Genomic DNA, 288,358 nt, shown 5'->3' with positions numbered 1-288,358 from the left:
TACTATAAATAACACGAATCGTGAAAGTGGAGTTTCCTCCACTATTTACCTCCAGATTCCAAGGCGAAATCCACCATACCAGTCTTGTCTTGAGAGAAAAGTTTCAGGGCATTGTTTACAATAGTCTGGGCTTGCTACAGATATACACATAGAAGAGGAGAAAGGGAAGAATTTAATAATATCAACTGATAAAGTAATTGATCTATACACATCTGTATACATGTAGAATAAGCATCTTTTTGAGATGCTGCACTCCATCGCAAGTCTTTGAAAGCCTCTCTCAAGACAGAGGCCATTTTTAGTGCATGGTTTTTTGGCTTAAAATACAAATTCATACTGCATATTGACTGGTGCTTTCTTCAAAAGTTGCATTCTTTCCCCCACCTTCCCAAGACCCTGAGCTGCATTGCTTTGGTATAGCTGTTTTTTGGGAATTCTGCAATTTTCAAGATAGCATACTTTGGAAAAAAAAAAAAACATTTGCAACAGGCAACAAGCAATGCTGTAAGCGTACGCTTCATCAAGCATTTTCTGTAGTTCTCCCCATTTCAATTCATGTTCTAAACATCTCTTCAAGTCACTGACGTTTATATTGACTGCAATGCTCCAAAAAATGCCTAGAAAAGGATGCCTTACGGTTTTAGTTGAACTTGCGAGAACTTCAACTCACTCACCGCTTCTGTGATTCCACGAACCCCTGCATTAGTCACAGCCTTTGTTACTACTGCAGATGTTAGCTTTTGGCTTGTCACAGACATATGGAGAGCGATCTTCTGGAGGATCTGCAACTCTAGATCCCGCAGAAAAGGCTGCAAATCACTTTTGCTCACAAAATTGGACGCAAGCCTGAATCAAATGGCTAGTAATCTGCGTTACTAAAACAGGATACGTCGATCACCACCCAAAAGCACCAACAACTGACTATCTTACCTTTTGCTCCAGTCTCGCATCTTGAGGATGTTGACCCATCATATTTCTTATTAGCGTCAATGTTTCGCTTTTGTCACTTTTCTGGGCAACCTGATCTTGAAGGTTCTGGAGTAGAAGCATCACTTTGCTATATTTTTCATCAAGGTGATGGTATCTCTCAGACAGAAAGGCCATTTGCTTTTCCAGCTCACTTTCACGACCAGAGGCAAAGATGTTGATGGTACCCTAAGGTATACAGAATTTTTTTTTTAATATATGTAAAGATCAAGACATTTATTCACATTAGCCTTGTGTGTCAAGTAGTTCTTGCCAAATATTGAAGGCATGGCAGTTAAGAAGTCTTCCAAGATACCAGAGTTCTTCCCTAGACTGTTCTCCCTTACCTCTGGAGGTTGCACAGAGTGCAAAGAATCAGCCTGCGGTTCACGAACACGGAGAGAGTCCTCTGTTCTCTGTATTCTATCAATTTTGATCCAGTTCAACGAAGGTAATAGTGAGAAGAAGCCATCAAACCCCCAGAACCATATACCTAGATCACAAACAAAAGGCAAAATGGGTGTTCAAGAGAATTCCCCCTGAAGACTGCTTAGATCTACAGGTCGTCTTCCTACTTCGTGACACAAGCTACCTTAAGTTTGCAAGCTAGACGTCACACAGCGCACACTACTCCAGTCTGAACAAAAATCAGTATGAGCCAGCTTTCAAACTGTGAAGTCAAGCACTCAAGGACATTGGGGAACATCCATCAGTACCGCTCACACCGTTGTATGGCAGGCAGCTTGCGCTTATGTCTCATGGTATATCCTCAATCTCATACTACTGCGTCCCTGGGACCTAGATCTCATCTACCAATTAAGACAGGCCATGCTCACTGAAGGCAGATGTAAAAACTGCTTTTTATCTCCATGGAAAATATCTTGCCCTGTACCCTATGTACTACATACCACATTGTTTCCACGGAAGCCCAAGTTTCTTCCAACTTTTGTTAGATATTAGGCAATCTCGCAGTTCACAAACATGACGCTTGTTTTTGCACTGTCTTAGCAAGAAGTAGCAGCACTTTCTACACAGGGTAGGGAAGTTCTTCCTTTCTTATTCTCCCTAGTACAGAGGATTTTCAATCCTGACTGTAAGTTTCTGCGAAGCTTCATCTTCTCCCCAGAGTAGTTTCTAAAGTTTTTAGGACATGTGAAGACATGAACCTGCTTTTCAGAAACAGCCCACCACTTTTGGCAAGTGTTCGAAACTGAGTTTGTTTATTTCAAAGTAGACAGCTGGCCTGGAATACTGTCAACTAACCAGTCTAAACAGCAGTATTTTAAGCAACTCAAGGATGGTCCAGAGCAAGGGAAAGACTTTGGATGAGTTGCTCAAAGAACCTAACCCCACTTTTACGGAGATTAACAACAATCAAAGCAATCGGTACACAACCTGCTCTTTGTGACCTCACTGCTATTCTTATCAAGGGAGGTGAAGAAAAAAGGACTTCAGTGCATTTACGCACCCACTCTCACTTTCTAAAGAGCTCTATGAAATGAAATCGAGGGTATTCCTTTCACGGCAAGGGGAAGGCTACTGACTTGTCAGTACTTTGAAAGCTTGAATTGCTGCCCTAGTCACAAACAAACTTGCTCTTTTTTGCTTCTGCGTCTTCTTCATAAACCGAGAGCTCAACTAAAAACGCTCTCTTGGAACGGCTGCAGTAAGCATACACCGGTCTGTAGTATAACTAAGCGATTCATGTACCTAGTAGAAACAGGAGCGGCAGAAGAAACAGGAACAGCTTGTAGGTCTTTGGAAGGCATCTAGAGAAAGAGAGAGGAAAGTTCACATGAAACAACACATTTCTCCTCTTGTATTGTTTTATAACTGGGTAAATCATTTGCTCACAAAACACTTTTCTCAAAGGATACACACCTCTTTAGAAGAAACACCTTGAGAAAAGACATCAGAGTAGCAAGTTGATACCATCCAGTTCTGAGTAACCTGTACATGCCAGAAGCTGCCCTCCCTAGAAGACAAAAAGTGGTAGCGCGAAATGTCATTACTGCGGCACATGTTCAAAGGAACCAAGCAGAGGGACATGCAACTGTGGCCAAGAATGCTTTGCGGAGCAGAGAAATGCGTGAGCACAGGCAATGCATGCAGCTTATTAACATCTAGATAGCACAAGCACGACAGCATTGTAACACCAGCTACTCAACAAAACCTACAGCCACGCAAAAATATGAAATGCTCATTTGTTAGAACAACGCTATCTTGCCAGAAGTCAATGTTTGAATCGAAGTTACCACACAATGAAGACAGTTCAAGATGTTTCAAGAAATGCACAGATTAGCAGCATCAGTTTTTGCTAAGAGGAATACCAAGATGGGCAGTGACTACCAAACCAAAACACGCCCCGTTATTCTTGGCACCCCATATTCTGTGCTATTCACACAGTTGTTCCCGCATGAAACGGTCCGCTTAGTCTCCCATTATGCCTGCGAACAGAAATATACCCTCCCATTACGCATATTTTGGTCAATAAAGAAAAGCAGCACATGCATTTCAAGACACCAAAGCTACAGCATAAGCATAGTTGAATTAGTGTACGCCATGTCCTGCAGAGCCCTAGTTTGTCAAAAGGAACGGGCAATGCGCGCACACACACACACACACAGAGACTGAGACAGTCACCTGGAGAAAGAACGGCCAGCCAAAGTAGAGACACCACCTTCTGAGACACAAGCCATCCTGTTGCTCCCACTGTTTGCAACACGTCAAGCATAAAGTAACCTAGATTACAACAAATTCACTTCTTGTGGTAACATACATATACGTGCTTAATGTTCTTTCCCAGCACATGCAGTAAAACAGATGCGATCCCCTGCACATCACACGTTCCGCAATATTTTAAACCATACCTTCCAGTAATCTACAGACTTGGTTCTTCACTGTTTAGAAGCAAAGCAAGCCACTAATAAATATGAAGCCAAGTAAAAGCAAGCCAATTTAGAAACACAATTTTCATCTACAGAGATCAACAGAATGATCAACAGCATCTGTGTAGCGTATCACTTTTCCAAAAATCAAAGTTTACCTTTTGCAGCTTGTTTATCTAACAATGTCATGCTAAGTGTAGAAGAAGAGTAAAAAAGTAGTACCACAAAAACAAGTTTTAAGCACATCATTACTTTAAAAGCATCTGATTTGTTCTGAGTTCTACATCAAGTTCATTGTCTGGGTTCATGTGTAGAAGAAGGAACAATTAAAAGTTTTAAATCCTAGAGAAAGAATTAATGATGCCTGAGAAATACTCACAAATAATAGAAAATATTCCCTACTAAAAGTTACAAGCAGTAAACGTTCAATAAACTGAGTGTTCCCAAGGATCTTCAGCAGGTCAATTTTGAGGCTCTTAGAAAGAACAAAACCAACAACAACAACAAACCCCAACAGACTAGAACAAAGTGCTGTGACTTGAAGCCCACTGAAGCCAACAATTACTATTTCCAAGACTAGGACTGCTCGTTCTACAGAACATACTACGTAGTACAAATTGAGAAAATAATCCTACATTTTTAGATTAGCAGATATGTCTGGCTTCATCTGAGGGACTATAGATCTACCAACCCAATATTTTGCAAAGCATCTAGGTGACTGAAGTGTCTCAAATCATTTTCCTTTGCTGAATAAAGGGCACTCCACAGATTCTTGATGCCTCTGTCATTCAAGCTAGCAAACGCTCATCTCACAGGGAAGATGCTATCCCTCTAGAAGACTCCTGGAAAAACTGACTATCACTAGAACAAAAATAAAATGTTAAAACCCCTTTATTCAAATCATCTGCACACCAATACCTCATACCTTGCTTTCTTTTCAAGGCAGCTTTTCAACCTGTCAAGTGTACCAACTGCCCCAAAGTGGAATCAATTAACAATATGACTTCTTCTTTCTAACATACAAGGTGTACGCTGTCCCTACACCTTGTTTTTCCTAATAGGTAAGCAGCGCGCCAAGCTCGTACGAAAGCCAGTATCTCAGCAAGAATCAAACAGAAGAGCTGTTCATTAATTTTCTAGACACTTTACACTTTTCATCTACTTTGATAGATGAAGATAAGAAAACAAACGCAAAACAATATGTAGGATTAACATTGTGAGATTGCGATTCAAAACAAAAACAAGAGAAAAAAAAAGGTCCAAGTCAACCTGCATAAGAAAAGGTGTGCCAAATGGTCCTTGCTACCCTTTTAGCCCGTAAAGATTGCATGTGGTCTGTGGCGTACAGTTCAAGAGGTTTCTTCCCCTTACAGTCATCACCGGTTGGTGGTGGTAACAGTCGATTAATGGGACAAAGCCAGGATCAAATCAAGATTGTTACAAGAAAACTTGAACAAGTCTATGTCATCACACCAGTTATCAAACCAAAAACCACTAAGCAAACTACAGCAGAGTCAATCTTGCTTGGGGAAATCTTACAGTACACCAGGCAATCGCCATTCTTGCCCCTACGTTCAAGTTGCCAAACAATCGTTGACTTTGCAGCTTCCCTAGAGTCAGGGGCCATCTGATATTACTGTTACAGCAACAACCTGGTGTACAGCCCAAGGCTGAAAGACAACATCAGTCATTCTACTTACATATCGATTCCTCATTTACACCAAGATGGCCATCTTCTCTGTAAAACTCCTTCACATTCATGCTTCCACAGTAGTCTGAGTGAGCTGCAACGCATTCAAACAGCATACATGGAATGTAACTCAAGTTCAAAGCCTTTCACATATGCGCATTTGAGCTATCATGGATACAGATTTCAGCTAAACTGGCTTGGTTCACTACTAAAGCCAGGTTAGTCACAGAAAAACTGAAAAACAACCAAAGCAGCAGCCTACTCTGTGCAAACTTCTTTTTTTTCCTTCTGTAAATAACAGGGGGCCTTTTCATTCAAAAACCTTTCTTGCTTCTTTTCAGATAGCAAAGTTAGTACAAAAGTCCCCAAGTAACAACTCCTCAAATCTTCAGCTCCTATTCCCATCATCCTGTCAAACAGGCCAAGCAATACCTCTTTGTACAGGTTTTACCGGAGATCTTAGAAGACTGAGAAGAGAGCGTTAGCAAGTTACAAGGCACTGAGGCAGAGAGAACAGGAGAGCGCAAAGTTTTATTCACACACAGAAATCGGTTGCCTTCTGCCTATGGCAATTTCACTTCACTCACAGAGCAGGCGTTACAGAAGAGAAAGCACTAAAGAAGAATGGAACATTTTTGGGGAAAACAAGATGTGCTTTAGAGTAGTGCGGAGTGATGATGGCAGTTTTAGTTTTGCAAGACAGATCTCATCAAGCTTTAATGGCACAGTGGGCTTAAGGGTACGAAGACAGTCCAAACCTACAGACATTGAAGAGTTAGGATTTGACACTCTCACAGCAAACAGTTTAAAAAAAAAAAATCAACTTCAGTTTCTCAATTTAAACATTACCTTCTACCACTTCCTAGTCAAAATCAACATGTGAATCTTAACTGTAACACGTATCTCACATATGTGAATCCTGATACTTCCAAAACAGGGGGAAAGTAGGAAAAGGGTAGCACAACTGAAAAGAGAGAAAGACAGGAGCCAGCCAAAAGACTATAGAAAAAGAATACCGTAGTGCCAAAGATGAAGTCCATAAGAAAAAAACCCAGCAGACACACTCCAGCTTTTTGTGGAGACCAAGGAAGACAACTGAAAAGGTACCTTTTAATTCACAACCCAGCTTCAGCAAAACCATTTGAAACAGTTGCACTAACAGTGGTCAAACACACTGCAGCATCTTTTGCATCAATCGCAGAATCTTACTCATGTAGAAACAGGTTCCTCCTGTTGGAAAAAACAGTGTGAATACAAATTGTTCACCTACCTAAAGATGTACTTCTGTCCTCTGGTGACCGCTAACTTGTCGAAGAGTGAGGAAAAAGCATGGAAAACCTTTGTTTAGCCAGGAGTGTGAAACTTAAGCAAGCGTGGTTTGAAAAGGCTGGATGCACTGGGTATTAGAGCAGAGCTTTTGGAAGAACTACACATCCTAGGGAAAACACCTTCAAGACAGAATCTATGACTTCAGCAAGAATACCTTTTCTTCATCAGAATTAAGAACTCTACACAGCAATGAATTCCTTGCTTACACTACTCAGGATTTCCCAAGGATGATGTGAGCTGTTGATACTGATTTTGTGGGTTACAGCTCCAAAGCGACAAACTGCATTCTTCTTGTGGATTGGAAAGGGTGAGGACTTCTCACCTCCTCCTCTGCCTCTGCATTGCAGGAAGTTCCTGCAGCGGTCTGTCTCAAGTGCTAGAGACACACACTTCTGCAGAGCCACGGGAACAAAGCGGCAGTCCTCCATACTGCTGCTCTCCTAGAATCAGCCACATTCCCAAAACCTGCCATGACTGTGTGCCTCTTCCCCCGCCCTCCCGAAGTTGAACCCAAACTACTCAGTTCAAGTTCAAATGCATGTGCAAAGATGAGTTCCTTGTAGAATTCTCCTGCGTGAATACAAACTCAGGAGCACAGAAAGTAGGTTTCATACAGTGTCCCTTGTAATTCATGACGCTAAGCCAACAGAATTCCTACCTGTGATACCGATTTACCAAAAAGATATACTTGCCCCAAAGCACTTGAAGTCACACCTCACAGTCCGAACTAACGGATTTCTTGCTACTGAGAACATACTTCATTCAAGAATAGCACACTGACAGAATTCCAAAATCGGCTCCTAATTCAAGGCCACTCACGAAACAACTTCCTGAGAACTGAGGACTACCAACCATCAAGAAATTACAGATGGTATACAAGAGGCAGGCAGATGCAGTCAGGACACTGAGGACAAGCATCCCTATAATGGAGATTGCCTTGAAAAGGCAGAACCTTGTTTACAGCAGATTCATTTGGTTTTGAGCTTTAGGAATATGGTCACCAGGGAGTCTATCTGGAATCAGTTTTCCCCTTTGGAGTTCCATTTTTCAAGGACTTGAGGTTTAGCTTCTAAAAACACTCTAATAAGCTGCACGGTTAAATGAGGAGAAAAAACCCAAAGCAAAGTAGGACAGTATCTCTCCAATTTCTTGCATAACAGAAGCACTGCAAAGTAACTGTTCTGCTCAATTTTGAAAGTTCACGTAAGAATAAAAAAAAGCATCAAAAATCTGGACCATACAGAAGCAGTTTCATCTGAAAACCCTTACCAAAACCTTAGAAATAGACACGTATTCGAAAACCGTGTAAGTCCTACAGTAGCACTGAAAAAGAAAAGCTGATCATTAGATATCAGAAGCCAACAAGTACGCAAAGTTTCAAATGAAACAGAGGAAGGTATTCCTTGTAAGCTGATATCTAGAATTTGGATATTGATAAATTTAGCAGGGCAGGAAGAGTACTTAAAGAACACTACATGAAAAAAGCATCAACTGAACTGTACACCATTCTGCCATCCACATGAAAAAAAAAAAAAGAGAAAGTAACTTACTGGATGCATGTTTCTGGCTCCTATCCCTGGAGTAAATTCTGGAAGATGGCACATGAGAAGGCGAGTATGCTGTCAGAACCTCCTTCCGTTCAGAAAGCATGCTGCAATCCCTGCAAGTGTAGCCATTGACCACTGTGCTGTTTTCTGCTGTTTCTGTATCACCATTTCCCTGCATTAGTGTAGTATCACTACCTAGCCAACCAAGAGTAAAACATATAGAGCACTGCTATCAGTATCGCCGTCGCTAGTTACCATTGAATAGAATGCACTCGGAAAGAAAATGAAACCATAGTTACCTTTAGGGTTGCCTTCATCATCAAGATCTTCAAAGGGAAAAAAAAAAAAAATTTGGTCTCAAAAGTAAGGAAGTGCCACAATCAACTATGATATCTGACAAGAACTCCAAGTAAAAGTCCCACGTTCATACACGCCAACCCAGAAGCAGCTTTCACAGTCCGATACAAGCAATGGCAATGATTACCTACCCCAGAAATTAGTAACTTCTCTCTGCTCTCGAATCCGGGATTCACCCAATGCACTGGATACAATTGATGCATCACTGGCATGGCTATTGAAACTGCTTTGGCAGACAATGGAAGAGCGGGACAGATTCTTCCTTGGTGTGTGTCTTGCACTGCCAGATTTCTTATTCACACTTGGGCGGTGCTTCAGCACCCTACGAAACAGAGCAAAGACACATACGATACAGCACGAAAGATGCAAATTTCTCTTTCTCTCTCACTTTAAATGAAAAAGAAAGGCAGGGTATGTTAACACTGACATGACTAAACGGCTCAAATCAGGTTTAAAAGACAGTCCTCCAACATCTACGCTTTTGCAAAGACTTCACTGCAAACCACACACTGAGCATAATTCTCAGAGTATGGCAGTCAATGCCGAGAACAAAGAATGAAGCAGCCGGGAAACTAGGTTTGTACTGTCATGTTCAAACAGCAAGTCTCAAGACTCTAACCGAGAAATTAACTTGTGACGACAAAAAGTGCTTACTTGGAAGACTGCTCTCTGAAGGACAGGTTTCCAGCGTAAGAGCTGTCAGGATGGGTATCCTTTGGTGCATCACTGGATTTCTTCAATGCCGCAGCAGATAACCGTAAGCTACGCCGCAACATTCTTGGCGAATCAAATACTGGATCTATTTTATTTTCAGTCTCAAAATCCAAAGCAGACGAAGAATAACTCGAACTGCAGCATGAAGGCTTCTGAAACATGAAGAGCAAAGTTACCTGAGGTGAAGAGAAAATTCCCCTCGTAACAAACACGCCCTTCAAGCTAGTCTGAGTTTCCATTCAAAGCAGTTTATCCGGGGTTATGGAGCAACTCCTACAAGACACGCCACATAATACAAACAGCTTAGAAGTACGTCGATAGTCAAGGTTCTCTTCAGCAATTCACATTGCAAGTTGAACAACTGAAAGCAAATGCTAGTTAGAAAGAAACAACCACCATGGAAACCCATGTTTGAAGTCAAACCAGAGCAAGCATTCGTTGTACAGCTTTAGACACACAGTTCTTTGGGGACCAAGTGGAGAGAGGAAGCCATTCAGGACAGTTTCTTTGCCACGCTGAGCCACAAATTCAAAATCAGGATGCACTCGGAGTTTCAAGGTAAAGACTCATTTAGAGCCAAAGCTGATATTTTAAACATTTGGGTTGCCCGTTCCTTGCTTGGAGAACCAAAGATCCATATGCCACACTACTCCAAGTTTCCACTTCCCAGCAAGTAAGAACTTCCCCACTTGAAGACACTTCAAGACCTCCCTACTTTAGCTACACTACTTTAACTACCAGGAGTTTAAAAAAAAACAAGTGTTTTTAAAAGATTTCTTCATCTCTTAATCATTACAAATCTTTAACTCTGAACAAATCAAAAAATGGTTTTGTCTTTCATCCGTTTTTCTCTGGTTTATCCTAGATACATATTATGCAATCTCGCAGTTCACAAACATGACGCTTGTTTTTGCACTGTCTTAGCAAGAAGTAGCAGCACTTTCTACACAGGGTAGGGAAGTTCTTCCTTTCTTATTCTCCCTAGTACAGAGGATTTTCAATCCTGACTGTAAGTTTCTGCGAAGCTTCATCTTCTCCCCAGAGTAGTTTCTAAAGTTTTTAGGACATGCGAAGACATGAACCTGCTTTTCAGAAAGAGCCCACCACTTTCAGCAAGTGTTTGAAACTGAGTTTGTTTATTTCAAAGTAGACAGCTGGCCTGGAATACTGTCAACTAACCAGTCTAAACAGCAGTATTTTAAGTGCGGCAGGGCCCAGGTCCGAGTCCCCGGGGGACACTGTACGCTGGCGGGGGGGCAGGCCCGGGCCATCCCCTCCTGGGGCTGCCAAGGGACACTTGGGGACTGGGGGGCGAAACTCAGCGCTGCCCGTCACCCAGGCCATCTCACACGGCCGGGCCGGGCCCAGCCGGGCCGGAGCGACCCGCGGGCCCCGCGCTGCTCTCAGGCCGGGCCCGCGCCCAGCTTGGGCTGGCGCCGCTAGCCCTACCCTCCGCGGCACGTACCCGCCCCGCCGCCCCGCAGCCCAATGAGGGCACAGGAGGTCGAGATCGGCAGAAGCGCCGGCCAATTACGAGCGGGCGCTGGCGCGGCGGGCGGCAGGGGACCCGGGTGCATGGGAAGGCTCTGGAACGCCGGGCGGGGAGGGGCAGGGCGGCGCGCCGGGCCCCACCTGAAGAAGAGCGTCCGGTACATCTGGGCTCCGGAGCGAGGGATTGCACCGGGGAAACCTTTTCTCAGCGGCACAACAGCCGAGACAGCCGCCTGGCGAGAGAGAGCGTGCCCCCACCAAACCCCCCCCCAAAGAAGAGCGGGGTCAAGAGTGACGGCGGCACCCTCCCCCCTCACAAAAGCAGCCCCGAGGGAGCACGAGCGACCCGCAGTGCGGCGACCAGGACAGGCAAACAGGGCCTGCCACGGCAGTTGGCACGGCAGCTGGCGCAGGCAGGGCCCCGAGGCTCGGCCAGCTACCGGGGTAAATTCAGCCGGTGGTCATCACTTGCTCAGCTAGTAGCTAGGGTCTCCACTCGCCTGAAAGCCGTCACCAGGCGGAATACGGCGACCCAGACAGAGCTCCCGCATAAACAGGCAGCTGTGCAGGTCTCTGGCTGCAGGGAGTGCCCGAGCCTGTCACTGGTATGGGAGGGCAGCAGGCAGAACGCCTGCGTGCGCTGTGACCAGGTGGATGATCTGCTCGTCCTGGTGGCAGAGCTTAAAGAGGAGGCAGAAAGGTTCAGGAGCATCAGGGAGTGCGAGGGGGAAATAGACTGGTGGAGCCATGCCCTGCCACCCCCGAAACAAGCGCACAGGATGGACGTTCCGCAAGAAGCAGAAGATCCCCTGCCCTCTCGCCACCAGGCTGAAGGAGAGCACCTGAGAGACAGCGGGGAATGGAAACGGGTCCCTGCTCGGGGCGGCAGGCGAATCCCCTCCTGGCCTCCCTCTCCACACCAGGTGCCCTGATGCAATAGGTATGAGGCAATGGAACCGGAGGGGCAGGCAAATGACGAGGCGGACGAAGGCCCACGCACGGGCTTGCCCAGACCTAGGCAGTCAGCCCCACGCATCACGACTGCCTCCACGAAGAAAAAGGCAAGATTCCAGTCTTCTAGGCTTTCCGGCATATACAAAAATCGAGAACAAAATGCACAACCGTAAAACCAGTCCAAGCTGAAGTGCTGGAGATTATTCGGCAAGTTTCCCATGCACTCTGAACCGATAAAGGCAGGTATATTCCGGATGTCCCCAGTTAGAAAACACTCTCAGTTCCACTATTTGGAATGCGTTTTCACTTTTCTCCTGCAGAAGGAAAAAACAAACACACAAACCAGAGTTCGGTTTGGAGTATAAACAGGTGCAACTGAAGGCGCTTTCCTTCATTCCTGCAACTACCAACTTTGATTAACAACTGAGTGATGCCTTGGGAACCTTCTGCCACTTGGAACAGAACCTTCTTTGCCTTACAACCGGTTTGTTGGGGGTTTTTTTGTGAAGGGAGTCAGAAGCAGCATGAAGCAGACTCCTCATACGTTCGGTATCTTCACACCACTTGTGTCCACCTGGCACAAAACTCTCCTCCCCTCTAAACTATCCGAACCTTAGGTTTTGAGGCAGATCAGTAGCTACTTTCCACCTCAGTTTCTACGGTGCCCAACAGAGAATGAAGCCTTTTTCCTTCACTGCTCATTGTGCACTACCCTAGAAAATATGCGTGTGCTTCTTCTGACACTTGAAATCTTCTCATCCAGACTTACCATCACTGGAAAGGTCTGCAGTGGTTCTCCGTCTTGGTCGTAGACATACTGTCCTAGAAGCTTGCCGCCTTCTTGATATTCATTATCTAGACCCTACAACAACAGGAGAAAGACGTTTGCTTCCATCACATTTCAAGTCAAACCGAAGCCAGAAGCATGCCTACCTAACTGCCTGTCAACGCAAGTCTCTGAAACCGAGATCAGAATACTTCCCGTGGAACTTCATGCTTCTTCAGCCACAGCTCTGCATTTGACTTTCCTGAACTGCAAAGAGCTGTGCTATGTTTGTATGTTGCTGTTTTCACGGTCAAACCCCACCATTTCCATGGCACAACCAAGATCGCAGTGTACAATGTAAACTGCTCAGGACAAACAAGAATGAGAAAACAGCAACATCACAAACAAGACGGAAGCCAAGATTCAGATGCTTGCAGACGGCGGCTTCAGCATTTAATGGAGCTAGACAAATGTTCTCAGGGATCACAGCTACACTCTGATGTAGCCTGTGGTCTTCTGTTCTGCAGTCCTGCCTAAGCAGCTGTGGTGCTAGTTAAAATCAATTTAAAACACACTGAAGGCACATCACAGACAAGGTGCAAAGCCAACACTGGGGAGGGAGAGGGTAAGCAGCAGGAGTGGTGGAAGGATGGAACAATTCGAGTGCCTGAAAGAACGATACCAAATCAAAAACAATCACCTCCCTCCAAAAACGTTTACTACTGTATAAAGCAGGAAGAAAAGAAACAGCTCCCTCAAAATTAGCTGCAACACTTCTTATTCCTAATCTCAAAGCTGATTACAAAAACAGCAATTTTAAAAGCAAGCAGTTTCTCTCCTTAGCTGTCCTCCCTTCAGTCCTTATTTTCCAAGATCTGCGCCACAAATATTCTTTATGCATACAAATATCCTCTGAAGTTCACAGACAGACTTACATATACTGCAAAGCTCCTCAGAGCACTGGAGATCTCTCCTGTTGCTGAAAGTGCTTCTGGGATGTGTTCCAACGTAAAGGCAGTCAGATAGATCTTCCTTGAAAGTCGAACTACGAGATACCCCTGTGGTCCTTTGAAAGCCCAGCAGTTTCCTGGATACATGTCTGGCTAGACAGGAGGAAAGGGGAGAGAACAGGATGGAACACAACAGCAACAACAAAACCTGCAGCCACAAGCATTTTGCCAGAAAGAGTTGTGGCGAATTCTGAATTATTAGGGACAGTCTTAGAGAGTAAGTGGCAGAATATAATCTATTTGGTAGCATTCTTCAGGGAGACAGCATATCCACCCAAACAGCCAGCAGCGTTTTGAAGATCCGCCTGGAGACTACTTCACAACAGGAACCCTCCCAGTGCTCACACTCTGCAGAAGTCCAGTGTACCACCCAAGCCTCCTAGCAGGGTCTTCGTTTTGCTAGAAGACGACTTGAGCAGTGCCCAGGAACTACCAGAAGAATGGCACTCTTGGGAACATCGTTCAAAGGACCCGTGCCCCACAGTGTGTTGCAGACAGAAACATCCAGCATCCAAGAAACAATCCAAACCCCTCAGCACAAAATAACATTGCTGAATTTCTTCACTCGGCCTTTAATTACCTGAATCACCGCCCTTGGAGGCTGAGAGAAGTACCACAGAGGAATTCCAAAGAGGCTGATCACTGCTGGTTTGGTGTCATAGGTTTTAGAACAGCGAGCACTCAGAATGCTGCCACCTTAAAAAAGAGGTATCAGGTTAGCCGAAATAATTACTCATTTCTTCCTGAAGACTTTTCAGCCAGAGATTTGTACAAAGCTTCGTGAACATACCAGTTCTTTTCCTCAAAACCAACTAGTAAAGATACTGTTCAAGTCTAGTCATTGGCTGGGGATACAATGCTTCTATCAAGTACAGTGTTCTTTTCAGCATGTTCAAGGTTTTTCACCTCAGAGGGCTAAAACATACACATTTTCCCTAGCGAGTTCAGTGGTGCGTACACCCCACGCAAGCAGATCTTTCGACATTTTTAGTAGATACTATAAAATAACACGAATCGTGAAAGTGGAGTTTCCTCCACTATTTACCTCCAGATTCCAAGGCGAAATCCACCATACCAGTCTTGTCTTGAGAGAAAAGTTTCAGGGCATTGTTTACAATAGTCTGGGCTTGCTACAGATATACACATAGAAGAGGAGAAAGGGAAGAATTTAATAATATCAACTGATAAAGTAATTGATCTATACACATCTGTATACATGTAGAATAAGCATCTTTTTGAGATGCTGCACTCCATCGCAAGTCTTTGAAAGCCTCTCTCAAGACAGAGGCCATTTTTAGTGCATGGTTTTTTGGCTTAAAATACAAATTCATACTGCATATTGACTGGTGCCTTCTTCAAAAGTTGCATTCTTTCCCCCACCTTCCCAAGACCCTGAGCTGCATTGCTTTGGTATAGCTGTTTTTTGGGAATTCTGCAATTTTCAAGATAGCATACTTTGGAAAAAAAAAACAACATTCGCAACAGGCAACAAGCAATGCTGTAAGCGTACGCTTCATCAAGCATTTTCTGTAGTTCTCCCCATTTCAATTCATGTTCTAAACATCTCTTCAAGTCACTGACATTTATATTGACTGCGATGCTCCAAAAAATGCCTAGAAAAGGACTCCTGACGGTTTTAGTTGAACTTGCGAGAACTTCAACTCACTCACCGCTTCTGTGATTCCACGAACCCCTGCATTAGTCACAGCCTTTGTTACTACTGCAGATGTTAGCTTTTGGCTTGTCACAGACATATGGAGAGCGATCTTCTGGAAGATCTGCAACTCTAGATCCCGCAGAAAAGGCTGCAAATCACTTTTGCTCACAAAATTGGACGCAAGCCTGAATCAAATGGCTAGTAATCTGCGTTACTAAAACAGGATACGTCGATCACCACCCAAAAGCACCAACAACTGACTATCTTACCTTTTGCTCCAGTCTCGCATCTTGAGGATGTTGACCCATCATATTTCTTATTAGCGTCAATGTTTCGCTTTTGTCACTTTTCTGGGCAACCTGATCTTGAAGGTTCTGGAGTAGAAGCATCACTTTGCTATATTTTTCATCAAGGTGATGGTATCTCTCAGACAGAAAGGCCATTTGCTTTTCCAGCTCACTTTCACGACCAGAGGCAAAGATGTTGATGGTACCCTAAGGTATACAGAATTTTTTTTTTAATATATGTAAAGATCAAGACATTTATTCACATTAGCCTTGTGTGTCAAGTAGTTCTTGCCAAATATTGAAGGCATGGCAGTTAAGAAGTCTTCCAAGATACCAGAGTTCTTCCCTAGACTGTTCTCCCTTACCTCTGGAGGTTGCACAGAGTGCAAAGAATCAGCCTGCGGTTCACGAACACGGAGAGAGTCCTCTGTTCTCTGTATTCTATCAATTTTGATCCAGTTCAACAAAGGTAATAGTGAGAAGCAGCCATCAAACCCCCAGAACCATATACCTAGATCACAAACAAAAGGCAAAAAGGGTGTTCAAGAGAATTCCCCCTGAAGACTGCTTAGATCTACAGGTCGTCTTCCTACTTCGTGACACAAGCTACCTTAAGTTTGCAAGCTAGACGTCACACAGCGCACACTACTCCAGTCTAAACAAAAATCAGTATGAGCCAGCTTTCAAACTGTGAAGTCAAGCACTCAAGGACATTGGGGAACATCCATCAGTACCGCTCACACCGTTGTATGGCAGGCAGCTTGCGCTTATGTCTCATGGTATATCCTCAATCTCATACTACTGCGTCCCTGGGACCTAGATCTCATCTACCAATTAAGACAGGCCATGCTCACTGAAGGCAGATGTAAAAACTGCTTTTTATCTCCATGGAAAATATCTTTGGCAGCTTCCTGCTCCGCCACCATTATCGCGGCTGCATTCGATGCGGCCGAGGACAGGGGTCTCTGGCAGCGGAAGGAACCCCAAGCCCCAACATCTCAGGCACGAACTGGGGAGAGGGTATTGCAGACCGCTGAGACGCAGCGGGGGGAGAGAGAGGAAGGGGGAGAAGGCATTTGGCAACAAAGCCCCTGCGCCTGCCCCTCGGGCAAGGGGCACTCCTTGGGTTTTACTGGTGTAGCGATCGCAGCAGGTGATCAAAAATAGAGGAAAGAAACTTTTATTTCTTCTTTCAAACATTACGTGCACTTTCAAAAATTAAAACTCTTTTATTTAAACATCTCAACAGCATCTTGTCAGTTTGGAGGCAGCAGAGAAGAACAGACATTTTGAAAAGCATCTTACAAAAATACATTGCACAAAGTCCTCTCTTGCTTTTTTAAAAATAAGTTAGTGTTATTCAAAATATTCCCACCCCAGCTACCCAGTTTCAATTCATACAGGATAATGCTGATTTTAAATATGTAGTCTATAATATGAAAACACCTGTACATGTGTCACATAGCTCCTCTGCGTAGGCCACAGGTTCTCTGTCTAGCTCCAGTGAAAAGAAGTTCTTCACAGGGAGATGTTTGGTGGTTTGTTTTTTTTCAACATTTGAGGACTGTTGTGCAACATACATAACTATTCAGAAAACCAGTCAGCAGTTCCATGTGTTAACAATTCATGCCTAACTATAAAATGTATTATAACAGCAAGATAAAATTTTGCATACACATACAGTTCGGAATCTTTTCTGAAAAAAGTATCTTCAAAGTAGCAATCCTAAGCAGGGTAATGAGCAGTTTCATCTCATTCTAGATGGCAATGCTGCTTCTGAGAGCAAGACACCACAGTAGCCTTCTCCCCCCCGCCTCGGGTTTCTGGGGATGATCTAAAGAACGCCCGTGTGTTTCAGCACAGCAGTACTGAGCAGACATCCCTCTTGTAAATGGGAAGTAGCAAGGTTTAGTTCAGTCGTGTTTTCCACATATTGCGTTCTCACAGTGCAACGCTCACCAAGTAAAACAATGAACCAGCCTAAGGAATTCGTGTCCTGAAGAGATCACTTTTGACAAATTAAGATTGTTTAATTGCTGTATAGTAATGTTTATTAAGCAATTTTGCAGGTTTATCAGTCCAGTCCAGTCAGTCAGGACAGCAAGGTCAATTTGGAATTAACACTAAAGAACAACAAACTGGCGAAGTTGCTATGGTAAAACCCCTTAAAATAACTTCAGTTAAAAGTTGTCACTGACTTGGAGCAATTCATGACCACAAATCATAGCAAAGCACTCTTGGTTGCTGGTGTTTAAACTAGTTTTGGTCATGTTAACTTTCCCTGACATGTATCAAAGCCCTTTCAGATCCACCAAAATGGTCAAAACCAAGGGTCAACAGAAGGACACCTCAAGCCACAGTCCGTGTTTACAATATACCACTGTTTTTGGCCTATGGTGCCAAGCTGACAGAAGGCTGCAGAGAAGTCCTAGATTTTTAAAAAACGGATTCCTAGTGATAGAAGGTGCCTTCTTTTAAAAAACCCTATACATTCATTTATAATAAAATAGGTGTCACCTGTTTGCCAGCTGGGCTTTATGAACCAGAGTAGTTTGCATGCATTGTTTCTTTCAGCATGGACACAAAAATAGAAAGCAAACTGGGAACTGCAAACCAAGCACTAGAGCAGATAAAAATTATTTTGTTGTACAGTTATGCTGACAGTCTTCTGTCTCTATCAGAGGATCAACAGTTCTGCAGTGTCTATCTTGCATCCTTGTCTTTTAAAGATTCCAGTGTTCTAGGCTTTCCGGCATATACAAAAATCGAGAACAAAATGCACAACCGTAAAACCAGTCCAAGCTGAAGTGCTGGAGATTATTCGGCAAGTTTCCCATGCACTCTGAACCGATAAAGGCAGGTATATTCCGGATGTCCCCAGTTAGAAAACACTCTCAGTTCCACTATTTGGAATGCGTTTTCACTTTTCTCCTGCAGAAGGAAAAAACAAACACACAAACCAGAGTTCGGTTTGGAGTATAAACAGGTGCAACTGAAGGCGCTTTCCTTCATTCCTGCAACTACCAACTTTGATTAATAACTGAGTGATGCCTTGGGAACCTTCTGCCACTTGGAACAGAACCTTCTTTGCCTTACAACCGGTTTGTTGGGGTTTTTTTTGTGAAGGGAGTCAGAAGCAGCATGAAGCAGACTCCTCATACGTTCGGTATCTTCACACCACTTGTGTCCACCTGGCACAAAACTTTCCTCCCCTCTAAACTATCCGAACCTTAGGTTTTGAGGCAGATCAGTAGCTACTTTCCACCTCAGTTTCTACGGTGCCCAACAGAGAATGAAGCCTTTTTCCTTCACTGCTCATTGTGCACTACCCTAGAAAATATGCGTGTGCTTCTTCTGACACTTGAAATCTTCTCATCCAGACTTACCATCACTGGAAAGGTCTGCAGTGGTTCTCCGTCTTGGTCGTAGACATACTGTCCTAGAAGCTTGCCGCCTTCTTGATATTCATTATCTAGACCCTAGAACAACAGGAGAAAGACGTTTGCTTCCATCACATTTCAAGTCAAACCGAAGCCAGAAGCATGCCTACCTAACTGCCTGTCAACGCAAGTCTCTGAAACCGAGGTCAGAATACTTCCCGTGGAACGTCATGCTTCTTCAGCCACAGCTCTGCATTTGACTTTCCTGAACTGCAAAGAGCTGTGCTATGTTTGTATGTTGCTGTTTTCACGGTCAAACCCCATCATTTCCATGGCACAACCAAGATCGCAGTGGACAATGTAAACTGCTCAGGACAAACAAGAATGAGAAAACAGCAACATCACAAACAAGATGGAAGCCAAGATTCAGATGCTTGCAGACGGCGGCTTCAGCATTTAATGGAGCTAGACAAATGTTCTCAGGGATCACAGCTACACTCTGATGTAGCCTGTGGTCTTCTGTTCTGCAGTCCTGCCTAAGCAGCTGTGGTGCTAGTTAAAATCAATTTAAAACACACTGAAGGCACATCACAGACAAGGTGCAAAGCCAACACTGGGGAGGGAGAGGGTAAGCAGCAGGAGTGGTGGAAGGATGGAACATTTCGAGTGTCCGAAAGAACGATACCAAATCAAAAACAATCACCTCCCTCCAAAAATATTTACTACTGTATAAAGCAGGAAAAAAAGAAACAGCTCCCTCAAAATTAGCTGCAACACTTCTTATTCCTAATCTCAAAGCTGATTACAAAAACAGCAATTTTAAAAGCAAGCAGTTTCTCTCCTTAGCTGTCCTCCCTTCAGTCCTTATTTTCCAAGATCTGCGCCACAAATATTCTTTATGCATACAAATATCCTCTGAAGTTCACAGACAGACTTACATATACTGCAAAGCTCCTCAGAGCACTGGAGATCTCTCCTGTTGCTGAAAGTGCTTTTGGGATGTGTTCCAACGTAAAGGCAGTCGGATAGATCTTCCTTGAAAGTCGAACTACGAGATACCCCTGTGATCCTTTGAAAGCCCAGCAGTTTCCTGGATACACGTCCGGCTAGACAGGAGGAAAGGGGAGAGAACAGGATGGAACACAACAGCAACAACAAAACCTGCAGCCACAAGCATTTTGCCAGAAAGAGTTGTGGCGAATTCTGAATTATTAGGGACAGTCTTAGAGAGTAAGTGGCAGAATATAATCTATTTGGTAGCATTCTTCAGGGAGACAGCACATCCTCCCGAACAGCCAGCAGCGTTTTGAAGACCCGCCCGGAGACTACTTCACAACAGGAACCCTCCCAGTGCTCACACTCTGCAGAAGTCCAGTGTACCACCCAAGCCTCCTAGCAGGGTCTTCGTTTTGCTAGAAGACGACTTGAGCAGTGCCCAGGAACTACCAGAAGAATGGCACTCTTGGGAACATGGTTCAAAGGACCCGTGCCCCACAGTGTGTTGCAGACAGAAACATCCAGCATCCAAGAAACAATCCAAACCCCTCAGCACAAAATAACATTGCTGAATTTCTTCACTCGGCCTTTAATTACCTGAATCACCGCCCTTGGAGGCTGAGAGAGGTACCACAGAGGAATTCCAAAGAGGCTGATCACTGCTGGTTTGGTGTCATAGGTTTCAGAACAGCGAGTACTCAGAATGCTGCCACCTTAAAAAAGATGTATCAGGTTAGCCGAAATAATTACTCATTTCTTCCTGAAGACTTTTCAGCCAGAGATTTGTACAAAGCTTCGTGAACATACCAGTTCTTTTCCTCAAAACCAACTAGTAAAGATACTGTTCAAGTCTAGTCATTGGCTGGGGATACAATGCTTCTATCAAGTACAGTGTTCTTTTCAGCATGTTCAAGGCTTTTCACCTCAGAGGGCTAAAACATACACATTTTCCCTAGCGAGTTCAGTGGTGCGTACACCCCACGCAAGCAGATCTGTGGCTCTCTATTATTCAGTTGTACACTTGCTTACAAGAACTACTCCATCCCCATCCACATGTACCTGGGCTGATATGGAACCCCGTAAAGAACACACACAGATTGTGGTAGTCTGATGATCAGACAGAACACAAGGATGCTCTGCTAACCTTTCGTCTTTCTTTCAACATTCTTAGTAGATACTATAAATAACACGAATCGTGAAAATGGAGTTTCCTCCACTATTTACCTCCAGATTCCAAGGCGAAATCCACCATACCAGTCTTGTCTTGAGAGAAAAGTTTCAGGGCATTGTTTACAATAGTCTGGGCTTGCTACAGATATACACATAGAAGAGGAGAAAGGGAAGAATTTAATAATATCAACTGATAAAGTAATTGATCTATACACATCTGTATACATGTAGAATAAGCATCTTTTTGAGATGCTGCACTCCATCGCAAGTCTTTGAAAGCCTCTCTCAAGACAGAGGCCATTTTTAGTGCATGGTTTTTTGGCTTAAAATACAAATTCATACTGCATATTGACTGGTGCTTTCTTCAAAAGTTGCATTCTTTCCCCCACCTTCCCAAGACCCTGAGCTGCATTGCTTTGGTATAGCTGTTTTTTGGGAATTCTGCAATTTTCAAGATAGCATACTTTGGAAAAAAAAACCAACATTCGCAACAGGCAACAAGCAATGCTGTAAGCGTACGCTTCATCAAGCATTTTCTGTAGCTCTCCCCATTTCAATTCATGTTCTAAACATCTCTTCAAGCCACTGACATTTATATTGACTGCGATGCTCCAAAAAATGCCTAGAAAAGGACGCCTTACAGTTTTAGTTGAACTTGCGAGAACTTCAACTCACTCACCGCTTCTGTGATTCCATGAACCCCTGCATTAGTCACAGCCTTTGTTACTACTGCAGATGTTAGCTTTTGGTTTGTCACAGACATATGGAGAGTGATCTTCTGGAGGATCTGAGACTCTAGATCCTGCAGAGAAGTGTGCAGATCACTTTTGCTCACAAAATTGGATGCAAGCCATTGAAGAAGCGATTCGGGGAAGTCTTCTTGTTCATTACCAAAAAGCATTAGCTTGACAGATTCCTTGACCTGGGCATTTACCTAGTAGAAGCCATTAACAGTTGTAACCAAAATGATTAATCTTTATAAACCAAGTAACACCATATCTAATAGACATACGTGAAATCAATACCTACATTCGATACTACACAGCAGTCTAGCTTTCACGCCTATTTTAACTACGTTGACTAACACTGCAGTAACAGACCAGTCAGGTGTGCAGAAGAACATATGTGAAATCCGGGTGCCGCACTGGTTTGGTGGACACGACACACTTAAAGCCCTAGGAAAGTGTGTAGTTTACACTAGGGGTTCAACGCTTCAGAATAAAAACGTTGGCTGCAACATTTCAAAGAAGGCACCGGGGCAACTCTAAGAGGAGCAGGGTACTTGTTCGGCCTACTTAAGCAAGTTGCTTAATTACTTCCTTATGGTATGCTTTGATTCCGTACACAATAGGTAGATCATATTTGAGCACTGTCACAAGACAATAGTTTAGTCAAAGCTGATAATCCTGCACTAGTACTTGCTGTTGTATTTTGTTGGCTACATTCTAGTCAGATTGTATAAAAGGCTTCAAAAGAAATTAAGCCCGATTTTTTAAAAACATCTCTCGGATCACAAACCTAACTTGCTTTTACATAAGTTTTTGTTCCATATTCCCATGGGTTAGGCATAACGCATTGGTAAGTCCTGTATACAGAACTGCTATTGCATCCTGCTACTGCATCGTGTCTTAAATGCAAAAAACCCTGCTGCTGTAGGAAACAAGCCATAAACTAGTTGAGTGAAATGTTACGTGCTAATGGAAAGAATTTATAGTACCACTACATAGAACACAACCATTCTTCAACATGAACACTACCCCCACATTACTTACTGCAGTGCATTTCAAGAAAGTTAGTGAACAAAATCAAGTAGTACGAAGTTTTACTGGGACAGTTACAGAAGTTACAGAACCTACTTTTTCATGAATGACCTCTATTTTCTCACAACTTTTCTTCAGACTTTCTGCAGTTAACAACTCCGATTTCATCTGAGACAACTCTAGTTCTATCTTTTTAATTTTGGACAGAAGTTGGTTATGTTCATCATCATCTCTGACAAAAACAAGGAGTCAATAGTTAGGAAAGAGTAGTTTGAATCATTCCATCAAATTGCAGAGGTGCGAGAACCTACTTGTCTAATACAAAGTGCTTTCCTAGCTCAATTATTCACCATGGTAGCCACTGCGAGCTTGCAGTTCCACGAAGATGGCATTTAAGGCATACTTAGGATTAATATATTCAAAGCAAAGTATTTTGAAGTTGTGAACAAAATCCAGCAGTGATGACTTTAGAACATCACCAGATCGACTGTAAGTCAAACATATATAGATTTTATGCGATTTAAGGTTTCTGGCAAACCAGTCAAATGTTATTTGCATGAGTTTGCCATTGGTTAGAGCGAGTTTCAGGTTACCTTACTTAAACCAGAATAGCTTTAGAGGCAGATGTCAAGCTAAGCTTAAGTTAAGCAGGTCACATATTACCAATATAGTTCAGTGTTTAGTGCATGCTATGGAAAAAACTATCAGCCATTGCTTTAAAGCTGTTTTACATTTAGAACCAATGTAAACAACAATTCAGATTCAGTAAAGAAGCATGTCTTTTCCTCTTCCCAACGGGGAAACTACTTCATGAAGTGCCGCAATTTTTATTTTGGTATTACACAGTACGTGAGTGGAAAGTAGTATCGCTGACAAACCAAAACAGAAACAAAAGGTTAGAACTGATACAATTAGGCTTTATATTTAAATTCTTATCAAAAGCAGTTACTGTATACATCACTACATAATCTGAGGAAATATTCTAATGCATTTATAATAGGATGAGAAGTCACTCGTTCTCCTCCTGTACATTCACAGCTTTCTCTAGTACAAAATGTAGTTGTAGGACTGCTCACATACTGGAAGTCGGCCTTGTGCTGATGTTCGGCATCACAGTTAAAGCCCACTATAAGACAGCAGTACTCTTGCTGATGACACAAACTCTTACAGTCAGTTAAAGGACACAAAGTACTGTTGTATTTCAAAGAATAACACATATATCACCATCAGTTAGCATCAGGATCAAAAAATGAAAATTATTTGAAATGTGCTTATACCTCATTGGTTTTGCTTTGGCTACATCAAGCTCCTTCTGGATGGCCTACAGAATACAAAAGTTAGTTTTAACATATACAAAGAAACACAACTGACAGAAAGAGAATAAAGAATGTGAAATGAAAATGACACATTTTAGCACCACCTATACAGGACTGTCTCCATACTTGTGTTTGTGCCTCTGTATAATAAGATCTTTATTAAAAAAACCTGCGCCTTCGGTCAAGAGAATAATATTTAATTGATGGACTGAAATGCTCTCCAAGAACGGGGAGCAAGAACACAAACAACTTTTGAGACTTAAATAACTGTGACAGCTAGAGTAAAGCAAACTGGGGCTTACGATAGCCAACAAAAAACTAAGTCTGTTTTACCAGAGGGTTACAATTACAGCAAGGTTACAAAGTTAACTTTCAAATACCTTATATTCAGCAGAGAGTTTTTGAAGAAGGTCTTCCAGTGTCAGGATACGCAACTCATGTTCTTGACGTAAAGCCAGGAAGTCACTCTTAAAAGAGAGGAAAGAAAAAAGGGGTGTATTTTCTTGCTGAGTACAAATAGCATAACTGAGGTTTTCTACCAAGCATAATTTTTATTTCGTTCTGTGTTTAAGTGACTTATCCTGCAGCTACTGTGAGAAACGATAGAATCTGTAATAAATATAATGGCCTGATTCAGCAGCAGTACGCATTACACACAGGAAAGTTTACCAGAAAACCCCTTCTTTGTCACTAGTCCTTTCTACAGTCTTCTTTCTCTGTATGAAAACAAGATAAATTCAACTGACTTTCAGCAACTGAAGATTCTACTTTAGACCAAGTATCTGGAAATCTTTGTCAGCAATAACAAAGGAGGAACAAATGCCAGCGACTACTCCCTGGCATTTACTACCTACCAGCTAATTCTGCAACAGAAAGAACCCTGAATCAAACGGCTAGTAATCTGCATTACTGAAACAGGATACGTCGATCAGCACCAGAAAGCACCAACAACTGACTATCTTACCTTTTCCTCCCGTTTCATATCTTGAAGATGCTGATTCATCGTATTTCTTATTAGCGTCAATGTTTCGCTTTTGTCACTTTTCTGGGCAACCTGATCTTGAAGGTTCTGGAGTAGAAGCATCACTTTGCTATATTTTTCATCAAGGTGATGGTATCTCTCAGACAGAAAGGCCATTTGCTTTTCCAGCTCACTTTCACGACCAGAAGCAAAGATGTTGACGGAATCCTGAGGTATACGGAATTTTTTTTTATATATGTAAACATCAAGACATTTATTCACATTAGCCTTGTGTGTCAAGTAGTTCTTGCCAAATATTGAAGGCATGGCAGTTAAGAAGTCTTCCAAGACATCAGAGTTCTTCCCTAGACTGTTCTCCCTTACCTCTGGAGGTTGCACAGAGTGCAAAGAATCAGCCTGCGGTTCACGAACACGGAGAGAGTCCTCTGTTCTCTGTATTCTATCAATTTTGATCCAGTTCAACGAAGGTAATAGTGAGAAGAAGCCATCAAACCCCCAGAACCATATACCTAGATCAGAAACAAAAGGCAAAAAGAGTGTTCAAGAGAATTCCCCCTGAAGACTGCTTAGATCTACAGGTCGTCTTCCTACTTCGTGACACAAGCTACCTTAAGTTTGCAAGCTAGACGTCACACAGCGCACACTACTCCAGTCTAAACAAAAATCAGTATGAGCCAGCTTTCAAACTGTGAAGTCAAGCACTCAAGCATATTGGGGAACATCCATCAGTACTGCTCACACCGTTGTATGGCAGGCAGCTTGCACTTATGTCTCATGGTATATCCTCAATCTCATACTACTGCGTCCCTGGGACCTAGATCTCATTTACCAATTAAGACAGGCCATGCTCACTGAAGGCAGATGTAAAAACTGCTTTTTATCTCCATGGAAAATATCTTGCCCTATACCCTACTTACTACATACCACTTTGCATACCTAACAAAAAGTTGGAAGAAACTTGGGCTTCCCTGGAAACAATCTCGCAGTTCACAAACATGACGCTTGTTTTCCCACTGTCTTAGCAAGAAGTAGCAGCACTTTCTACAGAGGGTAGGGAAGTTCTTCCTTTCTTATTCTCCCTAGTACAGAGGATTTTCAATCCTGACTGTAAGTTTCTGCAAAGCTTCATCTTCTCCCCAGAGTAGTTTCTAAAGTTTTTAGGACATGTGAAGACATGAACCTGCTTTTCAGAAACAGCCCACCACTTTTGGCAAGTGTTTGAAACTGAGTTTGTTTATTTCAAAGACGACAGCTGGCCTGGAATACTGTCAACTAACCAGTCTAAACAGCAGTATTTTAAGCAACTCAAGGATGGTCCAGAGCAAGGGAAAGACTTTGGATGAGTTGCTCAAAGAACCTAACCCCACTTTTACAGAGATTAACAACAATCAAAGCAATCGGTACACAACCTGCTCTTTGTGACCTCACTGCTATTCTTATCAAGGGAGGTGAAGAAAAAAGGACTTCAGTGCATTTACGCACCCACTCTCACTTTCTAAAGAGCTCTATGAAATGAAATCGAGGGTATTCCTTTCACGGCAAGGGGAAGGCTACTGACTTGTCAGTACTTTGAAAGCTTGAATTGCTGCCCTAGTCACAAACAAACTTGCTCTTTTTTGCTTCTGCGTCTTCTTCATAAACCGAGAGTTCAACTAAAAACGCTCTCTTGGAACGGCTGCAGTAAGCATACACCGGTCTGTAGTATAACTAAGCGATTCACGTACCTAGTAGAAACAGGAGCGGGAGAAGAAACAGGAACAGCTTGTAGGTCTTTGGAAGGCATCTAGAGAAAGAGAGAGGAAAGTTCACATGAAACAACACATTTCTCCTCTTGTATTGTTTTATAACTGGGTAAATCATTTGCTCACAAAACACTTTTCTCAAAGGATACACACCTCTTTAGAAGAAACACCTTGAGAAAAGACATCAGAGTAGCAAGTTGATACCATCCAGTTCTAAGTAACCGGTACATGCCAGAAGCTGCCCTCCCTAGAAGACAAAAAGTGGTAGCGCGAAATGTCATTACTGCGGCACATGTTCAAAGGAACCAAGCAGAGGGACATGCAACTGTGGCCAAGAACGCTTTGCGGAGCAGAGAAATGCGTGAGCACAGGCAATGCATGCAGCTTATTAACATCTAGATAGCACAAGCACGACAGCATTGTAACACCAGCTACTCAACAAAACCTACAGCCACGCAAAAATATGAAATGCTCATTTGTTAGAACAACGCTATCTTGCCAGAAGTCAATGTTTGAATCGAAGTTACCACACAATGAAGACAGTTCAAGATGTTTCAAGAAATGCACAGATTAGCAGCATCAGTTTTTGCTAAGAGGAATACCAAGATGGGCAGTGACTACCAAACCAAAACACGCCCCGTTATTCTTGGCACCCCATATTCTGTGCTATTCACACACTTGTTCCCGCATGAAGCGGTCTGCTTAGTCTCCCATTATGCCTGCGAACAGAAATATACCCTCCCATTACGCATGTTTTGGTCAATAAAGAAAAGCAGCACATGCATTTCAAGACACCAAAGCTACAGCATAAGCATAGTTGAATTAGTGTATGCCACGTCCTGCAGAGTCCTAGTTTGTCAAAAGGAACGGGCAATGCGCGCGCACACACACACACACACACAGAGACTGAGACAGTCACCTGGAGAAAGAACGGCCAGCCAAAGTAGAGACACCACCTTCTGAGACACAAGCCATCCTGTTGCTCCCACTGTTTGCAACACGTCAAGCATAAAGTAACCTAGATTACAACAAATTCACTTCTTGTGGTAACATACATATACGTGCTTAATGTTCTTTCCCAGCACATGCAGTAAAACAGATGCGATCCCCTGCACATCACACGTTCCGCAATATTTTAAACCATACCTTCCAGTAATCTACAGACTTGGTTCTTCACTGTTTAGAAGCAAAGCAAGCCACTAATAAATATGAAGCCAAGTAAAAGCAAGCCAATTTAGAAACACAATTTTCATCTACAGAGATCAACAGAATGATCAACAGCATCTGTGTAGCGTATCACTTTTCCAAAAATGTTTATCTAACAATGTCATGCTAAGTGTAGAAGAAGAGTAAAAAAGTAGTACCACAAAAACAAGTTTTAAGCACATCATTACTTTAAAAGCATCTGATTTGTTCCGAGTTCTACATCAAGTTCATTGTCTGGGTTCATGTGTAGAAGAAGGAACAATTAAAAGTTTTAAATCCTAGAGAAAGAATTAATGATGCCTGAGAAATACTCACAAATAATAGAAAATATTCCCTACTAAAAGTTACAAGCAGTAAACGTTCAATAAACTGAATGTTCCCAAGGATCTTCAACAGGTCAATTTTGAGGCTCTTAGAAAGAACAAAACCAACAACAACAACAAACCCCAACAGACTAGAACAAAGTGCTGTGACTTGAAGCCCACTGAAGCCAACAATTACTATTTCCAAGACTAGGACTGCTCGTTCTACAGAACATACTACGTAGTACAAATTGAGAAAATAATCCTACATTTTTAGATTAGCAGATATGTCTGGCTTCATCTGAGGGACTATAGATCTACCAACCCAATATTCTGCAAAGCATCTAGGTGACTGAAGTGTCTCAAATCATTTTCCTTTGCTGAATAAAGGGCACTCCACAGATTCTTGATGCCTCTGTCATTCAAGCTAGCAAACGCTCATCTCACAGGGAAGATGCTATCCCTCTAGAAGACTCCTGGAAAAACTGACTATCACTAGAACAAAAATAAAATGTTAAAACCCCTTTATTCAAATCATCTGCACACCAATACCTCATACCTTGCTTTCTTTTCAAGGCAGCTTTTCAACCTGTCAAGTGTACCAACTGCCCCAAAGTGGAATCAATTAACAATATGACTTCTTCTTTCTAACATACAAGGTGTACGCTGTCCCTACACCTTGTTTTTCCTAATAGGTAAGCAGCGCGCCAAGCTCGTACGAAAGCCAGTATCTCAGCAAGAATCAAACAGAAGAGCTGTTCATTAATTTTCTAGACACTTTACACTTTTCATCTACTTTGATAGATGAAGATAAGAAAACAAACGCAAAACAATATGTAGGATTAACATTGTGAGATTGCGATTCAAAACAAAAACAAGAGAAAAAAAAAGGTCCAAGTCAACCTGCATAAGAAAAGGTGTGCCAAATGGTCCTTGCTACCCTTTTAGCCCGTAAAGATTGCATGTGGTCTGTGGCGTACAGTTCAAGAGGTTTCTTCCCCTTACAGTCATCACCGGTTGGTGGTGGTAACAGTCGATTAATGGGACAAAGCCAGGATCAAATCAAGATTGTTACAAGAAAACTTGAACAAGTCTATGTCATCACACCAGTTATCAAACCAAAAACCACTAAGCAAACTACAGCAGAGTCAATCTTGCTTGGGGAAATCTTACAGTACACCAGGCAATCGGCATTCTTGCCCCTACGTTCAAGTTGCCAAACAATCGTTGACTTTGCAGCTTCCCTAGAGTCAGGGGCCATCTGATATTACTGTTACAGCAACAACCTGGTGTACAGCCCAAGGCTGAAAGACAACATCAGTCATTCTACTTACATATTGATTCCTCATTTACACCAAGATGGCCATCTTCTCTGTAAAACTCCTTCACATTCATGCTTCCACAGTAGTCTGAGTGAGCTGCAACGCATTCAAACAGCATACATGGAATGTAACTCAAGTTCAAAGCCTTTCACATATGCGCATTTGAGCTATCATGGATACAGATTTCAGCTAAACTGGCTTGGTTCACTACTAAAGCCAGGTTAGTCACAGAAAAACTGAAAAACAACCAAAGCAGCAGCCTACTCTGTGCAAACTTCTTTTTTTTCCTTCTGTAAATAACAGGGCGCCTTTTCATTCAAAAACCTTTCTTGCTTCTTTTCAGATAGCAAAGTTAGTACAAAAGTCCCCAAGTAACAACTCCTCAAATCTTCAGCTACTCAAATCTTCAGCTCCTATTCCCATCATCCTGTCAAACAGGCCAAGCAATACCTCTTTGTACAGGTTTTACCGGAGATCTTAGAAGACTGAGAAGAGAGCGTTAGCAAGTTACAAGGCACTGAGGCAGAGAGAACAGGAGAGCGCAAAGTTTTATTCACACACAGAAATCAGTTACCTTCTGCCTATGGCAATTTCACTTCACTCACAGAGCAGGCGTTACAGAAGAGAAAGCACTAAAGAAGAATGGAACATTTTTGGGGAAAACAAGATGTGCTTTAGAGTAGTGCGGAGTGATGATGGCAGTTTTAGTTTTGCAAGACAGATCTCATCAAGCTTTAATGGCACAGTGGGCTTAAGGGTACGAAGACAGTCCAAACCTACAGACATTGAAGAGTTAGGATTTGACACTCTCACAGCAAACAGTTTAAAAAAAAAAAATCAACTTCAGTTTCTCAATTTAAACATTACCTTCTACCACTTCCTAGTCAAAATCAACATGTGAATCTTAACTGTAACACGTATCTCACATATGTGAATCCTGATACTTCCAAAACAGGGGGAAAGTAGGAAAAGGGTAGCACAACTGAAAAGAGAGAAAGACAGGAGCCAGCCAAAAGACTATAGAAAAAGAACACCGTAGTGCCAAAGATGAAGTCCGTAAGAAAAAAACCCAGCAGACACACTCCAGCTTTTTGTGGAGACCAAGGAAGACAACTGAAAAGGTACCTTTTAATTCACAACCCAGCTTCAGCAAAACCATTTGAAACAGTTGCACTAACAGTGATGCAAAAGATGCTGCAGTGTGTTTGACCAATCGCAGAATCTTACTCATGTAGAAACAGGTTCCTCCTGTTGGAAAAAACAGTGTGAATACAAATTGTTCACCTACCTAAAGATGTACTTCTGTCCTCTGGTGACCGCTAACTTGTCGAAGAGTGAGGAAAAAGCATGGAAAACCTTTGTTTAGCCAGGAGTGTGAAACTTAAGCAAGCGTGGTTTGAAAAGGCTGGATGCACTGGGTATTAGAGCAGAGCTTTTGGAAGAACTACACATCCTAGGGAAAACACCTTCAAGACAGAATCTATGACTTCAGCAAGAATACCTTTTCTTCATCAGAATTAAGAACTCTACACAGCAATGAATTCCTTGCTTACACTACTCAGGATTTCCCAAGGATGATGTGAGCTGTTGATACTGATTTTGTGGGTTACAGCTCCAAAGCGACAAACTGCATTCTTCTTGTGGATTGGAAAGGGTGAGGACTTCTCACCTCCTCCTCTGCCTCTGCATTGCAGGAAGTTCCTGCAGCGGTCTGTCTCAAGTGCTAGAGACACACACTTCTGCAGAGCCACGGGAACAAAGCGGCAGTCCTCCATACTGCTGCTCTCCTAGAATCAGCCACATTCCCAAAACCTGCCATGACTGTGTGCCTCTTCCCCCGCCCTCCCGAAGTTGAACCCAAACTACTCAGTTCAAGTTCAAATGCATGTGCAAAGATGAGTTCCTTGTAGAATTCTCCTGCGTGAATACAAACTCAGGAGCACAGAAAGTAGGTTTCATACAGTGTCCCTTGTAATTCATGACGCTAAGCCAACAGAATTCCTACCTGTGATACCGATTTACCAAAAAGATATACTTGCCCCAAAGCACTTGAAGTCACACCTCACAGTCCGAACTAACGGATTTCTTGCTACTGAGAACATACTTCATTCAAGAATAGCACACTGACAGAATTCCAAAATCGGCTCCTAATTCAAGGCCACTCACGAAACAACTTCCTGAGAACTGAGGACTACCAACCATCAAGAAATTACAGATGGTATACAAGAGGCAGGCAGATGCAGTCAGGACACTGAGGACAAGCATCCCTATAATGGAGATTGCCTTGAAAAGGCAGAACCTTGTTTACAGCAGATTCATTTGGTTTTGAGCTTTAGGAATATGGTCACCAGGGAGTCTATCTGGAATCAGTTTTCCCCTTTGGAGTTCCATTTTTCAAGGACTTGAGGTTTAGCTTCTAAAAACACTCTAATAAGCTGCACGGTTAAATGAGGAGAAAAAACCCAAAGCAAAGTAGGACAGCATCTCTCCAATTTCTTGCATAACAGAAGCACTGCAAAGTAACTGTTCTGCTCAATTTTGAAAGTTCACGTAAGAATAAAAAAAAGCATCAAAAATCTGGACCATACAGAAGCAGTTTCATCTGAAAACCCTTACCAAAACCTTAGAAATAGACACGTATTCGAAAACCGTGTAAGTCCTACAGTAGCACTGAAAAAGAAAAGCTGATCATTAGATATCAGAAGCCAACAAGTATGCAAAGTTTCAAATGAAACAGAGGAAGGTATTCCTTGTAAGCTGATATCTAGAATTTGGATATTGATAAATTTAGCAGGGCAGGAAGAGTACTTAAAGAACACTACATGAAAAAAGCATCAACTGAACTGTACACCATTCTGCCATCCACATGAAAAAAAGAAAAAGAGAAAGTAACTTACTGGATGCATGTTTCTGGCTCCTATCCCTGGAGTAAATTCTGGAAGATGGCACATGAGAAGGCGAGTATGCTGTCAGAACCTCCTTCCGTTCAGAAAGCATGCTGCAATCACTGCAAGTGTAGCCATTGACCACTGTGCTGTTTTCTGCTGTTTCTGTATCACCATTTCCCTGCATTAGTGTAGTATCACTACCTAGCCAACCAAGAGTAAAACATATAGAGCACTGCTATCAGTATCGCCGTCGCTAGTTACCGTTGAATAGAATGCACTCGGAAAGAAAATGAAACCATAGTTACCTTTAGGGTCGCCTTCATCATCAAGACCTTGAAGAGAAAAAAAAAAAATTTGGTCCCAAAAGTAAGGAAGTGCCACAATCAACTACGATATCTGACAAGAACTCCAAGTGAAAGTCCCACTGATTTTAATACTGCAAAGAAAAGCCACCTTATGATTGGTATTGAATGCATTTTGCAGTCACTACATGAACAGAAACAGATCCATACATTCAGACGTCAATGTAGTAGGGTAACAGACAGTGAAAAGCATTCTGCCACGGGAGCAGCAGACTAAACATGAATGACAACTGCACCTTTTCTTACCTCCCATCTGACTTGAAAGCAGCTAATCACAAGCTTATGCCGTTTCTGTTGCTTGGTAACTACTTCGGTACTACCGTATTTTAAGATTCTGTTTGAAGAGCCAGGTATTTGAAAGTTTAGAACGCATTCTACTGAGATTGAAACAAGTCCAGGGCACAGGCACACTGACTGGAAACAAATAGTCGTTGATGGTTGGACTTGATAATCTTAGAGGTCTTTTCCAACCTACGATTCTAGGTGGTGTCCCCCAGGGGTCAGTACTGGGCCCAGTCTTGTTTAACTTCTTCATCAACGACCTGGATGAAGAGTTATAGTGTACCCTCAGCAAGTTTGCTGATGACACCAAACTGGGAGGTGTGGTAGATACACCAGAAGGCTGTGCTGCCATTCAGCGTGACCTGGATAGGCTGGAAAACTGGGCAGAGAGGAACCTGATGAGGTTCAACAAAGCCAAATGCAGGGTCCTGCACCTGGGGAGGAACAACCTCATGCACCAGTACAGGCTTGGGGTGGATCTGCTGGAGAGCAGCTGTGCGGAGAGGGACCTGGGTGTCCTGGTGGACGACAGGTTAACCATGAGCCAGCAGTGTGCCCTGGCTGCCAAGAAAGCCAATGGAATCCTGGGGTGCATCAAGAAGAGTGTGGCCAGCAGGACGAGGGAGGTTCTCCTTCCCCTCTACACTGCCCTAGTGAGGCCTCATCTAGAGTACTCTGTCCAGTTCTGGGCTCCCCAGTTCAAGAAAGATGAGGAGCTACTGGAGAGAGTCCAGCGGAGGGCTACGAGGATGATGAGGGGACTGGAACATCTCCCCTACAAGGAGAGGTTGAGGGAACTGGGCTTGTTCAGCCTGAAGAAGAGAAGGCTCCAAGGAGACCTAATAAATGCTTACAAATATCTGAAGGGTGGGTGTCAGGAGGATGGGGCCAAGCTCTTTTCAGTGGTGCCCAGTGACAGGACAAGGGGCAATGAGCACAAAGTGAGGAACAGGAAGTTCCGTCTGAACATGAGGAAGAATTTCTTCCCTCTGAGGGTGACAGAGCACTGGAACAGGCTGCCCAGGGAGGTTGTGGAGTCTCCTTCTCTGGAGATATTCAAGACCCGCCTGGACAAGGTCCTGTGCAGCTTGCCGTAGGTGACCCTGCTTCGGCAGGAGGGTTGGGCTAGATGACCCACAGAGGTCCCTTCCAACCCCTACTATTCTGTGATTCTGTGATATAGTCATTTGTTGATCTTCTCCTACACAACACCTGGAGTATTGTCTACGTAAAGTATTCTCCTCTTCAACGAAAAAAGTAGGTTCCAGAAAAGCATACTTGTACCTCCTTGCAAAAACAAACCAGCCAGCCACAGACAAAAACCCTCTCAGGAAACACTGCAGTGCCACGAATTTGAAACTGTCAGATGAAGGTATATTAAGTTGAAACACACTTCTGGCTACGCACAATCAAGAGAAAGCTTTTCCTTTGGCTTTGCAAAGACAAGCTACGTGTTTACCATTCTTCAAACACAGTACTCTATGCACAGATGACAACAGAGAATTGCATCTATACAATCTACGGTGCTGCATCGCATATACGTTTGCCTGGCACATTCACTTGACTGTGCAACGTGTCCTGCTGCTGACCACACCACTAAATCAAGTTTACTCACTGGACTGTGAATTTCCAGCAGGCAGACATCTACAGCAGAAGAGTGAGTACGTGCACACGTCTGAGGGCAGAACGGAAACATGGATGGGGAAAGAGGGAAGATGAGGACACACGTTCATACACGCCAACCCAGAAGCAGCTTTAACAGTCCGATACAAGCAATGGCAATGATTACCTACCCCAAAAATGATTAACTTCTGTCTGCTCTTGAATCCAGGATTCATCCAATGCACTGGATACAATTGATGCATCACTGGCATGGCTATTGAAACTGCTTTGGCAGATAATGGAAGAGCGGGACAGATTCTTCCTTGGTGTGTGTCTTGCACTGCCAGATTTCTTATTCACACTTGGGCGGTGCTTCAGCACCCTACGAAACAGAGCAAAGACACATACGATACAGCACGAAAGATGCAAATTTCTCTTTCTCTCTCACTTTAAATGAAAAAGAAAGGCAGGGTATGTTAACACTGACATGACTAAACGGCTCAAATCAGGTTTAAAAGACAGTCCTCCAACATCTACGCTTTTGCAAAGACTTCACTGCAAACCACACACTGAGCATAATTCTCAGAGTATGGCAGTCAACGCCGAGAACAAAGAATGAAGCAGCCGGGAAACTAGGTTTGTACTGTCATGTTCAAACAGCAAGTCTCAAGACTCTAACCGAGAAATTAACTTGTGACGACAAAAAGTGCTTACTTGGAAGACTGCTCTCTGAAGGACAGGTTTCCAGCGTAAGAGCTGTCAGGATGGGTATCCTTTGGTGCATCACTGGATTTCTTCAATGCCGCAGCAGATAACCGTAAGCTACGCCGCGACATTCTTGGCGAATCAAATACTGGATCTATTTTATTTTCAGTCTCAAAATCCAAAGCAGACGAAGAATAACTCGAACTGCAGCAAAACATGAAGAGCAAAGTTACCTGAGGTGAAGAGAAAATTCCCCTCGTAACAAACACGCCCTTCAAGCTAGTCTGAGTTTCCATTCAAAGCAGTTTATCCGGGGTTATGGAGCAACTCCTACAAGACACGCCACATAATACAAACAGCTTAGAAGTACGTCGATAGTCAAGGTTCTCTTCAGCAATTCACATTGCAAGTTGAGCAACTGAAAGCAAATGCTAGTTAGAAAGAAACAACCACCATGGAAACCCATGTTTGAAGTCAAACCAGAGCAAGCATTCGTTGTACAGCTTTAGACACAGTTCTCTGGGGACCAAGTGGAGAGAGGAAGCCATTCAGGACAGTTTCTTTGCCACGCTGAGCCACAAATTCAAAATCAGGATGCACTCGGAGTTTCAAGGTAAAGACTCAGCAACACAAGGCAATCACTAACAGATTAAACAGAGGAATCGGCAGGAAAGAAACGTACTAAAACAGAAGTTTAGCCTCAAGCAGAACCCTCATACTTGCACTCGAAGGAAACACTGCTGCGTAGCTGAGCCGAGCTCCTTGCTACAGGGCACTGCGCAGCAGAAGACCAGCTTCTAGAACCACCCAGCATCGTGACCCAAATCATCTAAACCCTCTAGTGCTTTTCTCGAGTGTTCTAGGCTAGCTTTCTTAAGGCGTCTGTCCCTTCTTGGGCCACAGGGATGTACAGAGATGTAACACGTTATTTCAACATTCCTGGGGCTTTTCTTTCTAAAAAAATACAAAACAAAAGAGCTGAGCGCAATACTGTCAATGAAAGCAGCTCCTTCTCCCCAAAATCCTAAACAAAAGCAAGCAACAAATTAGATCTGAATGAGTAAATTCTACTGTGCAATCTGTATTTGAAATGGAAGTTTTCTCTTTCAAAAATACCTACGAACAGCTCCTATAAAATGTATTGGTACAAAAGCAATCTCATGGAATCTGTTTTCTCACACAAGCGTTAAAGACCCCAGAACATTACGAAGTAATCATGTCATTTGTATTGCAGAATCACGGAATCATTTAGGTTGGAAAAGACCTTGAAGATCAAGTTCAACCATAAACATAACACCACCAAGTCCACCACTAAACCATGTCCCTAAGCACCACATCTAAAAGTCTTTTAAATATCTCCAGGGATGGCGACTCAGCCGCTTCTCTGGGCATTTGTCCAGGCCAAACCAAAACAAAGGGTCAGAGCAGCAGTAGTTTGGTCTTGAGTACCTCCCTAAACAGTTGTTTCAGAACTCTGTTTTGCTGTTTACACTTGCCACTAAGCATTTGCCTTTCCTCATCTTCACCCAGGGTTTCTTACAGATACTCAATTCACAAGAACACAAAGTACACAGGACAAGCTGACAGCTGTGTCCAGCCTCCATTTGTTTTTGTTTATGAACACTTGCTGTTATTATCTCAATGAGCATTTGTATCAATTTGAGTTGAAAACATAGCTTGTAATTGGGCTCTATTTTATCTACAAAAAAAAGAAACGAAAAAATCATGGGACCTTTTCCTCTTTAAACAAAGACAGAGCCATCTCTCTTGCTTATGCAGGATAATAATTCTCTTCACACTGAAAGTGAAGAGAATTATCCATCCTCTGTCGGCAGGACAGTACCTGCAAATCTCCTAACTTGCTGTCTCACTTTCCACGCTTTGGAAAGCAGCCTTTTACCTTCTACAGACAAGACTACAGTAAACAAAAAGACTCTTGCTTTTCTTTTCACAGGACAGAAATGAACCTGAACATTGACGGTACTCCTATCCAATATGTCTGGCTACCAAAAAAACGTATTAAAGGTGGAGTGCAGTAAGCCTACCCTTCTAGACAACCCCTAGAGACTGTGCAGACCCTGGTTCTTTCCACCGACGCAGCTGCCATGGCTGCTGGCAGGTCAGCTGACTGTATCCAGTCCTATGTTTCCAGCTTCTCACTTCAGCATGTTAATTTTCAAGTTATATACTTATAAGTGGAACGAGAACAAGGTCTGCCAATTTTAGCACACCTATAGCTTTGTCTGGAGGTCCTTAAGTGTCATTTATTTTATAAGTATTCCTTGGAATGAAATGGGCAGTAATGCTCTTGATTATTCCAGATAATAACAGATAAATGCAATACACCTAGAGAACTACAGCTAAAAGGACATCTTCTAACATTGATGCAGGCATATAATCATATGAACGTCTGTATGCTGCTTTCGGACCAGGGCGTTACTTACATTAACTGACCAAGACCACTACCGTGAGTTGTTTAGCTATTGCTCCAATCAGTCCCTGAACACACATAAAAACACCAAAGGATTTTATTCAACTATTTTGTAGTAAGTTGCATCTTGATTTAATGCTCTGACACAGGCAAAAAAAAAAAAAATCAAACCAAATTCTTATCAATTTAATCTGTATTTGTGAAGCAAAAGAAGTGTTAAAGGCACCCTAGCTGACAAAAACAACTCAAAAGATGAAGGTGACTAAAAGGAATGATCAGTTTGAAGAGGAGGGTGTAAATTACGTGTTGACAAGTGGGTGAGATTCACAGGTTTGACTTGCATTTTGAAGAGGATGAAAGTTATTCAGCTATATCAGTTTTTCTGATTTGGACTGGAGGAGTAAAAGCAAAGTAGAAGCACTAGAAACAGATATGAATATACAGTAATCCTAATGAGTATTAATATAAATTCTATTAATAGGTCACACCCAACTCTATTAATATCTTTGTGGTATCTAACTTCACTGTACTTCAGTAGAGCTGCATGCACAAGCCAATTTCTTTAAAGAAACTCAGACAGACTTTGTAAAGATTGATTTGTCAAAGGCAGAACAAGCCAGATCAGAATACAAGCAAAACAAATACAGGTAGGGGGGAAAGGAGAAGGAATGAACTTCAGCACGGAAATATTTCTGATTAGCACCTCTGCCTAACTCGCCCTTTTCGCAGATTCTTCAAGTACTGCTCGACCCAAGGTACGAAGAACTACATCAATAGTCATGGCATTCTGCACAGATTCAGCAAGCAGAGAGCGAGTTTGCTCAAAAGACTGTAGTTTACTCTCCTCACACCCTGAAAGCAGGCAGCGTACCAAGTACTTTCCCCTTATTATTTTAATATTTGGGGCATCACAGCATTTTTCAAGAGGAAATACTAAAGACAACACAATAAGTTAATTTCAACCTAGTTTAACTATACTTGCCTTCATTAAATCAGTTAAGCTTCACCTTCTCCAGCTCCATCCATTTCTGAATACCTAGGCCTAGCATAGTTTAACACAGCAAAATGGGAGGTCTGAAAGTTTCAAGACATGTAACCCTTCCCCTCTACAAAGGCCTCTTCACAAGTACTCAGTTTTGTAAAACAATCTGCATTTATGCAGGAAGTCAAACACTCCAGCTGTCTTCAACGCAAAATCCACCAACGTCATAAAAATATACTCCAGATTTCAAACAGGATTTACCATTCTGCATCCTCCTTTCCTGGCAGGTTAATCTTTGCTCCTGTGGTATTGTTTGCTTCAGTGAGAAACAAAATTCGTATCGGACAAAACAGTGGGCAAGAAAAACACAGCTCAGGAGCGTATTAACCCCAGATTAGTTTAAGCAAGCCACTGAACTTTACTTTGCTAATACTCTTGAAAATGCATACAATGAAACAACAACAAAAAAGAAATTAAATCTTAATTTCTTAAGTTAATAATACTAAGACCTACTTCTTCCCTCTTGTCTGCAAGAAAGATTAGTTGGTGTGAAGAAGACTGTACAGCAGAACACGTTAGTATCATTTCAGACAAATATAACAACCAAGGAAAACAAATGAATGCGATTACAATTTCATGGCTTGTTTTAAGAAAGATATGCTCACAGAGACATAAAAAACGCCGTCTAGACTTTTGCTGCTCACAACAGGGAAAGCTGTCCTCTGTAAAAGAGCTGAAATATTTCAGCCAACCTCTAAGGTACATTTGAAATGCAGAGCTATCCAGAAACAGAAATATAACAGTGAATCTGCTTGCTGACACAAGGCACATAAATGATCTTTCATTGTCCAGCATTCTCTTTCTTTAAATGAGTAAATCTATTTGCATTTAACCAACATTTTACCAATGCTTTTCTAAAAATTCAGGAGGACTTGAGATTTAATTGATGCAACATAAAACACATGCCATTTTGCAACATTATTGACATCAGGCTGCAGCAAGAAAAAGACATGATCCCCAACAATACTGACGATGTCAGTGATGTCTTCATTCTACAGTTTTGCCAACTTCTGTTTTATTGGCAGGTAGCCAAATATTCTCCAATCTAACCTCTGTATTTTAATGCATTAAATACATAACAATGATTTACAGACACAGAACAGAAAAGCAATCTCATACTTCATCCTTACAAACAAGTGTTTTCTTTTTTTTTTTTTTTTAAACAAAGCTAAACCTGTAACTCAGGCTCACTGACGTATACTTGCTTCAAAATACATCTACTAACTCAACCACAAGAAAACCTACACAGATAAACCAGCAGCCACAACCTAAGCTATTAATCTCAAACTCAAGTGGGCATCCCAACATTTATTTTGAATACATAACACGAAAAACTAGGAAACACACTACAGAGATATTTTTAGAAAACTGAAGTGATTTAAGAAAAACAGTATAATAATGGTCAGCTTAATAAAAAGACACAAGAAAAACCAAGTTCAGTAGAATACAGATTTTACATTAACACAACAAGCAGTTTTGTTAAAAAGAAAAGTAATCAATATGTGACTTCCAGACAAGTTCCACACAAGCGGCAAAGAGTGGGTATCAATCCGTGCTTGAAAGCGAAAACAGTGCCATGTCGCAAAAGAAAACACACATAGAAGTTATAAGACACACCAGAAAGCATCTAAGAACTTTGATGATGTAGTTATAGAAACAACACAGCAATTGTAACTAGGCGGAGACTAGTTATTCATAGCAACTAATAAACACCGAGTCATTATCTTAGTCATTGTCCTGTTAGTTCAACATGTTTCCTCCATTTAGGAGGCAGCAGTTATTTTCAAAACAGACTAGAAAAAGCACGCTCCTTCGAAGACGACAGCTACTTACCATGAAAGCTAAACTCTCCAGAGTCAACAACATTCAAAGAACATACAGTTTCTCTACAAGAAGAAAAGAGTTCTCACCTGAGTGCATACGTATAGCCAGTGTTCTCTGGCAGACAGTGGGGAGGGGTGTACGTGTGTAGACGTGAAAAGTCCATGTTGACTGTTTCAAATCATACTGTAAAAGGTGAAAATAGAGTAATGCAATGACTTGAAATTACGTAAAGCCAATGTAAGAGCCCTTGCACTGTTCAGCCTGTGTTATGAAGTATTGAAATAAAAAAAAGTTACTGTCACCAGAAATACAGAGCTCTCAGTATTTCGGCAGTATTGCTGCTAGTGCTAGATATCCCTTATCATTACTGCTCGAAGCTCAGCGAATTTCTGACCGCAGCTTGCTTTATGATACTCTATTCTCAGCAATTTCCGAGTTCTCTGGAACATTACTGTAGTAAGAGCCAAGCTCTTATCACAACTACACTACAACACTTCCATAGGAACTCAGTTATGCTAGCACCCCAAAAAGTTAGGTATGAAGATTTAAAGAACTACGTAGCCATGCTTTCAGAGATCTCTTCACAATGAGTTTTGCTTTGAAAGCCCATTGAGCAAAGCACAGGCTGTTGCGTGTACCAAAGCGTAACACAGCTGAAACTTGAGACAGTTTTTACATATAGTCAAATCATTTTACTCTACAACCTTTGAACACCATCCACTAAGCAGCAAGACAGCTTCCTTCAGTTCACATCAAATTGTAATATTTGGTATCAGTTAATTTATTCTTGTCATAAAAACACTGAATACACACCCTAGCAGAAGAGCCAACTGCAAAATGACTCACATGGCTAGAGTTAGGTACGTTTTCCAGAATGCCATCCACTTCCATTACAAAAAAGCTACAAACCCAACCCACACTTGTAAAACTTTCCATGGGGTCTCTGAGAGGTACAATAGGTTTAGGAAGCAAATAAAAATTGATGTTGTCATATCAAGAAACTTGCAGAGCTGAATGGGCCACCACTTGTGGTATTATAAACGATTTGAATTTTAAGTTCAAAATATTTGCAAAAAAACTAGAGCCCTTCTCAGTTTTGTTACCCACAAGAAAAGTTTCGCTTTTCTAGAAAAACTTTGATAGTAGGTTATTTGTGGTTAACAAATAGGGATTTGGCTATCCTGGATTTGCATCGTTAGCAAAGCGGAACCCTGGCTATTTTCAGATTATCCTGTTTCAGCATCAGTAAAAGATATTCCACACAACCAAAGTAAGGTAAAAATATCCCTAGCTACACTTCAATTCTTGTAATCAAAACATCAACAAGTATCTCATTTTGGGGATGCATTTTACTATACTAAAGTAACAGTTTTCACTTCTAGAGCTACATACACATAAAAAAAATGGAGACAAAAAGCCCAGAATCACAGGTACAGGTAACAGCAGTTCAAAAGGTAATCTCCACACAGCAATTTAAAGTCAGTCCACCTGTACCCTCCAAATCCTGATGCCAATAACACAGGAGGAGATTACCATTACTACCGAAGCCAGAGCTTCCTTCTTGTTTTTAAAAATCAAAACTTACAGGCCTAAACATCGTAGTTTTCTGAATGCAAGTATCTTCCATGCATTTGTGGAGTTAATGAAAAATAAGGCCTCCCTTCTGCTATTTACACATCTTTTTTTTTTTAATATGCTGGAGGAAGCATTTCCATTAAGTGATCTTTCTCTAAACTTAGTTCATTTGTCCCAGAGCCATAATGCTTTCACTGGCTTGTATATCAAATTTGTTGTTTGTTTAGAGGACGCTTAAATCAGTAGTGCAGAAGTACTGGCAAAGCAGTCTAATTCTATTGCTAGAATAAGCAGCAAATACTGCTAGAATACATAACAACCACTACCACATGTGGAACTGGCGACCAGAGAGTAAAGATTCCCCAGTAATGAAAATGGAAATACAGTGAATTTCAAGATGAGGGATAGCGATAACATCAGGTAGCACTTGTTACAAACAACAACAATACAGATTTCTCAGACATATGCCTACTGAAATTCAAAACTATGATTAAGGTTGATCTTTTTAAATTGGTCCATCCCAACATAAAGATTTTGAAACCACAAGCTAGGGAAAGCTCTGTTTAGTTTCCCCTGGAGCTGATCTTGACTGCTTAGCACACACCATTTCATCGATAAACCTAGTTTTTAACTGTCAGCTCAAGAGTCAATATCATGCTTTTGACCTCCAGCAGTATTTTCCCACATAGAAAGCTAAGCTACACGAGTGAGCTTTCAGCAGCTACCCAGCGCCTCCCTCCGCCACTGCTACCCATCCCAGGGCAAAGGCAGACTTAGAAGGACAACACGTTGCCTCAGTTTCTTTCCTGTTCTTTTCCCCTTCCCCACAAATTCTCTCTTTGCTTGACTTCTGAAGAAATAAAATGCTAGAATTTACATCATATTCCCTACTTCCTAAGGTTTGAAATATATCATTAAAATAGTATTAGATAAAACATGTACTTGACAATGGCATTGCTAACTGAAAAGCCTTGGAGGTATTTATGCATAGGTCCACTAATAGCTGGTTTTCATAGCACCAAGATCTCCGGTAGAGATAACAGGTCTGCCATCTAAACACTCTTCGAAGATTTAGGGGGATTTAGGGGTTTTGTTTGACTCGCTGTTCGTTTGATGCTCTAAAATAAATTCAGACCCAAAGGGAAAAACCTCTACTCAATTTTTCAAAGCAATGAAACAGCCTTAACTGACTTAAGCGGAACTTGAAGATGATCTTCAGAGAAAACCACCACAATTTTCAAAAACGGGCATCTAAAATTTACTCTGAAACTGGATTTTTTTTTTTTCTTTAAAACCTGGTTGTAGCTCAACAGCTTAATATTAGTTACCTATTTCTTCAAAACAAAACCCACAAAACAAACGATGAACACAATTTATTTAGAAATATTCTGCAAACTTATTACAGCAGAACTTTAGACTACAGAACAGACCAGGGGTGGGTGGAGGACAGTAACTCCCTCTAATCTGTTCACTCCACCTTTCATATCTTAATTCTTCTTGTTTATGAAACTTTCATATACAACTGGAACAGAAAGAGACACTTTATATTTTCTTAGCAAAACATTTTGGAAATTTAAAACCACAAAGCTTGGCAGAGAACCCAAGAGGCAGACCTAGTTCCAGTTTAAACACTTCTGGATTTAGGTACCATAGACCTGCCTGGACTCAGACTCATGTACACTTTTACTATCAGTTTTGTTGCAAGCATTACTGGGCCCAAATGTGAAGTACAAGTTTTCCCTTGTTCAGAAGCCCATAAACATCTATTCCTAAGTACTACAGGATGTACCATGAAAGAATCAAGAATGCAGATACATAAAAAAAAATCCCAAATAATACGAATACATTTATAAGACAACCTAAAGACAATTAAAGAGAAGCACACATTTCAGCTAGAATGCAAGCGGACACTAAATGTGCCTCAACTCACAAGCTAACTTCCATGTTCCTGCAGAGGAGACAGCTGGATTATCTGCAGTTTTAGGGAAGCAGACAACAACAATAATCTCAAGTACTGTCTCTCCCTTGCAATTCAACTGAATCAGTGCTACAACAGAGCAGCAGATTAGAAGGCCAGTAGATGACACGGGTTCTGACTTGGGCAGAACACAGGGAAGCAGAGGGACTCCTGCAATCAGCACAGCATAATCTACCTCCACACAAAGTTCCTTGGCTGTCTCCAGAGGATGGGGGCTATGAAGCATCTGAGTGACACGAGGCTGCACCACTACCTCGTAAGTCTCTCTATCTGGAAATCACTTTCAGCACCAACCAGCCACAAAGAAACCCCAGTAGCACTGCAGCAAACTTTGGTGGAAGGCGATGAGATGCTCTGATAGTGGCCTTTAAGCACAGAAGTAGCACCAAATACACGTTGTAGATGCACTACAAGTGGCAAGCACAACTGTGAACCCCCACTTACATCTTTTTGGGTACATAAAGACTTCCACCAACATACTACCTAGGCATTTCCTCACAAACACCCTTGGGACAAAGGAAGCGGTAAATTGCCATTTCACAAACGGGACCTGGCAGAGTAGAAATACTCACCAGGAAGACTGTTACAGAATGAGAAAATTTGCAAGAAAGACTGTCTTTTTATTTTTACATTACAAGGGGTAAAAAAATGTATACATTTAAAATCTTACAGAGATGTTGGTAGTACTTCATGCAGAACCTATTCTATCCTTGTATTTTAAAGCAAACAAAGTTTAAGTCATGACAACATACTAATTCCACCAAAGTTAGCAGACTTTTGGGCAAATTATTAATAAACAATGAAACTGGAGCACGCAGCCCTACCGGCTCCTGAGAGCAAGCTATTTTTATTCGTAATTTCAAACGTTATTTTCCACTATTATTCAGAATAAGCAGTAAAATTACTTTTTGGTAAGAAAGGCAAATTCCTAAATAAATATACTCCACGAAGCATGCTTCCACATACCCGATTAACTACTAGCTGAAACAGGCTGAAGAGCAAAGAACTCCAAGCTACATCAACGTTTTATTAAAACACACATTCTCAAAACAGCAGCACCCCTTTAAAACAAAACCACAACAAGAGCAAGCAACCCCCAAAACCCCGCGGAATAAAATCGGCACTTTAAACGAGCTGTTACCATGGAGCGTTACGGCAGAGATCCCCGAGCACAGGTGCGTGATGCTGAGGGGAGGAAAGAGAGAGGCTGTTCAGCCCGGCGGCGGTGCTGCGCCCTGCCCGCCCGAGGGCTCTGCGGGAGGAAGGCCGGCAGCAGGCAGCTCCGCACCGCGCTCCGCCCGCCCTCCGCTCGCACCCGGCATCCCCAGCCCGCCCGCGGCTGAACGCGCCGAGCCCGCCGCCCGCGCCTCACCAGGCCCTGCCCGCCGCGCTCCGCTCACGGCCGCCCCACCGCCCTCGGCCAGCCGCCCGGGGCCGGGCGCTCCCCAGCGCGGCGGCGGGCGGCGGGGGCGGCCCGGGCTCAGGGCGCGCTCCCCGGCGGACGGGACGTGCCGGGCCATGCCACACCGCGGGGCCCAAAATGGCGGCGCGGGGCCGACAAAGCCCGCGGGCCCGGCGGAGCCGCCCCTGTCACTCTGCGGCGCCGGCCGAGCCGATGAACCCCCGCGCTGCCGGGATCCCACCCCTCGGCTCGCCGGCCGGCAGCCACAGGCGATCGGCCTCAACGCCCCGCGTCCCCAAAACGCTTCGCTTGCCCAAACCCACCAGTTAATGGTCGAACAGAGGAACACCCAACATCTTCCTCCTCATAACCAACTCCTACACCTGAGCACCTCAGGGTCCACAGCGCTGACCGTCACCGGGCCAGAGGCCAAGCAGCACGGATTTCAGGGGGGATGTGTATATATATTTGTATATATATTTATATATATACACACACACCACATGTACTAACACATCGGCGTACACAGCTCACTAAACTGGTCACACAGCCCTCCACACAGATCACAGCGAAAAAGCCTGCAGCTCGCCTCCATAGCGTTCTTTTGGAAATCAAACAGTAACCCACCCACAGGTGAGCAGGGAAATCGGACATTAAATCTGAAATTCAACAAGAGCCTCAGCCTCTACCAGCCAGTTGCAAGGCACCAAGAAAAAACCCGTTTTGAAGTAAGCAAGGAAAGATTTCATTTCCTTTTTGTGAAACGTTAAACTGAAAACCAGTCGGTGGGATGGGGGGATGGCGAGTACCTCAGAGACACGGAGCCTGGGATTTGCTAGCTAAGACTCTCCTTTCCTGTAACATATTCTAAGCAATACCTTTTTTTTAATCAACGAAGAAACATAAAATACGGCAAATCAAGTACTTTTTCTTCCCAGCAGACACAAAACTTCTTGAGAGGGTCAGAAAACAGGCGCTGCCTCGAAGCAGTTTTGTATTTCGGACACTTCCACCCGTGGCTGCCGGAGCGCAACCAAAGGCGCCCAGCGCATCGCAGCTCCGCCGCCTCAAAACACGCGCCACGCCGCAACGTCACGTGCCGCAGCAGAGCCACCAGCGCTCGCTCAGCGAGCGACCCCGAGCCCTCGCCCAGCAAACCCCCGCCTGTCCACCACCGCCCTCCCCTCAGCGCGGCTCGCCCACGCCCGCTGCCCGCAGGTGACAGCCGCGGGACAGCGCAGGCCGGCTCGGCACCGCACCTCACCTTCGCGCCGAAGCTCGGCAGCCGCGGCGAGCCCGCCGATCAGCTCCAGCCCAAGGTGGAGGGGGGCGGGTTACAGCTGCCTCCGGCCAGAAAGCAGTCCCAGTGCCAGCCGAGAGGCAGCCGGGCACCCACGGCACAGCTTCGCCTCTCTCCTCTCCGGCTTCGCCGCGCCGAGCCGCGGAGCTCCGAGCCCTGAAGGGAGAGGTCAGAGCTTGACCCGACGCCCCCTTCCCGGGACCGCCAGGCCGGACGCCGCCCGAGCTGAGGGGGAGCCGGTCGGGTGGGCGCACGGGGGTGCAGGCCGAGACGCGCCGCCTCGAGGGCTCCCACGCGTGTAGCTGCCCACCGCGGCCCTGCCCGCCGGAGCCCGTCTCGCCCGGGACCGGCAGTCAGCGGGCGACGGGCAAACGGGGGCGGGAGGGCGGCCGGCGCCGCGCTGTTCGCCAGCGCCCGCTCCGAGGAAGGGCGGGGGTAACGCGGCCTGACCCCGGTGGGAAGGAGGAGCGGGGGGGGGGGGGGGGGACCCGACCCGCCCCAGCGCGGCCGCGGGGAGGGAGAGATCGCACGCACGCGGGGCCGGGTTACCTGGCGCCGGCGGAGCGAGGGGAAGACCCGACCGCTACTGGCGACGGCTGAGATTGGCCTCGCCCCGCCCCCGCGGCGCGTGCCGCCAGCGCCCCCCCTCTGCGGCCCGCTCCGCCCACCGGCAGCCGCCCCCCACGCCCCGCCCACCGGCAGCCGCCCCTTGCGCCCGACCCTCACAGCGCCCCTGGGGCGGGGCTGCCCCTCCCCTCCCCTCAGCGGGCACCGGCCCGGCTCCCCTCGCCCCACCCCGGGCTCTGCCCGCCCGCAGCCCCGAAGCCCCCTGCCTCGCCTCCCGCCTCCACAAAATGGAGGCGCGGGTGCCTCTGGAGTGGGGCGTGCTGAAGAGGCGAGGGGCGTCGCCTCCGGCTGTCACTGCGACCTCTGCCGCTTGGGTCCCCGTGGGTTTCCTTCCCCCGAGTTTCTGCGGCTCCCCTCGCTCTCTCCTTCCCACTCGGCCTTTTTTGGATATTATTTCCCTTTCCCTTGCCGTGCTCCTCCGAGGCTCCTGGCGCAGCTCGCCCAGCCCCTCGGCGGGAGGTACGCGCTCGAGCGAGCCTTGCCGGTGCCGACACCGCTGGGCCACCGCAGGAGAAAGAGAGGCCTGAAACAAGCCCCATCCTTCAAATATTTGGGGAACCTGTACGAATAAGTTCAACTTCAAATCTTGGTCTGACTCCCGTTTCGTTAAACGTTCGGTCTCCCCGTGCCTGCAGCTCCCCGGCGGGCATCACGGTGCTGCGCCGTGGGCGAGGACGGTTCGCATGGCGGCAAATGGAAGGACAGGGGACGTGTCCCTTGAGAAAGGTTAGTCAGGCCAAACAATTGTTATTTACTTGTGTGTGCGAGAGAAATGACTCAGCTTGCTGGGAAAGACTGGGTAGTAAATAGGTAATTACCGGATAAACAAATAGACTTTCTGTATTTGTCTGGATACCAAATGGGTAAAAGTAGCTAATCCTTAAGAAACAGAAAAGGATGCAGAATAACGACATCCACATAAGACATTAGCTGATGCCGATGTAGCGCTAATTTTAGGTAGTTACTGTTTATTTTACAAGAGCTTTGCTCTAGCTACCTGAAAGTTTTGAGCTGCTGCAGCCACAGTTGGGCTGATCCCAGCAGCTCTTGGGAGCCAGCGCGGCTCGGGCAGACACGCGGCCCCTCGCCAGCCGCCTCCTCCCGGCAGACGGCCGAATGCTCTGAGCGGGGGGAATCGCCTCGCGTGTCTGACCACCCCTTCTCTTTCTGTACACCCAATTTTCTTGTCTTTAGATGATGTTTAAGGGCTGAAGATAGTCAGGGCAAAATCCCTCCTTAGTTTAAACCTCTCTGAAACTGTTCGGTGCTATACAGCCAGCCCCTCCGGAGATGTTTCTCCCCACGTTCGCCTGGCTGCTCTGGCAGGGCGAGGCATGTTGCGATCCCCGGGCCTCGCTCCAGCTCCCCGGGCTGCTCTGACTTGTCCCAAACAGTGTTTTTTCCATCAGGACCAGGCCAAGAGGCAGGAGGAGGATGGCTTACACTCAGCTTTCCCTCTGCTCCTCAGCTACGAGGAGCAACTGGCTTCTAGGATTTAAGAGAAACTTTGTTGGACGGCCCAGCTTTGTGAGAAGAAGCTGGTACACGCAGGGAGTTAATTTTTTCATATTTCAGAAGAAACTGCTCTGAGGCAAATGAAAATTGAGTTTTTCAGCATTCAACAACGAGCTCTGAACGTAAAGTGGTCTCACTTTACTGGCTAAGATGAAGTCTGTAGGAAAATGGTCAATAAAGATAAAAATCGATCATATTAAAAACGTTTCAGTTTTACCACTGTAGAGGGCAGTTAGGGATTTAGGGAAAAAAGCTTTCTTAACCAACACTAGGTGTAGGAAACCGCGGTACAAGGCCAAACCAGTCCAAGGTCCACATCTCGCTAGTCCTACCCCTGCTTTCCATCTCTTCCCATGGTGATTCCCGCATTTTTGCTTCCTTCCCTTCCCAGTGTGATTCCCAGCCCCGTGGCCAGCGCATGCCCGCACTCTCACGGAGCAAACCCGTGCTGCTCCACGTTCTGCCCCTTTCTATCAAAATGTGCGGGTCCCCGCAGCAATCAAGAGTCTAGACCGAATGTGACAGAAACCAGTGCGACGAGGTGCTTCTGGCTGGTGATATGGGGTACTGGGCGCAGCATGCTGCCACGTGGGTTGGAGAGGCTGGGACGTCGCTCTTCCCGGGTTACGGAGGGCCAGCGCTCCGTGGTTACGTACATCACAGCGCGGTGATGGAGGCATCACTGCACGGGCTGGGGGACTGCTGAGTGCGGGACGGTGCTGGCTCGGCGAGGGGACTGGGGCACTGCTGCGAAGCCTGAAGGTGGTGGGGCTGGGGAAGGGCTGGAGTCGCGGGGAGCCCAGCAGCAGCCGAGGGACGGGTGCTGGGGTCAGGGTGCTGCCGCAGCGCGGGGCAGGGCTGTGCTGGGCAAGGGGGATGCTGCGGATCTGCTCCTTCGTGTGAGAAAGCATGGTGACCTTTATGTCCAAGGCTGGGAAGATGATCATATCTATGCACTAGCACGAAAATCACCTAAAACTTCTGGAAGTCTGATTTCTTGCTCATCAAAGAAAAAGTTTCTCACCATCTGCATCACGCTTTATGGCTAAACTCATCAGGCCCTTTCTCCACACCATCACTGCTGTCAGCCAAAGGCAATGGGTGCTCCACACAGAGCAATTAGGTTATCAGTTGAAAGGGGGCTGCTAAGCACTCCAGTTTTGCCACTAGATCCTCCCATCCTCCTGACTTACAGGGGATTTCAGATGTTAAGGAGAAAAGCCGATTACATGGCCGGAGGAGCAGCCCTTCTCACAGCTCTCATCTGCTGTTTCATCTCAGTTACCGCTGCTGGTGAGCTTCCCTGGAGGACTGATCTCAGCAAACGGACACAAGCCTGTTAACTGTGATTTTTGTTGATCCTGCAGCTGCCTAATAAAGCAAAAAAAATTTATTATTTTTCTTTCTCTCTAAAATTTTAAAGCATGGTTAGAGCTTTGCTTGCAGGGCTGAGGCACAGAGCAGCCCATTCTGTATCCAGCAGGACCAGCTGGGTTCCACTCCTCTAGCCAACAGTTGCTCACCTTCCCGTGCAGCCATCCTAATACAGACTCTGCAAGTGCAGCAGAGACTTGGCTCCTCTCAAATCAGCGGCTGAGTTCCACAGGCCAAGATGTTACTCCATATCTGGGACAATGCTCTAGTGTGTTTGCATTGTGCAGACAAGGGACTTCTCCCAAGTGAGATAAAGCCTGTTCGACTCAGGAACTCTAATCTAATCTACAGCTAGAGAACTATAGCTATCACAGTATAACTTAAATACAGTAAATAATATATAAATTATAGTATAATACAAAAAACCTATTATGGTTATACTATACTGTAATAGTTATATAATAGCATGTACTATACTATAATAGTTATTTCAAGCTATAACCGGAAAGTTATCATACTATAAAAGCTACCATTCTAAATGCAGAGATTAGATTAGATTTGAGTTCTGATGGGTTATTATAGTTGATAATAACTTTCTGGTTCTAGCTGGAGGTTGGTCGCTGGGGAGTGCGCTGCATACGCCAGCAGACGAGATGCGTTAGTGCATCTTTCCTGTGGGCTGCGATGGCAGAATGCAGTGCCAGATGCCGGCAGACAGGCTGTCTGCCGTCTGCCTGAAGCAGTGCCGAGGAGGTCTGCAGATGGCCTGTGAGGACCCGCACGAACGAGAAGAGGATGGATCTGGGAACACACTTAACCTCCAGTCTCTCCTAAAAGCGCTCTCTGATGCAGACTTTCTCTCAAAGTCTAGGTGCCTCATATGACTGTGCCCTCTTAATGTCTAAATAATTTATTCTGTTTAAGTAGTCAACAAATATTTAGAAGATTATGTATTCATTTAGACAAATGCATGCACTTACCAAAAACTCTGTTTTGCTGAGAGTCCGAGTCCCAGGATGCTCCACAACAAGTTTTCTAGCTTACAAGGACGAAGACAGAAGCACATCTATTCGTCACAGGAAGGGCAGGGCTAAAGCCTGCTTATCTAAAGAGTCTGAAAATTTGAGATAACTGTTTTGCCAAAAAAAATTGTCCTTGCTTAAAATTTATGTAATGAATATGATTCTAGTAACTTTATGCAATGAACATAAATAAAATCTAGTGCATATAATAACTGATTTAGAAAAACAGAAAAAAAAAAAAAATCATACATTTCAATTGTGTCCCTACTGACGCAGTAGAAGATTGAAGCTGAGAAAGTTGGGTCTCAAAGCAAATATCTTTAAAACCCAGGCTCGCACACCATCCATAGGAGACTTGATAATAGCAATTCTTTGTAAAATGATTTGAGAAACTTCGGTTGTATAAGTTGAAGTATGGTAAACTATAATCAGGGTCAGCATATTGTTGAAATCCTATGTCCAGAACACTTTCTAATAAAAGGACGTGGTGCAGGATATCTAGCTTGTCACACATGCATAAACAAGATCTGGTTGCTGTTTAACATGTCTCTAGGAGGACCATTAGAATATTCAATTCACAAAGCTCTCCTAGCTCTGAATAAAAAAGCTGGTTTGTTGGATGACATGGAGATTTCTCTTTGGGAGGCATCCCACAGCGGGCTGTTCTGAAAGATAACAAAATGCTCAATATACGCAGAACAAAAATTGCCCAGACCACTGAAGATACCAAGCTTGATGAATACTTCAGCTCTTACTATCTGTGTACTGGCTTTAGAACATCTTGGAAAAAACTTTTGACTATATTTCACTTCACCTAAGAAGGTTCTCTCCTCTAATGCCACATTTGAAGTTGGGTGTTCAAGTATCTCTTCTTTAGATCACAAGAATAATTAAAAGCACCTGCACAACATCTGTGCTGCAGCTATCATGAAGCTGCAGCTGAATTTTGCCAAGACAGGAAGCTAAAAAAAATGTGGCTGTAGTGATGTCATTAAGTAGGATTTATTTGGTGGACTTTCCAGGGAACTCTACAATAAGACCTGGGTTCTTGTTGCTGAAGCGAAACTTTGGGTTGCATTGGAAGAACCTGCTGCTTTGCAGCACTTCGAAACTGAGAACAGTGCTGCATGAAAACCCTAAGGACTCTGCTAGGAAAGTTACATAGTCTATTTCCAGTTTAATTAAATTGGCTTCCTAATCATTGATTAGACTAAGGAAACAATTTCATGGAATCACAGAACAGCTGAGGCTGAAAGAGGCCTCTGGAGATCATCAGGGTCCAAATCCCTGCCCAAGCAGAGCCGGGTAGAACAGGTTTCCCAGGACTGTGTTACGCCAGGTTTGAAAACCTGGGAAACCAGATTTGAGACTCCACCACCTTTTTACTCCATTTAATACCATCTAGGGATTTCTATTTTGCTCGCTTTGTGCCTTCTAAGAACTTCAGCTGACCCTGCAGCTACAGAGAGTTAAACAGTTAATAGTTTTCAGTCAACTAAAATGCTGCTCAATACAGGAATGGTTATATTTTGGCTTTTCATGGAAAGAAAAGTCAACTTCAAAGACAGTAAATATGATCTAAAATGAGTATCCTGTTCTTCAGGGATGCAAAATAGCTTTTGGATCCATAAGCAACTACTGAACTATTCTGTATTGTTAGTATTAGTGTCCCTTTTAGGTAGAACATTCAAAGCAACCTAGTATTTGTGGAGAAGCGGCCATGAGCTTGTATGACTTTGCTTTTAAACTAGGAATAAAACTTGCCTTGTGTAGCTAATCTCTTGTAGAGAATGCAAGCAGGTATTGCTGTAAACAGATCGTGGTTTGGTTAACAGTTATGTCACAAGTCTGAAAAGGTAAAGTCAGCCCAGAAGGATAAACACACACGAGAACTTCCTGCAGCGTAAGGAGTATTGCCAAACCCCACTGAGCCTGTTTCTAGACTTGACACAAAGCCAAGGCACTTGGGAGTTAGAAGCCAAAGAGCACTTTTTATCTGCAATACAGATAATTAAAAAAAAAAAAATCAGGAGCCTGATTTTCCATGATTTGCATGTGCAATAAATAGCACACTACCCCACAACGACATAGACAAGGATCTAGGAGCTCACTTACTTTATTACACAGCTGAGAATATAAGCTGCCACTAGAACTTATACACTGCAAAGGTCTTTTAAAAAAATAAAACAAGCCTTCACCTAATATTGGAGAATTTCATTTCAAAGTAATATGCAAACAAATGTTGCTTGCTTTCCAAGGCACAATGGTATAAACACAAAAACTGCAGATGCAATATATTTAATACAAAAATATAAATACTGTTAATCTAAATGACAATACAGCACATTTCCTCCCACGTATAACCTTAATTTTAAAGAGGTTAGCTTTATTCTCAGTCATGAAATGTAGTACAACGACAATAAAAACTATTCCTTTAGTGACACCTACTCAGAATGTCCCTATTACACCAGCATAATAACTACGAGTACTCAAAACATTACAAAACTTTTGCTGCATTATACTAGAGAAGTTTGGCTGGATTTTTTTTTCTGATAAAACTGATCCTCACAGACCTGACTCTGCAGAATCTGAATACTATCCAGAGTTTGAAATGCTCCTTGAAAGACTGAGTCCTCACTGAATTACATTAATAACTTTGACATTAGACTATTACTTTGTTAAATAAGTTATCTTTCCCAATTATAAATAGTGTCAAATTCCTGAAAAACATTCCTCCACTAAACCCTGTATCTGCAAAACTTTCAACGCAAATTGAATGAAAACATTGCTTTATTGCTAGTACATACAAAGAGCTGTTCAAAGGGCAAAGAACACAGAATGGTGCCAATTTGACTTTTAAATGGGCTAATAGTGAATTTACAAAGAAAAAACAATCTATTTATTGCTCAGCCTTTCTTAAGCAAATGAAAATGCGAAAGTAATCGAGATCATAGAAATTTTACATACAGTTCATTAAGAAGAATTTCAGCATTGATTCACAAAGCTGATTCTCTGGCTGACTGAATGTGGCGCAGCAGCTGATTACAATAGACGGGCGTTTGATGCTTATGTACAACCCCTTCAATTTCTCTCATGAGCACTTCCGGATATAAATCGCTTCCTTCTTTTAAAACTTCTGTAAAACAAAAACATGTTTTATAAATCATTAGCCACTCTGTGTTTCTCTAACTTTCCTCAAAATAGCTGAAACCTAACCTGGAACTTGTTCTACAAGTTGCGCAGTCACGACAACCTGATTCCTCCCTCTCCCTTTGCTGAGTTTGTCTGTATTTTGACATTTACATGCTTGAACACAGACCGGTACACTAATAAATTCCAAAGAATCCATCAAGCAAGCTAGGATACGGTCACATCCTGTGGTTGTTTGTCTCTACGCTCCATATCCTGTTTACCATCTGTAAAGTCTTCCGATACATTGGATGCACCGATATTCCCCCGCCAGTGAATGCCAGATAAACCATCCCATTCTGCAGGCAGGTAAAAGGTCCGAGCTCACACTCACTGAAACCCAACAGAAAGCTTCCAGCCTGTTAGGACTGGCCTCTAGCTGTGTGCGCCACCTTCATCTAGCACTTGAAAACATGATTTAAAAAGCATTGTTAAAAATACGTATGACAGAGTCTTACCTAGGACTGCATTTTGGATGTGTTGATCTGGGTCATCGAGATGTATCAACAGTTCTTGGTACAGAAACTCAATATGAGTTTCCATTTCTGATTTCACATCACTGTCCTTGAAACATTTAAACCAATTAGTTAAGGTGTGAGCAGCTGCCAGTCGTACATCACAGGAAGCATCATCCAGACGCTTTAAAACTTCTGGAAAGGAGCACATATATAACCAAACAGTGCTGTGAAGAGCAAAGTTGTCTTTTGCATTTGGAAAAACAGAGGTATTTCGCCATCACTGAAATCACTTTTGCATTTATGACGTATTTCTGTCTTTTGAACACTGTGAATACACACAGTACATTGCTCCTAAAAGCATGCAGTGCACCGTTATCGGATTGTTATGGTGTCAAAAACATTAAAAGCAATGTACAAAATTATTCACATTAGTTGAACATTCTCTAGCACTCTTTCTAACAAGGTGCTATGAATGTCTGTTAATGCATTACACAAGTACAGAGTTTAAGTATTTTTATGCTCTGTAAAGCACAGTATTTCTGTCAAATATTACTGTTTCAGTGAATGACTGCATTACAGACTATTTGAATATGCAAGATGCAAAGATACACTCTGACAATTGTCTGATCATGTATTTCTCCAAAATGAAAATGTTGCTAGATTTCTAATGTGCCATGCAAGAAGAAGTATCAGTCAGTAAGATGCTGAGTTTGGGGAAACCCGATTTATTTGTACATATCTCTGAGAACATAAATCCTGTTACACAGCATAGACTGTACTTCTCCTGATTCATTGTTTAGCATTTAAACATCATCCTAAGAAGTGTTACAGATAATAGCTCTATTTGACATTACAGCACTCTAGATCAGGGTTTTCTTCTTCCTTTTTTTTTTTTTTTTTTTTAAATAACAAAACCCAAGCCACTACCTATTCAGGCCTATTTATGGTACAACAAAATGGTTTGCTCTGGGTACCCTGAAACACAGCAAGGAGAACAATGTGACTACCGTTTATATAATGCATTACTGTTCTGCTTCCACTATAGTTAGCACATTAGTTCACGCAGTCTAAACTAGGAAGCAAGGCAGATGAAGCAAGGCAAGCCTTGCAAAGCCCGTTAATACCGAGTGAAGTTCCATCTAGTGGTCTAATGCACAACAGCATTGGGAACACTGCTCAGCCCTGCTCAACTGGCAGCGAGGGTGTTTCTGAGGGACATTAATTTGTCTGCAGTGCAACGCCTCAATGAAATGAAATACTGCGGTTAAAAAGCTCCTACAGAAAGGCCTTGCATGAAGCAAGTGCTATTGGAGACACACTCAACAACAACTCATCCAGTGCTCAACACCTTGATTTTCTAAAATGTGTATGTGTACTTCATACACTTTAAGCAGTCTCACGTATCAGTTTAAGACCATGTCTTAGTCTCTGCAGCATTAAGACATTAAATTGCCTCCCATACACAAAAATGCTGCTAATGGTATGGTTTTGTGCATCACTTTTTCCATTTCCTTAATATCTATAAAATTACTCTGGGGGAGAACTACTCAAACAGTTAAAATGCCAGACAAGAGAATGCAGAAATAGTATTAGAATACGTGTATAGGAGTGAAATAAGAACAGCTGAGAAACCGAGTCTACATAAAATCTGCCCCTATTTGCACCTCAAACTGTTTAAAGGCTTTTTGCTCTTCACGTGGGATTAAAGCCAGATGCCATAGTGACATACAGCGGTTTCTGTCATTCCCAGTCTGCATTAGTGCTTCCACCGCTACCAGCTGCAGTGAATCTGCAGGTGAGGTGGACAACCTGCAGAGTGAATCCTAAAACTATACAGTGAATCTGCCTACTACTCCAGCATGATGCTTTTCATCCTTAACAGCTAACTATGATACTTCAGGTAAAAAAGAAACTGTAATTCTTCAACACGGAGATCTTGATTAAAAAAAAAAAAAAAAAAAAAAAAAAAAAAAAAATCAAAATTTACACTTACCTGTGTAAGTGTTGGTAAATTTTTCTTCATCAAACTGCCTCCCACAGACTTCTAAAAAAACACCAACAATCTGGCAAGCCATCAGTCGAGTAATTTTAGAGTCTTCATCCATGGCTGCAACAATTTGGGGCATTAACTCATCCTTGACTTTTAAGATCTACAATTAACAGGAAAAGCGTAGAAGAACAACAGCTTTTCAGTCACTCTAAAACAATATGCGTATTGATTACATCAGCTACCATTAGGTCTGGCCTATAGTGGCTTGCTTAATTTAAAAAGTAAACTATAAAAGTTATCCTGAACATCTTGGAAGTTACACAGCTCTATTTTTGCTTCTAAGCAAGCTTGGGAAATGAAAATCCACCAGTCGATCACCCAGTTCATGAATTCTCAGTACACATGTAGATGAGTTTTATGTAACTTGTAAAAGCTTTAAACTTACTTGCCTTTTTATTTTTAAAAAAATTGCTGGCAAGACTTTAAATAATTTGGAGTTGAGGATTGTGTGTATGTACCAGTAGATGGTGCTCTTATTCTAAAAGGAAGCTTTTAAGTAGACTGTTGTAATACAATGTTTTAGTGAGTTTCATAACTTGACTTTAATATGTACGTTTCATATACATTAATGCAAAAAATGCATTAAGGCACTGATTCAGAAAAAATGTTTAACTAGAACAGTAGTCTCTGATACAAATGTTTTTGTATATATGAACTCATTTACATGTGCCTAAGCACTTGGTTCAATTAAGATCTGTTATAAAGACAATAAAGACTATGAATGTTTAATAACATTTAAATTTCATTTATTTTTTAAAAATACCCTTATATTAAACATATTTCTAGTGCATCATTTCCAAATTCTATTTTTGTTAGCAAAGAAGCTTCAAAAAACCCCTCAGATTCAATTAATCCTTAATCGCTATGGTGGGTAACATTTCTTTAAGTATACTTCTTGTTAGTGCTCTACTTCAGTTTCTACAGACACCCTTCAAGTTCCACCTCAAGTCCTCCTGCCCTTTCCAGGAATCTTGCAGATTTTTCTTCCCCTAAATGGACCTGTGGGCTCCAAGGCAACCAGACAACTTGTCTTTGCCACATTACACAAAAGCATGTCCTGGCTAGCTCCAGTGCCACTGCACAGGCACTGGCTACGGGACCAATAATGCCAAGTACCCAAGGTGTTGTGCTAATGCTTATCAGGATATCATCATCCCTCCACTACTGATTGTTTCAATTATTAATACTCCATTACAATTAATGAATCATATTATGAAAACTGTATGTCCATCTAAAAATACTACTTACAATAAAGATTTATGTTTCCCCCTTGCATTTATCTTGTCTTCCTGCCTAAGATTTCAAAGTACATTTGATGAGAAAGGGAGACTTTACCTCTTCTGGTGAAAGCATTTCACAGTGTATAAGAGCCCAAAGGCACGATACAGCTGTAGTGCGGATGGCAGCTGCTGTTCTTCCAGCATGCCACTGCAGATTAGGAGCCAGTATATCTTTTATCACAGTCTCAAGGTAGCTAGGGAACAGCCTGAAGCCAAAAATAAGAAAGCAAAATAAAGGTTCATGAGAAAGTGATAAAGAGACTGGCAGGATGTAAAAGAGAGTTTTCTGTCATAGCAACATAGGCAGGGGAAAAAAAAAAAAAGGACTCTGTAAAAAAAGTAAATAAAATCTTGTAAGCCACTGTGATTATAATGTATGTGGTAAGATTTTCATAACTTCATTTTTCTAGACAATATTTAAACAAATACCTAACATTCATGGAAAGGGGAGGCTAGGCTTTCTCCCACTTCAGACTATGCCCATGACTCACTGTGTTATCTTGGTAAACTACTTACCTTCTCTCTGTCTCATTTTCTCCGCGTGAAGTGGAGATAACACCCCATATGAATGCTGTGAGGATTCATTAATATTTGTAAGGCCCTTTGAGACTGTCCAGTGGAAAGTATTTATAACGTGAAAAGTATGAATGTTATTGATGAGACCCGAGCTACTGATACTGCAGGGAGTCTACTCGGAACACTTCAGCTTTCTCTTGGCTCAGAAACCCGTCTCCCTCAAGGGTGAGAGGTCTGTAGGATTCTCTGATGGTGCCAGTCCCAATGCTAGTTTGTTTTCGTTACAAACACACAAATCTGTGATATTTTTCCTGATGCTTCTTCCTCCTCCTCTATTGAATGGGCCATTATCATGCTAAAAGTTGCTGTGAGAGTCAGCAATTGCAATAGGTAGTATTCCTTCACACCCATTTAATTCCAGCTCAAACGATTTTCAGCTAAGAGAAAAAGGTATAGATATTACACACAAGTTAAAACAGACTTTGCTGCATCAGAGACATGTGTGCCTGGTTGAGACTAGATAAGTAAGGCTCAGGTTATTCACTGTGCCTCTGCCTCAAAAAGCAGCTGGTAGCATGCAAAACAGACTGACAAATAACGGGCTAAATCTACCTTGACTTGTGTCCCGCTCTATTCAAACTTACCGCAGACCTGGACTGCGGCCACCTGAGTGCAAAACAGCACATCACCACCCTGGTGCTTGGCAGAAAGGGGAGAAGCTGTTGCTGACTTTTCTCAGAGTCCCACATTTCCAGGATGAGCAAGTGTCTCCTACAGAGATGTGCCAAGCCACAGGAGGAACACACTGGGTAGATCTTAACAACAAACAATTATCAACTAAGTAGTTCTAAAAAATCCCCACAACAGCAAAACAAAATCATTCAGCAATGCTAATCCAGCAATAAAAAAATTCCATAGTAATACTGTATCAATGTAATAAGAAATGTAATTGTACCTACTTCTTTCCTGTAACTACCCTTTCCCCACTGCAGTTTCACCGTGTCATCCAGGTGTAATCTAACTAACGTGTGACCAGCTCGCCTGCCAGGCCTTAATTATCTACTGCACACAGACAAAACTGAAAATCCGTATCTTCAACATGATGAAAATACATACAGCTGGCTGCTGCTTGGCCCCTTGGCCAAGGGAGCGCCAAGTGCCTGAGAGTCAGAGATCTGCTCGCTTCCAGCCCAGCAGATGGCACTTCAGATTCAGCAATAACAAGGAATCGGACATCCCCTTATACACATCTCAATGTGTCAAAAACATCTAGATATATTATTTTAAACACATTTTTGAGAATTAATAATTTTCTGTTCAAAAAGTTGCTGGAAAACAATACAGCCAGTGATCACCATCATTCCAAATTTCCTTTTAGCTCCAAAGCTGAAAAATGCTTTGTGCTGTCTGTGCTCCTATCTGATCAGCAGCTGCTTCTGTTTCTAATAAAGCCTTCTCCTACACTGCAAAGAAAAAACAACCTGACAAAATATAAAGGTAAATTCCATCAGCATTGTGTTAACCCTAATGCTATGCTATTTGTGAGCATATTTGTTCTAGTGCCTTGAAATAGAATCAGTAAAGCAGTATCTGGCAATTATCCGGCTCAATCTTGTCAGACTCAAACAAAATGAGATGACCACACAACTGTATTTAGCATAACTGAAAGCCTTCCTATCTAAACTGTTTGAATGTTTTTAAGGAGCTAAACAAATTAGTGCCAGCAGTGAATGTGACTGTGTAACCAGAACTTGTTGTTACCACTCCACTACACTATCTCTCATTACCATTAAGATGTATTTTTTTGCTGTTGTTGATGCAATTAAATTCTCCCTATTTCCATTTTCAGATCTTACTGTGGTAAATCTATGTAACTTCATCCTAAAAGTGAGTCATTTCCATGAAAGAACATACCCTGTCTGTGCTATTTGTACTTACAGAGTTGAGACTTCATTCACAACTGGATATGAAATAAACAAAACGTGACCTGTGCATACAATAATACCTAGCTCTTAGCAGACATAAAAAGCAGAGATTGGGTTTACATTAAAATTACTACCCCCATTTTATGGACTTACATACTTAAGCTTTCATTCCATGTTAGTTATTTTTTATACATTTTTGTTCTGGATTGGCTCCTTTTCTGCTTTCATGGCATTGCTGCACTTTGCTTTATGTTCATGGATTGTTGTGGTTTGGGTTTTTTTGTGCATACGTTTTTGTTTTTTCCAAACTTAACATTCTAAATCCAGGAAATTTGAAACAAAATTAGATTTGCTTTTACAAATCAAAACCTCCAACAATGTTTTGCAAACAACACTTCAAAACACAAAACCTTTACACGTTATTTCCTACACTAAAGCATTTGCTGTGACAACGGTAAGTAGGATCAAGATTTCAAAGAGTCATTTAGCTCCCTCTACTGCTTTTTAGTTTCTGAAGATAAACCTGCTGGTAGAATTCATGGCATTGCTCTTGTTCTCAGAGGACAGAGAACATCGTTATGAGTTAGACTGGGCCATCCCTAGCCAGGAGTCGTTCTTCACACAAACAGGTCTACTAACCTCACTGGATGTATGTAATCTTGACCAAAGGCCATTCACTCCCACTGCCTTGAGCGAAACAGCTTCCATCATTGCTGTCTGTGGAGAGCCGGTGTGATGTGTGGCTGTATTCACGAAGAGTATTACTTTGAAACATATTATCCTATTTTTGCCACACTGGTAATGTCCCTTTCCTGGGAATCCTAGTGAAGCTGGCAGCTTATTGGGGTGGTTTTCTTTTTCCCCTCTTTGGCTCCATTATTTATACAAATGACTGGGTTGCAGATGAAAGATTTTGTTATGCATCCTATTCGACCACTGTCAAAACAAAAGCTTACTCTTTGATAATGTTCTCCATATGGTCCTGCACTGATCATACCTCTCTGCCAGCAGTACCTACACAACCCAACTTAGTACACTGACTTACCTGAGCACCTCAGAGACTTTTAAATGGAGAAGCGCTACCAATCCTACTGTACAGGTGGGAAACAAAGAATGGATAAGGCTGTGTGTTAATGGAGAAGTCCTTCCTACCTCCTAGCCACACTAGTCTGGAACATTGCGGGTCAGGACTCTGCAGCATGCCATGTAATGTACCTGTCATACTGCTTAGGTGCAGCCTAAATGATTTTCTGTAGATCACAATGAGAGGTGGAACAGATAATTTAACTCAGTTCTTCAAATTCTATTCTGCTGTAATCTGTAATGTTATCTCTGAGGAGGAAGAGCAGGAGACCAGATAACTGAAAATGTATAGAGAAAAAATGCCAGTATGACTAATTTGTTCACCAGGTCTGCATTTGATTAAATGCTTTGAAAGAATGAACATATTTAATGTTTAAAAAGAAATGTAGAAATTATAAATGTGATTGTATAGCAGATGAACAGGAGCTAATAATGTATTCTGCAGTAAATAAAGGACAGTAAATTTAGGCCATAAAAGAAAATAAATAGATAGGAGAGAGTCGCATTATCCCAATTTTAGACTTAAATACATTATTACACACTTAATAAGCATTATTGTTGTGTTCAGGACATCACAGAACACACAAGATGATGCTTCTAGGCTCCATGGTCTTTGCATTCTCAGTTAGATGATACAGATCTGAGATAACAGATCAGCTTACAACAAATAGTCAGATCCTGGAATACTTAAAATAGTTTTCAAATTGCTCTTCTTTCTTTCTTTTAGGAGGATTCTTGCATACCTACATTGATCTTGTAACTACCACTCAGCTACATGATTATTTAAACAAGTAATCCATCGAGTACAAAGATATTTTTCATATGAATAGGGTTTTTAACTTCGGATCCCGAAAATATGGAAATAGGTAACACCACACTTGGCACAAAACCTTTCAGTTAAAAAAGGACAGCTTCATTATATTCCATCTTAAGCACACCAGCTCAAAGTCTATTCAGGGATGCGTTAGCAGAGATTCTTCAGCTTACCTGGAATCCCCCACTGAATGGGAACACCAGGGTTCCTCGTCCTCCCCTCATTATAGGATCCAGGCCATGAATGTACTAAATTTATCTAAAAATGGTAAAAATACATCTACATTCATATTAACATGGCCTCACAGAACCTGAATGAATGTTCAACATACCAGAATGCCCACTGAGTGCCAATTTGCTCATCAAAATAATGAAAAACCTTTTAAGTACAAATAATCATTGCTATCAATGTACTTTTAGGAAGAACGCTTCCTGTGATTGGGTTTTTTGGTTGGTTTTCTTAAAGAGTTAAAAATTAAAAAAAAGCGCATCAGAATAGATGTACTAAATGCAGCAGGCACTAGGAAAAGCAGAGCAGATATGGTTTACGTATTCAGGACAACTTTACAGAAGTGTCTGCACTACTAGTAAGGCTAAATTAATAATGACAAAAGAGCCCCATTGTTGGCATTGTTATAAATGGAGGGGTTTTATAATCACAATAAATTATAGTTAGATTGTACTTCCAATGTACAAATAGTGCCAAGCAACAGGAGACTTCCATCTTCAGTCACTGAGAGTAATGGCAATACCCCATCAAACGTTTAGTTTAATGCTTTTTAAGCACCATCCTATAACATGCGCATTTTTAAATGCCTGTTTTTGGGGGTGTTTTATTGTTTCCTTACAATGACTACAGGAAAAGTTTAAGGACAAAAACAAAAAACCAACTAACCCTCCCCTCCCATACTTCTTTCCTAAGAATCCCCATTTTAGCTTCCAAACATGTATTTTTTTAAACTATAGCTCTTTATTTTTTGAAAACTGTCCAGATTTGCATGACATCCATTTTAACTCTCCATAGTGGCAGAGGTAGGAAGACTACAGTGGAAGAGGTCCAGACTTCAATTTATTTGTATTTTTTTTTTAATTATTGCACTCCGCACTTTCAAGCATTGTTAAAAAATACAGCAAGAAAAATATGCCATAGAAGACGGTGGGAAAATCTTTCTTCTTCCAAACATGCTAACATGGACACAATTATAGGGGTTAAGTAACTAGCACGGTCATTAGTTTTTTATAGCCACTGTAGACACTGTAGTGTTCAAATAGCTGTGTGAAATTAGAACTCTACTTACCCCTGAGAACTGACGGTTTCACTTGCTGTCTGGAGCAACTGTGATAAAACAGTGAAAAGTTTTAACCGCATCTGGGGATCTTTGTTGGGCTGAAGACACGTCTTAAGAATGAGAATAAAGTTATTTAGAGCTTCACCTATGACAGGACCTAGAAAATAAACACGTAAAACTTAATTCAGAGTATTAATAAGGTCTATTTAGATGCTTAGCATGTGAGTGTATTAAAATTTGTAATATGCCTGGTATTAAACTAGTACTTAACTTTACCCTCTTGCATGGCAGCTGTTGATGTATCCACCTTCCATCATACCAGGCGGTGTACAAATACCCAGTCTTAGCCGTGGCAGCATGGTGCTCCCTGAAGATCGGTTTACCCCACATCTCATTTAGCCAGCTTGGAACTGCTGCACTACACTGCTTTGTGGAGCATGGACATATCAATGACATCTGCTCGTTGCTGGGACCAGCAGTACAAGATGACATTTTGGGTGGACTAATGCATTTGGGGGGGGATTAGCTCTGTTCACTACGTGGCTCTGAAAGCTTGAGGCTATGCACAAAGTTTTGGTTTCATTGAACTTCATGAAAAGTTCTGCTGAATCTGGTATGACCATGACACCACTCCAAACAGCAGCACTAACTGTCCTTTTTTCTTCTTTCAAGTTTTTCCATGTGCAGCATTCAAGGAAAGATGCTCACGACTCCCAGAGGCACAGAAAAGGATGTGTTTGAAAGGGTCAGCCTCAAAACTTAGGTAATAAATTATTGCAGCAGTATTCTTCCTCCATGTTCAAGTAATGCTTTTTTGAATTTTACAAGAGAATCTAAAATATGATGAATTTTAGAAGCTATTTGAAATAAAAAATATTTTCCAAATTAATTCTCCAGTTTGTTAACATTTTCACATCCTATGATGAATTCTATTTTCAACACTAAACAAACAAACCACCACCCCCAAGCTGTTATTCCAACCCTTCAAGAATTATTTTCCTAATGCAGGAGGAAGTTTGTGCATTTCTCCTTGATAACAATTAACCTCTGCATGGTTTTAAAGCGGAAGAATACATATAGACTATACACATGCTATATTCTGCAAGCTTCTTGCTGTAGAATGCCCTTTCTACTCTGTATTTGCAATAAACTACTTTCCTCTAGGAACTTCTTCAGCTTTGCATCCTTGTGACGCATATTCCATTCAACTCCAGTCACTCAGAAAACCCTCCCAGAAGGCAACACAACACTGGCATTTCTGATGACCAGAATATTCCTCACACATGGAGTGGACAGATTGAAGTATTCAAGATTCCAAAACAAATTCACTAGCATGTAATAATATCTGGAAATTTAATGTTTAAAATAATAATAAAATCCCCCCAAATCTTCACTGTCTAGACTGAAGCAATTCAGGGTGTTGAAATGCAGTTGGCTAAATTTCAGTGCCAACAAATAGGTCTTTATTTTCACAGCCTTTATTCAAAATACATTGCTTCATGTGAGTTCTGAGACATTTAAAAGATACTACTAGTATATCAAACTGATAACAGCAAATTCAACAGATGGAAAATAAACCAAATAAACTACAACGCTAATTTCAGCTTACGCATAAATTTCTGAGAAACAGTAAAAGCAGAGAAATTTTAAAATTAGTAAACCTGATTAAATTGATTAAAAACAACATTACGTGTGGGAATGAAAAGAAAGAAAAAAAAACACAATTGCTTTAGGAGCTGCTGTGTCAGACAGAAAACGTAGACAATAGCATATTACCAGTGTTGAGTGTGAGCCAAAATGTTTGCCCAGACATCTGATGATTTATTTAGCATTAAGGAAAACAGAGACAACTGTCTAGAAGTCCCTCAGTTATAGAAATGGGAGCACAAATATAGAGAAAAGTTAGCCTCTCAGATCTTGCACTGATGAAAAAAAGAAAAAAGTACTTACACTGGTTGCTGCACAAACCAGCAAGTGGGTGCTTCACATAGGTTTGTTGAGGCTTTTTTTGAGATTCAGTGATTAAATGCAGAAGGTACAGTCTCTTAAAACACACCTGTCCACACTAAGCTATCTGCAGCAGCCATAATAATACTTCACCTGTAGCTGAAGTAGCTGCCTACACCCTCTTTTTAACTAACAGAAAGGAGAAAACAAATACTCAGGACTTTCCATTTTAATAATCTTAAAACGGATCTCTAGGTGAACAGAACTGCCCGTCACTGTGTCTGTTGCCTGTAGATGCAATCTGGAGAGCTGCATCAGAGGAACATTCACTGTACAGATCTGAAGCTAGGTGAAATGTATGCCAAAGTGCTTCACTAATCTATACGCAGCAACATGTTGAAGAACGTAAGTGAGGAAATGTTTCTACAGAAACATAGTACCTTCTATAAGACTGGTGAGTAGATGCGAAACCTAGGTGAATTTCTGGACACATAAGCTACATCAGTTCATCTCCCCATAACCCTTACCTATTTCATTTACCCAAAAGCGTACTTTTACATAAGTGCTTTACATAAGTACATAAGTACTATACTCCTTGCAGCCAAGGATTAGAGCTGCTTCAACATTTTTGGTTTTGCTTTCCATCATATTCTTGTGAAGTTTCTGAATATTACACTATTCATTATAAAAGACAATGTGTCTGTAGGCTATGGAGATCATACACTTTATTTTTTTCAGAACTACTAAATAAGTCGTACCTGAATGAGTTGCAATGACATCTAACTGTACTATTTCTGGAGAATAGCATGTCCAACAATCACACGATACGGAAACCCATTCCATAAGCTGAATTATATGTTGTTTGTAGAGCGAGAGAAAACTATCCAGTTGCTGCACTTCAGCTAATGAAGACATTGTCTCCTCTACCTGTTCAAACAGAGACAGGATACTTTATCTTAACAGAAACAATGTTAAAAAAAAAAAAAAAAAGTAAGAACTTTTAAAACTCATAGTTATCCTTTAAGAACAGAAGGGACATAAGAAGATTTCCATAGTTTCTACTTTGACAGTCAAGACTGGTATTTAATGTTTGCCTATAAATAAAAGTTAATGGATGTAGTAAAGTGAAACATTTATCCCTGATTTCAACATGAAATCACAAGGAACACACAACATAACAGCAAAAGAAATAATCTCTAATCTATGTGAAAAAACCCCTATAAAAAACTAACCACATCATAAAAAGCCCTTATTAGTTTTAAAGATGTAATGATTTTTCTCCTTAATTTAAGGATGCTTTAAACCATTAATGTAGTGGGAATTTCTCACAATCCCATCTAGCAGGCTATGGCAGCTTCCAAAAACTATTGCTGTTGCAGCTCAGAGAAGACTTTCCTCTCCGAGAAGACTCCTCTCTCCCTGTTTCTTTTTTTAATTCCTCCCCAATTTTAATTATGCAAGATGTTCTCTCTTTACAGTAGCTGGTCAGGTTCATTTTGAAATTCTCAACTTGTGTTGCTTAAAAGTACCAAAATTCACTGTTACATTTGAATACTGTCTTCATATTTACATTTGGACTACTCCACAAGACAGCCAAATAAAACATGTACAAATAAAACATGTAAAATGAACTACTAAATGAATTCTAGACATGATCACACTTGGCAAGGAAGCACAAAGATTTTCTCAAGCATTTGCAGCAGATGTATTTCAAAGCAAAGGAAAATTTGCTTTTACAGTTGCTGAAGACTCCTACCAGAGGTACAAAACTTCTTTAAGCAGGAGACTAAAAGCCTGCTGAAAGCAGCATCTATAGTCTTCGTGACTTTAGGGGACAGTGAATCAAGAACTGGAAGCAAGCCAGCATTAGAAACCCCAGTGAGAAATAACATGTGTTGTCAGCATGGCCAGTTCTAGCAGGGAAAGAGCTAGTGCAGCACTATGAGTGACATCATTTGATTCTAGGCGGTTCAGTAGAACTACAAATTGGAATCATATTTTTAGCATTTTTAAGCTGACCTCAACTGCACAAGTTAGCTAAGCATGTCTAGGACCTTTACAATTTACAGAATAATCACTTGCCAGACAAACATGTTATTATGGAAGTACCAGATGTGGAGAAAATAAATAAAATTTCTAGAGAAAAAATAACAATTAAAAAAAAAATAATCAAGATTTGCTAAGGACAAAGGTTACTCTTACAGCAGGTTTGCCTGCCTCAAGCACAATGGATTTCTCTTTTCTGAAAGCATTTTGCCAGTCAAACAAAACAACTCAGAATAACTTACATGAAAAAATATTAATTTATCTGTAAATTAACTGGAACATTTTACATGACAGAATGTGTCAAGACAGAAAGTATTCCCCATTACTAATCCCACCACAATCCACAAGATGGTTTTTCAATTGAATAAAAGAGATACAAAATAATACATTGTTCACAGGTGATTTCAAATAAATTCTTTAAGTAGTTTGAAGAGTGCAATTAAAAAAGAGAGAATAAATTAAATATGCCAATAGACCGATGCATATCTTCTCATAAAGAAGTGTCTCACAGTTTAAAAAGAAAAAAAAAAAAAAAAAGCAGGGGTGATTTTTTTTCCTATATTTGAAAGCTAACGAGCTTAATGATACATTATTTTCATGCTAACAATCAACGTGTGCCGGAAGAAGAGCCAAGATAGCACAGCCACTGGCAGTGAAATAAAATCTTATCTTTAGGTCACCAGTTAAATCACTGACATGCTCAATACATGCTTAACAGATTCTAATGACTGATACGGCTTCAGTCTCTCTGGGGCTGTAAACCACCCTCCTCATCGCGATACCGAAGTGCTCCATTGGTGGTCTTGATCTTTTTCCTTAGCCCTAAGCAACCAGAAACACTGATGAACACAAAGCAAAGGGGCCAAAAGCCAAGCAAGTAGGAGTAGCAGCAGCACTTGCAATCAGGTCACACTACGTGTGGTCTCCGCTACCTCTGTGATCTTCTGTCCCCTTATGTTAGAGCCTGGATTGAAGTTCTACAATGCAGATTTTTGCAGTAATTTATGTATATACTCCTTTTTGATCCTGAACACAGACTTCTTTTCCAAACAACAAATTTATACCTGTAAAGCTAGATGTAATACATTTGTTTTATATGGTCTTAAACTATTTCAACAGGGACTTTTTGCCTTCTGCAAGTTGTACACTCACTATGGAGTTCTAGAATAGTCAGGAAAAAAAAAAATCAAGCTGTATTTGTGACAAATTTGAAACATTACAATTATGTAATATTGCTGCCAGATTTTCTATCTGCCTAGCTGAAAGAAAGGCTAATGAGAAAAAGGATTCCCATCCAAAGTACTGTCAAACTTAACAATCATCTGCAACTGCAGGAACATCTTCAGCCTTTCATAATCTTGAGTGATTAACTTCTCTGTATATGAAAACCAGCCTTTATCTCCATGAAACTGCATTCTTTGTAGGAGTATGAATTTGTAAGGTTTTAAATGGGACACTGCTGACTTCATAGACCACTGCAGGGCTAAACAGACAAGATACGGCAAAAAGTACCAGATCCATCTGCCCAGGCTTACTTGGACAGACCTTTTTAAAAAAAAAAAAAAAACAGTTTTATGACTAAACACAGAATTCATGGATTCCCTCATGCTTCTTTCATTCTAACAGTGAATCTGATTAATCTGAAGTTATATCTATGTCTAAAAATTTAACTATTATATTTCTATATAATTTTTGAAACAGATTGCTATACACACACACAGGTACAGATGAAAAACAAGCAATCCTCAAACAAAACTAGTAGTGTTGCACAAGTTCTTAGCTCTTACAAATAAGCTTTTAATGATTTACTCTCCTGGAGAAGTTACCTTTATCTGTTTTAAACAGACTAAACCCAAAGTCATTTCAGGTATGGAAAAAGGTGGGAGGCAGACAGAGGGTACAGTCAAGGTCATTGACATTTCAAACTCTACCAGTCTTTGTGGATGAGCTCTTAGTTAAGGATTTCTGTGGTTTAAACGTAACAGCAAGACAAATAATTATCGCTCTGTCTAGACAGAGTGTCTTATCAATAGTAAAAAACAGAAACACAACAAAATAGTAAACCAGTTCATAGTTTACCTTTTCTGTAAGGTGCTGAGAATTTGGCACTGCCATTATTGTCACCAAAACTTTCATTAGCTGCAAGCTAATTTCTTTGCAGTCTTCCTGGCATACTTCAACCAATGCTTGTACACAACAAAGCAACTGCTCCATATAAAACACCTGCTTATCAATAAAATCATAAATTTATTATATTTTGTTAGAAAATATAACATTCTCTTTAAGGGACAGATATAGGAAATGCCAATAATAAAATCTGAGCACTGCATAATCCCCTAAATTGGTAACATTGATCATTTCATGTTAGTTCTTTTGATTATCTACATTCTACTTTTTATAGAATACAGCATAATTCCTCCCACACCATTTGTTTGTACTTACCTTGTCCTGTTAGCAAAATAAATGACCCTTCTCTTAACTACATGACTGTTCCACTGGGAATAAAAACATCAAAGCATTTTGGAATGCTTACTGATAGTACTTTCTCATTCTGAAGTGCAATTTGCTAACTAATAACATTTGTTACAACTCTTTCAAATATTATTCCATGTTTGACTATTTTGAATGGAACAATAATGGTTAAATACATAAACAAAGAAAACCTGAGTGTCTGCTTTTATCTCAGCCAATTTATCTCACTTGATGCAATATAATTCATATTAGCATGATCCAACTGACACCAGTCAAAGTCAATGCTGTTGTCAATTATTTTGCGTTAACTTCTGTAATCAAGTGCATCAGATATTCCATGAAGCGGTCAGACTACATTCAACTAACAGAAGAGGTCATTGTTACAAATTTACTTCCAATAATTAAATGAAGTCTAGGAACAGATTAGCTATAAACGTTATTAATCTCACGGACATGGTCAATCCTTAGCTAAACAGTGTCTATGCAGCATTCGCTGTCTAAAACAGAGAAAGATTGATTTCTAAGACCAAAGGCTAGAACAATTCCATCAAATGCTTCAGCTGCAGATGAATGCGTCAACTGTATCTAATGCCAAATGGAAGTGGTAGGCTAAAGACCTCATAGCAATTCTGCAGATATACTTTAGGGAACTGTCATTTGAACAATCAGTGCTTCCAGTTATATGAGTTTCCAAACACCATAGGCTTCATGGAGATTAAGGTTAATTCCTGCATCACTGGTACATATTCCATTAGGGAAGAAACCAAATGAGGGAAGAACTTCAAACGTATATCTTACGTTGGCTCAGAAAGACAATTACAGTAGCTTCAGTCTACACACATGAATAATTGCTTTAAAGGGAAATCTGGATCTAACATGAAGTCAAGAGTTTTTTGAAGGCACAGCACAGGCCCTTTTTTGGTCATCTTAATAGCAGAGGCCTAACAAACTTTTGGTGGAATGAAAGCTGGGATTTCACTTGTGGGGGAAATTGTAGGGATTCTTTTTGTGCATCTCTCCTGTGCAGATGTATTTCCACATCTGAGCGACTGAAGGGGAAAACTCCTGAAAGTTAAAAATCCCTCTTCCACTTTGAAGAGACTCTCTCACCTCCTTATATAACAATTGATGAATGTTCTTCAAATGCCAAAATGAAAATCGTCTTCAGGCTCAGCCATTAGTTAAGGGTACACTTCTAATTTATAAAGGTCTTCCTCCTAGCTTCCCACTTAAAAAGGGGCAACTAGGCCAAACAGTTTACAAAGCATGCTCCTAAATGTACCTGTAAGAACACTTGTACCTTCCTTTTAAAATGGAAAACAATAAAAATACAAAACAAAAATAATAAGATTATATTAAGAGGTAATCTTTCTCGGGAAACCTGACATGCAATTACAATGGGCTGTGAAAAGTTTTTGGTGATGTTTACTGATAAGGATTGAAATGTATTGCCTTGTTTAGATTGTGAACACAAGGCATTTCAAAACATGGGTTAAATTCTGCCTCTGGATCAGCCAACGTAGTCCTCCACTAGTACCGTACATACTAAACTGCTTCTTCTCTCCCTGTCATCCTTTTCATTTTCCTCCCATGATCGGAAGCCTTTTACAGTAGTTCTCAAACCTGAACCTGCATCTGCTGAGAGGATGGACTGCTGGCAAGTTTTTGGGAATAGCCAGACGACATGGCCCAAGGAGGACAGGGAAGCTCCTGTTTTGTCTGAGACACACCTGTACAACTATATCCTGAGATAGAGTGGGGTTGGTATGCAAGGGAGGAATAGAAATGGGAGCATATAGGGAGAACAAGGGAAAAATATGTTGGAAAACCACCGGTCTAAAACTGTAGCCTGTTGTGTATTTTCCAGTTACCCTTACCTCTTCAGATCTTTGACAAACTCCAGCTTCTGACAGTCTGTTGCCAAGATCGGTCAAATGAGGTTGTAAGATTTCTTTTGGGCTACCTCGAATCACTGCAGTTAGAACCATTATACAAGACGGCTTAGGTGTCTTCCCAAAGGCTGATGTGATTAATCTCAAGGACACCTTAGGGCTGACAAATGTTCCAATCAATTCTGCTGCTTTCACACACTGAAAAAAAGAACAGGAATAACTTGAGGATTTTCCTGAAAAAACAAAGACCATTCAATATGTCATGGGCGTTTTATTTTTATGATTCCAGCTGTTATTTTAAATGCTTCAGCAGTTGCCTTGTAGGCCTTTTCCACTCGCTCAGTAATGATTATATGCATGAAGAAGTTTTCTTGACATGTGTTGAGTAAGCACATAAGGCATGCAAGCACTCATCTCAGCATCAGACAAACTTCCATGAGAAAGTAATGCACAGAAATGAAGTGTACAACTTCCAGTGTAATAAAGTCTCTAGCTTAGAATAACCAGATGTTGCAGATTTAGTGGTTTAGCATTTTGTCCTACAAATACTGCTCTGAGGAATGCTCTCAGTGCACCCACCACCCATCTATTAAAAGCAACAACAATAAAACCCTGGAAGAGGAATTTTTTTGTTGTTGTACTATATTTTGACAGTGACATTAGAGATCTGGTTTAGCGTGGAAGCACTGTCATGGGGGAGCTGCCCATTGCTTTCAGTCTCTTACTTCTTTAACTGAAAAGGCTTAAATACCTATGTATTCCACATGATGCTCATGCTCTTTGATTCCGTCTCTGCCTTGCAGACATACTGCTATGTTGTATTCCACATGAAATACCATCACACCAGACCTTACTCTGTGACTGATGCCAAATATTTACAATCAGGTGCATGAATAAAGATATAGTCAACTACTGCATCATTACCTGTGCAACAGGAACATTTCTTCCTAACCACTTTTTCAATGGTTGGCTCATTTCCCCAAATGTGAAAGCTTATTTCCCATGTATAATTTTTAGTCTAGTGATTTAGCCATGGATTTTTAATTGCACCTAATTAATACCTGAATCATCCTAATTTCTCAGTCTCAATGGAAGCATGTAGCCGTGAATTCTACAGTTTAAATCTGCACTATATATAACTTTCTTTTCACAAGTGTGAAGACTCAAAACAGTTGTAATACAACTCTATGTAGATGCAAAGCCTGTCCTCCTCCATATTTGCCATAGAGAAAGAAAAAGATTCTTAGTGCTCTGAGAACTGGAAAAGGACAAAACAGTTCAAAAATATCCATTGATGCATTTGTATGAATAAATTTGTCTACTCATTTTAACAGGGGAAAAAGAAAAAAAAAAAGAAAAAAAGGATAGGAGATCATCTGATCTTTTACTCTTCTACATCTTCTTTGGTATTGTTAGGCTGGGGAAAGATATGCTCATTGTCCGAGTTGGTGGCTACTCTGAAAGGGATTCTACAGTGACAAAGGATAGAGAAGATAACCACAGTATCCTGGGAAGCAGCATCACTAAGGAGATAAAAAGATTAAAAAAAAAACCCCAAACAAAAACAAACCAAAAACTTTCAAGCAAACGTTGCTGAATCTTAAATTTTTGCATAAGGAAGAGTAAAATTAAATACCGAAACCATCTCCTAACTGGGAGTAAACCTCTTGGAAGCACCTGCAAGAAGACTGGTGATGGAATTCTAAGAAAGAAGCAAGTATGGTCAAAGAAAGGAAAGGTAAAACTACGTGCTGCATTAACACATACTCTTGAATTTATTTTTACAGGAACAAGCACTAGAGGAGAAATTTGACCAGGACAGTAGGACTATATGGGTTTATTCTAATTATTTGTTTTCTTATATATTTTATACCAGCACTAAGGAACTTGAAAAGCTGTATACCCACAGTGGCATATCTCCTGCTTCAGCCCTGGGGCACTGATTTCCTTCTTGAAACAAAATGACTTCTGACAGTCTTCCAGGTTTACTTCTCTCTACTATTGGTCAGTGCATGACTGGCTGATCTGACAAGCTCAGTCTCACTGGAAGACGACATGGCTAAAGAGATCAGATGCTGGTTCTGAAGTGGAGATGGAAGGGGTGGAATAGGTAGAAGGGGATAACAGAGTAAGAATTGGGAGAACAGGAGGAACAATGCAGGAAAAATTAAAGGAGAGAGACAACAATTAGTACTGAGAAAGACTAAAGACAAGAAGAAACTGCAGGGGAAAAAAGAAAAAGGAGCATTTCAGAAATCGATTTCCCAGTCTATATAGCTCAACTCACAGCAGCACCCTAAAAAAAGGCCTGACTTAGGAAACCAGCTTTTGTGACACTGGTTGGACTATTCGAATTGAGTAAGCAGAACACACTCTTCCAATTTCCCAAAGCAATAAAATTTGCAGCTTTAAGTAAGTTAAGTGGGTATTTTTTTTGTTATATACACGTTCTTTTGCTTGTGTAGAAATAGGAACAGAAGATTTTCTCTTAAAATTGTGAAAGTGCTTGTATCACCTATCCTCTGATATCATTTATCTAATGTCTTCAACTACATGTGTTTATTCATACTGTTGATCAAAGTTTTGTCAGCATCAACTGATAGGAAAAAGGATACTAGTTACTCCTCACAAAAAAAACATAAAAAAGGGCACTTTACAAGCATTAAGTCAAGCATTTAAACACTGAATATGAGTATCACATGGAATAAACATACCTCAATGTTTGGTTGGAATTACAGTTGGATTATGCAGCAGGGGGAGATAAGTGAAATTAACTTGAAAGGGCATGACCTGTACATTTTTTTAAATGGAATTTGTTGCCCCAAGGCTTTTATACTATAATCCGCTGCTTATGGTTTTTAAAGAAATCATTATCAATGCTTCATGGGGTTGGCATATCAACTAAAGAGTATTTAAATAACTTCATTATTGGTCTTCACACCAGTAATACAGGAATGCATTTATTTTAACACGGCATGTATGCATAATGTTCACGTTTTCAACATCCATAAAAACCTGAGCCTGATCCTTCAGTCATGGGCAATTTCCAGTGACCTAAGGTAAGGTCAACCCTCAGAAGACTGACTCAAGACTATAAAGGATAGGGTCTTTATTCAGTGTAGAGTAGATACTTTAACAGAGCAAACTTACATTTTTAACCACATCAGTTTCTTCATCCAAGCATGCTTGGTACAAAGTTCTAAGCAGTAGCTCCATGTGTTGTGTTATGTGATCCTCTGCATGTAGCAATAATGTATACAGAAGCTGGGACGCTTTTATTCTTGTGTTTTCGACCCAATCTGTCATATCGTGACAGAGACCTGGAAGAATTTTGGAGAGGTTTCTTGACACAAGTTCCCGACAACCTAGTCCTGGTCGAGTCACTAGAAGAAAACAAACAAACAAAAAGCAATAAAGAAGAAAAAGAAAAAGTAATATCAAAGGAAAAGTCAATATACATTAATCCGTAGAAATGTTTAAAGGCTCTGAGATAAGAACTACGGGTGTCTGCTTCAGCAATGAACAAAATATTCCAAACGCTGCTGAGGAATTTACCTGTGCCAGGTCTTCGCTAAGGCCTTTTCAGGAAGAGTGGTTCACTCTGATAAGTCTCTTCAATGTCTGTCTAATTTTTATATTAAATAATCCATTTCAAAATGAAGTGAAAGATCACACAGGAGCTGGGGGAATCTTTTTTTTCCCCCCCCAGATTAAATTTGATTTGTAAAGATTTTGTGGAAAGTGGGGTTTTGTTGTTGCCAGTTTTTGTTTTTAAACAAAACCCCAAAGTGTTACAAATACATATTCCCTGCCTCAACAGAGGATGCCGATTTCTAGAGAACTAATAAACTTAACTTCCCCAACAAATGCTTACTGTTCTGTCTGGTTTACATCTTAGCTCATTTATAAAAATCACTGAGACTCGGAGAAGCAACTTGACCAATATCACAAGCAACTATCAAGCATTTCTACTTTGCACAAAGCTAAGACAGCTCTTTCCAAAGAACTGCAATAAACTTTTTAGTGACTTTTTCTACAGGATAATTTTTTTTTCCTTTACATTGTACATGCTTATACATACAAAATCTGAAAAATCGTTCTCTAAGAACCACCAATTCATTACTGCCACTCACAATGTTCACATACTGTTTTGAGAAAGAAACATTACTCATTATGAGGCGTCAAAAAACATTAACTGTGTGAGTACATCTTTTATTTCTGGTAGAGAGTTCTTATGTGAATGCTTAGAAATGAAATGACTGAGTTGTCTCGGCATATTTTCCTGCATTGGTCCCTGTAACTACAAATGCTAAAAGAAAAATGGACTAAAGTAAATGGCCTGAAGAATAGAAAAGGCTTATAGAAATGCCTATGAAATGCCCAGAGTAGGAAAAAAAAATAAAATTCAAGCATCAGGACATGAACTGCTGCTCCTTTTGTCAATGGAGGATAACATTTTGGATTATGAAAACTGACAACGAATAGCAAAAAGTTAAATAAAGAAATCAGCTTGAGACAGCAAATATAGACTGGCATCCTACTTGACCTGAGGCAGAATTTTGCTTAAAGAATTTGGACCATTCTTTATCAGTAGTTCCTTCATTCCAGATGTTCAAATGAGGGCATTTATCCCTGTAGCTACTCCTGTCAAAGACTTCCCTGCTATAAACTGTCTGCACCTGTACCCTGAGGCAAGGACTGCTGTTGCTCAATGGAAAGCTCTTCAGTTGGTTGGATGACAGCAGGTATGAAGTCTAAATCTACTCTTCCTCTGACCTGCAATATCTGTCATCCTGAGATCAAAGCACAGGGGGGCTCATACGTCAGGTTTGTTACCTCGACAGTCAGACTAAGATAGTTAAGTAAAAGGTACTATAAACTCACAGTTATAAAAAGGTATTCCAGGACATTGAATAAGTCAAAAGCAAGAGCAAAGAAGTGTTAAAATACATCATTACCATATTACAAAAAAAAAAAAAAAAAGAAATGCTTGTGGAGGGGAAACATGGGGGAAAGACAGTCATAATAACAATTCATACACATACAGTCTGTGGTAAGACACCACAAATTATTACTTGAAACTAAGGTCTACAAGTGTCAAAGTTTTGTATCTGTAAGATTAAGTAGACAATCACCCTTTTCTCTCATTTTTCTTCTCTTTTGTCACATAAAGCCTGACTGTTAATGGGACATACAATTCAGAAGTAAAGATCAGCAGCAGGAAATCATATCTCAAAGTCACCATTAACTTGCGACTCCAGTGTGTACATATGTCACATTCAAGCCTTAGCTGCATATTTCTACCAAGCAAGATAAATGAAAAGTCAATTAAATGCAGGGCTGGAGCGCTGCCCAAATTTGTGAAGCATATTTATTGTGCTAACAAGATTATTTCAGAAAACTCATTTAATTTCATTTATGAAGTAATTGATAGATGTGTTCCTTTCTAAAAAAACAGTCCATACACATGAAACCAAACACACCCCTAGAGAAAACTGAACAAGGTAACAGTATTAGCAATATAAATGATAACAACTGTTTCAAGGACTACCACATAAAGCCTCTGATTACATTTACTATATCATGGTTATTACAAAATAAGTGACTGCAGCTTAGACGCTTAACTTTGACAGTTTACATACGTTAAAAAATTCTGACTGCCAAGAAAAGAAATGTTTCTGCCATCACTAGTGGAAGTAAAAGCATTATTTACCATTTACAAACCCCTGAGGTAATAGTATACATAAAAAAAGGGAAGAAAAATAGGAATTGGAAAGGATAACAGATGAACTTGACTGTCTTAGAAGCTAAACAGTTCTGCAAAACCAGCCACCATTATGAAGTGCTTCCCCTTTCATTCAAGCATTACTGAGTTGAACAACTTTAAAAGGAAAAAAAAGTCTAATTTCAAAGGAGAAAGGACTCCGGAACTCACTGTCACAGAAAGGATTTTGCCGCTGGGTATTCTGTGATGTGATTGTCAGGTAGGCACAAGCCAAGCATGAACCTGTTCTCTCACACCAGAAGAGCTTTTGTTCTTTTAAATGTAAGTATAGAAATCAACAAATGACCCATTTGAACCCTCTCTCTCACCAACACCCACATGCATATTTTTAAACATTAACTTTATGAACCTGAGACAGGAGACAAGCTTCAAGCTACTGCAAACATACCATTTTAAAGCTATCTATAAATCATATGGCACTAAAAAGTAATCTACCTGTGCTGCATATCTTGGGTTTTTGTATATAACAAAGAAAATTATTGTTTCTGTTCCCATGTTCTTAATGTACACTGGCAGATTTTAGTTAGCATCCCAGTATCTCACAAAGAAGCCTGAAACCATTTCACCGCAAATTTTTCTTCCACAACAATTCCGCTGCTCATTAATGTTGTGTCTAGTTTTCATTATTCAAGGACTCAGCTGACAGGCTCTTTCACCCTGCCTTCCTTTCCGGCCATCTCTATCCCCGTTCTTCCCCTGACTGCTGGCTAATGTAGAACTTCCTGCTGCTTATGCATCACTTCTTTATCTCTTTTTGCAGCATAGGCATTTTCATTTACTCTTTCTCCAAAACGCAGTTTGGCATTAATGGAAAAACTGAATGTAGTTACTGAACAAATGTTTTTTAAAATTTAAATTTAACATAAATAATGTTATATACATATACTATATATTACATTTATATATGCTATCCTTATACGTTAACTAATATTACATCTTGTAACGAGTATTACATACAGTGCTCTGCTGTCATTACGGCACGGCAGCTCCCAGGGATTATTCAGGAAGTAAAAACCCCTTTCGGTGCAAAACTTACCTCCTTTGGGATAATGGGATGGTGAAACACTAAAATCCATCTTATCCTTGAGGTCTTCTTCATTCTCTTTCTCCCACTGCAAGCCTATCTTTTCCCAATAAGTCCAAGCCAGTTTGCTAGACATAAAATAAGAGTTTTACACCATCATGCCCCCCAAAAGAAAATAATTTTAAAATAAAACTTTTGGAAACTCTGACTTCTTAAATTAAGCTGGAAAGATGGGAAGCATTCCTGTTATTTAACCTAGGCACATTAAGTTGAAAGTTTACGTTTCTTTTATAGTAAAGTGGTCAGAGGTCACCTTTTCCAAAGGATAATTCTGTCCCTGTCTGCCTTCATCTCTCTCATACTTACTTGAATCTAGCATAAAAGGACAATATAACAGAAGTTACTGAAGATAATGCTATCATTTTGGGTTTAGGAAAAAAAAGTAGCTTTTTTTCCTCCAAGCAATACATCTGTGAACATAGAAACACTTCAATGTACAACAATGGGGGGAGTGGGTGGAGAAAAAAAGTGTTCTGCTTACACATTTTCAGCAATTTCATCAGTAAAGCTGCCAAGTAACAAAGGGATCAACTTGTGAAAATACGAATATCTGTCTCGTAGGTGCAACAACCATTCTCCAACGACAGTTGTTACAGCGTGCCGAACCTACACAGATACAAAAAGACTATTTAAAATATGTCAGGAAAATATCAGAAAAATTAAAAAATAATATTTGCTTTCAGTATATAAGACTTGGTAAACTGCATCAATAGTCTCAGAAGAAGCTACAAGAACCCAGGATTTCCTCACTTGCAGCAAGCATCTTCAGTAACATGCAAGGTATCATGCTCCCTCTTGTGTTCTCACTCTGGCTTAGTTAGTCTTAGACTATTTGCTGCACAAAAGTACATCTCCAAGAGGAAGGCAAGATACAGACCTAACTTGGAAAACTAAATTCTCATAGTTAATATCTCTCTGAGAATGTAAGAAATGTACATTTTTCTGGAATGTGAAGCTTTCCAAGCACATCTCCAGAAGACAATTTTCGCTGTTCGCTATAAAGGCAATCTAAGTTAAATAATATGAATACACCCACTCGAAAATTATAGTATTTTCATTATGACTAAGTTGCACATTTTAAAACTACTGCCTCAATTACATCTTATGAAGCAACCAATACCATAAGTGTTTGCTAAGCATCTGAAAAGGCCATAGAATAAAGTCACAGAGAGATTTGACAGAATAATTTAAGACAGAATTGAAGGCACCCGTTAAAATGAAAAGGTGCCTACAAACTTCAACAGCCTGCAGAATTAAGACAGCAGCTGAATAGGTCACCAATCTTGGTTTTGGATAGCTTACAACTGACAAAGCCTGTATGCGACATATTTACATACCTCATCTGAATGAATGCAAGCTGAAAATTGGGGGGCGAAGGTGTGAGGAAACACCAAAAAACCCAACCGGAAACAGATTTAAAATAGATCCAGAAAACAATGAGAAGAGAAACACACCTTGGGAATCTCATCAAATAATCTCTGGGCCAGATGAGACAGAACATCATCTACAGACTTTCCATTTCCAAACTGTATCACTGCTCCGGTAGCCTGGATTACCTCAAGGCGAACTCGGTAGTGCTGGTGTGAAATTGTTAGCATCAAGGGTTTTATCAAAGATTCTGACTGCATATGGAAGTGCTCTGTTAGGGCAGAGACATAGAAACTTCAAACATGCCTTCATCTATGCGGGTGACAGATCTTGAGTAACATGAGTACTATTACACTATGAACAGCAGCCTGATTAATATTGTTGCATTCATGTAGCATGTAGATTTAACTTTATACTATATTAGAGCTAAATACCAACACGCACGGTACGCAGCTAGCACACTAGCCCCCTCCTCCTGCTATTCCCCCCACGCTGTAACTGCTCAGCACCCATCCCCGGCACGGTTCTGCTCCCAACAGATCCTCCAAGGCCTGCAAAGCGCATCTCTGCGGGCATGCGCCGCTTCTCATCTCTCTCCCCCTCTCCTGCTCCCATCCCTGCGACCTCCCGCCGGTCCCCACCCCGCCTCCGGCCCACCGGGACACCGCAGGCTCGCATCAGCCCACGGCTCCCGCGTTCGGCCCATCCCTGGGTCCCACCTGGCATGGCCTGGGCGCAGGCCACGGCGCACCTGCAGCTTTCGCGCCTGACCTCGGCGTAGTGGTCGAGGAGGGTAGCCTGGAGGATGCGGGTGACGTCGGTGAGGTAGGGGACCGCGCAGGCCCCGCAGCGCTGCAGCAGCAGCCTCAGGAGCTGGACAAGGCCGAGGCGCAGCTCCTCGCTGGGCTCGGAGCCCTGCGGCGGGCAGAGGCGCTGGGCCAGGGCCGGCAGGAGGACAGGCAGCGCCTCGCCGGGCCGCTCGCCGCGGCTGAGCCCGTGGCAGAGGAGTTGGAGGGCGAGCTCCCGGCACCGCTCCGCCGCGTCCCCGGCCAGGCAGCGCGCCAGCGGCCGCACCAGCTGCGCCCCGAAAACCTCCTGCAGCACGGCGCTCGGGAGCGGCCGCTCCTGCACCTCGGCCCGGATGGCCTCCAGCGCCCGCAGCCGCGCCGCCCGCCCGCAGCCGGGCTCCTGCAGGCAGCTCAGCGGCCGGCTCAAGGCCTGCGCTACCTCAGCCGCCCCGGCCGCCGCCATCTTCCGCCGTCGCCCGGGAAGTGGGGCAGCGTTGCTAAGGACGCCCGGGGCTTTTACGACGGCGGGCGAGCCGCTTTACGGGCGGGCGGCCCGGCGTGTGGCGGGCGCGGGAAGCGAGACCCGGAGCTTCGCCGCTCTGAGGGGAAGCCCCAGGCCCCGCAGCGAGCACGGCGGAGGCAGGGCGGGAGCTTCGGCAGGTACGATGGCTGCCAGAGGGAGAGGGACCCGCCGTTCGTAACACGCGGGGATAACCAGATGCGAACCAGGGAAGGACCTCGGGGGTGGCCGCAGATGGCGGCAAGGCCGAGGGGAAAGGGAAAGGCGGAGCGGAGGCTCCGGCCGGGCCACCGCAGCCCAGCACACCTGCTGCGGGGACACCGCCACGCGTAGCGTGCTGCCGGCATCGCTCTTCCCTGCGGTTGTATCTCTGGAGGGATCGGTGCTGCGGTAGCAGTAGGTCACCGGTTTCTGCAACAGCGTGATGTAATTTTTAGTGTTCATTTGCTTTAGTTAACGTCTGTATGTATTGTGTTTACATAACGTTTTGTTTGCTATTCTGGTGGCTGCAATCAACACACATCAAACCAAAAGAGCCATCAGGGTCCTTTTCTTGAGTATCGTACTTAAAGTGCAATAAACTACAGAACTAATTCAAATTATCCTTTTAAAATAGCCTTCCATTTACCAGCAAGGAGTTTATTCTCTTATTCTGCTGCTCCTAGCTTGGCCAGGAGCCTTTGGGGTCCTGACTCACCCTTTATTCTGTGGGAACCGCGAGTGTGAGTTCCCTGGGACCAGAGGAAATGTGCGCTGGAGCGTTCCTGACAGCGCGCGCTGGCCCCTGGCCGAGCCCCAGCGGCGACCGCGCTCCTCACCGGCCTGGCACGGAGGTGCTCGTGGGTGCGATGGCTTCGCTCGAAAGACCCGAGTGACCGAGCTGGTGAGCCACCCTCCCAGCCCTTCCCGAGCCGTGAGGTGCCACAGGCCTGGCGGTGAGTGTGCATGGGGAGCGCTGGGGCTGCCGCGCTCCTGCCTCTGCTCGGCAGCCCAGCCGCTGTGGCCAGGCCAGTGTCCTCTGTGGCCAGCCTGTCCTTCATGGCCTTCATAGCCAGGCCGTTGTCCTTCCTGGTCAGGCCACCTATCGTGGCCGCTGTCCTCTGTGATCAAGCCATCCTTCATGGCCAGGCTGTTCTTCCTGGCCAGGCCACGTTTCATGGCCAGCCTGTCTTTTGTGACCAGGCTGTTGTCCTTCATGGCCAGGCTAGCTTTCATGGCCATGCCCATCCTTCATAGCTAGGCTACCTTTCATGGCCAGCCTGTCCTTTGTGACCAGGCTGTTGTCCTTCACGGCCAGGCCACATTTCATGGCCATGCTGTCCTTTGTGGTGAAGTATATCCTTCATGGCTAGGCCGTTGTCCTTTGTGGCCAGGCCGTCCTTCACAGCCAGGCCATCATCCTTCATGGCTAGGCCATCATCATAGAATCACAGAATGGTTTGGGTTGGAAGGGACCTTGTAGATCATCCAGTTCCAACCCACCTGCCATGAGCAGGGACACTTTCCACCAGACCTGGGTGTTCAAAGCCCTGTCCAACCTGGCCTTGAACACTGCCAGGGAGGTGGCAGCCACAGCTTCTCTGGGCAGCCTGTTCCAGCGCCTCACAACCCTCAGAGGAAAGAATTTCTTTCTTATATCTCATCTAACTCTACCCTCTTCCAGTTTGAAGCCATCACCCCTTGTCCTATCACTCCATGCCCTGGTGAACAGTCCTTCTCCAGCTTCCCTGTAGGCTCCCTTGGTCAGGCCACCTTTCATGGCCAGGCTTGTCCTGTGTGGCCAGCCAGTTCTTCCTGACCAGGCCACCTTCCAGCCCATCCCTCACGGCCGGGCTATTGTCCCTCATGGCCAGGCCACCTTCCACGGCCGTGCCCGTCCCCCACGGCCAGGCTCCCGCTCACGGCCAGGCCGCTGCCCTGTGTGGCCAGCCCGTCCCCCGCGGTCAGGCGCGTCCCCCGGGGCCGGCCCTCAGCGCGGCGGCGCGGGCAGCCCGCTCGGACCGGGCCGGTGCCGCCTCTCCCGCGGAGGCCGCGCCCGCCGGTGAGTGACGGCAGCGGGACTTCCTGCGGGCGAGCGGCGGCGGGGCCTGAGCCTTTGTGCGGGAGGGGAGGGGAGGGTCCCCGCGGCCCCGGGAGGGCGGCGAGGGGAGGAGGCGGCGGCGGCTGCAGTGCGGAGCCCGGCAGGGGAGCGCCTTCCTCCGCCTCCGCCGCCGGGAAGGAGAGAGGAGCCGCCGCCGCTCAGCCGGCTCCAGCCGCCCAGGTATTTACCGGCCCGCTCCGTCCGTCCCCCGGCAGCGCTGGCCGAGCCCGGCCGGGCGCGGGACCCGGGAAGGGCCGTTCTGCCGGCCCGGGCCGCGGGGATGCGCTGCCTCGGGGGGGCGGGGGCCGCCCGGCCGGGCCCGGGGGCTGCTCCTCGGCTCTTGCCGCCTCCCGGGGCCTGTCACGGGGCCGGGGGCGGCCCGGCCGCCGTGCCCGCTGGCCCCGCTCGGCCTCCGCCGGCCCCGGGGCTCCGGCGTCTCGGGCGGGCCCGGTGTAGAAGCTGCCCCCGCAGGTTTTGGTGTGCTGGCGGGGGGAAATAAAGAGGGGTTTGGGTTTGTTTCCCCCCCCCCCCCCCCCCGGCTACCGAGCTTCCCTTTGGGCGGCTCTGCCCCCTCTTCCCCATCTCCCCAGGGCCCGGGAAGGGTCCTTCGCTGGGAAAGGAGGAGATGTTAAAATTCACCAAAAATCCTTCTGTTGCAGAAAACTGGGCTTCTGGCGGCTGGAAGGGAGTCCCCAAGGAAACAGAAAAGGAAGGCTTTATGCTGTCATTTAACAGCTGTCTCTGAAACTCACGGCCTTGTGTGATTAATCGAGCCGTTATTTCCAAAGGTTGACCACTGTCTAGAAGTTAAAATGCTCTTTGTATGTACTTAGTGGTATGTCGATCATACAAAGGTGACACGGTTCAGCATTTCCACATACAGCCCCAGAACCTTAAAATTTTCAGAATCGATAGCTCCTGAACAGGCAACAGGCAGTATTAAAATGTCTTTGCTCCTCCAGATCTCTCTGACAAAGGATTTGGGAACCGTTTCTTATCTCTTTCTTGCACCATTTTCTTACCTATGTCTGTTTTCTGTTTACAAGCCTGAAGATGGCTGCTGCTTCTTCCTGCAGTGTGGAAGAAGATGAGAGCCTGAAGGGATGTGAACTCTATGTGCAGAAGCACAACATCCAACAGATTTTGAAAGAGTGCATTGTAAACCTTTGCATAGCAAAGCCCGACCGACCCATGAAGTTCCTCAGAGAACACTTTGAAAAATTAGAAAAGGTCAGTGATTTTCCGGTGACTTATGATTTTTCCAGCTGAAAAAGATGGTTTGAAAAGTTTCAAATATGTTTGTACATTTTTCCTTTTAAATTTTCAATTATCAGGCTACTGTTAAAAAACAGGCTATTAGAAGGAAAAAAACAACCCTTTCTTTGCTGATGTATACTATAATACTGACTACTGTATAGAATATTTTGTGCATACACCGAGATTATAATTTCCCATCGAACTGCACTTGTTAAAAATGACCCAGTCTATTGCAAGCATGCTTTGTGTTATGATACATGGTGTCCTGAACTTTCATCTATGGGAACAACCTGCCTGCCAGAGCAAAAGATGCTGTTCCCTTTTTATTCCAGTGTCAGGTGACATGGCTTTCCCTTGCCCTAGAGCTGAATAAAATCAGGGAAGAACCAGCAAGCTTTGAAAATCGTTGAACAGTTTGCCATTTAGTTTTACTGCTCACGCCTGTCTGCGCTGCTTATCCCAGGATCCTCCAACAAGAGCTGCGTTCAGAGAGGCTGAATATATTTTGACTGTCTTCAAAAGCGGCGTAGAGGGGGAAACATTTTAAAACATTCTCAGACAAATTCTTACTAAAGCCTGTGGGTCCCTATTGCAGGAGTAGCATGTTGTGTGAGCACAACTTTTCTCTGGGGATGAGATTTCTCCAGAAATAAATGGGAGCACAGGGCTGCAAGTTGTTCGTTATACAAATCCTCAGTCTGCCAGAGACTTTATTCATATACTTAGTTTAAGAAGAGGATTATTTGCTTTTTTTGAAGGAAGCATCTAAAGGTTATAGGCTTAAGATAGGAGTTTTATGTGGTTTTTTCCTTCTAGAGACAGAATTTTGTAAGGACAGAGCAAAAACAATAATAACTAGTGAATAATACATAAAGCTGATATAATACAGGTGATATAAGCATTTTATACATCTCATTATCTGCTTTTCAGGTAAACTTTTGTACAGGTGAATATATGCCAAATTTGTGTAGCTTTGGAAAAATGCAAACATTGCATTTTGATGGAAACCCAGTAAGAATGCCTGGAACATCAGGGAGGGGTAGAAAGTACAAGGTGTTTTTTAGTTGTAATGCCTATTATTAAAAAAAAAACCTCTTAATTCTGCATATGCTAAACTTCTGAGACCCAAGACCCATTTCAAGAGGGTGAAATCTGTTGAATTTCCTTTATCGTGTTACGAATTGTGATCTGTCTTAGTGCGTGCAATTCCAGGCTTCCTGTCTAGAAGAATGGACACCTTTATGCAAAACATATTAAAATATGCTGTAGTATTTTAGAATATTCTCCACAGCTAGTGGGGTTACTTGAGTTGTTGTACCTGGGGGGGTTTGGCTTTATTGGTCTAAACACAGTACATTGTACAAACACAGTAAAGTGTACACACAATTGAGACAGGAAGGCAGTTCCTACCCTTGAGAAATTATATATTCTTTCATGTAATCTCCTGTTATTTCCCAAAGAACAGCACATACCAGAATTCTGTAGCAGGATATTGATCAGGATGCAAACCCAGATGCTGCTGGATATTGCTTGTCACGAAAGGAGATGATTAGAAATACTCAGTCTCAAGGTATCAAATCCAGTGACTAGCATGCTTAGTATGGAAGGAAGCAATCTTGCTGACTCTGTAGAGCAGCCTGGGGGCTAAGCCTGCTGAGTCTAAAGGCTTTAGGGTGCTTCTGGAGGTTTCCAGCACTGTAATTCTTGTTCCTACAGCAGTTTGACCTCCTTGTCCGACACCTCTGAGGACTTTCTTGAGATGGATTGCACTGTGGAGGATTTTCTGCTGTAGGATAATATTTTCACTTGTTCCGTTGCTTAATAACTGTTCAAGGAGGGCTTGTAAAGATAGAAAAATAATTTCAATGAGTTTTACCTTGTTTTTAGAAGACACTTGTCATATATAAGTACTCTGAAGAATCTTAATTGTGAATTTAGCAATTTCCTGTAACAGATTTTTGCATGTGAATGAGCAGTACACTGATATGGCAGGTTTGTTATTAGCTACTTTAATTTTGGCCCTGTGTAGGGAGAGAAATGAAAATCTTTGGGTTTAAGCACAATTTTCTAAACAGAGTCATGCATTTTTCCACCAAAGTGTGATATCTTGGGGTTATTTTCCAAACTTGTTAAAATAGACAACACGTTCTACTGAAGAGAGCAGTAGAATAACAGCGTATCTGTCTAAAATTCCTGTGGGCAGTTTAAAGATGAAGTGTGGATTATTTTTCAAGTGGTTAAAAAAGGAGCTTACGGAAATCGTGTAGAGCTCAATCCACATCAATGTACTGGAGCTACTTCAGAGGTGAATAAAAAAAAAAAGTTTATTTCATTTTGCTTAACTACATGTCATAAAATCAACTCAGAAAAGCAAGATTTTATATCATGTGCAAGATGAGACCAGATCATAAATGCTTTTCATCTTTCTTCTGATGACATCAGAGGTAGGTCCATTGCCTTCAGCCTTCATCTGTGCTGCTAAGTGAAGAAGGGCCAGGGACTAACCCCTGACCCCACAACAGTAACTGGCTACAGATAGACTTCTTAGGTCTAACATGTCTAGGAGCAGGTTTGTTTTGGCAGGAGTGAGTTCAAGCAGCTCAGAACAGAGCCAGGAAATGAGCTAATAGTTGAGGGATGTGGACTGTCTTGGGCTAGTATTCAGGTCTCCGGCTGGGCCATTTTTTATTTCACAGTATAGACATGGCCTGAGAGGGCTGTAAAGTGAGAACATGAATAAATATTACGAATAAAGTGTTAGAGATTGAGGTTTGATGTTTGATTCTGCAGTCATCGTTTTCCACTGGAGAAGTGCCAAGGTTAGAAAGAAATGCCTGATGCGTTTTTCAGTTTATTCGTATCAAGTACAATCTTAAAAAAATTTAATTCTGAGAATAATTGTAGGAGAACTTCAGCAGATATTTTTCTGCTCACTTAATACTGTCAGGACCTGGTTGTCTTAAGATGCCAGTAATTTCTGGGAATCTGCCTAAGTTTCTATATTCTGAAGGTTGCATGTCAGTTTTCGTATGCTGTGACCTACAAACTTCAAGATGACATCTACTCTGATCATGTTAACAGTTACTTTGTAAAAGTCTGTAACATTCCATTGAGCACAGAAAAGAGTTGAAAACAGTTTAAATACCTGAGATTTAAAAAATTATGTAGTGTTTGGAGTAATTTGTTTTACATTTGCCTGTGACTGTATAGAACTTCTTCTTGGTGGATGGGATGAGGAAAACCTTTCCCTTAGGGGTATTAATTGGCTTTTTTAGAGTGGAGGAATAGATGTTAGCTAAGAAACTATGGCATTATTTTAACAGCTGTAATTAGATCTTGTTTACTTGAGGACTAAAGAAGGCAGAGCAGAAAAAACTGAGAACCCATCTTTTATCTCCGGTTCTTACCTTATGTAAAAAAGTTAATTACTAAGAAGTTGGAGGCAGAGCCTTTTGTTTTCAGCTATACCGAGACTGCAAAACTTTCATTAGTGTCAGGCTGTTTAGTGCCATGATTATATGATCAAAGGTGGAGTTGTCTTGCCAGGCTAAGCTAGACTGTAGTTCAGCAGGAAAAAATTACAGTAAAGAGTAGAGCTAATGAAGAAAATGGCACAGAAGAAGGGGAAGCAGCAGGACCCTGCAGGATTTGTTTAGGCATTACCAAGTACTTTGCTGAAGCCATTCTGCATGCAGTGTATTTCAGAGCGGTGGCTTTGCTAGCTGAGCCAGGTGGTCTTTGCTGATACCCTCTGGACCTGAGCACTCTGCTGGGCCCTGCTATGGCCCTGTGCACATACAAGAAATACTGTCTTGTGCATACTGAGCTTGCTGTCTTGGATTGCTGTGGATTGGCAGTGGGTTTATGGACTCAGGCTGATGCTGCGTGTCTTAAGGTACCATCCAAAAAGAGGGTTTTAGAAAAACCGGGGCTTTACCGTCAGTAATTAAATAAAGCAAAATGATATTATCTGCATAGCTCCACCTGGTGATGTTAGGCGGTATTGCACACAGACCTGCTCAGAAAAAGGCTTTCGTGCGACAGATTTGCTGTAAACTAGCACTGAGAAGAAAGTCTGTCATAAACTACAAATTCACTCACTGTTAGTAAAATACAGTGTATTTATTTGTCATAAAGAGTTTCAGAATCAAGGGTATTTCAGCATCAAAATTTGAGCATAAGGCTTTTCTTCTGCAACAGTAGTCTCTCCCAGTACTGACATTTTGTCACAACAAGTTTTTCAATCAATGATTTGCTCCAGAAGCTCCCAAAACAATGAAATTCATTCTTATAAGTACAGGTGATTATGCTAAATACAGCTCATTCCTTTAAGATAAGCGAGGGAGATGTTATGGATTGGAAGGAAAATCCTACGGAGGCAAAACTATCAAGAAAATGCATTAACTAAGCAGTTTGATAAAGACTAATACAACAGATATTTCTGTATCTTTCAAAGCCTGCAAAGCAGACAAGTGGTATCTGCTCGGTGGTCAGAAATGTAGTTGAAGCATGTGGGAACATACCTGAGCTACCCGAGACACTGATAGCAACGCTGTGGTGGGAGCACCGGGTGCCCGTGCTCTGTGTGGCTGTGGTTGAGTAGGCTTGGGCAGCCTCTGCTCCTGCCACTCCGCTGATACCAGTACCGGAGAGAGCTGGATGAAAATCAGCTCAGGTTGGACCTCTGTGTTGCCGTAGTCAGCCACAGGCAGTGTTATGAGAGGTGGCAGCTTTTTTGGAACAGGTGAAGGAAAAACTAGGTGAATTTTTAAGACCCCCTCAGGCAAGCTTTCCTAAACACAGGTTTAGGGAAGTCTGGAGGATGAAGGGGATAAGAACAGAAAGAGAAGAAAAGTTTTTTCCCTAAGAAATAAAATTGGTTAGAAGTGAAGCCATGCTTTTATGAGCTTGTGCAGAACATGTTTGAGTGTTGCTGAGCTCCCTGTTTACTTTGTGGGTCTACAAGTGTGAGTAACTTTCCCGGTCTCAATGTCAAAAACTAACAAAAATGGAGTGCAGTGATGGAACGAGAAGGAGATTTGTCTGGATGTCGTCTTTGTTTCACATCTCAAGCTGTCATGTTTTACATTCATCAGGATACTTAATCCGTGTTAATCTTTAAGCATCTAAGTGGCTTTAAAGAAACAGGTTCATCTTAGCTTTAAACACATGAATGAAATACCTTGCCAAGTTCATGTAAAATTAAAAATGGTGCCGCATCAGGCACTGTCTGATGGGAGATTTCACTAGATCACAACAGACTTTGGGGAAGTGCTTGACACCAACGGGCCTTTACAGCTAGTAACAGGTATGCACACATATTTGCCCCAGCTGACTGCAGCCTTTTGTAGGCTCCCAAACAGATGTTGGGGCCCTCAAGCTTTATTTTACCAGTCGATTTTTGAAAAAAAAGTTTGTCTGGGTTTAAGTCCCGCCTGTGTTGGAGTCCATGGCTGCAGAACTGGCTGAGCACCTCCTGCTTGTCTGCAGCTCAGCAAATCCTTCACTAATCTTTTGAGAGGCCGGTCAGGCTACATAGCAGCTCACCTCGGAGAAGGTAAAACTCCAGATTCAGGGGTGTGAGCGTTTTGAGGCTGTACTCCTGCAATTCCTCATCATTCTCTGTGTTTTACAGTCGGACAAAACGCTCAAACAGCTACCAACCCTTTCCATTACAACCGGTTGCTTAGCCAAGGCGAGGCAGTAGCTTTTCTGGAAGGTACTAAATTATCTTAAAAATAATTTCCTTTTATTCTCTTTCCATTGTAGGAGGTGACCAGAGGTAGTTGAGCCTTTTCTGTGTTCTCACAGTAATTGTTTTAAACCGAGGGACATACCAAACAGAAATGATAGCAAGCAGAAAGACTATGTAAACAAATCATACAAATCAAATCACATTTCCAATATGAGGATGAAGTTTGGTTTTGCTTTTGTTTTTTGGTTAGTTTTCACATAGTTCCTCATTAATATTTTCCTAAATGCAGGAGAAGGTGACTGCTTATTTTTGAATACCTTTTTAATGCTGCATTCGTTCATTTTAATGAGGCACGTAGGGTGGGGATTGAGACTGTCCAACTGGACACCAGTAAGACTGAGTGGAGAACTGCAGTTTTGATAGTGAATTTAAGATTGTTTGAGATTTGACTTTGTTTCAATTAAGAAAAGGACCTTAGATTTTGAAGAGCTCTAGGCAGGGGAATTAATTGCTTTCAGGTGTGCTCTGCTGAGGTCTGCGCCTCTGCGGTTGCCTGCTTGGCAGCCCGTGTTGGAGCTGTACCCTGACAGCTTTGTGAGCTCAAGCTGTTGAGGTTCTGCAGCTCCCGGGAGCTCAGCCCACCAGCTCCGACACCCCTGGGCAAGATGCTGGGGAACTGAGAAAGTGAGCTATGGGAAATTCGAAAGAAAAACATGTCCACAATTATTTTAGCTTGGATTTATTGACAAATTATGAAGAAAAAAATACTTAAGGAGTTGTGAGCATCACACTGAAGTGTTAAAAGGAACACATGGATTCCTGCCCGAGCATGCAATTCATATTGCTATTCAGCCTTAATACCCCTGTGCCAGTGAAGGCACTCATAGCACGTGGAAGTTGTTTTGGGTTTCAAAAATGAGATGCATGTGGAAGGGAGGAGGATGAAAGAGACGAAAAAAAAGCTGAGTGTATATTTAAGGTGGGCAGTCCAGCACACATATTTTCATATTTGTATTAACATCAGATGATTTCTTAGAAGGGAGAATAAATTGAGTAGAGTTTTGTTGAGGAGTAAAAAATGTAGAAATGTTTTAACAGACAATTTCCACTCTGAAATGACTGAGGGAACACAATATTTTGAATAACCAACATTGCTGTCAACAACACATTTGATCTGAGGGCATTAGGATGTTTCTAAATGTTAAGTGAGACTACACAACAGAAGTATTTTAAGGAGCAAAATGGCATACCAGCATTTATGATTCCCTCTTTGTTGATAACCTTAATTATCGGCTATCACTTCCTGTGCTCTGATGGTCCATTTCTACCTCTTACATGTAAGCCTCACTGAGATCAGTGGCGTTTCTCTTGGGTTAAGGGTCCGCTGTGTTAGAAGGCTGGAATAAAAAATAAAAAAGCAGCTTTGGCATTACATATCCAGTGATCAAAAACTTCAGAATGACATAGGTGTTCTAGTTGTTGATGAAAATATGGCATAATATTTAGCATTTTAGTTTGAATTATATTTGTCTAGTAGAAATAGAGCTTTTTTGTGGGCATGTTTCTTCTTATACAAGGTATGCATGCATGCATTGTTACTTGGCTGGATTTTAAAAATCACAAGTGTTGGCTACAGTTCTCTTTGATTATATAAGCTTTTAAGGATCAAAAATATGCTCTGTGTTTTGTAACATAACCTTTCTCACTTTACTGTGAGGCGTATGTACAAAAGTAGGGAAGAGGTGGTGATGGGTTGAGATACTGCAAGACACTGGAGGGGAAGGCAAGAAGTCTTTATCATGTTGCAGGAGGTAAAAGGACACCAATGAAGAGACTCAAGAAGGCGAGCGATGCTGGCAGAGCAGCAGAAGAGTGGGCGGATTTTTGGCAGGATAATTTTGCCTAGATTGGAAATTGGGAATGAACTGAGATGCAGAGAGTCCACCGAGGATGCAGTAGTAGTAATCAAAGTAGTGGATAACTATAGAGTGAATAAATACGTTAGTAGGAGGAGCGGAAGTTAAAGATATTTCTTAATGATGCTGTAGGAGAAAAGGTGGCAACTCCACTGGGAAGGCAGGGGGACAATAGTTGGGATTGCCTGAAAAGTCTCCGCTTACAAGGCTGAATGATCATAAAGATAGTAGAGTCGTCTGTCATGACAAAGGCAAGACTGGAAAGGACGTTACAAAAGACCTCCCAAATTTCTCCGGCTTTCAGTGATGGGATCAGTCAGTCCTGTGCTTCCAACAAAGCGGAGTGCTTTGCCTGTGGCCTTTATTAGTTGCCATAAATCATTGTGTCAGCCTCCAGGAGTGATGGGGCGGTGTTAGAAACCTTCCTGTATCGAGAGCATCTCCTCTGGGTCAATTCCAGTGCAAAGAGAGATTAGTTACGTGCGCACAAGCTATCGTGCACATTTTCTGTTGATAAATAAAAAGCAGATTCCATGTCTGGCAGTCAGAAAACTTTATAAGTGTGCTTGAGGGGAAAAAAAAGAGAAAATACTTCATTTAGAGTATACTTTGTGTTGTTGCTTTTGAATGCAATGAATAAATTGTAGGAAGCAGAGCAGAGATAGTGAGCAGTGATACTGGATGACTGGCTGGCTTTTAAAAGTCTCCTCGGGTTGTTGTTGTAAGGCTGCACAGTTACTTGGAGCCGCCTTGGGTGCTGTTGTTCCTTCAGCTGAAACATCTGAGATTCCAAGCGGTGACAAAGCCTGAAAGGAGAGACCAGGAGAGGAACTACTGGAAGTGAATTTCTGTTCGGAAATGCTCTAGCTGACAAAGAAAGCTTCTGGGTGAGGAAATGTGTGTGCTCTTCAGCAGCAGTCTGAAAGGAAGGGTAAACCTAAAAAGTCTTGGCATTGTGGTTGCTTCACTTGCAGTGTTTAAACTCATTAAAAACTTGTGGAAACATTAATCAGGAAAGGCGCTGACCCCATACACTGAGGACAGCATGCAAAATTCCTGTGTTTTATACCTCAGTCCCTTGTAGCACAAATGTCTTAGCTGAAGGTGGACATTCAAAAGATAAATGGGTCACTGCAGTTGTATTTATTGGTTCTTCTTTCTTTTAATTTGAAACAATGATGGTATATTTTCTTTCCTTTCCAGTTTATTGTCGTTGAAGCCAGTGATAGTATTCTGGCTTCACCATCCATCTCCCCCAGAAATCCCAGGAAAGACTTTTGTTCACAGCTTTAGCTAGGTTTTTGGTCACTTGTGACATGGTTTGAAAAGAAGTAGGATTAGATTCTGTATATATGAAATAGGGTGTTCTTGTCACACAGTGGTGTTGTTTTGTAGATTTGGGGTGTGTTAGTACATCGTTGCATGGGACTGTGACAGTGACACTGGAGGCTTCAGTCAGCAGCACACATGTGATCCCCCTGCTGCCGTTTAAGACCCCCTAAATTCTGTGCGATGTCCACTGGGGCTGCCAGATGTGCCACAGCGTGAGACTCATGTCCTTCTCAGCCGGCAGCTGAAAGCCAAGCGAGGTCACCCAAAATGGCATTGGACTAGGGATAGCTATATCAGACCTGACACATCCTACAAGTCAGGAGCATGTCCCCTGAAGCCAGCGCAGATACTGGTGTGAAGGGAAGAGCAAGATTCTCACTGGGGCTTCCGCAAACGCAATTACACTGTTTTGCGGTTGTGTCTTCCATGTGTTTTCTCATTTTAAGGTGGACATAATTGGGCAATATGATTGTGAATTGTCTGTGCCATCAGAATAGAGAGTGAGATTGCTTGTTGTCATGACAACAAAAGATGGTGAGGTGTTTACTTGAAAGTGAGTTCTGCACAAGCGTTCACATCAAGCTGTGTCTGATGATCAGTGTTTGAAGAACTGTTCTTCAGAGAGTCCATTCCTCCTTTAAAATATTTGCTGTATTTGTGCAGTTTTACCACAGGATATATGGAAGATGGCTTTTTGAAAGCTTAACCCAGGACAGAGCGTACGCTTTTATTTTCAAAAGGCACTGTTTAGTTCAGTAATGGAAATCCTACCTAGACTACAGATAGCGGCATATGGAAAAGCCAGCCAGTCAACTATCTGCTGTTTATATAAAAGGAGTTTGTAGCGAAGAGACTTCCTTTTAAAATGAATCATATGGTAACTCACTTTTATAATCCTTTAATATCTTTTTGGCTTTAAAAGGTATTTGGGTTTAAGAGCATGCTTTCTGATATTAATTTTATCTCACTGAGCTTTCTTTCATGTATAAATCTGTGCTGGGGCAGAGGAGATATTATTTATAATTCCTTGGAAGTGCCTTTTATACAATGTGTACTGAGAAAGAAGTGTGTATTTGATATTCAAATGGGGCAAAGTACTGCTCTTCTCTATGAGTAAATATGCTATGTATAAAAAGACCTGTGTAAGTGCTGCATACCATTAAATAGTTACCCGACTGCCTTCTTGTTGTAGTTACATTTTAGTGTACTTTCAGTTGCTTATTGTCCAGAGAGGTCTTCATTACCTTTCAGTTAAGCTTGTGAAGCAGGTGTATTTAGTGGTCTTCGCTTGATATGAACAGGGGATGTTACACTATCAGAGAGATATGTAAACTACATTAGCCAGTAATATTATCTGAAATTCTTCAGTCATAGTTTCGATTTTGATGAGTAGGTATTAAGTATAATGAAAATATGTAGCACACATACTTTTATGTTAATTGTTTGTGTCTCTGCAAGTGCAGAATTGTAATTAAGGAATCTAGAGGCAGTCAGAGAGGAGTTTTGTGTGGGGAAAATGTTGATAAGAGTGCTGAAATAGGACTTGCAGTTCTTACGCAACAGGAAAATCTAGTCCAGTACTGCAGTTTGAAATTTGAATTGGAAAGGAAAAAGTTTCAGGAAGGTGTTAGTTAATACATCTGAAGTTAGCTTTTTTTTCTGTTTTACAGCACCTAGCTCAACTGTGTTATGGCCCAGGAGTTGTGGTGGTGTCATCCCACTTAAAAAAACCCCTGATCTCAGAAGCAATTTGGCACTTTCTGAGGCAGGTCAGAATCTTAAAAGGTCAGATTTTTAGCCAGCCCTCTACATTTTATCTCTGTGCTTGTGTCTTAAATGTTTCAGTAGTCCTTTAATCACAACTAGAATGTGTGACTTGTTACTTTGAATTATGCAGCATGGGAAATACTGTTTAGTTATTTATTTCAAGTAGCAGTTTAGTTATTTATTTCAAGTAGCACCAATCAAAGATAGGTGTCAAAGGCTCCTTAGGTTAATGAGAGGGGCATTGTCAGTGATGGTGAAGAAAGAAACTGGAATAAGACCAGAAAAGACAAGTGGCATGACTGGATTTGTCAGACATTTGTAAACATCAATGGCAAAACATACATTAATCATCTGTTTTTCTTGCAAGCTTAAAAATTGTGAACTTGTGCCAGTCTTCTGTACCGCTCTTTTCTGGTGTCATACCTGATGAGTTATCTCTAACTCATTTCCTCTGTCAGTGAGACCAACTGGCCATGTTGGTAATTGGCCACATGTCTAGCGCTGGTGTTCCCAGATCCTCCCTCCTCCACCGACTCCGTGTATTAGCTCTGATTGGAAAGTCTCATTGGAAATTAACTGTGTAAGATAAAGGCCAGCTTCTGGCATCCCTGTCAAAGGAACGTTGGTTTTGTGGGGTGCACAGGGACCTCAGCATTACTGCCTTTTCTTTTGGGTAGCCTGCAGCGCCGCTAATCTGAATTGGCTCAAAAATAGTGGAGTTGTTCAGGGAGCCGTTGGATGATAGGTGGCTACGTGTACGTCAGTCAACATAACCTGGAGACTATCAGGGTGCAGGTTATGCCTGCAGCAATATAATAGATGACAGCAAATAAAATTACTGGACTACTGCTGCAGAGGTTGGCTTCCCTCCTTACAGTGCTCATGTCTCTCCTGCAAGTGCCTGTATCAGACAAGCTGAGGACAGGATGTGTGGTCCATCCCATCTCCAGTTCTCCTCTGCCTTATGCAGGGTCAGTGAAGACTAGGAGGAACCAGCTAAGAAGGCACTGAAGAAGTAGAAGAGGCAGTGTGGTGTGCTGTGATGCCAGGCTGAGGTGGTACCAGGGGGTGGGGAGGTGGGCAGGGAACGAGCAGACAGGCCCCGTTCCTCTGGCTGATAGACATGGAGGATGCAAAAAGAATTTTATTCCTGTGTGCTTTCCCTTCAGTCCCAGGAAGCTGAATGGGAAGAAGAATAGGAGATGGGGGTCTGGGAAAAATGTTGTAATTATGGGTAATCTTGTTTGTCTCAGTTCTTTAGAAGTCAAATAATTCAGTGTATAAATTGACAAAGCCTTGCAACTCTGACCTCCTTTCTTGAAGGTTTTCTATACCCTTTCCTGCTCTTGTTACTATCTCTTCAGGGATTCCCCTTTGTATTTCGTTCTCTATTCCATAAGCATGAAGTCTGGAGAATAACCTCCCTGTTGGCCAGCTGGTGCTAGGCCAGCCATCATTTTTCGTAGTCCTCTGGAGCATACCTTGGATCTTATTGGCTTGGAAGTAGTTGCATTGGTTGTAAATCTGTTATATGGCAGAAAATCTGGCGTAAGCAGCATCTTTATTCTTTCTGGTGATAGTAAGCCTGCAAAGCAGAGCAAGGTGAACGAACCTATCTAATATATTGATGTGTGACTTCTGATATGTTCTTTGTACAAGAGACAAAGGTATGTGGAAACCAACTGAGAAAATAGCAGCTGTGATGTTGGAGAGTAAGCAGAAGAGGCTTATTCTTTTGCTTTCTCAGCCAGGAGTAGCTGCAAAGATATGTCTGCAATTTATAATACATTGGTTTCCATTATATGTAAGAAAGAGTTTAGCGGGTCAGGTATTGGAGTGATGATACCTGTACACACATTGTAGTCAGCGTCACTCCTTCATGCTGCTTGCATTAAATTTTTCATTTTCTTTCAGCAGTATGTGCGTGTAAATTGACAGTCATCCGACTGTAGAATTGAAGGGCTTGCTGAGAGTCGTAAAAGAAGAGTGAATCGACTACATCCAGCAGGTTAGCTGCATGGGTAAGAGATGTTTCATTGTCTCTCTTTGCCTTGCAGGAAGAATGTAAACAAATACTGGCTCGGCAGAAATCCAGTTCCCAGTCTGATTCTCATGATGATGAGATTTCCCCTCCTCCTCCCAACCCAGTGGTAAAAGCCCGGCGCCGGAGAGGGGGGGTCAGTGCGGAAGTGTACACGGAGGAAGATGCTGTTTCTTATGTCAGAAAGGTAATGTGTTGCCATCTGTCTGATTCTGAGATATACAGGACAATCAAGTGACTCATATTTTGCTTGTAATTTGGAATCATGGGTCAGCCTGTAGGATGATGTCCTCATGCCAGCATACGCATGGCTTGACCATCTTCTTCCCACTCAAGTTATTTTGCTAACTCCTTGATGAAGTACTTTGCCCATCAGTGTTGCTTCAGTATTCTCTATTCTTCACCTTCTTGAGACGTGCTGCTCATCTTATTTCCCCCTTTAACAGGGTGGGTAATTCTCAGCCATTTGCTTGATATTCACAGACTCCGGCAGCTTCTAAGTTTTGTCAGAACCTCATAGTTTTGGATAGCAGCCTTTTCTGTTGCTGCATTTACTCCTTTTTTTTTTTTTTTTTTTCCAACAAGTCACTTCTAGCTCAAGCTTTCTTCTAACCTAGGTCATTTAGGCTCCCTAGACCATTCAGACACGTGATCGCCATGTTGATTGCGTACCACCTAACCCATGGGTTTTCGGAAGTCTGTTGACCATACTTGGGCGATTTTATGTGACCGTTGTCTTTGAAGAGCTGCCAGTCCCAAATTAGGTAATTTATTCAGTAGGAGCGCTAATTTGGGCTTCTCTTTTTTTTTTAATTGCCTTTTTCACAAAAACATCTAGCTATGTTATATCCCTGATATCTCTTAATAACTCTGCAAATTATTTTTTTAAACTGGCCAAAGCTTTCAAAGGTTATTAAAAGAGAGACATTACAATAGCATATGTCATGTTTGTTTAGGGAGCTAGGCTAAAAATTCATTTCATAAAGTTGACAGATGCTACTAATGTGCTTTTGTGCATGCCTGGAGTAGCTTTAACCCAAAGAGCTTTTTCTTTATGGGAATACATTTTGTCAGTCACTGTTTTTTTGGCAGATTACTTCTTGCTTCTGCAGTCAGATGTGCTTTTGTCATCTAGTTATGATGCAAGGTCACTAGCTTCACTGGGGATTTCTGTCCTAAGAAACAAAGAATTAAGAGAGCCTTTCATCCTAAGAACAAGTAGGGAGGAGTATTCTTGTGGCAGTTAAATAATGCTTGCAAGTATATAGTAAATTTTAACAACACTGTGGTTAAGCTATTAATGCACTGCACTGTTGAAAAACTTTCATGATACTTTACAAGCCAGTTTCAAACACTTTTCCTTCTGTGCAGTGTGCAGTATCACCCTCAAAAACTTTCATGAAGAGATCCCATTAGTCTCTGCTTCATATGGGCTCCATCTGACTCTTCTGAAAATCAAAGGAAATGCTCCATCCCACACCCCTGAGTAATTCTTTTATGTTTATAATGGAACCTGAAGTTAACTTTGTTTTCTTCCTTTTTCAACAGTGATGCCAGTAAGCCCTGACAGTAGCATGGGTAGGCAAGAGCCAGAAGAAGCAATACAGATAATATTCTGTGTGTTCTGTGACTAGGGCTGTTATGATTTTAATTTCCTAGGAAATGGCTGAGCTTAAATAATAAGAATTTAGGGGATGGTTTCTTGTCAGGCTACAGATGCTGCAAGGACTATAGAACTAGCAATGGGAGCGTTTGTGTCAGTGCTTTGTCTTCTACTGTCAGCAAATAAATCCCATGGTGAATGCCATGGATGTGTGTTTGTGACAGAGATTTCTAGAATACAGAAATAAAGGGAGACACTGTAAGGACAAATTATGAAACTAATTTAAAAGCATAAAAAGCAAGGCAAGGGTTGTGTTAGACTATTGCAAATAGATGGGTTTTTAGATAGTAGCCAGAAAGAACCGTTGGCTTAAATTCAGGTTTTGGATAGAAACACATCTGGGTCATAAGGCAACTTAAAGGATCCCATGAAGGGGTGAACTGTAGGATGAGTAGTGCTAAAGGCAGTGCAGTGAGTTACGTCACTGGAGAGAAAATCAAAGGAGATTGAGCTTTGTGATTTGAGCAAGCACCTGGCATGGCTCCATTCTGAGAGCACAACGGAAGATCTCTGTGGAGGGTTATTTCATGGCTTCATTCCTGAAACTAGAGAAAGCAATATTTGTCTATACATCTGACATAACAGATAGTTAACAACTAACAGAATAGGAATCTTGCTTTAAAGAGGCTTATCGGCTTGAAGAGAACATTCAGTGATTACTTGGAAGAGTGATGTAGGAAGTGGTCTTCCCGACATTTGATTTTGGTCGGATGCCTGGTTACTGTGACACCTAAAGAATCTCTCCTGTGTTTTCTGTGTCCCTGACCCAACAGACCCACTTCTGTCTCTGCCTTGTGGCTTTCCTTGCTGCAGATTTAGACTGCGAAAGGCTAGTCTATGCTATTCCATAATCAACCAGAAAGGTTGGAGTTAAATGTCATAGTGATTTGTTTATTTGGCTCATCAGCAGTAAGCTGAAACAGCTAGAGTAAGGGTTTAGGACTGCAATTCAATCAGGGGTTTGTTTGATAGGGTAAAAGCCAAGAAGAAACTGGCCAAATACTCATTTTATTTAACATCAAGGAATTTAAACTTTTAACTAAATTAGATTACGTTTTGCTGGTACAACTATGCAGTTTATATGTATACGCTCTCTCTAGACTTAATTTGAGCAGTTTAGTGACTACAGCAGTCAATATAAGTGAAGTCTGAAGCAGAGTTTAACTTTAGATCTTCACAGCACAGTATTTCCTTTGAAATACATCTAGATCAATTCTTTCTGAGACCAGGTTCTACATCAGTCTTCCCATCTGAGACATCCTCATGCTGGTTGGATGCGTAGTATCTTGCCTTTCCAGGGTGAGGCAAGGAAACTGCCTGCACATCAGCATACGTAGTAACTTAAATAAGACAGAAATACTATTTCTATCATAAGAAAATGTGAAAGTTAAATGTCCATTATCAGACCTCTTTTGTACAGTAATTAAAACAGGCAAATGGATGTTGAGCTTCAGATTGGAGTAAGGTTTATTTAACACTTGAAACTTGTGCTAGGCTTGATTCTGACCCCTTATATTGAAACTATTAATCACAGAATCACAGAATCACAGAATGTTTGGGGTTGGAAGGGACCTCTGTGGGTCATCTAGCCCAACCCTCCTGCCGAAGCAGGGTCACCTACAGTAGGTTGTAGAGGACCTTGTCCAGGCGGGTCTTGAATATCTCCAGAGAAGGAGACTCCACAACCTCCCTGGGCAGCCTGTTCCAGTGCTCCGTCACCCTCAGAGGGAAGAAATTCTTCCTCATGTTCAGACGGAACTTCCTGTGCTTCAGTTTGTGCCCATTGCCCCTTGTCCTGTCACAGGGCACTACTGAAAAGAGCTTGGCCCCATCCTCCTGACACCCACCCTTCAGATATTTATAAGCATTTATAAGGTCCCCTCGCAGCCTTCTCTTCTTCAGGCTGAACAAGCCCAGCTCCCTCAGCCTCTCCTCATAGGAGAGATGTTCCAGTCCCCTCACCATCCTTGTAGCCCTCCGCTGGACTCTCTCCAGTAGCTCCTCATCTTTCTTGAACTGGGGAGCCCAGAACTGGACAGAGTACTCTAGATAGAGGCCTCACTAGGGCAGTGTAGAGGGGAAGGAGAACCTCCCTCGACCTGCTGGCCACACTCTTCTTGATGCATCCCAGGAGACCATTGGCCTTCTTGGCAGCCAGGGCACACTGCTGGCTCATGGTTAACCTGTCATCCACCAGGACACCCAGGTCCCTCTCCGCACAGCTGCTCTCCAGCAGGTCCGCCCCAAGCCTGTACTGATGCCTGGGGTTGTTCCTCCCCATGTGCAGGACCCTGCATTTGCCTTTGTTGAACCTCATCAGGTTCCTCTCTGCCCAGCTTTCCAGCCTATCCAGGTCACGCTGAATGGCAGCACAGCCTGCTGGTGTATCTACCACTCCTCCCACTTTGGTGTCATCAGCAAACTTGCTGAGGGTATGCTCTAACTCTTCATCCAGGTCATTGATGAAGAAGTTGAACAAGGCTCGGCCCAGTACTGACCCCCGGGGGACACCACTAGTTACCGGCCTCCAACTAGACTCAGCGCCGCTGATGACAACCCTCTGAGTTCTGCCATTCAGCCAGTTCTCAATCCACCTCACCGACCACTCATCCAGCCCATACTTCCTGAGCTTCCCTAGGAGGATATTATGGGAGACTGTGTCGAAAGCCTTGCTGAAGTCTAGGTAGACAACATCTACGGCTCACCCTTCGTCTACCCAGCCAGTCATGTCATCGTAGAAAGCTATCAGATTGGTCATGTTACTAAAGTCAAAGAACATATGTTACAAGTTGTAACCTTGTTACAAATTTCTTGTGTCTCTCCTAGTCACAAAGTCTCTGACTAGCAGAAGTAGATGCTTAGCAAATACAGAGATATGGTGTCTTTACTAATAGTCTTACCAAAATGCTTACCACAATGGAAAGCCTAACTTGCGAAAGTCGTATAAAAAACTTCACCCAATATGAAAGCATGGTCCTGAATTTCAACATATATTTTGAGCAAATTCATGTACAGCAGGACTTTTGCCTTCTCTCCAATTAACAAATAAAAATGCCTCTTCATTCTCAGTAGTGGAATTTCCTGTAGATTTCAAGATCTGTGAAGAAATACAACCAGGAATGTAATTACCCTTCATTCTCTTCTCTACAGGTTATTCCAAAGGACTATAAAACTATGACTGCTCTAGCAAAGGCCATCTCCAAGAACGTGCTCTTTGCTCATCTTGATGACAATGAACGAAGGTATGAGGTGCTTTATGATTTAAAGAAATCTATAGCTTGACCTGAGGACAAGAAATTATATTAAATTTTAACTCGGGGATCAGAACTACTCTCACTGATGCATTTGAGTCATACTAGATGCATCCTCACGCATACTTACGGTGTTATGACAAAGGGTAAAATCACAAGTTAAAAAGGGCAAGAGCAGGTTAGAATGTATTCAGACATATTTAGTATTTTCAAATCAGCTGTGCCTGATGAACTTTTTTCTAGGGTACTTAAGGAATTGGCTAAAGCAATCTCAGAAGCATTTGTAGTTACTTCTGAGAACTCAGGGAAGACAGGTCAAGTGCTGGAAGAGTGGGAAAGAAAAAGCATAATGTCTATAAAGAGGTAAAAGAGAATTACAGGTAAATTATTTTGTTCTTTGAAAAACTGGAACAAATAAATTATGTGTAAGCACCTGAAGGAGACCAAGGAGTTCAGTAACTGCCAAAGTGACTTTTAAAAACTTGAAAATGTTGTTCTACGATGGAATAGCAAGTCTTGTAGCGAGGGAAGGCCCAACAGAGGCCAAACAGCTTGACTTCTAGTAACGTTTTTGACATTAATGTGTATGACGATTTCATAAACAATCAAGGGAAACATGTCTTCAGTGAAATCACTATGGAGTCTGTGCAAAACTGATCGGATACCCATACCAAATAGCAGTTATCAATGGTCCATCATTCTAATGGAAATATTTATTGAAGTATGGGAAGGGTTGATCTGCTTTTCATCGTTATTGTCATTAATGAGCTCAGTGGTGGAACAGAGTATGAGTGTTGAATTTTTAGATGACATGAGGGTGAGAAGGGCTGCTAAAATGTCGGGAGACAAGGCTAGAATTCAGAATTATGCTGACGGGTTGAAAAAATGTTCTAGTAAAAACAGGGTGGCTTGTCACTGAGCCAAATGCAGAGAAGTGTACTTAGGCAAGAACAACACCTTTGTAACTATAAAGTGGTTTTGGGTTTTGCAGATTTGGTAGTTCCTTGAAAAACTGTGTGGGGCTTATTGTGAATCATGATCTGAACATTAGTTGCTAATGTTTTGAAAATACTAACGTTTTTGTGGGGTAACTAAACAGGAGAACATGCAAGACATGTCCTGGTGTTGGAAAGATCTCAGCTGGAACAGTGTCCAGTTTTGGGCACTGCAGTTCAAGAATAAACAGTTTGAGAAGCTCAGTGAAGAGCAGTGGGAACGATCACAGATCTAGATAACATCAATTCTGAGGAAAGAATGGGGTTGGTTGGCCTGCAGAAGAAAGGCCAGGGGCAGAGGGACGCAATACTAGATTATAATTGTGTATGAGTAATGGAATATGAGGAATAAACTGCTGTGTGTGCCAAAGGGTAAAGAATAACAGACTTAAAGTGCCGTAGGAAAGAGTCAAGTCAGATACTAGGAAGAGGGCTTGGGTAGGTTGTGGAGTCTCCACCACTTCAGGCCATTAAGAACAGATTAGACTACGGTCTGCCAGGAACGAGGTGAGTAATGAAAGTCCTGCCTTGCAGCAGATGTCGTGAGATCCTTGCCAACCCTGCTTCTCTGTGCTTCTGTGGTTAGAAGGGACAAAGACTTTGTCTACACTGACGTTTTTAGTGCTGGCAGAACATCAGCAGTACAGTCCTTCAGTGGGGCTACTCACATGGTTTCAGTCAAAGCACGTTCTAAGCATGCAAATATTGATCCCTCTTGCAGGCGTTTACACAGTTTCATTAGTTTGCTATCCTAATTATTGTGATATTGCATTAGCATGCAGATTCCTGGAGTAATTAGAAGAGGATTAACTTTGCACATTTCTTCCATTTTTTTCACCCACAGCAGAGAATTCTTGTACAGAACTGCTATAAATCCTAAATACACCTTTGGCATGCTAACGTGACAGGCACTGGTAGGGTAGGTTTTAGGGATGGAAAAGGGACATTTTGGTAATATGTTACCAAAGTAGAGCGAGAGAGAAAAACTGAAGGAAAAGTGCTTTTTCTTCTGCTTGTGCTGATTGTACGTCACGGTCATGATTTCTCCTATCCGTTCCTTGTGTCCTATTTACATTTGTCAGCCAGACCATCCTGTTGTGGATACATGTGAAGAGTGAAGAGATGTGCACAGATTCCCGTGTGTGTGCTGCAGATGGGTTGTAGACTGTCTGCTTTTGTAGTCCTCAAGCTATGGCTCGACCAGGTATATACTGCCTTTGCTGTCAAAAGATTTGGAAGCTTCTTGGTTTCTGGGTTGTGCACTGGAGCGTATTCAGCTGTATACCATCTCCCTTGCTCAAAGAATGTGTCTAGGTGCCTCCTTCAAGCTGAGCACAGCAAGTTATTGCTGATACTGGGGAAAAAAAAGGAAGTCACAGAAGGATGCATGCATTCTGCTTTTGCAGACAGGATTGCAATGAACGAATAAATTGTTTTCTCTTTGCATTTTACTGAGCTCACTCTTGACATCACGCTATTGCCCTTGTCTGTTTCAGTTTGTGTTTTGGTTTGGCCTGGATAAATGCCGGGTGCCCACCAAAACCGCTCTATCACTCCACCTCCTCAGCTGGACAGGGGAGAGGAGATATGATGAAAGGCTCGAGGGTCAAGATAAGGACAGGGAAAGATCACTCACCAATTACTGTCATGGACAAAACAGACTGAACTTGGGGAGAAAAGGAAGTTTAATTCATCACCAATCAAATCAGAGTAGGATAGTGAGAAATAAAACTAAATCTTTAAACACCTTGCCCCCCACCCCTCCCTTCTTCCCGGGCTCAGCTTCACTCCCGTTTCTCCACCTTCTCCCCCCGAGTGGCGCAGCGGGATGGGGAATGGGGGTTACGGTCAGTTCATTACACGTTGTCTCTGACACTCATTCCTCCTCAGGGGGAGGACTCCTCACACTCTTCCCAGCCCCAGCGTAAGGTCACTCTCATGAGAGACAGTTCTCCACAACCTTCTCCAACGTGAGTCCTTCCCATGGGCTGCTGCTCTTCAGGAACTGCCCCAGCGTGGGTCCTTCCTATGAGGTGCAGCTCTTGATGACATGCGTGGGTCCCTTCCACGGGGTGCAGTCCTTCAGGAACAGGCTGCTCCAGCTTGGGTCCCCACGGGGTCACGAGCCCTGCCAGCAAACCTGCTCCGGCATGGGCTCCTCTCTCCAAGGGTCCGCAGGTCCTGGCGGGAGCCTGCTCCAGCACGGACTCCCCACAGGGTCACAGCTTCCTTCAGGCATCCACCTGCTCCGGTGTGGGGTCTCTTCCACAGGCTACAGGTGGATATCTACTCCACCATGGACCTCCATGAGCTGCAGGGGGACAGCCTGCCTCACCATGGTCTTCATCACGAGTTGCAAGGGAAAACTCTCTGCTCTGGCGTCTTGAGTACCTCCTCCCTCTCCTTCTTCACTGACCTTGCTGTCTGCAGAGTTGTTTCTCTCACGTCGTGTCACTCCCCTCTCTCGTCTGCCCTTTTTCTGCAGTTTTTTTCTTCCCCTTCTTAAGTATCACAGAGGCACTATGACCGTTGCTGATTGGCTTGGCCTTGGCCGGCAGCAGGTCCATCTTAGAGCCAGCTGGAAAACAGTCCACTGTTTTCTTGTGAGACTTTTTCAGGCTTTATCAGACATGAGGGAAGCTTCTCGCAGCTTCTCACAGAAGCCCCCCCTGTAGCCCCTCTCGCTACCAAAACCTTGCCATGCAAACCCACAACAATTTGTCAAGCGTGGAGAAGTCAGCAAGCTGGAGCGTACCATTTCCATCACTTCCAGTTTGCATCTGGTTGATGCAGATATATAGTTCAGTAAAGTCAGTGGTGTATGACTTCATATGGGTTCTGTCCTCTTGGAATGGTGGAAAGCTAGGTGAGGATATTTCATTTTCTGTGCTGCAGTGATGGTGTTGGTGTTTATTTTACTCAGTGCTTTCTACTCTGAAGACAGTATCATTGTTTTGTTTCATTTTGTGGTTGACCATTTGCCGAGATGCAGGAGGTGTTCAGGTGGCGGAAGGATGGACTAGCAGGGCTTAATTCCTTATTTACAATGGACTACTCTTACATTTTTCCTTCTCCTCTGAAAAGATATTTATACTAATCTGCTCTGTGGCTGTGCAGTCCACATGACTTGTGTTGCACTTGCTGCTTGGCAGCTGTGAAGGTCCTTCTGTCTAACATAAACCCTTATTTATAAAGGCAATGTGTAGCATCTATGTCAAATATTCCATATGAATGATTAATTGCATGAGAAGGCATGCTGAAGTTAAGGTAAACAAGTATCTTTTTGCACTGGTGTCTGAAATAGTTTTGTTCAAGTCTTATTTTAGATACCATCTTTTCATCGGCCATGCTTAAAAAAGGGTTGCCATCTCTCTCATGCACACACGCACGCACATACATACACACAGTGTCTGGTGTAAAATTGTACTGGAAAGTGCAGTAAAAGGGAAACTGTAACTACAGCAGTACTAAAAGCAGCAGAGCTAGTTGTCAGCAACTTTTGCCAACATTTTCATTTCAAGAGTTGCTAGTATTGTAAAGAACCGTGCAGCTCTGCAAAGTGATGTGGCAGTCCGCTGTTTTCTCGTGAGACTTTTTCACTGACTTCAATAAGATCTTGATTAAACTCTGCAGTAGGGTTCTGGTTCTCTCAAAGCCAGTGGCAAAATGCCCACTATCTGAAGTGGAAATGTGTTTCTAACTTTTAGAGAGCTGTTGTTCTCAATTGCAAAATCAGGAATGTGTGGCTTTTTAATTGTGTTTCCACACATGTGCACTTGATGTATGTCTTCTGTGCATCCTCCTTTGCCCAGGGCTGGTCTGTTACATGCATACTGGCCACAAAACCTCCAGTTTACATGGATGTATCACATATTCATTATCCAAAATTTTTTTGAATTGATGAGAAACTAACAGTAAAAAGTTAAAGCAACATGAGGGCTTCACAAAATTAATTTCTTAGTGTGTTTTAATAGGTACAGTTTGATTTTGATTTTTCATTAACATATCACACATCTAACCAAAGTACTGGACTATATTAAAAATTTCTGTGAAATAGGCACAGGCAGGGTAAGTATTTATGAGCTGTGGGGAAAAGAGGGCTGATAAGGGGGTGATGGGCTTAATTATGGATTAAACAGCTTAGTAAGTTGCAGAGGGTACATGGATGTGTGTCACTGGGCCTACCTTTGCGCTCGTCCTTGTTTCATGCCTTGTTATTAGCCCCAACTCAGTTATAGTCTTCTCAGAGTAGCCTCATGTCATGTGCGTTGATGGGATTTGCTTCTGTGGTTGGGATGTGTGGTAAAGCCCTTTCTCTTTGTTCAAGCTTGATGTATCTACTTTGTAGTTAGGATGTATTTAATGCCTGGGTGATTGGGCATGGATTTTGATAGCACTGTTATGTCATACTGCAGGTCCCTAGGCACATGTGCTCTAACTTCTCTCTCCTCCTTTCCCCCACCTCATATGATGACATATTGTCTGGTTTATGTTCACATGGGGGTTTTCCTCTTCGCTCTATGTTTATTCTGTGCTCCACTTCCTTCATGACTCCACTCAAAAATTCTTGGAAGAGACTGCTCAAAGGGTTTTATTAGATTGGCAGTGGAGTTTGTTAGTCAAGCTCAGATGTGAGGGCAGCAAGATGTTTTGGAAAAGCATAGTTCATACCGGTGTGCAAACATCATGCAGAAGCTGGGGAGATGGCCACCAAGGGGACAGTTTTCCCAGGCAGACAGCACTCTGAAGACCTGCTCGTTATAATCACTGCAAGATCAGCAGCTCTGTGCCTATGTGGTCCTGACTTGGTGCTCACCGAGACCTCACATATGCATGCGCAGTCCTTCAAAACAGCTGCTTGTGTGACAGCTTTGAAAGAGCACCTTGCAGCATAGGACAACGTCAGATGCAGAAGACAGCGCTGTGCAGGCTGTGCGCCAAGAAAAACTGGGAATTGCTCTGCAGTCTGTTCAAGGATGAACAGCCTGGAGACAAAACATCAGTGGAGCTGGACCTACAGCCAGGTAAGAGCCATTCACCCTCTCTTGCATTATACGGGGCATTATATGGGGACAATCTTTTTAGTAGAGACAACAGTGACAGGACGAGGGTTAATGGTTTTAAACTAAAGCAGGGTAGATTTAGGCTAGATATAAGGAAGAAATTCTGTACAATGAGGGTTGTGAAACACTGGAACGGGTTGCCCAGAGAGGTAGTGGAGGCCCCATCCCTGGAAACATTCAAGACCAGGTTGGACAGGGCTCTGAGCAACCTGATCTAGTTAGCGGTGTCCCTGCTCGCTGCAGGGGGGTTGGACTAGATGACCTCTAGGGGTCCCTTCTGACCCAGAACTTTCTATGATTCTATGATTCTAAGAGAAATGGCAATGTTAACTGTGAGGGATTTTTGCATTATAGACATAAATTTACTTTATATAGATGATGTTCTTTACAGCAGTTTTTCTGTAACATCATTTGACGGCAGAAGCCATCTTGTGTTATACTTAATAACATTCAGGCGTTGTCTTAGGTTGCCTGTGCTATAGGTTCTGATGGATGAGTAAGGGGAAGAAGTTCCTCGCTGATCTTATAGCTTCTGTTTCCAACGTGATCTCATGGTTCAGGTCTCTTCTGAAGGCTGTTAAGAGTTTGCATAAACTTTGCCCCTTCTTATGGTCTGTGACACCTGAGAGTTTTGCATACGGGAGAAATCATCAAGGCCGGGTGCGTTGTACTGGTGCCCTCTCTGCTGCACTGGTTTTGTTCAGTCAGCAAGCAGTGAATGATTTCTATCTATGCAAAGACAGAATTACACCCACAACTTGGCAGCACTTACTTTCCTCTCCCACTCTTGGATATTCAGCAGATTAACATCCTTTAAGGCTTCCTAGTTGTGAAGTGGTGTATAAAGTCAAAATTGGTGACAAGGGGCTAGTCTGATTGTCCTAATCTCTTCTTACCTGGCAGTGTAGCTCCTAAGAATTTTTATCGGTTCAGCATGAAATGCTGGGATACAAGTACACCCACTTGGCTTTGCCGTGATGTTGAGTAGTAAAGGGGGGTAAAAAAAAAGGAAGAGATTGTTTGTTTTCCTTCTGTGGATAAAAGTAAAAGATATTTTTTCATCATTTCATTGACAGGGTGTTCTGTCTCTACTGGATGGGGGCAGCCGCTGAGAGGGGGGCAGTGAGAAGGTTCAGAGGTGACCTGCTGTGGGAATGGAAGTTGGACCCAAAGCTGATGATTGTCAAAGAGGAGAAGGAAATATAACTGAAGCATAACCAGTGTGTGAGAGAGCAGGACTGAGAGCAGCAGGAGTGTCAGTCCTCATTCCAGGATGTCACCAGTGCCTGTCTGCTCTGCTGTGAGTCATGAGCCATGTCTGTCAGTTCCTGTTCAGAAGGTCAGTAGCCTTCTGACCACATAAAGAAGTGGAATGGTTAAACGTTCACCATGTCTGTATGTAAATGCTGTGTAAAATTTATATGTAAAAGCTATGTAAAACTTGTCCATCAAGGAGTGAAGAGAATAGGTAAATATTTAACATGCACTTCCAGACTCCACTTCTGGCATTTTAGCTAATAACGTAATTTTTACAAGCATTTATTCTTTATTACTAATGTACTGGCAGCTGTAATGCCTGCAACAGCTTTCAGAATACGTTTATGTATTTTATTATTTGGATTAGTAAAAAATTGGTTTGTTTGAACAGTGTACTGGTGTGAAACTGCTTTGGAAATAAGAGTTAGGAAATTATATTTAATGCTTTTAGTAAAATATTAAGCTCTTATAAAGGTGCAAAAAAAACCATCGACAAATGAGCTAAACAGTAGATGAAACTACTGTATTTGTTACAGCAACACACAGTGTTATGTTTACTGTGTGTTGCCTGCGTGGCAAAGGTATGAGGATAAAGGGCATTTTTTGTTTTCTATGCTTGTCGGGGACAAGATGTAAAGATAAAAATTGGCACTTGTGCTGGGCATGCAAGCCAACCAAGAATGTTCTTCAAGCAAAAATTCTTACCCTTTTCCCAGCATGCTCCCAAACACTGTGGAGAGCACATGCTACTGTGATACTGTAGATAAATTTGGAGGCGAGTTGTTGTAGCTACTGTCACCTTGCTGTTAGCATTTCAGAAAAATGTTCTACCATGTTCTTAGAAGTGTGTTTTAAGTAACCCATGTTCTGCAACTCTGGCAGTTTTGTAAGCCATGACTGGTGGCAAAGTGGGGTCCTATAGGGACTTACTGGGCCTAAACATACACTTTTTGAAAGACATTAGTGTCCAAATTAAGACTTCCTCAGCATCGAGACACAATAACTTTCTTAAAATGTATGAAGGGCTGCCACTGAGGGGAATTGAGTAATCATGTATCTGTGTCCCCTGAAGACGAAACATCAGAATTAGGCTTAAATTGTACAAGATGGATGTAAACTAGACATGTGGTAATAATTTCTAGTGGTAAGGTTACTTAAATAGATTGTAAAATGTATAATCATGAAGAACAGATTAGGCAAATCCCTTTGAACATAATTTAGTTTGTCCTCTGTTTGGATGGGAGAAGTCTCTTAGCTCTATTTTTGTAATTCTTGGATCCTCAGTAGTGGGAAACTAGTGTATTCTTTCTTTATACATTTTTCTTTTCTCTTTTTTTATCTATTTGAAGGGTTATTGTTATTTCGCACATCTTCTGTTTTCTCAGCTAGATGAGTCTAATTCTCCCCATCTTCCTTTGCAGACTAGGTTCCTCAGACCACTGATCATTTTTGTTGTTCTCAACTTTCTCCAGCTGGTCCACCTGCCTCTTGTTTCTTTAAATTTTTCACAGCAACAGGATATTGTTGACTCCTACTTAGCGTGTCATCACTGGAATCATTGGATCCTTTCCTGCAGAAATGCTACCTTGGCAGTGAAATCTACACCACATATTTATGCCGTTGGTTATTCCTACTCAAATATACTTAGCTATTGTGTCTTTATTGAAAATGTATCTATTTTGTCAGACCATTTCTTCAATTTGTAATCATTTTACATCCTAATGTTGTTTTACGAAGTGCTTGCAGGTCCTTTACAGCTAGGTATTGTCTTCAAATTCAGAAAACACACTTTATATCCAGGTCAGTAATGACTTGGGTACTTTTTTCAGTACAGACATAATCTAAGGTGAGAAAAGTGATTTTCCGTATCTTAACAGATGAATTTTAGTTGTTGTCCTGTTGACCTCATATTAAAATATTCTTGAAACTTCTGGTGATTAGTGAATTTCAAGGACACCATTACTGCTATAAGCTTTATTCACTTTGGCATAATACCATATTTTATTAAAGCACTGGCTTCAGGCCAGCTGGAAAGCCTCATATATGTGGAAGAAACCTAAGACGGCACCATTCAGGAGCAAGATATTTTAGAAACAGGATGCCACAGCTATGACATATTCATTACACATCCTGTATTTTCCTTGCATTTGTAACTTAACTCTGTTAAAAAACAAACACAGTTCCAGCTTCTGCCTGTGCTTTGTATATGCCTACAGTGTGCAGAACAGGGCAAGAAAAATTCCATTCCTGTGATACTGTGTTAGTGTTTCTGTATCTCCAGGAGTCCACACTGTGCTAAAACCACATGGATGTTAAGGGGGAAGATTTACTCTGCCTGTTGTAGGCGTCTAAGCTGGTGCTCAAAACGCCTCACTTCGAAGCCTCAGGGTATGATTTCACCATTGATTGAAGTCAAATTCTGAGCTGGTACCAAAGGAGGAAGTAACACAGTGAGTGCTCAACCTTGGCTGCGTGTTCTGATTGCTCTCATGACCGTGGTTAGCCAGATAAGCTCTCCGAGAAGGGATCCTCCCCCAGAGGGTTAGTTTTCAGTCAGGTCAGATCATTCTTCCCACCCTCTACCAGGCTGCAGAAATATTTTGGCTAGCCGACGGGAGGAGAGGGCAGGGCAGGACCTCCCCTTTTGGCAGCAGCAGGGGCCAAAATCAAATGAAGTGATGGCAAAACTGCACCTTAATTTCCCTTACTAGTCATTGGACAAAGTCAAAGGATGGGAAGAGATGGTGTGAATATCTCTATAATGAGTTATTGTTCCTTGCTGAGAATGCTCAAAATGTAGAGCTGAGCCACTCGGAAGATGAGAGATGAAAAGCAAGAATAAGAAATGAGAGAGAAATTTCACAGTGAGGCATTGCAGAGTGGAGGGCGGAGGGCTTTGTTGAGTCAATAATATGAGTTCCTTTGGTTATATTAGGATTTTTTGTGACCAGAGAGTTGGATGGGTTTCTTCCTCCTCACTTTAGGGAGTAGCAACAGAGAGAGGAGGAAGTCAGCATCATCCCAATGCACTTTGTGCAGGGTGCACAGCGGGGCGGGCTGCATCCCGTGAAGGTCTGTAGAGGTGTGAATGTCCCACCTGTGCTGGAACTCCAGGGGATGGTCAGCAGCCCGTGGTAACTTGGGGACAGAGGAGACATGGTATACAAGTCGCATGTACACGTAACAGGTTTGGTACTGGAGAGATTGGTGCAAAACCTCTCTGTGTGGGAGATTTTTTTATCATCATCAGGTGTATTAGATGATTAGCCTGTCCTTTGAATTCTACTTGTAAACAACCAAGAAGAGGAAACGCATCTCTCAAATCAACCAGGGCATGCTAAACAAAGCTTTCCCTCTTTGGATAACACCAAGGTATTTTCTAGGTAAACTGCCTGGCAATTCAGCTTTTCTGTGTGCCTTTTGTGCCTTGTTTATGGCCTTGATTCAGCATAGTGTTTAAAAGTGCATGTTCAACTATGAGTTGTTCCTTTGACTTGCTATGGATGTCAAAGGAACTATTCATGTGTTTAAATGGAAGCACATTCGGTCCTGCTGAATTAGAGCTTGCCAATGAGGAATACTACTTAAACCAGAGAAAGTTACGGATTTTGGAGACAACAGTCATCTGGCAGCAGAGATGGAAATGAAACCAGGTAGAATTGCCCAGCCGTTTGGAAAATAAATGATCCAATTCTCCATTCAAGGATTAGCCATGAATTTAACGCTGACTTTATTTTCCAGTGCATCCATCTCATTTACCCAAGAATTATTGTCTTTAATTACCATTGTGTTGCCTGCAGGCAGCAGTCTTTAAATTAGTTATGCAAAGTTCTGCTCTCAGCAGTCATCAGGAGATTGTATCTGCTTTAGTATCAATCCTTTTACAACAGCCTGACAGCGTACAGACTTTGTACTAGGGATGTACTTTTTGTGATGTCAATATTTGGCATGGTAGATAGGTTATTCTCTTAAACATAACTAGAAGCACACACATTTGGTATTTGTGGATATTTTTATCATGAGAAACAAATACTGTCAGTTCATAGCTTTTTAGAGGTTGTGATTCACCCTTAGTGTTTTGTTAGACGGTTTATATTCTTCAGCACGAATACTAGCGGCGCCATTCCTAATGGTAGTTATTTTTAATTCTGCATAAAGTAGTGGTTTACATATGGACAGTATGTCACCCATTCTGAAAAACAGAGTTAAAGCAGAGACGTAATTTACAGAAATCCTTTTTAGATCTAGAAAAAATAGTCTGAGACAAATGGTATTCAAACATGCTCGTGAAAAAAATCTGGACTCTAAACTTATCTCTCTATATATAAAATAGAAAAATTAAGACTACTGACGAATTTTGCAGGTCTTGTAAAATTTTTCTACCACTGCAGTATGCATGACTGTGCCTTTGTGTGCTTCTTTACACAACAGTTAGCTGGCAGTGGTTCTGAAAATGCATTACTCAATGCTAAGACTTTCCAGAATTAGACACAAAGGTTGAATAAAAGAACATCCACTCTTCTCAGCAAGTCTTTGTCTTCTGCATCAGAGCAGCTGGAAGCAGTAATTTGTCTTTGTGCATGGACGAACAAGGGGTTATTTCAACTAAAACTCTGTAAAAATGATGCTTCCTTCCCCCCCCCCACCCCGAGAAGGGTTGTAGGTAGCCTGTCAACAGCTGCTCCTACTCTAATAAGTCTTCGTTAGGTGACGGATTCTGCAACTTTGCACGGCTTTGAAAGCCTACGTGTCTTCAAGTGGGAGTATTACTGGTACCGGTACTGGAGGATCAACTGTATGATTAAGTTGCTTAGTTATGCATTTAGCAGAGGATGTTCAAAGAGCTTACAGGAACTAGATATTCATGTTGATTGATATATAGTGGGAAGTGAACATTTAACTCCTGTTCTCTTGAAAATCCCCATTTTATGTTCTGAATGGTTAGGCCTGTCTGTTTCCATTATGAGATGACATTTGCTTAGTAACGCTGCGCTTGGAAAGACAGAAAGAAACCAACCTTCCAACAAAAAATAATCTGTAATACTATGAGGTTTAGTGGTGGTTTTTTTCCTTATAGAGAGGATTCAGCTCAAGAACCAAATGAAATTTCTCTGTCATTCCAGTGCACTTAATGGAAAAGCCAAGTGTAAGTTATTTGACTGTTAGGCTGCTAACTGTTTTAATGAAAAAAAATCTGACAAACCCAAACAATGATCTGGTTCTTGTTTTACAAGTTCCTTACTAAAGATTTTGACCTGAAGTACATTGCATCTTGTGTGGTAACAGCTGGTCTGTCATTGTCTTCGGAAAAAAGTAACAGTTGCTAAGATTTCAAGAAACAAAGAAAGATGGTCTTTGAATCAACTGGAACAGCTGTAAGAGACGGACACACCATGCACTGTCAGCTGCTAAATTCAGATATTCAGACTGGCTGAAACAGGAGACTTTAACTCTTTGGCACCATCAGGTTCCTTTTCTCTCTGTTTTTCTTTTAAAAAAAGCCAGAAAAATACATTGGGTTTTCAATTTGCTTTTTGGTTTCAGAAATTTTAACACCCCCCCCCCCCCCAAACTTATCACTTTCTTTGTAGGGATTTTATTTTTTATATTTATTCAACTTCTGATTTATAAGCACTATCGAGACATGCTTGTTGACAGATGGAATTTGCATTAGAAAAGTATAACATGCTCCTCTGTGTGGTGCATTAAATAGAAAAAATAGTAGTGATTATCCAGAAAACAGTGTCAGATGCTATTTTGAGGTGCTCAGAATCTTCCCATTTCTGTATGTGGAGAGTGTATTTAGTTTAACGAAGCAGAATGAAGGTGAATTTATAATGTCTAGAAGGGAAAGGTAAGTGATAGCAATGGTCTCTTTAACAGACAGAGGCATCTGAGATACAAAGCTGGTGGGTGAAGTTGGGCACATTCAGACTGGAAAAGTTTAGTTTTTTCTTTTTAGAGTAATCAGGGAACTGATCCATAGTTTAAATTAGCTTTAGATGTGGCACATTTTCCATTGCTTGAAACCTTCCGATCAAGCTTGGCTCTCTGCTATTGCTAGTTCTTGCAGCACTTTCTGAAGTGCTCCAGAATATTGTGGGGGTTTTTTTTCAAAGATGGCAAAATGTGATGACATGAAAATTTATTTCACTTAATGAAGAGTCAGCAACCATCTTTTGTGAACAAAATGCTTGTATGACTTTGGTACGCCTGAAAGCCAAGTTGTTACAACTTGGAGCCTGGCTGATTTTTGGATGCCTGAAATAGGCACATATTTGGACTCTTGCTAAACTATTGTTTTAGTTCAATTACGAAGGATGGGATCTTATTCAGGAGCCCCTGAGATTTTGAAGTGTGTGTTAGATGGTATCAGGAAAGCTGTAGTTGCCTTAACATCTATTAATCAGTTCACTCTCAGTGCTGCACAGCCTGGCTGATCTTACTACTGATGGAGAAGGCGAAGCACCCAGCGAGTGGTTCTCTGAGCCCTCTGCTTTGCTTCGTGAAGAGTGCTGCTGATCCGAAGATGAGACTGGTGTCTCAGGACTGAACACTGTTTTCTTGCCCAAAGAGCCATGCTGGCTCAAGCTTGCTCCTCAGTGATTTACTGCAGTATTTCCAAGCGGTGCATAGTCATGGCTTCTTATAAAAACTCCTTTACTGATCATGTATAACCTACTTTCTTGTGCCCTGTACTCCTAGGTCCTGATCCTCCACTGTCTGAGTAACTAAAAGATTGACAATTATTATCACTGTCTGCAGAATCAAGTTTAGTTTATTCTGTTCGTGGATATGATTATGTGAAAAAAAAGTAGATTTATATCATGACCTTAGAGGATTTGAAAGTTCTTTGCTCATGTGAATGAATGTCCTAGAGTAAAGGCTGACATAAATTGAATGATTTTCCAGATGTGGTAACTGAGGTAAGCAGGTAAGCACAATCTAGAGCTTTAATTCTCATTAATAAGAAAGCACTTTACTGTCCTGATAGTGTATTTTATATTCACAGTTACTACAAGGTCCACGTAAAGGCTAGACCTCCTGACACCCCGCTCTCCGTTTTCAATGAAAGACCAAGTTTGCTGTCATTAAGCCAAATTCCAGCTCAGGTTTCCACATCTTTGTATTTTTCATCTGTCTTGACAGTCTGTGAGATCTATTTGTCGTGAAAAGTCAGGGAGAAACAAGAGAAACAAACCAACAAATTTACATATTTTCTGAATTTCATTTTATCTTTTTTTATTTGAATAGATCTTTGAAAAGATTTGTAAAAAGACTTTGCTGCTACCTTTGAAATGCTTGCTCTTCTTTTCCCTAACAGAGGCACGTCACTAGCTTATGAGGTGAATGGGAATTACTTTTCAGTATGCAGAAACAGACTTTGGCCTTTTGACATCCTAATAATTCCCAGAACAGCCAACTGAAACTTCACCATGATAGACTGGATTTGCTATGTTAAAATATTGTAGCGGTGCCCTGATTTCAAGTTCTGACAGTTTCATCACTGCAGTTGACCCGTATTCCCCGTACAGCTCCTTTCTGCAAAACACTTACAACATCCATGCAGATTTTCCTTTGCTTTTAGAAACTTGGTTTAAAATACTGATAAGCTGTGTTTTGTCAAAGTTTAATTTCTGTTCTTTAATGGTATGTTGCGTGTCATGTTTCCTCTCTTATTTGTGAAATCCCGTGCTTTGACTAGAACTTATTTCCAAGAATATGAAATTATTGTTCTATTATTAGAGCACAGGGTTTGATCCCTTGACAGGTTGACAAGAGCTTTGCAGCACTTTGTGAGAACAGCCCTTCCTAATCAAAACTGTCCTCGGCAATGTCAGTCAGTTTTCCCTGGTACTAAAATATAGCTGAAATAAAGCTGCTCGATTGCTTGGGCAATGTCTTGTGGCATCTGGGGCTTAATGCTCTGCTTTTCACACTCACCCCACCCTCTGATACTGAGAGTCATCTGCAGAGTAGGAGCTAGCAACACATGCCTTTTTTATGTCTGGTCCCTTACAAACATGTCCTGATTGAGTTCTTCATAGATTCCAACATCTATCAAGTTTTCTTGGCTGTCACATGCCGTGTTAATATAAGCTCATGGTCATAGAATCATAGAATGGTTTGGGTTGGAAGGGACCTTATAGATTATCCAGTTCCAGCCCCCCTGCCAAGGCCAGGGAGACCTTCCAACAGACCTGGGTGTTCAAAGCCCCATCCAACCTGGCCTTGAACACTGCCAGGGAGGTGGCAGTCACAGCTTCTCTGGGAAACCTGTGCCAGTGTTTCACCACCCTCAGAGGAAAGAATTTCTTTCTTGTATCTAGTCTAATTCTACCCTCTAGACATCTGACATCTAGGTCATCTGACTGCTGGCATTGTTTGGTGATAAGTAAGTTTAGATTAGAAAGACAGTAAACCTACTAATTTGGAGCACCTTGGGATCTTCCTTATGTTGCGGGTTTTTTTTTCACTGGCTTCTGAGTGTTTTCATTTACTGTGCTCTTTGGCTTTGGGGCTTCCTTCCTCTTCTGGTTTGGGTTTTTAGCCAAATTCACCACTTGAGATCTGATCTTCAGTTTAATATGCTCAGTGTAGGCTCTTTTTAATTACCCAGGCTATATATCATGTCAGAAAATTTAGGTTCCTTTTGCAGCAACTTCCTATGAAAAGAATTGCCTGACGAATACAGTTATTATGAATGTGAACGATGTGCATTTAGAACAGTTTCATTTTCAAAGGATGCTTTCATGGAAAACAAGGTTAAATTGTGTGGAACAATGGAGATTCTGCAAACAGCTCTAATGGGTAGTTCCTTTCTTCCTTCCAATGCTTCGTCTTAGAAATGAGATTAGAGCATAAGAGAGGAGGAAAAGAAAATACAGAGTTGTATTGTTCTTAAAGGCCCCTTGTGAAATGATGGACAATTCATGTGAAGGTTACATAGAGCTTATTTCTGCTAAACTTCTCCACATTTCTTGTTTATTGGATGTATTTGTTTTGCTGTTCCGGCCTAGAGCGGCAGTGACACCCTCTGGCAATGGCAGGGGAGCTCCGTTGCCATCCAGGAGCAATGTCAGGGGAGAGGCCTTGGCCTGCCCTGTGCTTCCTTCGCTCTCCAAGCGCCTTTGGCTCCAGACTGAAAATCACAGACGTGAAGTTAATTAATATTGTACATGAATGGGGTGGCTAATTGATGCAAATTAAAGCACCGTGTAATAAATAGTGTTGGGCAGCTTTTTTTTTTTTTTTTTGGTGAGCAGCTTGAAAAGTCTCCCTTTGTACTTGAATTCATTTGTTTACATCAACTCTAAAGCACGCTGTTCTCTTCTGGAGTGCCGCCTCTGAGCAAAGCTGTACAGATGCTCTGGCTGCTGTGTGGCTCCCACCAGAACGGAGATGGCTCTCTGATCCGTTCTACCTGGGAAATAAAAAAGGGTTTTTAAAGATGGAAAAGCTACTGTGAGTTGTCTGCCTACTGTTAATTTTGTATTTTGCATTGGTAATGCTTTTATTTGTGTTGTTTTACACTATGGGTCACGAAATGCAAACTTCTTGCAGCTGAAATTTTTTCCAGGCGCTGCGACGAGAAAAACCGGTAAGCTGTTGAGGCAGTTGGAACAGCAAAGTGGGGCGACTGAGGCTTGGAGAAAGGCATTAGGATGTTGAAGCCCTATCAAAATCAAGGTGTTGGAGAATACTTCACATTCTAGATCTATGTCTCATTTTGATAAGCAACTTTGTGCGTGTCTACGGGGCAAGCTTGTAGTACAGCACTGCCTAAACAATCAAGTGAGGGCAAAGCAACTGCCTGGCTGTGGCAGTGTAAGGGTCCGTGCCAGGTACCTCACCTGGCTCTCAGCAGCTGGAGTTAGCCCAGAGACAGAGGTTTGTTCTGCTGGACTCCTTCCAGCACTTGAGCAAAGCTGAACACTGTGTTGTTAGAGAAACCTCAGTGCATAAATGGGGAATGGTGGTTCTGAGATAAAAACCTGAGCAGGACCTGTACTCTGTCCCGCAAGGACTTCTGTTGATCTGCTTGGAATGAACCCTCCCCGGTCCCATAGCAGGGACCAAGGTGTCCTGAACTGATGCAGGGGACTTTTAGAGGGGCCACAGAGACTTCTCAGCCTCATGGAGAGATGTGAAGGTCTGGCTCAGGTTCTGAAATCAGCCGTCATAGTATTTGCCACCTGGGGTCACTGTGTTCAAGGTTATTAAAAAGGAGAAGTATAAAGTAACAAAGAAAATACCAGCAGTAAAAATGTACTTCCAAACCCTAACCCCTGGAGGCTAAAATTGAGATTGCCGTAAGATTTTTGTTGTGTGTGAAAAAATGAAGTCCTATATTTCAGTATGTAAACAGAAGTCTGCTTTGACACAGCAGAGATTTGTATAAAAGCAAGATATGAAAAAAAGCTTCATGTCTTGTAGACCTTTTCTTACTGCATTTTGTTTTAGCTTTTCTACCTGTTGCTTCATACAGTGTATTACTAGTGACTTTAAAGATCTTTGTAATAGTGTATTTTTGTGGTTGAGAAATCTTCAGTGGTCTTGATGCTGATCTTGTTTTACACTGGAATTACTGCACATATCTCAGTGGCTTTTCATGTTACTTAACATGGGAGATTATAGGTGAGTTACATGTATTTTGAATCTGTACCCATGTTACAGAATTTCTTAAGTGTGCTATTATTTAAACTTTTGTCTGAGCTAACCCCACGTGATGTATTATGTACCTGCAGTACTTCTTAAAAGCACTTTAGCTGAATTTTCAAGCTGGCTAGGCTTAAAGTTGTCAAAATACATATTTATGTTAAAGCTCCTCAGAACGCTATGTGGATATAAATCTTGCTGTAGAGGTGCTGCATCGTGCAAGAGAAAAGGCTGGTTGTGTGCAGGGAAAAGAGCAGCTCCAGATGGTGCAAATGCTCCTTCAAACCCCGTGTATTGTCCGCGTGGCATCAGTGGTGTGTGTGCTGCTTGGAAGCTGGACGAGCCCTGTGCTCATTGAGAGCTGTCTCGAACAGCAGCTGCAAAACTGCTGCCTGGTAGCCTGAAGGAGAATGTCAAAGCTAAAGCAGTAAGGCACAGCAACTCTTTTCCCACTCTCTTCTGTCCACAAATCCTCCTGTAAAGACCTATGGGTACCCAGAAGACGTATTTCCACTGCTGTACCTGGTCGCTGGGTGGCCTCCATTAGAGCTGAAGAAGATAACGTACAACTGTGGAGTGCATCTTGGTTTTTTTTTTCCTCAGCTAAATATTGCTGAAACTTCTATGGGGCTATGCAAGACATTTAATGAAATTCAGTCTGTTTAGTATGGAAAATTGGTAAATGGATATTTATGACCCTTTTTTATCATATCTAATTAGAAATTATGTGTGTAATTTACTTGATGCTTTTGTTGACATATCTGTGCATTCAATTAGATAAGAAGTACTTCAGTTACAGGTATAGTTGAAGGACAACAGGGTGATGGAAACAGTATTGCTCATAGTAGTGTTTCTTCTGTAGCTCCTTGCAAATGGAAATCATCCGTTCTTTGCAATACTGAAGGGTTATATAGTCAGAATTGCCTTACTCCTGTACCTTTTTGAAATGAACTTTGCATCACTGGCACCACCTCTAAATAAAACCATTTAGCAGCCTGGATAATTGCATGATCTTTTTTAAAGCATTCAGTCTTATTATAATCGGTATTCTTTGGAGTAATTCATTACTTACATCATCATGAGTTTAGAATCAGAACATTATGTTTTCATCTCTTATACTGAGCTAGCTCCTCATACAGGGCATTATGCTGCTGTACACATGATTAGTACTATATGAAGAATATAAATTAACATGTTAGTTTTGATGGGTGTGTTGATGAGGTTGGAAGGGCATCATTAATATGCTCAATAGTGCAAAATAATACTTCTGATTTTAGCTTCCTTTGCTTTTCCTTTCAACTAGTTAAGCTAAAAATATGGCACAGCTGCTTCCCCTTTACACGTGTGAAAATGTGTGGAATGTGAAGTAAGAGAGAGAATTGCAGCCCTTTGGATGAGAAAACACGACGTTCAGTGCTGAGACACCAGTCTCATCATCTGGTCACGAGAGCGGGGCAAAACGGAGGGCTCGGTGGTACCACTCGTTGGTGTAGGGACCAGGAGATTTGGTCCTCCTGGCGCAGCAAAGCAGCATGACTGCAGCAGTATGCAGCAGGGTGGGCTTTGGTACTGGTTGATGATGTACAAGATCAATGGCTAACTCCTCTTGGAGTTACTAACTGCACTTTTTCCTTTTCTGTGGCCAAAGTTTCAAGCACTGTTGAACTTGAGCAGTCCCTTGAAAGCATATCGTCTAGTCCCCAGTTAACTGCTGCTAGAAGATTAAGGCAGGAGTGGAAGATCCTTATGGATGTAAATCAATTCTTATTACTGACATCTAAATGTGTTAAGTCTCAGGAGAAAGGAGGATCCAACTGTAAGATCTGATCTGTAGCTTGATAGAAAGTCTGTGTAGGAGACCAGTAGGAACAATGAATGGCAGTGAAAAACAAATGATGGAAAGCTTTATGAAGTATATTGGTATTACTAATAGTTGACTCTTAAAAGGTGCTCTTTGCCTGTTATGCTTTGGTCTTTTTATTAAGAAGGGTAAGGAACCATTATCTGTGTGGAACACTTTTTAGATATCCTTTGCTGTTGTGGTTGATGAATAAAATTACAAAAAGAGTATCTGATACTGGAAGTGGATCTAAGCAAACAAGCTCTTACAATCTGGAGGAGCTCAGTGGACGTCAGTGGGAGCTACTACAAGCAGGAGGATTAATTGGTATTAAATTGACAGCAAAAGAACATTAAGTAAAGGAGCTGTGTACTGGGAGCAAAACAACTGAAAATATTGGTAGGAGAGAATGAAAATGTGCTCTTAGCTCTTTTGTAAAACTAAGTCAATCAGAAAGTCAGTAATTAGTTTTTACAAATTCTGGGGGCAGTGTAAACTTGGCTGCCTTTCACAGTTGCTGGAAGTCTCACGTAAAATAGAGTATATTTCTAATGTGATTGAATTAATGTTTTCTTGTTATTGGAGTCTGCTTTTTCCTTTCCTTATTTTTGTTGACTTTATATGCAGGAATAGAATATTGTATCAGTGCAACATTGCATAGATTGCAAGTATATGACTTTAAACCCAGTATATTTTCCTGACTGTCATTTTTAAAATTTTGTTGGGTTTTTTTTTTTCTTCGTATTCTTAGTGTTTTCTAGTTCTTTGCTCCCCGATTCAGTCTCTTTCTAGTAGGGCGACCCAGCTTTCCTGTCACAGAGTGTGAAAAATCAGCATAATTAGAAGTCATGTATTAAAGCAACTTGATAACAGTTTGCTTTTCTAAAATGCAAATGAGATATGAGAGAAGACTTACTATGTTTGCTATGTATGTTGCTTGGCACAGTCCATCTATTGCACTTGGAGATTTGGTGACAGGTAGGATATTGCAGTTATTTTTGTTGAAAACTCAGGGTTTAACTCACAAGACGTCTTTAGTTCCTGACTTACATTATTGGTTATAATTTCTGGTCAGCTTGGATTCGCTTCCTGTCTCTGTTCCCTTGGTATTCACAGTGACGCTACTCTGCCTTTCTCTCTTAAATCCATCGGTTTTACATTTTGGTAATTTTCTATTTTTCTTCTCCCGGCCCTTGGCGTGCTGCCTGACTTGTCTCTTCCACTTTGCAATTTCTGATTTATTTGTGGCATCTGTTCAATTTAAAAAAAAAAAAAAATTCTAGCCCATGAGTCTTGAAAGGCAATATAAATTCCATTTTCATCAACATTTGTCAATTAAAATCTGCTATTACCAAGCCTGTTTATAGCTAACTTGATTATTCCAAATTTATGTTGATAATACCTTATACCATTCATTCCATACGTATAACACTTTCATATGGCAGATGAGGAGAGATGTTTCTGTGAGACTATACACACGTACAAGTACAAACATAAAATCCATTAACTACACCCCAGTGTCACACTCACTGTGTGCACACTCACACTCATACACATGTGCATGTAAGTTGCTTTGAAAGATGAGCTTCTGTATAAATATCTGATAAGATATAAAACTGGAACCTGAAATTTGTACTGATCTTTTGAGTTTTGGTTCAAGGCCAGATTCTGGAAAATGGTTTGAGTTCCAATTCAGGAAAAAATTCCTTGAATATGTTTTTCTGGCAATATTTTTGAGAACAGCTGATCTTTTCACATTTTTTCCATTTGAATTAAATATCTTAAGAGAGTAACCAAGATGCCACTGAAATACTGCTGTTTGCTGCTCATTGAAGGAAACATGCAACCCATATACATGGTGCCATAATTCTGGCATTTTCCTCCGGTGTAGCTCAGAGCTCTAGATGGCAGATAATGACATTAAGGAGAGCAAGTTGGAGTTAATTGCAAAGCATTGCTTATTAGATTTGAGAAAGATATAATCACAGGGCATTCTAATTTCTTAAGACACTGATTCGTATAACAGCTACAGAGAAAAAACTGGCAGTGAACATGTTTCTAGGGAGTTTGCAGGACTGCTGGTTTATGCATTTTCTTTTACAGCCTACACAGTTGGAGATAATTCAGAATCTTACTGTTTAAGAGTAAGCCAAGTATCTAAAATCTTGTGACCATATTTAGGGATGGATGAAACGTTTTGGTTAAAATAGCTCACACTCCCCTACACATACCCATATTTCTGTCCGGTCTTCAGACCAATGAAAGGAAGAAACAGGGAGACCTCCGAGATTTCCTCTGCCTTTCTTTTAACTCATCAACTGGGTGTTAGTGATCGTGAGATTGCTTATTCCTGTACCCAAATACCTGCCTTCCCTCTTGACCTAGTTGAACCAGCCAGTGCCCTTAGCAGTTACTCTGTTCATCCACAACTCCATCATCCCATTAGCTGAAGCTGGAGAAGCTCTTTGTGGCATGCAGCACTGGTTTGTTCTGCACCTCATTCAGCACGATGCTGGCCTGTGCCGAGTAGGGTTGTCTCCTGGCAGGGGTGGAAGAATAGGGGGAAAATTCAGAAGCTGTGGGAATGATAGCATTATTTGGGGCTTACAGCTTTTTTCTTGCTGACCAGCTGGTACTGACCTTTCCCAATTGCTGTCATTCCCTGTCCATCCAGCATGTTTGTCTGGATAAAGGCTGTCTGCATCTCTGCTGGGAATGTGCAAAATATGGAGAGGGCTGGTGCAGTTTAAAAATAACATTTATTAGCAGATAGATTAAAGGCTAGAGAAAGATGTATGGTGGAACAGCGAGGAAGGCAGTCCCAAGTTACATCTGTAATAATGAAATTCTTACAGTAGTCATAGACAATCTGTTCCCAGTATGTACCAGGACATACAGCATTACCCATGGCTGTGCCAAGAGACCAAACTCCACACATCTCCCAATATTGAGTAATTCAGCACAACACATGCAATTAGACGGTTTCTCCAGCTGTAATTGAAATCTAGAGGATGCTCGAAAAACTCCTAAAGCAGGCAAAATTAAACAAGCTTCAGCTATACAGGAGGTGGATTCTGAAAGCTACCAGTGGCAAAATGGAAGATTGTTTTTGAAGAACGAGATGTCTCATTCCTGACCCGGTCACCTTCCGTGCGAGCCAGGGGGAGAGCACCGATGCCAATCCAATAGGCATGCTCAGCAGATGTCCAAGTCTCTGGTTTATATCCAGTGATACTAAGGGTTGTTTATAAAGGCAAGACTTTATTGTTTTGAGTGTTTGGCACTGCCTCTCGTCTTTTAAAAAGTTGAGAGGAACAAATATGATGGGGTTTCCAGCTATTTTGTCTCGGTTACAAGAGTAGGCTGTCAGAAATCAGTGTGTCTTCTCTGACAGCAATCCTGCACTTGTTTTACTCTTCGTTGCCCTGCTAGGAAACATCTTTTTGCTTGTCCTTGGGAATACAGTCTGAAAGGGTTCTCTTCAATCATTAAGTTCAGCCATCTGATACTGTAGAAAACCAAGTCATATGATCCCTCAGATAACCTAAATGAAGGTATTTTTATTTTCTCCAGTTTATTGGGCTACAGGTGTTGGAAAGCTGCTCCATAACACTACTGTTCCCATGGCAAGAGAGTATCTCATTTCCAGACTAAATGTATGTGTATGTTGATTTTTCATGACCTCATTGTCCATAAGTTAAATAACTTTTTCAACTCTAGTGTTCATCCTTACCCTGGCCTCTCATCTCAATGTATTTATAAATTAAGATGATATCTGTTCTTATTTTACTGCTGTAAATGATTCGGACTGTTTTCTTCTTTTATAGAAGATAGGCTCTCCATTACACTTAGCAGCCCAGATTATCTGTTTCTACATCTTTTTGAATCAATTGCATCTTGTTTCTTTATTTCTTTTGCATGTGGTTAATTAGAACTGCGCACAATCTTGAAGTGAGATAATTTATGGAAGTGCTTTTTACAATGGCATTAACACTTCCTTGCTCACTTGGAAGCAACCCATTTCCTACTGGTGGTTTTGCTTTTTCTCCCAGCCAAGGGTAAAAAGGGTAGCTGACAGTTATCCAGTGATTTAATAAATTCATATTAAAGTAGAAATTGTTGCCGTAGCTTCAACATGCATGGCCTTTCATGTTAGATTACTGAATTTCATTCCAACTTTATTACTTCCGTCATTAAAAGCATTCATTTTTTTCTTGTGATACTCTGTGCAATACCTCTGAACACAGCATCTCCACTTCTTAAGACTGGACCTTGAAATATTCTTACTAAAAATGCCTGTGGGCTTGTTCTTCCACTTCCAATATCAACTGCTGTTAATCTAGTTTAAATTATTGCTTTAAATATATTGTGGTTCTTCTTCCTAATCAACTTTCCCATTTTAACCAGAAGTTTACCTCATAGCACTAAACATGCTTCCTTGAAGAACTGATTGATTTATTGTGTCTAGAGTATCAGTTATCAAATAAAGGGAGGAGGCAGATATTGCACAGAGTCTCATTTTCCAATTACCTCTATGCCTTTCATTATTCTTGCCTTCAAAATTTGTTTTTAAGCCTTGCATTACTGAGGTTGGATTAATGGTGAATCTATAGCTGGATCTTGGGCTGACATCCATCTATAGCCATCAAAGATGATGAACAAAGTGCCTTTTAGTTCAGTCTTTTTTGAGTTGATTAATAAAAGGTCAGACACTGCAATCCTGACTTCACATCAGGAAAGATAGATCTTCCTGAGCTTTTTTGAATAAGAATTTGAGGCTGTGGGATGTCTAACAGATTTAGTTTTCAACTACATGAAAGCTAACTACTAGGCTATCTCCTCCTCAAAATGCTAGTGAAGTAAACAGTGTTTTTAGAAATCTCTATTTCTAATTTAAAAAATCAAACTGAAAGAGGTTTATGCTTCTCTGTTTTTTTCTCCTGGGAGGTCACTGAGTCACTACTTCTCTTAAAATCTTATCCAAAACTTTCCTCTTTATTTCCTCATCATTTTGCATGCTGTGATATAATTACCATGTAAAATGTTCTGCCATATAAAGGAGTTCACCCTATAAAATATATATTGTATTGCATTAAGAATCCATAGTGGGCTCTTCACAGTAGCCAAAAGAACTTCAATTTTAAGGGAATATTTTTGGCACTATTTCAAAGTGAAAGTGACATTAAAGGTAAATATTCTGAATATTGTAATTGTTATCGTTATTCACTGATAGTTCCTTTTATGAGCATTCTCACAGGGGTAAATAGTTTGCAAGAAAGAAGATCTGCCTGTTCTGGACACAGCTTCCACTGAAAGGAGACAGCAGTCCTTTTGCTGAGCTCTTCGAGGTTGTGCTTGTTAATTGAGTCTGTTTTGGCATTATGTTTTCCTGAACAGGACTGTCCTGAAATTACCAGTTCTTCTGAAAACACATAAATGTGGATTTTTGGCTTCTAATTTTGAAAATCTTGGCTATAAGTTTTATACAGCGATTCTGTCTGTCAAGAGAACACTTAGATCTCATCTGGATTTTGAAGACAGAGTACAAAGACATTTTGTCTTTTGCATGTCAGTTTATTATCTTCCTTCCATGTTCCAATTTTTGTATAGTTGAAAATTACTTTTCCTTTATTTGCAAACTAAGAAATAAATCCTGCTGAAGAGTTCAGCCATTCTGCCATTCCTTGAACTTCTAAGAACTTTAATAAAATTTAATGAAATGCGAAGTGTTCGTATTAATGAGACTTCAGAGACTTGTGAAATATTTGGAGCAATATTTCATGGGTTGGTTTGGAATACTCTCTGTAGAGGTCAACTGTGATATGATCACTGAAACCTGTGGATCTACTGTAGCCTTAGGAAACCTGCGTAAAAATAAACCACATTGCTTTGATAGACCAAAGCAGCCAGCAGGAAATATGGGCAGAACTATATACCACCGAACCCCGATGGCGTAAGAGAGGCCATTAAACCAAATAACGTAAATGAGCCTGAGACGGCTATAAGACCTGCAAGGTGATTAATGCCTGTGGTGACAAGTTGGAGGCATAGGAGGAGATTAAAGATTAAGTTAAAGGTAACAGTGCTAACAGGCCTTTTCCTGCCCAGTGCTTCTAATTGCTCTTCCTGCAAATCCAGTGGACAGCACTGCCTGCCCAGCGCCGCATTCCTCCGGGAGACTTGTCAGACTGGTAGATAAATGAAAAGTTTTTTTAGAGCACTTTGTTCTGTCTTTTCTTTCTTTTCTTCCTTTTTTTTTTCCTGTTTTCCTTTTTTTTTGTCCTTTTGTCCTTTTTTTTTTCTTTTTTTTTCCCTATTCTGCCATTCACTGGATGCATAGGAAAAAATTCAGGTATCATGTGGGAGCTGTCCCCATTGGCTTTGGGTAGAGTCTTGCATTGGGAATACGTGTTGGTCCAAACCAGCCACAAACTGCCCAAGCTGGTGCAGTTTGTGAAGGGGAGGCTGCCAGGAGGCATAGGTAAGGATTGCAAATTTCTCTTACTTGGCTTTCCGAAACAATTGTTCAACAAACAAGAAAAACCGAGACTATCAAATAGGTCCCCGTCTCCTGAACCATTAAGGCTTAGCTGTAGTGTATCTACCGCCTTATTTGCAGAAGGTTTTAACACTTGACCTGAAAAGTCAACAAAAGAATCACCATCTCCCATCTTAATAAATTAAGTTCTATCTTCTCTAATCACTTCCTACAAACACACAAAGTCATTTGTTTCCTTCTGGCTCAGATCTTGTATACTGTTTGGAGGAAGAAGGTCTACTTTTGTCAGCATTCCTGTTAAATTTATTTGCTTTTCTAGTTCAAGGAAGAAGTCTATAACTCTGAAAGTCACCCAGCGCTTTTATTTATTTATTTTGCTCAGTTTGATTGATACGTCTTTGTTCTGAGCTCATACAAAATTGACCACAACTACAGTAAAAGTGCCTCTTGTTAAAACACTTCCAGAATATCCACGTGTTCCCCTCCCATGCTTGCCTTGAGCGGGAAGAAACTTGACCTTAGATGAAGGTGCACTTAATTCAGAAGTGCTCCATCAGAAATCTTTCTGGCTGATAAGTCCAGAGCTCAGCAATTATTCAGAATACTTTGCTGGATGTGACTCTGCTTCTTAGGTTGCAAGCAGGGGTTCTCAAGCCAAGATGGGAACAGCGCAGCTAATTTGCACTTAAGGTCCTGACTTTCCTTTGTGTCTTAGAAACCTTTCGCTCAGCTCAGTGGGCAACGGGAGTCACTTAGAGAAGCAGAAATGTCACCGTTAGATATGATCAGTGCTGATATATGCAAATAGATATATCTAACACTGGTTCATAATTGTTCATTGGTTCTTTCTAGCATAATTAAGAAAATATGCTGTAAAAAATGATGTTGATGATCGTTCTCCCAAATAATATGTGTAAATATCTGTAGATACAGTTTTGTCTATGAATGTATATATATGTATATATTTATTTATTTCATGTTTCATAGGCCACCAAGATTTATTGTCCTTGGTAGTAAATATTGACCTTGGATTTATCTCAGTCAATGTTTACCTCTTGGGCCAATAGATCTTGGGGTTCACCTTAAGAGAAGTCAATATCTGCTTAGTGTTCAGCTCCATCATTAATATAAATATTTTAGTGACCTTTGCATGTATTAGTCTGTTTTTTAAAGTCAATTTAATTTTACAAATCCTATGGCACATCGGTAGTTTATTTTTCAGATCTGTTGATTCCTTTAAGATTTTTTTAATAAGCGTGTAGTACGTTTTTTGAGGAGAATCTCAGGAATGTGAGTGCATGTTGCTATTTCATATGGAGAGGGAGGTGGCCTGTAGTACCAGTGTATATTTGTGCAGTTCATCATGCATTTACCTACTACCAGGTATAAGTATTACTTTGATAGCTGACTCTTTTCTGGTTTTTTTTTCAAGACTTTCTTTGTATGAGCAAATCTTTCTGAGATCAAGTGTTTGCTCTTCTGTATCTGTCACTGGGTTTAGGGTTAGCGGGGACCTTTAGACCACCTAGTCTGACCTTTTTATCTGCTGCCATCTTTACCTCCTCTATTAAAGAAACACTTTTTCCCACCTTCTTCCTCCCCTCTCGTTTGACCCTCACCAGGATGAAATTTCTCTGTAGTGTTCATAGTAACATTTTCTTTTTAAATCGCTTTGATTTGGTGTGGTAACATCTCAGTCTAGGTTCAGACTGAGGTGTCCCAAAATCTGGAGCGATGCTTTGTGAATCTTTCCTGGCTGTCACCTCTAAATACACACAGACGTTGCCCTTTTCTCCCAGTATACTTAGACATGAGCATTGCACCTGAGTTTTATCTTGAGTTGTTCTGTCGTGAGTGGGGTCCCTCCTCATGTCCTCCTCCGAAAAAGTGAGATGCAAAGTGAGATTTAAATGCCTATGACCTTCTTCCACCACCTCTGACCACAAGAAAGTGTAAAGGAAGCATATGATGTGGGTCCACAAGTTGTGAAACCCTCTCTTTGAAATAAAGCTGCCTGAAGGCAAGATTTTTACAAGATCCAGGACAGTTACTTAATTCAGTCACTGAGCTCAAAATTTTCCTTGTTATTATTACTATGCCATTACAAAGCACATATATAATACTCGTGATTACAAGGCACTTCACCAGCACAGATAAGAGATGTTCTTCATCCCAGAGCGTTCTCACTCCAAATCCCTGATTCTGCCACCCCCTTTTCATTAAATTACTCTTTTTATTTCAAGTATGAGTGCTGACTGTTCACATAAAAGCTTGCAGGGTTAAACCCTTTGTGAGCCTATAGAAAATGTGCTGTGAACATGGACAGGTTTCTCTTATTCTTTATAGAGGTGCTGTCGTGGTAAATGGTTTAAAAACATTGTGCTCGGGAGAATTCTGATCCCTGTCACATGAAACGGCATAAATGTCAGACTGGGGATTTATATGAATATTCCTTGAAGCGAAGTAAAGACAAGGCATTAGTTGTTCTCTTGTCCTATTTATTCCCTTTAATTGGATTTATTTTTAAGTGGGCTTTAGTATAGAAATTTCTGCTTCATTTCTTTGTTATATTTTGGAATTTCATATCAACACATATAAAGCCTGATTGTCCTACATTAAAAATATATTTAAACCAGTGGACATATGTTTCTTAAACAGCGAAATCTTCTATTTTTTTAAACTATTTTTTAAACCTAACCTAAATCAGTTCTCAGCTTACAGAGTATTTTAAGGTGCTGGTGTTGGAGGAGTTCACAGCAACGTACCCAGCCAGGATTCAAGATTCAAAGCCAGGATTCAAGATTCCAGTCTTCTAGAGAAGGAATCGTGAGGCTTTTTTTTTCCAGAGGGATTTGTACGCTACAGGCCATATCGTAGCTGGTGTGTGCGAGAGACCTGATAGAGCAAGCACAGCACTTGGCTGTTTTTCGATACATGCCTCTAAGTCAGACTGAAGAGCAGTTTACTGTTGTCAACGTTTGATTCATAGAGTTGTGTAAATGGGCAAAAAATTCCTTTCTGTCATGCCAGAGGCCAAATTAAACAGAAATCCGTGAACCGGGAGGGTTTAGTTGGGAGGAAGCAACATGAGTCGTGTGATAATGTACTCCTGCAAGTTTTTTTGCAATTTGTTTCACGGCTGAGTTTGTCCTGGTTTATTTAATGCCATAAAATACAATTCTTCCTGCTGAGGAATTGCTTAAAAATGATACCAATGTGGAGGCAAACATGGAGTTAGCAGAGCCAAGCAAAAGGTGTTTGGAGGTTTGGACTAAGAGTGACCACAAATGTCTGTGTTCGTACCGATCCACCAGCCTGCCTGACGAATTCTTCATGTTCCCTTTCAACCAGGCATTTAAAAAATGTACTGCAGATATGCAGGAAGGCATATACAGCACTGCTTTTTCCTCTCTCCCATCCCAGTAATACTAATGAAAGCCCAACATAGCTGAGATTTCCAGATTTGCTATCACCATGAAAAGATAAAAGTAGACCTGTGCACATTACATTGCAGAATTTAACGTTGGGCACGCTTGATTATTTTAATGTTTGCAGCAGAAGGCAGAAGAAAGAAAGAAGTGCCATGTTTGCTAGGCAGGTTTTGAAAACACGGCAAACTGTTAGGGAATTAATGCTGTGAGGTTCGAAGTAGCAGGTGTTACTGCCAGGGGTATTGCCGGGTGTCTTCAGGGTGTCTTTGATGTACATTTTAGTGGTTAGTGAAAATTTGGAAAGAAAATTGTTAAGAAAGATGGAACAAAGTAATGTAACTGCATCTGAATTTATTTATTTAGATACAAAGAAAGCACGCCCTTAGGTCTGTGTTTGTGCACCTAGAGCTTTGAACAGCTCTTCATGCTTAAAAAGCTCCCTTTCCTTCAGACCCTTGCAAATACAGATCACTTAAGAAAACATGCATGTATCATCTGATCTAGTCGACCTCAGTTTTCTCCTTCTTTGACTTAGTGGAGCTAATGAAGCTGCTTAATTGCCATAGTTCACTAAAAAGCTCCTACAAACGAAGTATTTATTGTCTAGGAAAATTTTATCTCTAGTTCATTTTATTGTAAAAGATTCTATCTCAGAAATGCAGTGAATCAGAGACGAAGGGGAGTAATGATAAACTTAGGGAAAACATAAGGAAAATGTGTGGGTGTATGAGTTTGCACATGTCTGTAAGCTATAATAGATATGCAAATAGAAATGCAAGTGCTTGTGGACATGCGGTTTTGTGTCAGCTACGAATTTTGTTCATCAGCTATTTAACACTAGATTCACATGCTTAAAAAGTCATTCTGACTCATTCTAGAGAATCTTTATCAGCTATTTTAGAATGATTTCATTTACTGTTCCAATTACAAACTAAATTGAATTCTATCTAACACAGGTTAGAATGTTTTTATGATACGCAGGTGTTTGATATCTCCAGGTGTGGGAGCACACAACAAGGATGGGAATTAATTAAGCAAGATGTGGGAGATGCTTGCAGCCCTATGTTATGTGCTTGTCAGCCAGAGGAGACGCATGTCAAACACTGCTTGATTAGTTGCAGCATGAGTTCCTCTGACTCGCAGCAGGCACGCCGCAGAGTGCCTCGGGAACTGCAACTCTGCAGAGCCTTGGCTTCAGTCTCTAATCGCTTCTGAGCTTTTCCAGTGGCACTACATAGTGAAACACATATCACCAGAATTACCCCAGGAGTTTCCTGATGTACAAAACTATTTTACATGAACACGATAAAAAACCCCTCTAACTGCGTTTATATTGAGCATCTTGTCATTTTTTAGTATCGTGCCATTCCTTCACGTTAACATCTTTAGCATTCTTGCGGTATCCTGATTTTTATGTTAATGACAAGGGCCACCAGGCACGGAAGGGAAAAGATTCTAACCTAATACCTGATAATTCTTACCTGTTTTTTGTGCTGATATAGTTGCCAGGCACAGGTGCTGTCTTGTGGCACTCAAGCCTTTCTTCTAGGTGCAGAAGCTGTAGTCATAAAAATAGCGCGTGGGAGCAGTAAGTATATGACTCGAAGGAACAATCATAATTACCAAATACAATTTACTTTTCCCATATTTATAGAAAACTGTTAGAAGTGATTCTTGCACAGACTGCAAAAAAAAATTAGAAGAAAATAATGAACATGGATGAGTAACGTGTTCATGTCCAAGTTCCACAACCACAACAGTTTGTTTGTAGACATGCTCTGAATAGGAAAATTGGGTGAATTATTAGAATAAAACATACTCTGTCAACAGTTTGCAATTCCTAGGGATGCAAGAAAACATAAATATATATAATTTCATTTTCATGAAAGAATGTCCTCCATCTCAATCTCAAAGGCGAAACAAAAAATGCTATTACTGTTGTGGGGGAGGTATTTGTCTTCACTGCATAATGTGAACAGTAAGGTAATATACATAGTATGATTTTGTTCATATTTATTTATGTGCATGTGAAATACAACTTATCCTAGTTCATTATTTAAAATAATGTCCTATATACCTATATAGGGATATCCCTAGGGATATATGTCCTGTGTCCCTATGTTGAGGGACACCTCCTCCATCATCTGCTCCAAGAGATTGCATAATAGTGCATTTAGAACTGCAAACCTCTGGGAGCTCTTTATATCTCAGCATGTACTGTTATATTTTTAAAGAACTTCAGCTGTAGTAACCATGAAATTGGGACACGGTTGTTAGTGATCTGTATCAGTGCCATTTACCAAGGGCTTCTTTAGCTGTATTACCTGATTACTAAAGTAAGGATGAGGAGTAGTGCGTAGGGACGCTCTAACTTCATTGGGATAGTCCAGAAGAGGGAGCTTGAAATTAAAGAGTGAAGAGATTTAAAAGTACCAGAAGGAATAAATTGTTCAAATATAGGAACTTTGTTACGGTCACCCTTTATCACTGATGGAATTTGTTTCCTATTAATAACAACAGAGGTTTGTTTTGGGGATTATAATTATTGTTGTGGTGTGTTTCTGTCCTACCACAAGCTGTCTCCTTTCAGCTATGAAGTTAAAATACTTATTTTTTCTGCCATTACTTTTCCAGAACGTTTGAGAAAATGAGGAGTAATTAGTTGTGTGGAAAATGTAAATCATATATACCCATCTGTGACTTAAAGGGCCATCCTTCTCTTTGGTCAGCTCAGATACACCAACCTCATTTCAGTAACACCAGGGATGAATTTGGCCCACTTTGTCTGAAGTACTTGGTTTGTCGTGTGCTAAGCGGTTCCTCAGGTCACTTCTGCAGTGCCAACGCGTACAAATAACGCCTTTGACATCGTTACAGTGCCCTTCTGTGCTTCTAATAATAAAGTATTTGGAGCTTTCTCAAAGGAGGAGCTTCAGGAGAGTATGCTTGCAGCTATGCTATATGCTGATAGTTTATAACCTCCATAAGTGTCTCTATCTTTACATTAAAGTCTGGTACCTGCTGGCTAAGGAAGGAGTTCCTAATCACTATCCTGTACCTACTAAAACAGAAGGAAACCCGTACAAGTCTAGTATGTGTGCTTCTCTATATGTCTATATATGTATTTGTACATTGTAACCAAGTAGAAAGTGTATTTTATTGACTCAAGTTTCTCTGTGGGTTTTTTTTGTTTCTTTGTTTTTCTTTTGGCATTGAAATTTTTTCCCCATCTTGAATTTTAGTTCCAAGGTCAAAATCTCTTGATCTTTCCTCACAAACAGAAAACAAACAAACAAACATGATCAAATTGCATTGAAATATCATTTTCAACAACAATGTCTTATTTTGATTTTAACCTTTTACTAAGAAGCTGAATTCTGAAATAATTTTGTAAGGAAAAGTAGATCCTCTGAAGATATCACAGTAGGACATTTAGACGGGTTTCAAAACTTTAAAAAACATTTTAAATGGGAAATGACATCAGCCATTTTCCACAAGAATATTCAGTTTATTAAACTGGGGTTTTTTTCTGAAAAAAAACCATGTTACCTAATTTCTAATCAAGGCCTCCTGATGTGCACAGACTGTGTTGATGAACAGTGATATTAGTGATGTGATGTTGGGATACAGTCTCATTGCAATGATTCATGCAGAAGTGCGCAGATATTCCTACCTCAGTACACAGAGCCCATACTTTCCGTGCATTATGCATGGGATTTCCTCCAGCTGGCCTCCCGACTCACACTCCCTGCCTCCCCGGTGCTTGCGGCTGGGCACAGGAGCACCTCATCTCTCCGCTGGGACAAGCTCGATGCCAAACCCTGGGCTCCTGGTGGGTGGAAGGGGCTTCCAGACATCCCTACTCCAACTTCCTGCTCCAAACAGGTCTGGTCAGAGTTGGCTGCTCTAACGAAGAGCCTTGCCCGGTTGAGTTTGGAAACAACCCCCTTCCCTGGGCTCCTCTTACAGTGTTTGACCACCCTCATAGTGAAATTTTTTTCTTTATGTCAGGTGGGAATTTCCTCTGTTCCCGTTTGTGCCTGTTGCCTTAACATCCTTCTGATGTGCAGCTCTAAGAAGAGTCTAGCTCTGTCTTCTCTACACCCTCCCATTAAGCACTTCTAGACAGCAATAAGATCCCCCAATCTTCTTTTTGTAAAAGAATAAACACAGTTTTCCCACCCTCTCTCCACCTTCTGTATGCTCCAGGCCTTGGACCATTTTGGTGGCCGCTATGGACTCCATGTCTTTTTTGTGACATGGTCCTCCAGGCTGTCCTACAAGGGCTGAACAGAGGGCAGTAATCAGTTCCCTCAACCTACCGGCTACAGTGTTGTAGATACAGCCCAGTCTGCAGTTGTCCTTGAACTACGAACTGTGAAAATGTATGAAACTGGTCTGCAGTGAGGGAGTCTGGAGAGCTGCTCTGCGTTCAGCTGGGTCTGCTAGAAGGGATGCCGTGGGGCTGCAGTTTGGTGTTAAATGCAGCGTGGTATGTGGCTTAGCATGAACATTGTGCCATGTCCTCCTCTACCTCCCAGCATCCATCGCGTGCCTTGCCACAGGGCTTCTTACTCAAACAGCCTGATGGATCTGGAACTGGGACTAGCCGAAGGAAGTGTGGGTCTTCCCTCAACCTTGTGAAAGGTTCACTGGAGATGATAGTAAGAGATGGACCTGAGTCAGTTTCCACCGAGCCCTGCCTCTTGGACAGGCATGGTACAACCAAGGCCTTGGCAGCATGACTTCAATGAAGTGGTGCTTCTGAGTGGTGGGCAGGGGGAGAAGAGGCCAAGGTGAAAGCATTGGAGTAGGGTGTAGGACTGGACCTTGTCTCTCTTGAGCCACAAGGCTTGGCCCCGTTTTAGAGGGTCAACTTCTTGCTGCAGTTGGCCATGGCAGGTGATTTTCCAAATGAAGGTCTCTGCACACACTCGTTCTCTTTGAATGCTGTTGTTAACATGTTGAAGCTGATATGAACCATTGACACATGGATGTATAGAGTCAGTAAAATAAATTGAGGCTCCGCTCATAAAGTTTCATTGAGTTCATTCTGTGTAAGAAGTAGCCAAGCTATGAGAGGACTTCATAAAACGCTAATAATGGAAATACTTCACAGAAATAGAAGACAACAATTTTTTACTTCTTGCTGTTTCACACGCCTGTTAGTTGTGTGGACTTAGGGCTTAATAAATGTTATGGAATTAGACGTGGACTTAAATTTTAACCTACTGTTCAGAATGTGTTCTCATGTCTGATTTCAGAGACTTATATGGTCATTACAGTAAAATTAATGTATGTCTTAATTGTAATAATACCCAAACATTGGCCATTATACTGAAGTAATTAAATATTCTCAATTGTTAATAGCTTTGTATGTGGTTGTAATTAATATTGTTGCTGTCCTAACAGGAAAGAAAAATAACAGAAGTAGATGGGTAATATTTTTGTTGAGGCTTCAGTACTGACTCTCCCTCTTAGGTACATGCCTGCAGCACCACATATTTGATTATGGTAATTGTAAGCTTGGGGCAGTTAGTTTTAAATACTTCTAAAAAGGAATCTTCTATTTCACCTGTGTGCGTTGCTTTTATTCTCAATAGTCAGTAAATAGTAGTAATTGTTTCTTGGTGGTTTCAGTATTGTACATCAGCAGTGGCATGCAGTGTTCCTAGGAGCAAGCAGTGTGGATTGAAGCCTTATACTTACACATAGCATGGACCCTCGTATTTTATACAGTGGTAAAGTACTGCATTTATTCCTTTGCTACACAGATGTTAATTGAAGTCAGTCGTCTGGTTTAAATTCTATGCTCTGCGTCCTTACAAAGCAGGAGAAGCGGTTGTTAGAACAATTGCTAGAAGGTTGTTATCTTTTCAGGAAATAAATAATAAGAAAATATGAGACATACATGAGAAAAGAAACACCCCCCATCCCCCCCAACTTCAGAAATCTTAAAATAGCACCCAGATAAAAGAGCTACAGCTAAAGAAAGGCAGAGTTACTATCAACTATGTTTACCAAACTTTAAAGGTACGTAAGTAGGAAAGGTTTAAAGCCCTGCAATCCTCCTGCTAAGGCAGCCTCACTCCGAGAAAATGTTGCATGGCATTTGCTGAATTACGGCAGAGCAGCTACCTATCTTTTAAAGCTGTCCTCAACAATACAGGGCTTGCTTTGTTTTGCTAGAGAGATAGTGAAAGAAAAAACTCCGCATAGTGCACACATTGAAGGCTTGCTGCGTCTGCCTGCACAATGAAGTTGTTCTGATTGAACTCTGACAAATTGTAACCTGAAGGTAGAACGAGGATTTTCCATTTTTGCCTAACACGTATACATTTTGTCTCTTCCATTTTTCCTTTCCTGCAATGCATTCAGCACAGCAAGGGCTGGAAAGAAATCTGATTGTGAAACTGATAAATTGTCTTACATAGTTTCCCTATTTTGGCTATTGCCATGGTCTGGTTCTGAAAGTGCTCGGAATCCTCCTTCTCTCGCTTTGTTTTAACAGGCTTCTCCTCGGTTGCCCATTGCTGGTGCTGTATTACCTGCAGTGCACGTTATTTTTTTTGTCTACCTCACATTTTGTGTCAACTCCAAGCAGCCTCGGTGTAAAAGCAGATGAGATTATTTATTTTCATCACTCACTTTTTCTCGTGAGAAAGAGAACCCCTTGGCCCTGCCCTCTCTCCTGGCTTTCTCATAGCACAGTCATTTGCAGCTTGGCAAATGAAGTCTATAAAATGCTACGGAATTAAATCAGCAAAATGTTTCATCATATCTATTTTGCAATCACTGTGATAGACTCTTTGCTGGTCTAGGTACTGCATTCTCATTGATTCAGGTGGAGTTCTCCTTCTTTGCATGAAAAGGGAGTTGGCCCAGCCTGGAGAGGTGGCCAGGAGTCGTGACAGATGACAGACAAAGAGTGTCAGCCCCTGGGATTTCAGGTCTGATCACAGTTGTTTGCACTTCTCTTGTACACTCATGGAAGACACTTCATGTGTTAAAACTTGCTACAAGCCTTGGACATCTTTGACCTTTTTAAAAATAGTCTTTTAAATTTTGATATTCCCTAAGAAGACAGATGGTATTTTTTGACTGAATAGATGGAGATTTCATGTCTAAACGCATTTCTTGGTTTCACTTTGTTGGACTTGTTAACTGCTCTCTGTATGTTCTGTGCTGCTCACAATCTTTTCTTGTGACTTGTTTTTGAATGATACTATCAATAAGTTACAAAGAATTAAATGTGCAGAAAGCCCCCTGGAAAACATTAGCAATGTCCTGCTAGCATCTCCCTTTGCATCCAAACGTGGATATTCAGGTCCGTACAGTCCCACCTGCAACAACACTTCCAAGCCAAAAATTGTCCTTGATGCATTCTGATTGGAACAAATCTGGAAGTGGGTAGGGAAGCCTATCAAAAGTTTTGGCTCTGGAGAAGGTGAGAAAGAGCCCTCCGAGCCCTGGCTCTGAGCCTGGGCTGCGCTGGGTGCAGTGCATCTCTCGTGGCTGCAGTCTCATGAAACAACGGCTGAAATAACCAGAACTGGTGCCCTGTTTTCTTCTTGCATCACCTGAATACGTTATCTGGAAACAGGGCAAACGCTACATTTTCAGCAAAGTAAGGAAATCCCTCTGAGCAGTTCTCATTTACAGCACAACCATTAAAATCCTGGCAAAAAATCAAGCCGTTTCGCTATCAATTCAGCGCACAGCATTGCTAGCACGGTTGGTGTCAACAGTTAAAGAGCTGGGGCAGGGCAGGAGACAGAGGCTGCTGTGTTCATGGTGCTGCAGCTCGGACAGAAGATGAAATCATGGTAGTTCAGCATTGAGTGAAGGCTTTGCTACTGATTTTCTGGCTTTCTGTTTACGCTGGAATAAAACCTGCTTGTGTTTGAAAAATTTTTGGTTGTTAGGAGTGTGTATGTGTGTGTCTGGTCCTAATTATTTAACAAAACCTTCAAAACCATGAAACACAGCTACCTACTTCTGCAGAGCTGTAAGAGAATGTGGCTACAGTCTGTGCTTGATGGTGAGAACGTTGCAGTGCTGTATTTGAAAGGGCTTTTTCTTACCATAATGGTCAGAGGGTGATTTTGAATGACTTAAAAACAGGTGCACGGTAAAGGAAAAACCAACAGGCCATAGTTTTGGCCTTGGCCACATTGTTTATGCCTTTTGCGGGTGTTGTTTCTTAACTCGTTCAGTATTTAAAGCTTTATTTGTTTTCTCTGTGTAGTATGGACCCTGGACACATGGCTGAAACGGAATATGGAGAATAAGATGTTTGTGGGGGAGATGGAAAACATGTCTGCTTCTTGTAGCTTCAGATTTTGGCTTGGGTCAGGAACAAATTTTTCAAATTTTCAAAGTATTTTGGCACATTGATCCTTGGGACATTTTTGTATTTATTTCAGACACTGCAAATAAAGGCAATAAGAAAATTTTCCAAACAGATTCTACACTTAGTCTGAATTAAATCAAAAGCCAGATTTCATACAGGGACCTTAAACACTTGATACTTTGGGAGATGATAATTTCCAGAAGGGTGTTTTTCTTTGGTGGTATTCCGAATGTCCCAGTTTTTGGCTGTCAGACTTGTAGGTTGAGAAACTTTGAGGCTGCCTGCTGATCCATATCATCTGAGGTCTGAGTCTGTTTAGTCAATCTCAAATTGAGCATCCAAAAGCAGAAACTCTCTGACTCATTAATCACTGTGAGAGATCTTGGCCTAACCATATCGATGAAGAACAATAGTTGCCTAGTAGAAGAGAAACATGATGATGTGTTTCCGGTGACATCTGTGATATTACAGGTCACTTACATTTATTTCTCAAAGATATGCCTTATTTTCACTTTGGAGATGTAAATCAGCATCACCATGTCTTTGGGTACCACGTGTGTCTGTGTCTTTGTATGTGTTTTAGGCTAATGACTGATGACGTGTCCTTCAAAAATCTCTTTTAAAATCCAAGTCTTAGCCTAATAAGACAGAAACTTTGCTGAAACACATCAATATGTGATGCTAGAATATTTACAGAAGTATTCTGCTACTCTGTAAATATTAGTGCTGCTGATAGACTTTGGGTTCATTGCACTGTCGGCTCAAAGTTTTAGTCTGTGAGTTTTAAAGAGGGTTTTTAAATAAAACTAAAAGGTATTGTAGAAATGAGATGTGGAACATTTTGGGAAGGGTGCAGTGCTATACATAATTTATTGGGCACTGTTTGTACAGCCAATTGTTAAGTTATAAATAAAATACAGCCTTAAAACAAAGATGAAAGGCTGAAACTGTGGGTAATTATTTCCTCTGTACTTCTATTTAAAAAAAAAGTTTCTGAGTTTGTTCAAACAGTCACATTTTGGTTTGGTTATTGATATTCACAGTGTCGTGCCTATTTTTGGATGTATCGCGTGGAAGACTTTCTGCCATGTGGAGTGCCTTTTCCTCCAGTAAATCTTCTGCAGGCTGCAGGATGGTTCTTAAAGCTTGGTGAGGTGCCCAGGCGCAGCCAAGGGGAAACCACAGGAGGCAAATGAGCCTCTGGCATACTGCATTTCCAGGTCCCAGAGGTCCTGAAGAGCAGCTTGACGTGCCTCGCCGACAGAAGTTCCTTCGGTGGCTGTTCCAGTTCGGCACCTACCACCATGGTGCTTTTCCCATCCCATCGGAACCTCAGCTCCCATTTCTTTCAGGCTGAGGCCATTGAGGGTTGGCACAGGAACCAGCTCCACAGCCTGCACCAGATCAGTGCTTGTTTTCTGCCAACAGAGAAGCCCCTTGAACTGGGGAAATGCTGAACCCATTTAAGATCATTAAAAGGGGATTTAAGAATACAGTCCACATACGTTTCAGAATAATTTATTGTAGGTGTTCCCATCGGTGCTCAGAATGAGGTGAGGAAGCGGTTTTGCCTTAGAGCCTTGGAACAGGCTTTTTACCCATGGAGGTGTTTGCTGAATGTGAGAAGGAATAGCACAAGGTGGGCCTGATCAAACAGCAAGGATAAAATAAATAATTTTATTACAGGTCATGGGCTAAGCATCCCTTGCAGGTATTGCAAAGCAGCAGGAGGTGCCTGGTTTGAAATCTCCCAGTTCTCCTACAAGTGGTGCTGACACAGAGCTGTGATACTGAGCAAAAACATTCTGGCTGCTGAAGAGGAAAGACATGACCAATTTGAACTTAGGAGTGAAACATTTCCTAGAACTGAGCCTGAATAAATTCTGGAACAGTTGAGCAGGAAATAAGCTAATAATGGGATTTTACAATATGCATTTCCCATATAAGGCATTGAAATGTAGCATGGGTTTGCTTGCTGATCTTCTGGCTGTTCTGGTGAAAATTTTAGGTTTCCTCACTGTTTGCGTTCCGTTACGATTATAAGGACTGTGCTCCATTCCAGGCTGAAGCACGTCTCTTGCTGCTGTCATCAGTGGTCTCTGGATGGACCATTCTTAGACCAGACCAGGGGAGAGGCTAGTTAACAATTCCTCCTTGCTGCCTTTTGTTTGTGTCGGGGAGCTATTTCCTTTAGCCCTTGAGACTGATGCATAGGAAGGGGAAGAGAGGTGGGGAGTGCCCATCTTGGTGCGGTTCATGCTGCTGAAAATAAGTTCCCCAAAATCTGATGTGGGGAAAGGAAGCCCTGGCTCCACAGAGCCTGCTGTCTCCCTCAATAAACAAAGGACTGGATTTGGGCAAGTTGCCCAAAGTGTTGGTGCCGGGTGCGTTGCCGTCCTTACTGCTCTGCCTGGCCTTTTAAGGTTATGTGACAATATGCTGGAGACCACAGTAAGGTGTGTAATTCAGCGATGATTAATGAGCACAAGGCTCCTCTGCAGCTTCGGTGTTTCTGTAGCATTGGTCAAATTCCCTTCTCACGAGTAACTCACTAGGATTTTCAGTTTGGCCTCTTCTGCACTGAGTGCAATCTCTTGCCAGCTCTTAGGCTACGTCAGTTTAGAGCCATCTACCTTTCCAAATGTGCTCTGTATTGTGGAACAGGTTTTGCTTGTAAACGCGAGGCCAGATGTTCAGAAGAGGAGAGCTCCCGTTTAGACATCTAGCAATTACTGTGGTGACACATACCGGTCGCAGCTGAAAATCTGACATCTGTCTGCTTAGACAATAAAATGCTCAAGCTGGCTAGTTTCTGCAATGCTATAAGAAGTGGCCTATATGCATATAATTCAGGAATTGTTTCAAAATAGCATGCACTGAATCACAGTCTCACTTAGTTTTAAACCACAGCTTGTGCCAAACTAGTTATTTTGATTTCTTGCCGAGCAGGGACTCACTTTCCACTTACAACTAACAATTTTCTTTTCTTTTTCTGCAAAATCTGTTAATGAAGGCAAGATGAAACAATTATGGTAGTCTACTGGCTAGATAAGAAATAGGTCTGATTCATTAATAAATATTTCTTTTCTTTTCCAGTGACATATTCGATGCCATGTTCCCCGTCACACACATCGCAGGAGAAACAGTCATACAACAGGGTAATTCTTCCCCTTGTTTTTTTCCCTTGTATGTTTCCTAAGATTGTACAATTCACATCTCTCCATTTGAGATGTCACCCTCTTTGCTTAATGGGAAGAATAACCATATTCTGAAAGCGTCTAAGTGTGTAGCTGTATCAGAAGTTCATGGATGTAGGTCTTTTGCTACATGTACAGAGGTCTCCCACAAAGCCGCGCTGGTAGATCTCCGGGGTTTCAAAGTGCCACAGTTAAATGTAGATAAATTGCACTTCAGATTAAAATGTTCTTGACTGAGGATAGTCAGGAAGTAATGCACAGATCAGAATGCGTAAGGGTGGCACAGGCTAGCTGAGAGTAATTAGAGATGGAAAATATTTTTATGGTTGTTGGGAATATTCAACACCTCATTGTGCTGTGTCGTTATCACATTTGGCAACTTACCTGCATGCTTGCAGTGTGTTGTGGAGGACTTCATTACCCTCAGGCTATATTAAAGCCTCTTGTGTGTTTACACTGAATGAAGTGGTGAATCAATCAAAAGAGATAAATTAATGCAATTGAAAGATATTAATAGGAAGAAATCATAGCGATATTTTGATTTATGAAGGCAAATAGACAAGAATGTTTCAGAAAATGAATCTCTCTGTAAGTAATTTGGTGTACAAACTTGTGCAAATATGTACAGGATTAAATCTGGAGACAGGAAATTATTCAATAGTTTAGCAGACCTTCAGGAAACAATCACTTTTTGTATTTTGCTTCCAGGTGATGAAGGAGACAACTTCTACGTGATTGACCAAGGCGAGGTGGATGTGAGTACAGTCTTACAGTGTAATATTTATTTTGAAGGTACACAATAAAATTGTATGCTCTGGCACACAGCTTGATCCAGCCATGTACTGTGCTTCTGTCTCCTTTCCTCTTGAAATAGATTTCACAGTATTGGTCTCATTCCTTTGCTTTTGTTGTGTTAAGTCTTTTGTGCCTAATTTTATAATTGTCATGTTTTACATCCTTGCTTATTTGTCCATTCCAAGCAGGAAAATATGGTATCAAAACCAAGCAAATGACATTATCTTCAGAACCCTAACCACACCTGGAGGTGTGCAGTCTTTGGCAGAGCAGGCCACCATGCTGGAATGCACCTGAGGGTTCAGATCAACCATAAGGAAAATATTTTCTTTAATCAGTTAGCTTAGCTGATGTGGTGTTGTGTTTTTTTTTTACCCAAATTGAGATGCAGCCTGAGGCAGCGAGTTTCATCTTAAAAACCTTAATTTGCTTTTAAAATTAGGTCCAAATATATGAACAATGCAGCATATTAATAAAAGCAAGGATTATTCTAAGTGTAAAGTGATCTGTTAGACCACAAAATGTTTACAGGAGTATGCAGTGGTTTAATCAGCAGGTCTTTGAAATGAAACTTCTTTCTGAACCTGCCTTCCAAATTGTAATTTATTCATATCTTGTCATTTTTATCCTGTATGAAACTCACCCTTTTGCTGTTTTGCTACAAGGTCCTCATTTGACTGAATTTTCTACACGCACCTTACGTATCTACAGTTGTCAGATAGGACAGGCTTGCTCATTAGCAACGTTGCTCTTTGGATGCCCAGATGAGTTTTGTTTGGCATATTTCAAGAAGAAAGTGATTTATTTTAAATCTGGGCAGGAGGCATGCAGTTATTTTAGCGAAAGTCATTTTTTTTAGCAGTCTGTCTGTGTCAGGAGACCATCTAATTGGTATTTTTGGGAACTGAGAAACCTCACATGCTGTCTCTGCCTCTGGAAGTTGCTCCTCAGGAAATCCGCCTGACTCACTGCTCCTATCAGGCATACCTCTCAATAGCAAACATTGCCGCATTCACAGGGCCAGAAAGTGAAAGAGTGATATTTATAGAACAGTGCTAAAATTTAGTTTTAAAATAATTGGTTAGGGCCTGATACTGAGCTTAATGAGTTCACTGGCTTTGAATCAGACCCACAAACGTGCGCAAATGCACATATTGAAGTTACGGATTAATCCTATTTAAAAATAATTTGTCCTTGCTCAGAAAAAGGGAAGTTTTCTTCAGCGTCTGGCCCAGGGATAGTGAAGGACTGAATGATATCAGAAAACAGACAGCAAAACCCTTGCAATTAGTTGCGAAAAAGATAATCTTTCATATGCACATATCATTCTTACAAAGCAGTGACAAAAAGGGGGAAATAAATGTCCAGGGCCTAGCCAGCTTTGTGTCTGCTTGTGAAAGCATTGCACGAGGTGGTTTGTGGATTTTCTGTGACTGGTGGTTGCTACTAATCGCCAAGGCAGCCGTGGCTCTGCAGACATTGAGAAGGACTTGTTTAGAGCACCTGCTCCTGTATTCTCTGTCAGGTAAAATGGCATCTTGGTTTCCTTACCAGGTATACCCTGACATCTACTCAGAAAAACCTTTACTGCGTCATGTTACTTGTACATCAGAGATTCTCCTTGTTTTTATGGCAAGTTGAAATTCATAAATAATCTTGACCACAAATGGCCCAAGAAGAAACATGTGTCTAGATCATTTTGCATTGATTGTTTTCTGAGTTCATTAAAGTCTTTTGCAGAATAATCTTCTATTTCCTAGAACAATTCAGGGACCTGTGAGGCTTCCGAGCTAGGATTTGGGGTAAAATTTGAAAAAGTACCACAGTGACTGAACAGCCTCAGTGCCACTGCAATGCAATTATGTATAGGCTCTTAAGCTGGAGAGTCGTTTTGGAAAATTTTATCCCAGACCCCTGATTTGACAAGCTAAGCACCAGTCCTCCTTTAAGCACATGAGCAGTTCTGTTGACTTCAGTGGGACTCGCTGTTTTGCTAAACAAAGAGCATAGTACAGAGCTTTATTTTACACTGTTAGAGTTGAGGGCAGAAGTTTTATTTGTATTCCGAGTAGTTTGCTATCCTCCAGGCACTTAGATATGATACAGATATAAATTTTTCCTGCCTTGTCTGTGGGACTTGCAACAGCACATTTTCTAAGAAATGAATGAAAGAAATGGGTTTCTTTGAGTAGATTGCAACTTCCCTTTCACGAGAATTCTGAATTCCTACTCCCCTAATTGCCAAAATCAGCATATAGCTGCTAGGACAGATCAGAATGGACAAATCCACAATAATGTCATCCTGACACGTCTCAGACACACTTATGGACAGTTTTATGACGTGACCTGTGGGACAAATACATCCTAACAGGACTTAAGAGATGTCATTTGGACTGAGCTTATTGCAGGGACAACCAAAGCTCCTGACCTTCTGAGTCTTGCAGAACTCTTCTGTGACCAACTCACATGCTGTCCCCCTTCAGCATCCCTCTTCCTTCATTCTGCTGCACCTTACTACTGCTCTCCCCATCTCCTCAGCTGGATGCTCTCTCCTTCCTAAGCCTTTCCTAAACCTTCAGGTGCAAAACACACACTGAATTCCTTTGCAAGATGCTGTGGAAGGCACAAGAAATGTTTGCTCATCCAGGAGCAAGTTGCAATTACACCCTGGTAGCTACCGTAGTTACCTACATTAACTGCCATTAACGAGCCTGTTTTCACCACACAGTGTAAAGTCTGTACCAGGGCAGTTAGTGCAGAGTAAGTGGCTCCTGTATAAGACAGCAGCTCCCAGACCCCGTGAGTGTGCACTATCACACCGTATATAGTTCTCCCCAGAAAAGAGTTCTTCCACTTTCTGGGCAGCAGTGCTAGAATTCTTATTGTCTGAAGAAAATCCAGACCGCTAGTAAGCGAGCTGCAGTTCATTTAAGCCTTGCCAGATAGTTTTTTGGCATGCTTCCACCCTTCTCCAAGGAAAAAAGTGACTTGGAGAGTAGACAATTGACCCCGAGACTTAAAGCCTCAAGCCAACACCTAGTTCAGCTGGTGTTGGCAAGTGCATGGAGGCTTTTAACCCCTGGCCAGGCTATCTGCCTTCAGCATTTCCCTGATCTGCACAGAAGTGGCAGGTGTACCAGGACTGGTGGATTCAAGGAATGATTTACTCTGAGAACATCATGACTGACCCAGGTTTTCCATACACATGCAAAGATACCCGTAAAGGAGGTTGCAATTGCCATTGTAAAATTCCCATCCCCAGGAAGAAAGTCATGGCAAATCTGAAAAACCAAAACCAAGCAGAAACCACCAACAAATCCAGAATAATAAAATCAGTGTGTGGTGTTTTGAGTTTAAGAAAACTGCAACATTTAAAAGTAATTTACTGTTAGAGTTTTGGCATACGCACCCCAAAGAGTAAGAGCATTCTTATATTTTCCCTTAAAAATAATCTGAGTCAAATTAGAAGTACAATAACATATTTTTAAATATAATGACACTTTATCCTCCATTCTTACACTTTCTTAGAGTATAAACAAACCTTGTTAGCATAGAATAAAGTATCTGTACATTACTATGGACCGCCAAAGAAGACTCAATACCCTTCCTTTGGCAAGCACGCTCAACGTGGACTGTGGCCCAAGGGAGAAGGGCATAAATTTTCGTATGTAAAAGAAAGGGTTTTGGAAATCAGGAAGAGGTAGGTCTTGGAGAACCTGGGGTTTTCCTCTCTTGTACTGTACCCTACAAACCAGGTGTACTTTGACAAAAGCTGGCATTGGATGGGAAAGGGCGTTGTAGCGTTGTCAGCGGCAGTCTTCCTCCCTAGCACTTCAGGGTTGAGGAGAACTGTTAACTCATGACCCAGCCCTGCAGATGGATGAAGTTCATACAAGGTAGATGATGACATGAGGTTTGAAATCTTAGAGGTCAGTTGTCTACTGGAAGCTTTTCTGCTCAGACAAATGTGAACATGTGCCAAAAAGTAGCTGGCAGAGCTTAAATTACTGTTTCCAGTAAAGATGTTAAACTACCTGCTGAAGTATGTGTCTTGCAAAAATCTTTAATCCGTATTTCTAAATATAAAAGTGACTTCCTGTTTATTTTATAACCTCACATTTTTTTTATTTTAAAAAGCACCGTCAGCTACCCTTTTAAAACAGATGTATTTTTTTTAGACTCAAGAACTTCCTATTCTATTTAATGTCACAGCAACTTTCTCTACAGTCATTCTCATGTTTTCTTCCTGTAAAGTAACAGCAGTCGAACTATATTATGGTGAAAATCAAAATTAAAACTTCAGTGTTTTTTCTTAAATGGGTTCTGTATTTCGTGTATAGATCTGTATGTGGAGCTACACCTGAATGTTGTGGACAATAGATAAGATGATCTTTTGATTGTAGGTCAGATCTTCTTGAAGCCTTTATTCGTATATACAAACTGTCTAATTTGTGTATATGCAAAGATGAAAATTACACGGTGGTTTATGTGAGAATACTGTTGGATTTTAAAATTAGTTATATTTTATGGTTAGATTCCATAGGTCACTTTTGGTTTGAAGTCTTGAATCATTAATGATCTTTCCAATTTCAGAAGGATGCTTTTTGAAATTTGAAACAGAACATTTTGAAGTATGAAGGTTTCTAGCTTAAATTTTTAAGGATTCTCAAGGCAGTCTCCAAGTTCGTATATTTGTATTTAAGAAAAGCAAACTCATACAACAAATAAAGCATTGGCTTTATTTGAGAAAACTATCCACATATAAATACACTTCATGTCTAAGACTTGCTTATTTTTCCAAGAATAAATAAACCTCATCTTCATTTCTGGATAACAAATATTAAGGCTTGACAAGACACAAAGCACAAATTATTACAAACAGATCCGAGGGAGGGGATCTAAGATCTAAAATTTGCGATGCCTGGAACAAATTAGCTTGTCCACAGAGATCACAAAGTGGCAGCCAAAAAAACATGCTAAAAGTTAACTTGAAATCAGCAATACAAAATTAAAGTAAAGGTAAATTCACTCCAGTGAAGCTCAGAGGTACATGTTCATATCCTGCCTTCAAAGTAAAATGGCTATATTATTGCTTATGGTGAGGTTACTTTCTGCTTCTCTAGAGAACACAAAGATGAGTGAGGCCAAGATGCATTCCTATTGCATTGAGCCTTGTGTGACTCATTGCAGTTTCTCTCGCAGTTAGTGCCTAAGTATATCGCAGCGCGTGAAGAAAGGAGCTGCTGATGTTCACAGGAGATTTCTCCCATTTGCCTCCTAAAAAAATAATGAAATGAATCAAATTGTGTGATTTTCAAGCCTGCAAAAATTGTAGTGCTCATACTACATGATGGAAAACAATAGAAATCTGAAGTACTTTTGATCTGTGGAAAGTAGGTGGTCCTGATGGCTTGGTCATATTTGGGCATCTGCAGTTCGACATTACTCTTCAGCTGCATGAAAAAGGAAGGCTCCAGCTATTATAGAACTGTGACCGGCAGGTCAAGTAACAATTAGGAATAGTTCACTTACCTACTCGCCACTTTGGTGAGAGTTCACAAATGCCTAAAACTGCCTGAGCAAAAACCTCAGCCCAGCATTTTTTAGGATAAAGAAGATTATCTGAGCTGCTGCCATATAACATTGGCTTTCATAAGCTGTTCTGAGCCTAAAATAGCTTTGCTTCCCACACCTTACAAACACAGCTACTTTCCTTTCTAGTTCTTTTTTTAAAATCTATTTTAAAGGGATTCATAGTGGAGCTGAACTCTTTGTTACAGGGCAGAATGACTTTGCAACGTGCCATCAATGTGCTGTAACTTCATCATGAAGACAAAAGTTGATTGTTGACTTAGGCCCATGCAGAGAATGAAGCGCAAGGTTTTCCTCCTAGAAAACAACAATTATTCTCAAGCGGTTTTCTCTTTTGGAGGTTGATATTGGAAATGGCGTTTTTACTGAGGAAGTGAATGCTGGGCCCAAAGACTGTCAGATCAGTGATTTGGTTTCACCTCAGAGTACTTTAAACCTGACACACTTAGGGTGGAGGAATGGCCATTTACGTAAACTGTTTAGAGGCAAGATGTCAAACACGTTTTGGGGAGTCTTGTTAAGCAAGGCAGCAAAATTAAAGAAGCCTTAGAGCAGTTTAGTAGTAGCCTCTCTGAAACAACCGTTTAACAGTAAATGTCCATCCTTCACTTGCTCTGCCTTGAGTTTTACCAGCGTAATTGCCCACTCTGGGCTGCAGTCATATCACACATGTTGCTTTAACAAGAAGTGTCACCATATTGCTTAAAAAAGTATGTGTTGGAATGACTTTATTTCTCGCTTCTAATTCGGATCCTTCTGCAATAACAAAACCTGTGCTTTTCAACAAAAGAGCATACAGAAACCTGTTTTTTTGGTGTGCTGAGAAAGAGTCAAGGATGCAATGTCAGTTCACATTCAGGATGTGGTCCAGAACTCATTGGAATTACTAGATTTTCGCTGTCATCCCCAAGACTTTTACCGAAGACAGGAATTACTGTACTGTAGCAAACCTTGGGTCCATCCGGTGAAATCCCCACAGAAAGAGGGTATCCCTACATTCAAATATGCAACTGGACAATTTTGCAATGGAATAATTGAATTTAAAAATTTTCACACATTCTGATTGCATTACAAGCCTTTCAGAGTCCTAATTTTATTCATCCATTTCTCCTGCTTGCCTCACAAAGAAAGATCCAGGAGCTGCAGCATCATCTGCTTGTTTCATCAGGAAAGTGCTTGGGTTTGCCTCGCTGTTTAAAAACTTCTTGTTTTGCTGTAATTTTTTTCATCATGAGGAGAATCAAAAGTAGCTTCAATGTTCTGTGAGATTTTCATTCTGCAGTGAGTATAAAAGTTTGAAAGGAAACGCTGTTGTTATTCTCGTGTGTGATACTCTCTTCTGTGGCATTCATTCTGTCATGGCGAAGAAATGACGCTATAGCTTTTGTGGCTTGAGCTGCTCTTGGCAGTCTGCTACCACCTGCCTGTGTGGGATTTATTTTGCCCTTTATTTCAGCCCCTTGATCCTCGCATGCTCCATGAACACCAGGAGCCACAGCATTGCCTGAAGTTCGGCAGTGATGCTGATACTGCTCCTTTTCAGCTGGTACTGAGGAGGTCTCTGGATCAGCTGAACTGCTCCGTGGCCTCATCCATCTCTTACTGAACCAGCATTTCACTGACCTCAGTAGGAGCTGGATCAGATCTTAGTTGAATACTGGGAAGATAAATTGGGATTGATTCCAGCGGTTGTTTCTAACACACCTTTTTATCATAAAATGAAGACAGAAGTAAAATTGAGGCTGACAGTTTGTTGAATTTTGACCCCAGTTCATTTATTTTGATCACCATCTTTTCTCATGCCCAGCTGGAACACAGCTCTAATTCATATATTTTTTAAAAACTGCTAGTCTCTTACTCAGTAATTGGTGATAGGTTATGGTCTTTTCCTTTGCCATAGTTTTCTGCTGAAGACAAGAATACCTCTGTATTTTCTTCATATTATGTTTCTTCACAGAGCTTCCAAACAAATGAAACTCATTCTGGTTGATTTCTTCTCTTGTCGGTCTGTAACAGATTGGGATATATTCTGCACTGGGTAAATGCACACAGCCTTTCCTACCCTCAAAACTCATAGACACATTAACAGAATGAAAAGGGTTTATGGTGTAGGTTTATAGCAGCAAGCCTACAAGCAAGCTGCAGAATACGCAATCCATAGCAGTCTTTGAATACACTGTTACGTCTCAGGAGCTGTATTGTCCATGAATAGTGAGGAGAATGCAGCCCAGTGGAAGGCACCTGCACGAGTCCCCCTTTCTCCTGTGCAGGTTTTACATAGCACTCAAGTGCAGGAATTCTTCTCAAATTAGATGTCACCCAAGAAAAATATTGGCATAGTGGTATTGATCCGCACTGTGTTTTGAGAGGATATGTTATTTAAGTAGGCTGTGGGTCAAACACTGCTGCATAAGTTCTGTAGAGCTGATGTTAAAGATGAAGGGTAATTCTGCATTTAGCTTCTCAAGTCCAAAGCACTTAGTAGTCTTCACTAAGGGAGAAAGAGATCTCACTAGTTCTGTTGAAATGGTTGTTGGAGGCCCTAGGCTTAGGGAAGAAAAAAATGTTCCTTTTCAAAAGATGTTTCCTTGTTTTGACTGTTTTTCATTTCACGGCCATGGTGCTTTTCAGCAAACCCCATTACACATATCAACAAATCTCCTTCCTTTCAAGTTTGACAGTGTTAATAAAAAGCCAAAGTTGTGACAGTTCTGCTTGTTGATTGTCTGAGCCTTGAACACAAGAGGGAAAACACGATGCCAGTTAACCATGGGAGCTGAAAACTCGGAGAGTAAATACAGTCATTGTACTGAAGCAAGATGACTTGAAATTCTGTCCACAAAGTGGGTTGTTGCCCTCTTTGGGGACCAACTGCGGAAACTGTTATGCTCTTGTTTTCCTTCTGTGTCCCCAGCACTGACAATTAGAAAGGAAATTGCTAATAGCTTTTTAGGTAGCTGGCAGCAGGAGGAAGACTGCAACTAAGTCACCAGTCTGGTTTTGCTTCTTATTTTGTCATGTGCTGTGGTAGGTTTATGTCAATGGGGAGTTGGTCACCAGCATTGGAGAAGGAGGCAGCTTTGGGGAACTGGCATTGATCTACGGAACACCCCGGGCCGCCACCGTCAAGGCCAAGACAGATCTCAAGCTCTGGGGCATCGACAGAGACAGCTACAGGCGCATTTTAATGGTAAGTTTATGGAGAAGGGCTTGTTTATGGACTTGATATTTTTTACTTTCTTTTGTAGCACCAGCACTTCTATTCTGTGTTCAGAGTTCATTGGTGGTAGGATGCTTTGCAGTCTGTGTTTCTACGTAAAAGAGAGAGGACGTGACAGTAACATTGAGTAGCTAAATTAAGTGAACTGAAAGAAAAGGGGACAAGATTCAGTAGAAAGACGCTGAGTCAGAAATGCAATTGAATAACATTACGCATAACTGTTATACATGAATGAAAACCTCAGGAGGCCTCTATTACCCACCGAAGCTATGCAAATCTTCTCCTTATCGTGAACCTCAAAATGTCTTTCAGCACTACTCTTTGCCTATGAAGTCTTTGAACTTGTATTGTACTCTTCAAGGCAGGTAATACACGGTAAATTGAGCTCCACTAAGAAATAAAAAGTCTTGTTTGGGCTGTGCCCTCTGTCTTCGTTAGCCAGCACACAGCCACACATATCATAGGATGGTAGCTGCAGAGTCCCTGCTAATGATTCATTCCGCTGCTCCTTGCAAGCTCCCTCATCTCTGCAGCAAAGCTCAACAGACCTGGGCACCTGGGGTCTGTGCTAGCTTCTTGATTTGCCGTTGGTTATGGAGTGGTGAGTTTATAATGGAAACTTGGACAGAAAATTAACTTCAGCACTGTCATAATGTTTTTTTATGAGTTTGTTTCCGAAGTCCATGTGCATATTCTCCTTCTTCATAAAACATTCCTTTCTTTTTGATAATTAACAGACGTAACTATGTAAAGCTGCTTTCTCAATAGGACTTGTCTCTAAAAGCTGCGTTGTTTCTTTCTGATCTGAAGAAAATGACACTATTCTCTCAGAATAGTAATAACAATGTGCATTCTTAGATCATCTGTATATCCAGTGGATGTCCTGGATAACAGAAAAATTAGCAAAAGTACTGAGCAGATTTTACACTTAAATGATTAGTCCTTAAGCAACAGACTGTAAGAGTGATCTTTATTTATAGTGTGTGATGACTGTTCAATGTCTATATGAAGCATTGCTCTGTGTTTCATGGGCTGAGCTCTGTTATCACATAAAAGAACATCATGCTGACATCTAGGATAGTACAGCTGATGGAAGTTTGTATTTCCCAAAATATTCAGCCTGATTGCTCCAAGACAAAGTAGAGGAATAATAATGAAAAGCATAATGTCTTCTCCCTTGTGGATAAGCAGAATGAATAGTTTTTGAATGCTTCCCAGTGCGGGGAAGCAGGCAGTAGTAACTGTGACCTTTATACAAGGTATTTCTAAAACATGGAGCAGGAGAATTTCCTAACAGATTTAAGAGGCACAGTCAACTTATTTGTCCTGCGTCCTACATGGATGCAATGGAGTGGTGTCTGGGATAACCGGTGCGATGAACCTGCATACTGCAAGGAGGAATCCAAGGTATAAAAGAGGAGGAATATAGGAGGGAAATAAATGTCAGGACGAGCCACATATTCCTTGACTTTTAAAGCATAGCTTTTTACAGCTGCCTGTAACCTTGCTACTAAAGAATTGAAGGGACAGATTCACAGGCCTCGTAGCCTAGAGGTAATTTCTGTTCCAGAGCTGATAATAGTAGTGGCACCTAACATCATCCAACTCTGTGAGCTTTCAGGTTTGGTGATGTGTCTATTACCGTCTGATAGCAGCCTTCAGGAGATGGATATCTGATGTAGGGACGGGATTTTACTAATAAGGTTTGAAGTCCCAAGTGGAAAAGACTGTGTTTTTAATGCTAGCTTTAGCCATACATACGACTTGAATATTATGGATACACTTCTGCTTGATTCTAGTTTAGTGCTCAGTGCTTTTCAAATTACTGTCCATGTTCTCTGAACCAGTGACTGCTGTACCTTATCCAGCAAGTTCAGTTTCTGCAGTTCATGAGAGCTTTAACTAAACATGGAGGCGTTTTCTCTCCCTCTCTCTTCTTGTGTTTTTTTAGAGTTGGGGCCATTAAAATTTGGTGGTCTGTTGCATTACATTAGATACCCAAACAGTGTAATTGTCATGTTCTCATTAGTTAGATAGAAAATATTTCAGGTAGCATGGTGAATTAATTGCTGCAGGTATCGAGAAAGTCCAATTTGAAGTGCTGTCCACGGTGAATGCAATTGACCCACCCAGAGTACATGAATTCTGTCATATTTTCATTTATTTCTAGGTGCAGCATGGATAATTTCTTTGCTGCAGGTGAAATAAGACACCTGTCTCTGTGCATTCGTGTAAGGGCAGATTGCAGTGGCTCTCTGCACATTTCCTCAAGCCTAAGAATTAATTACATCATGTTTCAGTGGCTGTATTTCATACTTGAAGCTAACTCCATTACATGGCTGGTTTTGCTGTACTCAGTTTGAAGACGTAGTAGTAGCTGCCTTTCAAGTTCCAGAAGCATGGTTTCCTGCCGTTTAGCCTCTAACCTTATGTTTCTAGAAAGTTGCTGGGTATTTTGGATGTAGAAATAAACAAGAGCTGGTAATGTTTAGGATATCTTTTGAAATACAACATTTAAGATGGTTTTAAAACTTGAGGGCAAGCAGGTTTCTCTTTTTTATTTTCTGTTTGCAAATACTTCTGTCCAAGGGATCAATGACCTTTTTCTCCCAAATATACATTTTTTTCTTGTAGTCAGATAAATCCCCTCCATAAGCCGACATAGATTTTTCTTTCATCTGCATTCTGTTCTGACCATGACCAGCCCCATGCTTTCTGAGTTTAGTGTTGTAATTTTGTTCAAGTTGTAAATATTCATTTGCAAATCATGCCTTCAGGTCCACACTTGCCAAAAACATTTTATTCTGTTGTAAGACACTTGACTCTACCTCATTTCTCCTTGCAGGCTGGTTCTTTGCTTTGCATTTAGTAATTTCTAGTTTTTATTTCTGCCTAGTGCTGTTTTCCCCACTTACGTGTGTCATTGATCCTGACTGGTTTATAGTATGAGTAAAATGCATCTCGGGAGGTTGGGGAGTTTGGATTTTCCTTTTTCTGGGTGGACAAAGCCTGATGCAAAAAGTTCCTGCTGGCTTTAGTTATACTTGCTGTCCATTTATTATTTAGCCTGTCCCAAAAGGAATTTGTTTAAGCAGATAAATTTCTTTATATTTCATTGTCTCAGCTTGGGTACCATGATGGCTTGAAGGTCACATTCAAGTTTGTTTTAGCAGCTGTGATGACTGGAGATGTTGGGGTAGTTATTTTTGTCAGGGTTTGCGGTGAAATTGCTTGGCTTTCACTGCAGTCCTTGACAAAGTATTAGACCATGAAATTCATTGTACTAGATGGATTACAAAAAAACACTTCAACATGTTCCCCCCTCAGTACACTCACAAATTATCTGTCCATCTGTGTGTTCCATTTCTTTCATAAAATTATCTGTGCTGTCTCATACTTTTCACTCCGTTGTAAATTTTTTTTGGTATATGTTCTATGGATGTGCACACAGAAGCACACAAACGTTTATGTATATATTCTATATTTATTTACTTACATTTTTCTTGGAGAGATGCAAAGGATTTTTTTACCATAGAATTCTCATGTAATTCAGTTGCTGAAATGTTGCTGCTCTCTTCTTTGTAACTGGGATTCAAGAGCATTGGGAAGTGGGGAACGTCCGAGGGTAGTACAATGTTTGTATTCTAAATATAGCGAATACCACAAATACCAGAGAAGCAAATGTCTGTATCCCAACATCAGATTGATCCCCCAGACAGTTCAGTTCCCAGACTGAGGACAATTGAAGTATTAATTTCTGGTAAATTCTTCCTTAAGAAGGCTTGATTCAGGATAGTTTAACTGTCCTCTAGTTCCCATGGTCCAAGATACCTGGCTCTGAGAGCATAGTTGCATGGGTTGCAATACTTTTTGCCTGTCTGGCAAACTTTCCTCACAGAAAGTGAGTTGTAATATTCATAGGATCATAGAATCACAGAATGCTTTGGGTTGGAAGGGAAATTTAGAGGCCATCTAGCCCAACCCCCCTGCAGTGAGCAGGGACATCCTCAGCCAGATCAGGTTGCTCAGAGCCTTGTCCAACCTGTCCTTCAGTGTTTCCAGGGATGGGGCATCGACCACCTCTGGGCAATCTGTGCCAGTGTTTCAACACCCTCATTGTAAAAAATTTCTTCCTTGTATCCAGTCTAAATCTACGCTGTTTTAGTTTGAAGCTGTTGCTCCTTGTCCTATCACAACAGGCCTTGCTGAAAATATTTTCCCCATCTTTCCTGTAGGCCCATTCAGGTACTGAAATGCGGCCATAAGGTCTCCCTGCAGCCTTGTCTTCTCCAGGCTGAACAGCCCCAACTCTTTCAGCCTTTCCTCATAGGAAAGGTGCTCCAGCCCTCAGACCATCTTTGTGGCCCTCCTCTGGACCCGCTCCAACAGCTCCGTGTCCTCTTATGCTGAGGGCTCCAGAGCTGCACACAGGACTCCAGGTGGGGTCTCACCAGAGTAGAGTAGAGGATCAGAATCACCTCCCTCAACCTGCTGGTCATGCTGCTCTTGATGCAGCCCAGGATGCGGTTGGCCTTCTGGGCTGCCAGCACACATTGCCGGCTCATGTCAAGCTTTTCATCCACCAGTACCCCGAAGTCCTTCTCTGCAGGGGCTGCTCTCATTCCCTTCATCCCCCAGCCTGTATTGATACTGGGATTGGTATGCAAGTCATGAAAAATCAAGGTTAGTCAGTTCCCAATGTTATGCCTCATTTTATTTATGCTATTTTGGCTTTGTTTTGCCATCTTTTCACAGTTTTGAACCTGAGAATAAGTTCTTTTAACAAGTGCCTTTTTCTACTCAGATAAAATAAAGTCAGAAGGACTTCATGTTGCCATAAAATGTAGGTTGTATGGTGGCCAAAACATAAAGCAGATCTGAAGCCTGCAATCCATCCAACACCTGTGCAATATAGCACTGGGATCTTGCGGGCTATTTTGTTTTCATGGCCAGTATCCACAGGGACTCTTTCTTTCATGCTCCTGTAAGAATGTAGACCCAAAGCATCATTCAACATGAGGTTTATACAGGGATTCAATGGGGCTGAAGCCATCCAGAAGGCCACTCTGGCACCTCCTGCCAGGATAACTCTTTTTATTTGAAACTTGAGCCGTGCTTTGGCTTTCGGTAGCCATTTGTTCGGCTTCTTACTGAAGGTGAGGATTTCTAGGAAGGATGCAATCAACTCCACCTGAAAAAATGAAGCAAGACAGAAGACATGAAGAGTGCTGGAGGGACAAAGGAAAGAGGCGAGCAGAGGGGGAGAAAGACAGAGACCGGACTGGAAGAATTGGAAGAAAAAATGGAAGAAAACAGGGAAAGTGAAGAAGTGGCAGCTGGAAAAGAGATGCAACAGTCCTATTCAACAAGACCTGCTGTAAGCTCTGGAGCATTCATTTTTCCTAGCCTGTGTATTGCTTAAGCTAAGCCTAGGGCTTGCTACATTTTTTAGTGGTCCTGCTTCATCTTTTAGTGGTCCTAAAGCTGGCTTTGAGCTCTTATCTGGATGGATTTGGCAAATGCAAATGAGCTCATTTCTCCTTGGGATTGTTTCAGGGAGGAGCGCTGCAGCTTAGAATGTTAACGAGTCTTCATAGTTAGTGGGAACCACCGTCTTTAAGAAGATGAGCTTGTGCGTGACAGCTCGGAACCAGGGAGAAAGTGAACAAAGGAAAGAGAGGAGAGGGAGAAGCAGCAACCGTTGAAATAAGAAATTAATAGGTTAGAAAAAGCAGAATTAATAAAGACCTTTTTAAAACGTGCCATCAAGAACCCTGCCAGCGTAGAATTATTCATGTACATTTACTATTGTTTTTATCTGGCTCAAGCAGTAAGATTTCTACTGCTTCCCTTGGGAAACTTTTCTGCAAGAGAATAATTCCTACGTTGGGAAAACTTTTTGATATTGATCTTAAATTAGATTTTCTTAATTTTCTCCTATTACTTTGAGTTATGTCAAGTTATGCTGTACTAAATTGCCCTCTCTTTCTGTCATATATCTGTAGATGGTTATCATGGTCTACTTAAAACCCTTGCAACAATGCATACTTGCTATGAGCATGACATACCTATGAGCCCAGTGTTGAGCTAACATATGCAGGCTGAATTTGGTTTACTCCTTCCTTATTGGCTCTTCCCAAGTGTGTTAGCATTTCTTCAGGCTCTGTTTGGTTTGGGAGCACTTTTCGGGAGAAGAGGTACCAAGACAGTGTGTATCATGCCAGGTGCCGTCACCTCCAAGCTGTGGAGATGGAGCTTCTAAACTTCATTCCTGGATGATGTCTTTGAGTACACAGATCAAAATAGCCTTGGCTGTATTCTTGTTGCAATCTGATGTTGCAAACCAGGTGTCACCTACTGTCTGTAAATCTCTTTCAGCTTTACAACTCTCCAGTTTTCTTCCATTCGTCAAACATCTGTGCTTTCGGTATTTTTTTTGTTTGCATTTCTTATCTATATTTTCAAAACAGAAGCTCGTTCTATTATTTGCTATTCCCATTTCTAATGTCTCCAGGTCCTTTCTTGTTATTTTCCTGTCCTGGCAAGCTTGCATAGTATCTCCTAGTCTGCAGGTATCATTACTGTCTGATTTGTTGCTGCTTCTAGAAGATCCATGAAAATATTGCATAAGAACAGACGTAGCATATGTCCCAGGGAGCACACTGGTTGACACTTCTGCAGAAATGACTTGAAGGGTCGGAGAAGAGGTTGTGATGGTGTTCATACCTGTGGCCTCAACAATTTGGGTAAAGTGACTACACTAAATAAAACAAGTATGAAAAGGACATCAGAAGTCAGGTGACATTATGCCTATGGGAGGGGATGAGACGGGAATATTAGGCTGATCAAGGAACGTGGGTAGTGGGCATGTTCTCTCTCTGTTTCATGGGGAGGAAAAGATGATTAATACCGATGGAAATAAGCACATGCTTTGGTTGCTTGTAAGATTTCTAATGCTGGGTTGTTTTTAGCTTGTATTAGAGTAGCGTTCTCTCAAAATCTCTTCCCCTCATTCTGCTTGTGAAACCTCGAGCAGGAAAACATACGCAAGTGAAAACAATGTGAGTGAGGGTGAGCCAAGCTTCTTTCTGGAAGAGAAATTGGGAACTGGTTGCGCTGACTGGGATCCAGCCTCATGGGCTCTGAAAGTGTAGAGAGGGCTTCTGTGCCTCCCTGGGAAGCCCTGGGTGAAGCTCTGCTGTCAGGTGGCTCGTGCCACCTTGGAGGCAGTGGTTTGTCTCCTCCGGGAGAGATGGAGGGTTGGCTGGAGCCATCCTGCAGGTTGAGTCATGAGCCATCGGTTGGGTCACCTTGGGTTTCAGTGCAGGTGCTGGTAAATAGGACTGCTAAGCCTCAACCACTAGTTCTTCCCTAGGCTCTTGTTCCACCTTACCTTTGTGGTATCATTCTGAGACAAGCGACATTTAAGACAGTGTAGCCATGCATGAAGTGGAGTCCCACTGAGGTTCTAGATGCTATCATAATACAAAAAATTATAACAGCACACTTAATTAATTCTTTCCACTTCAGTTTTTCTTTTGCATTTGTCTTCATGGTGAATTCTGTGTCTCTGCCCTGGCTTAGTTTAGCCAAGACATAACACACCCGTTTTCCTGTAGGAAGTGATGGGCTCTTGCTGTCCGGGCCAGGCAGGATGCCTGCAAATCTTACCTTCCTGGGTCTTGCCTGCATCTCTAAATACTCAAAGCTGTGGTCAGGCGTCACTTATGGCTACTGATTACTGCTTCTTAAAATTCATCTGTGTCCGCAAGTCATTTAAAAAGCATTTTCCACATCTGTCCCTGTGTGCCCCAGCCCATCAAACTAAACCACCAATGTGGTTTTCCATAGCTGTCAATTTTTCTGGTCTCATTTCCACCAGATTGCAGGGAGGAAAGCAACAACTGCGCAGTGTCCAGTTTTCCATTCTTTGTCTCACAGCGAGCTGTCAGGATCTGGCGTGGTTTGCAGAGCCTTCTCCGTTTGAAGTTCTTTTTTCTTCCTTTCTGGCACTTCAAATGCTCTCAGGGCCCCCGAGGTTGAGAACCAGGTTTGTCAGACAGAGAGGTCAGACGAGGGTTACTGATGCTATCGCTGAGAGGCGAACTGTCATCACCAGACTTGGAAATTATGAACGGTGTGCTGAGGAGGAGATCTCGGTAGCTGGTGCCGTGCTGACCCGGAGATACCTGGGAAGCGTGGCAGCTCCTGACGGTGCTGCGGCCGTTCCGGAGCAGGGCTGGCCCCAGGGGACGGTGCAAATGGGAGCTGTCTCAAGGGGAGAGCACCCGGCAGGTTCTGCTGGTGCTACAGTCACAAGCTGGAACCAAAGCCTGTTGGTGCTGGTGGGAGGATTTATGTTGCTTTGGTGGTCGTTGATTATGACGCGTGTAGGAAGAGGCATGCTGTTTAGTTCTTAGTTACATCATTTCACTTGAGTACACAAGCCTTTCCCATTTTCACACTTAAAGCACTTCTGAATGCTTTCACTGTGGAGCGTAAAATGATTCTTCTCCTTTTCCTTTCTTTATCCCCACTTTCTGCCTCTGCTTCCAGCACTTACCAGTGCTCACTTGGAGAAGGAGGAATAGAGAAGCGGCTTTTTCTGTGGCAGACACTGACATTTGCTTCTGTCTTCTCTGCCCAGCCCATGAGTAAATGCCATCTTTATTTCCCCTTTCTTCAGAAGACGACTGTATCATCTTTGTGCTGCACTCCTGCCTTACAGATTTGATTAGCAGGCACCAGGCAGCCTTCAACTTCCACGGGGAATCTACCCAGGCAGAAATGACGCGGGCTGTCATAGAACGGTGTGGAATAAACTGCACGGTACCAAGGAAGACCCTGGAGTTCCTCTTTGGTACCTGGGAAGATTTTCTTTTCAAGTAATTTGTGTCACTGCAGAAGGAGTTAAGAACAAATTAATTATTTGTGCATTGGTAAAACTGCGTTGTATTTATTCATACCTGAATCTCCTTCAAAAGTGCATGCTGGAATGGCTGCTTACGGTTCCTGTCTATGGTTATCAAACACTATGTAAGCAGAAGGTTTCTCGGTAGTTTATCATGCAATAAAATCTTAGCAGAGTGGAAACGACTGTGCTGGTGGCAGCACATACGTTGATGGATTGTCTGCTCCAAAATGCTTAAATCTTATTAAAATAACGACATGAATAGGTTGCTCTCAGCAGCAACAGTACCTAGAAAACCAAACAGAATATAAACCAGGCTTACAGATAAATGCTCTTGGCATTAAAGAGGTTTTAACCTAAAAGATTGGGACCCATGAGGGGGACATTTTAAGTTTTATCTTACTTTGTAGTTGTAAATTCCCTTCTAGTAGGGCCTCATTGGTAACAAGATATATACTGAATTAGCTAAACAGTTAATTGATGAAGCTCTGGCTTTAAAATGAGTGCCTGTAAATAATGGATACAATTCATCCACGGTGTCTGGTAACACCAGTGAAGTCAGTGAAATTACACCAGGATTGAATTTGATTCCTTCTGTCTTTGCTTATCAGCAATACAACTTGCCCAGACATTTTATGGGGAAACATTTGCCGTAGGCTGTTTATACTGGCTATGCTTAAGATTTGGAAGGGGAGGGGAAAAAAAGAGCAGCTGTAGGAAGAAATCACAAAAACACTTTGTGTAATGTTCTACCTCCTTTTTCTCTCTCCTTTAATAACAGGGCAGCACGCTGAGAAAGCGGAAGATGTATGAAGAATTCCTGAGCAAGGTCTCCATTTTGGGTCAGTTGCCCTTTGGACTTGCCTGTTAGTTCCTCTGCTGTATGTGTTGGCAGAACGCGTTTTCGTCTTTGGTGGCACGATGAAAGCAATGGTGGTCAAACAGAAGGTCTCACGGTTGTGTCGTTTCTGCAGGAATGAAAGCGTAAAGGGTCCTTTTTAGGACTTGTTTTTCTCATTCTTTAATATGCATTGAATGGTTGTTTGAAGGGCAAATCTTTCCTTAAATATGGGAGCAGGCATGCACTGGTAACCTTTTGGTAGCTGCTGTTGCAGTAGAGGTCAGATGGATAGAGAAGCAAGCAGTGCAGAGATCTGAATTTGTCATAAAGTCTAGTTACATCCTTCCAGGTAGGCAGGTGAGAAGCTTTTTCCTGTGAGAATACTGTATTTATGTGCACTAAACAAACTAACCTCACAAATCAAAACTCAGTAATTTTTTTTTCCTTCTGTGTATTTTACAGCCCCTGTCTCACATTCCTAAAACATCTGTTTAGCTTCTTGTCCTTGGATTTTGTTACCCTTTGATTAATGTGATAACCACGAAATTTGGACATGTTTTTGATGGCCCTCAGTAGGAAAAACAACCACCCCATAATGCCTGAACAATCAATCACCATTAGGAGAACAAAAGCTTCTAATAAGAAGGACAGTGTTAGTACAATGAATTGTTGATGCTGTAGGATAAACACCATTTTTCTGCCAAGGCTATTCTGGGAAAAAAAAAAAAGTACATGATTAATTTGCTATATAATTAAAATACTTATATTTCTATTTAAACAATTTGCTTTTCTTGTTTGTGGTATTCCTCTATCATTTGAGCTTATTTACCTGAAATATGAGAGCCCTAGTGAAAATATACTTGAACTTCTGAGAAGTGCTATGCATGAAATTTTCAATTACATTTGTATGCTTAAAGTAAGGCCAAGTATGTTGCGCACTTATTAATAAAGTTTTCATCATTTAAATGCCTTATTTTGTGCTTAATTTAAATCTTCCTAAATTAAGAGCACAAATTATACCAAATTACAGTTAGTATTTCAAGAAAAAAGGATCTCTGCACCTGCACTGATGAGAAGCAATTACAACAATGAGACATCTCCAAACAATTTCAGAGTGGAAAGGTTATTCAAAGATGTGCTTTCTTAAACATGTAGTTTGCAATATAATTATACCCTATTTTGTAGTATGGCTTTTCAGTCTCAGTAAAAAATGAGGCAGGACTTCAAGATTTGAATCTTTTTAAAGTACGAAAAAGCACCCGACAAAATAACGCACCGTTTCAGGAGCACCGAGGGTTTAGGTGAAATGTGTAAGGATTTATTTCACATGTCAACAAAACAGATGACAGCTGGGAAACAGAAAGGTGTTTCAGAAATCTCAGCGCAGCACTGAGAAGTTTACTTCACTTCATGCCTTAATGTGGTCAGAACTTGGTAATTTCATGGTGGAAAAAACTCTGCCTGCATCTTATATATATTTTTTCAAGGCTTGCGTGGTCTGTAGATAGCCATATAACTGTAAGAGCAATTATTTTAAAAAAAAAATCTAAAGATTTTTTTAGATTATCAGTAGCTGCTTACAGTGTATTGAACAAGCTATGAGAAAACTAATTGTCTAAGATCTTTCTTCTGGAGTTTAATTAAATGTAAAACCACGAATTGATATGTACAATTTCCAAGTGGCAAAGAATTGCATATGGCCTACTTTATTTGATGCTTGACTTTAACTCTGCAACTAAAACTTTAGGAATTTTATCATGTACGATCTTCTATATAATGCTCTGTTTTCAAGAACCATTAACCAATGTATTTGTAGTGATACAATTCCCTTAGACAAAAGAGAGACACTTCGTGACTAAAGATAGAATTAGCTTGAATTTTTCATAATGCCAACTGAAGAAGTTTCAAGAGACTCTTTCTTTTCATTGTTAATTATCGAGTTCTCTTTTTTTTAAAAAAAAAAAGCCTACTTTAGTCTGTATGAAGGAGTTTGGTGCTTATTTTTAGTCAAACAGAGCACTTTCTGAATGTTGCATTGACAATATGGTCAATATTGGTCTTTGATATTAATGCTTCTGCAGCAAAGGCCACAGATATACCAGGAAAGTGTATTAGTGATTGTAGGTGGGGAAAATATTAGAAATAATCACTTCCCAAACAGCGACACAAAGTGGCATAAAACCATGAAGACGTATGTGTGTCAGGCAACTCAAAACTCCCCTTTGGTGCATCAATCACTCCAATCTGGTTTTGTTACCAGACTCAGTGTTCACTTCTAAGCTCAGCCAAAAGGCTTTATAGCTTTTAAAGAACAACTCCTTCACCCTCACGCAATACTTCTAAGCAATATTTTGAACAAAATGGGAAAACTAGAGTCTGAGAGAACAGCCCAGATCTAATCCTGGCGTCAGGAGCTGTGTCTTACCTTACAATAGGTCAATAATTCACAATAAGTAACAATAAGCAGAGCTCTAGTACATGAATTTTAGCCCAGCTTTTTGAGGCAGTGAAGGTTATATCATTGTATTATGTGTTTCTTTTAATAACTTTTAAACCTGCCACTTCCTTCGGTCAAATCTGATAAAAGTACAGAAGTTCAAGTAGAATTCATTGTCTTGGATCCTCATGCAAATGGCTAGAGGAGAGTGACACAGGTTGTCACCCCTCCTCTCCCTGAGGGCAGGACAGGTAAAATTCATCCCTTAGCAAAGGCAGGAGGGGGAAGCTGGCGGGACAGCGAGCAGCCCCAGACCCTCAGCTGCGCAGCCTGTCTTTTGCCATGTGAGTATCACGGGGAGCTTGTGACAGCTGCCGGTGGGTGATAGGACACCAAGGTGCAGGAACCAGGCTGTGTTACCTCCATTACTCATAAAACACACCGTTAATATTTTCTTACTGAAGTTTTATAACTTTTCTTTCTAAGTAGGGGAATGAAAAGGAAAACACTTTGCAAGCCATCCCACTGGCAAGTGAAACAGAGGTGCCACTTCAAACATCTGTGCTGAGCCTCTGGTCACCCCTGCTGCCGGGGTCTCGCCCTTGGCTTCAGGGCTGTGTGATCTCACCCACGGGCGAAGAGTCATCTTTCAGATCAGCACTTTCACATCGCTTATCTAGCAGGCCATCAGCACCCAGCTGAGAGCACCTCTGACGAAAAGACAGTAGGACTTGTTCTGACATCTGGTGTGGGACGTGGCGAGAGAGGATCTCGGCGCTCCCGTATCGCTGCTGTCTCCAAGCAGCTCCTTGGCTGCTCCGGTCTGCTGCAGCATCAGGGCAGCACAGATCAGATCGCAGGCGGAGGGAACCGGAGCCAACTTTTCCTGTCCAACTTTTAAGATTATTATCTGGGTGATTACTAAAGTCTAAGACACAATGAATAAATACCTTCATGTTTCCCAACTGGAGGTGCATGCAAAGTGCCTGAATGAAAGAAATGTTTCTTTTATAACAGAACCAGGCACAGCAGAGCTGTCAGTTTAGATACGAATCTTCAGCCAAAGTTAGAGTCTTTTTATAATAAAGCTTTATGATCTTCAATATTTTAGAGTCCCTGGACAAATGGGAGCGGCTGACAGTGGCTGACGCACTGGAACCTGTCCAGTTTGAAGACGGAGAAAAAATTGTTGTGCAGGGAGAGCCTGGTGATGACTTCTTCATTATTACAGAGGTAAGACTGGCATGCTGATAAACTCCGTTGTTTCCTGGTGAAGATCAAGGCTTCATATGAAAGACATTTGGGTTCAGTTTAATCTCTTAAGCATAAATCTGAACTAACCCCACTCAAATCATTGCTCAAAATTCCAGTGAATTCAGACACCAGTTCCATGGAAATGTCTTAAGTGGAAAGATCCCTAATTTCCAGTAAATTGAAGATGCAGAGGAATTTTGAGTCGTGTCTAGTGTCTATACTGTTAGAAAGTTTGTTTTCTACATGAGATTTTTCTTGTTTAAATTGCCAGTACTTTAACCAGGCTGGCCAACCACACAGTGCATTGATCATTGTTCCCAAAGGGACTTACAGGGGAAATCACCAACGAACATCTGTAAACTGGAGCAGGAGAGCTAGTCTGAAAATGGGTAATTTGTTTTTTGTTTTGCCTTAAACTCAGTCCAAATGGCTAAGCCATTTTCTTGTTTACTCTCACACAGGCAGACAGATCTGTCAGGCAGCTGAAAATGCTGACATCTTTTTGGGAGATTATCTGACACTTCAGTTCTACCATCTCACTTCTGCAAACAGATGCTGATGGGGTTTTTCCTTCCTCTCTGACATAAATATTTGGATCCTTGGTATCTCATACAAATATCTAGGTGCTGTGATATAACAAGTTATGAAAAGTTTTTAGAGACACTCAGACTAAGAATAGCAAGACACCGTTAGGATATGATTGTGTGTGTATTGAAGTAGGAGCTTTTCAGTACCAGCTGTGAGCATCCATCCACAAATCTGTAGCCTGGTAGTGACCAACATGTGGCCGTGTGGTGACAGTTCAAGTGCGCATGCCAGGCCAGATGTTGCATGACCAGTAACAAGGCAGTGGTGGCACAGGACCCAGGAGGTAGTCTGAATCCCTTGCTGTGGGAGGAGGTGGGTCAGACAGATGTAAGGAAGCTGACATCATCTTGTTGCCTTGGGATCCAGTTGTATGTACACAGAACACATCTCTGGCTCCATCCGGCTGCTGCGTTGTGATGTGATTTAGGAGGAAAGAGACCCTGCCCTGCTCAGGTGATAAAGGGCTTGTACAGCCCCCACTGCAAATGGTTTAGAGGCCAACAGTTTTTTCTTTGCTTGCTCCTTATCTGTGGATTTTTGGACAGGTGCCTTTATCCAAGGCAGCCAGAATTTGGTTCATAATCAGTATCTGACACTTAAAATTCCATTCTTGCTTTTCTCTTAAGTGTTGGAAATACATATTTGATTTATGAACACAGTTTCTCTTCTGATGCTCACAGAATTGTCAGTGCAAATAATTGCACCTATATATCACACAGACGCTTTAGGAACTTTAAATATGTGATGAGCTTTGCCTGTTCAAAACAATAGTGTCAGAATAAAAGAGACTAGATACTATATAGGAAATTTTTTTTGTTAACAAGATATTTAATATATAAGAAAAATTCAGGAAAGAAAACCTTTTTTTCAGATATATGAAATTTTTGTTTCTACTAGTGTTACCAAGTGTCCTCTTATTCCTTGCAGCAGCATGAGACTAGGAAAACCTGATTTACTTAGACATCGAATCCCATGTGGAAAATTGGCAGCTTGCTTAAGAATAACCAAGAGTCTTTATTTTCCCCCTCTTGATGAAATATCTGTTGAGGCTTGAATGGGTAGAAAAGTATTAACACTGCATACTGCATAATCTGCTCACCTCACCGTTCCACTATAAATCCATCATAGTTTCTCACCTTAGAAATTGCCTGTATTTTTCTGCACTAAAGAGTCAACATGCAGTATCAACTACTTCTTGTGCTGCAGTAGGATTTCTGCCTGCTTACACATAGGTTAAGCTTTGTATTTTAAACCTGCTTTCACAGGAGTTTACATCTTTGATCTTAAACTTTTCTGCAGGAGAGCTGATGTGAGCCGCCAGGAACACATTCTACAAACTGGTTGAAAGTAGTTTTGGCTGTTTTGTTGTCACAATATGTTGAAAAGCCATCAGCTTCTTTCATATGCTTTTTGATGTTTGTGGCCTTATAATCCAAAACACTAGAAATGCAGCCAATTTGTTTGGCTTCTATATATGCAGAAACCATTTCATATATGACCAGAATGTAGCCTGCCTTGGAGTACAGTATGTCCATCAGAACAAAGCTAAACTTTGCCACAGAATTTTTGGGCAAGGTATTCATTTATTATAAATCATGGTCATTCAAGGCATGCCTTAGACGAATCAGTTGCCAATTTACAAAGCTGTGGTGCACCAGCATCACAAATACTGGTTCCAAGTGGGATCTTGTGGCTTCTATCATAAAAGCTTCTCTAAGACACCCAGAACTTACACATGGATTTTAAATTGGTAGCACAGCTTTATATGAACTTCATAAAAAAGTTATTTGTTTCTGGCTAGCCTGCAATGCTGTCTTCCTCTGTGACATCCCTTTGGAATACCATCTTTTAAGTGTATTGGTCCTGCAGAAGAATGTAGCCTGTAAGGGAATTGGCATCTTCAGGATTTACAGACTGCAGTGCAACCATTGAACCCTTTTGAAAGGGAGAATTCCAGCCTCAGTGATGATTGGAACGGCAATTCTTGCTTTAAACCAGAAATATCATCCTGGTTAGTATGGACAAGAATATTTAGTCTCCCCCCTTCTGTCAAGCAGGCACATTGACCTTTTCTCCTTTTTTCTTAGTATAACCTTTTTTTCATGGCTTTCTGTCCATCATCGGATCTCCAGTGTTGCACAGATCGTAGCAGGGTGCGGCTTATCTGAGGTGCAGGCTGTGTGACTGAAAATGCTACAGTGCCCCATGGAGAGCAGGGCTGCAGCAGGAGCTCAGCCAGATTATTAGAATAACAGAAAATGTGCACAGGGAAGAGTCACAGGAAACAAGGGCTGTTTAAGTTCACTGCTCACAAAGCTGTTTATGGTTCATTTTTTGTCAAAAAGTCTAATGAGAGAAGTATTACCCTGAGATTCCAGGACAGCTACAGGTTTTCTGCCGTCTTATATCTTCACAGGCACCAGTAAGATGTTTACCTGCAGTAGGTTGGGTGCTTTTCCATGTAAATCTCAAACAGTCTTGAACACGATTTAGTTTTAATGTTTGAAGCTGCGATATTTTCCAGAGATAGAATTATTTTAATGTTTATACCATATTCCTTAATTTAAAGATAGGATCAGAAGTGAATGTCTGCTTACAAAAGCAAAGTAACCACTTCTGTGAGATTGATTTACTGCACTTGAAACTAGTAATTAAAAAAAAGAAAAAAAAGCAGCCCTGCAGTTTCTGTATTTTCAGATATTTTCAGGTCTTATTTTCCCACTCTGGTTTTCACACAACAAACTTGGGCTTTCCCAGACCAGACAGATGTGGAATGTATCTGCTGGATTCCAAGGTCATGGAATTATCCCATATGAGATTCCTGGCGCAGAGGTGAAAAACTTTAAGCACCATGAAACAATTGTTGCCATAAAGAATTATATTTTGGCAAGCGCAAATCATAACAGATGTACAGTTTCTAACAAATAAATTTGCAGTTGTATTGTACACTGCCACACTGTGTACCCAGCAGTAGGGAGGATTTATTCATCTGACTTCAGATAACACAAATATTTTTAGCTAGCATTTTAAAGTGGTAGCTTGCAAAGGCATGTGAGCTTTGCCGAGTTAAATATCCCAGCAAATGTTAAGTCCATTTAAATAAAGTGCCTGTTGAACGGAGGCTGATTTTTTTCCCGACTTGTGCTTTGCTGCTGCCTTCAGCTCAAACAGTAGTTCAAACTAGTGTAGTAGCGCTCTGAAACTGGAAAGAAATGAGGTTTTTACTGTTGTCTAGGTTACTTAGAAAGGTAGTGACAATAGTGTTAAAAATAGTGGTTATGAGCATGTACCACTCTCGTAAGTTCAGCTTGGAACTTGGCTGGGTGGCACAGCACCTCGAAGTCCCTAACGCAGCTGCCGAAAACGCGGGGACCAGCAGCCATGAAGTACCTTGCCAGTACCTTTCCAGCTCCCACCCCTCCCCACGTCAGATCATTTGGACCAACTTGTCATGACCAAGCACCGTATACGGCACATGGATATTGTCACGGGACTCCACCGACTGTGCTCAGGGAGTCTTTTAATCTCGGCTGCTTACTGAGAGCTTGCTGAACTGCTGCCATATGGCCCCAATACTCTATAAAGTTTGACATGGCTTAAGAAAAATGCATGCACAGACACAAACATACGCAGGTGTAGGAGGAGAGAACAGCAAAAGGTTTATAATAGTGCCACGCTGCACCCGAAGAGCACAGCTCGTAACTGTCCTTTAAATGTGCTCTCCATAGCCTGTCATCTCCTCGGAGGACAGTTTGGTTTAAGTGGTTCAGAAAGCAAAGAAAGAAAAGTGCAGGAGAAGCAAAACATTTCCAATTAATAATTGGTCGAGTTGCCCAGCAATAGTATGCAGCAGCCTAAAAATAAAAGACCTAAAAATAGAAGATAATTCACAGGAGAAAATTCAAGGAGAAATGGACCTATTGTATCAGGTAGTTTCACATTAGATTTTTGTTTTTAACTTTAAAACCCAGTATATTTAATTCTAGATTCATGCTAAGTTACAGGGGGTAGTTGCACCCTCCTCTGCAGCTCCTTTGTGAAAAGCACTTTAAAAAAGCTGGGGATTTGTGTCCTTTTTTATTATGCTGCTGGTCAGAGAGGAGGCAGAGTCAGGGCCTCGGATTTTCACTCTGACCTGTATTATCAGTCCGGTCTGTTACCGATCTGTTACCCTCCCTGTTTCCCCATCAGCGGGAATAATACTACTGACACTTGATGAAGGTGAGGAAAAGCTTCATCGGAAAAAGCATAACGTATCTGTGAGTACTGAAACCCGGCAATGACAACAGCAAAACTGGCGAAGAAGAGAAAAAAAGTTGTTGATAGTACAGAAATCCTTCCAAAGTTCATGCGTAGAGCTGCTCGAGTGACATCAATAAATCGAATTAATTGGTAATGATTATTTGTCCAGCACTATTTGTGGCTGATTACATTGAAAAAGGTCCTGTAATCTTCAGGGGGCTGCTAGGTTTTGTGCTGCTGTTGACATTTCAAGTCAGGGCCACAAACTGGTTCCAGTCTGGGCAGGATCCACTGCGAGTTCTTGCTAAGAGTGTACTTGAGATACTGTCCTGTAGGTGAAATCAGTGTTTCCAGCCCCGCTGACACTCTTGGCATGCTATGGAGCGCCTCTGCACAAATGCAGTTCAAAGCCTTGTTAGGTGGAACAGTGTTTGTAAACTCTTCGTACCATGGTAACGTGCACCCACGGAGGAAGGTCCTCGGTCTAGCTCAGAAGGGCGCTCCGTTCTTCACAGTTGGGCCTTTTTGTAGGAAAAGTTGACTTGTGTCTTAAATTACACAACAGCCATCTGAAGATTTATGATTTAAAAGCCCCTTAAGAAGGAAAAAAATAAAAGAAAAATAATAGCCCAATTGTTTCCTGGTCTAAATTGTTGTTCTTTGACTTTCTAACCTAAGAGAGACCCCTTTGGCACCTACCCCTGCAACAGGCAGGAGAACTACAAAGTAAACTTCTTCCGTATGGTTAATGAAGTCACTGCCTTAGGCACACTCTGCTATCACACCTGATAATCTCTTTAAAAACACAGTGTGATTAATTATTAATTAGGAAGATGAATGTTGTCTAGAAAAGGAGTTTCAAAGGCTACAATCCAAACTGCTTAGTGTTACCGGGATTTTGTTGATACTGAAAATGTTGGTCAAAGGCTGTCTACAGCGACTCCTAATATACCTAATAAACAAAATATACCGAATAAACAAAATATACCGAATAAACAGCACCAGCAGTCACTGAGGCCTCAGTACTTTGCTAATTTTTAATTGCAGAGGCATTGTTTCCCGTAGAGCTCGTACAGGAAGGGCAGATTGACTTTTCTTGATATCACCTAGTTGTGCTGGAGCAATAGCGTTTCCACTGGCACTGCTCCAAAGTTCATCTGTGTTCAGAATGGCATTTTTTAATGGCCAGCTGATGTCAAAGATTGAAAGTTAGGTGTGTGATTGGGTCCCATCCTGACTAGGGATGGAGTATTTTACTGAGGCAAAGGGACTAAAACCTCAGCTTAGTCCAGCTCTTGTTAAACTCAGTTCAACTTTGTCTTCCATGGGCAGTGGATCAGGCTGCATATACACACAATATCCATATGCGTGCAATCTTGAGCATGTCCTTACCTCTCCTCTGTCAGAAAGGGACAGTGTTTCATAGGAAGCAACTGGCTGCTCCCCTTCTTCCCACCAGCTGTGGAGGACCTGTCAGTGACTCCAGCTTCTGGCCATTCCTTCCAACTGTTTCTCTGGCCCACTGTAACCACTACAATGCAGTCACCTACGGTAAATTCTGCAAAATCTGAAACCTCGGAGTGATGTACGATGGAGCATTGTCTTAACAATTTTGTGAAACTTCAGATTAGCCAATATTTCTAGTCTATTTTAGAACTTTGCAGATTTTGTTCCTCATTTGTGGCAGAAACCAGGACAACTGTATGTAAATTCTGTGAGTTGCTATGAACCCAAGGACTGGAGAATAATGTATAATTGTTTAAAAATGTACAGTTAAAAAAACACTGTCAAACTCAATCATGACTCAATCTTGAGTACACAATCAGCATTATGTCCTGTTGCATCACCCTTCTCCAACACCCTGAAGTGCTTTCATATTATGAAGAGGAAGCTTTTTTTGAAAGCAGTCTGATGGGTAGGAAGCCAATGTAAAAGCAATGTACGCAGCCAATATTTTGTTATGGAAAAAGATTCTCACCTGGATTGGCACATCTATGTAGTATGACCAGATATATTTGAGAGTTGCAATGACTGTGATATACAGTATAGGTAACCTTTTAACCAGCTCATTTTATCTTAGCTACTTACCTGTCTTACCTAAACATTTCATGGTCTTCATGGGGTTACTCACACTGCACCTGTGTGATGAGGTGCACGAAGCAACTTGTGCATTGCATGTTGTGGTCTGAAGCACACGCAGAAGAATTGAGATAGTTCTTCATTCCTGCTGAAGACAATCAGTGGGAATTAGGTACCTTGAAGGTCTGGACCTTCATGATTTCGCTCACAGAAGGTCTAAGGCAGAGAAATGGTGCTAGTCGTATGGTCGGAAGCCCAGGCTAATACATCAGCTGGCCATCCTTTTGCCTTTATGTTAAATTTTACCACCCAAATGTGATGGGTGTTATTTTCTAACTGCAGGTTACATGGAAGTCACTTGCACTTTGTACTGCTGACTGAAATTTGTTTATTTCTTCCCTTGTTTTTGTATAAAAGTCTTTCATAAATCAAAGGTTGGCAAATAATAAAAATCCGAGATTACTTACTGACTAAAGGAATATTTGCAGTGTGTTTGGCTACATAGTTCAAAGGATTTGTCTTCTCTTGGAAAGTAGCCCTAGAACTGCTGATCGTTAGCTGCAACATAAAAGCTGTCCCAGGAATAATGCTATCAACAGTCCCAAAGGGCTGAAATGGCAGCTGAGGAGTGAGATGCTAGTGGTCTTCCAGGACATTGCGACTCAGAACATCGCTTACGCCAGCATCATGAGGTACATGCAGGATTTGCTGTGTTACTCTGTGTCACTGGCACGGTGGTAAACTTAGGTCTTGAAGCAAAAGCACCGGAGGATGCAGTGTAGCCGTACTATTCTGAAAGGCTTAAAAAGTAGTTTTCATAATCGCTTTGTTGCACATGCTATACGCAGCGCAAAAAAAAGTGTATGAATGTTTCCCCGGTTTGCTTCTGACATGACAACTTGTGTAGGAGTCTTCAGTCATTCAGCTGTAATTTAAAACATCTGATTTGTAAACCCGTAAAATTGAGGTTTATGCTGGAAATACAGACACACCCTGGCCTCTTACCACTATAGGATACGTGGAAAAGTGGGAGATCGCTTGGTGTGCAGAGAAGTGAAACCCAAAGTCAGTAATTGGCAGTTTTATTCTTAATATATACATGCTCTATTTGAATTTTCATAAAAATCAGAGTGCTCGATTTTCTTGATGTTCGAAACAGCCTGCAACTTTTTATTTAGCTAATACTTGCTGTAAGGTGTGGTTGAGGCTTTGACTCTTCTCTCTTTAGTCTTGACCACTAGTGTCCTCCTGCCATGGGAGTCTGCAAAAGCAGCAGAGGTTCCCAGGTAATTAAATACCCCTCCGTGTGAGTAAGGAGAGCAGCACAGGCTGTTTACCCCTCAAGGTTTTCAGGAGATTCTCAGGATCCTTATAATCTCTTTTGGCATAGAAGACCGAGCTCACAAGCCCTGATTCAAAGCACTTAGTCAACGTGACCAACAACTTTATGGCCCGAGGCATGTTAAATCTAAACTGAAATTAAAGGCATCTGCTGTCTCAGGAGCTAGGAGCTCCATCCTGAGGAGTGCTTCTCTGTCTTTAAGCAAAAATACCGCAATATAAATAAGCCCTGAAATACAGTGGTGTCCAACCTGGTGGAAGAGGAATGGAGAGTTTCCTAATCCATGCTGGAGTTCATCCCTTTCTCTGGATTATGTTAAAGCTGTCCTTTACTGGGATGGCTTTTGTCCCTCCTCTGCAAAGATACCGTTGAGATGACTGTAGATTTGCTGAAAGAACATGCCCCATAGGGCTCACTCATTAGCTGTGTAGCGGGCATTTTGCGGAGCATGCAAGGTTCTCTGGTGTGCTTCAGGAAGAGGCAACTTTGAGCACATGAGGTTTTTTTGCTCAGAATTTGGTCCTTTGAATACACAAGATTCACAATCTGAAAGGATGGGGGATTTTCCAGTTTCCATGATAAACTCCCTGCTCTCCTTCCCCCGGTTTTCTCCAAGTTTTGTTTCTTGCTCAGACGCTGTTGCCCCACAGCTGCTCGCCCAGCCCTGGTCTCAGCATTAGTTATGAGACTTCAGTGATGATGTCTGTCTCAGCCTTTTGCTTGGGCTGGTTACTTCAGCATCTACAGAATGTTTTCACAAAGAAGCAGATGGTGGTAGGAGTAATTGGGCCGTAAAACAACGTTAACGGCTAAAAACGATTTTCACCAGAAAGGATTTTGCGGGCAGGGTGAGGGAGGTTCAGCACTGTTTTCTTGTTTTCTCTCCCATGCATTCCACCCTGGCCCTGCTGTAGGTGGTAGCACTCTGCACTGTCTGCTTCCAGGAGATGAGCCCTGTCAGGTCAGTCACAAATATGAACAGTTGATGAATGACCCATTATAGAGTCACTTTTATGTTGACTCAGTGGATGTTTCCTGGCTTCAGAGAGAGTCAAGATAATGGCTAGCTTTGTAGAAAGAAAGAATCTCTAAAATGCAACATTTTTTTTCCTTTGTGACTTTTATTGCTTTGTACGCTGACATGTCTGAGGGAAGAAAACAGTGCCTTGTTGCCAATAATCCACAGCGCTTGGCACAGACGGTCTTTAAAATCTGGCACCGGGATGAATATTAATTCAGTTGTTTTCCCACAGAAGCTACTGATTAGTCAAAGCCAAGTATCACTGAGATGATTCATTAAAACTCAGCCTCTGAGCCCACCTTTACTGAGTGGATCTGCTTTATGTCACCCCTGCGTCAGGTGGACTGAATGTGTAATAACAGGGGCAACTGAAATCCCAGAACAGAGTAAAGATAAAAAAGCAGAGGGAGCCCAAAGGCTGGCCCGTGGTGCAACCGCTTCCCAGCTTCCCAGGCGTGGAGCCAGGACAACGGGCCAAGAGGATCACACCCCAGGCCAGGGGCTCCTCCCGTGGCTCCTTATCCCTCTGCCACCAGCCCCTCGCTCCCAGGCATCCCAGACCCTCTTGGCAACTGGTGGCGTGGAAGAGAAGCACGGGACTACCGTGGCACTGAGGCTGGGGAGCACGGAGGCCACCGTGGGGTTCCCCTGTCTGATGGTGGGGGATGATGATGACTGTCGATGAGTCTTCAGTCACCCACACATGGATACGCCTCTCTCGGACACCTATGTGACCTGGCCTGATGTTAGCTCCGCTGCTGTGGCTCAAGGGCAACATTCTGAAGTCAAAAAGACTATAAAGCTTCATGCTGTGATTCTGAAAAGCCTTTCAACTGAAAAGGCTTAATGAAAAAAATCCCAATTTTTTATTCGTTGTGCAAAACCCACTTTTTTTCGCATAGGTATTGCAGGGCTCTCCATGCATTAAGCAAATTGCATTTGGTGCAGTGTATTGTGCTTGTTTTGGCTTTACACTTGTTCCATCTAAGAAAAACATTTCTTTTACTTCAAGGGAAATCCATTAGGTACAGCACAGGTTTAGTGCAGACGGTATCAAAAAACACTGAAGGGGAAGATTGTCCGAGGTACTGCAATAGGAGGATGAACAAATGATTGAAAAGGTCTTCCTATGTCAAACATCTCTGATTTTAAATACTCAACGATCAAGGCAAAGGCGTTTCCTGGTGATTAATGACGGGCTGGGTGTAGTCATGTCTGGGCCTTAACCCTGGCCTCTCGTGTATCCCTAGGAAATGCCCTGTGGCTCAGTTGTTTCTGCTGTTTTAAGCAAAGCTTGGTTTACGATTGATTGTGATTTTTAAAAGGGCCTTTATGTTTGTGGCTATTCTGGTGACTGCTCTAGACAGCTTTATTTCTCTCTCTCGGGTCTGGATGTTATTCCTAAACTAGTATAAATGTGCCTAGGTAGCAGAAGTGCTGGAAGTTTGGACGTACATACAGTAGTCTTACACAGGTGTGATATAGCTGGTGCGCACGGCAAACTGCAGATTGTTTGATATCAAGCATGGCTGTAGAGCTAACATACAGCATTTCTCCCAGCTGGGTAGTAACATTTACTTTCCGTCTTTGCCAGATTGCAGTGTGCAATTGTTGAGAATGATGGCCAGCAAGAGTATGATGCATTAATGTGATAATGCGATGATGATTCCGTAATGACCATCATAGACATTGTCACTGCTGTTGAAATCAGTGGCACTCAAGATTTCGTGAGTCAAATTTAAAAAGATGAATGCATAAAATGTTGTATATTTGTTTTCAGATTTGTTATTGTGATCGGAGTCAATGATCTTAAAGGCCTTTTCCAGCCCAAATGATTCTGTGATTCAAAAGCTCTCAGTAGCTCATTAGCTTGGGCATTGTCTTGTGCTGCAGTCTGCAGTGAGCCCTAATGGATGCAGAAAAGACCTCACTTGCTAGAGATAAGCAAACCAAACAGCCACCACCTTCTCAGCTACTGCACACCTGGTGTCTCTGCTTGTAGCCCGTACCCAGTCATGGTAACAGACGCGTCATCAATGACTGTCAGAAAAGCAACGTTTGCCAAACTGGACCAGAGCTGCTTGAGGTTTCACATCAGACAACCGGACGGATCTAAACGATCATTTTTTGAAGTGCAGGGCGAGACATTAGCTGACAGATCTTTGCAGGTCTCGCAGTTTCACCAGGCAATCACTGTTTCCAGGAGTTTTGTGGCATTAGGAGCTATAGCTTTTGGCTCTCCTTAATTTAAGCTAATGATTTGGAGGTTTTTTTGAGATTTAATCACACGCGTAAACCAGGAAACAGGCAGACATGATTAAGTAAGGTGTAACTTATTACAGTTGTAGCTATGATAGTGTAAGAAGATTGCCCAGACAGTGTTTGTAGATAGGTAATTGGTATCTTTTATTGATATATAGGCCATATTGGATATATAGGCAACTTGAAGAAAGGCATGTGTGCCCAAAAGCTCTGGTCCCTTTTCTAGCTATGCTAGTAGGTCTAATAAAAGATATGACTTCCACAAACCTTGTCTTGCCTGCAATTAAATAAAATACTCCCAGAATCATACTGTGTGAAAGATCTTTTAATTCGTTTCAGAGCTGCTATAGCTTCCATTAAAAGCAACAGGAGTCTTTACATTCAGTCCTGTCTGCTTCATCGTGTGAACAGGAACGTTTTATACCACTTCACAGCCTCTTCCTTCGTCTTTTGCAGTAACTTAGCAAAGATTTAATAGTGACGTATAATGAGGGTTAGTGTGACTGTGGAGTGAGGGGAAACTTATCTTTTGCATGTGTGAATTATGGAGTGTGTGGATTAACAAAGTGAGAAAGAGCAAAGGTATGTTCATAATAGCAATTGATAGAGTTAATAGCAATAGCAGATGGGTCGGCCTGATCTTTTCCATCCCTAATTCTATAGACTTCATGGCTCTTTTCTAGTGGATGGTGAAGAGGAAAACAAAATAGGCTAGAAAAACTTTCTAAACTCAGAACTAGGATAAAAATGTAACGTTAATTTTGAGGGCACAGGGAAAAAAAACCCCTGTCTTTTGTGCTTTTCTTTAAAGAAGCAGTAAGTAAAAAAGTATGAAACAAAAATGGAAATAGAAATAGTAACTTCCTGCTTATGACAATTAGAATTCTTTTCTTTAAAAAGTAAAATTTAGTCTGTATACTTATGTATCAAAGGGACATAGACATTGACTTTGCATACAGTCATGGTGGAATAAAATTCTTCAATTGATAAACGTGTCCTTTATCATAGATGGAGCCTCACTATATTTTTTACTGATTGCTGTATCTTTAAAATGGGAGGTTAGCCCAGCAAAACCAAAAAAAATCAACAAGATTGACTTTTAAACCAAGAATTTTTTAAAACAGTGCTGAATTTCCCTTCCTGCCACTGCCCCCAGTGAAGGGCCATACTGCACAGCCGGGTGACATGGACACATCGCCACCCACCGCATTTTGCCTTGTGCTGCCTGGGAACCACTGAGCTGGAATACAGGAAAAAATACAGGATTTCCGTTTTTAGCATTGTGAACACTTGCCTTGTGTAGCCAGGGTACTTAGGCTAGCTGCTTGCTATAAGATTCATATTTAAATATAAAAATAGGGCTCCTGAATCATTTTGTGCTTAGAAGTACAGGCAGGATAAGGCCTGGGAATCATGGGTCACTGTCTTTACGCTGCAGCATGTCTCACTCATCTGCACGGTCCAATCGTTTACAAGTGAAACATTTATCAAAACCTCATTACTTTGGAGAGGATGGGAGTTCATGGATTATAAACCTTAATTTATTTTTTATATCTTAAATTATGGTGCCATATCTAAGCCATAAATTTTTACAAAACAAACCGCTGATGCATTTGAAAAACGTGAATAACCACTCTCAGCACTGTGACAGAGCAGTGTTAGAGGGAGTGTGCAGGTGTGTGGGGCTAGGATGGCAGAGAGGTGGTGATGGCACATTGCTTATGGAACTGCTGCTCCTGTTGTTTTTGCAATAAGATGCCCGTACTTATGTGGAGGAGAGGAGAGAAGGTTAATGATATCGGTTCCTGGGAATACAGGCACTCCCCAGTGACTGAAAGGGAATATTCCTGGATTCACCAACGATCATCATTTCACTCCCAGGTGTCTGCTAGCAGAAAGACGTGCCTGTCTGCTTTCTGTTTAATACCATCACAAAGTCATGATTTATTAAATGGTGTCAAACTTCTTGACAGTCTTTCAGCCTGTGCTCTGTGGGTTTCGCTCTGTGGTGTGGGAAGCCGAAATGGCTGTTGGTGTACAAGACTATGATCCTGCAAATCTAGGATCGCGCAGTTTATTTCAGAGACTGATCTTGCCAAGTTTTGTGTGCCACTTATGGGGAAATCTTTCCCACTGAGACCACATGCTTTTTGGGGGGAGACTGACAAGCCCCTTGAATCTGTGCTAGATAATGCCCGTAGCTCCCAGGACAGGGCTCAGGAGATTTATTCAGTCGTATCATTTATAAGAGGTAGGGTTTGCTAAAGCATAAGAAGGATAGAAAGCTCAAAAACTGCATCGGAAAGATTTGACAAGTAAAGTAAAATGAAATACAGCCATGAAACCTGTGATTGGAACAAGGGTGGGAGTCAGCACCGAATTAATTTAGCATGACTACTTCATTAAGTATATGGATAATAAGGGATTGTTTCTGTAGTATTTTATTCTGCATAATTTTATTTTATTCGGTATTATTTTTGCCCTGGTTACACTGGTCGTTTACAATTGGACTCTTCCTCTAATACAGTCAGAATAGCGTTGTTTCCAGAGATAAGAGACGCAGAGTGAAGGTGATACAGATCGATAATTATAAATACATCTTCTTTGTTTCATGGTGTGGACAGTCTTCCCGTGAAGGTCACTCTGACAATGCTCCAGGATGTACTTGTGGAGCTGGTGACTTGTGCAACAAGAGGCCGAACAGCGTAATCAGATCTTACATCTGGGTGCTCGCTGTCAGGGTTTCAGGAAACTTCTTTTGCTCCATGATAGACCTGTTCTCACTGAACAACGGGAAAAGCCTATGTGACTGTTAAAACAAGAGTGGAAAAATATGTATCTGGAATATGCATTGCTTCGTCCTGCCAAGCCAAGTGTTTATTGTGGACGCCAGACACATCTGTCCTCCTCCAACAGATATCATGGTGTTTCTTGGATTAAAAAGGCCGACTGTAGTGGAACAGTGGAAGAAATTGCTTCAGAAGACTGACTTATTGGAGTCCTGTGTCATATGGACCCTGTCAAAAAAATATTAGCTGCAATAAAAGCTGACACTTGGGGAGATGAAAGCAATATTGCTTGCTGTTGTGATTACCTTTCTGGCAACATGCTCCAGGTGGGCAGTGGGGAACTGAGTCCTTGCTTCGTTTGACCTGGGCAGTCAATGTGATTACTTTGGGGATTTTTTTTTGTTTTGTGTAATAAAACATCTGTAATAAAAGTTTTGGGAAAGAAACTGGAGACATGGATTGCAGACAGCTATTTGGGTCGAGGGGTTAGGTTTTTGCCAGGCTCCAGATGGGGACGGAGAGGAGGACAGGGGCTGGAAGCGGTTCTGAAGCTGAATCCGTCTACATTGCAGAGGCAAAAAGAACAGCATCAATTTAGCGAGCTGCACCTGATCTGCAGTTTGGCACGAGAGAGGCTGATAGATGCCTTACTCCCTGTATGGGGTATTTCTGAGAATGCTGCTTATGAATGTGTGTCTGTTCTGAAAACTTGCAGTAAGTGTGAATAACAAAACTCATTACACTGTCTTTGCATTTTCATGCCCTTGCAGATTTACTGGAAGATCTTGGAAAACAGCAGCTTTGGCGGAACAGTTTAGTTATATCAAGGATAAGGAATTCTTGCTGGAAACTTGACAGGCACCGAATCACTTTCTTATATCCAGTCCTTTCAGTTCCTTCTGGGGATAGCCTTACACTTGCTGTGGACAGTTTTATGTGTATGGCATGTTTTAATGGTAGATAAAACCCCAAACAAACCCCACAAAAGACCAAAATCGCCCTTCCCTTGTGTGTCTGGCTTGTTTTTGAACAACGCTGCCCAGTTCAGGTGCCCTTCCTCATGCACGTTGCGCCAAACACATGGTTCTGCACCTTCTGCCATCAGCTGCCTGGCGTATTAAGAGTGAAAACACTGAAGCCGAGAAGAGTTTTGTGATTGTTTTCAGACTGAACTGGAGTTACAGGCCTGGTGGTCATTCAGTATTTTTGCAGTACTGATATGGCATGTAGCTGATGGGGGGAACGGTAAATTGTCGTGACCAATGTAACGTGTTGACAGTCAGGTATTTAGTGATTTACATTAAGCACACGTTACTGCAAATGGGCAAAATGAGGAAACTGTAGCTTTTAATGTGCCAGATTAATTTGATAGACATCGAAGTCCATGCAAAAATCATCAGATGCTTAGCATGTATCAAACAATACTTGCACATTATTTGATTTTTGTTTCTTCCTGAAATAAGATTTACCTCTTCGTTTATACAGCACATAAGGGTTACATTATAAGTTAACCTAGAGTGTGGCCCAGCGATTTGTAAAGTATATGGGCTTAAAAATAACCCTGTTATGAAATAGGATATGATGCAATACAACAGTATTACAGCAGCTTAGTAGTGCTTGTTCAGAAGAAAGCAAATTATGATAATTTTCTACATAATAATGGATACACTACCACTCTTGGTTATTCCTGGGCCCCTCAGGTCCTAGAAAAAGGAAAGCCAGACCTGAAGCAGCCTTACATTGCTCTTCAGATTTGCAATTCAGTGATGATGTCCAGGATCCTGCAGGGTGTATTTAAACACAGTGCAAAGCTGAAGGGCCGGTTCTGCAGAGTGCTGAGTGCCTTTAACTGCATTGAAGCCAAGGTTTCTCAGGGTGCTCAGCGTCTCCTCAAGCCCCCCCACCATACCCTGAGGCCCACAGATTTCTTTCGGTGCAAGGAAGCTGCAGGATGGGTGCAACCAGCGAATCTGCACTGAATACTCTGCGCTGGAGGGAGGTTTATGCCCCAAGCTGGGGTGGTCCTGCAGCTGGCTACAGGCACCGACAGCACCCACAAGCCAAGCAACGCAGGGTGCGGGTGTTAAACTGCGGGGTGAGGGCTCTGACATTTTCCAGTAACTGGCATCAGTCTACCGAGCACGGTCCACATTACTGCATCTCCTCCCATCCCTGTCCTGGCTGGGGCAGGACCAGCCCTCACGCCTGGCTTTCCAAGCTGAAAATCTGAACATCGAAACATCGATGCTCTCCAACAGCACTGTCAAAAAATGGCTCTCCAGTCTATTTAAAAATCTTTTTAATTTCAGTTAAAATACGTTAACATTTTGCTTTTCCCTATGCTTTTGGTTTCGAGTGAGAAGATAATTTCATGTTACTGTATTTTTTTTCCAGAAAAGCAGATAAGTTCTCTGTTCCTCTACAAAAGCTTTATGCCACAATAATTGAAGATATCCTCCAGGTTAGAACATCTCTGCGTGTAAAACCTCTTTGAAGGTTTAAATAGACTGTAACTGAGTTTTGACATGTATTAGCACGTGTCAAGTACAGCAGTTGTTAAGGGTAGTGGAGACAAGCCACATTCCATCTCTCCAGTGGCTGACTCGCAGGTGTCCGGATCACTACAGGCCACAAGCGGGCAAAGCCACTAAATAAAATCACCCTTTGTTGCAACAAGCATTAGAAACTCCCTTTCCCAACAATTTCAGCAATAGTGAACAACCAGGCGAGGAATAAACTCTAGCTGCTGTCTTACAAAATCACATCCCAAGATTGTGGCTGGGAAAATTGCCTTTTTATTCCTTAATGATGTAAACCTTCTCTGCGTCTCTTCTGAGGTTCTGCATCCACCCAGAACATATTTTAAAATTATATTGAAGCATCCATTTGCACAGTGTGATGTGCATTAGTTAAATACGAGTTACTGAGTTCGGTCCTTTTGCTCTTCTCTTCTGTGTGAGCTGAATCTGCCTGCATCCAAACAATTCATAAGAGGGAAATCGTTTGCCATACTGATGGATTCTTTTTATCCTTTAATTCCTTTCGTTGGTATATAAGGAATTGACTGAAATTGTCATCTCTCCCATGGCAGAACTGAAGGAGTATGACATGCAAAAGGAAATACTCAGCACTAAATACTTTCTAGAGCGTAACAGGTTTAAGCAAAGCCAACTGACCTTCTGCGCTTCCCTCCCCAGGGCACAGCTTCTGTCCTGCAGCGCAGATCTGACAACGAGGAGTACGTCGAAGTTGGAAGACTTGGTCCATCAGATTATTTTGGTAAGAAAATTCAGCTCAAGTGTGGTTCAGAAAGACAGGCACGTGGAGTTGTATCAAGTAGTTATTATCTTATTTAGTGTTCTACTCTTTTACAAATGAGGGGTTATGTGTAGGTCAGCCGCTGCTTTCAGCGATACCGGGAGATTTCAGTGAAGCTGAAACCATTCCTTGGTTTGCACCAGCATAGCTGACAGGAGACAGATCCAGCACCAGCAAAACAGTCTGAAAGCATTTGTTTTCAAAGGCATTTTACACGCATGCATTATGCATGTGTAATGCATTTGTACTGTCAACAGAATTATGTAAAGTGTCTATCAAGTGGTATATAAAGGGAGATGTTCTACAACCAAAGTGACTGGATGGTGGTTAGAATATGCACCCGCCGAAAAAGAGGCACAGGGTGTGTGACAGCAAATTTATCCCTATTTCCAGGTGAGATAGCGTTGCTTCTCAATCGGCCCCGGGCTGCTACGGTGGTGGCACGTGGACCTCTGAAGTGCGTAAAGCTGGATCGGCCCCGCTTCGAACGAGTGCTCGGTCCTTGTTCCGAAATCCTGAAGAGAAACATTCAGAGATACAACAGTTTCATTTCGCTCACCGTCTAAACGATTCCTTGCAGAAAGCTGCCTTTGTGTGACCCCGTGCACTTCAGTTTGCTCTGTGCAGCTCCATAGCTTTATGAAGAAAAAAAATAAAAGGTGTGCATTTTATATGTATTTTTTCTGTTGGTGTCACGTACTGGATGTCAGTTCAAATCTCATGTATCATGTGAGTAGGAAGACAACTGTTTGGGTAAGACTAGCTTTGGGGAGGATTAGGCTCTTGGCCTGCAGGCAAGTTTTCTACCTGTTGTTGGATCATATAGCTTAAAACTGTGGTTTTAACTATTTAAAATCCATATGAATTACTGTCTCCCTTATCGTCTTTGAACTTGGTCTTACTCACCTTCTGTCCAGCTGCTTTGAGCACGCGATGTCCCTCTGCCTGTCCCGTGTAACGGGCTTTTCACAGCTGGTGGGCTGGAGGTCGCTGCAGTCCCGCGGGGTGAGCGGCAGTCGCGCAGCTGAAGAGGGAAGGTTGGAGGAAGGGTTCGATCATTCCAGCAAGGCAGGGAAAATCTTTGGAGTCGTTTTGTTTGTGGCTTTGCTATAGGGGCCGTACTCCTCCGTGCTACAAGCAGGCCAAACAGCCTGCTCCAGTCTTCTGGGTGAAGAGGTCAAGGAACAATGTTTTGCAAGAGTTCAGATGGAGCCTTTAGGACTGAAGTTATTCGTCCTCAGCTTTTTTTAAATGAGGGATTGCATTAGATCCCTGAAAAGTCCAACGGGAACTTCTCTGCTGAATTAAGTGGGCTTAATTTACCTGCAGCAGAGTGTCCTCAGCCACTTCTCTGAATGTTACCTGAAATGCTGAAGAGATGGTGCCAGGTGGACATCAGGGGCAACAACAACAGTTTGTTTTTAATAAGGTCCACTTAATTAAATTCAAATGCCTTTCTTTTAGTATACGACTAAATTTTTAGGATTTTTTGTAGGATTTTCTGAAAGCCAGAATACCTGCTTCAAAATACTGCCTCTCCTCCAAAAGGCAGGTAGTGCAGAGCAGAAGCCCCAGGACCTCGCCAGAAGCTCCCAGAGCCCGGGTCCCTCGCGGGGCGAGCAGCCTCGTTGGCCATTGGTGCTGCCCTGCCTAGGCACGGCTCCGCTCCCCAACGGAGCTTTCTGCAGACCCAGACCTTCCTCGGCTGCGCAGCCCTCGAGGATGGGAGCATTTAGATTACTCTTTGCGAAGCTTGTCCCTTGAAGGAAAGCTTGTCTTTGCTACCAGCAGCAAAGGCCTGTATCTCCGCTGCCCAAAATAGCACTGCCCGCTTCTCAGTTGTGGCAAAGCTCTTATTTCTTCTTTATGATAACATTCCTCCGAGGAAATCGGAACTTTCTGTACCTTTGGCATGCCAAAGGTTATGCAATGAAATAAGGCCTCAATCTCCCTTCGGAAACTAGGTTGTTAGTGAAGAACATGGCTAAAATGACTCCTACTGACATGCTTTCTTCTTTGGAATTAACAAAAACTAACTTGGGACTTTCCTACCGACTCCAGCCAAGAGGGCCCCATATCCCAGTAGCTGCCCACAGTGGTTTTTACAGAGCTGGCTGCTTCTCGGCTGCGGACTCCTCTCATCACTTCGAGGTGCTTAATTTATTTCAGCAGATTTTCGGTGGTCCTGTCAGTGTATATTCGTTGCTACTATTTATTATGATTATGTTACGCTTCTCGCATGTGTTATTAAGTATGACCATTCACACTTTTCAACCTTACAATTTTTATCACATACATTTATACAGGCAGACCCCCATTATATAGGTAGATAAATGTATATGCATTTGCAAAACTTTTGATTTGCTTCACTGTTTTTGTATTCTCTTGTGCAATTTTTAAAAGAAATATTTTTTAAAGGTTACCAGTCAGTCATGTATGTTCTTTTACCTATCGCATTTCTGTTGTATTGGTAAAAAACTGTGAGTGTTTTGCCTAATACGCACCATACGTTTCTTGTGAAACACCCAGTGTTCGCTGCACTGTTTAGAAGTTACTGGAGCACACACACCCCCCACAGATTCTTTGCTCTAAACCTTTGCAGCTCATGGAAAATACATTTGAATTATGGTTCTGTTGTAAGCAATCTCAAGAGAAGTGTAACCATTTAACACCGGGATTCCTATGCTTTAAGTGGAACAAAATGATATTCAATGGCATTTTAAAGATAATTGTAATACTTGCAGTGGATGATGAGACAGCACTACAGTATGAATAAAATTCTTCTACATTGTATGTGGCCATTGTGGATTTATTATAATGGAAGTCTGTATGAGTAGAAGTCATGTTCTAGTCAAAGTCTGCGTATCATAAAAGGTTTGAACTCCACTGAAAATAATCAGATGCAAAGGGGCAAAAAACAGACCAAGAATCCCAGTGCTATATATAGTAATGGAAACCAAACTGGTTTTCTGGACGATTAGCGTGAAGAAAAAAATTTCTTCTGTTTAAATGTCACCATATATGTCTCTATAAAGAAGAAGGGGTCCAAGGTGTCTCTCAGACCTTCGTGGTGGTGTTCAGATGCATTGAGCACGTGGAACGTGAAGTACATGAGCTGTCTCGCTGGTCGTGGTGACCCTCTGCAGAGCTTTGCAACCCACAGGAGAGCTGCTGAGTCTCTTGTACAGCCGGCAGGAAGACCTGGGGAAGAACAGTCTCGTTCTTTCTCAAATACCTGTGCTGCTCCTTTTTCCCCCAGTATGGTAGACAAAGCCCACACTGGGGATCTGTCCCAGTCATTCCTCTCAGCTTCTGGCCACGCATGGGTTTGCAGAGGTGCAGCTGCCCTGGGACTGAAGCACAAAGCCATTTTTGGCACCAGAGATGTGCTGTGCTGCTGCCATGGCTTGTGTTCGTGCTGTGGGCTGGCCAAGAAGAACCACCCTGAGGACAACCTTCTCACAGAAGGCAGAGCCTCCAGAGGAACCACCTGTATCTCCTGCATCGGGGGGAATGGGTGGGTTGAAGGACCGGAGAGCATGGCCGCTAGGTGAGGAAGAGGTGTTCAGCACGCTGTGAGTGCCATGCTGCTGCCGGTGCCCTCCGGAGCTCTGCGTGGCCACCCAAGCAGGTACGCTGCGGTCCGAGCCTGGCTCTGGTGCTGGAGCCGTCGCCCCGAGCAGCATGCAGGGCTTGAGGGCTCACTCCGGGCAGCTTCTCTGCAGTGGCCCCCGGACAGGAATCTTGGGCGGCTCCCGGCATCCGAGGGCTGTCCAGCTTTCCATTTTTGGAGTGTGTTATTTTTCCCCCCTTTGCTATGATTCAGGCGGGAAGGACTCGTCTTTCCAGAGAATTACTCACATTATGTAGTAATCTAAAGTGACCACTCTCTCTGAGGTTCTTCCAGAAGGACATTACCAGCCCACACTCCCCAGAAAAGAGCATCTCACCACTCCTCATTGTCATTCTTTTTTCGGTTGGTTTTAATTGTGTCGCAGCCATTTCAGGAATCCCAAGACAAAAGAAAAGACTATTTTTTTTTTAATAGAGACTAACTGTACCTCCAGGTTTTTTACAAGGCCCGTGTGGCTGACCAGGCTTTAGTCTGTGCATCAGGTTACCGTAAACTCTCTCACACGCTCCCACAGCTTGGTGGCAACGGATGCCTGAGTTCTGGAGTCGTATGAACCCCCCGAATCCTCAATCCTCAGCAAGCCCAGCTTGACACCACGCTGCCTGTTCAGGTGTTGGTGGAAAACAAGAGCTGTGGCAGAGAACCAAGTAATCCCAGCGCACGCCAGCTTGGTTGCTGGCTGCTGGTTCGTTTTCCTTGCGGTGGGTGGTCTCCAGAGGTGGATCCACCGCACAAAGCATGGTGTTTCCTCTGTTGTGAAGGTTGCACACCAGGTGCGTGCATCACATTCAAGTTTGAAGTCTTCAGTGCTGCATAAATCCTTTCACTGGCCTGCATATGGAAGAGATCCTGTTTGTTCTTCATGCACATTTCTGCATAGCAGCAGCAGGAGAGAATATTACCTTGTGCAGAGAGAGAAAACCGTGATGATCTCCTTAAAGAGAGCCAGAGATCCCACTGCCTGCTGCTCGTTGCTGTGCTACAGCAACGGCAGAGTAGGAAGGCAATTTTTTCTTGTTGCACTGTTGACCCAGTGAGCACTCGCAGGTTTAAAAGCAGTTCACACTAGATACTTCAAAGACCAGCTCACCATTCAGAGACCAAATGACCTACTCTTACATTCCCCAGCATGTTTTTTTAATTTGTTTCTAATGATTTGGCAACTCTGACGAGCTCGTTTTCTCCTTCTTCAAGTGCACATGACTGCTCAGAAACCCGTGAGAGTGTTTCCACAGCCAGAGTTGCTTCTGTAGGTCCCACTTCCCTCTGGAGAAGGAGAACGTAGTTGGATGTGAGCGTGTGCACAGCCTTGAAAATCCAGAGTTACGGGAATGCACTGGCTTCGCTGCTCCTCCTCCTCCAAGGGTTTCTCTGTGGCTCTCTGCTGCTCAAAGGAGTTTTATCGGGGATGAAGCACTCGCACAACGAGCTGGCTTTTGTTCTGAAAAAGCTGCCTGGCCAAAGGGGCTGGCATCTGCTGCCATCTGGTATTTTTGCGAAGGCTGAGGATGTTTTTGGTGCTTGATCAGGCTCCAATATTAGCGTGATTCTTCTAATGGCTAAAAACCTGGATTCAGCTTTTAGAAAAGAGGCTGCACTTTGCCTGGGAAAGGAGAGCAAAGCATCAGCGTCTCCTCGGGCGTACTCTGACTCCTAGCACAGAAGCACATGGGTAACTCTTCCCCTCTGAGTGCTCCAGCCCCTCCCCAGCCGTGTTTTAATCCTTGTTTTCAAGTCACTCTCTGCATAAGTACCGCAGAGAGCCTTCGCTGCCCAGGCAAGCTGCGACTCACGGCCCATCCTCCTGTGCTTGGGCAAGTTGAAGTGTGCAGAGTTCTCTTTAAAAAAAATTGTGAGCTCTCCTGGAGGAAAATCATCATCATTTTACCCAAGAAGACTGCTCCTGTTCCAGTATAAACTGTCTCCAAACATGGAACAGCAGCGTGCCATGTTGCTGCACGGGCCAGCAGTGCTGAATGAATTGGCAGATGCTGCGCTGCTGCGTGATCTCTGGTAGCTGGGCTGCGAGAACGCTGCTCCTCTCCACTCACAGCTTCGGTTCGAAGCCGAACCAGTTGATTTGCCAAAAAAGTGTCCCTCACCCAAGCCCCGATGGGACAGAGCAAGCCTCGCACTGCCAGGACTCGCCGGTGCATGCACCTTACCCTCAGTGGGTGCTCACAGCCTCCGCTCTTTGCAAGAACTGGCAGGTGGAGATGGGACGTATAGACTGATGATGAGGTAGGGATTTTCTCACCACTGCCTGCTGTCACTCGCGCTTTGGATGTTCATGCTGCTGGCTCTAGGGAAATCGAGCCTTTCTGGGAAGTGGCTACTCCCTATCCTCTTTATACAGAAAATGTATTGTTATTATTTGAAAGCACTTTTGTATTGCCCTTAGACTACAAGCATGGCGATTGTTCCATTAGAAGACATCATGGTGCATAGCAGTGAAATACGACGTACAGTACCATGCAGTATGTATTTTCCAGATAAACTGGGAAAATAGTGAAATGGATCTGCGGAGTGGGGGTACAATAGCTGCTTTGCATTCCTCCACATGTGTGGAATTTATACGCGCCACAGAGTAACTCTGTTTCGTTACAATGTGTTTATGACGATCGGATGATCAGTCGTATTTCTAGCCGGTTTCTTTTTCTCAGTTGTATTTGCGGGCCAAGCACAAAGTCGCAGTGACTTCAGATCGAACACGGCAATGAATTGGTGCTGGCTAAACCCTCCCACCATTTATTTCCACTACGGCAGTGAGAGGGAACAGACTTAGCAGCTGAAAAATGAAAGAGATTATTTCTCCTTCTCATCCAGGGGCAGCTGAAGCAATTTACCAGATAGAAGCAGTTGGCTGCGGTTGCAGACTCCGGGTTATTCGACTGGGACTTTCCAGTCCGGAGGTGCATCTCCCCCGCACCCCGCCCTGCCCGGGGCGCTGACCGTGCCGCAGAGGCACCGAGCGGGGAGATGCGTCACTCTTCACAGTCTGACTTGCGTAACGATGGCTGTGGGAGTCGCTGCCGGAGGAGAACCCGCATCTCTTTGCGCCGGCTCCTGCAGAGTTGGAAGAGCCCCGGTCCGGGTCCTGCGGGCAGGAGGAAGGAGTCGTGCCCCCGCGCACGGTTCGGACAGCTCTTGGTGAGGCCAAAGGTATCTGGGAAAACAATGTTGCTGCTCCCGTGGCTGGCAAGCCTGGAAGTGGCTGCTAACGGCCACCGGCAGCACCACGAGCTCCGCTCCCACTGAAGCAGCACATGCTATGGGAGATGGCAGGATGGTTCATATCCTTGACACGTATCCAGCAAAGCATCGCACCCTCTCCCATTGCCTTGCATTTCTGGCTCTTAGCCCAGGATTTAGCTTTTAGAGAAATGCCAGATTAGCCAAGGAGGGCTTTTTAAAACTTGGATTTGCAGGGGGCAGGAGAAGGTACCTCAATGGCCAGAGGTTCCTGAGGAACATGAGAACCAGCCCACCAAAGGCACCCTTGTGCTAGTGGGGAGATGCAGCAGAACCTGTGTCCGGATGAAAGCTGCCCTATCAAAATAGCCATAAACAAACCCGCCTCCTCTGCTACAGAAAAGCTGTTGTGCCAGGAGCATATTAAATTGTATATGCTTTTTCTCAAGGCAGAAGAATTGCAGCAGTGACGGCAGCTGTGCGTGCTGCAGCTGAGCCACTGTATTCAACTGATGAAGGCCTTGCTGGGGATGGGGTGGGGGAAGGACTGTGGATGAATGTATTATTCAGAGGGACCTGCACTGAAATAATCGACCGGCACTGGGGATCTGTGGTAAGGGGGAAGAAAAGTGATTGCCCTGACGTCCAGCCGGTGCGTGTACCAGAGGGCAGCACAGGTGATGGGCCGCATCCCTTCCCCGGCTGGGTCTGCAGTCCCGCCGGTGTTGCTGTTCATAGGAGGAGGCAAGAGGTGTTTGTCGTCCCCGTGTTTCGCTGGGGAGATTCTTGGTCTCAGCCCCAGGAGCGGAGCTGCCCCAACCCAGCCTGGCTGCACAGGAGACAGGATTTAAACCCAGCGAGGAGCAGGGCAATAAGGGCAGCCCCGTCCTCCATGTCGGTGGGCTCTGCTGATGGCTGCCTGGCTGGTCCCAGCTGTGGTGGGTAAATGGGAAATAAAGCGGCCTCATAGCCCCGGGGAGGATCGTTTCAGCCCGTTTCTCCCTCGGCAGGGCTGCAGGGCTGCTCCCTGCATGGCCCGTGCCAATGTCTGGCAGGGACAGGACACAGAGGGCTCAGGGCTTGTCCACGCTGCAGCCAGCATGTTGTCGCAGCGAGGCCACCTCTGCCCTGGGACAAGGGCTAGGAGGGATCCCTCTGCCCTCCGCAGCCTCCGAGTGTTGGTGTGTCGTGAACAGCCACGAAACGGGGTTTGATCACCATCCACACCATCTCAGCCACGTGTGAAATGAACCTTGCAGCCAAACTCATTGCTTGGTTGGAGGAGGATCTCTGATTCTGCTGCCCGTGCTTTGCTCTGAACTCCTCGGGCTGTTGGAGGTCCGAGCCTGAAGCTTGCAGCCCCTGCTCAGAGGAGACACACAGGTCCCATGGGAGCCCAGATCAGCCGGAGACCTTCCATGCAGTATGGCGAGTATCTAAAATCTTCCACCTTGAGCTGCAATTCCCTTGTGAGCAAAGATGAGTTGTGAGTAAAGAATATGGGATAATTTCCCATTCCTCCCAAAATGTAGAAACGCGAAGAAAACCAGCAGGATGCTTTCCTTATTAACTCAGCAGTGTGCTAGCATAGAGGCACCTCATGGAGGTCCTCCTGGGGAGGGAGCGGAATAAAGCAGAATAAATTCAGAAAGGGTGACTTCTCTGCAAACACCTTGCAGGTGCCTCATCAAAGCTCAGTTTATCCCCGGGCGATGTAGTTCAAAAGCTGCAGCGAGGAAACGGGATAGCAGAGCCTGACGCTTGTCTTGGTTTAAATTCAGCCGCTGCAGCTGTCCCAGTCTTTAAGGCAGGAGAGGAAATTTATGGCCGTCCTGCAATGCGAGCAATGCTCTGAGCGCCCACAAGGTAAATGCCCTTTGTACTTGAATCCGTTCCCTGTCTGAAGTCACTGTGCACGTAGGGCTAACATGATTCAGTGAAAGAAAACCCATTTCAGCTGCTTTTTAAGCAGATTACAGCAGATTATCTGACTAATCTATACAGAAGCCTCTCTCCAACAATTTCAAACTGTAAACAAATCCAGCCACTATGGTATTGCGTATAAATATTTACTGTGGATTATATGAAGATTAACTTCAAATGATATTTGCAACAATGGTTTTATTTTGTGACTTGCTACCTTTAGTAACGTAAAACCTTTTGAAAGAAATATACCTTCAACAAAGCCTGCACTTCAGGCCCATCAGCTGTGCAATAGCATGTACCGGAGCATGTATGCAAACAGAAACCGAATACATCGTGGCCACCAGATGAAGGAAACTAAGAATAAAAGCTACTGGTGCAGAATAAAACTGTGTGGGATTATCATAACATGGGATTAAAATCTTCCCTATAAGATCTGACTTGGTGTTAATAGCTAACACCTCACTGCTGCTCACAGTTTGTTCTTCAGCTGCAGAAAAGAACTGTGCATGGTTTGCAAGCAACAGGTGTTTGATGGGTGTTGTTTAGTACCTTGAGATGTCACCTCCCCAGGTGGTCACTGTGCCTGAACCTGGCCCTGCTTGCCGCCTGGGTGGCTGGTGAGAAACAAGGCAGTCTTTGTAACGAAGCAGCTCATCTTCCTGCAGATCCGGGGTTTTCATCCTACCTCCAGCTGGATGGAGAACCCTACGAGCCACCAGACCAAAGCTTCAGAAGCTGCTGCTGACAGATCCCCAGTGAGATCCCCGCAAGCCCAGTGACTCGTGGTGTGGAAGCTCCAAGGTTTGATTCCCAAATTTAGAAGGCCAGTGGGGAGGCGAGAGGTGGGAATCGCTGTTGGTGTCTCACGGCTTGATAGAGGAGGGAACCAGAAGGTTGGACACTTGCACCTCTTGCTCCGCCACATTGCCTGGAGCTGCACCTCACATGCACCCCACGCAGGAATGGTGGGGGGATACACTGTCAAGGGAAGGGAGAAGGGGCCCGACGTGCTGTCGGTTCTTGGAGCAAAGTGCATCCTTCCAAAAAACGACAGCCCAGATGCCACCGCTGAGGGACCAGCCAGCGCAGGACCGTGTCTGGCAGCATGTCGTGCTGCTAGCGGGGCGTTTTGGAGGCAGCCAGCAGAAGGCTGCCCACACCCCTGATCCCCATGGGGCTGCGCCCGTGGCTCTTCCGGCCGGCTTGCCTGGGTACCGCCGCTCGGCAGAGAGCGAAGCCGGCCTTGCATGGCGCGTGGCTGGGACATGGGGGATGTTGTGTCTACCAGGCTAGTGAAGGAATGCTCAGTTTACAAGACAATGGCTTTTTAGGAAGCCAGAAAAAGTTCAACAGCCTTCCCAGATGGAAGATTGTCCCTTTCCACCCTTTGTATAATTAGGGCAGCTTCATACTCCTGTAGAAAGACAATCTGTTTAATGTAAGAGATTTCCAAAGTCTTAGCAAATGAGTATCTGAGAATTAGCTTCTGATGTGGTTTATGTTCTTTTTGATAGATTTAAGCTATGGGAATGTTGGTTACAGAGGCAGTGAGTGATTCATGCTGAAACCATCCGGGTGCCATCTGATACACGCTGTCCACCCAAAGGTAGAGGCTGCTGCCTGCGCTGTATGAGTGCCTGCAGTTTAAGCTGTTCAGTGGCAAGTCCTAACTGCAGAAAAATTACTACAGCGGAGAAAAAGGGCTGCGTTTTGCGGAACAGAGGTAATCCTTACCAGATCAACATTCTCACAGCAAGCTGGGGTCTCACAGCTATGCCTCGAGACCTCAAACCGATGTGTTCCGTGTCAGGAGCTATGCCGGCACCTTAGAAAAAGCAGATTTCCCTGGTCTCTGCCTGACGAGCCCGGAGCAACACAGACAGGAGCTGATCACTCTGTGCTTACTGCCCACCTTGGAGCTGTCTTGGAAAACATCTTTCCCCCACTGACTGCAGTTTTGTCTCAGCAGTACTTGCAGGATCAAGCCCTTGAGCAGATGGGGGAAAGAACCAGGGGGAGAAACAGCATTCTCCTCCACATTTTTTCCCCTATAGTCAAGCATTTCAAAAGCCTGTCTCCATCTGAAGAACATCAAAGCAAGCAAAAGGGCAGAGGGTGGTCTCTGAAAAATCTCGAAGAGGAGCTGCTCTTCAGAGAAGGATTGCAGTCCCCCAGCTTTGATGTGCTCCCCAGAGCCCACGTCCCTCCGGGTGACCCTTTTTGGCTGGCCAAGGCTGGGCCTTGCCGCTGCACCGGCAGCTGACAGATGACTCACAGACCATAGCACCGCAACGGGAGAGCGGACACTGAGCATGGAAAACGGGGTGAACAGAGCCATGGGGCGCAGTGCTGGGCAGCAACGAAGCGGTCGCTGCCACCCTGTTGCCTTGTGGCACATCTCTGTGCCGACTCCTGTCAGCGGGGCAGCGGAGCGGGGAAGCAGCAATCCTCCTCATCAGAACTCACGGATTCCTGCTGGACTTTTGTAACTTCTCCAGGACTTGTGTGACAGCAGGGCGAGGCCATGAGCCAAGAGCTTTACAGCCTCACATGCCTTTGTTGTCATGTAATAAGCAGAAGACTCAAGGATACTATTTTTGTTTGCAGGGTTTCCCCCCTCTATTGCTCGTGTTTCAACTCTACTTAAATCCGGAAGAAAAGTTTGTGTCTTCCTTTATATCAAATTTGTAGCTGAATTATAGGGGTTCCTTGACCACTTACTCCGAGTTTATTTGTGTTAAAGCAAACCCAGAGTCACTAGGGATCAGTGGCTTGTGCAGGCATCAAGAAAGCCCTCGTAACGGTGCGGGAGGCTGCAGTACCGGAGCGGCAGCCGCCAGCCCACCGAGCCCTTTGGGTGATGCGGGAGCACCAGCACCGTGCTAGATGGCCTTGGACCAGCTCCGTCAAGCGCCGCATGTCCTTCCTCAGTGAAGCCACCCCTCTCTGCCTCCTGTTTTACCGGCCGGGTGCCTGCGGGGTTAGTTCATCATCCCCGCTGCACCTGCAGCTGCCTCCCCACGCAGCGCATCTCCAGTGAGCGGAGCAAACAGCTGCGGCGGGAGGGACGCGTATCTCTTCCCATTCAACCCCCCTTGTGCATCCGAGCCGGTGGCCTTGGCTGAAGGCGCTCCAGATAACCGGGCACCGGAGGAAGCCTCCCCGGGCTGGCGAAATGCTGGCCGAAGAGCAGCGCCAGCAGCTCCTGCCCGAGATAACGCAGTGTGCTTTCAAGATTTATTGCCTTCATCCCCATTCACTGCCAGCCTGAATGTTTCGATTATATTTTTTCTGTTTTGGCATTTTTCCTAACAGGCAGCGTTATTTTGTTGCTTCTGTTTCAGCAGGGACAGACGGGGCCTTGTTTTCCAAACATGACACACATGCATTGAAAAGCAAGCGGACGACGGCAAAGCATATTTGGTCTGCCTTGGTGGTTTGAAAGGTTATTATCTGACCGCTCTCTCATCACCTTAGCCCCATAAATCTAGCAAAGGGGCCATTCTTCACCCTTTAGAAATCAATCCTGTTTCCTCTGCAACGGACTCATGATTTCATTGCTGACCTCACCAATTAATTCCTGCAATTCATTCACTTGAAGTTTCTTAGAAGTCAACCTGCTCCCCAGCTTGACTCTCTTGAGGCAAATTCAGCCTTGGGGTAACTTTACCCCTAGCTAGGAGCTCCATCAGCGCTGACTTTAGACCACGATTCCTGCTTTTCGGCTCTAGCTGTCTCTCAAATCGCTTCCTGGCATCGGGTGGTTGTTTTCAAGATCTCACGTAGCTTCAAGTCTTCCTCTCTGCTCCTGGTGATGCTCGCGATAATGAGCCATATCAGCTGATCTCCCATCAGGTTTCACAACGTCAGAAGAAAAACCTGGTGGAAAAAATGTTCATCACAGTTTGTTCTGCAGTACAAAAGGTCGTTCCGGCTGAATGGTTCATCAGAAAATGTCCATTTGGTGTGAAAGTTTTCAGGGAAAATTGTGAACTTCTCTGCGACAATCAAAATATTTCTGTTTCCAATAGCTACCAACTGTCCCCTGCACCCAAGCTCAAAGCAAACATGAAAGGTCATTTCTTCAGAAGCGCTCATGAAAAGCTCTGCACGTGTCTCCAGCAGCCTTCTCGTGGGCCCGAGCTGTCCATTGCCCCCCAAAACCCCTCCAGACAGTCCTGGGGCAGCACGGGGCTCGCACCCTCCAGCTCCCACAGGCAGCACCCGCTGATCTCCGCAGGGCGCGTCGAGGGTGGTGTTGGCTGGGGGAGGATTAGCTGTATCTGGACTCCACACAGCGACACGCAAAATTAGGCTGTTAAAGGGAAGGAAAGCAGAAATATAAACTGATGAGAACTCTCCTTATGTTGCTGCCAAATACGATCCTCTGGCACTAGCAGATTAACAAAGAAGAGAAATCGTGGCCTCTGGTTTTCAATCCCTTTCATGTCCCACCCACCATTACAGGTGAGGCTGTCGGCAGACATGGACGCATATCTGAAGCGATAGGACCGGTGCGTGTCCTTAGCAGGGGACGTGTGTGACACGTGGGGTACCGAAAAAAACCCATCACCTTTCCACCAAAGGACAGGTGATGGAGACAGGGTGCTGGGATGGGAATGGATGAATCTGGGCTCTGATTTTGGCCCAAGCAGCAGGTGGGGATGGAGAAATAGTCCGCGCAAGGCAGAAGGCTGCCGCTGCGCCGCTGTCCCCAGCACCCCGGGAGCAAGGGTCGTTCCATGAGCTCCAGACTGAGCAAAGCCAGACGATGGCTGTTAACCAGTATGCATGAGAGCATCTCAGCGGGGCCCCAGGCGAGACCCCTCCGCCCACCGCCCAGCAGACACTCCTGAAAACAGCCTCGCCGCAACCGCTGGGAGCCCAGACGCTTCGTTTTGTGAGCAGAAAAACAATTCCACAGCAAAGCTCACTTCCCAGGAGGGCACAACTGAAGAAATGCATTTTGGCCAAAGGGTGGAACGGGATCAAATCTGCACGTTTGCACCCAGTGGTGCAGCCCGCTGGGTGCCGCACAGGTAAGGGGAGGGCCGGCTGTGGAACCGAGTTCGCCTGGAGCTGCTGCTAAACTCATTTTTAATGCAGCATTTTCGATTATTTTCTATTCACTTGATACACCACCAAAATAGATCCAGTTCTCCCCTGTTTTAGCCTCTGCTAAAACCCTCAGACCGCATCTTCTCCTATAACAAAAAGTATGCGGAATTGGCTAAAAAAGAAACATTCCTGTTCTCACAACACTTCAAAAAAAAAAATCCACTCCTTTGCTAAAGAAAAAAATAGCGCTTTGAAGACTTCATAAAACTGCTTCTGTCCAGAAGGCTTCTGCGTCAGATCAGCTTCATCTCTTTAACCACTGCTGTGCCAAGCCTCGCTGTAAATTATTAATCATCCCAAAATAGCTGCCGAAAATAGAGGCGAAAGGGAAGGCTTGATAACAGCAGCGCGTATGACATAATTTATTTTGATCTTGCTGTAAGTCTTTAAGAAAATCTTTATGAGCTCGGGGCAGGACGAGGGAAAGATGAAGCTGTCGGGATGCGAGCAGAGACCCAAGCGCAGAGCTTACGGCCTGCGGGACGCCTCCGCTCGACTCGGTGAGTAGCTGTGAGAGGGAGAAAGAATGAGAGAGAGAGAACGCAAGCGATGAGCTGAACTTGCAAATGCTTTTGGCGTGAAATCATGAGGGCAAATGCAAAGCTGTCCGCCCACCGGCACAGGCGTGGAGCTGCCACTCTGAAGGCACAATCCTATACATGCACATATATATATATATATATATATATATATATTTTTATGAGTGATGAGACTGCATGGGGCTGTCCCGGGCCCCTCACCACGGAGGAGAAGACTCGTGGGCCGTGCGGCCCCGCTCGTGAGCTCAGCACATGACGCAGCACGGTGTAACGGCAGGTGCTGAAAGGGCGATACGGGTCTCGGGACGGGAGCTGGATAAAAGCATGGCTTTTGCAGCGACGCGGTGACCCTGGGCAGGCGCCCAGCCCCTCGCAAGCCGAGCCCCGTGGATGGGGACGGCGTGCGGCGCTTTGTGCCCAGCCATGGGGTGACCCCGCAGCGCCCAACAGGCTCCGCGTCGCAGCTGTGGGGGAGCGTTGGGAAAACTGCGCCCAAGCAGAGCTGCCAGGAGAGAGAAGGACAGTTTGTTGTGAAGGGTTTTTTCTTCTTCTTAGATTTTTTTTTTTTTCCAAGCTGCATTTCTTTGAGAGCCTTTGTGGACAGTGTGGGCAGAGCCAAGTGGAAGGAATTTACAGGGAGAAGACAGTTCAGGGTCACAGCCCAATACGCGAATATAAACCAAGCAGTCGCTGATGGTACAAAGCAGATGCCCAGCGCCGACGCGGGGCCGCAGATGTGCGATGTGGGACCGGCTCCGGGGGCACACGGAGCCGCAGCGTGCTGGCTGTGTGTGTCTGGCAGCCAGCAGCTCCGAAGGATGTCGGGAGCCTGTCCAGCTCCAAGAAGGATGGGGGCATGAGATGGACCTGCACGGGGCGGCGGGGTGGGGCAGAGACCTAAACAACAAGCCTGGCTCGGCTGTCCTGGTCTTGGTCCTTAAGCCAGGGAGGGAGTTTCTGGTCAGCTCTCCAGCAGGGGCAAAGGGAACCCGGGAGAGGGCAGCTGAGTGAGCGTGGGCTGGGGAGGGACGCATCCAAACCGAGAAACCTTGTGAGGAAAAACGGTCATTTGCTCTGTTTACTTCACATACAGTCAAAGACTTTACCAGTAAGGGGGCTGATGCCCTGTCAGACTCTTACGGCTTTTTAGTAAAGGAAACCTGGAAAGCTGGCTTGTTTTCCTTCTGCTCTGTGTGTAACGACCTTCGTGCCATTTCATAGTCACCTCTCCTCCAGCACCTGCTTCTTTCTAATTCATGCACAGCTAGGTTAGAAAATAACTGTCATCAGGAAGGAAGGCTATGCCATAAGAAACTGCAGCTTACTTTAGTACGGCTTTTGGCTCCCGTGTGCATGGCCAGATTTTGTTCTCACACAGTTTTTACCCTAGGGATACTCCAGACATAAATTCCTTACTTGTTTCTTACTCTTCCTACTGCTACTTTGGCAAAGCGTCCCTCACCTCTGAGGAGTCTTTCATTAGGTACATGTGGGATCAGAGTCAGACCTCCGGGGCTGCAGAGTTACAGCCTTCAGGAGACCTAGCAACAAGGCTATTTTAAAAATGGCTGGAAAGGCAATTTGGGAGAGAAGGAAATGTCTTTCCTGCGGATGCCAGCCAGGTGGGCAGCACTGCAATCGGAATTTCCCTTGCCACAGACGATGCACGAGTAACTGCTAGAGTAATTGGGACCTTGTCACCCTTGTGCAGCAGGTGACATTTCCCTCTGGTTTGCGGAGAACCCCCCCACACCTCTTCAGGCCTCCCAGCCAAAGCAGGTGGTGGTTTATGAGGGAAGATTTTCTGGCACGGCCAAAGCATGCTAGAAATTGGACGGAGACCATGAAGTCCACTGTGGATCAGAGCTGCATTTTGAAGCAGTGATGCAGAAGTTAAAGGCTCCATCACCGATTCCCAGTCTCTTGAGCCATCTGGCTCCTTATCGCTATTTTATCTTTCTCAAGTGCTGCGAATGCTGAGGCCCTGTTCTGGTGTAATGGCGTTTCAAATTAAATCGACAGCCAATTTGGATTATGCAACCATGAAGCAAAAAAACACAAGATGCAATGCAGAAAGTCCCTCCCAGCTAAAGCTTTCTGATGACACTTATGGGTGTAGGTGGCTCAAGGGCTTCAGGGGAAATTCCAGATGGATGGGAAAGTAGCAGTGATACAGCAAACCCCTACGGAGGGTGGGACCAGGGGCACATGGTGAACCACCAGAGAAGATGTGGTTATGAGATCAGACAGACGGCCTGGGGAAAGTCAGCAGAGACGTGTGGAAAGCCAGTGGGCAGCTAGCAACATGGTGCCGAGACGAGCATGGGATGGGAAGGGTGTGGTAAGGCAAACTCCAAACGACTAAACGCTTGCTTAATGCCAGGAAAAGAAGCAGGTCCATCCTAGTGACGTCAAGAGAACACTCCACGCTCTGGGTTAGTCATGCTCTTAAGTGCTGGGCTGAATCTGGGCTGTGTTTGACCCTGCCTCTCCATCCCTCAGAAAGCCAGTGTTGAGTAAGACCACACATCACACCGCACACCTCCGGAGGGAAGTGATTAAGCCATGAATAAGAGATCCACCAGCTGTTGTGCTTTGTGCATGTGCATATGCCATGGAAGTACTGCAAAAGTCTAAACCTTAGGCCAAGAGGGCCTGGGACCAAAGGTGAGACCTCCATGAAGGACCATGACAAAAACTACAAGACTAAAAGCATGAGCAATGGAAACAGACACCAGGCTAGCGTGAATGTTTGAATTTGGCATCTTAATTTTAAACAAAGGAGGATAGAAGAGTATTTTTCAAATCCTTCTCATTAAGTAATGCTCCCAACTCCCATTTCAGTGGGAGTTGAACGTGCATACCTCTTTGATGCCCTTGGGAATTTCTACCTAGCTTCAGTATCAACCCTCCAAAGACAGGTGGGGGTTTTTGGTAGAAGCCTGTGACAGCTGGCTTCGGATTCAGCCCTTCCTTGTTTCTGAATGGCTCTCGTGCCTGGCCTCAGAATATATTCAAAGTCATTGATAATTACAATGGAAATCTAATCCCCAAAGTCTTCTACCACTGACTTCTGTAAAAGCAGGATTTTACACCAGGTGTTGCTAAGGACACCTATTTTCCCCAAAGGCTTTGGACTTGGACACGGATCCACCAGTTACGCTTGTTGTCTGCGTTCAGAGTAGAAGTGGAGCAGGCACTCAAACAGTGTCAGTCCCTGGTCTGGCCTTTCTTGCTCCCACAGCAGCCACTAAGAGCATCCAGAGCTGACATGGTGCCATCCCCAGCCAGCAGCCCTCAGCACTGCACCAGGACTCTGGAGATGCACTGGCTGGAGCAGCATCCCACTGCTCCGGGGCTGCCGGCGTGTGCTGGAGCAGTTGGGGCTGGCTGGCTGCAGCTTTCATCTTCTCCGTCATCCACAGAAACTGAAATGAGACAGGAAAGCTATGGCAAAAGATGGAGAAAACAAAGAGACGGAGGCGATCTGGAATCCACAAACTGGGGAAAGGATGGGCAGGAACGCGGAAAAAAATGCAGCGAGAAGAGGAAAGTGCGAAAAAGTCATAGGGAAGGAACAGGAGTAACAAACTCTGTGATACAAACAGAAGCAGTCTAACATTCGTATGCATTGTGGCTGGGCTGTTGCCCGTGGTATTTAACTTCACAAACTAACCCAGCCATTATGCACCGAACGATCGTTAATGCAGCAGATGCAGCCAGACGTACGTAGGAGTGTGTTAATATAAGGCCTGATGTAAAAAACACCTGCTAGTTTGGCAGGGTGTCTCAGGAAAGATACATGTGGCTCATGTGATTGTGCAGTATTTACAAAGGTATGCTTTCTCATCACACCATGTGTAATTCCCATTTGCCTTAACGGGAGCTTCACACAACGATGGTGTAACAGAGACGCCGGACTGAAGCTAAATGGAGCTGGTCCCATTTACACTAGCAGAGAAGCTGACGTCTTAAATGTTCTTTTTTTTTTCCATCTGAAATATCTAGGACAGGGAGAGGAATTCTCTCTCTACAATACCTAGGCTCCAAGGCTGCCCTGTTTACAGTGGCTTAAGCTTTTACAGGCCTGAAGGAATTGCACTGATGCCATGAAGTTATATGGGGAAGAGGCACTTTTGGAAGATTTTGGCAGCGTGGCCCACCTTGTCGTAACCCCCATGCCACACCACTGAAACGGATGTGTGTCCTTACTGAAGTTTTAGAGGGGCTGATGCACTCTCCTGGTGTAAGGTGCCCTTGCAAACCAAAGACTGGGCCGGTAGCCGGCAATCCGGCTGCAGTATGGGGCCAGGCTGCTTCCAGGAGCATCCCGAGGACGGAAGGCTCTGACTCACCCATGGAGAGCAGACAGCTGCGGAGGTTTAAGGTGTTACCCCACAGCTGTCTGTGCGGGCTCCCTGCGGGAGGCTGCCCATGAGCAGAGGTGACGGAATGGGACGGATGCCCAGGCCTCAGCTGTCCCAGCTCGGGGCCCATGGGATGCACGGAGAGAGCAGATGGAGAACTGGGGCGGCTGCAGCACGGGCACCGATGCCCCCGCCATGAACTGGGGAGGCTCCTCTGGCACAGGGGCAAAGCGTGAGGGAGGGAACACCACGGGCTCGCCCAGCAAAACCGATTAGAGCTTATTTGCTGGGACCCTCAGCAAACAGGTTTCTTCTCTGCTTCCCCATTGCTCCATGGGATTTCTTTCTCAGGGTTTGCCCACTTCTGCCTCTCTCCTTGCCCAGCTGCCCTTGCCGGAGCTCTGGCATCTCCCGCTTCCCACCTCTCCGCAAGGTGCATGCACAGGAGAAAGGCTCCAGCATGGGTGGCCACGCCACAAGCGCAGGCATTGGGCAGCCAGAGCTACAGCCAGCCCTAGCAGCTAGCTGAGACACAGGGCAGGGATGCAGAGAAAGCTGTTCTTTTATGCCCTGTCTCTCGGCTTTCTTCTTGGCATTTTAAACCTTTCCTTCTCACCTTTCTCTTTTCAGATTTTCTTCTAGCCCAGAAGAACTGCAGCAACCCAACCTACCGCCTTGCATTTTGTTCTCAGTCTCGCAGTCGCCACTTTATTTTGCCTTCTCCCAGTTTCATGAAAGAACGCAGCCGCATGAATAACAGGATTATTTATCATCCTTTCCCTCCCCTTCCAGGATGACTTGCTGTTTATGGAAAGCACTCGAGTGCAGGAGAGACGATGCTACAGTTAAACAGACAATGCTTAAAGGGCCATTGCCTGTGCTCTGGTTGAACGTTGCGTTTCTCACTGATTTCCAAGAAAGAAGGAGTTCTGTATCCAGATTGATGGGTACAGCACCACAAATCACTGCTGAAAGGTAAACAAATGCTGCATTCAATAGGATGGAGAAGGTGGTTCCGCACTTCACTTGCTGCAAGAACCAAGAAGTTCACTTCTGGTGTAAATGTGGGTACATGTTCACTTTCTAGCCCAGCAGCTCATGGTGGGCAAGAACATGTTCCCAGTGCACATGAGATGGTCGCTAGCTGGTGACAGACCGAGCTAAAACATCTACATGTGACACACCCAAATGATGCGACTGCTGTGTGCTTCCAGGAGGTCTGCTGGACCTGGAATGAAGCAGGACAATGCTCAAACTTGTCCTCAGATGGTGGGTGGCTGAGAGAAAAGGGCTTTGGAAGTCATTGTTCCCAGCTTCCCACCTGCGACTTGGCCACAGTCCTATGGCAGGTTCACTATGTAGCTTCACTATGTCCTCTCTGCATTTCTGATTGCTGATGTGGTTACAGAGGATATTTTATCAGCTTTTAGTAAGAAATTGCATCAGCACAAAATATTGAGAATAAGCAGCTGGAAAGCACTGAATTCCCTGGGAACTTCTGCTGGGGAACAGATGCCACAGCGTGGGTTGCCTGCTCTGGTCTGGCCACCACCATTCGTGGGCCTGTGCGGAACAGAAGCGCTCCGAGAGGACTGGCTTGGGGGACACGGTTAGCGTGGGCTCCGTGAAGCCCTCTGGGGAGATACTGCACTGGGTTGGGGATGTCATGCGTGGTCCTCTGAACTATGTGCAACCACTGAGAACGTGTGAGGAGGAGGATGCTGTATTTTTAGATGTAAGAAAATGAAAAGAAAGATGTACAGAGTTCTACACAGGACTTTGTTGAAAAAAAATCAAACCCAAACCCAAAACAATCCTTCTTTTTGCTCTTCTCCTTCCCCTCTATTAACTGGGTTTCTGTGACAAAAAAGGGTCAGAAATCCAAGTAGGAAATGTCACAGCCATTACAGCCATCTGCAGTTCAAAATAAATTAGCAATTCCACCACAGCAGCCTTCATATCTCCTGTGTCCTTTGGGTACTGCTGGATCCTGCAGTCTCTGGTGTGTGCAGAGCTGAAAACGTGTGTATGGTTCTCGTGAGCTTTTATTGTAAGGGAGGGAATCTCACAGGACAAATGTGTAATGTTGTAAGAGCAACAAGGTTGCATGGATACAGGAACACAAACGGGGCGGCTTGCACGTTGAGAATACAAATTCTTCGGAAGAACAACTATCTCACTGTGTTTGGATGGAGCTTAATAAAACGGACTGCTCCAAGCTAGGCCTCTACAGGCTTCCAAGCTACAAACAATGAAGAATAATATCACAATTCTATGGTACTTCGCATGGCTGAGTTACATCCTGGATGGTCTCCACAGAATCACCGCGGCTGGCTTTGGTTTGAGTCAGAGGAGCAGAGCTTTACACCCACATTGCTGAGCAGACAGGAGTACACCACGCACCGGACCCCGGAGGCCCAGCCCAAAGCGTATTGCTTTCCTTTACAACATATACCAGCATACCTTAAGCTGGGCTGGTACTATTACAGTCATTCAGCTGGATGAACTAACTATTACTGACAAAACACAGCCCATTTTTAATAGCTTTATCCACCAGGCAGGGGCCATCCCGCTCTGCTGTCCCACAGGGGTGGAGAGCAGGAAGCAACTTCATAGACCCACTAAAATAGCGGCCTGTGCTGGTATGCAAGTGCCCTCGCTTAATGCCTAAACATGGTATCTTGCTACCCAGGCTGGCAGGGCTGCCAGTTCATACTGCAGCCCTGAAGGTGAAGCGTGTGTCACCCAGCAGTGGCTCCTGCGGCAGGGAAGGTCACACAGCCCCTCGCCGCCGGCTGCGCTGCCCAACCTCCTGGGCGAGAGGCGGCTGGGCCAGGGGGGAGAAGAGCACCTTAACAACAGCATTGCCAACTGTCTGTCTGTGCTGTTACACTGCACCATTTCCCCAGGGAGAGCCAGCTCTAGCCCCCACTGAAGTCAAAGGGGCAGTTTTGCGGGGAGGATCAGCTCTAGTGGGACCCTGTCCCGTTCACAGAAGGGCAAAGCATCTCCAGAAATATTGCGGCTTCAAGTATCAACCCGCGCAGGTGCTGCGGACCGTGGCTACCCTCTGTCTTCAGAGGCAGGGACATCCTACAACTTTTCGGAGCCCCTTCTGACCGCTCCACTTAGCTGAAACCCTGTAGCAGATTTGCATCTTACGACTATTTAAGAAAATTGTCAACCGTGAAAGCATCTGGAAAGCTGCACCAACAAAAGTTTCAAAGAAAACAAAGCTCAGCCAGAAGGACGGAGCCAGTGCAAGGATCCAAAAGGAAGAGCTGGAAAAGGAGGAAATAATCTTTGTTGGTGTACCAGCTGGAATAATAACTGCCTTGCTGCTTCTCCTTGCAGCTTTCCTTGCTGCTCTTTAGGGGCCAAGTTTCAAGAGAGGGAACGGTTTGCCTGCCATCAGCGCTTTCTGCATCCGCAGCCCGTTGCCTGCACCTCACCTGCACCTGCAGCAGCTTTGTGCCCGCTCCTGTGGGCAGGCAGCAAGCGAGCTGCAGAGCGGGAGGATGACCTTCCCCCTCCATAGGCACCTGCCCCTCTGAAGCCACAGGCCAAAGAAACGTTCCAAACCAGAGGGGAACCACCCAAAGCGGGCGAGCTTCCTGCCTAGCTTTCTGGATTTTATGTTCTGATCTTTTATCCTCATTGTTATCAACATGTGTGGCACTGACAGGGAATGGTGCGGGCCAGCTCGCTGCGAGCTCCCTCTCCGGAGCCAGGAGGCTCTCGGCCCGTTTCCAGCTGCGGTGGCAGGGTGTATCCTGCACAACCAACCGAGTCCCAAACAGCCACTACAGTAAAAGCAGGCCACCCTTCCAAGACAAAAAACCCTTACCCAAATTCATTCTGTTTTGTTCGTTTTAAGGTGATTATCAATGAAGCAAAATCCCCACTAAAATCCAGACTGACCAAGACTCGGACAGATTTCCCAAGACTCTCCCGGCAGGAACGTGATTGCAATGAAACCGTTCCTCTTGCCACTTCAAGGCTTGTCAGGAGGGCCAGGCAAGCATCGACGTTTAAACCCAGCCTTGGAAATAGCTGCCGTGGGTTGGGGGGTACCATTCTGGTCCCAGCCCAGAGCCTTCCGTGGCCTCAGACCCTCCCGAGCATCGCAGCACCTGCCTCGCCGCCCGCCCCCAGACCACCCTTCCCCCAGCGACCATCCCATGACCGGGCTGCTCCCAGACATCGCGGCCCCGGATCTCTCCTCCGAAACAGGAGTCGGTCCCGCTGCATGGCTTGCCCTGCGTTTCCAACAACTGAGCCAGCAGAGATTTAATGAGCGCTGTGGCCGGTGCGGGAAGCCTGGTTTGGGGCACCCTGGCTCACGCGTCACCGCCTGCAGAAAGCACGGGTGCCACCGAAGGAGCTTCATTTGGTGTCAGGGAGCTTCTGCGGCCCTTCCCCCATGCCAAGTGCTGCGCAAACCCTGGAAATCCTCCCTCTCAGCACTCTGTCATAGTATAATTCTGTTATAATTCCTGACACTCGAGGGGCTTCTAACAGTGCGTGCTTTAAATCAGACAAGCGACATCTTGCTCTCCGCTTTCGGATAAATAAAAAAGTGCAAAACCCCAATTTTCCGGTGCTCTGTTCTTTGCACTGATTTTCTTTCAAACCTATAAACACCATCCCGTCACTCGTGCCACATGTGGGGTTTGCAGGTATTACACAAAAGACGGTATTTCACATTTGGCGCACGCATGTCTAACAGACTTGTAGGCTGGAGGAAGGTGCCATGCTGAAGTCAAGATGCGCTCGTGCGATGTTTTTCACACAGACGTATCTCTGCGCGCCTGTAAGGACTTACATGGCACAAAATACATTTTTAGATCAAACAATAGACAAGGAGAGCACATGTTTCGTAAGCAGGCAACCCAAGTACGAAGCTGTTCGCAGAATCTGTGTGAATTTTATTTACGTTCCCTGGTCTTCGGTCTCTTCTGGGATCTTACATATTTTGCATTATTATCAAATATTTGCAATGATCCATATAAACAGTCTAATGTGAAAAGCTGCTCCAAGTGTAACTCGACCCAGAGGAAAGATGCTTATCTGAGCTCCACAACGACAGATTTAAAAAAGATGCTGATGTAGTATGTGTCTCAGAAAATGAGGGAAATGCAAGAAAAATCAAAACTGCATAGATTTTTTTTTTAAGAAAATACATGAAGTAGGAGCTATCTCTATGTTGGCTTTCGTAGCGGAATACCACTTGGAAGAGCTACAGACACCCAGCACTTCTGGTCCCAGACACATTGGCCAATGAAGGAGGGAAGGAGAGGAGTAAACGCTCAGCGAGCCGGTACTGTCAGAATCTATTTCACTGTTTGGTAATTATTTTTTTTTTATTACTATGACAACACAGACCATAAGGATTGTTTCTCTAACCCCAGCAAATGATAAGTGCAGATGAAACCTTTTTTTTTTTTCTTTTTTTTTTTTAATTGAAGTCATCACTTTTGACTTCTGCGATGGCAGCTCCCGTGTACGGAAGGAAGGGGTGGCAGCTCCCGGCGTCACCCACCCGGGGCTGCCTCCTGCTTGCCCACCCCTTGCCTGCGCTGGGGCTCTGCTGCAGCCTGGCACTTTTAATTTAATCGTTTTGATTTTTTTTATACATCAGGAGGCATCTGAGAACGGCTCCACAGCGGCTCAGCATTTTCTGCCTTAAAAAAAAAAAAAAAAAAAGCAGCATTCTCCTTTTTAAAGTGCTTCCAAATCTTTTACATCTCTTTTCCTTTTCTCTCTTTTCAACCCCCACCTTTCTCCCCCCCGCCCCCCAGCCCTTGTGGTCCTGGAGACCACCCTGGAAGCCCACATGACATCATGAGGGAGAACGAAACGCACTTGAAAGGCCACTTCTGTTTTGGTGGGAACTTCTATGCAATTGCAAAGTGCCCATTAAAGCACAGGTTGTTTCCTAGAAGCATGTCCAAGCCAGCAGCGTACAAAGCCCTCCAGGGCTTCTAGAAAGCATTCGCTTTTGAAATGCTGAAGGCAACTCGGAGATGAAAGGAGAAGTCTCCCTGGCTGTGCATTTACAGTCTATTGTCTTCCGCGGGGGAGAGTATCGCTCCTCGGCCGTGTTATTGCAGTTAATCCACTTAAATGCCATCGGATTTTCAGATGAGCGGAATTCTTTGCATCTGCTATTAAGATGCTTTGTTTAGCCGAGAAAGGGCCGTTATTTAAATCACAATGAGTGCGGGGCGATGGCGGGGTGCAGCGGGCACCTCGGGCCGGTCCGCGCCGGGGGAACGGGGCGGGGGGGGGGGCGCGGCGGGCAGGGAGGACGCGGAGGAAAGCGAGCTGCCGGCCTCGGCGCTCGGCGGGCCGCCGGCGGGGCGGGAGGTCCGGCGGGGCAGCGGGGTCCGGGCCCAGCTGCGGCGGAGCCCCGGGGCGCGGCGTCTCCGCGGCCGCGGAGGGGAGCCCAGCGCCCGCGCATGCCGCAGCAGCCGGGTGCCGCAGGGCGGGGGGCACCGCCGCCCCCCCAGCCCCCCGCCCCCCCCGCTTTTCGTATATTCAGGGGAGGGTGCTTTTGTATTTCTTAAGGGGGGGGGGGGGGGGAGCTCTTCTTCCCAAGGAAGGCTGCGCTGCAAGAAGCGACGTTAAAAAAGACCAACGCAACCCATGGCCACCCTCCCCCCCCCCCCCCCCCCCCGCAAAAGGCGAGCCCCCTCCGCGAAAAAATGAAGTAACAACAACGATAAAAAAACCCCAAACACCACAAAACACCCCCGCGGCACCCCCGGCGATGGCGATCTCTTCCGCCTTGCGCGAAAGGCGGGGGCACAAGGTGGATCCCGCGCCGCAGTTCCCGGTGCCGCAAAGGGCACGGCTGACACCCCCCTCCCCCGCCCCCCCAAGGCCCCCGGGCGCGCGGTTCGCGGGCTGGGCGCCGCGAGCGCCGGGGGTGCGGGGGGGGTGGGGGGGGCAGGGCCGGGGGCGGTGCGTGGCGGCGGCGCTATATGGCCGGGCCGCGCGCGGGGGCCCCGCCGCACAGAGCGCACCGCCCCGCCGCGCGCCGCCGCCCGGGCCCCCGTGGGATCTGACGCCGCCGCCGCGCGCAGGGGGACGCAGGGAGATCTCGATATTTCCCCCTTCCTCCTCCTCCTCGTTTCATTTTTTTTTCTCTCCCGTGCAAAGTGGGGAAGGAACCGCACCGAGGCAGCCCGCGAGACCTGGCGTTATTGCTCCGACTGCTGCTATTCCTCATTAATTATTATTTTTAACCTCGCCCCGGCCGGGGAGGGAAGCGAGAGCGTCCTTGGCGAGAGAACAAACATTTCCATCCGTATCAATAAAGATTTTTTTCTTTTTTTTAATCCCCCCCCCCTCCTTCCCTCTCCGAGGAGGGGGCAGCGGGTGAGGGCGAGCGGAGCGGGGGGGGGACGGGACCGGCGGACCGCGCACCCCCCCAGTCCCGGCGCGGAGCGGGAGGCCGCGGCGGCGGGGGGAGGCGGGCCCGGCGCCGCCCGCGGGAGGGGGGCCCGCCGCCCCAGACAGGTGATGGGCGTTTCGGCTGCGCTCCGGATCGACTCCTTGGGGTTTCACTTTGGTCTGATCTAAGCAAATATGCAGAAGTACCGGCTGGTCTAGTCCCGAGAGCCAAGAGGAACGAGGGAGAGCGGCGCGGAGGAGAGCACCCGCGCTCCCGTGGCGAGGGGAACGTACAAACAGCGGCAGCGCCGTAACCCGACCGCCGCCCCCCCCAACCCACCCCCCCGAGCCACCCTGGATGCGGAGGACCCCCGAGCCACCCCGCTGCCTTTCCCCCGAGGGATGGTACTGAAGCTCTGCGCGGCAGGAGCCGGCCTGCAGCTCCTCTCCATCAGCGTTGCCTTCCCTCCCTGTCTGAAGTGCACCAGACCGCGATGACGACCTGGGCTTGCGTTTTGCTGATAGGTTTTGGCTACCTGTCCTTCACCTTCTCCGAGGTAGGCGAGGGCGGCTGCCCGCGTTCTCGGTCCCCGGGGGGGGCGGAAGGGTCGGGGCGAGCCGGCGGCGGAGGGCACGGGGGAGCGGGCTGCCCGCCGGGGCTCCGCGGGAGCCTCCGCGCCGGGAGCCCCCGCCCTGCCCCAGCCCCGGCAGAAAGCGGGTTGCCAATTCACGCACGCCGGAGCCCGAGGGGAATGACCCTGCGTTCCGCCCCGGGGCTGCTGCCTGCCCTTAAGAATTACATATATATATATATGTATATATAGTGTGTACATGTATTCACGCCCCGCGGGCGCGAGCGGGCTGCGGCGGTGCGCGAGCGGAGCGGTGCGCGGAGCCGCCCGGCAGCAGCCGCCCCCGCGCCGAGCCCCGCCGCCCGCGGGCACCGGCAGTGGAGTTGGTTCGGTACCCCCCGCCCCCCCAGTCCCCCAGCCCGGCCCTGCCTCGGCTCGGAGCCGGGCCCAGCACCCGGCACCCGGCCGCTCGGGACGGAGCGGGGCGCGGAGCCGCCTCCCGCACTGGCTACAGGTGGCCCCGGCCGGGGCGAGCGCGCTGCTCGGCGCTGCGCGGCGGCTGTAACTTTTCCCGGGACCGGGTGCGCTCGGCACCGGGAGCAGCGGCGTGGGCGCTGGTGGGGGACGCGGTCCTCCTCCCCCCCGGCCCGGAGTAGGGAGGGGGGGCAAACTGCAGCAGCCGGGATGGGCCTCCAGCCGTCGAGCGGGGCTCGGGGAGCGGCGGCCGGGGCCGGGGCCGTGGGGAGCCGCCCGCCCGGGCCAGCCTTGGCGCAGCTCAGCCGGCGGCGGGCACCGCGGGGTGGGGGGGGCGTGTGGCTTTCCCCCCTGCCCCGTCCCAACACGTCCAGCAAACACCCCACCCACCCACCCGAAGCGCCCGGTGCGCGGGGCTGCGCGGTGACCCGCGGTGCGTGTGTGTGTGCGTGTCTCTTTGAAGGAGGCCGAGATCCCGCAGGAGCTCATCGAGCGGCTGGCGCACAGCGAGATCCACAGCATCCGCGACTTGCAGCGCCTCCTGGAGATTGACTCCGTAGGTAAATTAGTCCCGTCATCCTTCCTCCCGCGCCGTCGGCCCCCGCCGCCCCGGGGGGAGGCACCGCCGCCGGCCGCGGCCCGGCGCCCCGGACCCCTCTCGCCGCTCCGGGGCCGGAGCCGTGCGGGGAGCCGGCCTGCGGAGCCAGCCCTGGGCAGGGGAGCTGTGGGGCGGGGGGGGGGGGGTCAGGGTGGAGAGGGACCGAGGGACCCTCTGGGTTTTCAGACCTCTCCGTCTGTCAACGGGGAAGAATTTCCTTAAGGTTTGTTGTTGGGCTTGCACTGCTCTGTTATCTCAAACTACTGTCCTAGAGGCATTTAAAATATTTGAGACAATATTTGTGAATGAAGTAATGTCTCTTCGAGCGCTGGGGCTTTATTAAAAGGAAAATAAACTGTCCGCCCTGATTTTAAACAGGAACCTGCATATGAAGCTTACCCTTAAAAATACATTTTTTTACCAAAAGAAAACAGCGCAGGGTTATTTTCTGCATCATTAGGCATGCAAATGGGTGTAGTGAGAATGTGCAGTTCAAACAGATCGTTGCAGCAGTAAATCAGCTCTAGAAGCACGGTTTTACTGGGTTGCTTATCATTTGGTTTCACTTGATGCACTTTGTTCCTGGTGATTTCTCCCCTTAGTTGAGAGAGAATGAACTCGGCACCTTTGATGTGCCCAGGGGAAACCTGCATCTTTCCGAAGAGCAAACACAGAGAAAAATGAATGAGTTCTTGCTTGCGTTGGTACTGGGCCATCTCCCTTTAAACCATATGCTGTGTATTTTTATGAAGTCTGTGCCAGGTTCAATCACCTTCATTCTGTGTTGCAGGATCCTTCTAGAGCTTAACTCACTGCTTTTTGTATAGAGGAAATACATTCGTATTTCACAGGCATAGCTTTCAATTTTCGTGTGGTGAGGGAGCAAACAGTTTCCCATTACACTGAAAATGGGAGTATTTCTCTCTTGCACAACCCTTTACCATAGAGGTGAATTACTAATTACCAAATTTGATGGCATTGGTTTAATATTTTTGGAGAGCAGTGCTTCATCATCATCATTGTTTATCATTGCCACGAAAGAAGCTTTCACAACAGGGAAGGGCTATGCAATACACATTTCCCCACTGAAGACTGTTTTGGACCAGACAAAGTGCACTACTGCTAAAATCTTTTTCCCGGTGAACTCCGTGGAAGGCTTGGTGGCGGTTGCAGAGGGGCTGGATCTGGGCGCTAGCATTTTGAAATGTTGCATGCTGCCTCTGCATTTGAGTCGGTGCTCTGTAGCTACCAGAACACATTGTTTTTTTTAAATACCCCAGTGTAACCAGCACATGCTTCATTTTTAACTACCACTTACGAGGAAAGCGAAAGTTCACATGGCTCCATTGCAAGAGAATCAAGCAGACAAGTGGAGCAATGGCGGGAGCTGAGCAAATTAGTAGATGTAGCAGAGGGGAGAAATTTATTTCAGAAAACAATAATTTAACTCATGGCAAATATTAGCCAGAGGAGGCATAACCAAAAATTGAAGAGGTCAGTCACAAGTTTACCGTTTCATTTTGCTGTTCTCGTGCAATTTGTCAGTTGAGAAAACCATTAGAGAAACAGGACACGTAAATATTTTACTATTTCAAGATGAAGCAGTGATGCCTTGAGACATAAACAACATTAAAAAATAAAAACAAAATATTCAGCCTTTCACCCTGTTCTTGCTTGTGTGCTCCTTGTCTGAGCTACACAGGCAGGATTGGATCGTCACAGAGAGCAGCCGGTCTTTACTACCAGCATTTACGTTTTCCGGGCACAGTCCTGCAGTCTTGGCTGTCATGAGTAATTCATATTAAGGGTTTATCAGAGTTACTAATCGAACATTGAAACTACCATGTTTTCTTCAGTAAACAGGATCGGGCCTGTTTACTATATTTAGTATTAGCTTGGATTAGCAAATCAAATGTTTTCTGGTTGTCACTGGTAAGATGATATTTCTGAAATGTGTTTCCTTAGGGCTGTAACTGCATTTAGGGAAGGGCTAGTTCAGTGAGGGCTTGTGCAGGAGATACGTTTCTGTTTTATAGCATATACTGGTTTAAACTGAGGCTCAGAATAAAAACACTCCAGTGATTATTTTCTCCCTCGTTTTAGTGCATGGCATTGCCAGTCCTTCTGCGTGTGAGTAGCCCTGTTTAAACCCAGTGGGTGGACTCGAGAATTACAGATGATCATGTAGGGGAAGAGTTTGCAGGATCAGGCATGCATGCGGAAAATGTCTGATATTCCTGAGTAACAAGGCAGAATCTGTGGAAAATGAAGGAGGAACAGTAATTTTCTCTCCTGCAATGCAAAGCATATATTTTTAATTGGAAAAGTAAGTTTTGTAAGTCAGAGTGGGCAGGTTTTTCTTCTATTCTGACAGATTTGGTCTCTATATTGTAGCGCAGAGATGACTGATAACCCCCTTCATAAAATTAGAAACCACACCCCCAGACCATCTGGCATATTACTTAAAGAAAAACACTACTCAACATGTATCATTGTATTCAAAAAAGAAAACCCAGGCCAGTTTGTCAGAGCCCAGTGCCGCATGTCCGATTCAAAGAGAAATCCCTGTAAAGGCAACATGAAAATTCTCCATTTCCATCAGAAAACAGGGTCTTGATGTTAATTTGCTGCGATAGGGATCCACAGTCAGCGACGGAGTTTCGCTGGTGCGACAGAGAGCAGAGTCTGACCCTGTTTAAAACAGAAAGCACGCGTGATCCCAGGAAGTAGGCAGCTGTAGCGTGCAGAGTACAGTTTTACTACTAACAGACTAAATCACCGAAACGGGGGCATTTCCCATGTTCCGCCTGTGAAGTTGGCTTTGGCTTAGCAGCGTGGTTTTTCTCCTCGCGCTTCACCTCTCCCGGCTGTCTTGTGGGAGGTAGAGTTCATTTCATCACCTATTATGTTTGCCTCCCGCTGGGAACAGATTTCCCCCCAGTCATCTCCCTGCGTTGGGAAACGCCAGGCTGAGCGTGCTTCTTTGCATGGTTTAAGGGCATCAACCACAGGGTCGCCTTAGGCCATGTGAATTTAACGGCCTGTGATTAAGAACCAGCAGTGCAGCTTTTGTGAAGTGGGGAAACGTTCTAAATTAACAGTATACTTCCATGGAAAAGCGTTTAAGATTGCTGCAGAGCTCAGGCTATCGGAAAATCCTCTGTTGACTTTGTGGCTTTTGGTGTGGCCCTCAAATTAAGGATGTTATGATGTGATGTGTTAGCTTTCCTTGCACCCCTTAAATGTTACCAGAGGTGGGCATCTGCCACGTGTGTCCTGTGTTTTCCTTGAGACAGACACAGGGAATACTCCACCTTTACAGTTGGTTGATCACATCTAGGTAAAGGGAAAAAAACCTAAACAAAACAGGATTCTGCAGGCTGATACTTCTATTTCCTTTAATAGATCAAAGTTGAAAAATTAATGACATCTATCTCTGCATTGGATGTCAGAAGGCCATATTTTGCATCAGTCAGAAAGAAGATCAAACAAAGAGATTGACGTTGCCTTGGGCTTTCTGGCTTTAGGACCGATTTGTAAGACAGACCATTTCAGTTTATTGTACCTTACATTGAATTCCTGGAAAAAAGAGATAATGAGAAGTTCCTAAGCTGCTGCTCATGGTAGGAGAAGTCTTGGACCCATACTTTTTGGATGCATCTAGAAGGGTTTGTGTTAAGACTGCGTATATTGGGGATTGCAGAAATATAAATTGATAAATATGAAGTAGCAGTAGTCTTAGGATGCTTTCCACATGCTTATTTAGGGAGAAAAGTAATCACGTATTGGCAGAATGTCACAGGAACTCTGTGATTTATGCTCCATGACCCCGTGGAAAAATGCCAATCTGACAAAAAAGAACAATTTCAGCTACACTAATGGATTGACCAAGGCTAATTGCAAGAGTTTTTCTACTCATCATTGATACGTTGTCAGTACATGAAAGATTACAGAGAAATCTCTTGATCGGCTGCCATAAAAACATTTTTTTGTTATTAAAATGTTAACAGAGAGCTGCATTAATCTGGCTCCATGCAGCATCCTCCATCTTTGCTTAGTGACAAGCAGCATTCAATTTCTAAACTAAGAACCACCCGTTTCTAAGCTTTCTGCTCTAAGCCTCATTTTGTGAGGCGCTAAGCACCCGTAAACTCCCGTTTCCTTTGCTAAGAGCTGGAAGGCCTTATCCAGCAACTGCATGCTCTGAAGTCAGTACACTGGGGGGAAAAACGGGTGCAAATTAGATACCAGGCTTCTTTAAAGTCCAACTAGAGAGTACTATTTGTAATTACCGTAGCATTGTTGTTTTAATGAAATGAAAGAAAGTCTTCTGTCCACACATCCAGAGTCAAGTGTGGGTTTCAAAGCTGACTTTCTGATTTTTCAGTCCTGCTCTGGCAAGACTCCTGTTGACTTAAAGATTGCCTGCAGTGCAGTGGTTTTTCCATTGACCTCACAGGGAAGCAGAATTCCTTCCAAGTGCCTGTGGGGATCAGGGGGACACCAAGTGCCTTTAGCATTAGTGTCTTCTGGCACCAGCCATGTGCTCCATAATTCTGTTTATAAAAAAAAATACTGATGCTGTTTCGATAGAAGTAATACAATTTGTGTTGCATAATGCATTGAGGTTTGACTAGAACTTGTTTTGCAGTCTGCTGTGCTAGCTGTGCAGATCTCTTTTTTTAACCCCCACAACGAGACATGAACTTATGAAATGATATACATGCCTAAGATATGTAGCGAGACAGTGAGATACAGTATGAGCCAGAGGCCTTCTTCACCTTAGAAATCATCTCATAAGCAACACATGCTCCTCGACATGTCATTTTGCTTTATAAACATGATGATAGAATATGGCTAATTGCAGCTGAGTTGAGCAGTTATATATAAGCACATGGCTTAACATATTGGTTAGTTGATCATACTATTCCTTTAGTCTTACCAGTTTCTTTAAACAAGACAGCAAGAAATCAGTCATGTTAGAAGGGAGCTATGCCAGTGTGTTGAATGTGGGATTAGGACCCGTGGCTCAGGCCTGCCGTACAGCTGGCATCACCGACCGTTTCTCTTTTCAGCAAGTTGTCTGTGCCCACCGAGCACTTCGGATTAGAGGCATTAGTTTCGTGTTTAATCTTTTCTTTAAACACTGTTTGCGTGCGGGCGGAGATGCTTCTTGCTCTGAGCCTAGCATGGATCTTATGCTGAGCAAAGTTCACGCTGCTTTCTTTCAAGTATGACTTCATTGCCTCAAATTGGGAGGGAGGTTGTGACAACTGGAAGCTGCCAAGAAGGAGGTCGGTTGTTAAGGTGTTGGGTGGCTGAGCGATAGGAAGCGGAAGAGGGCCAGAGGAGCGTCAGAACGGATCCTCATTTTGCATAACACCATTTGAGGTCAGGTGGATGGCCTGGTGCCGTGGAGCGGGATGCGGGAGACCTGGCTCTGCTCCCCAGCTCAGGCGCAGACTTCCTGTGAGGTCTCCGGCAAGCCGTTTCATTTACCCCACTGATGAGTTTTCTGCAGTATGGGGTACAATAAAAGCGGAAATAAAATCTATTAGTCATTGCTGTGTTACATTACAGGACTGGGACTACAAATAAGGCCCACCGTCAGCTAATCAGGTTCCAGAATTTCCCAGCAAAATCAATGGGAAACAAGCACTCTGCATAGGAAGTAGGAGCCAACTTATTTGGGTAAAGTGAGAGTATGGACTTCACACTGATGTACGTCAGACAGGGATCTGTTCAGCTGATTAGGAAAATAGACAGGACCAGTGGGTGACCCTGGCACTATCTCTTGGACCTCCTGTTTCATCTTCTCTTAGCTACCTACAACAGTATTTTCCAAGGAGTGAAGTTAGACCTTGAGGCACAGAGCTCTTTCTAAGGTGCTGAAGATACTCCTGTCTTCATGTCTGACCAGGCTCTGCAGGCGATTTCATCATCTGCGTGCTCTTTAGGGCAGGATTTCTTGGACAGAGGAGAACAAGAGTTAAGTTGTTTGTAGAGCAGACCCTTATGCTGTGTGTTACTAATAAAGCTGAGAATAAAACAAGTTCTAGAGTCACAGTCAACTGTGGATGTAAAATGAACTGGAAGCAAGGAGGGTGGCAGTGCAGAAGATAGAGGAGTGTGGGATGGTGGTGGCTTGTAGAGAGGGCAGTTGAGCACTGTGTAATAGCCATTTACGTTTCTTAGTGCACATCACAGTTTTCTTTGGAGCCAGCAGTGAAACCTTGAAATGCTCCAGTGACGTTACAGAGGGCACTCCAAGCAGCAGAGTGCTAAAAATCGTAGTTTGGGTGTGCTGGAATCTGTATGCAGTTCTCAGTTTGCTTACATCTTCCTGATCGCCTGCTTGCAGATTGCGCTTGTCGTTTTCAGATCCCCGCTGCATGGGACACGACCTGAACTGCTTCACTTAACAAAATCAAATAGCTGGAGCAGTTATTTTGTTGTTTTTTTATGATAAATGAAATGCCAAGTTTTCCATCTTTGCTTTTTCTCATGGCCCTTTAACCCATGTGGTAGGCTTATTTAGGGAACAAGACAAGCCTGGATGCGGTCCCAGAGTTTGCAGTAGCTTCAGATGCCCCTCCAAAGGTTAGGATACTTCACAGGGGATTTGTTCTGCAACAGACAGGCTAAAAGGAAACTCATGCTAGTTACTTCTTGTTTTTGATTCTGTCCTAGCAGTGCCCCGAAAACCAAGCAAGAGAAAATTTACAGAGGCAGCATTGTTGCTGTTGGGTGTGTAATACCATATTTTCTACTATAGCCTCATGCCAGAACTTCAAAAAACTTCTTGTAAGGAACATTTCACATGAAATACTGTTGTTGTTATTTCTACACCTTTCCAATAAGCAAAGTTTTATTATGCCTTTCACATAAAAATGCAATTGTTTTACTTTAGATAAGGTTTTGTGTCACAGAGTGTGCACTGTTTCTGGGGTCTTCCGGTAAAATGGATATTAGAATTAAATTGTGCATGCTTATACATGACATCTAATGTTTATGTCTTCCCTGCCTTATGCCTTTGCAATTGCATTGACAATTAGACTAACTGCAGCAGGATTTGGTCTTGTGCATATGAACAGCACAGATTTAGATGTATGGAACAGCACTGCAATGACATTCATGTGAATAACATAGCTGAGGTTTAATATTTTGTTTCCTGTTCTAGGATATGATGATGTTTCAGAAACAAACTTGAGATCTTACAATGTTCATTCTGCTAAACATGTGCAAGAGAATCGCCCTGTGCCCATTCGCAGAAAAAGAAGCATTGGTAAGAAACAAGCTATTTGTACTTAGGGAGTAAAAACAGAGGGGGTGCTTTTGGTCAGCCAGGCAGGACATTTCACTGGAAAAATGTGACACAGACAAAGGAAAAAGGCCATTTCTAGTTTCTGCCTTTCTCTTTGCACAAAACGAGCCGTCGCCCAAGAAGCTGTCTTCTGGAGGATGTCCATAGGAGACAGACAAGCACAAATTCTTTACATTCACTTTCTTGTTGCGGCATGTTAGAAAGCTAGACCTTGGTTAGAAAATGCTGTGATATCCAATGTATAATTCATAGTGTGGGGAACAACTACAGCAGTGTGCTTTAAAAAACATCAACAGTTGGTAGAGTTTTCAGTACAGAAGCTCCACAAAAGGAAACAGCTTGACTTTTTATTCAAAAGAAAAAAACAGTTTATCCAAAAAATTAAAAGCCATTGACTGAAATGTCGGGGCATTGATTTCCATCATTGTGTAGGGCACCAGGAATGTTTACAGGGGATTTTTTTCTTACTAAACAATAATGATGGTGCTCCAACAAAGCCCAAATATAAATTTAAAGAGATGTTAATGAATTTTAGAACAGAATTTGTATGCAATGCTTGTTCATCTGATTAGATCTGAGTGTTTTACCACTCCATTTGACTGCAGAAAAGGTCCGTGATCTTATCTATTATAGGTGATTCAGAGTCAATATATTTGTACTTCAAGCTGCGGTGGTACGCAGTAGATAGCACAGCATACTGTCAGCGTGGATTTGCAGTGTGAATTGGCAAGTGTGCTCGTCACATTGAATGCCTCTAGAGAACAGCGGTTCTGAAACAGTCTGCTACACTTGGCACCTTACTCTGCAAGGTGTTGAATGCCTCCCCGTAAAAGTCAGTGGGAACTGGATATGCTCAATAACTTGTAGGAGTTGCCAGCTATCTTGCAGTATTGGATCCGTTAATTTTCTTGAGTTTGTGGCATTGAGGACTGAGAAGAAGAATTTTCACTCCATTTAGCCAACTAAAATGCATCTCTTTAAAAACCAAGCCTGGATTTTCATGTTACGGGCAGAGGCCGGGCCTGAACTTCTTGTAATTCAGAAGTAACTGAAGAAGCACAGGCAGTATTCCGGTTCCCTGACACATCTAACCCAAAGATATCACTGCTTCCACTGTAAGGCAAAAAAATCCCAAGCTGCCTTCGGAGAACTTATCATCTGACAAGCTGTCCCTGCAATGGCTATTATTTTCTGGACCATTTTGAATTATCATCTAGACTTCTTAGGCAGTCCATAGGTTGAGAACGATACGTGGTTTAGATTTTTCATGGCAGCATCATGCAGCAGTACAGAGTTACTCTTTATGATCCTCGTGTGGCTGAAACTGTTGTCTACAAGCTCACCCTACGTGAGCCCAGCAGGATATTGGCTTAGCTGCAGGTTTTTCTGTCATGCTACTCTTGTGGTTTTGCCTCATCGAAGAAATAATGAATTAACTAAAACCCACCATGTTCAAAGCTTTGAGAACTTTGTGAAAGAAGTCATGAATGGACCAGACTCCTTGATGTGGGGATGTTAAGGTTTTGGAAGTGGAAACCCAAGACTCGGAAGTTTCAAGCTGGCACGGGTTGCTTCCCTGCTCAGCCAAGTTGGATGTGATATAAATATCCTCAATGCAACTGTGTGGTGGTATTTGCCAGGTATTGCATGTTTGTGTGATAATATGTGTGTGCAGTGGTGACCCCAGTATTGTAAAATAACAGCTGCTGTTACACAGTTGCTATGAGGCTGTATTAGAGGATCATCTAATCTGGAGAAGCCCCTGGCTTGCTGTCACTTCTAAAGAGCCAGGATTGTCTTATCTAATGGTATGTGCTCCGAGGTATGCTGGGAGCCAGGCCATTGTAAACCCTCATTTTAGGGCTCAGCTTCTGGGAGTGAGTCAAGCTTCTCTCTAGGGTAGCACACACAGTGTGGTGGTAGGCAAAGAGTACTCAGCACCGACTTGTCAGTAAGCGATGGGAACTGAGAACATCGTCTCAACCTGCCAGCTAAGGGTGCCACTCATAAATTGTCATTGTGAAGTATCTGGGTGCTCTGAGGTGAGAGCAGCTGCTCACCTGAAAGTATGAATTTCTTGTGTTCGCAGAGGAAGCTATCCCGGCTGTCTGCAAAACACGGACGGTTATATACGAGATACCTCGGAGTCAGATTGATCCCACCTCTGCCAACTTCCTGATATGGCCACCCTGCGTGGAGGTGAAACGTTGCACTGGCTGTTGCAACACCAGCAGCGTGAAGTGCCAGCCATCGCGGATACATCACAGAATCGTCAAGGTGAGCAAATCGTGGCTGCAGAGCCCTGAGAGGGTCCTCTCAAGTCTAAAAACTCCAGGCATTCTTCTGGCTGTTCTGTGTGACCTGGATTTTTATCATCCATCCTCGTAGCCGGACGATCAGATACAATGCTGCTCTCCGTTTTTGAGGGAGCAGATGGCCTTTTCAAGTTACATGTTCACTGGAAAATCTTGGGCTTGGATGTGATTTTCACAGGATTCCCTTTAGGTTTTTCTTCTTTTGTAAGGAAAATAAAGTTGATGGTGTCTTTCCCATGATCTCTCACAGTACAAATCTTAATGTTAAGAAGATAAAATGACTCAAGGGGCATTGGACTTAAAAAAATAAATAAATCACAGTATGGAATGCTGTTTTCTTAATTAAATATTATGCAGCCTAAATTGGGCTTTTATATTTGACAACATAACACTTTTGATCTGAAAAAATGTGTTTCAAATTATCATACCCCAGGGACAGAAGAATCAATGGCTTCATGCTGTATTTACTCATTAGACAAATCCCTGCTGCAATTTTCCTGTAAATAGTATGTGAAATATTTCTTATGTTCATTTGGCTTCACTGTGTTCTAATTTTTATCAGTATTTAAACAAGTAATGTTGATTTACATCTGCATGTAAGAGATTAGACCTACACTTAGCATTTACATTGTTAAGACTCTGAGTTCTTGTTGCCCTGAGTACTTTAAGAGCAGAATTTAAAAAAAACCCGACACATTCTTGAACATAAAATTGCCCAGCACAACATACTGATCTCTGTACTTGCAGTGGATTTCTTATTGAGAACGGTACTGTCAACCCACGTAGCGCTGTGCGTCCTAAACACAAAGTATGGCATCTAAGCCAGTTCGTTGTTTTTCGTATGCACAGGCACGCATCTGAGCAGGAGTTCTTTTCCTTTTCTGAACATCTGAAAAATGTTTTCACACCCAAATAAGATGGAGAAACATCTGAACAGATTTCCTCAGTCTTTCAAAAAATAATTATACTTTACACTTGCTTGCTGCCCTTCCTTTGTGGGATACGTTTTGCAGAAGCAATTAAAAACGAGGAAAAAATCGGGACCAATAATTATTTGAGGGCTGGGAACAAACTGGGGAAGTTGAAGTGCTACAATGCCAAGCCATGCAGAGTAGGAGCTAAACAGCAAAGTGCCTCAGGGTTATAATATCTAGTGCTGTTGCCTTTGGGCGTGATGCAGCTTCCAGTGATTTTTGTGTAGCAACTAATACGTACCAAGGAGCTGGAGACGCCCAGCAAAGAGTTGAGCCATGTATTGTGCACTTGCTGTTGGTACTTGTGTGTAATATTGCAACCCTGTGCTTGTTTCCTACCACTGCAGTGATGGGGAAGATTATAGGCAGAGGGAGAGAGGTTTGGCTGTCAAAAGTCCCCTGCTGCTGGGGACACCGAGGGTTCCCACAACTGGCAGTAGCTTTGCAGGATGTCATTGCTGGGGCTGCTTCCCCAGCGCACCACCAGGTTAAAGAAACCTTAGTTTCTCATACAGTCCGCTGACAGGGTTTTAGTGCTCTTAGATTTGCATTCATTTTAGCAGGGCACAAGCTAAAAGTAGGCTCAGCTGAGCAGCTGCTTTTCGTGGCTGTGTAAATATATTGCCACCGGCAGTATCAATATACGTCAGCCAGCTTTGGAGGACTTTTTTTTTTTTCCAAGCTCCAAGACTGCTCCAAACAGTCATTATGTAAAAGGGAAAGAAAAGGACAAGAGGTCAAGCAGGAACAGGATGTTCATTGTAAAGGTTGTAGGCTGACCCCACTGTCACACCAGAAGCCTCTGAACAGAATCCATATTTATGCCTTCCAGAGTCAGATCCTCTTGTAGCTTTGAGGTAATTGATGGTTTTATGAGCCTGTTGCCAATCCTGCGTTGAGAGCTGAGTGTCTGCTCATGACATTAAGTAGCTGGCCCGGAGTGAGGGTCGCTGGAAAGGTAGGGGGAGCAGTTTTTGGAGAGCCTTCTCAGCTGTTGCTGCAGCGCGGTTGGAAAACTGTCTTGTGTTTTCCCCTGATGTCAGACTGCATAAAAGCCCTCTTTTGATTAAAATTGAAAAGGCTTTCCCCACTTCCTCTTCATTGACAAGGTAGTGAGATCATAGCTGGCCCATTCACACTAGAAAAATGTTCACCCAGAAAGGTCAGCAAGTGGGTTTGCATCATCCAACAGGCGAGAGCGAAGGGTGTTTTCTTTGTCTCACTGAGGGCCACTGTAGTCAAGGTTAAGAGATGGCCGTGGCAGTGGGGGAGGAGCGGCGGAGGTGCTTGTATTGGGAACATGATTCAACAGCTGTAGGGTTAGGGGATGTCCTTACCTCGCCTTCACTGAGCTTTGGTCAGTGGAGCACCATTAATGGGCTTGTGGAATTGGAGCTGCAGGGAGACTCCAAGCCAGGAGTGTGGTGGAACAGCTTCCCTGAAACGGGTCCTCTAAGGTTTCCCCTTCATGGGGTAGATTAATAAAAGATGGGTTTCCCCTGCACCGTAGCAGAGTGAGCCCATGAGAGCACAGCCTCCTGGTCCTAAAGACATCTCCATTCAGCAGGCTGTACCTCTACAGCACTGCAAAAATCCGACTGACATGAAGCGACTGGTTGGAAACTGCTCTTTGATAGGAAAGAGAGGATTGCATTTCTCTCCTGATAGAGTAATGGTGACAAGGAGTGGTGAGGTAGGGGTGTTGGTGTCTGTTACAGATATGTTTCCTTCCCTGTCTGCAAAAGCATTTCGATAACATCTGCAGATTCTGTTGCTTCTGCATAGCGAAATCAAGTATTTGCCAAGTGCCAGACCGTAATTTATTTGGGGCGTTTTCTGAACGGTGTCTTCCCAAGAGGTTTCTCATAATGTTGAGCGTGATGTTCTTTGTGTATTTGGTCACGGCAGCAAAAGCCAGTTAATGTTATAGAGCAAATCCTGCCTCTACTGCTAATTTTGAATAGCCAAGCTGAGTATGATGGTTGTTTGCAGCAATGCTTATTTCCAAACTGAGAAAGAAGAGCTAAATCACCCCATCTCCCCCAGCTTTGCTTTCTGCGTGGCCTTGAGCTGTAGCCATGCCAGCTTTAGCCAGTTCTGAGTATTCAACGCTGAGCTGATTTGGAGAAATTTAACCAGATATATTGTTACAGTAAATTGGTATGAGGGAAAGACGCAGAGAAAAGGAGCTGGCAAGGAAGGAACGCCGGAGCAGCTCCTCAGCTGCCTATGGGAGCTGTTCAGAGAGGTTTCAAAGAGCAGTGGAAAGAAATGCGGGAATTCAGAACGAGTTGTTCAGCAGAGCTACCCAGCCTTGGAAGAGGTTAAAAACAAATTGCGTGTGTAGGTAAAGTGGGTGTATGTAATGTTTGCAGGTTTAAGGACGTTTTTCTCCAGCGACGGCTTCTATCATTAGGATAAAGAGCACTGTGATTTTAGCTGTGGCTTAACTGGAGATTACTGCCAGCGCTCGGTGGGACCTGCAGGCAGGACCAGCTGGCAGGTATCAAAGGTCACTTTAAGAAAGGGAGAAAGAAGGGAAACCCCGATACAGGTAAAGACAAGATGGGAAACCAGAGAGAAGTGTCTTCAGAGCATGAGAGGAACCCTGCCATCGCAAGTTGCCTGACCGAGGTCAAGGCTTGGCTGCTCCCGCTTGCAGAGAGAGGACACAGAGACCGCCCCCCCCCCCGCCATCAGCCGTTCCCCTCCCCGGGGGTGTAGCGGGTTTGCTGCAGGACCCGCCGGTTCTGCCCCGGGCCCTTCCTCCAGCCATGCCCTCGCCGAGGCATCACCACACCGCCCTGCGAGGCGGCTCCCGCCAGCCCGCTCCCCACGTAGCTCCCCGCCGCCTTCCCGGCCTGCCCCGCGGCCGCCTCACGGCTTCCCGCGCTGCGGGGACTGCGCTTCCCAGCGTGCCCCGCGGCCGGGAGAGGCCTTCCCGCCGCCGGGGCCTGGCCGCAGCCCACTCACCCGCGGCTGTGACAGAGCTTCCCGGGGCCCGGCCGCAGCCCACCCACCCGCGGCTGTGACGGGACTGCTCCCTGCCCCGAGCACTGACAGGGCCGCCCCCTGTCCCTGGAGCTGTGACAGGGCCAGGGCTCTGTGTGCGCTTATGGGATGGTGCGCCCCTGGGCCTCCTTGCCTGCAGGGAAAGCTCTCCCTGCCCCGCCCGAAGTAACTCCACGCGAAGCTTTTCTGAGGTAGGGATTTTGCCAGAGGAATGCCCTGTAAATGGCTTCAATGGTGTTTTGGGGTGAGTGGCTCCTGGGCTGGGAGGTACTGCGCCAGTCCTGCCGTCCTGGACAACGCTCCGTGGCTTGCCAGGTGCCGCAGGATCCCTCATCCCTGCTCAGTCCTTCTGGTGCCTTTATGGCCTCATGACTTAACAGCTTCCTCGCAGACCTGAGGGCTGTAGAGATCACAGTTGCAAGGTGAAGGTAGGTTTCCCCTCCAGCGTGTCAGCATGCATTTATTTTAATACAGAAGAAACTGATGTTTCCAAAAAGCATCATCATTCAGTTGTTTTTTGGTTTTGTTTCCAATCATGTATTTAGCTATTGGCCACATGAGTTTTTCTGTTATGAGGAATTTTCTGTGCTGAGACTTCTCTTGCAAATTCCTGCCCATGATAAATTGTGCCTTTGCGCTAGAGGTGTTTTGGACAAGGTCTGCTTACAGTCTTGTTTTTTTCCTGCTGTTACTCCCTGACTTCATCTCTCTTGGAGAAGCTCTAGAAAAGGTGTTCCCATGATGCTTCCATTAGGCTACATATTTTTATCAGATTTTATTTTCGTTTTTACTTACCGTTGCTGCAGGATAGTACCTTGAGTCTACAGTGTTACAAGTATGGTGCCACGGATTATACACCATTCAGCTAAGCTAGTCAGTTACTTCACTGTGCTTCTCTTGGAGAGTTCTTACGTAGTGATAATTTTGTGGGTTTTGAGGATTTGAGGTTGTCATGGTTTTTAGTTCTGTTGCATTAGAGACAAGCAGAAGAAGCTGGTGTTGGTTTGTTGAGGACTGACCATCTCAAAGCATTTGGTAATACACTGGGGAGTAACTATACAAGATAAACACCAGGGAGAAAAATACCAAGAAGAAGAAAGATGCTAACACAAGGCCAAATCCCACACTGTTAGCATAGCTATCCCTGTTTATACCCACTGAAAATCTGACCTGCAACCCTTGTCATTTTAGATTAGCATTAATTACAGATCCTGTGTGGCAGCAGGTATGAAAAGCACAGCAATTTATCTGGTTTGTGCTGCTTCAGTTTTGATGTTTGGAACATGTTACAAAATGACGTTGCTTTAACTTGTGTAGCGTGAAGTAGGGCAGTGAAATGTATGCTGGATTGTATTTTGACTACAGTACAGTAAAAAACAGCTTTAAATTGCTGCATAAATTCATTATGATCCTGTTCTTCAAGGTATTTGGGAGGGGGGTTAGCTGTTGTTTAATACAAAATAGCCACAGGATCTGCATATATCTTTCAGTTTGGAAAACACAGCAAAACAAGGACAGACTTTAAAAAGCTTGATTACAGTTTATTTTTGTTGCGTGTAATTTTCAATAAGACTGGTTTATTCTAACAGCTGTAATAAGCATGGCAGATCTGAAAGCTGTTTCATGATTGCTGGGTCTCTTTCTTTGTCTCTGATGATGGAGGTGTCTCAATTACCGTTTGTTTTCATAAATTTTAAGGATTAGTCATCCTTTGATACCAGATGACTCAGTTTTACCATACATTTTCAAATCTTTGCTTTGTTCAAAGGCTTGAAGGAGTTGGGTTCTGATAAGAGATTTTGAAACACAGTGCTTTGACCCGTAGTTAGTGTTTCAGCAAAAACATCCTTGTATGTCACAGCCAGTTCTTAATCTGTTTATATGGAGATCTGGCACTTTTGGAAGATACCTTTTAATGTGGACACTTTAGTTATTGCATCTGTCTCTCTGCAACTTTTGTTTGCTGGGTAAATGAAAATTGTCTCCAGATCCTGTTGACAGAAGAGGCGGTGACCGAAGTGTGGATCTGAACTCCTTGCTCCACGAAAGCAACACCGTTGTTCCACTTTTGGGAGGGCCAGGGAACGATTGTCATAGAGTGAAGATTGATTTGGAGCATTAAATCCCTGCCAGACACACATGTAAACCATTACCGGGAGAGCCCAGTGTAATCGTGGATGCTTTATTTGGTAGTGACTGGAGCTTTTGGTTGGATCAGACTTTACGGCTTTGTTGTGTGACTTCTGTAGAGACAGCCAGCCTCTTCTGTCCTTCTGCTCCCTCATCTGTCCTATTTATAAAGTGTACCTGTACTATGTAGTCTTCTTGTTTGCTGGGACAGCCACATTGCAGCCCCCTTTTATCAAATGGTGGATAAATCATTAGTAGGACTGAAAAGCCATGATTTCATTTCAGCAATTTCCATTTCAAGAAAATGATTATTACCTATTCATACAATGTTTAACACAATTGTAAACTAAATATTGGACCCATTATGCGTTGTCTGGCACTCTCTTTGCCTACATTATGTCATATTCCCTTGCATGGCAATGACCATCATGCCCATTACGCTTAGCACAAGCCCCTGCCCAGCATCCCACAACCCCTTTCAGCGCCGCAGCATGGCAGTGTTGCTGCCCCCTGCACCATTCCTTCTCTCTTGGCTGCTGGCACCAAGTTGGTCAGGATGCCCTCGTGTTCAGTATCCCACCCACCCCGACGTTCTTCTCTTCTGCATTGGTTTGCTTCAGATGTGAGACCTGTATGTAGCCAGAGCTTCTCCAGTATGCTCCCTCCTCCAACCTCACCTTGTCCTGCAGGCTTTTTTTTTTGGTTTAAGGATGCCAGTGCTTTGGCCCAAAGTGGAGCAGTACAGTTGGAAGCAGTGGGATGGACTGAAGTACTGTACCTCCCAGCTGTTCACAATAAAGCCAAAGGCTGGGTCCAGTTTGCAGGTGGTAGTTCCCTTGGACCTAAGAACAGTGCATGGGAACTCCTGTAAACAGTCCCAGGTCATTGCAAGAAGTGAGTAGGATTGAGACTGCTGCTTTCCAAGCTGATATTCGGATCCTGTTTCTGTAAAGAGTTTGGCACTTTAAGTTCAGAGGACTCTGAAGACAACAATTTGTAAATCATAAAATGCGTTACAAACCAACCTAATGCCTTCACTGTTAGCCTTCAGCTTAAGATCAGTGGTCAACATATACAGAGGATTATGCTAAAAGTGGCAGTCTACAAGAACAACCACTGATGAGAGTCAGTGTAGAAATTTATTGTGATATATGTGAAAACTTGAGTTGCTTAAAACTTCAAACCAAAATGAATGGGAAATTGTTTTGGGGGAAAAGAAAATTGTTTCGAACTGCTGAACTTGAATAAAGAAATAGTCTGTGCAATAAATAGTTACACGATGCACAATTAAGATAAAAGATTATTAGTATGCTAACGTTTTGTATGGGTTTAACTACATTAAAAAATAGAGGTATATAGTTATCTGTCTTCAGTTCTGAACTGTAACTATGTTAATGTGTCTCAGTACATACCTCATCGTATTTTATAGGTGGCAAAAGTGGAATATGTTAGAAAAAAGCCAAAATTAAAAGAAGTTCTGGTGAGATTAGAAGAGCATATGGAATGCACCTGTACATCAACAAATACTAATTCAGATTATAGAGAAGAAGAAACTGGTATGTTTTCCTTTTACTTATTGCATTAATGCTGATTTCATGTGGACCTTATTTTTATATTAGTAAAGAATGTAAAGCAAACTTTGCTTCCAGTGAACTCAGTAGAAAAGCTCCCAGCTGCTTCTCTGTGTGTTGAAGATGCAAAATTAGGGACAGTTTCTGCTGGATAAAGAGTTTGGGTCTGAAGTTCAAAGTGTATCAATTCTCATTAGGTTAGCCTTTAAATAAACGTAAATGCCTGATAGTATTCAGGTCTTGCTTAACTAAGTTAAAGGTTGTCATGTTGCATCTTATTGGTGAACTCTGTTGCCTAATTTCTGTAGACTTTGTGGAGACAGGGCTAAGGCTGAGATTTACTTGACCTTGGGGAAAATATTAATGAAATGGATCTAAAGTGCTTAGGCATAAATTCAGTATTTAGGAGCAAGGAGTTTCGAAACAATATTGCCCGTTCCTGTTGTTTTCTTACTTACATATAGACAAGAATTTATAGTCAGTTGTCACGTTAAACTGAGGTTGCCTTATCAAGACAACATCTAAGTTACCATGGGGAAAGATCTATGGGGAAAAGTATTTACTTTCAATCTGACTTTCATAACCACCTAAAATCGTTAGCTCGGATCCTTGTGCTTGGATGCAATCAGTGCAGATCTTGACACATTCAGGAAACCCACTACAGTAGAAAGTACACATCCCTTTCTCCTGATTTTGGTTGGAGGTAGCCTCAGAAGTTTGCTTTTACGTCTGGCAGGAGTTTAGGGGTGCAATAGACCAAATCCCAAAATTAGAGTTAGTGGAGAGCATGTAAACATAGGGAGGAAAGCTGCCCGAAGGTGATTGATTTCATAGGTGACTGGGTGAGGAAGAGTTTTCTGTGCTGTCTCCATCCGGCGTGGAGACATAAATCTGGTTCAAGTGAATGTAAACTTCAGTTGCTATGTACAGAGCAGAAGAATTAGAATTTGTATGAAAGCAAAGTTAAGCTTCTGGTGTGATTTCATTGGACATCAATTTATAATCTGAGCTGAGTGTTTTAGCTGAAACTAGGTTGAGTTATGAGCAGACAAAACCACATTTAAAACAGTTATTTTTATGTGTGTATGATTTGGTATTTTTTTCTGTGTCTTCTATTTGGGAAAGTAAGTTTCATTAGATCAATTTCAGTTTTCCAAAATGTCTTTAATTGCCAGTGACTAAACAGTTAAGATTCTAAGGTGGAAACTTTCTTTTTGATGTGTGTGAAAAATGGGGTGGAATTGTCATGGAAGAACATAGTTTTCTAGGGTTTAATTACTGATAGGAACAAAACTTGGACCAGCAAGTGGATGATGAGCTGGAAATAGCTTAACTACAGAGCTGAAAGCAAATGTTGAATACTGCATGGTAACAGTAATTATAGATGGATCTTGGAAATTACGTGTGCCATGCCAGCTTTGTTTATGATTTCTTTACTTTTGTATAATTACTTTGTAAACGGAATGTCAAATCAGACGTTATAAAGTTATTACTTTAATGCAAAGGATAATGAGATGTCTTTGAAATGTAAATGGTTTGAGTATTTATTACTTCAGTGTTCAACGAAATGCGTTACCTTAGGGCTTTTTACCAGCCCTGCCCTTATGTTAACAGGAAGGCCTAGGGAATCAGGTAAAAAACGGAAACGAAAAAAGTTAAAACCAACATAAAACCTACTGGAACTATTTGATATTCAGGTAGGACCTATATGCTGAACAACCTAATAGCACAAGTACTGGAAAACTTAATCAAATATCATCACTTCAACTTAATCACTGTTCAAAATCTTGACACTTGCTACCTCAAGGCTGCAAAGAGATTAGATTTGATTGGCTTTGATAATTCTACCTGCTGGTATTTTTCCTTTAAGCTCCACATCACCATCAGCATCTTACATTCTTGAGCTACTTCCTTTTCTTGCCTCTTTTTTTCCTTTTTTTGGAGGGTGCTAATACTTCAGCTTCTGAAATCTCGAGTTCCATTGCCTCTGCTTTTGTTTCATTATTATTGATTTCTGAGGTCAAAGCATCACGTAATAATGCATGAATGAATTGCCAGGTTACAAATCCTTGTGTTCCCAGTCTTAGTCTGTAAAACATTGAGTGTACGTACAGCAAATACTATTATGTGCATGACCATCAAACCCATGTTTTGGCATGAACTGGGATTGATTGTACATGCACCTGAGATGGGCTGATGATCTGCCTCTCTGACAAGGAAGATGCTTAGAAATACCGTGGTTTTGCGTCGCAGGGCACTGAGTTACTTACACCGGAAAATTAAGATTTTTTTTTTTTGGTCTGTTGAGTCTCAGTAGGATGATGACAGTCAGTCATCAAAATTTATGAGTTTTTCAGTGTAGTGAAAAACTAACACCCTCTTGGTGCAAAAATGACTGAAATCCTTTGGCCAACGTATTAGCAATGCATGATGATTGCGATACACATTCCAAATTAAATACGGAATTTCCGTTTCTTAATGACTTGGAATTATGCAAACTGCAGCATTTGCAATTGTTTCTAGTATTTGGAGTGGGAGTGATTTGGATTTTGCAGTGTATGTGCCTAATGCCTGGATGATGGTGAATTTAATTTCAAGCACCTATTTTTGCACTTAGACTCCCATTGGGCAGTTTTCATTTATACTGATGTATCGTTTCTAAAGAATGCTAAACTTGATATCCTGTTTCAGATTAACAGGTATTTATTGGGAGTAGTATGATAGAAGCAAAGATTTTCTAAAATTCAACTTTAAAAGTGAGCATGTAAACTCAATCAAAACAGCATTTAGAACTTCTTGTCCCAGGTTAGTGACTCTTCATGCAGAACAGTTTTTTTTTTTAAAGTCATCTGCTTAGAGGATAGGACCTTTGATTCTAATCATAGAGTTATTGTATCTTTTTTCTCTCCTGCAGATGTAAGGTGAAAATAAGCTAGAAAAAAAACTTCTCTCTGGGACATGGATGTACATGGTTTGTTACATTCCTGAACCTACTATGTATGGTGCTTATTGACTGTATACTTTATTTGTTCTCCTATGTGAAAAACTGGCTCAAAAGAACACTTAATGAGAACAAAGAGACAATGTACATTTGTTTAATGTGACATCAAAGCAAGTATTGTAGCACTCTGTGAAACAATAGGAAGCTTCCCTGTCCAAAAAAGAAAAAAAACGAAAGAAAGAAAAACAGAAAAGAAAAAAAGACAGTTGAATGAATGGAGGATACCAAAAGTACTCAAAAAAATGACAAAAATCTGAGTGAATAGTGGATTTCTGTCAGAGCAGTCAACGGTGCTTTACGTCAAGAAATGTGCCTGCGTTCTTGAAGAAGATGGATGGACACTGATGGACTTCAGGCACAAAAAAAGCAGGAATGTATGAAATGATCAAATGCCACGCAAACACTATAGAACAATGCATCCTTGCTTGGTGGTGTTTTAAAAGTCTATACAAAAAAACCTTCTGGGGAGCCTTAAGTGGATTTTTTTTTTTTTTTTTTTTTACACCATAAAGTGATTATTAAGTTTTCTTTTTACTCTTTGCCTAGCTTTTTATTATCTTTTGGACTACATTTGCCAATAACACATATAAAAGACTGGTATAACAAAAAGCAGAACACAAAACATTATGGTATTTCTCCTAGTGGGATGCAAACTAATGAGATGTATTAAAATAAAAATGGTATACCTATGCATAATTTTCTAGATGTTTCATGGTTTATGTTCCCCAACTTCCCCCGTAATTTAAAGCATTACATAAAAAGAAAAAAAGAGAAAAAAAGAGATGTGCGTAAACAAATCATAGGATATCCATGCAAAAATCCTTTTTTTTCCTTTAAGACTTATGCCAGTTGCCTACTAGTGATATTGTGTTAGCAATTGTCATTCTTATCAGTATACAGATACTTTTATTTCACATGTTGGAGCTGTGTGAAATGTACAAATTCTTGTATCTGCATTGTACAATGTCATGGTGGCATGGGAACTACCTTGCTGCAAATATTTGAACAAAACTAAAATTCTTTATTTTTGGTAAAATGTTATGCTTTATGTGTATTCAACAGAAATATGTGTTTTTGTAAAGGTGAAGTTTGTATTTTTATCTAAAAATTAACAGTTTTATATACCTGAGAAAGCCTGCTATGTTTTCTTGAACCAAAAAAAAAAAAAAAGAAAAAAGAAAAAAAAGCATTTTGTGGTCATATTTTTGTAGTAGAATAGCCCAAATAACATCAAAATCTATTTTAACTATAGCAGGGCAGATAAAATACTCTGGCACCAGCTCCTGTATTTTCAAAGTGCCAAAGGATTAAATGTTCAGTTCCCCACGAATTGCAGTGGGAGCCACATGGCTAAATCCTTCTGTACTGCTTTGGAAATGTAGGGCTGTGCCAGTTGTGACATGGCTACTCACTTGGCCAAAATCACTGCCCCACCCCAGTATTCTGGATTATATACCCGTTGTTTTAGTTGGATTATCACATTGGATATGTAAAATGAACTACTGGATTCTTTTCTTTGTGAAACGTCTACAGAGAGATGAAAGAGTTTCCTTAGTTTGGAATGACAAAAAAGCTTGTCTTGAAGACAGTGTTTCCACTCAAATAAAAACTATCTTCAAATGTGAATGAACTGCAGAACTTTAACACTACAAAAGAGAGAGAGATTTTTGACCTTTCCATTTCTTTAAATATAGTTCAAACATTCCCCTCCTGTTCCTGTAGCTACGTCCAATTTCAACCAAACAAAGCAATGTTAGCTAACAGGCATTATTGGCTTCAGATGCTAATGCAGAGTTAGAGTTAGTCACCATTCTATTTTGTGATCATTCTCCCAGTGTGTTTGTTGAGCACCAAAACTGGAAATACATTTAACTAAGATTGTCTGTGCTTGTTTTCCACTAAGTGTACTGTTCACAATGTTATGCACATGAATGTATGTGTCTGCGTTTAAAAAAGTGTATAAAATGTAATTTATATATTTATGTTTCAGTGGGATGCCAATAATGTTGCTCCGTTCCTTTTTTGTCTAAAAGATATCTAATGAAAAAACCCCATATGTCCATTAAAATCATGTAGATGAAAAGCGTTATGTGACCCACTCAGACACTGTGCAGGTATGAAAGGATGTACAAGTCACTTAAGTGGAATAATTTGAAAAACAACTGTTTGAGAGTCCTGTGGTTGCACTGGCGTAAGAAGGTTGCATTCAGGTCTGTGGGCCAGCTTGCCTGGAGTAACTCCGCTGAGTAGAATGGAGCTCTGCTGGTTTACATCACGAGTGAGTCTGGCCCGGTGTTAAAGTCTTGGAAAGAAAGCAAACTGAGAGGCATGCATATTATTGGCGCCAGCAAATAAATGTGTTATGCCAAATTCAGAAAACCAGGAGAGAATGAAGACTGAATGTAGTCTTTTCCAGTAGTTGTTTGTTTGAGACTTGTAGTCTCGAGTTAATTTTGTTACCAGGAATGAAACGCATGTGAGTCTTTGTTCTCAAGCACAGTGTTTTTACGGCATGCAGCAGAAAACACAAAAATCTCAGGGCTATATTCTCAGCTAGTATGAATTGGCAAGTGGTTTTTACTTCAGCTGCCCCTAAGCTAATTTACATCAGATGAGGATCCAGTCCACGGTTTTTAAAATACGAGTAGTGTCATGACATATGCATCATTTACTGTAGTCCAGCTGAGATATTACCCACCAGCCTTGGTATTAGTCCTTCTTCTTCAAGGTGGCAGATATAACCAGAAGGAACAGTAATATTAAAGGTTGTGACACAGGAGACATTAATTCAAAGTTAAGTTGGACATTTCAAGGGCCATATCCTCAGCTGGTGTAAATCACCATCACTCCATTGCCTGCAATGGAGCTGTACCAGCTTACACCACTTGAGGGGCTGGTCCCTCATTCTGCTCATCCCTTTCACTACTCGGTCCTACAGGATCTCAGATTGTCGTGTACTGTTAGTGTAATCCTGTGTTCTCTAATACTTAAGCACAATAAGTGAATATAAGAATGAGTGTCAGACTTAACTTTGAATGTCCAAGCTCTGAAATGGTTTGTTTCACCATTGTGGCTGTAAATTAAACAGTTCTCTGTGCATTTGTGAATGCCGTGTCATATCTTCTTCCACTGTCTACTGGAGATGGACTCCATCTGGACTTGCTAAGTGCAAGACTTGGAATGTCACAGGGAAGGGTGTGAGCAATTGGGGCCGCAAGATATCTGACTGACAACTCTGTTATTTGTGGGGTGGGGGGCTAGTAGCGGGTGTAATGAAGGAGTTGAAGGTGATCGTTGTAAGTCGTGTTTCCATGCAATCCTTTTAACACCTGTTGGTTCTGTCCTTGTGCATTCTAGGTAGAGGTTTGGGGGTAGAAAGTGTTTCTGGTTTACATTCTGCAGTCACCTCCTCTGTCCAGAGATTCAGGAGTTGTTGGTCTGATGTCGTTCTTTTTGAGGTCTTTTCTGGTCAGAAAACATATGTGTAGTGGACTGCTGGAAAAACATCTCAGTGTTACAGTATGGTGCATGATCACATATTCTCTAGTGAATTCATGATGTTTAATTCTGTACTTCGTTTTTCCAGAGCTGCCCTTCAGTTGCTTTTGTTGAGTGAAATCAAGGATTACGTGCCAGTTTGCTTTCCTTTTCGGCTGTCCGCCGTCCTGCTTGGCATCTGCTTTATTAGACAGTGCACAGTGACTGCAGGCAGTTGCTCCTCTCCAGTCCTGGAGGTTCCTAGGCAGCTCCAGCACTTCAGTGTCTTTGAGCGTAGGCTTTTTACTCTGCTTGGAACAGCATCTCACAGGTCTCTTCCCTCCAACGGGCTTCAGCATTCCAGCTGTGAGGTTCTTTTGGCTGTCCTCATCGGGTCCACGTTGCCTTTCTGTGGTCTACTTTCCAGCTATTGTCTGCCTGACTTTCCCATCCCTCTTTTTCTGTCTCTCAAAAATGATTTTCGCTTCCTAGGATCTGTCTCATCATGTATCTCTGCTGTCTCCTGCTGCCTGACAGAACAGTCTTTGATCTCTTTATCTCCAAATCTATTGCTTTATCTAGGCATGTGCCCCCAGATCCTGTCTCCAAGGCCTACAGGCCCATAACTGACCCCCACATGAAAGACAAATGCTGTTATATAGACACGTGTTTGTGGAGAGAAAAACATTCATCTTTGCATTTGGAAGAATATTGATTACTGAAGGCTCCCTGCTAAAGCTCTGTCCAATTCCAGCAACAGTGTAACTCTGGAGTAGTGGTATTGAAGCTATTCCAGACATCTGACATTTCAATTAAGATCAGTGGCCCCGTTCATAATTTAATTTGAAAATGTACCCAAAAGCAAAGATGAAATTTCAAAGCTACATCAGATTTGCATGCTCATATTTTGCTGTAGTTTGAAGGCAACCGTGTTTGCAGGCCCCTTCCATAGCTGTGAAAATCTTACCCTGAATATTTATCTTGTCCCTCTCTTGGGCTGGAAATCGTGGTTGCTTTAAAACAGAAACAATGTGGAGGTTTTCAGTGAGGTAATTTTCTTGATGTTTCTTATATGCAGCTTCTAGTACTAGCAGATCTCAGAAACAGAGTCAAGTAAAAATCATTTAAACCTGTAAGAATCCCACTCAAGTTTGCTTTAATTTCAGGTAACAGAGAAAAGCCTATCAATGTTGCATTCCTCAAAAATCAGCCTATATTTTGCATTTATTATTTCATTTAATTACTGTGTGCTTTCCCACATTCTAACAGCAAAGTATTATTCCATGTCTGAGCTTTTCTGTGCTGCTCTTTGCTGTGTAGCATCACTGCAGCACAGCCTTGAGCTGTTTTGTACTCGTATCTCCTCTGAAATAAAGAACTATTGTTATCCCATTTTAGGCGAGACCGAGGCATGGAGAAATGACTGTGCAAGGTCACACAGCAAGGCTATGCCAGAACCAGGGATAGGACTCAGATCTGAGTGCTCATCCAGTGCCCTAAATCACACGACCATCTTCCCTTTCCAAGAATGAATCCTTGCACCCTTAGAGCTAAATACTGAAAAGATAAAAAAGGGTAAGTGATTTTGCCTAATTATTGTGCATTGGATACATGATCAAAAACCACTGCCGTATTGTCAGAGAATGTAGTGACTGATGAAAATCAAGCTATCTGCCCATGCAATTACATAGCCTTTTATGCTATCATGAGCTAGTCATTTCCTGCATCTCTAAGGAGTCAACCTTTTGTGACTTACAGTGAAAATTACGCACATAGAACAAATCAAGACTCAGATTTGATGGGAATTTACAAAAATTCGGTAGACAATTTTCATTGTACTTCCCTTCATTTCAGTGTCATTCATGCCTTTTATGGTGTGGGTAACATTTCCCAAGGGAACTGTTTTTATCATGGGCCCGATCCTGATTTTTTTTCCCAGGCCCTAATGAGGTGCCTGTGTTTGCCCTGTTTCAAGCCAGTGCCTAAGCATACTTCTAACTTTGGACAAACATCCCGTTGACCTCAGGCACATGGAGCAGAGCTGATGCTTTATTACTCTTTCTTAGGGTGTGCCTTCCTGACACAGGGTCCCATTTGTGGGATGAGGGTCTTAGTATTCTTAGAGCGCTGAAATATGTTGTAAGTAGCCCCAAAGATGAAGACTAGAACATACAGCTAGAAAAACAGCTGGGAGAATTCCACTTTCTTCTGCTCCTGTGGAGGCTGCCATTTTGAAATACATATTTGTTCTTTTTGGGAAAGTACTTTCCTGGTGTGGGTAAATTCAGGACTGCAATTAGTAATGCCAGTGATCCCAAGTAAGATTATTTCTTTGGGTACCTCAGACAATATAACTTGAGAACTCACAGTCATATCCGTAATGGACAATTTTGAGATGACAAAAAATAATGAGAGTGAAAATTATGTGAAATGTGGCAATTTTTAGTCTATGAAAGAAAAGGAATTAGGAAGTAGAATGAACAAGGTCAAAAGGTTGGTCATACATTTTTCAGTTGTGGAATGTTACCTGTCCCTTTAGTCATTCAAATTATTTGCTGCATCAGGGTGAATCAGGCTGAATTATGTGCTGAAGTAATTCGGAATCACTACAACGCGTAAAAAGTTACGGCTGGTTCTCGGTGAACTGCTACCTATTATCATGGCGTATGACTGTGAGGTGGGGCCTGCAATCACAGTTGTAAATCAAAGAACAAGTCATAGGTTAGGTACTGTTTTCCTTAGATATTGTCTCTAAGTTTGTTGTCCGTATGCTGGTCTCTTGAGTGACGTTTGGTGAGCTTTTCAGTTAGGTGTAAAGTCGAGTAGTGCACAACCTGAAACTGAGGAAGTGCTACCTTTTAGTTGTGTTCATAATAGATGAAATTCTGGCAACATCCTGGTGAGGAAGTTTCTGTCATTGGAGGTTTCTTCCAGCGTTACTTCTTCCCCTAGAGGGGAATCCGATCATTATTATAGTTGACTCATTAGCAAGCCATCAAGTTTGGGTTCTTAGCATCTGAAAATTTTCTGTTTGGACTGATGCTTTTGCATGCCAAATGTCTTCCAGGATCTTAGATAAAAATACACAAAGAAAATACACAAAGAAAATACACAAGTTGTGTTCTCCAACAGAAAAATCCACATCAGAAGCCTGGAGCAGTCCCTCAAACAGGGAAATACGGAGCCAAATTTGTAACAAATGTTGCACACTCATCTTCCCAACCTCAGACTGGTGTTTTGGCCTCTACGTACTGTCTTCGATCTTGCATAATGAAAGCAACTGGTTTTACTGTCTATCTTTGAGAGCAGCTGTGAAGATTGGGTATGCAAAAACCAGAAGCACCCAGAGATGCAGTTGAGCCCATGGAGCTTGGAATCCCCTGGGCATTTTGAAAACATCTTGATTCTTGAAAGCAATTACAAATAAGTAGAAGAAAAGCATTTTAAACACTTCTGAAAATCCCACTCAGGTTTACTCAACAGGTGAAAAAAACCCCCAGAAAATATACTACATAGAATGATCATTCAGTGACAAAAGTGTTCATAGAAAATGCTCATGCTCAAATATTTCAGCAGTTAATGATCATCTTTACAGACCATAATACTTGAATACTTCACTTATCAATGCATCAGGGCTTGGATGAACTTTGAGACGTATGAAAATGGGACACTCCTTAGGCCAGTGGTAGCTCTGTGTTCTAGTAACTGATCAACCAATTACATGATTGGCCAGATGACTGGCTTGCATAAATAGATACAACTCTGTTGACTTCACTGGAGGTGACAGTTACCTGAGAATTGCCCCGAAACTCTTGCCACGAAGCAGATAAAGGTTTCATATTTTGCTGTTTAGTATTGTAAAAATAGACTCATTTCCTGGAGCAGTTAAAGCAAGAATATCTGGAAAAGCAATTTCCCACAGAGACTCGTCCACACTGGTATTTGCCGAGGTCCCCGGATGTGAACATGTGCTGTTAGAAAACATAAACCAGCAACTTTGTTTAGGGAAGCCTCTGACCTGTCAAAAATGCAAACCGTTTGTTACCAGACTTTTCCTTGGCAGTTAGTGGGTAGAATTACTCATAGAAATTGTTTTGTTTGCTCACAAGGGAAGAGGCAAGACATAAATTCAAGATATCCCCTGTCTGACCACGAGAAAGAAGCCTGTTCACAGAGGGCCTGTGGGTGAAGTGCTGCGCGGGCTGAGCTCCCTTTGGGTATGAACTCAAACTTGCAGACCTCAGTGAATTATGAAGAGCCCTCCAGAATTGCTGGACGTCCCTGGCTGTGAATTTTTTCAGCAGTCTAAGGGATTTGGGCATCCAGTTTTAACTCATATTTGTAAGACTTTCAGTAAACCTTAGTTGGCTCCAAACCCCCTCTGTCTGCGTTCCACAGAGAGGCTAATTTTGGCCCAGGGATGTCCTCCTTGCTCCAGCCAGGCTTCACCTTTTCCTTAGCACTCTGGTTTTACATGTCTTTTCTGTATAAAGGTGGTGCTGGTTTAAGCTGAAGTCCAGGGAAGTTTCAAGAGGCCAGGTTTTCTGCTATGGGCCCTGTTCTGCTGGAGCCTTTTGCCCAGTTGTGCCTGCTGTGTGGGGCCAGAGAGGAGGGTGAGATGCTCCCGCACTTCAGGGAAGTCAAGATATGCCTCCTGGTGCTCAAAGAGTCCTGCCTAAAGACTCATCCTCCCTGGCTGCCACCAAGCACTGCGGTTACTCCCTTTACCACATGCCTTGGGGGCTGATGTTTCCCCTATGCCTACATGTACCTCCTGGAGGGGAGGGTCTCACGCTGCATGATGTGATTGAGGAGACCTGGTATCTACATGGCACCAAGATTCCCATGCAGACTGGGGGCTCTGGGCTCATACCCTTGGGAGTGAAGACCCTTCTTGGTCTAAATTTATCCACAGTAAACGAAGCTGCTCAGAGGTCTCCTTGGAGCCAGGAAGCTACTCAAATACATCTTCAGGGTCTGAATTCTCCCATGACTGCAGTGGATTTCCGCAGCAAACGCGACAGAAGCAGTTTATGACAGGTAGAGTGGTTTCTTTAACAGGCCGTGTATGAACTCTGCAGGTTAATGCTCAGCTTGTGTACTTCACTGATTGCCACAAATGCTGCTTTTAAATCAAATAGTCACTATTTATTCAGGGATAGCTGTTTCTCTTACATGTGCTTCAGAAGAACTTGCCGAACAGCTTGTATCCATTTGTTGTGAAGAGCCTGCTGGCCAGTCCAGAAGGGTTAAGCTGTGTCTGCACATCTAATGGGGGTTTTGAGACCTTGCAGCTGGGGTTAGCAAGTGCAAATGTTTCCCATTAGCTCCCTGCATTCCCCCAAGTTGTGATTCAGCAAGAGAGTCAGTGCAAAGCTGAACTTGAGGCATGTGAGATATTTCTTTGAAGTTACTTGGGCTTAAAGTTAGGCATGATCTGAGTTGGCTTGCTAAGCTGAGGCCCTGAAGAGCCTGCCATGCCAACACAGCGTAAGCTTAGTCTTTTCCTCTTATCCATTGCCTGGAGTGATGCTAGTTTCAGAAGCGGTCTGCAGTCTTTCCATGAACTATTCCATAGTGTTGAGGGAAAGCTTGAAGTATTCGGTGGCTTTCTACCAGCAAGCTCAGCTCCACTAGAAAGTCCATAGCAATGACTGCCCTCTCTGAGCCTCTAAGGTCTCTTCCTTCTTTACTTTCTTCAGCAGGTTTCTTTTCTAAGGCAAGTGAAAAGAAATCTTAAAATAGTACCTTAAAAAGGTGGGAAATTAAGCAGATCATATCATCTTGATTCCTTTATCTCACTTAATTAAGGAGAAGTTTGCCAATAATGATCTGGTATTTCCTAAAACAAGCATACATGAAGAAGACTTTGAGCAACTTCAAAAGAATTTTCAAGCTAGATCAGGAAAAGATAAAACCAGAAGTGGAAACTTCTAATACACTTTATAGCTCATTACTTACAGGAAGTACATTGTTGCATAGGATACTAATGAATTCTGCAGGATGACGTTTCCAAAAGAAAAAAAAAATATGGCACCTTCTGTATCTTAGAGGAAAGATCTCAGGGCTTTTGCAGTTGCAGTAGTTACGCAGTGGATGTGTATGGTCATATCGTGTGGAAAGATTCTGCCTCTGGGAAAAGGCTTTTTAAAGTTTCAGGTGTGTACACTGCTGAGTTTCTGTAGCAACTTCCTGGCCTAGCTGTGAGAAGTGATAAAGGGAATGGTAAAAGACTGTCTTGTTTTCAGTTGTTCTGTTCTGCACCCTGGGAGGCCAAAACACTGCGTTGCATATATCTTGCTGCAGGGCAGGCAGCAGGAGCATATTTGAATGACTAAGGATGAGCACGGTCAAGTTGGTGCTGATGTTCTCAATCAGGTAGTGAGACCAGCAAAGCGAGATAGCAAAATGGATACTCACATTTACCGGTGACACTTGTCTGGAAAATTAACATTTGACGGACTCTTAATTAACTCAGCTGAAGAAGTAATCCTAAAATCCTGATTTTGGACAAGGGCCTGAATCCCAGCCTGTTGGCTTTACTGTTAGTGAGTTGATGCTCTCAGAAGTGTTGTGAAACAGAAATAATTCATATTTGTAAAGCACCCAGACATCCCACGGATGACAAGTAACAGTGTTCTACTATTTAAAGAGTTCCCTGGTGTAAGCAGGCCCCTCAATGGTGACTAGACAGTTGAAAGGTTGCGCCCTGGGCTCAGCTCATGGTTTCAAGTCCAGATGTGCTGACACCAAGTTAGCACCAGCCGGTGCTGAGTGCACCTCTGTCACATGCAGGGTATTGCATGCATGCTGGTTACCTTGCTGTTCTCCACCACGGGGGAATACGTCCGCTTGTCGGCTCTTCTTGTATTTCACTCAGACTGTGAGGCTGGCTTTGCTGTGTGTTTGAACATAGTTGAGGTGGCAAGGTGTTTCCACCAGGACTGAAGCACATGGGTGATGAAGCTTGAGCATTTTTTTCTTCAGTACAGGCAAGATATTTAAATATTGGGTTAGTTGTTCTTTGTGTCTTTAGGCACCCAGATACTTCTGAACTTGTGGTTGCTGGAAGGCTGTCTTATTGAAAATCAAAAGACATTTGCCCTTGTGAAAGTTTCTACTCATGCTTGAAAGTGACATTTGGACTCTGAAGTCACAAAGATGCCTTTGCAAATGTTGTATCTGTCTGCCTGTTTCTCTATAAATCAACCTGCTTGGCCTGAACTGAATGTTTAAATAATAAACAGCTGAAGGACAGTCTGATTGCTTCTTTCTGAGTGTTTCCCTTATGGAGTGCTTGGGATCACATGGCATCTGCTCTGACCTTAAGGATCTCCTTTCTGGAGGCTTTTTTACGATGCTAACAAACCCCACATTTTAACTAGCTGTTAAATAAGCCAGTCAGTGGTAACTGTTCAGGACAGGGATTAGAAGAGTATTCTTACTGGGATACAAGATGGCTCTGTCCATGTGCTGGCCAGGGATGAAGGGCTGGAAAACTGTGTGGTGGAAGAGACTATTAATGTGATTTTCCACAACTTTCCTTGCAGCTGCATTTTTGAGGAAAGAGAGAGAGAGATGGCTAGGCTTGCAGTAACATGTTGTGCCGTCATAAACGCTACAGCCACCATCTGTTTCCAGCCCACGACTTGAAAGAAAACTGAGCAGTAATCTCATAACTCACATGAGCGTTTTACACTTGTGAACCCTTCCCAACCTTTGTCTAATAATGAGGGGAGTGCATGGTGCTAAGGTTTGTATTTTTCCTGCACGTATTGGTGTTTACTTGTATGTCTCTTTCTGTTTTGTTGTTTTCTTTCTTTTTTTTTTTTTTTTCCATGGGCCCATAAAAAAAATTTCTCTGGGAGAAAAATCAGATCGGTTCCACGGTCAAAAGAAACATAATAAAGGCGAAATCCCACTTCCATTGACCTTGCTGGCAAAATTCTCCAGGAGGAGGTGCATTTAACATTCCTCGCTGTGTCTGTCTTGGTTACTTGTTGATTAAAAGAAAGAAAGACATGAGAAAGTGAAGAGGCAGGTTGCTGAACTGCCCTTTCCCTGCAGAAACAGAGCTGCTAGAATAGCTGGCCATGCGCATTTGAAACCCGCACCATCAGATAGGATGGTAATGGTAGGTTGGATTTTAATGAAAACAAATTCTTCCGCTAATCTTCGCTTTGGGCTGGCCCTCGGTGGGATTAAGGATACTGCCTGCTGTGCCAGAGACATGCTCAGGTTCGAGGCTGCTGGTGGGTGGGAAGAGCACAAACGTCTGAGAGCAACTGGTGAGGGATTGCCGTCTGTCCTGTTGCAGTGCCCTCAGGGAAGCCAAAGCGCTGAGATCATTTAGTTGATGGAAGTACTGCTCCCCTCCAGCCTGCAAAGCAAGGCTAACACCATTAAGGATTTCTTTTTGACTGTTCTGCAAAACCAAGGGCTGCTGTTTCACTGGGCCTCCTCTCGTCTTTGGACCCAATTTGCACGCCTCCTCCCAGCACAGCCAAACCGGCTGAATGAACTCCTGCTGTCCTCTGGCCTTAGAAACAATGACTTTCATCATCTCGACCAGACTGCAGAGCAGTTTAAGGATGAAAGGGCTTCTCATTTCATATATCCCACTGCTGCTAGAACTATAAATCGTTGACGGACTGAGGTTATAGCAAGCTGCTACTGCAAGCAAGTGAAATTTATTTTGTGTTGTCATATGTATGGTCAAACTGTCCAAGAAGTTGCCAAACAAAGAACTGAGCTGCTGATGGGCAACCAATTCAATCTCTTCTAATTTTATTTAAAAATAATAAATAACTATCAATCAAAGGAACTGATTTTGACATGTGCTACCTGTTGGGTGATCCTCAGTGTCTCCAAGATGTGTCCATAAGTGGAAGAAAGTTGCCAGCAGTTGCCAGGTTCAGCAGACATGACATGAAGGTCCACCAAGAAAAGGTTTGTGGGCTCCTTAGGGTTGGGAACAGGTTAAGGGACACGCTTTTTTAGCACTGCTTGCTGTTCTGAATATGTTTGCTTGGGTAGCAAGGGTGCACAGAGGCCACATCCAGCTGTGTTGACCTCTTCTTGAATCAGTGGCAAAGCTTCATTAACCTGTACATGGCAGTGGTCCTTCTTCTGTCTTGCAGTTTGATCAAAGATGGATTGCTGGTGGATCTCTGGGATCTAGAAAGCCAGCCCGTGTCTATTTTGGTGCCTTGTGATGGTAGATGAGCTAAAAAGAAGATAGCAGAAACTCTTTGAGCTGATGGGGTCTGAATCACATATCATTTCTGTATCATTTTCTTACAGAGCGAACAAGCTTGGAAAGTTACCTTATTTTTATTTTTTACCCAGGCTAATTAATTATAGCTGGGGGTGTTGAGAGCTGTCATATTAAGCGGCCTTTCCCCACATACTCCTGTCATCCTGCCGGGTTCAGTCCCTGCTGCCTCCCACCCTGTGGTCTGTAGATCACAGCCACCGCCGAGGTGTCCACAGATGCTGCCAGGAGCCCTCTCCCTGCCGGCGCACTCGTCATCGTGGCTTTGGTGTCCGTGGAGTCAGAAACATCTTTCCTGATGCTTATTTTTGCGTGAGAGGGTGAGAGAGAGGGGGCAGAGGAAGGGCAGTGGCAGGGAAGGCATCTGACGTGAAATTCCCAGGAGCAGGATTTGCACATTTTATGACCGTTCAGATGGAAATGCAATGGAGCTGAATTATTACTCCTTAATCCTGCTTTCTCACTTTCCTCCCAGCAGCCTCCTCCCCTCAAGCTTAGGTAATACAGAAGCTTATAAACAAATCCCACCGCGTGAAAAATAGCAAAGGGGGGGGGGGGGGGGGGAAAGGACCTGGGTTAGGGCTGTGATGGATAGACAGGTGGAAGGCAGGCATCAGAAGGGAGGATGAATGGTAAAAGCCTTTGATGGAAACACTAAAGAGCTATTGAAAATCCAAGGGGTGGGGGCAGGGAGGAGAAAGAATAGCAGGAGGAGGGAAAGCAAGGGAGCCGTGCCCCCCTTCCGCCTCCCCCGCCGCCCCCCCCCCCCCCCCCCCCCCCCCCCCCCCGCCTTCTTTCTCAGGATGTTGAGAGTATTTGTCCTGCGTTACAGAATGATTGAACTGCCGCCAGGCCAGGCCACCCTTCCAGCCATTGCACTGGGAAACTGGCACTTCTGAAAGCCTCATCGCCTCTCAAATTTTATAGCTTTCCCTTTTTTGTGGGAGTTCTTGTGTTGTGCTACTTGCAGCATTGTTTTCAGGTTTGCCGCGCATCAAAGAAACTATATTTTGTTGCTCTGACAAACACAGAATCCAGGTAATGAAAGAAAGAATTAAAAAATAAAGGCTCATTTTTATCAGAATACCCAGCTGTCTGCTTTTTATTGAGCCAGAATTTCAGGCATTTGGTATTCACGATGTTGCATTAATATTCCTTTGGTTTATCTCTAGCACTTTTTGAAGGAGAAATTTCATCCTCTAAATAAAGCTTCTACTTTATTGATGTCTCTGTGTGCACAAAAGCAGCGCCTGTTCTTCGTAGTCAGAGTAGTGAGGATGATCCTGTTATATCATAATTAAAATGGTTTTTGCACCAGACAAATGCAGGCAACGGTGGTAAAAGATAATCTTTCCCCTTTTCGGAATGGTCTCTGAAGTTCTGTGATGTCTTACGTCCTACAAGCTCTACGGATGGGAAGAACTACTGATGATCTGCATAGGAGGTTGCTGTTGCTGCCAGGGGCTGTATTTATCTGTGTATGTATTTATACAAGCTTGGGAAGGACCGAAGCCGTGTGTATTGTCAAGAATCAGACCTGGGTGTCTGTAGGTGCATCCCCACCCAGGCCCTGGTTAACCAAGGGAGGGTCCAGGGCTGTGGGCTCTGCCCGTGCCATCGCTGTCAGAGAGGCTGGTGAGCTTGGGGTGCCTGGCCCAGGCAGGGCGGGCAGGGCGCTGGCTGTCCCCGGGGCAGGTCCCTGCTTAGCTGGGCTCGGGATACGGGTCCTCCCTCCCCACCGGTTGCATCGCCCGCAGCGCAGCTGAGCGCAGAGCACGGACAGTCAGCTGTCCACTGCCTCCAAGATTAGATCCTGGGATTAGGTCTCTGACAGGCTGGCCATGCTGTATAATTAAAATAGGCCTAGGAGAGCAGAGAGGCAATATGCAACCCGTACACAGCTGAATATTGGGGGGGCTGTGCTTGCTCACAAACCTGCTGCAGCCGAAAACAAATCTCTCTACTAATATAACTTTGCAATAGTGCTTACCACCTAAACATCTCCAGTGCCTGGTTACATTCATTAATGTTTGCAATGCCCCCTGAGAGAGGTAGCGCTGCCTTTATCCCCACCTCTGAAAAAAGAGAAAGGGTAAGTGATTTTCTCAAGGTTAGGTGCTCAAGGTGTCACTGGAGATGGAGCTTCGGTCTCCTGCCTTCAAAGGAATTCACTGCAGTGACCAAAGCAAACAGCCCCTGCTGTTACAAAGCCGGACCGTGGCGTGTCATTCGCACTTTGTATCTGAGATGCTGCGTCTGGGAAGGTATCGCTGTCCTTGTGAACAGAGTTTTAGTTCTTGAGCGTGGGTGAACACTTGTCATCGTGCCAGGATGACACAAAGTCTAGAAATTATGATGGCAATTCAGGTCAGGGTATAACGTGGAAAAATGCTGCCTCAGAAGTGTCCCCGTCTGGTAGTGATTATTTAAACTGCAGGACACGGCTGTGGCAAAGATCAGGTTGTAGCTGATACGAATCATGCCTTGAAATGACACTTTCCTTCTTACATTGTGAAAATTGCAGAGCTATGGGAATTGAGGGAAAATGGGATTTCCCTGGAGGTTAAAGATTTTCCTTTAATCAGCTTTCATAATGTTAATTAAACGTTTGGAACAATGGCTCAGTCCTGGGATCCGCCCGCTCTTGCATAACTATCTCACAATACCATTTTCACTTTCATGTTTATTTGTCAGCATGATTCAAAGCGAGAGCTGAGCGAGACTCCCGTACCAAGCAGTTACTTGGGTTTTGGGAAAACTCAACTCCCTCCCTTGCCTCTTCTAGAGAGAGAAGACACCCCCCCCCCCTACCCCCCCCCCTCCCCCCCCAAGGAGGAGCAGCCTAGAGGGATCACAGGACTTTGTCTATCATCCTTACCATATCCGCAAATGGGGCTGGTGGAAGCTTACTGGTACTCTGAGACTGGTAGATATGACTGTATACCCACCCATGTGGAGGAATTGGGGGATTTGTGGAGATCAGTACATGGATCGATATATTCCGGGTAGCTACAATATATGACAGTGCCACTTGTTCCCTGAATTTTTCACCCTTTCTGTGGTGTAGTTGCTGTGTGCCCACAGGAGCCATCGTTTCTGGTCCTTTGAGCAATGGGCTTAATGTAACCCAGGCTTGTATCACACCCACTGGAGGGCTCAGGGGATGAGACGATGTGGGGAATGGTTCACAGGCATGGAACGACGTTGATTTCCCCAGGGATCTTACCCCGTGGCAGAGGGAACTGTGCTGGGTATTTACAGACTGTTAGGGGTTGGAAGGGACCTCTGTGGGTCATCCAGTCCAAGCCCCTGCCGAAGCAGGGTCACCCAGAGCAGGCTGCACAGGACCTCGTCCAGGCGTGTCTTGAATATCTCCAGAGAAGGAGACTCCACAACCTCCCTGGGCAGCCTGTTCCAGCGCTCCATCACCCTCAGAGTGAAGAAATTCTTCCTCATGTTCAGCTGGAACTTCCTAAGCTTCAGTTTGTGCCCGTTGCCCCTTGTCCTGTCACTGGGCACCACTGAAAAGAGTCTGGCCCCATCCTCCTGACACCCACCCTTCAGATATTTGTAAGCATTTCTAAGGTCCCCTCTCAGCCTTCTCTTCTTCAGGCTGAACAAGCCCAGCTCCCTCAGCGTTTCCTCTTAGGAGAGATGCTCCAGTCCCCTCCTCATCTTTGTAGCCCTTTTGTAGCCTTTCAGTTTACTCTCAACCCAGGAGGTCCTCTTGGTGCCGGACTGGGATGTCTCTGCCCGTGGTCTGAGACGTGTCGGTGTGGCCGAGAGCTGCTCTAGCGATGTGCCCACAGCATCCACCAGCCACATGTGCGCAGGGCAATGCACGCACACGCGCGCCTGGTCACCTTTGTTCGAGCTAGAAAAGGATCTTTTAAAAAACGAGGTTTTAAAACTTGTGGATGCCAGATGCTATCAGGAAAAAAAAATGAACCTATTATGTTTTAGTTCAAAGTGTTATCTACCGCAAGATTTTTAAATATGCACAAAATGCAGTTTCTGCAGAAGGACCATTAATCAGCTGCTGGACGAACTGCCTTTTTTAAGCTGCAAAGATGAAAACAAAAAGCTGCGAGCGCAGGGGCAGCTCCGTTTTCCCATTGTACGGATGGCGGGTCTCGGTGCAGGAGGGCACCTGTATGCGTGCCGGGCTCTTGCTTCCCTAGCAACATGTTAACATCTTTGCAAAAGCTGTTTAAATACGCCGAGCCGCTTGCCACGCAGGCTCTCCGTGGCCGTTTCCCTGTTGACACACGCTTTTGTCTGCTTAGAGGAGGTGCTCTGTAAACACAAACGTTAGATGGTTTTTATGTTACTTATTTCTGATTCATTGGTTCTAAATTAGTAGCTCAGAGGCACATACCTTTCGTACAGTCAGGGAAGGGATTGCCTCTCTTCTCCCCACCTTTGGAAACTTTGACCTGCTAAGATCACAAACTGTAGGAAATCTCTCAGGCGATGTCCCAGGTACTGCCAGCAGTAAAAGCTCGGAGTAAACAGTTCAGGTGTGTTTGAAAGACGTTTCAAGGGAGCTTCGACTGTCTGGCTTGGTTTCCATATACCAAAGGCAAGATTAATTTCAAGACTGATAGCATGGAGGCTTCTTCCTTAATACAGGAATTGGCTGTGTAATTAATATATATGTGTGTATATATATATATATGTTTTTCTGTTTGGCAATGTGGGACACAAGCGATCGAAACTTCCTCCCCACACCCCTTTGATTAGCACAGGAGTGGCAGGAGGAATTTTTTCTCTCTTGGTCATTGTGGGCAACCTTTGAGCCCAGCTTTTTCACCTTATTCCCAGTAACAAGCCACAGAGGCCATGCAAGCGAGCCCCCAGCCAGCTGGGAGCCGTCAGCTGCCTTCAAAGCCTCGGCCAGCCCTTCTGTGATAGATGTCTGGCGAGGTGTGTAATGCGTGTGGTATCAGCCCTGTATCCCACACGGTTCCTGTCCCAGCAGGGATGATTTCTTTTTAAAAAACCGGAGCGCAAAAGGGAAAACTCATTTCTTGAACTTTGAAGTCACTTTGCGGAGCAGTCAAGGGTGTTGGGGCTGGGTCTAACTTGTGTTTAACGGAGTGCTGCTGGATGTGAGTTTGGCCACCCTTTTGCAGGAGTGGGGTGGCAAAGCCCTGAAAGCTGAGCTGTTCCCTCCTGGATCCTCCCCTGCAGATGGCAAAGGACATTGTTAATTTACGCATGAAAGAAAAGCAGAATCCTGTCTGCATATTTTGGGCCGAGACATGAAAATTTTGTTGTCAGTCTGGCTCGGCGTCACCTTTCCAATTCTCTTTTGTTTTCTCTCCCCGTGAATCATCTCTCCATTTCACTTCTCTTTTGTTTGTTCCATAACTGCTGGCTTAACCTGGAGGCACGAGGCTTCCTTGTGGAAACATCCCAGCGCTGTCAGTCAGCGACGGAGAGGTGGTACAGCTGGTACAGTCCTTCCTCCCTCTCAGGAGTGAGTGAATCATCTCTTGAATATGCAATATCATCCAGGACAGGAGCCAGGATCCTCAACAGGCACATGAATTCCAGCATCTCTGGAAACATTATTTCCACATTTTGGGCAGACTAAGACACAGTAAGTAAATAAGCAAGCTGTGGCATTTGCAATCCCTGTAGCATTATTTAAAGTGACTGCCTGTGCTCTAGATGCTTGTGTGGGTATTAAAAATACAAAGAGAAAAGCATGTATCCTTGCTCTGATACTGCCCAAGGCAGCTTCATGGTATGGCCCATTTAATGCCATTGAGCAGTCCATTGAACAATTAAGAACCCCCCAGAAACAGTAGCTGCCTGCTTTGCTCCTGAGGACTCACACCAACGGAGGCATCCCAAACCCTGTCTGTCACCGACCTCTGCATTTCTCCTTGGAAGCAGTGTCAGTGCTGTCTCTCGGTCCCACGTGGAGTCGTTTCACATCGCCCTCACAAAGAAGCAGCGAAAGGCACAGGTGCTCCTTCCCTTGGCCGGGTGCTTGTTCAAAAGCACTTCCCCTCCAAGGAAAGGCCAGTTTCCCATGGTTGCTCCTGGGCTGTGAGTGGGATGTAGCTGGGGAATGAGGGAAGATTTGCTGTGCGAGCCTGTAGTCCACGATACAGCAGCAACTGGTTTTCCTAAGCTCTCATGTGCTGTGCTCATGAATTCAGTAAAACTGTCCCTGAATGAACATAGAATTAGATTTCACTGTTGAGTGTGTGAGAAATACAATGGAAGAGGAACACTGATCTGATTGAGCAGGGAAATACTGGTCAGGAGGGCTACGATGTTGTTTTCTCTACTCTGTTATTAATGTCAATAGCTAAGACTTTTTCTGCTCTGTTTTTGTGTCAAGGTTACAGCTACATGTTAACCTTCATCAGTCCTTCTGATGATAACAGTGAAAGTGAAATACCATTGAAATTATCTTCCTATATGTTTAAACCACTCTGGCACTTTTCCAGACAGTATTCGTGCCCCTGTTTATGCCGCAGACCCTGGCGACCCTAGAATACTTTTATTTACGACAGCATAAGCATCATTTCCATGGCAACACACTTTCCAAGCTGCAGATTGAGGACTGCAGTTTTCTAAGCAATAGAAGAAGCAATGGTGGATTTTTTTTTCCTAATCAGCTAGCAGCGACTTTCATATGCAAAACGATCAGCCACGACAAATCATTTAAAAGCTACATTATAATCAAGGCAATTTTAAAGCTCAGCATGGTTAGCCTAAAAATAAAAGAGAGTTAGATCCAGTCGTTTAATGGAAATGAAGAGCATGCAACGGTATCCTCACTGCTACTCTAGCAAATTGCTTTCAACTTGCTCTGCGACGCAGCCTAAGGGGGAGCAGAGCAGTTTACTTCACTACGACAACACTTTATTTACAGGAAGACTACTACATAATTATAATCCTATATGGTTTCAGACAATGCTTTCCCAGATTGGAGGAGATGACAAAGCCTGTTTGAAAACGGTCCAGGCTATCAACAGAGGAATGTTACTAACAGATATGTTGGTTGGCGGCTCGTGTGAAATTGCACTTAGTGCTTTCTGCCTTCAGAGAGCACCGGGGTGGAGCTGATCCCCAAGATGGAAAAGCCGCCTGTGCACACACATACACCAGCGGAGCCCTTCCCGTTGTTGACGGTGTTGTGGACAGGAATACAGAAATGAGCCTACGGGGAAATATCGCTCAGCAGTGCCACGGTGTTGCTTCCCTCCCCAAAATCGATTTTCAAAAGCGGTAAAGTGTTGTTACTCCACAGATAAGGAAGCTGAGGTGTGGAAAGATGCAATGATGTGTCCAAGGGTGCCCTGGTTGACAGTCAGAGGTGCTCCCTGGAGTCCCAGGACACCCCTGTTTACCAGGGGCCATGACCCATTTATCAGAGCAAGGTGTTTGAAGGCTCGAGCCGTCCCCTGCTCGGCCAGCCTGGTGCCCAGCACCGCTGGACCACGGCTACTCACTGGAGGATGGCGCTTCTCACAGCTGCTCTTCTCACCAGCTCTCACCGGCAGAAAATTTGAATTAAAAATACGGCTTTCAGGAATTCAGATTAAGGTGAGGATTTTCTTTCCTGTTGGATTGTCCTTGAGAACAATGATATCTCCCTTCATATCCAGGCAGGATTTGCTGCTCACCTGGCCAAGCCTGGGAAACTGCTACGTACCTGAGTGGGTGGGCTTAGCAGAGCTGACTCAAACCTCTCAGCATTTTCAGTTACTCATGTCTCTGATTTCCAAGTCAGACCTTAATGGTGAGAGTGTCGCTATAGAATTATCAGAGATAAATTGTCTAAATCATGCTAGAAATTATTTCAAAGAAAATAGGAGATGTTGTTTTTTTCCCCCAGAACTATTTGGGGTGACAGGTAAAGAAATACTAAACTACATTCTGTAACAGTAGAGGTACATCCCTGCTTGGTAAAAATTGTGTTCCTGCCGATTTGCTTTGGTCCTCTGGTACTTTTTTTGGGCAAAACTTCCACTGGTTTTGAAAGCATTAGGACAGCAAAAGGGGCCTCCAGGTTTAGGGCACCCCTACATCTTGTGAGGTGTGGCTGGTCATTAGCTCTCCTGGGGGAAGCTGAGTAAATGCTGCTTTTAAACACCCTATTCTCCATACCAGAGACCGTTAATTTAGCCTTCTGGGATGTTAGATATTGAATCAAGCACACTGCAGAGCTCAACGTTAAAAGCTTTCAGGACATCAAGAACTACAAGAAACCCTTGACTAAGGCCACAGCACACTAATGTGTGAGGCCAGCAGTCGCACCCCAGCATCCTCCTCCCTTTGAAGTCCGTTGTCAGACTTGATTTGAAGTCCGAGCACCTGGGTTAGGAAATTGGGGAACCACTATATACGTTCTGCCCCAGGAGAAGTGCTCACCCGCACGCTGGCTGGCGATGGAAGAGGAGGAAGGTTTTTCAGCCGGCTCTTATGGTTTCAGACTTGAACTTGGAACTGTTTGTTTTTGCTACGCCACCCCTTCCGCCCTAGTTAATAGTCAACTTTGAAACCCAGCTTTATGTCCCATGTGTTTGATTTACATTTCAAATGCAGGGCCAGCAGGGCAGGCTGTCTAAATCACTTGTCAGCACAAGGGAAGGAGGTGACACAGTGGGAGGAAAAAGTGAGACGCGGCTATGGCCCAGTATAAATGCTCTGGCAGCTGTGCAATGCTGTTACTGGGAGAGTCACCAGTAAGCGACAACTGCTCACCTTGCTCAAAGGTTGAGGTCTAACCAAGGCAACACACAGGGACCAGCTTGTCTCCTTTAATTTACACTGGATTCCTCCAACACTACAACCCTGCATCCTGTTTTCCTTATCCACTGCAGCTGTACATGAAGGTGAGGGCTTGAAGAGACCTAGTGAGAGGAGTTTCTTTTGAAACCAAAAATAGCCTGTCATGATTTTATTTTTTTTTTCTGGTCCACATGTCGCAATCTTAAATTTATCACCGATCTGTAGCTGAATTGACATACAGGAAACCTATCTAATCACGAGTTGGAGGCCACAGGGCAGAGCGAGTTCACCGGCCACTCTTGAAAACCGTCTGGCTGGAAATGTCATTTTCAGCTGCTCTTTGATGAGGTAACATCAAGGAGCAAAGTGACTGCGTACACCACATGGGCCAATGCCAAATGTTATGCAGGGCCAGTCAATGCCGTGTTGAGGAAAGGGGAAACTTTTGCAAAATCAGTAAAAAATTAATTAGATGTTATTTGCCAGACTATTTACTCTGAATGACACAAATATGATCCTTAGAGACCTTCACAAGCTTGTCCTGATGGATGTGGTGATGCCTAATCCTGCCCTCGCTGACGCTGCTCAGAGTCGCATGTGTGCTTGTTTCGACAGCTCATGAGCAGAATCTTGCTGGCTGCTGTGGGCTGGCCTGACGCATTTGTACAACAGAACGACCTTTTCCTTTCATCTTTTGTATTAAACGCAGGGTCCTCAGGCTGCAGAGGGAACAAACCCTCGTGGAGGTGGCAGGTAGAGGAGCCAACATGGAGCCACAACTCGAGCACTGTCAGAGGCCGATGTGAGCATCATGCCTCTCCAGCGAGCCCACACCCGCCACAGCTTCCCAAGGTTTTACTGGAAATAGCTATGTCTGCTTCTTGCAAGCACGTTAAAAACTACCTGCCAGGTTCAGCTGATGTAAATCCCCATAAATTCGTTCACCAGCCATATTCCCGGAGAACTGCTGCTTAATGCTCTGTTTCTTCATAGCTGCAATTTCTCTCAGTTTGTTTTAATGACGGTGCCTTGCTCTCAGTTTCACCACACACATCCTCTGTATTGCTAAAAAGGCACTGATGAACATGAGCTGTATTACCAGAAATCACATTCCTGTTCCTGTTTCTTGGCTCATTTCTCCCTCATTTCCCATTACCTTCCTATTTTAAGACTGCAAGCATGACATCCCTGTCAGCTAGATCCACTCAAATATTTATCCAGTAATTTAACCAGTGAATTTCATGGCAGGTTGCTAACTACGTTGATGATTTTCTCCTCATTCACATAGCTTGGGTTGCAGTGTGTTAGGGAGCTGAAGGCTGCAGGTTCATGGGGATGCATGAACTCAGTGAAGTTTATAAGCTCTAAAGAATTTCTCCTTTTTCTTGCAGCCCAGAGACCTATGAGGTGCCTCGGCTGCCTGCTGCACTGAAGGGGAAGGGGAAGGTGCCTGAGACTGCTGACACTTGGGCATCGATGTGACCCTGTGTTGGTCTCAGCTGTGGGCCAACCTCCGTCGGACGCCGAGGGAAAAGCAAACAGAAGAGGGGCAGAGTCCACTGAGACAGGGAGTGAGGGGGTTTAGCTTTAAATTTCAGAGGACACTCCCTTTTTTCCCCCCTCCTAATTCCCAACCTGTCTAAAGCCAGTCATTTAGGAGAGAGAAACAACAGTCTTTAATGGGAGACTCTTCCCTCCAAAGCAAGCCCCTTAAGCCAATCCCAGCTGCCAAAGTAGAACAACTTTGGGAGATAGATACACCAGACCTCCAGACCATGCTCTTGAAGCCCAGCATGATCCCAGGCTGGAACATTCCCAGCCAAAATGAGCTCCCCAGAGCCAGGCACCAAGGCTGAGCCCCCCAAAGCATCCCCCAGCATGCCCCAGGGCAGATAAGCCTCGGGGTCTGATGGTTTGGCTAGTCAGCCCTTTCCTCACCTCAAAATGGGGCCTCAAAGAAAGGGAGGAGGGAGAAGTGGCACGCTTTTATAGTGTGAGTAACAGCTCAGCAATATGTTCCCCCGGGGCAAGGTATGCTCTGCACTCAGTAATTTCAAAAGAAGTTTAAAAAAAAAAGAAAGAAGGAATGAGGAACAAACTCAACACACCTTGTAGGTAGGTTCTGGCTTCCCTGGGGAGAATCATAGTGTAAACCTCCAAACAGTATCTGTTTAATGTGTTATAAACAGTTTTTCCTTTTACTGGTTCCCCCTCAAACCTGAAACCACTGCTTCTTTACCAGATAATGCTCTGCCTTGACAGGATGGGAGAGATGTTGTATATGCATAGCTATAGATACTCTATCAGCTATTTCCATTAATAGGTATTAAGAATAGGGATAGAAATGATAATCCCATTCTGTTGCATCCTGTGCCCAGTTTCCAAGAATCCTATTACTTAATGTTTGAAACATCCTTCAGAGGTAGATGAGTATAATTGCCCCCTACTCATTCCTGGCTCTGGAAATGGCCGCGTGCTTAGAGACACGCTTATGGCGAGCACTGGCTTTGGCTGCAGCAATGCTGCACTGAACATGCATCTGCTTAAGGGCTTTGCTGGACTGGCTGAGCTAGTGTGCTGGATATGTTGCAGGATAGGGTAGGAAGGCAAAGAGAGATTAAGGATTTTATCGTGTTCCCAGGAAAGTTCAGTACAGAGTCTCATTGATTTCTGTGGAAGAGAAGCTGTCCTTAAATAGTTTGCACAGCTGGGAAAGAAGCCCAGGAGATCCTGGTGTCCCATCCTTTCCTCTAACCATTAGGCTACACTTCTCCTTTAAGAAAAATGGGGCACTGGGGAATTTACACTCTCTTGCGATCATGCAGATTGCTCCAAAAAGAAGCAATATTCTTATATATTAACTATTATAAAGCTATAATAATATAACTAATCATGCAGCAAACCCTGCAGAAAGGCTGCATTAAGTGTAAGTGCAAGGCTGGAGTCTGTGCCTTTCAGAATACCTTGGCAGTCTTAGCAAAACAGCAGATAAGTGGAGATTGATACAGCCTTGTCAGAAGTGTGGGGTTTTTTCCCTGTAGTACCTGTACTTAGCAGAAATTCCAGAAGTGATTGCATTTTACTTGGGTAGATCACCTGTGGAAGTGGCATGAGCTGTATTAAGAAATAACTTCAATGTTATTGAAATTCAAAGCATTTTTAGCGTATCAGTAATCCAAAACAGTTCTTGTTAATTGCTGAAGTAATACTGCCTTCACTCCTCAAACAGCGTTAGCTGATTTTAGCCAGGCTAGGAATATGAAAAGAATTCTAGGCTGGAACATCTTCTCTTAAGACTTTTGTAGACGTAGTCAGACTAAGTAACTCAGTGTCCCCTGGTTTTCTCAAAGCTTTCTGAAAAAATTATAATAATAATTGCAGTATATTAGTTAGTCCTTAGGGATAGATCCATTTTCCATGCATGTAACCTTTACTGCTTCAGGATGCAAGCTATTTTCTTTGGCAGGATGAAACAACCCATAACTTCACCATGATAACCATTTTTAGTTTGGCCTGTAGATTTTTTTTTCATTTTTTCAAATCCATCTGTCCTAAGAAGTCAAATTCCTGATTTTATCTTGTACCACCCACCCTCTTCACTGAAAAATGGGACCTCAGAACAATCCCTCATCTGCTTGCCTTGCTCTCTGGTTTTCCCTTGCCTTGTTCTCAAAGAGATTCATGTTTCTGTTTCACTGTGTCTGTGTTAGCTACTTCTCTCCCTGAGATTTCTGGACTCTGAGGTAAGGAGGTTCCATATTTATTACCTTGCAATAACATCTGAAATACTTTTGTTGAATTTATAAGTTTTAAGAACAAGAAAAACAACCCAGAAGTCATTTTCCTGCCTGCCAACTCTGAGTATTGCGCGCAGGATTTGGATTGTCAGTTATTGCATCATCACCGGGAAGAAAGATTCTGTTCTTTGGACTTAATAAAGTTGTTGATGATGGGTACATGCATGAGAAAAGAAACCAGCTCTTTCTCCCATCCTTTTCTGTTGCTTTCAGAGGAGAAAATAGCAAAAACAACTCTGCAAGAAAAATCATTCAGTCTAGCTGGCAGTGGTTTGCCATTCAGCAAGTTCATTCAGGCTGTTTTCATGGGTGATTCTTTTTTCAGATGTCCAGCATCCAAATATAGCAGATGTGGGTGTTTTCTGTCTTTGAAAAGAGGGAAATAGCCATTTTGATGAGGACAGTGGGACTGATGCAGACTGTATGCAAAGTGCCAAGTGAGACCTGAGTACCTGGTGAGAGCCCTCAGCTGATTTTGATCTTCACATTATCCTGGAGGCAGCAGTGAGGCAGCTGCAATCAAATTATAGCAGAACCTGGGGATATTCCGTGTTGCACCGGGACAAAATTCAGGCCAGAATCTGTGTTAAGTAGAAGGGACGTAAGTCTGTCTTTGCCCTGTTCCTTTGGAGTGTATGCCCCATGAGCTACATAGCCTGTGCGCTGCATGCTCTCAGCAGCTGCCAAAGTGCAATGAGACCTGAGCAAACCCAGTGACAGAGGGAGGAATTCTGTTGAAGAATTGTCTTAAGAGCGCTGGGAAAGTGGCAGAGATTTGAGAGACACTGGAAAAAACGCCTCTGGTAAAACATGTATTTCTTCACCAGTGTTTTAGGTGTAGGAACAAAATGAGGTTGAATGTTTCTTGCTTCCCACTGAGTGAAAAGCTGTTTCTTCAGGTTCATCCCAAATCGACTGTGTGACTAATTCCCCCTTGGAGTTAGCAGGGAGAGATGCGATCGCCTGTTACACAGTGTTAGCAGGGATTATTTGGTTTATCAGAGTCAGCTTTCCTACACTCCAGAGCCACTGTTACTCCCAGCCAGATGTTCAGTGGTGGGCCCGGCATCTGTGCGGTGCTTCACCAGACCCTCTGAGTCCTCGCTGACAAATACCTGCAAAAATACTTTTTATCCGCTTGGCTTGTCATAGGGACCCTACAAAACTACCTCACAGGCTGTATCCAGCCACTTGGACTCCCCCTTGGCCATCCGTGGTGGGCAGTCAGGGGCTTTCCTGGGTTCTGAACCTCTGCCTCTTTGAGGGATTCATGCAATCACCCGTTTTGCTGACAATCAAGATTGTTCAACAAACTGTGCTGCTTTTCAGGAACCGATGTATAGATATCCTTCAGTAACGTTAAGGAGTTTACTCCTGTGATTAGGAACAAAAGAATGTTAAAATACTTCATATTAATATTTTAGTATTAAGACATTTCATATTTTAATATTTCAAAATATAGATATTAGTGAGTTAATGTTAATTTCTCACTAATTAACATCAGTTTTTTTTGCTTATGGGCTTTGCTCAATTGAAAAGTCTACTGCTTCTGGGAGTTACATTTGAAATAGACTTGCAGGATCAAAACCTTTTTATTTTCTTGTAATTACTATTTTGAAGATTGCAGTCTGAGGAGGTGTTGGACAGATCTCTCCTAGCCATAACTGGAAGGCGTTCTGTGTCATTTGAGGGAGAGTTACTGGGTGAATGCAAACACGCCACATCACAGGCTTCCCTGTGTGCCAAGGGAATGCTTTCCACCATGCACATAATGGCAGAGCGGCAATTAGCCCAAGTGGGTGAAAACACTCGATCCTCATCCTAGCCACAGGGACCCACAGTGTTGGAGGCAGCCGGCAGCTGATTTCTCCACAGCGGAGCAGCTGGCTTTGGGGCTGCCCTCCCATTTCCTCGGTTTCCTACCACCTGCTTTAGTCCCAGCCGCTCCATTCCTCCCTTGGCTGTTTCTTTTCTCTTAGGGAAAAGTATATTTTGCCCCTAATATTTAGACATGACCCCAGATTTTATAGAAATCTGTAATTTCCTATCCCCATGGTTACTTCTAGTTCAACACTGTAAATAATTTGCCTCCTCGATGATGTGTAGGAAATGTCTTTGTTTAAACCTGCTCTGCCAACCCACTGACATAACCTAAGCTCTTAGATATCTGTTTTTTCACACACAGGTGTCATTCCTCTGGATCTTTTCAGTTTTACCGCTAAAGTGTATCCCATTTATTCTGGTTATCTAGAAATCCTCCCTTCCCCTCTAGACCAGTCCACCTTTCATCCCGACCATCTGGAAGACTGCTGTTAGACAATGCTATCTTGGTCTAATTTGTAAGGAATAATTGATTTATTACTGCTACATACCTTTCCTGATTTTCCTGGGTATGGCAGAAATAACAGGCTGTTCCAGTCTTAGAGAACTTATATAAATTGCATTCACATACAACATATCTCAGCGATAAGGGGACCTGAGCTCAAAGCAAGCCGCATCATATCTTAACTCTCTGGGGTTTTGGGGGTTTATTTTAATAATATCCTGACTTCAGCATATACAATCCACGGTATTTGCCAAGCTTAAAACAACAGCCACAGGAGGATCCTGTCGTACGTTTTGCAACCAGTTCTCACATCAACAGAGCGCTGATCCTGCATGGAATTCATTCCACATTTTATTCATTATCTGAATGAATTATCAAGACAGCTCTCTGCCTGGCTGGAGGTACCAACATAGTGCAGACAGATTTTTTCCCACAGAACTCTCCGAAGCGATACTGTCAGCATAGCTATATTTAATGGGCTCTACCCTTGCAGTCAGTCTCTCAGTGCAGAAGAAATAGTTTACAATCTCTGAAACCCTACACTCCTCTCTGCCACGGAGCAGGAAAAAGTAACATCTACCGGCATTCCTTTTGCATGTTGCTGGATGCAGGGGGAAGGGAAGGCTAATAAGACAATGAGGACATTGAAAACAATATTCTAAGAGGCAGAGCAAGGCAAAAAGAGAAAAAAAAATCAGTAGTCAACATCTGCAAGCTATCTTTAACCACAGCTAAAGACTGCCTTTAAATTCACATATGTCATGCCTTACTTACCTTTGCTTCAGGCTTAGTATTAGCTTATAAATAACCTGTGATCTTCCGTATATGATTGCTATTGCTGAATGAAGAGTTAGGACAAGGGCTGTGTATACAAAGCCGCCCCCCCCCAAGTTAAATGCCGTTGGGCAGAAATTAACTGATAGTTTAGGAAGACAATGTAGGGCAGCTTTGTGTGCCCTCTGAGTTTTCTGCGTGGTACCCCTGCAGCATGCCTGAAAGAGCTTTGTGCCACATGCATTAAGGTAAAGGTCGTCTGTCCTACAGTGATTTCTACAAAATAAGATTGCCTGTTTCCTTATTTTGAAAAAAGGTCCAGTTCATGAATATGGCAGAGAAATGTCATTACATGTTGATCAGGGGACTGAGGTAAGCAGCGGGGTAATGGTGTGACCTTCACTTCACATCTGAAATAAAAGCCGCTTGGGGTGTGGAAGAGGGGACAGTGAGTGATGCCTGTGAAACTTGGGGCTGGGGTATGGGTCTGCTGGGTACTACGCATAACATAAGCACCGTGGCGGGGGAATAGCCATTTTAGTGTGGTTTGGCAGGATTTAGCATCAGAAAAATGACACTGATGAAAAATAAAATGACCAGATGACACAACACAGCATGGAAAGCAGTAACAAGAGGGATGGAGAGCACCTTACTTGGGAATGAGCAGTGGCACAGCCACGATGGGCAGCTCATCATGATTGAAAATGCAACACAGTCATGGCAAGGAGAGAGTCAGGAGCTTAGATGAGACATCTTCCATCTCTGCAAGTCAAAAAACCTATTTCCAGTATCTTATTGTTAGAAGTGTAACTGAGCTGGGAAGTGTGGAGGTCTTGAACTAAAAACATTTAAAGACCACCTTATAGCTCAAAGCTTTAGGATCTGTGTCCATTACCTCTTACCGTGCTGTATGTGGCACGCCTGTAAGTCCCTTTTCCAAAGTCATAAACAGCATCAATTTTAATTGCCCAACTCCACATGTGCTCTTCTACAAAGCATAGGTATAAAATTAACTGCTCTGCTGACACAGTTTAATTCTTACTTCTTCTGATAGACTGGAAAAAATCCAGAGTCTTCTTACCCACTATGTCCTCCTTCTCCCCCCGTTATAAAAAAAAATACCAAATGTGCAAGTTATAAATAACACAAGTTATCTAACATTTCACCATATAAGGAATGAGCAGAACTGGAAACGCTGATTTCTTTTTTGCCTTTAGCATTCAAATTTAATGGACAAAGTAGCAAATTGAATATTTCCAGCAAGAATGGCTTGTGCATATTTCTAGTGTTCTTGTGTCTTGCTCTGAGCTTTGTTGACCCATTTGCTGGTACTTCAACAGCCAAGAACCATAAATTTGGCATTATATTGCTAAAACACATCAGTCTTGACCAATTTGAAAGCAAGTGAGACAGGGCTCCTCCACTCTTGTGGTAACATCCCATGTAAGGGTACGAAGCACATAGGAAGGGACTGTTTGTTAAAGCTTATGGGACACGTATCTACTCGCCAAAGACTATCATGAGCTCAGTGACACCATCTTCATTGCTGTCTGTAGCCAGAGAACAGATATTTTGAGGCCAAGTGCAGGCAGTTGTCATATAGATTAATCTTGGGATAAGGATTGAAGCTAATCTAGGGCTAAAATCGGAGTCTGAAGTAATTGGTTGGTTCACACCTCTTTTTTTCTGTATTAAATAGCGGATATCCTTCCATACCCCTTTTCCCCATGAACAGGAGCTGGTTCAGTTCTGGCAAGCAGTACCCTTCCCTCTGTGCTTCTCCTCTGAAGCCTGAACTGGCCTCCATATTAAAGAAGAGGATGAAGATAGGAAGCTGTTCTGAGCCTCTCTCTCTCATACAGGGCGATATCAGCTACTGAAAAGCAGTTTTGTATCCCCTGGTAACACCAGGCTCAGGAAATGTTTCACGAATAAAGAATCTGGCTACCTGGTTATTAACAGTTCAGCACTCACTTTCGGTTATCTCCTACGTTATTTGCTTGTAACCAGGTATGAAAACATTTCTGTAAGTATGTGAAAATAATGCAGAAATTCACTGATTTTGGAAGCAAAGTGAGTTAAAGCAATGAACCGCAGTGCATGTTCTTTATGCATGTACAGCAGCATAAGGAAACTGTGGGAAGCTAATTTGCAAACCTGTTTACTGAATACCTGGAACAACTCCCATTTCCCATTTAAATTAGCTACAGGAAGCCAAGTGTCTAATTTGCTTCTCCAGTACCTGCTTGTTCCACTCATTTCTGTCCTTACCCTCATGCATTTTAGTCGACCACCTCTCCTGGCATTTCAGATGTTTATTGCTGCATCTGTAGTCTGTAGTAGCCTCTCCAGGGAAAAATACGTGCAGACTGCTGGCACACCGGGTTGGCTGGCTTTGTATCTGCTTTGCACTTCATGGACACAAACAGATATTTGGAGTTCAGGAGAACAGCAGGTCAGATTTATAACATCCAACAAATCCCTGGACCAAAATCAGTACGCAGCTTGCAAAAGCAGAGACTTTGAGGAACAGTCTCCTTTTTTGCAGTTAACACCAAACCTATTCCATATCCGGAGATGCCTGGATATCCAGTGTTAAAGCAAATGATACTTAAACAGTGTAATAGTAGTATTTAAAGTAATCCCTTCCACACATAAAAGCATCTCAAATCTTCTTTCCAACCTCATCTACTCAGGGCTAACCCAAGCTGTGAAGAAAGCCTCCTGTGTCACCGATTTTGTTCTTTCCTTGGAAAAGGAGGGGACGTGGCTTGGGATGTGAGAATTGCTCATGGAAGATGTCCTGGTTTTAATCCCTGTGCTCTGGTCTCCAGAGCCTGTGAGCTTGAAAGCTCAGCAGTGCATCTCTAACCAATTACGGGCTGTGTTAGCATTGCTGCTTGCTTTTCCAGAGGTAGGTTTCTCAATGGAAAATTGTGAGAAGTGTCAATAAATGATGACAATTTTGAGACCACTGGGCCAAGGTTTCTTCTTGCCTATGGACACAGAGATATAATAGTTCTTCATCATCTGTGGCCTTTTCTTAACCAAAAGTCAACTTGGAATATGCTGGTAATGTAGGCAGTGGAAGGTAAATGCCTCTTGTTTAGCAGTTGAAAACTCTTGTTTACTCAGGAATAAGGGTTGTAATGACACAAAGCATGTGGAGCAGTATTTTAAATGCCTTCTCCAACCACTGCTGGTAGGATACTTTCACCAGCCTGCCCCTCCGATCAGAGGCTGACTTCAATAGAACGATAAATGCCAGCTCAGCCTCATACATTTTCTGCATTGGTTTGTTTGCTGTTGACAAGAGAAGAAAATTCTTTATTCTTTTCTCTGCTCTCCCTCCAGAGAGGTCAGGATTTATCCCTGAATGATTACATGATCTGTTTCATGCTAATTAAATAGAAAGCGAATAAGAACTATCGTTTATGGAGTCCTTAAGCCCAGAGGTCTTATTTTACATTTCAGTACAAGACTGAAGGAAATTGAAAACATTATTCCTTGGAGAACTGAGATATAAAAACACTGGGAAATATTCATGTAAGCAGAGCACACAGAAATATCTTTCATTTATGTTCCCATTTGTTAAAACAAAATGGTACTTTTTTAAGCAAATGATGAAAATTGAATACTTTCCTCACAGTAGGAATACCACTGGTATCAGTCTTATAGCCAGAATGACCATCTCTCCCCCTGGCCCTGGAAAACATCCTTTACAATACAGTGGGGTCAGAATTTGCCGCACTAGGTGACCTGTCTTCTTAAAGCCATTGTAATTTGCTCCGTCTTCTTCTTTAAAATAACTATTTAAAGTAGGTTTGGAAAAAAGAACTGTCATTCTTTGAGTACCAGTGTTTGATCCGCTGTTTTGACTCTTTTAAGCATGTATCATTATGTCTTCTTCAAATACCATACATAGTGAATGAAATGCCTACCCAGTAGTTAAGAACGGCATATTTTTAAATCAATGCTGAACACTAAGTGGTTCAATGGAGTTCTAATAAAAAAAAAACACCCGACAGCTAGCAACCTGGAACCTGCAGCTGCTTCTTTTGCTTCCTCAATCATTTAGGATTAATTTTACAGGCTGTATTGCATTACATTACATGATCTCACCCTCTCCATTCTCCAGGTGGATGAAAACATGTTCATTGAAATCATCTTCCCATGAAGCCTCCGAACTGAGTTTAGTGGAGGAAGAATGGGGCATAGGTGGTAAATGTTTCCAGGACTGAATCACCTAGCTCTTGATACTAGTGCTAAATTAAATTACGGTTCCTATGAAACCTGTCTGAAGAGAAAAATTTGAAGCAACTCTCAAGGTAAGGCAAGCAATCAGTGGAAGGAAACTTTGGGATCAATCAAAGTACTGCTGGAGAAGATGAATTATGGAGAGACTTTGTCTTTAATTGGCTTTGGATGCAATCATAGGTAAAATACCTCTCCTACCTAAGGTCTTAGTTGATATATATGAACAAGTGATTCGGTGGAAGGTGTATGGGGAGGGCAGCAACAACCCATGAATGCAACACAAAATAGCCAAAGCCGTTTATCTTAGTGACAGTCATTAAAGACAGACCAGAAAGCTGCTTTCTCCAGTGAATGGTCTCAGTGAGCTTTGGGATATCAGTGCAGCCACCCATATCATCCCCTCACAGCAAACTGAGGGTGTTCTCGACAATAACATGGAGTTAAATGAAGCCATTTCTGCAAAATTTCACAGAGTTTGGAAAACTAGACCACGTGAATGTCCTTACTCCAAATGTGGGAAACACTAGCTCAGCCATACTATCCTCCATGGCACCTTCTTGGAGGATTGTGAATGTACCTATCAAAATCCCTTCGATTTCACGGTTTTTCACTGGCTACTGATACCAGTGAAGTGCTTCAGGAATCCTTCCATGCCCAAAGCAGCTGTTTTGCACCTGGTTTTATGGGAAACTGTGAAATGAGATTTTCTCAAGATCTTTTGGCGGTTGAGGGTGGGACGAGACCTGATGAATTTAAAACAACTATATGAAGCTTTATTATAAAGGAAAAACATACATTCTGGAAAAATTCATTACTACAAGTCTAATGAACTATCAGGACCTCGTATTTCATGTTTTAATCTTTTACTGATTTCCAATAAATGTTTTTAATCAGGAAGGCTGACTATGGTGACTAATCTCGGAAAAAATTTCATACCAAAAGTAAGCCACAACAGATTTGCTTTTCTGTACATAAATGACTCACAGAGAATAAGCGTAATACTATAAACTGATTTTCAGTTATACAAAATACTGTGCTAAGGCTGCTGGAAATTTTTCCATCAAGATGGAAACTTGATTGTTAGTTGAACATTTTTATTAATATCTGCTTTAGTTACATTTCCATTTTCTGTTAGAAAACTGATATTTTTTTGGCTGAAAGTTCTTCCCTCCTCCAGTTCCCAATGCAAAAACGTCCAACCATTTTCTACTAAACAGGTTTTTGGCTTTCAGGTTTCCAAGAAACAAGGCAAATATATCCACCGTATCCCTCGTCTAAGCCGCTTGATTTTACTACAGCACTGGGTAGGTTCACAGCTCAGTAGAACAATAGTGTGCAATGCATGCCAGCTGATATGCGGGAAAATCATGTCTCTGCCCCCACAGCTTGCAGTGTGCAGAGAAGAAAGGGAGGGGAAGGAGAAAGAGGAAAGATGTGCATAAACAGACCTGTAGCTATATTTTATGAACCCAGTCATTCTTTCCTACATAAGAGCTCCAGTGAGAATATGTGCCTTGGGGTGAAGTTTGGAAGAGGGTGACATGGGTGAGGTAGGAGGAAAGAATGGTGGAAAAATAATGGTGTAGAAAACAAAATGTGTGAAGGGGGGAGAAAACTGATAGAGAGAGTGGAAAGATCAGAAGAGGGAAAAAAAACCCCACAAGCGAGGAAAGCAATTGTAGGTGGTGGGGGACCTGAACAGATAGGAAGGAGCAGGACAGAGGGGACTCCACAGTCAGTGTCACTGCAAGCAAGGAGGGCAAAGCCCGTGCTTTCAGAGCTGAGGAGGTGGCAGGGGATCAGAGCCATGCCACTCCCCATGGCTGCTGCTTTTCTGTGTCTGGGGTCAACCAGTTTAGTGTCCCGGCCAGGTTTCTTTAGGAGGGGAAGGTGGGAACTAGAAGGCTGTGACTTTTCACCCTCCCAATCTGCTGCTGGGACAGCAGTGTTGTTCCCGGTGCCTTTGTCTCTGTGGCAGATCAGCGAAAGGGTGGCTGGGAGCTCTCAGTGGGCTCCCTGTGGGCGACCAGAGTACAGTGTATGGTGTGATTAAACTGGTAGGTGCAGATAAAGTATTTACTGCAGTGGAAAAAGATACACAGACACATTTCATTCTTCTACTATTAAATCGGTAACAGGCAGCGCGGCTGAGTGAGCCAGGCGATCCTATTACATTTCAAAAGGTAGCTCTAAGGATTCATCTTCCCCACACTCCATGCTCTCATATGTTGTGTGTGAATGAGATGGCTTTACTGAAGCTGCTATCTCCTATTGGCAAGATGGGTATATTCCAGGAAAGCTATTAAGTGAAACATCGAAGTCTGATGCCGACGGTGTTTTTCCTCCACATACCCCCCTCAAATGCAAACTAACTTTCTTCTCTCTGGCTGTCTTGTGTACTAGCACACATGAAAATTTTACCGATATGAATTATATAAATCCACCAGAGAGGCTGTTCTGCTGCAGCGCAGGTTAGGGAGGCTCTATCGTAACAGAAAAGCACATCATGGATGAATGAATATAACAGAACAACAGAAAATCATTAACAGTCCACAGGCCAGCTTAGTGTGCTGACCATAATTTATTCATATTTGTTTAGGTTTCTCTTCTGATTCTGACTAGACATAAATTAGGAATCCTCTGCAGCCATATCATGGATCCTAGGGAGAAATGCACCTTAAAAACTGATGAAAGGAGTGCCTTCTCTTTGGCAATCCCCACTGGCTTCAAAAGAGTGACAGACAATCACATCCAAGTGGTGTGAGATGTCACCAACTCTCTGGTAGCAGAAGGTAGCACCATCGGTCAAGTAGTCCCCAGACCTCCAGTGGTCTCCTTCATCACCTTGTTCGTACTGGTATGGCTCAGGCAATGAAGCAATGGAGTGAGGAAGAAAAGAAGGTGAGGGGAAGACCCTCACCTGGCAGGTCCAGGGCTACCTGAAGTCTAGTTGTCAGGGCCCAGTTCTCCAGCATCCCCTGGCAGAGCACAGGCAGCCTGAGAAGACTTTCACAAGAAATGATGGAGGAAAGCCCCATCCCAGGTGGGTGTCTGGGCAGGGTGCCCTCGTGCTCCCTGTATACCCAGCCTGCAGGAAGAAGCAGAAATGCCAGGAATGTTCCTCCGGGCAATGATGAGCCAAGTTACAGAAACACCTGGCTTTAAGCCATCTCCCTGAAGCAGGTTATGGGGAAAGGAGCAGCCCTGGCTCTCACCAGCACTCCCTGGTAAGTCATTGAATTACTCCCCAGCTGTCCCCAAGTCACGTTCACTCGAACACCACTTAGACACACCATTAAGGTCTATTCCTCAATAAACATTTCCCTCTTTGGGAGGAGACAGAGCCCACCCAAGTCTGGTCAGATGGTGAAAACTTGCTCTGTGCTTGGCTGAGTCAGAGACAAGAAAAAAAATAATTGTGTGCATGAAAGTCCTTTTTGTCTTGTGTGTGGGGGTGTGGGGCCCTGCTGGCATTTGGATGAGCTTTTCTGTTTTCTTGTGAAGTTCTCATTTACGTGCCATGCTCTATTGATAAGCTGGGGACACTTCTGAGAAGCCTCATATGGAGACAGTCCCATTCCTTCCCTGCACCATGGCCAGACACAAGTAAAGGGCTGCACCATCAGATTTTGCAGAAGATCTCTTGCTTGAAAGGGTTTTGGGATTTAGTTCCCAATCTGGCTAAAACAACCAACGCCCTCTTCCCCGAAAAGGAGAGATCAACATAGATGAGTGGGGGAAGGTGGCACTGGCTCACAGAGCTCCACGGGGGAAGGAGTTGCATTGCATGTTCATGGTCTTTCCCCAGTACAGGAGGACAGCTGTAACATCTGAGTAATAAACATTCTATTAGTTCTGGGTCTTGAAAATCAAAATGCAAATCTACTTTTTCTGAGTGTGGAGTGCCTTCCCAGGGGCTTTTTATATTCACTGGACTCTTTAAGACCACTGAGGAGAGCTTGGCTTGTATTTTAGGTGAACATACTGCCATAAGATCCTTTAAAGTTAACCAGCCTACGGCATCTTCAGCTTTCTAACTGAAAACCCTCCACGTCTCCTGAAGGAAACAAGGGGAGCATATGTGAGGGAAGAACTGAAGTGAAATTTGAGCTAAGTTACTTAGTGGTTTCACGGTCATCTTCCCCTCTGAAGAGGTGGTCAGAGAAGGATGTCAGTGTCAGTGACACTCTTCAGCTAAACCTCTGCTCTTTTCCCTGGACCGAAGCCAAAGGCAGAAAGGGAAAACCAAGAAGCCATCAGTGCTACAGCCGTGCCAATAGGCATGTAGCTGTGCACAGGCAGGAGACCATGAGACATGATGGAGAAAGAAGAATACATGTTGGCAAAGAGTGCTTGATTCACTTTTTAAACAAAACGCAGCAGGCAAGTTTCCCAATGAGTTCAACATTTGGTCAGGGGAAATGAGTTCCTATATGCTAGTGACTAAGTCAACCTCCTCCTATATCAGCAGGCTAACAACAGCAGAGGAGCAGCCAGCTTGAGCTGCTCCTGGAGCTGCTTTCCCGAATGGAGGGAGAGGGTCTCCGAGAGGGTGCAGGTCAACAACTGCCTCTGCCACTGAGGCCAAGATGAGGCCAAGGCAAGGAAATAAGAGATGCCACTAAGATAAAACTTGGATGCCTAAGTTGCTGTGGTGATAATTGGCGTGTAGGGTCCTAATTGCTTTAGGTAACTGATGACATTATTTGGAGTGGCACAGGTAGTCAGCAGCCTGGTTCTCATGGGCTTTGACATCTGAGCCATGGCACAAAGAGTTGGATGTTCTCAGCTGCTGATCAACTTTTCAGCGAGGCAGTCCTGATTTCCCGGCCTCTTTGGAAAATAGATCTTGAGATCTGAGATTAACATTTCCCAAGACATCTAAATAACTTAGGGGCCTGTTTTCCAGTATTAGCATTTTTTAGAAACAGTAGGTGTAGCTTGGATGATAGGTCATTGCTTTTGATTAAGAAATTACCTAGGTAAGTCCTCCAAAAAGCCTTGCAGCTATTCTGCTACAGTATCCTCTACATGGGATCTGTTGTTCTCCGTCCCCAGGGAGCAAGCGACCACTCTTCTTTTCATGATGGCTACGTGGATAAGATCCCAAATTTTTCTCTCTTGAAGTATGGGGTCGTGGTACAGAAGAGGCTGAGAACCGCTGGTCTATATTCGTAATTTCCTGTTTTGTGACAATCCTGTTATTATCCTCCTAATATACAGCCCTTTTATCTTCCCATGGGTCTAATTCCTTTGAAATACTTCCTTGGTCCTGTTTTTTTCTGCTTCGCATTTTTGCACTGACATCATCGGATTGAAAATGCTCTTTTTTATTTTGTTTTGTATAAAACTGGCACTTTTGAAGCAAGATATTGCTACATTTCAGAGGACTTAATTGTATTTAGGTCTGATTGTTCTTTATTTAAAATCTATGGCTAACTTGCTGTTGACTCAATCATAGTAAGAGCAAGTTCTATAAAGAAAAATAAAAGATTTATAGGATTATGAAAAGAATGGATTATTACATAGGCTTTTTCTAGAATGCAAAGAGGTGATTAACCAATTGGGCTGGGTTTGCATGGCCTTTTTATCTATTAGGTATTGTGAACGTTTCAATGCGTTTCCCTTACTCATTTCTCATTCCTTGCTGAGCCAATAATATTTCCAAAAATAGTTAGGCAGAGGGTGAATTCATTGGTGTCCTGCTAAATGATAGCTTGCCTATATTTTTATGATCCAGTCACAGCAGGAAAGTTAGCATCATTAAAAAAATAAAAGATTCTGAAATCTATATAATTATTCCCCTGCAATATCTAGGCCAGAGAGTGCAAATCACATGACAAAGAAGCCTCCTGGGAGAGTCAGGTGGAGGAGCCGGAAACCAATGCATGGCAGTGCTGCGCTGTGCCCAGCCGCGGTGTTGCTAATGACAAGCGTCGCGAGAATCTCTGACATCACCAGTCACTTCCCAAAATGCAGTTAGTAAATATCTCTGATGAAATCATTGCTGAGTCACTGTATAAATACGTCTCCTTTGACCTCATCACGGCAAATAGGAGCCAGCCTCTGCTGTGCAGGTTTTGGTCTAAACCAGTTTGCCATTAAGCAGGTTGCCATAAATGAATGAGCTGTGAAAGGGTAGTCAAGTGGCTTCAGTGACTGCATCAGACATTAAAATTTGTGGCTTCAGGCGCAGTCAGCTGGTTTGCTACCTAAAATCCAGAATGGGATTAGAGATAGGTAAAAAAAAAAAAGTCTTTGGAAAATGCCTAGGTGGGAAAAAAGTATCAGTTTTCAGCTACAGAGGAATTAAATATGAGACCATGATAAACCCTGTCTCTTGCCCACTTTACTTGTCATTCAAGCTTGTTCTTTGGGTGAAGAGCAGTCATTTCTAAGGCACAGTGGGTCTCTGCCTTTCCGCCTTGTCTACACGTACTGCCCTAGCACGAGTGGTTAATAGTGAGAGCAGCGAGCAGACTTAAAATGGTTGCAGCCCAAAATACATCCCTTGCATCAGAGACCCTGTGTTGCAAAGGGGATACCACGTTGCTCAATGCCCTTAGTGACCGTCAGCTTTTAGAAAGTTGTAGCAATAATTAGTGTTTGGAGGCCTGGGCTGGCAGCTGGACCGAGTGCTGATTTACCCTTCCCATGTGTGGGGATAGGTCTGCTTGTGTCTTTTGTTCTCATTTTCCATTTTTCACCAGTACTGTCAGCCATATTTGGGTTACCAGGACACAGCTGCTTCTGGCCCAGAGCTGAGCATTTCTGCTTTTATTTTATTGTATTTTACTTTGTTCAGCAGAGAAGCTGTAGAAAGTTAGTATTAAAGTCATGTCACTGGTTCACTGCATTCCCCAGTAAGTCCTTCAAGCAGGCTTTTTTTATTCCTCAGGGAGGTACTCACACACACAAAACCATTAAGTTTCAAGATGCCAACACTGAAACGACTTTTCCAAAGCATCTGTAGATAGGCCATCCTTTTGTCCTCCTCACTTCTCCCACCCCTCAGGACTCCTTAAGCCTCCACACAAATGACACTGGGAAAGATTGCATGGAAAGCAAGCAAGGAGCTGTAGAGACCGCTTTCACCTGCTGTGAGGTGCACAATAGCTGAAGGCTGAAAAGAGTTTCTTGATTCTTCTAGGAGGAGAGTCTCATGTGAACTCTCAAAATAGGACTTTAGCAAGCCAGAGCTGAATTTCATCCCAGTCTCACTCTCTGCTGGAGAAGGAAAAACTTGATATTATTAACGTAAGAGGTGAGGTTAACTCAGGAATCTGTGCCAGAAGAGCTTTAAATCCTTGCTGTACATTTTGGAGAGCTGGAGGACAATGGTTACAGAACAGGGTAGGTGCCCAGTTCTGTGGAGTTTCAGCTGGAACCAAGTGGCTAATGTGCCATTGAAAATCCCAGCCTGCAGTTCCTCCCTGCCGCAGTTACAACAGCACAAAGACAATGTGGTAATGTCTGCTGCGTTACAGAATCTCTTTATCTGGAAAAAAAAAAGTCCTGTCAGACTAATCAGTGAATTAGCAGTATTACAAAAGTGCTCCTCACAAATGCTAAGATGCAGACATGACTCAGATTAATTTTCAGATCAGGAAACTTATCTTTCTGGTGTGTAGCACTAGCCTGTGAGAGAGATTTCTGGCTTTAATACGGATTTGTTTGGTGGCACTTGGCAGAGAAAGAGAGGGGCTTTTTTTTTTTAAATTATTATTATTTCAAAATCTACTGGAAAGGATTTAGCAGCCTTTTGGAAACATTACATTTTCTCTATTTTGAGGAGACTTTTGACCTTTCTTAAAGACTTTAATTGTCCAGGATTGTCACATCTGATTTCTTTAAATACTCATAAGAGGAAAAACTCACAAAGCAAATGAAAGGTTAGTGAACTTTGCTTTATTTTACTTACAAAGCGAACTTTTAAACGTTTGGAAACTAATTTCCTTCTATTTTGAATGATAGAAGTTAAAGATAGGAATGACCTATTAGATCACTGTGAGCATTTCCTCGACAATGCGGTTCTGTTTCACTAATCGGAAGAAAGGAACACAAATTTCGGAGGATGAGTAGTTCCAAGGGCCAACAGTGGTGTATGGAGACCCTCATGGCAAGGAAGACCTGAGCCAACTCATCTGGGACCGGATGCCTTCACCACCCGGCTTCTGTTTGGTGGCCTTATGAAATGAATATGTTGCATCTGTCCGATTTAGAGCGACCGAGGATGAATAGCACAAAAAGCATGACTATGACTGCTCCATTTATTGGCTGTTTTGGCAGCATGGCTGAATAGAAAATGGATGTGGAAACTGCTCAGAAACTCCCAAACAGGGACCTAGCTATGTGGAGGAACCTGCACTTCCTTCACCCTTTGACATTTTATTATTAATTTTGAAAAACATAGTCCATTTGATGAGCACAAAGAGAGCTAGCTTAGCACAACAGTCATCTTCTTGGTTAAAAGCACCCGTCTATGCTCCAGCGCTTACATGAGAAAATTCATTTTCTGCAATGTTTCCTGGGCATGGCTTAACTGCAGGATAAATTTTTTAGTAATTTTTTTTTCTTTTTTTTCCCTAAACCAGTATTACACTACTAGAATGCATTTCAGATGGCAGGAAAAGACTTGTTCTTGTCTGGTTTGGAAGTAATCATGGAAAAGTTTCTTAGCGTATCTCAAAACTGGAACAAATTGTTGCTCCGCAGTGTGCAGCTCCTGCCCGCTGGCTCTCCAGCAGCTACTTGGGACAATCTCGTTCAGTTTGAGGATTTTCCATGGCCAGTCTGCCTGCAGTTTAAAGGTCCTTAAACAGTACCAGAGGGTTTTGCTTTCTTTACATCTCCAGAGGGTGACAGACACATTTACTGCTATTCTGGTTAAAATTTATCCAGAGCCTTCATGGCACTTTGTTGACTTTGGCTGAGGCTGGCTCAGCGCTACGCTGTGGCAGGGGTGACATAGAAGCCACATATTGCATGCTGTCTGTCCAGTGTGCTCCAGCAGCTGTGATGGCACCTCCTCAGTCAGCTGACTGAGCGTTAGGCATCCAAAGACCATTAATATGAATCTTCATAAAGCTGGGATGTATCCCATAAACACCAGTAGAGACCTATCTCTTCTTCTCATGGATCCAAATGAAAATCCTCCTTCTTCAGGAGATGGGAGAGGAGTTGGATACCATCCCAAGTCTGCCAAGGGTAGGGAGAATTTAGTGCGAGACAAACTGTCATGATGTGCTGGTTACAGCCAAATGCAAGAGTTGCAGAACAAGCTGTTTCCTTATCAGAGACTTGAGTGTGATATGCAGAGTCTGGATACGTAATACAGCTGTAGAGGATCACATCTGAAATGCAGTAAGATCTAAAGAAGCTGAGGTTGTTCAGGCATCATTTTGTTGCTGAGAATATCCTGTTGCGTTAAACCCAGATCTGTGGGCCACGCTGCATCTGCAAGAGCCGGGGAGTGAAATGGAAAAGATGAACGAATGTCCTGAGGGGTGGACAAGGAGGAGCATGGTGTCCAGCCGCAGCGTGGTGTCTTTGCTCAGAAGGCCCGCCAGAGGGGACACAGGCACGCTGACTCCACACAGCCCTCACATGGCCTTCACCATGGGGCTTTCTTTTTTAAAGGTGGTCTTTCCTTGGTGGCTGTCACTTTGGGATGGGTGTCAGGATGATGAGGCCAAGCTCCTTTCAGTGGTGTCCAGTGACAAGACAAGGGGCAACAGGCACAAACTGAAGCATAGGAAGTTCTGTCTGAACATGAGGAAGAACTTCTTCACTCTGAGGGTGACAGAGCACTGGAACAGGTTGCCCAGGGAGGTTGTGGAGTCTCCTTCTCTGGAGATATTGAAGACTTGCCTGGATGGGGTCCTGTGCAGCCTGCTCTAGGTGACTGAGCTTCGGCAGAGGAGTTGGACTATATGATCCACAGAGGTCCCTTCCAACTCCTACCATTCTGTGATTTTGTGATTCTGTATCACCGCTTGCTCTATGTGGGGCAGTTTCCCATGCCATAGAAGACACAGCTGATGTAGAGCTTTTCCCAGCAGCTTGAAAATCAAGCTGATCTCAACACACGTGCTGGGTTCCCCTCCCTGGTGGCCAGATCCAGGTCATGGTTGAAAGAAGAAACAGATCCACATGTTCTGAACCCTGTGAGAACTGCAAGGTCATAGGAATTGAGAAACACTGGCTGGAAAGTCCAGCCTCCTGCTGCCTCAGGTATCATACCCAGTAGTCCCCCACTGAGTTCAGAAATGAGTTTCTCTGTGTCCCCTCTCCTTCTGTCTCTCTTGAGTGTGACACCATGGAAATACATAAAGACACTGTGATAAGGCAGTTAGCTGAGCTCCTCTGAAGCTGTATGTCTTGTGGGGTGTCAGTCCAGATCTGTGCTGAAGCTGGGATGACATCTCCACATGTTACTTGGTACATCTAACAGTCTTTGGTGGTAGTCCCTGATGTTGTGGGGTAAATGCAACACACATCAAGATTTATTTGCGTGTGTATAATGCCTCATTAAAAGAGTCGGATGGAAGAAACCAACGTAGCGACAGAAAAAACCCTTTTAGCCTGTGCATGCCCATTTATATGCCTGAATAGAAGTGCCCAGTGACTTTCGAGATGCTTTCAGAAACTTTGGCCAAATCATTTCTTAAAAGGCCTTTGAAGAATCCAGTTTGACTTGGAGTTTTCCCAGCATGGTCTTAGCTGCACAGCATTTAATTCCTTTGATTTAAGTAGAGTTCGTTTAGTCCTCCTGTATTTGTGGAATTTTGCATGTCCTGGAGAAACCTCTCTATTGCCTAGGTTTTGAGAATGCTGTTTTGTAATAAATTTCTGCTATATTTATCTCATAATTTGTATTTTTTGCTTGGCATTCTTTACCCTGACACAAGTTGCTTTTGAGTGGGTTAGCCCTTTGAGAGCTCTTGCTTTGCTTCTGTTTGCCAGTGTTTCTTTTGAAATGATTCACAAGAACACACATTTCACCTTGGCATTTCACAGCCCCTTCTCCTCTTATCCTGTATTCATGAGCTTTTAGAAATGTCCTGCAGTAGCCTTGCCCAGCTGCTGGGTGCCTAAGTTTTTTAATAGTTCTGCTAAGTTTAGTTGTACTTGATTTTGCTGCTTTGTTTTTATATGCATGCCAGACAGCTCATCCCCTCAAGAATGTCCTGAAGGCATACTCTGCCATAATAAATAACAGAAGTGGTAGTTAAAGTATACATATATAAATAATGTTTGCTCTAGTGTGTGAGTTTGCCTTGCAAATATGAAAATGTGACTGAAGGCCTGCACCTCTGCATTCAAATCCTTGCTGTACAGCGAAATGAACTGGAATGTGCTACACTGACTTTCTTTGATAATGTCTGGCTTATAATTTACTTTTGGCTGAAGCAATCAGTGAGGGAAATCCATTTGAATGGCTTTGTAAGAATGCTTTATTTTTCTGGTGCTGCAGGCTGCAAGTTTCACACTCACACTAAATCCCTTTCGTATCGCCCAGGTCCTGGGGAGAGACATTTATTTAAAAGTAGCTGAAATGAAGCACAGAAACAAACTGTAAGTGATTTTTGGCATTAGAAGTGCAGTGACTGTAAAGCAGTGGCTCAGCTCCATATTTTAATAGGCTTTAACATATCAATTATAGTGCTGAGTAGTAATTAGGGCTGTACAGCAAAATGCAGAGTGACCTCTAAACCGTTCCAAAGTTGTGGGAGCTGGTGGGAAGGGGGATTTGGGAGCAGACTGAATTCTGGTAATCATACCACGGGATACAAAAGAGAAAATGAGACTATTAATAGCTGAATTTTGTTTTAGCAGTTCAGGCAAGCCTTGCCTACCCTCTGAAGGTGAACTCTCCCTGCAACATGAAGCTACGTAAATGGGCTCAGCACTGGATAACTTCTGGGACCACAAGCAACAGGGTGCTCGTCCTACCAGCCTGCACAGCCTCTGCCTGCTCCGTTAAATGAAATGCATCTAAAAGCCCTGCACTGCTCAGCCGTGCTCAGCTGCTCGGGAAGCCTCAAGGGAGGGGGGGGGGTGAAAGCTGAGAGCTAGGGAATGCTGCTTCTCTTTTCAGCATGGCCTAAAGGCACCCCTAAAATTGCACGGTACAAAGGGATGCCCAGCCTGCAGATACGCTCCTTCCAGCCTGCACTCAGCCAGTGAAACTGTACTGATTCTGGCTCAGAAGGGGTCCTCTAAAATTTCAGGGGACAGGGGCACTGCAGCCCTTTAATAGTAATTACGTTAAGAGCAATGCAAAACACAATATTACAAGTTTTCTTCCCTTGCTGGTTGTTTTCTGCTCAAATTGCCCTGGAGACAGAGTGAAATGTCCAATGGTGCTGTGGATGTTTGCTCATGGGGATGGCAACCTGTATCCACGTGAGTCTTCCTGGTCAGCCCTGCAATCCTGAATGAGCCAAGCCCCAAACCTTCTCTTGTTTTCAGGGTGAAGTCAAAGCCATGAAAACAGTTCTCCAATGTTTTTAGCCAGTGATCAATTGTAAGCTAAAGAAATACTTATTTTAAAGTGTAAACTGAGTGGTGTGAAATTTTTGTTCAGGATATTCCTCTTGATGTTACTATTTTAATACACCTAAGTTCATTGGTATAAATAGGGTGCAGTTGTCATCACATTTAACTAAAAAAAGCCCTCCTCAGTTGACAGCATAGGTAGCATAAAGTCACGTCACCCCCTACTAAGTAATTTTCACTCAAGCCATATGCAAGCCTCTGAATGACAATTCTGCTTTTCTGGCCTTGGCTGGCATATAATTTAGGATCAAGGGAAGGCTTTCAGAAGCAAAGATTTGTGGGCTTGCCATAGAGCACTGATGAATCATACACACGAAAACTTTATCCACCATAGTTGAAAACAAAAATCACATACAAGCCAAAAATGCAAAGTGGGTCCCCTGGATGTGACATAGCTTGGCTCGCCTCCAGGAGGCTTCAGCAGTCTTCTAGCATGGTTGGAAACATGTCAACAAGTGTCCTTCATGAGGGTGGAGGGAATGAAACATTCACAAGAACCAATTTCTTCGTGTAAGATCCCACAGAGGGAAATGGCTGTACTGTCCTCATGAAGAGCGAGATGAAAGTTTATCCCATTTTAGGGCTCAGTCTTGTCTATTCGGCACTTACATGGGTTCCGTTACTGTCCTTCCTGAAGCATGCCGCAGTCTTTAATGCATTTATTTGTGTGGGTAGGAAGGACTGATATTTGTTCTTCAGATGATGAAGACTTAAATGGGAATGCAGTATTACACCCCACACCGAGAAAATGGATATTAGCATTGTTAGTCTCAGCAGCAGAGTAAGTCAGGAGAAGGTTTACTTGAGTGTATCTGAGCATAAAAATCTTAAGGAGAGGAGAGCCGGTCTGTACGAGGGTAGGGAGAACTGCCAAGACTCAGCTGGATAAGTAACACGTAGTAAATGCTTAGAGTCACCTTGCCAGACAAATATTTGCCTTTCACTTTGAATGAAGACCAAATCATGTTCTAACTAGTAGGACCAAGAAATTCCGTGCATTTTAGTAAGTTGAGTGTCCTACAGGAACTCCCATGGTAAGTGTATGAGGGCAGACTTTGGGGGTCTGCTGGACAGACAGAAGAAAAAATAACAACTCAGGAAGATATTTCAGTGTAGGAAAAAAAATCAGAGGGAATACTGGAAGCTGAGAACAGTATGGAAAAAAGCTTTGTAAATGCATGTGGCTAAATACACCATTAAACTTGGCGGACAGTCTTCATATTTAGTGATGGTCAGAAGGGTGGAATCCAGGAGCTGAAGAGGTCAAAGTCTCTGGGGAAACACTGGAGAGAACTATGTCTCCTCCCTAAATCAGATTAGCTCTGAAAAATATGTTATGGGAAGAGTTAAAATCTAGAGTAAAGACCACAGTCTCTGGACATTTCCAGTCATTTCTAACAACCATGTAAACTTCTTTCTCTTGTTCAGTGAACCAAATGCAGAAGACCATGGTAAACAAAGGACAGCAGTAGAATTGTTCTTTTTGTGACAGTTGTGACCTTGGTGTCATTATTTAAGGACCACACTTAAGGGCAATACTCATTGTTCTTGGGTCATTTACTCTGTCTGCTGTAACAGCCTTTTATGACCACTTTTTGCAAATAACTGATTTTATCAGTTGTTACTAGGTTGCTACTAGGTGAGTAGCTCTGTTTGGACTTCAATGCAACTAACTCAGTTTTAGTCAAAATACAAAAAGTAAAGGAGGAAGGCTGAGACAGGCCAGCTACTTGATCACTAGGCTAAGCGAGAGCAGAATTCAGACACTGGTTGTGAACCCTGTTCAGTGCAGACTTCTCTTCTACAGTTTTTTTGTTGCTTTAAAATGAGCCAGAAGTGACGCCTTGATGATTTCTCTTGGGAAACCTGGGATCCAGAACTCTCTGCATTCAGTAGGAATCTTTCCATTGACTTTGATGGCCTTTGGACTAGACCCTGTATTTCCATGGCATTTCTGGGACGTGTGTCTGAAATTCACTTGCTTTCCTTGAGCTTTCTCATGCATCGTTTTGGCTAATACGCTTACTGCCATAAATACAGTGTTGTGCACATCTAAGAAGTTCTCCAGTTTTTAGTCGGTGAGAAACACTGTCTTATAGTCTGCATAATTTGCCTTTCCAGTTTCATGCTATTCTACCTCTTTATATCCCCTTGGGCCCCAATGATTCCTCTCCTTTCTAGCACCTGTACAATCATGTTTTGCTACTTTGTATCATGTATGTAAACATGGACAAACTTCATTAAAATGAACAAATACATCAAATTGTTTCACAATATACAATCTAAGTACTTATGTACCCTTCAAAGGCATGTTTGAACCACCTGAATAAAGCACTGTTTAGCAACTATTAATTGTGATGTTTATACAATGCTTTGAACATGTGAAAAGGTGAGAGTTTCCAAGAGTATCATGAACATTGTTGTCACTGTTATACAAAAATCAGGAATGTACTGAACTTCTGTGAATCCCTCCCAATTACTGAAGACTTTGTGAGCTGAAGAGAACAGCCATGGCAAACTAACAGATAGTCTTTCTTCCAAATGGGTTGTCCTTTTGTCTCCAGAAAATGGTAGAAAGTGTCATTGTTTCTGGCCATCTTGTTTATTTAAGCACATTTGTCAAAGCCTACCGCAGGATGGTTATTCTAGCTTGAAGAAATCCTTCCAGGTCAGAAAGTCCTTTGGATGGCTCAGATCCAACTGCTCTCCCTTCCCATTCCTCCCTTTTAAGTCCTGAAAGTCTGTCAAAATCTGGGCTGAATTCCTGAAACCAGTTGGAGTGTAGCTCTTCTTTTGTTCCCCGCTGCCAACTGCAGAAAGCTACGTTCACCGGTTTTTGTAGTCACCAGCTTTAAAATCCCTAAGTCCCATTGCTTCCTTTGAATCACCAGACGCAAAGCAATGCTTTAAACCCAGGAATGACTTTACAGAGCTTTTCACTGGTGGTGTTGGATGGACTGCTGTGCTGTCTCTGATTTCAAGGAAGAATGCCTTAAGCAGCCTGTCTGTTTCTTAAGACTATCAGAGGTAAGGCTAAAACTTGCAAAATAACATCTGGATAGCCCAGGTCATTCTCTAATATAGAAGTACTGTTTTCATCCTTGAGGTCCGAAGGCTATAAATGTAGTTCTATCAGTGCAATTAATTCAGCTTAAAGGGATGTCTTCTGTTTTTAAGACATACACATTTCTTACAGAACATGGTTTAAATGGAGAACTGCTTTAAGTGCTGTAGGGCTACTGAGTTTTTTTGCACTTGAAGGTACTAGATGTTTGGTTAATTTTTGTCCTCTTACTATTCTTCAGTGAATTAAATTACTGTTCTGCTTACGGATAGAAGTACAATCCAATTCATTAATCATATTGAGATTTTTAAACCTGCACTAGTTTGTTACAACTTGTTCTTCATAGGGCTGGAAAATATTTCTTTCATCAAAATGGCTTGATGCCTATAAACATGTTCTAATTATATTTTCTTGGAATTAATCAAGTTCATTATGTGAAGTTTGGGATCTACATCTGAAGTGAATCTGAAATGTGTCTGCAACATTCCCTTCAGACATTACTGATAAAAATAATGGTGTAGGATTTTCAGAAGTACTCATTTTTGGCCTAATCCTGTTCCTCTTGAAGTCAATTGGAGTTTTACCCTTCCTGCAGCAGTGTAGATTTCAGCCAAATCTGATCACTTCTCAAAACCTTGTAGTTTTAGCAATTTTTTTCAAACAACCTAAGAGAAAAAGTCTAAACAAGGTGTCATTTGATTTGGTACAAGCAGTAGTTATCCTTGGGGTTTTTGTCTTCATTATTTTCTAAAATTTGGTTTTATTTTTCTTTTTCCTTAAAGTAGAGGCTTAGTGAGCATTTGGGATGAAAGGTGATTAAACCTCAGTGTAGTCTGCGCTCAGAGTTTTGGGTGTTTTTGCATGAGAAAAATCTTTCAGAAAGCTACAGAATCTCTCCCAGACTCAAAAATACAATGGCCTTATATAAAGAAGCCCCCCTTGCACAGAAACTAAGATAATCTTTTTGGTTAAAACCCCCCTGAGAGGATGATCTTTATCTCATTAGTTCAACCGCAATTGTTTCCATTTCATTTTTATTCACAAGGACCAAGTCTTGAGGTCCTTAACTCAGAGTTTGGTCAGGTCAAAGAAAGTTTTTTCCTGAGTATTGGCCCCAGGATGTGGCCTATAACCAATTCCTGATGTTCCTGTTGAAGATAAATGAAATCATACTTGCAGCACTGTTTAATGTTAAGGTTTGTCTAAAGGGAAATGGTTGAAAATGAAGGAAGAAACTTTACTGACCAACCTATCATCAATGTTAGCAAATTCCGTATTTTATCAATCCCAACCTTATGACATGGTCAAGCAACGTCCAGAAACATGATATCTACCAATTCATGTGTTTCTTGCCCTTGGTTCTATTTGGTTTAAGTGCTATGGAGTCAGCAGTGGACATGATGCAAGGGAGTGCAATTCTGGGAAGTCAGGGAGCCAAAAAAAATTAATTTCCCACAGACAACTGGGCCTGTCAACATCCATGAATCTTATCACTAATTGCATTCCAGTAACACTGAAGGCCCCTAGCTGAGTTCGGTGCCTGCCACTGTAGACAGGTACAGGGGGTGGGTTTCCTCTCACTTCACTGTCTCAGAATTGGCTGTCTGGCTGCAGATTGGTGTCTAGACTCCTATTATAACCCTTGGAGAGAAATACCTGCCTCCAGAAGCCAACTCACCGTATCCGACCTGTAACTGAGGTGTGGTGAATCACCCTCTGGCTGTTCTTACCTCTCTCCATTGATGACAGGGAAAGTCCAGATGTGTAGACACCTCCGTGTTAGGCAGCTGAAATTGGATGAGATGCATCCCACCCAGGCTGCTCACACATTGCTAATTGCAGTGACAGAAGATCTTGCTGATATACATATATTTAGAATAGCCAGCTCAGGCACTGCAGGGTGGGCAATGTGATGTGGGGTGTAGCTTTGGGGAGTTGGCCTGATTTGTATGGTTGCTGTTGTTGGAGACCACACTGGGAATGCCCAGCTGACCTTCCTCAAAGTCAACATGGCCACGTCACTATGAGCTACGTAGATAGTCTAGCTGCAGGGGCTCACCTTGAGAGACCGTTCCTCACAGCCACAGTGGAGGGGGATAGCAAGGGCCGAGGAGAGTGTCAAAAAGCTCGTGTAGATGAAGGTGACAGTGACAGTGGCATCTGAATCCCTCAGCTGTAACCACCGGGAAAGGCTTTGGCTTTGTGTAAGGGGCAAGACAGTTGCAAGCAAACTCAAGATCTCCCAGGATGAAAACTCTCATCTTGATGTTTGCAATGCACAGCTTCTAAGGGGCTTGGCTGCAAACAGCTTGTACAGCTGATGCATAATTAAAAAGCCATTTTAATTCATTTCACGGGCAGCATACAGATTTCTCATTTGTCCATTGGTTACAAACTATCACTGATAGACCGTTAAACTTATCTCTGGGATATACTTCTGTGCCTGCCTTGTTGTTAAACACGTGCATTTCAAGAACTGTCTGTCAATAATTACAAGGACTTGAGTCTTGGCTCTTTTATTCTGGGAGCTGCCCTGCTGCTGGAAAAAATCTAACAGAAACATACTGTTGCAGAGGGTTAAACATTGTGACACTGCTTGGCATGAGAGATAGCTCTTTCTGACAAGTTAAATGCTAATTTTTATTGAAGGTAACAGTACAATGTGAAATTGGTCACTGCACTTCACTTCTGCAAGGAATTAGGAAGCAAGCTGCCAGCAACTGCTGTTTCAACATTATAAAGGTTACTTTACAACATGCTGCTGAACCAGAGGAAACCCTTTGATTATTAGAAATTCATGTGGATTGCTGATCACTGGGGAAAATACATTAGTTTCTTCCTCAGCGACGAGGCAAATACATGTTTCTGTGTGGGGAACTGAAGCAGTAATTATCATAGTTATTGCAGTGTGGGAGTGGAGTAAGCCTGGGCCAATGATCCAAGATTTTAATCAGTGAATGGCACTGTCTACTGCAGAAGGAATAAAGTTTAAAAGAGCAGTCAAAACCTAGGAGTTTTCTAGCTGAACCTGGCCCAGAGTCCCCTGAAATCAATGACCACGGGTTGACTTATGTGCTGGTGTGTGTGGCTGCTTGGTGCAGCTCCAGCACCTGGGTTTCTGCTTGAGTGCTCAACAAACCCCAGGAATACTTATCCAAAGTCTGCCAGTCTAATGCTTAAACTGTTTATCCTCTCCGTGTATTTTACTTTGTATTTTGATAATTTACAATGAATATTCATATCTTGTCTGGCAGGTCTCCAAATATAATGAAATAAGTCTAGAAAATGGGGAAAATAAATACAGGGTGTGAAATATGAGACTCCTTTTATTCAGCTTCTGGGTAGTTAGAAATATTGTTCAGGTTATTCTTCATAGGCACCAGGAGTTAAAAACTTACAGTTTCTTCTATTTTAAGGAAAAGCTCTGATTCTCATGCAATCACTTGTCTCCAGGGAGACCATTTAAGAAAAACAAAATACCAAGAGATGAAGGACAATTCAGAAGAGATAGAAGCAATGTATTTGTACTAGAAATATTGATTTTTTTTTTAAATTTACTTTTCCACTCACCACTCCAAAGGCCTTAGGTACGGAAAGGTGCTCTGCTACCCATTGCATCTATAAAGCTCTCCCCCTCACCACATCCTGTCAAAGCACTCAGAGTGTTGTATGGTAATTAAAAAGTGAATTAATTTTTCCTGACATGCACTATAAAACTTCTCCATTTGGCTTCCTGTAACTATCACACACATTAGAAAAGAAAAAGAATATAGTATAAACAGAGAAAGAAAATGATTGCGAAGGTGTTTCTCTATCAAACCCTCAAAGATTCCTCTGACTTTCTGCTTGAGTGTCCTTTTTTTCCCCACAAAATGTAAATCATCTTGGTTTCCATGTCTGCTCTGCCTCTTAGACCAAGACAGCTAAAATTTCCAGATGCTGATGTTTTTCAGTCTTGTTTCCCACTTGGAGCCTTATGGGCAAATTACCCTGTCATTCAAAGATTTTCTGTAAGAAAATAGGGGAATTTTTTCCTTGGAGTTCAGGTTTCTCCAGCCTTTGTGCTGTCTCAGCCACCAGCGTCTGAGATGCCTGATTTGAAGTACAGCAGAATTTTTTGTGCTTCTGTTGTGACTTTTTGTGATCTGGGCTGTAGGCAAGGTGACCTGCCAGAAGTTCGTATCTCTTGGCCTTCCTAGGAGAGAGAGAGATGTCTTTCAGAGTAGTGCTCTGTAAGAAGAGCATGGTTATAAAGTAAGGTCACAAACCCAAATTGGTAAAGCACCCATTAATGCACAAAGATCCTAATGCTGTGAAGTGCAATTGAAAGTGATTTTTGCTGTGGGATTTGAACTTCTGCATTTGCTTTGTGTCTTCTTTTTGTCTCACTTGCCTCTTCTCCAATAACTGTCTCCCTACACCATGTTAGGTATCTGCTGCCCTCCCTTCCGCCAGCCTCTTCCATGGGACCTGCATGACATCTGTCTGTCAGCAGTTTGTGGGTAGAATGATGCCAAGATTAGAAAAATAACTACTAGAAAAGACATCTCAGCTTAACAGGCCCGAGGGCAGGTTTGGTTACAGATACAGGTGCATGCAAACCTGAAACATGTATCCACATACAGACACCCCTGAGCTGTTGTTTTTGTCCCACACTTCAGGAAACAGTTCAGATCTTGCTTTTGTCAGCATGAAGAGACTTTGAAGGAACAGGATATTTAGAACAGTGGGGATATCATTCAGGGTTTTCTATAGACATGAATGTTGTCTCACTGGACTTGCTTTGCAATATCAAGCCCACTTCTTCCCATGCAGTGCTGTGCTCCAACCAACATCTATTAATTGCAGGAGAAGCCTGAGTTTTAAATTTAAATTTAAGAAATTTATTTAAGTGCTGAAATTGTTATAGGATTTTTTACATGTGATGGTTCAAAAGAATGGCCATAGAGATGGATCCACATGCCAGTTCAGTGTCCTGGACCTGACAGTGGCTGGTATTAAAAGTTCCAGAGTGATGGGAGAGATCTGAACATGAGCTGCCATGAGGTTACCTGCCCTCTCCTGCCCTTTTCTTATGGGTTGCATCTTGATTTCTAGCCATTAGAAACTGGCTCTAGCCCTAAAGTAGGATGCTGAGTAATCACACCATAATTTCCCCTCTTGGTATTATTTTTAACACTCTCTGGATATCCTCAGAAATATTCAGCCTCATTTTTGATACTGTTAAGCCCTCTGTGACTTCCTGCAGTGGTGATGTCCGTAAATTCATTGCACCTGGATTTACGCTATGTTCCCTTTTATTGGTTTTGGATTTGGCACTTTTCCATTGTGTTGAATGTCACCTTGTTCTTCTGTGGCAGCAACATGGAGGGCAGAACATCTACTTTTGACCACTGTCTGTTTTACAGGTATCAGAAACACCCATGCAGGGTTGTTTCTAATCCTTCCAGTCTCTTTTATTCACCTGGGAGTTTCAGCCATCCCTTGAACACTGTCTTCCCTTGCTTCACCCATCCCTGAATCCCTCTTTCTTCTGAGCTGAATGCCGTGGGTTTGGTTTCTGCTCTGCCGTGCATCATCACATCAAGCCTGAATCCACGCCCAGCGATTCAGCAAAGCACTTGGGCCCATGGTGAACTTTAAACTCAGAACATGCTGAAGTGCTCCACTTAAAAAAGATCAGATTATTCCTGTGCTTAAAGATAAGCATTTGCTTAAGTCGTTTGCTGAATTCAGGCCTAAACACACACATTAAATTCATCAGCTAGGACCCTTGACAAATTTTACCACAAAGGTGCCTATCTCTCTCCATTGACTATGAAGGGATTCTAGAAGACTTGTTCAAACTAGTTAGCTAATCTTTAGACAGCTAAGACTAGGAGAGAAGAATCCAACTCTCTATATCTAACTATAGTGTCAGGCACTGATCTCCATTGGGGGCCCTCCATATTACTGTGAAGCAATTAATGAGAATCAAAAAGGGTGATGAGCCCTAAAGGTTGTGGGGAGTGAATTTCTGGCTCTGTCCCTTCAGCAGGATGGCACTCACTTGCAGCAGGTCTGAAAGTTCATGGTATATTTAGTTCTTGGACTGGAATTCTGCTCTGCAACAACACTGGACAGTTTTTAAATAATCCCCTACAAAAGATGAGATGTTGAAGCCTATGTGCTTTGAAGTGAGCTACACAGCTGTCCTGCTAAAAAATTCCCCAGAAAACTTTCAGCCTTGACCTAGTGGTTCAAAGTTACAGAGACTGAGCTGAAACGTGACTTTAATGTTATCTAAGCTTTTTGTTTCAGTTTTGATCATTAAACTCAGGGTTGCCACACAGTCAGGAGCGATACTGGGTTTCTGCCAGACCTTCCAGTGGCACAGACTTATAAGCCATTACATACACAATAACTCAAGAGCTTTTTAAATGCTGATGTACCTGCAGAGTTGCCATCTCTGTAATGTAAAATGCCAGTGAGAGCTGTCAGCTACATACTTAAACACCCCTATGTGAAACAGCATTGTTTTGCATTGACCAAGATTTTCACCTTGAAGCCCAGGCTGTGGGCCCAGAGCAGCCGAGGGAAGGGATGTGCCCAGATTTGTGCTCTCTGGCTACAGGGGGATACACTGCACTCACGAAGCTGCTGAACTGGTGTGTGCTTCTTTTTTTCCTGAAGT

The 288,358-nt window shown here is 43.3% G+C and overlaps 5 protein-coding genes and 1 pseudogene across 14 annotated transcripts; 2 read left to right on the top strand and 4 right to left on the bottom strand.

The window, feature by feature from the left end:
- The window catches only part of LOC142363183 (SUN domain-containing protein 1-like), a 12,880-nt pseudogene extending 2,734 nt beyond the window's left edge, over positions 1–10,146 (bottom strand).
- A 1,990-nt stretch (positions 10,147–12,136) lies between these two features.
- Positions 12,137–15,658, bottom strand: LOC142363182 (SUN domain-containing protein 1-like). Its single transcript, XM_075436055.1, has 7 exons — positions 15,639–15,658; positions 15,383–15,554; positions 14,758–14,842; positions 14,293–14,408; positions 13,638–13,805; positions 12,706–12,798; positions 12,137–12,247 (listed from the first exon to the last, which is right to left on the bottom strand). Exons 1-7 carry the CDS (start codon positions 15,656–15,658, stop codon positions 12,137–12,139), a joined length of 765 nt encoding a protein of 254 aa, XP_075292170.1.
- A 1,207-nt stretch (positions 15,659–16,865) lies between these two features.
- Positions 16,866–47,852, bottom strand: LOC142363176 (SUN domain-containing protein 1-like). The gene is made up of 25 exons (XM_075436028.1): positions 47,773–47,852; positions 47,188–47,379; positions 45,663–45,706; positions 41,055–41,151; positions 35,681–35,875; positions 35,158–35,348; positions 33,026–33,052; positions 32,730–32,921; positions 30,958–31,080; positions 29,845–29,928; positions 29,414–29,524; positions 27,922–28,020; positions 27,156–27,249; positions 26,985–27,043; positions 25,624–25,769; positions 25,243–25,467; positions 24,659–24,745; positions 24,240–24,283; positions 23,059–23,194; positions 21,882–22,136; positions 21,257–21,341; positions 20,630–20,745; positions 19,975–20,142; positions 19,043–19,135; positions 16,866–18,587 (listed from the first exon to the last, which is right to left on the bottom strand). The coding sequence occupies exons 4-25, from the start codon at positions 41,129–41,131 to the stop codon at positions 18,474–18,476; spliced, it is 2,721 nt and encodes a 906-aa protein (XP_075292143.1). The 5' UTR covers positions 41,132–41,151; positions 45,663–45,706; positions 47,188–47,379; positions 47,773–47,852; the 3' UTR covers positions 16,866–18,473.
- A 5,999-nt stretch (positions 47,853–53,851) lies between these two features.
- On the bottom strand, positions 53,852–82,217 carry DNAAF5 (dynein axonemal assembly factor 5). The gene is made up of 13 exons (XM_075437043.1): positions 81,678–82,217; positions 81,045–81,229; positions 80,072–80,196; positions 79,543–79,658; positions 75,872–76,104; positions 72,707–72,919; positions 70,437–70,580; positions 67,070–67,238; positions 64,374–64,521; positions 58,794–58,944; positions 57,402–57,558; positions 55,409–55,600; positions 53,852–54,897 (listed from the first exon to the last, which is right to left on the bottom strand). Exons 1-13 carry the CDS (start codon positions 82,207–82,209, stop codon positions 54,758–54,760), a joined length of 2,505 nt encoding a protein of 834 aa, XP_075293158.1. The 5' UTR covers positions 82,210–82,217; the 3' UTR covers positions 53,852–54,757.
- A 70-nt stretch (positions 82,218–82,287) lies between these two features.
- Positions 82,288–186,361, top strand: PRKAR1B (protein kinase cAMP-dependent type I regulatory subunit beta). Of its 3 annotated transcripts, none has more exons than XM_075437047.1 (11): positions 82,288–82,406; positions 85,393–85,576; positions 98,371–98,541; positions 103,168–103,259; positions 144,462–144,523; positions 145,271–145,317; positions 153,981–154,139; positions 163,862–163,922; positions 167,470–167,591; positions 185,133–185,214; positions 185,647–186,361. In XM_075437047.1, exons 2-11 carry the CDS (start codon positions 85,400–85,402, stop codon positions 185,817–185,819), a joined length of 1,146 nt encoding a protein of 381 aa, XP_075293162.1. In that variant the 5' UTR covers positions 82,288–82,406; positions 85,393–85,399; the 3' UTR covers positions 185,820–186,361. The 3 variants fall into 3 exon arrangements, with proteins under 3 accessions (XP_075293162.1, XP_075293161.1, XP_075293160.1); XM_075437046.1 differs by lacking the exon at positions 82,288–82,406 and adding an exon at positions 84,238–84,307; XM_075437045.1 differs by lacking the exon at positions 82,288–82,406 and adding an exon at positions 84,443–84,526.
- Positions 186,362–211,060: 24,699 nt separating this feature from the next.
- On the top strand, positions 211,061–246,904 carry PDGFA (platelet derived growth factor subunit A). 8 transcript variants are annotated; one of them, XR_012765595.1, is made up of 8 exons: positions 211,061–211,984; positions 212,937–213,033; positions 220,252–220,356; positions 222,485–222,672; positions 230,256–230,382; positions 238,274–238,450; positions 244,426–244,628; positions 245,193–246,904. XR_012765595.1 is itself a non-coding variant. In XM_075436244.1 (7 exons), the coding sequence occupies exons 1-6, from the start codon at positions 211,922–211,924 to the stop codon at positions 238,405–238,407; spliced, it is 714 nt and encodes a 237-aa protein (XP_075292359.1). In that variant the 5' UTR covers positions 211,061–211,921; the 3' UTR covers positions 238,408–238,450; positions 244,426–246,904. The 8 variants fall into 8 exon arrangements, 5 of the variants coding, with proteins under 5 accessions (XP_075292359.1, XP_075292361.1, XP_075292360.1 ...); XR_012765596.1 differs by lacking the exons at positions 238,274–238,450; positions 244,426–244,628; positions 245,193–246,904 and adding exons at positions 232,012–232,094; positions 233,089–233,202; positions 233,312–238,261; XR_012765597.1 differs by lacking the exons at positions 238,274–238,450; positions 244,426–244,628; positions 245,193–246,904 and adding exons at positions 233,089–233,202; positions 233,312–238,261.
- Positions 246,905–288,358: the final 41,454 nt, after the last annotated feature.

The sequence above is a fragment of the Opisthocomus hoazin genome, chromosome 15 (genome assembly GCF_030867145.1).
Source record: "Opisthocomus hoazin isolate bOpiHoa1 chromosome 15, bOpiHoa1.hap1, whole genome shotgun sequence".
In the NCBI taxonomy this organism is placed as follows: domain Eukaryota; kingdom Metazoa; phylum Chordata; class Aves; order Opisthocomiformes; family Opisthocomidae; genus Opisthocomus; species Opisthocomus hoazin.
The sequence above is the reverse complement of the archived record's forward strand: the minus strand, read 5'-3'. Positions and strand labels throughout refer to the sequence as shown.

Bases quoted from the DNA above. Each gene is read 5' to 3' on its own strand.
- LOC142363176 (XM_075436028.1), bottom strand. From the start codon at position 41,131: ATGGACTTTTCACGTCTACACACGTACACCCCTCCCCACTGTCTGCCA. The intron at 35,349-35,680 runs GTAAGCACTTTT...TCTGTTTCGTAG, and splicing joins TTCAGAGAGCAGTCTTCCAA to GGTGCTGAAGCACCGCCCAA. The intron at 32,922-33,025 runs GTAACTATGGTT...TTGGTTGGCTAG, and splicing joins TGATGAAGGCGACCCTAAAG to GTAGTGATACTACACTAATG.
- LOC142363182 (XM_075436055.1), bottom strand. From the start codon at position 15,658: ATGCGAGACTGGAGCAAAAG. The intron at 14,843-15,382 runs GTGAGTGAGTTG...GTATATCTGTAG, and splicing joins TTCGTGGAATCACAGAAGCG to CAAGCCCAGACTATTGTAAA. The intron at 12,248-12,705 runs GTAAGTCTGGAT...CTTCTGCAGGAG, and splicing joins TGCAGACCTTTCCAGTGATG to AAAAGTGAAAACGCATTCCA.
- PDGFA (XM_075436244.1), top strand. From the start codon at position 211,922: ATGACGACCTGGGCTTGCGTTTTGCTGATAGGTTTTGGCTACCTGTCC. The intron at 222,673-230,255 runs GTGAGCAAATCG...CGTATTTTATAG, and splicing joins TACATCACAGAATCGTCAAG to GTGGCAAAAGTGGAATATGT. The intron at 230,383-238,273 runs GTATGTTTTCCT...ATCCCATTTTAG, and splicing joins TTATAGAGAAGAAGAAACTG to GCGAGACCGAGGCATGGAGA.
- PRKAR1B (XM_075437047.1), top strand. From the start codon at position 85,400: ATGGCTGCTGCTTCTTCCTGCAGTGTGGAAGAAGATGAGAGCCTGAAG. The intron at 98,542-103,167 runs GTAATGTGTTGC...TCTTCTCTACAG, and splicing joins CTGTTTCTTATGTCAGAAAG to GTTATTCCAAAGGACTATAA. The intron at 145,318-153,980 runs GTGAGTACAGTC...GTGCTGTGGTAG, and splicing joins TTGACCAAGGCGAGGTGGAT to GTTTATGTCAATGGGGAGTT.
- DNAAF5 (XM_075437043.1), bottom strand. From the start codon at position 82,209: ATGGCGGCGGCCGGGGCGGCTGAGGTAGCGCAGGCCTTGAGCCGGCCG. The intron at 76,105-79,542 runs GTAAGTTTTGCA...GTTTTCTTCTAG, and splicing joins ATCCCATTATCCCAAAGGAG to TGACTCGACCAGGACTAGGT. The intron at 67,239-70,436 runs GTAAACTATGAA...CTGTTTGAACAG, and splicing joins CTCAGCACCTTACAGAAAAG to GTAGAGGAGACAATGTCTTC.